Source organism: Macaca nemestrina, chromosome 15, assembly GCF_043159975.1.
Source record: "Macaca nemestrina isolate mMacNem1 chromosome 15, mMacNem.hap1, whole genome shotgun sequence".
Classification (NCBI taxonomy): domain Eukaryota; kingdom Metazoa; phylum Chordata; class Mammalia; order Primates; family Cercopithecidae; genus Macaca; species Macaca nemestrina.
The window spans coordinates 51,604,838-51,891,402 of NC_092139.1; the positions used below are offsets into that span (position 1 = coordinate 51,604,838).

At 44.5% G+C, this 286,565-nt stretch overlaps 5 protein-coding genes, 2 long non-coding RNA genes, 2 other non-coding genes and 3 pseudogenes across 21 annotated transcripts; 6 read left to right on the forward strand and 6 right to left on the reverse strand.

Annotated features, from left to right (window-relative positions):
* Nucleotides 1-25,286: 25,286 nt before the first annotated feature.
* Nucleotides 25,287-52,342, reverse strand: LOC105486848 (sorting nexin 5). 5 transcript variants are annotated; one of them, XM_024794433.2, is made up of 14 exons: nt 52,212-52,342; nt 51,906-51,988; nt 40,567-40,671; nt 38,971-39,081; nt 37,598-37,719; nt 35,941-36,064; nt 35,155-35,250; nt 33,923-34,028; nt 33,760-33,835; nt 32,694-32,733; nt 32,522-32,608; nt 31,139-31,298; nt 26,788-26,873; nt 25,287-26,092 (listed from the first exon to the last, which is right to left on the reverse strand). In XM_024794433.2, exons 2-14 carry the CDS (start codon nt 51,954-51,956, stop codon nt 26,042-26,044), a joined length of 1,215 nt encoding a protein of 404 aa, XP_024650201.1. In that variant the 5' UTR covers nt 51,957-51,988; nt 52,212-52,342; the 3' UTR covers nt 25,287-26,041. The 5 variants fall into 5 exon arrangements, with proteins under 5 accessions (XP_024650201.1, XP_011748228.1, XP_011748225.1 ...); XM_011749926.2 differs by lacking the exon at nt 51,906-51,988 and having other exon boundaries at nt 52,212-52,307; XM_011749923.3 differs by lacking the exon at nt 52,212-52,342 and having other exon boundaries at nt 51,906-52,050.
* On the reverse strand, nt 46,195-46,431 carry LOC112427578 (small nucleolar RNA SNORD17). The gene has a single exon (XR_003019226.2). It is a non-coding gene; the product is annotated as a small nucleolar RNA SNORD17 (small nucleolar RNA).
* Nucleotides 52,343-52,489: 147 nt separating the features above from the next.
* On the forward strand, nt 52,490-74,361 carry LOC105486849 (mitochondrial genome maintenance exonuclease 1). Of its 4 annotated transcripts, none has more exons than XM_011749929.3 (6): nt 52,490-52,658; nt 53,319-53,896; nt 56,566-56,610; nt 59,544-59,763; nt 71,424-71,556; nt 73,189-74,361. In XM_011749929.3, the coding sequence occupies exons 2-6, from the start codon at nt 53,383-53,385 to the stop codon at nt 73,348-73,350; spliced, it is 1,074 nt and encodes a 357-aa protein (XP_011748231.2). In that variant the 5' UTR covers nt 52,490-52,658; nt 53,319-53,382; the 3' UTR covers nt 73,351-74,361. The 4 variants fall into 4 exon arrangements, with proteins under 4 accessions (XP_011748231.2, XP_011748232.2, XP_070935815.1 ...); XM_071079713.1 differs by lacking the exon at nt 52,490-52,658 and adding an exon at nt 52,669-53,148; XM_011749930.3 differs by lacking the exon at nt 56,566-56,610.
* Nucleotides 74,362-92,955: 18,594 nt separating this feature from the next.
* LOC112427560 (prothymosin alpha-like) lies at nt 92,956-94,544 on the forward strand (annotated as a pseudogene).
* Nucleotides 94,545-99,348: 4,804 nt separating this feature from the next.
* On the reverse strand, nt 99,349-142,751 carry LOC105486845 (ovo like zinc finger 2). 2 transcript variants are annotated; one of them, XM_011749917.2, is made up of 5 exons: nt 141,954-142,271; nt 140,794-141,603; nt 139,916-140,136; nt 124,166-124,355; nt 99,349-106,824 (listed from the first exon to the last, which is right to left on the reverse strand). In XM_011749917.2, the coding sequence occupies exons 2-5, from the start codon at nt 140,891-140,893 to the stop codon at nt 106,508-106,510; spliced, it is 828 nt and encodes a 275-aa protein (XP_011748219.2). In that variant the 5' UTR covers nt 140,894-141,603; nt 141,954-142,271; the 3' UTR covers nt 99,349-106,507. The 2 variants fall into 2 exon arrangements, with proteins under 2 accessions (XP_011748219.2, XP_011748223.1); XM_011749921.3 differs by lacking the exons at nt 139,916-140,136; nt 140,794-141,603 and adding an exon at nt 142,331-142,751 and having other exon boundaries at nt 141,954-142,069.
* Nucleotides 142,752-150,454: 7,703 nt separating this feature from the next.
* LOC105486844 (thioredoxin-like protein 1 pseudogene) lies at nt 150,455-151,841 on the forward strand (annotated as a pseudogene).
* Nucleotides 151,842-176,219: 24,378 nt separating this feature from the next.
* Nucleotides 176,220-178,276, reverse strand: LOC105486886 (large ribosomal subunit protein eL15-like; annotated as a pseudogene).
* Nucleotides 178,277-178,864: 588 nt separating this feature from the next.
* On the forward strand, nt 178,865-190,882 carry LOC139358515 (uncharacterized). Of its 2 annotated transcripts, XR_011613559.1 has the most exons (5): nt 178,865-179,079; nt 179,733-179,914; nt 182,285-182,426; nt 184,742-184,849; nt 189,513-190,882. It is a non-coding gene; the product is annotated as an uncharacterized lncRNA (long non-coding RNA). The 2 variants fall into 2 exon arrangements; XR_011613560.1 differs by lacking the exons at nt 182,285-182,426; nt 184,742-184,849 and having other exon boundaries at nt 178,896-179,079; nt 189,549-190,876.
* On the reverse strand, nt 182,286-182,346 carry LOC112427576 (U7 small nuclear RNA). Its single transcript, XR_003019224.2, has one exon. It is a non-coding gene; the product is annotated as a U7 small nuclear RNA (small nuclear RNA).
* Nucleotides 190,883-234,002: 43,120 nt separating the features above from the next.
* On the forward strand, nt 234,003-239,270 carry LOC105486842 (PET117 cytochrome c oxidase chaperone). The gene is made up of 2 exons (XM_011749912.2): nt 234,003-234,192; nt 238,308-239,270. The coding sequence occupies exons 1-2, from the start codon at nt 234,097-234,099 to the stop codon at nt 238,455-238,457; spliced, it is 246 nt and encodes an 81-aa protein (XP_011748214.1). The 5' UTR covers nt 234,003-234,096; the 3' UTR covers nt 238,458-239,270.
* On the forward strand, nt 238,761-284,750 carry LOC105486843 (lysine acetyltransferase 14). Of its 3 annotated transcripts, none has more exons than XM_011749914.2 (10): nt 238,761-239,019; nt 241,300-241,418; nt 247,322-247,443; nt 256,755-256,936; nt 259,479-259,898; nt 260,036-260,604; nt 278,415-278,551; nt 279,822-279,997; nt 281,313-281,503; nt 283,996-284,750. In XM_011749914.2, the coding sequence occupies exons 1-10, from the start codon at nt 238,761-238,763 to the stop codon at nt 284,167-284,169; spliced, it is 2,349 nt and encodes a 782-aa protein (XP_011748216.1). In that variant the 3' UTR covers nt 284,170-284,750. The 3 variants fall into 3 exon arrangements, with proteins under 3 accessions (XP_011748216.1, XP_070935816.1, XP_070935817.1); XM_071079715.1 differs by having other exon boundaries at nt 259,482-259,898; XM_071079716.1 differs by lacking the exon at nt 283,996-284,750 and adding an exon at nt 280,234-280,280 and having other exon boundaries at nt 281,313-281,434.
* LOC139358516 (uncharacterized) lies at nt 244,080-263,417 on the reverse strand. Of its 2 annotated transcripts, none has more exons than XR_011613564.1 (3): nt 263,254-263,417; nt 244,361-244,443; nt 244,080-244,187 (listed from the first exon to the last, which is right to left on the reverse strand). It is a non-coding gene; the product is annotated as an uncharacterized lncRNA (long non-coding RNA). The 2 variants fall into 2 exon arrangements; XR_011613562.1 differs by lacking the exon at nt 263,254-263,417 and adding an exon at nt 253,319-253,393.
* Nucleotides 284,751-286,565: the final 1,815 nt, after the last annotated feature.

A 286,565-nucleotide genomic window follows, 5' to 3' on the forward strand; every position in this document is an offset into this window, starting at 1 on the left:
TCATTGTGCCAGCAGATAACCAATACAGGAACCAAAACTTTAAAAACAGGAAAAGCAACTTCCTTCCAGTTTTTAGTCTGACATATGAGGAACTTGGAAGTCATGACTCCATCCTAATAAGTTAAAAAAAACTGAACAAACTAAAAATCAACAACTCTTGGCCGGTTGCAGTGGTTCATGCCTGTAATTCCAGCACTTTGGGAGGCTGAGGTGGGAAGATTGCTTGAGCCCAGGAGTTCGAGACCAGCCTGGGAAACATAGGGAGACTCCGTCTCTACAAAAATAAAAAACAAAAATAAGCTGGATGTTGTGACATGTGCCTGTAGTCCCAGCTACTCAGGAGGCTGAAGTGGGAAGATTGTTTGATTCGGAGGGGGTCAAAGCTGCAATAAGCCGAGACTGAGCCACTGCACTCTAGCCTGGGTGACAGAGTGAGACTATCTCAAAAAAAAAAAAAAAAAAAAAACTTCTTAGATCTGTCACAGAATTGAGGTCACAGGGCAAACCACTGCCTCCGAAACTGGAGAGACAGACAGATCATACAGAGAATCACAACTTATCACTGCAGAGTCACAGGTGCAGAGACCTCCCCAGGAACAAGTACAGGGACAGGAAAACCTGAACTGCAATTTACAAATTGCTGGAGGCTCAGTGTGGATAAGTTCAAGAGTTTAAAACTCCAGGGATGGAGCCAGTCTTGAAGGGCATGCCCACACTTTTGGTTTTTTGTTCGTTTTTTTGTTTGTTTTGAGACAGGGTCTGCCCTTGTTACCCAGGCTGGAGTACAGTGGCACAATCTCGGCTCACTGCAACCTCCACCTCCTGGGTTCAAATGATCCTCTCACCTCAACCTCCTTAGTAGCAGGGATAACAGGCGTGTGCCACCGTGCTCAGCCAATTTTTGTATTTTTAGTAGAGATGGGGTTTCACCACGTTGATCAGGCTGGTTTCAAACTCCTGACCTCAAGTGATCCACCCACCTCGGCCTCCCAAAGTAGCGTGATTACAGGCAGGAGCCACCGCTCCCAGCCACATGCCATACTTTTGTGAGTTTTACCTTCAGGAGTTCTACTGGTTTCTTACAGTAAAGACTGGAGAACAACCCCCTCATGCGGTTTCTTACAAAGCTAACCATTCTCCTACCATACCATTTTCATCAATCATACTCCTTAGTATTTACCCAAAGGAGTTGAAAATCTGTCCGTGCAAATACCTGCATATTGACGTTTATAGCAGCTTTATTTGTAATTGGCAAAAGTTGGAAGCAACCAAGATATTCTTCAGTAGGTGAATGGGTAAATAAACTGGGACATCCAGAGAATGGAATATTATTCAAGACTAAAAAGGAATGTCCTCTCAAGCTATGAAAATATACAGGGGAATCTTCAATGCTTATTACTTAGTGAAATAAGCCAACCCAAAAAGGCCACATGCTATATGATTCTAACTACATGGCATTCAGGAAAAGGCCAAACTATGGAGACACTAGAAAGTTCAATGGTCTCCAGGGTGTGGAAAGGGTAGGGAGGGGTAAACAGGCAGAGGATAGAGGATTTTTAGGGCAGTGAAGCTATTCTGTGTGATACTATAATGATGAATGCATGTCATTATACATTTGTCAAAGCCCAAAGAATGTATAATACCAATAGTGAGCCCTAATGTAAACCTGGACTTTGGGTGATAATGATATGTCAGTGTAGGTTCAACAGTTATCACCATCTACCACCCTGGTGCGGGGTATTGCTGACGCAGGAGACTGTGTGTTGCGGAAGTCTCACACAGACTCCACACACACACCTTTCTCCTCGGAGGAAGGAGGTATATGGTAGCTGTACTTTCCCTTCAATTTTGTTTAAACTGTTCTGAAAAAAAGCGTTCTTAAAAAAAGATCAGGCCGGGTGCGGTGGCTCATGCCTGTAATCCCAGCACTTTGGGAGGACGAGGCAGGCGGATCACAAGATCAGGAGATCGAGACCGTCCTGGCTAACACAGTGAAACCCTGTCTCTACTAAAAATACAAAAAATTAGCCAGGCGAGGTGGCGGGCCCCTGTAGTCCCAGCTACTCAGGAGGCTGAGGCAGGAGAATGGCGTGAACCCAGGAGGCGGAGTTTGCAGTGAGCCGAGATGGTGCCACTGCACTCCAGCCTGGGCGACAGAGTGAGACTCCATCTCAAAAAAAAAAAAAGATCAAAAGTCTCAAAGGAACAATGTAAGCTCCCACCCCAAGAACTTAAAAAAAGAAGAGCAAAATAAACCCAAAGCCAATAAAAGAAAATAATAAAAGCAGAACTCAATGGAAACAAAAACAAAAAAATAATAAAGCCAATAAAACAAGGAGCTGATTCTTGGAGAAAATCAACAAAATTCTCAAAACTTTACCAAGACTGAGAGAGAAAAAAGGAAAACACAAACTACCAATATCAGGAATAAAACAGAGGCTATCCGTAGACATTGCAGACATCGAAAGAATAACAAGAAAATATTACAAACAGGCCCGGCGCGATGGCTCAAGCCTGTAATCCCAGCACTTTGGGAGGCCGAGACGGGCGGATCACCACATCAGGAGATCGAGACCATCCTGGCTAACACGGTGAAACCCCGTCTCTACAAAAAATACAAAAAATTAGCCGGGCAAGGTGGCGGGCGCCTGTAGTCCCAGCTACTCGGGAGGCTGAGGCAGGAGAATGGCGTAAACCCGGGAGGTGGAGCTTGCAGTGAGCTGAGATCCGGCCACTGCACTCCAGCCTGGGTGACAGAGCGAGACTCCATCTCCAAAAAAAAAAAAAAGAAAGAAAGAAAATATTACAAACAGCTTTACGCATGTAAATTTGACAACACAGATTGCACAAAAAGAAAGTAAAATACTCAGAGGTACATCCATCAAAACTTTCTGGCTGGCACGGTGGCTCCGTGAGCTGTGTTCACGCCACTGCACTCCGGCCTAGACAACAGAGTAAGACCCTGTCTCAAAAGTAGAAATTTTTTTAAAAAAACTTGCACAGGATCTGTATGCTGAAACTACAAAATGCCAGCGAAAGAAATCAGAGATCTAAATAAATGGAGAGTCATCACATGTTCATGAATTGGAAGACTCATCACAGAAAAGATGTCAATTCTCCATAAAAATTGCATAGGTTTAAAGAAATACCCATCAAAATCCCAGCAGATCTTTTTTGTAGATATAGACAACATTATTTTAAAATGTATCCAGAAAGGCGAAAGAACTAGAATAGCTAATACAATTTTGAGAAAGAGAAATGAAATGGGAGTAATCAGCCTACGCAATTTCAAGACTTACAGTGCAGCTACAGTAATCAAGACTATGTTGTGCTGGTGGAGGAAGAGACACATAGATCAATGGAACAGAGTAGAGAATCCAGAATTAGATGCACAAAAATATGCGCAACTGATTTTTGACAAAGGCACAAAAACAATTACATGAAGAAAAATTGGCCTTTTCAACAAGTGATACTGGGACAACTGGATAGCCAGAGGCAAAAAATGACCCACCTAAACCCCACACCTTCTACAAAAATTAACTCAAAATGGATTGCAGACTTAAATGAAAAATGTAAAACTATAATACTTTTAGAAATAAAGAACAACTCTAGAGTTTAGGGCTTACACTTGATAGCAAAAGCACTATCTGTAAAAGGAAAAAAACTGTATATTGAACTTTATCAAAATTAAAACTTTTTGCTCTGGGCTAGGTGCAGTGGCTTATACCTGTATCCTGGCACTTTGGGAGGCCAAAGCAGGAGGATCGCTTGAGGCTAGGAGTTCAAGACCAGCCTGGGCAACATGGCGAAATCCCATCTCTACAAAAAATTTTAAAATTAGCCAGGCATGCTGGCATGTGCCTGTAGTCCCAACTACATGGAAAGCTGAGGTGGGTGAATCGCTTGAGCCCAGGAGTCTGAGGCTGCAGTGAGCTGTGATCACACCACTGCACTCCAGCCTAGGTGGTAGAGTGAGACCCTGTCTCAGAAAACTATTGTTACTATTATTATTATTTTGCTCTGTGAAAGACACTGTTGAGAGGGTGAAAGGCCAAGCGGTAAACTAGGAGATAATATTTGTGAATTACTTATTCAACAAAGGACAAGTATTTAGAAAACATAAGGAATCCCTAAAACTCAACGGTATGAAAATAAGCAATCCAGTTAGAATAAAATGGACAAAAAATATGAAGAGATATTTCTCTGAAGAGGATGAACAGATAACAAATCTATGAAAAGAAGCTCAACACTGCCAGCCATCAGGGAGATGCAAATTGAAACCACTATGTGATATTATACACATCTATCAGAATGGCTAAAATACAAAATAGAATAGGGACAACATGAAATGCTGGTGAGGATGTGGAAAAAACAAATGCCTCATACATTGCAGGTGGGAATGTAAAATGAAATAGTCACCCTGGAAAACAGTTTGACAGTTAAAAAAAAAAAAAAAAATCTAAACATGCAACTCCCGTATGACCCAACAATTTCACTCTTGGGTGATTATCCCAGAGAATAAAAACTTAAGTTCAGATATGAACTTATACATGAATGATTATAACAGCCTTATTCTCAACAGCCCAAACTAGAAAGAAACCTAATTTCTTTAATGGGAAAATGGTTCTAAAAAAGATAGTACTTCTATATCATGAACTACTACTCAGCACTAAAAAGGAATAAACTGGCCAGGCACAGTGGTTCACACCTGTAATCCCAGCACTTTGGGAGCCTGAAGCAGAAGGATCACTGAACCCAGGGGTTCGAGACCAGCCTGGGCAACATAGTGAGACCCTGTCTCTATTGAAAAAAACAAAAAATTAGCTGGGCATGGTAGTACAGCCTACAGTTCCAGCTACCCCAGAGGCTGAGGCGGGAGGGTCGCTTGAGCCTGGGAGGTTGAGGCTGCAGTGAGGCTGCGTGATCGCACCACTGCGCTCCAGCCTGGGTGACAGAGTGAGACACTGTCTCAAAAATAAATAAATAAATAAATAAATAAAGGAATAAACTATTGATACAAATAATAACCTGGTAGGATTGGCAGAAAATTATGCTAAGTGAAAGAAAGCCAATTACAAAAGGTTATATATTCTATGATTCCATTCTTGAAATGGGACAGTTAGAGAAACGGGTTAAGGAGGGAGTGGCTGCAGGAGGCAAGTGGGTGTGGCTATAAGAGAGCAACATGAAAGATCCTGGTGGGGACAGAGTGTGTGTATCTGATGTGTTATGTCAATGTCCACATCCTGGTTGTAATATTGTACTATAGCTTTGCAAGATGTTACCATAGCAGCCAAGGATACACAGGACCTCTGGATTATTTTGTAAGTTACACGTGAATCTAGTATATTTATCTCAAAATAGAAAGTTTAATTGAAAACAATCAAACAGATGCATTAAAAGATAGAGTCAGTGACATTTTCCAAAAGTAGAACAGCAATAAAAGAATGATAAGATGGAAAGTAGGAAATAAACCACAAGGAAGAGATGGCATTCATTCAGGTGGTCTGAAATTGTGAAAGCTAATTTTATGTCAGCTTGACTGGGCAGAGGGATGCCCATGGTTAAACATTCCTGGGCGTGTCTGTGAGGCTGTTTCCAGAGGAGATCCACACTGGAATTGGTGAAGTGAGTAAAGCAAATGACTTCCCTCGTGACCGTCCTCCAATTCACTGAGAACCTGAATAAAACAAAACAGCAAAAAAGAACAAATTTGCTCTGTTTGAGCTGAAACATCCATCTTCTCCCGCTCTTGGACATCGGCGCCCCTGGTTCTCACGCTTTTGTACTTAAGCTAGGACACCGCCAGCCTCCTGATTCTCAGGCCTTCTGACTTCCACTGATCTCCACCACCAGCTTTCCTGGATCTCAGCTTGCAGATGGCAGATCACGAGATTCCTCAGCCTCCATAACCACACAAGTGAATTCCATAAGAAATCTCAGCCGGGCACGCTGGCTCACGCCTGTAATCTCAGCACTTTGGGAGGCTGAGGTGGGTGGATTACCTGAGGTCAGGAGTTCAAGATCAGCCTGGCCAACATTGCAAAACCCCGTCTCTACTAAAAATACAATAATTAGCCGGGTGTGGTGGCACATGCCTATAATCCCAGCTACTTGGGAGGCTGAGGCAGGAGAATTGCTTGAACCTGGGAGGCAGAGGTTGCAGTGAGCCGAGATCATGCCACTGTGCTCCAGCCCTGGCAACAGGGCAAGACTCCGTCTTGAAAAAACAACAACAACAACAAAAAAGAAATCTCAATCTCTCTCTCTGAGAGAGCAAGACAGCATGAATGTCATGTTGGTTCTTTTTCTCTGGAGAACCCTGACTAATACAATACAGACATCCAACTAAGAAGAGTTCCAAGAAAGAACAGAGAAAACAGTGGGGAAGGAGATTATCAAGGAACTAATACAAAAAACCACCAGAATGAAAGGAAATTATTTCCCACAATGCAAGATCCATATAAAGATAAATCATCACAAAATGTCAGAAATATAGGGTCAAACAACACAGAGAGGAAAAAGGAAGAGGGTCTTCTGGGGGTTCTGCGGCATAAGCCATATCACTTTTCACTCCCCCGCCGGCCCCCACCCCCGCCCCCCACCGCTGACTGAGGATGCAGTAGTCTCTCGTCTGCGAAGTCAATGACCACTCCTCCATCTGCCTCCCAGCTCCATTCTCTATCTTTGTGGGAGCTTGCCTCATCTTACTGTCAGTTTAGCCAAGATTCTGGAGAGAGCTGAGCCTAATACCTGGGCTCAGTCTACCCTCCCAGCTCAGAAGGCGGGCGCTAGAATGTTACCCTATGTTAGATTCTGAAATCCAAATTTTTGCTTCTGCCTCTGGCCACCTCACGAGAGATTCAGATGCAACCAAGCATCAGCGATGCTTCCCCTGCCTCTCAGGCCTGGCCAGGGCGGCTCTTTTCACGTGACTTTGCCCTTGATACGTGTTGTTCATCTAAGTCCATATGTCACCTGTTTAGCAAGCGGGTGGTGGTGTCCCTCTGTTAAGAGGTAGATGAATGCTGAGAAAATTGGTTCCTAGTGCAACTCAAGGGGTGGGGAGAGGCTTTTGCCTGCCTTAGATCAATCTTGCTAAGATGTTATTTTTTTTAATTACACAAATAATATTTGAATAATATCACAAAAATTAAGCCATTACAAAAGATTCCCCCTTTACTTGCCATTTCCAATACCAGAGGCATAAATTTCCAGTCCTTGTTGTATACATTTTCCTAGATGTTTATGTGTTCACAAGAAATATATTGTGCTGGTTTAGTGTGGATTATTTTTTTCCTTTAACACATGAGAAAACTGTATGTCATATTGCGGTTTGCTTTTTTTTCTTTTTCACTCAATAATGTATGTCAGCCACCTTCCCATGTCAGGACTTACAAATCTCCCATCTTTATATTTTACTATTACGTGGAGTTTATGGTAAGGATGGCACATTTTATAGCCATTCTGCGTGTGATAGATGTTTCCGTTTTTCCAGGATTTTTGCAGGTGATGGGGCTATACAGCGCTACTCAGTCTGTGGTCCGAAGCCCCGTGCTGGCCCACAGGTGCAGTTTATTAGCCGTCTACCATAAGATAAGAGCAGAAATTTGGGATAGGTATTGAGAAACATTTATAGCAATTTGGCAGGGTAATGTTATATTAACTCTCCCAATAAAAATTGGAGGCTTATATTTTCTAAGTCTTTGTTTTTTAAATTTTCACTTCTCTAGTAATTCATTTTTACTACAAAAATAAAAATGTACGTGTTTATGACAGATCAGAAATAAAAACTAGACCACAGGCCAAGCACAGTGGCTCATGCCTATAATCCCAGCACTTTGGGAGGCCGAGGCAGGTGATCACTTGAGGTTAGGAGTTCAAGACCAGCATGGCCAACATGGTGAAACCCCGTCTCTACAAAAAATACAAAAATTAGCCAGGCATGGTGGCATATACCTGTAGTTCCAGCTACTTGGGAGGCTGAGGCACGAGAATCACTTGAACCCAGAGGCAGAGGTCGCAGTGAGCCGAGGCCTCGCCACTGCACTCTAGCCTCGGTGACAGAGTGAGACTCCATCTCAAGAAAAACATAACAAACCAAACCAAAACAAAACAATAGACCTTGCCCCCAGATTCCCAGATTATTGAGAAGAGCTGCTTTTGTGGACAGCTTAATGCATGCCTACCTTCTAATTCTCATGTCAGCATCTCTCTGCCATAAATCTAAAGAAGTGATTCTTTGGGGCACAGGATTTAGACGTCATTTATTGTAATCGAGAGCAGCAACTTGCCCCCCAAAAGGCTAGATCCCCACCACCATTGGTATCTTGTTGTAACTCACATGTTCCTGAATACCAGCGAGACGGAGCTTCTTTTTATATGTGTATTATCCATATATATGTCTTTTGAAGCCAGCCTCAAGTCCAGGAAGTCAGCCAAGCCCTGGGTTGTGATAATCCTCCTGCAGCCTCATCTGGTTTGAACTTCCCAGAAGTCCTAGGAGGTGGACCAGGCAGGGATAATTTCCTCTTTAAACATTCCAGTTCCTCCTGTGGGACATTGAGGCTGAGGCTGCACCCAGGCCACATGCATATGTATTTATTGGCAGGGCTGGACCTGCGACTAGGTCTCCTAGCCTAGAATTCCCTCCAAAGATTCATGAGAGTCCAAAGACAAACACCCATGGCCCAGGTCCAAAAGTTCACTAGGAGGACAGGCTGAGGCTACATGATGGGGGAAGGGGATGAGTCAGAATTAGGGCCAAGAACTAGATCTGGGAGGTCAGGGAGGGAAAGGAGAAACAGTGAGAAACTGGGACACAGCACAGCATATATCTCAGTGCTGGGAATGTCTATCTTCTGGTGCTGTCGGAGGAGATAAGTAGATTATCTGTCAGCCCAACAGTCTAAGCAAAGAAGAAGCCAGGAGTTCCTTCCGTCAATTCACTTAATCTTTTAACACTGCTTATTGGTGGGGTGGATATAACTCAAACCTCCTAAAACAACACAGGGCTTATCCTGTCCAACTCAAGCGATGAACTTGCAACTACCAAGACATCAGGCCAAACCATCACTCATTTTGCTCAGGCGTGCCTTTGTGCAAATACTCACCCTGCCAAGTCTGGGAGGCCATTTCCAGAAACCACGGGTGGCGGGTTGTAATGGCCGATCTGCCTCGTGGCAAGCAAGCAGGTAGCAGAGAAGGAACATGCCATGAGAAGTGGGTGCAAACAGAGAAGGTTTCAGAGTTGGGTGGAGACTTAGACCCATCTAACCCAATCCTTACCCACATTCATAGGTTCAAGTACCAGGTCTCTGCCCCGTTTCTAGACATTACTTAGCTTCCCTGAACCTCAGCTTATTCATCTGCAAAATGGGGCTCTGCCTGCAGGGGGTGCTGTTGGGGCTGCACCTTTATCCCGCAGGCCCTGGTCATCCCTGTGTACAACTTCCCCTGTGTGCTTAGAAGTGTTAGAGAATTCACACTCCCACGAGCAACCCCCCAAAACGGTCTAACACCTCAATTCTTGAGGGGCAGGATCATTCTTAGGTATGAGTTCTACACTGTCTCCCAGAGATCCCCCATGAGATTGAGCTCCAGCTACCCATAGCAATGAGATGCTTGACAATACACCCCAAATCAGTCACCTTCCTCTCCCTCTTTCACTTCCCTACACCCCCTTGGGATCACTGTCCATAAAAAATACTTGCACAAGAATCCATGCAACAGAGTCAGCTTCTGGGGGAACCCAAATTAAGAAACTTTCTAACTTTCTCACAGTGTTGTTGGTAAGATCAGGTGCAGCTTTCGGACATATGTCAAGGTTATCAGCGTGAAACTGTGGCACTATTCTGTGTGCCGGGCAAAGGGAGCCATGAGTTAGTCTGAGTTGGGTATTCTGGGGCTTTTGAACTCTAGGTGATCACATGGAAACTTTAAGGTAGAACGAACACAAGCCGTAAAAGACAGCAGAGTTGGAGCCTACTGGGCTCTGCCTGGTTTTAACTTCTCCCAACACAACAATCACAACTGCCAATCTCCAAGTTCCAAAGAACTGGCTCTGCCAACGACTCAGAAATATGTTTTGAGCATAATCTGGCCCGTAGTTGATATCAAGCAGAAGATGTGATCTGTGGTTCTCATAGCTCACAATCCACGCAGAACCCCAAGAGAATATGTAACAATTAAATGAGCAAAACCAGCATCAAATCCTGGAACATCGTGCGGAACTAGAAGAAGATGGTGGTTTGCTGAAAGAACACAGGAGCCCTGAAGGAGCTCCAAATGGTCAAGGTTGGAACAATTTAAACAATAAGAAAAATAATGATAGTTTAGGACAAAAACCCATAGAGTTAAATAAATGTCCACGAGTCCACACTGATATAAATATTTGCTTAAATAAATCAATAGAGAAGTGACAGCTCTTCCTTGCAATGAAAATCCGGTCAATCCATGTGGAAGGAAGGAGCAAAGGAGAAACCAGCATTAGCCTAACACCACAGTGGCGATTGTTGCAGACAAGAGCTGCTAGTAGATAATAGAATAGGTGGACGGTTTGAGGAAAAAAGGGATTTGCAAAGCCTTAAGGTATCTCTTCCAGGAGGTTTGTTGACAAGGGTGGGGTTTGGGGACGGAAAAACATTACCGAAGAAAAGCCCATGAGAGACCACTTGACCAGGTGATCAGGGCCATCATCACAGACATAAGCCGTCAATGCCATGCCCCCGTGACACGTGCACTGAGCAGGATGCAGCCCTGGGCCTCTGGCACCCTTGCGTGGGATGCACGACCTGAGCCCAAGTTCAGACAGGCCTGAACCAAGAGACTTCTGCAAAGTAACTGATCAATACTCTTCAAGAGTATGTAGGTCTTGAAAGACAAGGAATGACCAAGGAACTGTTGTAGATTCCAGAGCACTAGAGAGAAAAAAACAACTATGATTAAGGCTGCTGTACTGAGGTTAATCTCTTGGTTCTGATTACTGTCCTACGGCTTTGCAAATTGTGCTATGGTTTTGCAAGATTGGGGTAAACTGCTGGAGGGATATAGAGAAGTTCCCTCTACCAGGCTTGCAAATTTTCTACTACTTTTACTACTAGTTTTCTAAAAGTAGCTCAAAATATAAAGGTTTTTTTTTTTTAAGCATCAAATGTCCAGTTTTTCAGCAGTATCTTTATTAGGAAATGAACAGTCCCCACATCGTGTTGATGTGAGCAGTACTCAAAACTGAGGCAACAGATCTAAAAATATTTTGACATGTGGGAGTGGGGAGGTAAGGGCTGAAGCCTCCTCTGTCCAAAGCATGCCCCCGAGGCTGGGAGGAGGCAAAAATGACAAATCACATCTGAATCTGTTTGGCAAAAAAAATGTCCAGTGACCTGTCCGAGGGCCAGTCACACATTTATCAGGAGTATTAGCAGCTCCGTATTCCCAGTGCAGGTCTCCCAGGCCCACGCCCTAGCCTCAGTCCAGGATAGGATCTGATTTCTCAGAAAATGATGTGCACATCTGTTTCAAACCACATGACCGTTGGCCACAACCTCTTTGTGGCTTGTTCTATTGGATCAGAAGCCAGGAGTATTTTTGCAACATTGCTAATGATCTGAGCATCTCAGTTCTAGGCCTGCAGGCCACATATGATGTACGTTGGGCCAGAGGCCCAGGTCAAGGTGTCTTGAGGGAAATTGGAGTCAATGGTGAAGTAAGAAAGCTCTTGTGAGGCCTTGGGCCCCAGTGGCAGGCCAGGGACAGAGGTGGGCCTGCCTGGTGAGCCCAACTGCAGGGAAGAGGCAGCCCTGGGGAGGTGTCAGGAAGCAGAGAGCAAGGCAAGGAGGCAAGAACAGCCACGTCTGCTCCTGCCCTTTAAACAAATACCAGGCTGTTCGAGGCCAGAGAAGAAATAAATATTGACAAAGGTGCAGAGTGGCAGGAAGGCCAGGTGGCTGAGGCAGAGAGGGAGCATGGCCTAGATAGGGTCTCCTGGGATGACTGTGAAGAAGCCTCAGCCCCGAGCCCCGCCCCCCAGGGGCCCTTGGCGAGACTGCCTCTACAGAGGTCCTTACCACATCTCAGCAGACGCTGCAGCACCTTGAGGGCTTGGACTCAGGCTGTCAGGATGAGGAGCCAAGCCACGGGCTCAGTTGCTTGTGTTTGCCAAAGGTGTGTCCCAGTGAGGCCACCCGTAGCCTCTTGACGATGCCACAGCTGGAAGGCCCTGGCCAAACACCTGTCGCACTTCAACAGCGCGCTCGGTGGATCCCCCAGTCCAAAGGGCCTGCTGGCATTCTTCAGTGAGCTTCTCAAAGTGTGGGTGTGGGGCTCTCAGCAGAGGCCCCTGGGTGCTGGGTAAGAGGCACGTTCCTGAGCCCACACCTACCCCTCCAGACACTGCAGGTTGAAGCTCAGAAATGTGCATTTTCACCACCTTCCCTAGTGATTTTAGGCAGAGGGCTCATTAGAGCCACTTAACAGAAGAGGAAGTGAAGTCTCGGAGAGGGCACAGCACTCTTTGGCAGCACAGGGAGTGAGGGGCAGCAAGGGAGAGGGTCCAGGGCAGAGTGAAGCAGCCACAGCTGCTCTGTCCCTTGGCTGGAAAAGGCCTCTCTAATTGTCCAGACGACCCCCTGGGCCATGGGAGCTCAAATCACTTCCCGCCAGAAGGCTTCTCTGACCCCTCGCCTCCAGCCCAGGGAGGTGCCCCTGCCTGTCTCCTGGGCTCCGCAGCCCCTGGGCTTCCTGCTCCCCTGGCACTGGGCACACTGGAATGCAAATGACTGCTGACACTTGAATGCCCCCACCAGCGTGGTGCCTGGTGTATAGTGGATGCGGCTGGGACACAGGTGCTTGAGTCATGCCATCAGGAATCCCTCCCATCATCTCAGTCCTGCCTTCCCTTCTGTGGCCCTCTGCAGTCCCCACTAACCCCAGCTCGCCCTGCAGCTCCAACAGAATGGGAGTACATCCCCAAACTACCAGCCCAGGCACAGTCCCGGGGCTCCCTGTCTTTGGCCTGCCAGGGGTCGGGTGCCAGTGTGTTAGCCAGTCTCTGTGGCTGGAGGGGGAGGGAGATGAGGCTCCCCGAGGCTAGACCTCAGTGCTTTGGCCACAGCGGGGCGGGGGCAGCCCACCAGAAAGGGCAAGACTGGGAAGTGGGGAGGCACCCCACAGGAAAACCGAGGCTCTACCAAGGGCAGGAAGCTGGGCAGGCGGAAACCAGCACCATCCACTCCAGCCCACCTGCCTTTCTGACCTCCCACAACGGCTGCTCTGATGACCAGAAGATTCTTCAGAAGCCAGTTAAATCTGTTTCTCCTACCCCACACAGAGGCTCTGCCTCTTCCTTTCCTCCCTTGGTGACCCTGAAAGGCTGGCTGGCTGCTCTCACGTTCCCCACCAACCACCCCAAACCCCACTCCCCTGCCCTCGGGATATCCCTGGTGCCCCCTCACCTCCTCATCTGCCCAGTCTTCATGTCGTGGATTCCAGAACCCGGCCCTGCCGGCTGCCTGCCCAGCCAGGAATACCCGCCGCGGACACCTCCCCACTCCTGGGCCACCCCCGCCCAATCCTCATCACCCGCCACCCAGCCAGGAACACCCGCCGCGGACACCTCCCCACTCCTGGGCCACCCCCGCCCAATCCTCATCACCCGCCACCCAGCCGGGAACACCCGCCGCGGACACCTCCCGACGCCTGGGCCACCCCCGCCCGACCCTCATCACCCGCCACCCAGCCGGGAACACCCGCCGCGGACACCTCCCCACGCCTGGGCCACCCCCGCCCGATCCTCATCACCCGCCATCCAAAAAGTCACCTGGTGTTAAAGACTCATCTAAACCTGGACCCCACAATGCTGCTGGCTTTTAGTCACTATTCCACAAGCCTGTTCTGATTATTTGTTATTTTATTTTATTTGAGGCGGGTCTTGCTCTGTCACCCAGGCGGGAATGCAATGGTGCAATCACAGCTCACTGCAGCCTTGATCTCCTGGGCTCACATGATCCTCCCACCTCAGCCTCCCAAGTAGCTGGGACCACAGGCACACATGCCCAGCTAATTTTTAAATTTTTTTGTAGAGACAGGATCTCCCTATATTGCCCAGGCTGCGTGATTTTAAAAACGTAAATATCTCCAAATTCTCTGACCCTCCTAGAGATGAAATCTCCCTGTGGCCGCCGTTTTTTTTTTTTTTTTTTTTTGAGACGGAGTCTCACGCTGTTGCCCAGGCTGGAGTGCAGTGGCGCGATCTCGGCTCACTGCAAGCTCCGCCTCCCGGGTTCCCGCCATTCTCCTGCCTCAGCCTCCTGAGTAGCTGGGACTACAGGCGCCCGCCACCGCGCCCGGCTAATTTTTTGTATTTTTAGTAGAGACGGGGTTTCACTGTGGTCTCGATCTCCTGACCTTGTGATCCGCCCGCCTCGGCCTCCCAAAGTGCTGGGATTACAGGCTTGAGCCACCGCGCCCGGCCCCGTTTTTTTGTTTTTGTTTTTGTTTCTCAGATGGAGTCTATCCATGCTGCCTGGGCTAAGCTTGAACTCCTGGCCTCAAACTATCCTCCTGCCTCAGCCTCCCAAAGTGCTGTGACTACAGGTGTGAGACATGGTGCCAAGCTGTGGCCACTCTTTGTTTTTTTTTTTTTTTTTTTTTTTTTTTTTGAGACGGAGTCTCGCTCTGTCACCCAGGCTGGAGTGCAGTGGCCGGATCTCAGCTCACTGCAAGCTCCGCCTCCCGGGTTCACGCCATTCTCCTGCCTCAGCCTCCCGAGTAGCTGGGACTACAGGCGCCCGCCACCTCGCCCGGCTAGTTTTTTGTATTTTTTAGTAGAGACGGGGTTTCACCGTGTTAACCAGGATGGTCTCGATCTCCTGACCTCGTGATCCGCCCGTCTCGGCCTCCCAAAGTGCTGGGATTACAGGCTTGAGCCACCGCGCCCAGCCCACTCTTTGTTTTCTCATGAGATAAAGACACCACCTGAGAAAGTATTTGAGAGTGTGTGTGTGTGTGTGTGTGTGTGTGTGTGTGCGTGTAGCTGAGGTATGGAGTCACATGCGTGTGTGGGAAACAAGCCTGGAAGGTTGCTTTGGCACATCACCTCTGGGTCTTGCCATTGCAGTGACTTTATTTGCTTTTCTGTATTTTCTACCTTAACATGTAATTTTTGGGAAATTAAAAAATCAACTTAAGAAACTTAATGGATAAACAAAAGACAGTCGATTCTGGAAAAGGCACAAATCACAAATCATGAAGGTAAACCCATAGGTATGGATTTGAATCTCAGCAGTGTGTGGTCTTGGGCAAGTGGCTTGTGCCTTTGCCTCTCTCAGCCCTGGTTTCTCATCCCCCAAAATGGGGGATTATAGTAAATGGCAAAAGTGGCTGTAATCTTTGCAACTCCTCCCATCAAAAGATAGAGTTTGTTTTCCCTTCCCCTGACTCTAGGCTGCCCTTGTAAGTTGTTTTGGTTAGTGAAATGCAGGAGAAGGGATGGTACGCTTGTTCCAAGCTGACCTCAAGGGCCTTGCAGCTTCTACTCACTCTCTTGGAACCCCACCCAGGGGCCATGAGAACAGCCTGGGCTAGCTCACTGGAGGATGAGAACCCACACAGAACTGAGACAAGCTATCTCAGTTGACCCCATTCTGAGCCAGCCAGCTGGCCCCAGCAGACCTGGAAGTGACCTCTGACAACTGAGTGAGCCCAGCTACCAGAAGAACTGCCCAGCTAAGCACAGCCATTAAAAATAAACAGTTTGGGGGTAGTTTGTTATGTAGCAAACAACAGTTAACTGACAAGCACTCTGAACATGCCCCTCACTTATGACCTTTGCCCTTGCTCTTTCCTCTGCCCGAAACCCCTCTCCCTGCAAATTCCATGGGCCTTTTCTCTCTCACTGCCTTCAGGTCTCTGCTCAGTGAGGTCTCCCCTGGGCAGTTCATATAAAGTAACAGCCTCTCTCCCATCACTCTCCCTCGTATATATCTTGCCATAGCACTTACCACCTCGCTTCTTTATGTATTTACTTGTTTATTTGTTTATTTTCTCTCTTCTCCCAACACACACACCATGGAATATGAGTGCCATGGGGGCAAGGATATTCTCTATTTTGTCTACCGCTATTAGTACCTAGCACCTGGTAGGCATTCAGATATTTGTGGAATAAACAAGTTCATCTTTTGCCCTAGGGGCTTCCATCCAGCTGGCCATGGCACTCCCACTAAGAAGATGTATTCTGGGCACCTCCTAGCTCTGGGCACTGCCTGGCTCTGGGCCCTCAATTCCTGAATGACAGTGGTCACTGCACTTGAATAACCCTCTAGAGTGTAAAGGGACTTCCACCCTTACCTACTTGGTCCTTCTTTCCTGCAACCCACCAGTGGGGTCTACAGACCCCACTCTGCAGCCCTATTTCGAGGCGGAGAGATTAGTGCAGGTGTAGGGACACAGGTATCTTGTGGCACATCTTGCCTGGTGCTCCCTCAGGTCACTGGACAGAGGCACCTCCTCCCACCACCAAGAGCTGGGCCAGGCATCAGGGACCCCTGGTCTGAGCCTTTTCTTCTCCTAACTTGCATTGAGACCTGAACGGCCCATAACAGTGAGACAAAAAGCCTTCTCCACAGTGAGAAGCCTCTGACAATCCCAGCCCCTCATTAAATAGACTTTCATCATTTCATGTAAAGCTACCAAAGGAAAGAAAACATCAGGGGTTGTTAGACCTTGGCCAGGGGTCCCCTCAACTCTCAGAGTGTCGGGAAGGCTGAGGAAGAGGAGTGAGGGGGAGGGTCCCCCGAAGCCTCTGGCTGGCCTCACCCAGCTGTCTCCCACGGCACCTCCTGCCCTGGTCAGAAGCCCTCCCGTCCTCCTGGGCACTCAGGGGAAATCCTCTCCAACTTGGGATGAAAACCACAGAGCGAGAGTCTCTGGAATTCACGTGTGACTGTTTGGTAATGTTGCCTTAGACCAGCTTCCCCCAAGAGCTGACCCAAAAGGAAGATTCAAGCAGAAGCATTTTGTGGGAAGGTGGCCCCAGGAAGCTCCAGTAGGAGCGTGTGCTAACTCTGGGCATTCCCAGCTTGGTGGAGTGTGCCCCTATCATGAGGGGTGCCCTTGAGCAGAGAGGCAGGCAGGTCCTGAGGTAGGACGCCACTGGGTGTGCAGGAAAGAACTGCAGGTGACTTTGGGGGTCCAGGGCCCTGGGGAAAACTGCGAACAGCATTGCTCATCCCAGGGAAGGGGATGGAGAGCTAAGGATGACTCTAGAGAGGCATTTCAGCAGAGGAGACCAATGAGAAGGGGAGGATCCTCCATCTTCAGGCTGGGTATTGAATTTTCCAAGCCCACCTGGCTAAGAGCTTTGCCCCCAGAGGCACTTGAGCAAAGGGCCAGTCCCAGCCACAGCCAGGAGAGCAGGCTCTGCACTGCCGCAGGAGAGCTGCTAAACCAGCCTGGCTACACCATGGAAGCCCTAAGACACGAGCTCTTTTACAGAAATGAAACCCCTAGAATTAGTCTCCAGACCAATGTCTCTGCATTCAATGGCACAGACAGCATAGACTGAAAGCCTACTGTGTGCATAGCTGCAGGCCAGGAGATGGGCAGAGAACACCAAGGTCATGTTCATTAAGCACTGACCGAGGCTGTGCATGGCCTCCCTCAGCGCTCACAGCCCCTCCTCCTAGTGGCAACTAGGGCCCTCCTCTGAGATAGGACCGGTATTCCAAACACCTCTCAGGGCCGGCAGGGGTGGCAGCCCCTTCACTAACTGGACTCTCCTTTTGTGCTCAGAGTAACCCCCCTCCCATTTTACAAATGTGGAAAGGGATGGGCTTCAGGAGCTAGGCCATGGTCACTGGTGCCAGGGAGTGAGACAGAGGCGGAACCCTGGGAGGCCTGGGTGATTCAAATACATCACAGAGTCCTTAGCCTAAAGGAGCCGCAATCCGGCTGGGGAAATAAGACCCTGAGGAAAATGAGCAAGAGAAGTTAAACCGCAACACAAGGCAATAATACAAGGAGGCTACCACCCAGAGCCGGACATTCCACACCCAGCAGTCGGCCTCACCACCTCCCGCCGGCTCCTTCTCGTAAGGGCCTTTCTCAAGAAGTGGCGAAAAGGGGACTGAGGATGGCACTTGGTGGACAAAAGGGGTTGTTGGCCCCTGCTCTTAAAACATTTGCCAACACATCTTCCCATCCCCCAGGGCTTTGTGAATGACCCCCACCCTTAGCCAGTCAGTGGCCACAAAGCAGCCCCTTTCATTAAGCCGGAGGGGAGGGGGGCTCCCAGTGGAAACGGAGCCCCTGATCCTTGGGAAACTGCTGAGGAGGCAATAGAATTAGAGAGAAGGACGAGCAAATTACAGAGAGGGAGTGGGCGGGCAGCAGACCCTTTCATCAGCCTGATTAGCTAAGGAAAGAGGCCCAGCCATGGGGGAGGAAGGCCGGAGGAGGTCGCCGGCTACCTCCTGGGGGATTGAGGGCCCCTCCAAAGTTCAGGGGCCTTAGCCCAGGCTTCCACTTTCAGGTCAAACCTGTCCTTGCACAGTAGGGGGAGGACCCAACATTTTCCTGGGATGCACCGTTTCTCACCCTTTGGCTCTGGGGCCTGGCTGAGTCTCCTGGAGTCCCCTTCTCCTCATCTGTAAAACAGCCCCAGCTCACAGGATGCAGCTGTGACTGGGCTAAACAAGTGGTTCTCAACCCCAGCTGTACATCAGGACCACCAGGTAAAGACGTTAAACCTCCAATATTTGGGCTGTACTCTGTACTACTGACATCAGAATCTTTGGTGGGGCGGGGAGGGTTGAGTGGGAACATCCTAAGCACAGGGATAATTGGAACAGAGGGCCTGTGCAGGAGAGCCTGCGGTGTCCTGGAACAGGTGTGGCAGGACGGGGATGAAGGAGAGGGATGGCACAGGAGGGAAGTTCACAGAGGTTAGGGGAGCTCAGCTACACTTGCAGATCACAAACCACCCCACACTGAATGCAGGAAACCACCACAATAAAACCACCACCATTTGATCGTGCTTGAGCTTCTAGGGGCTAGAGTCTGGACACGCCTTAGAGGGAATGACTTGTCTCTGTTACACGACATCTGGGGCTTCAGCTGGGAAGACGTGAATGTCTTGCAGGGACGACTTCTAATACAGTAGCCCCTAGGCTCACGTGACTATTTAAACAGAAACTAATTAAATTTAAGCAAAATAAAAACCTTCCTTCCTCAATTGCACCAGCCACATTCCAGGTGCTTAATAGAGAAGTGCCAGACTTGGTTGGGTGCAGTGGCTCATGCCTGCAATCCCAGCACTTTGGGAGGCTGAGGTGAGAGGATCCCTTGAGCTCAAGAGTTCGAGACCAGCCTGGGCAACACAGGTAGACCCCATCTCTGTAAAAAAACTCAAAAATTAAAATAATTTTTAAAAAAGAGAGAATTGCCATACTTGGCAGATAAAAATACAGGACACTCAGTGAAATCTGAGTTTTAAATAATCAAGAAATAACTTTTTTAGAATAACTATGTACCAAATATTGCATAGTATATATTACGCTATATTGTTTGCTCTCTGGAATTCAAATTTGGCAGTGTGCCACGTTTTATCTAAATCTCAGCTAACATGTGGCTCACGACCACTAGGCTGGACAGCACAGATACCGAACATTCCCATCACACAGGAAGTCCTTATGGACACTGCTGCTCTGGAGAGGTCTTCACCCATCGGTCTGCTTCCTGGGCTGGGAGGACATGAAGATGGGGCTTCACTGGGACGTGGGACCTCTGTATCTGGCATGGGTCCTCACCAATGGCAACCACGTTCCAAGAGAGTGGCCCAAGAGCAAGGCTTCCTCTGCTCTGTACCTGGAGGTTACCCGCCAGCGTCACTTCTGTCCCATTCTGTGGGTTACACACGTGCCATTCCAGCCAACCCAGGTTCAAGAGGAGGAGGATTCGATTCCTTCTGCTGGGAAAGCTGCAAGATCACATTACAGAAGAGTATACGGGATTGGAAATACTGTTGGAAAATACAATGTTGGAGTTGCGGACATCAAATCATGTAGGGCTTTGTAGTTGTTGGAAGGACTGGGGCTTTGAGTCAAACGGAGTCATGAAGGGTATTTGCAGAGCAGGGTCACAATCTGACTCATGTGCTAAGAAGATCCCTTTGGCTGCTGCAAGTGAATAAAATATAGCGGGTGAAGGCAGAGTCTGGGAGTTTCCTTAGGTTGTACCTAGCCCTAAAGTAAACTGAAATCAGACTCCAGCCCAGTACTTGGTGGTGGAGTTGGCATGACAGTCCCAGCTTCCGGACCCCACTTCCCTCTTCCCTGCAACAAGGACCCTTGCAAGTAGCCCCTCCCCTCACACCAGCCTCACCTCTGGCCCCCAATTCTGAGGCGGGTCACATCTGGTCAGTTTCACTCCCCGGCCCCCTCCTATGACGACAAGTGCTTTAACAGACAGTGCAAAAGGGGTCAAAAGCACTGCAGACACGAACCAGACTTTAGAAAAACACATAGTGCGAGCCCTGTTGGGATTCGCAGCAGGCGTTTCCAATGTTTTTCTCGAGGCTGCAGGCTCAGGATTTCCTGTCTTCTCAGGCATTCGCTGAGCAGGCCAAGATCAGCTTCACAGGAAGGCAGGAATGGGGCTTCCTACATTGCTGTCTGCAGGCTTCCTCTGGCTCCTTTCCTCTCCTCCCCTTAGGGTCTTTTTTGTGTATTCTTTCTCCTACTCCTGACACTTTTTCTGCCCCCAGATAAATGTCCGGCCACCTGCCTCCCCACAGGACTGAATCATGAGATCATGATACAATCAACAAATCCAAGGAGCTGAGACCCTGGGAGCTGCAGCTGGATCCAGCTGGAATCTTGAAGGCTGGCTCTAGCTACAGGTTTCCACCCTCAAGCGAAGTGCGCAACTGCTTCGCAGAAACCTCCTAACTTCAGCAGGGCAGAGCAATGGGAAGCTATGTCAAGAATTGCTATAGGTATCCAGCCTGATTTAGGGGTAACTGATACACAGCCTAACACCCGCACAGCACCGTTCTTATTAACTGTTCCTTGACTTTGCCCTGTCTTAGGTTGACCCTCCAGAGCATGGGTCATCCCCTCCCTGTCTTTTTGCAATGTAGAGAGGATGGGGTAAACAACAAACACATGACCTCCACTCCCTCTCCAAACCCCACCAGAACGACCGGAAAGGATCTGCAATGTAACAGTTAAAAAGTAAGGCCGGTCATAAACAGTTCCTGAAACCTAAGCAGCTGGCCAGTCTCCTGCTACATTATCCTTGCAGCAAGTTTCAGTGGAAACTATACCCCAAACCCCCAAATCCTTACCCTTTGCTAAAAATCCCCCCAAATAGGCCTTTGTTCCTTTAGCTGAGGGCACACCAAATGAATTAATGAATGTGGATAAGAGCTGGAAGGCAACTACCAGAAGTGGCTGTGGACTAGGATTACAGGCTCTTATTTTCCTGACCTCAATATTACAGGTCCAACAACTTAAGAAGCTTTAAGGAGTTTTGTAAAGCATGTATTAAAAAATAAGGCAGGCCCAGTTGGGCAGTGGCTCATGCCTGTAATCCCATTGTGGGAGGACTGTTTGAGGCCAGGAGTTCAAGACCAGCCAGGGCAATATAACAAGACCCATCTCTACAAAGATTTTTTAAAAAAAATTACTCAGGCATGGTAGCGTATGCCTGTAATCCCAGCTACTTGGGAGGCTGAGGTGGGAGGACAGCTTCAGCCCAGGAGCTGGAGGCTGTCATGAGCCATGATCGCACCACTGCACTCCAGCCTGGTCAACAGTGAGACCCTGTCTCAGAAACCAACCAACCAACCAAAAAAAAGAAGAGCTCAATTAAAAATTAAAATCCTCCGAAACAGCTACCTAAACCATTCATGCCTTCTAGCTAATGAAGACTTTGGTTGGGTAGGGTGGTTGCTGAAGGGAGGGAAGAGACTGGGAGGGTCAGGGCCTCCATGCTTGTCTGCAGGGGGCCCTCAACTCTTCCTCCTGGGAAGCAAGCAGTGGAAGGACAAAGATGCAAAGGAGCTATTTGGGGGCCTCAGGAAAACGCCTCCATAGATCTCCATGGAGACTACTCCAAGGAGAAAGAGAACCAACGGCAGAAAACCTCCAGAATCCAATCCCAATGCTGGCATCCTGAATAGATTTTTGTAAACAATTCCTATATGGACAGGAAAAAAAATCTATAAACATATTTAATAACTTATTTATGAGATGTGGTATTTTACTGTTATTTAAGTTTTATAAGATGTGGGGACTTCATTAATTCCCTACATGTATTAAAGTTAGAAATAAAGATTAAAACCAAAAAATATCAATGGTTTTGAATGGTGACAAACCAAACCTCCAATAAGAAATCACTGAGCAGCTCACCCAGGCAAGGGGCACCTTGTGTATGTGCAAGGAGTGGATGGGGAAGGGGGTCCCCTGGACCTTGCAGACCCAGCTGTGTCTAAAGGTCACTGCCCAAATGTTGTCCACCACCCCCCAACAACTTCCTCCAGGCACAACACATGGCCCGGCTGTGAACCCCCATCAACCTCACAACTGTTTTGACACCAGGCTCAGATGGGGAGTTCCTGAAACAGAATGGCCTCAGCAATGGAGGTTGTCTTGGGTAACCAGAAACCTGAAGCCCGCAGGAATCCTGGAGGGGACTGCTGGTCTGGGAAGATGCCATCCAGATCTACGTAACTCTCAGGTAGCCTGACATTTCTCTTCCTGCTACCTTAGCTGTAAGCTGATAATCTGAGCAGCTCTACAGGGACACCAGGCTCCTGCTCAGCTGTGGGTGGGCAGGTGGCTGTGCTGGGTCGCCCCTGCCGCCTACAGGCAGAAAGCGGACAGTGCAAGGTTTCCTTCCAAATGGAAATCGCCCTTCACAGAGCCGAGCCTGGGAATTACCAAGAAACCTCACAGCAGTAAAAGGTGCAAAAGGCAATGTTCAGAAAAACAGACCCTAAAACCCTGAGATGGCACAAGTGGATGTGTTGGGCGGCAAACTGGCCAAATGCTTGTGCTCTGTCACCACAAACGACCCCAGTGGTCTGACATGACCTCAACCTTAACGGCTTCACAGACCAGGGAGGGGTGTGCTTCCCTTCCTGGTGACAATCTCCTAGTTTTGTTTTTCAGAGTGGGGGAGGGCGGGGAGGGGGGAAGTGCTGTCTGGTCTGGAGTACAGTGGTGCTATCATAACTTACTACAGCCTTGACCTCCTGGGCACAAGCAGTCCTCCTCCCACCTTAACCCTCCAGGTGTATGCCACCACTCTAGGTTAACATTTTTTGTAGACAGGGTTGCGATGTTTCTCAGGCTGGATCCTAGCTTTTAATGAAATCATGACATGTGAACTGTGCAGTTTTGCGTGTGCCACAAGGCAACTTTCTCACTTGTGACTTGGGCAAGTCACAGCGTTTCTGGCCTGGATGTCCTAAGGCAGCCCATCTGAAACCACTTCCCATTCCCATCATTTCTAGAAACCCTCAAGGGTTCCATAAGAATTGTGCACCCACATGGGTTTTCCTGGAGGATCACTAGTTCCCAAAACCAACCATACAAGCACACAGCAAAAGCCTCTCCACACATCACCCTCAAGTGACCCAAATTCCCATTTCTCAATGTGGGACCTATGCTCCCCTGCGCTCCAGCAAGATTGTGGATTCCCATCTGATGCTGTTCCTCCTGCTGACAAGTGCCTGCCTGCCTTTCCAGGTCTCAGTACCAGCCTTCCCTTTGACCCACCATGGTGGGCTCTGCAGACCATAGGTTGCGGTCAACATCTAAACCCATCCCCCCACCCCAGACCACTATGCATGCACCCTCACATACGTGTAAAGGTAGCAACTCACCAGGTGACTGACAGAAGGGTAAAGGTGACTACATCCCTGACCCAGAGTGCCTCAAATTTCCTAAGTGACTGTCAGATGCAATTTAATTAAAAGCTTTGAAACAAATACAGCAGGTAAAAACATCTATAATCATGCCATCGATTAAGGCTGTATTAGAGACTGCTGGCATAAAACTAATTCGAGGGGCCACTTAAGTGCTGACTCCAACTCAGATTACTCGAGAGGCAGATCACTTGGTGAGCCACAGACCCAGGACTCAGACTCATGTCTCAGCTGTCCATTTTACAAGGTTTAGTCTCAAGAATATGTACCAAGGCCCCAAGGCCCACAGCCAGAGCTCCTCCAACCAGGGCTGATCACACTGGTGCTCAAGCACTGCCACCCAGGAACCTGACAGCAGGAGTGCTAGCTCTACACTGACAGGATGCTAGGTGTGTGGGGGTGGCTGCTGTGGACATTATGGGGCAGATGGGTAGGAAGGACAGACGTGGTTAGGAGCCCAGACTGAAGTTACATTAGAACTGCCAAGTTTAAATTCACTCATTTTGTGCACCGTTTCCTAAGTATGTACTGTGAAGGTAGAAGGCACTGTGGCCACCTGTAAATAATTGGGGAGGCAAGACATGAAGACCAGTTAAATGTTAAGAAACATGCTCCCTGTATGTACTGAAATCAGTTCTTCAACCCTTATATCAGTTGGTTGTAACAGATGCTAAAAGTGGTGGGTAAAATGTTTTTAGTCTCAAATAATCTTTCCATGAATTACTTTAGAGAAGTAGAGCAGATTACCACCCTAAGTGCTCAGTCATCAACGAAAGAATAGACACACACCTCCTAAAGACATGGCATTGGCACCAGGGATTTGTTTCGTGGAAGACAATTTTTCCATGGACAAGGTGGGGTATGGAAAAAAGGGATGGCTTCCAGATGAAACCATTCCACATCAGATCAGGCATTTGATTCTCCTAATGAGCGTATAACCTAGATCTGTTGCATGCCCAGTTCACAATACTGGTTCGCACTCCTATGAGAATCTAATGCTGCTGCTAATCTGACAGGAGGCGAAGCTCAGGCAGCAATGCTAGCTCACCTCTTCCTAACAAGCCATGGACCTGAGGCTGGGGACGACTGCCCTATGGTAAAGCCCCTGGTCAAAATGCAAACCTCCATCAGGTCAGGAGCAGACAGACAAACCCAGATTTAGAGACCATCTAAAAAAGGCCTGGAGTATTTAAAAATGTTAAGACTAGGACAAATTTCCCCTGACACCACCCCACCCCCCTGCCCCGACCCCAGGACTCTGGGCAGACCCTGAAACCCTTGTAACCACCGCCAAAGCCTAGCACCACCTGCATTCCCGGGATACACCCTGGCTTTGGTTTCCACAAAAACAGGCTGTATGTTAGTAGCACGATTATTTTATTATATGCTTTATAAAAAAACAAATGCCCAAAGACATACACCATACCCCCCTCACCCCCCAATGGCCACTAGGGAGGGAGCTCATACTCTTCCTAATGTAGATCTGGCCATCTTACAAAGTAGACCACATTATGTTTCCATATATACCCATAGATATTTCTCTCCCCTCAAATATTTGTATCTCAACTAAAAAAAGGAGGTGCAAAGAGTATATAAAGATAAATGAGATTTTCTTGCTGTTATGTTTCTTGCTGTAGTCAATACCAGATGACTACCAGTGGAGTGACGGGCAAAACAAAAACACAAACCCCACCTTCAGCGAGGAATGGAAGGTCTGTTACCTGCCTCGAGCAGCTGAACCACCTGCTGCAACTGGCACCTCCCTGACAATCATGGGTTTGTAGGGACATAGGCCCGGCGATTGCTTCTACTTGTTTCCAGAAGGCAAATGTCTCCTACACCCTTTCTCAGTAACTAAAGACGAACTACAGGAGAACCCAGTATTTAGATTCTGCCCAGAGGTATTAAATGCACAAGGAAAAATTAGTTTGTCCAAGTAGCAAGCAATAATGTTTTTAAACCAACATGGTTAAATGTTAAGATTTGTAGAAATCAAAATATTTATTCACATAATTTTAAACTTGAAGCTAATAAATTTTCCGTGGTAATGATTTAAGTGCAAGTGATGCTTGGCTTTCTTTCACATTCATTTCTTTTCTTCTGAGTGAAGGCATATCAGTTATTCTTGAACAAGTCAATACAGCTCTGCAAAAGGGAGACATTGTTCTGTGGGGAAAAAAGTCAAGGCAGACCAATGAATTATTAAAACTTGCCATATGCCTGTAATGACTCAAGTCCACCAACATAGCTTTTCACAGGAGATTTAAAGTCAGCCAGAGCAAGCTGGCCCTTCTCTTCATGAAATCCCAGGTGAACTGCAACGTACTACTCATCCCAATTTCATGTAGGAGAGCTCCTCTCCCTCAGTGGGTAAGGCTACCAGCGAAAGAGCTGATGTTCGCCCAGCACCTCTGCCCTCACCTGCTTGCTCCTAAATGTGATCCTATTTACTATAACTTTTAGACACTATCAGTGCGTTGTTCTATGAAGGTGAGGGCCTTGGAAAGATGGAGTAAGTTGTGCTAGAAATTAGGGCTGGTAGCCGTAGCTCACACCAGTAATCCCAGCACTTTGGGAGGCCAAGGCAGGTGGATCGCCTGAGGTCAGAAGTCCAGCCTGGCCAAAATGGTGAAATGCCATCTCTATTAATAGAAAAAAAAAAAGTTGCTAAAAATTAGTCATGGGTGACATTATAAACAAGACTACAAATAAACAATGAGTGGCTCCCATCAACTAAGTACTACAGAGGATTAATACCACAAGGCCACCCCAATTGCCTGATGACAATGGGTTAGTAAACTGGGAAATAACTTGGGAAAACACCATAAAAGATGTTGGCTTCATTTGTAGAAAACACTTACCCTGGCATGTTTTATTTCCAGTTCAGACATTTCAATTAGATTCTTTCTAAATGCTGCCACTCTCTTCCGTTTGAAATTTATCAGTTCTACAGGAAGAAAAAATGCTTATGAAACCCAACAAAAACTAAACAATTTTCATGTTCACTTTAACTACCAAATGGCATTCTTACAAATGGTCTCCAAAGCTTTCATGCACCAGCATTATTTTCTCACATTTGTATTGTCTCTGTGACCAGGACACACTAGACATCTATTAACGGTGGTGATACAGGTATCACTGTCTTTAAGTGGAAAACATCACCGCATCACCAAGCATGGTGAGTTGGAGGGCAGCAGCTGGCAACCTGGAGAACATGTGATGAGCAGCCTCACTCTCACCCTCTAGGTACCAGTGACTGGGAACAGGGCTGGAGTATGGGTGCTGGTGAGCCACATACTTCACCAATGGCTTGTGAAAACCTTCTCAAAAGACACACCAGGTTTGTGCAAACAATGTTCAGCATCACTAACCATTAGGGAAATGCAAATTAAAACCACAATGAGATTACCTCACACCTGCTAGAATGGATTTTCTCAAATAGATGAAAGATCAGTGTTGGCAACAATGCAGAGAAAGGGGAACTCTTCTACACTGTTGCTGGGGATGTAAATTAGTACAGCTACCATGGAAAATGGTGTAGAGGTTCCTCAAAAAACTAAAAATAGAATTACCATATGATCCAGCAAACCCATTTCTGGGAATGTAACAAAAGGAATTGAAATAAGTATCTTAATGGGGTATCTGTACTTCCATGTTCACTGCAGCATTATTTACAATAGCCAAAATACAAAATCAATTGAGAGTGTCCATCAGCAGATGAAAACAATGTAGTAGAGACACATAATACTATTCGGCCTTTAAAAAGAACAAAATTCTGTCATATGGGACAACATGGATGGATCTTAGAGGACATTATGCCAAATACAATAAGCCAGGCACAGAAAGACAAACACATTACATGATCTCACTTATCGGTAAAATCTTAAGTTGAACCCCCTAGAAGTAGAGAATAGAATGAGGGTTATCAGAGGATGAGGGTGGGGTTCTGGGAAAGGTGGGAGCAAGAGAATGGGTAGAAGGCTGCAGCTAATAAACTCAAGGAATAAATTTTGAGATATATTGCACAAAAGGGTGACTAGAGTCAATAATGTATATTGAAACAGTAAATTTCAAATGTATTGCCACTGAAAAAATGAGATGTCAATTAGCTTGATCTAACAATTTCACACTATATACCTGTATCAAAGGATCACAATGTATTCCATAAATGCAATACGATGACTTGTCGATTAAAAATAAAACTTAAAACATTTTAAAATCCGAAACAGTAAAAACTGCTACTCGTATTCAAGACAGGTTTACTTGATGATCTTTAGGGCATGCTTCCTTTTCATTTACTCCTATTGCCATCAGAATTCAGCATTAATGACCTATTGGAAATTGGAACAAAGAATATGCGTGTCTCGCCCTACTACCTTCATTAAATTTTGACATTAAGTTCTGTCTTGCAGTTTTGCTTGAGTAAAACTTTGACCATCACTCAACCTTCTGCTGGTGCTCAAGTGTTCAGAGCAGACTCACCCTCCTCCTGCCTCTAGTGTTGTGCGAAAGAACTACAATATAGGCAGCCACATCCGAGTTAAAAAGTCACAAATTTCATAGTGATATGTTAAGTCTATAGTGCTTGCACTACAAGGTGATGTTTATCAGTCCCTTGGATATCCTGGGTGAAAATAAGCTCCCTGCCGTCCTCTGGACCTACACATAGTACCAGGGCTCCATACGCTAACTACTCACCTGCTGTGAAACCAGCCCTTACCCACTGACTCAACTCTAGTCAGCTCAGCTACAAGTCTCAGAAAGCACTTGTACCGGCCGGGCGCGGTGGCTCAAGCCTGTAATCCCAGCACTTTGGGAGGCCGAGACGGGCGGATCATGAGGTCAGGAGTTCGAGACCATCCTGGCTAACACGGTGAAACCCCGTCTCTACTAAAAAATACAAAAAACTAGCCGGGCGAGGTGGCGGGCGCCTGTAGTCCCGGCTACTCAGGAGGCTGAGGCAGGAGAATGGCGTAAAAACCCGGGAGGCAGAGCTTGCAGTGAGCTGAGATCCGGCCACTGCACTCCAGCCTGGGCGACACAGTGAGACTCCAAAAAAAAAAAAAAAAAAAAAAAAAGAAAGCACTTGTACCAGAGGCAAATACAGGTTAAGACCCACCAATCTCAGCATTCTATGTACCTATTTTGCATTTTGAATATAGGATATAATCAATGTGGGCGAAAACTTTAGGCAGTAAAGGTAGACCTGAATTGGCATCATTTTTTAAAGTTTTGTGTTTTTTCTTTAGTATCCTCTAAAATTGCCAGAGCCATGGAACTTGCCTATAAGATTTTAACTCAGTAGTTCTGAAGTGTGTATGTTTCCTTGAAAATTTTAGTTTAAAAAAAAAAAAAAAAAAAAAAAAGCTGTAATTGTTTCAGGAAAAGGGTAGCACGAAGGTTACTTTGGAAGAAACCAGGACAGCCTCAGAGCCTATCTACGTGACATTTGCCAGGAAGCTCTGTGGCTTACAGTTAAGGTATTATATTATAACCCTGAATAGACAAAAAGACAAATGATTAGAACTCTATCAAGTTTAGGTTTCCCCCAGGTAGCTTTAGGCATGTTGATGAACAGATCATTTCCCTACGTCTAGATTACCCAACCACTGGGAAACCAAGTTAGGAGAAAGCTAAGTTAAGATACGAATTTTTCATGGAAACATGAGTTCAGGGGGTGGGGGCTGAGTCCAATAGTGCCCGACTACAACTACTCACATTCTGGGTAATCCATTCCAACATGTGCTCTGGCATGTTCCATGGCTCCTGAGAACCCAGAGAAGATCCACTAAATCCTCTTAGGCAAGGCAAGGACTACATATTACACTCATGTTCAGTGGAAATGGTAAAAGTCCTCTGCTGAGGACTGAAATGGGTAAGGCAAGAAAGAACCCAGTGGACGTGGACATGGACATGGACCGGACTTGTGATCCCTGCAACCTGCATGTGTGTGCAACAGCATGCATGTGTGCACACACATACATTTCCTAGCTCAGTCCACTGAAGGGCACAGAAGCAGAGATACCCCAAAACAATGAGCATACTCAGATGCTGGTAACTGTTCTCAAAGAAAAAGAACCCTGGCTCCCTGAAGAAATGGCCAGTTTCAAGGCTGGAGTAGAGAGTAAGATTAGCATAGCCTATTGCTCTAAAAGAGGGGTTAGGGTGTTACAACCACATGCCAGCTTAAAGGTGATCCTATTGGAAAAGTCTGGACAAGCATCAAAAATAACTTGGTAATAATGAATCCCAAACCATTTTAAAAACTGGGAATTCATGACTCTAATAAAGAAGATAAAGGAAATCTGAGAAAAGGGAAGGCTTTTTGTAGGAGAATGACAAGTGCCAACTTGGGTAGGAAAGTTAGAGCTGGAGATGAGGGAAATCGTCTTTCTCCAACCATCAGAGTAACAGCTGCTTTAGGTAAGAATCATTAATACATGCTAAATCTAGGGAGGAAGTTTGATGAAGACCAAGATATTTGCGTGGTCTTAAACTGCCTCACCACAGACTGATGGGGGTTAAAACAGTAACTACACAGTGGAGAAACTGGATTTGGATACTATCTAACTGAGTAATCAAAATTACCACCACAAATGAAGGAGAAACACAATGTTCAATCAGAAGTGACACCCCAAGAAGGGCATATTACTTCTATTCTGCCAGGAACCCATAACCAGATCTAAAACATGAGGACACCAACCAAAAGTCAGAAATACAGGAATTGTAAAGAGATTCTCTAAAAAGACTGATATCATTAAAAACTAAGAACTATTCCAGAGTAAAGGAGACTAATAGCTAAGATAACCAGATGCAATCCTAGACTGGATCTTGTAGAGGACATCAAGACAAACATGAATAGACAGCAGATTGTAGTACCAAAGTTAAATTTATCACAGCAAATAACTGTACTGTAACCATACAAGAGAATGTCTTCAGTCTTAGGACATAAACAACAATGTTTTTAGGGCTAAAAGGAGCATGATATATGCAACTTAATCTCCATTGGTACAGAAAAATCAGGTGTGTAACGTTTGTAAGTACACAAAGCCATGAGGGTGACTGTGCATGTGCAAGTGATAAGGCAGATGGGGTGAAGTGCTGACACTGGGTGAAGGATAGATAGGTGTTTTTTGCACTATTTGTGCAACTTTTCCAAGTTTGAAATTATTTTCAAACTAGAGTACAGAAAGAAGAATGTCCCTGCTCAACCTTCTTTTGCAGATTCGGAAAGTTGTTCAAATTTCTGGCAGCACTCCTGCTGGTGTGCCTCAGCCAACTTGACGTCTTTGCTCTTTAACCGGGCTTTATCCAGAGCTTTGTTTGAGTTTTCATAGTCAATGAGGGCTTTGGTGCGTCTGTATAAGAGATCCTGGGAAAAAAATTAACAGGTATACATACTAAATATCTAAACCAGTCTAAAAAATAGCCCAAGTGCCAATGTACCACCTGAGATGTTAAGTGGCAATAATCTACCTCTACACCTTCCCTCTCCCAGAGTATTTTTAAATCTCCAGCTTCGGCAGCGATAAGCAACGCTGATAGCTTTGTTGAGAGCTTTTTTTAAGAATCCCTTATATGAATCAAGTGATTACTCAAGAGTGAAAACAGAAGAACTATTTTTTTTCAGTTAATTCAGTAAACAAAGTTAACTTCAAAAATTAAATCTTGTGCATCAGAACACATATACAGTCACTGCTGGGTAAGTGAAGTTGAGAGCTGCTAAAATAAAACTGGGCAATTAAGTTAACCCTGCCCTGCAAATCCTGCTTCTGGTAATCTACCTTGGAGATCCACTTAGTCAGACATAAAGGTTCTTTGCAATCTTACAACAAAGTAGAAATTACTTCAGTATCTGAAATCTGCAATTATGATGTATAGATTATACATTTAAAACTAGGTGAAATAACTGATGGGTGAAACTACTAGGCCAATTTTTGTATATACTCAAATAATCTTAAGTGAGATCAAATTCCATGAAAGAAGAAAATAAGCTACTAAAAAAGTATGTTTTTAAAAACTCCAAGATTCAGAAAACATGCCAAAGGGCAAATTAACTAAAATAAAACTACATGATGGGGGAAAAATAAATTTTTACTCTTACTTTCTGATGACATTTCAGCCTCAGAGGGCATAGAATCCTATCTAATTTTATTTTGCCTGATTTAATACATTTCACATAAAATTAAAACATATTTGTTCAGGGCAATGCAGACAATGCATGTTTCATTCCCAAAGGTTATTCTGCTTACCAATTTGCCCATATATGTATATAAAGCCTTATGGCTCAAAGGCTGCAGGGATACTTGCAATTCAATAAAAACTCCCAAATCTTCTCTGCCCCAGCAACAGCCCTTTCTGCACGTTGTGTCCCATATCAATGACCTATCATCCCCCAAACTATTACCTGTCTACTGCACACAACCCCCACAGTGCTGTCAGATACACAAGCTTTATGGATACAAGGCCAGAGAGGCATGTCATTCATAAAAACAAGTCTGATAAACTCTCATTCTGCCCCTTTGTGTAAAGAAACTTTTTAAACAGACTTCTGGTCCTGCATTGCTCCGAGAAGCTGAGCAACTCTCTTCCTACCTTAGCAGCTTCGATGTTGAGCATGTAGTATCGGAGGAGCTCTGTTAGCTTCAAATCTTCATCTGATGACACTCGACCCTCTACTTTCTATATAGAAAAGGAAAGGTCACCATCAAGGCAGAAAGCTACAGATTATAAAATATGTTATGAAGACCAACACAAAAATCCTTACCCTAAGTTTTTCAAATAGCTCAGCAACCTTCAACAGGTACCTGAAAATGTACATGTAATTTTGGTGTAAGGTCTTAAATCATCTATAAACATGATCTTACCAGCATGCAAGACAGGAATGAGTCAACTCAGCAGTCCGAGCCTGTGGCGCTTTAGCGTTAATTTGAAAGTGCTCTCACTTCAACTGACCCCAAATAGTAGAGAAGATGGTCACAAAACTACACACATGTACAACACCACACTCAGCCTCTTGGTGACCCTTTGGTCATCCTGCCATGTGCCCAAATATTCTTATTAAATGCCAATGCTGTGTTAACCAAGGTCAGGTTCTAATGAGCTCTGCTATGGGCATCGCAAAGCAGTAAATATGCTATTTAATTTATCATGGTTCTGCCATTAGCCTTTCAATTTCAAGTCAGAAGTAATATCACCTGTTTTGCCAAGCCTGGATGTTAAGTAAAATATTGTCTTACACCAGAAACACTCAGGATGCAGAAACTGAAACACATATGTAAGTGCAGAGTGAAAATGGAAGGGTTTTTAATTCAATGAATGAAGATAATTTCAGAAAACTGTACATCAAAACAGCTGTGTGTCAGACTGGGGTCATTAAATTATTCTCATGACCACCATAACCAAATCTCTTCAAAGTCCAGGGCAGAGGCACATGTTCTCCGGATCTCCTGGGGCTGCATCACAGGCCAAAAAAAAAAGGTGGTCTAGGGCATTACCAGGCAAAATGGCAAGCACCAATTGCCAGGGGAAGATTCAAGATAAACTCTCACAAACGCCAAAACTAAAGAAAACAGGCTTTTTAAGTGTGACAGAAACTATTGCTTTGACAACATTTACTGTATTTGTTCACATATAGAAGAGCCCAAGTGCCTACAATTGTCTTGTAAGTGTCTTATGTCCAGAGAACATGTAAGATGAGTGCTGGACACTTGTCTTACTGAGCTTTTAACTCCACAGCAGGACCATATAGTCATTACTCATTTATGCTTTTAATTTTACCACTCAGCACTTGTCAATTGGGTTTGGGGAAATGCTTTTCCAAAAAAACTTACTTTTTGATGACTGTGGGCTCTTCTAAAGCCAGGCTATGTAAGCAGGCTGCAGTGTGGATATAGTCATCGGCAACATCTGCAAAAACAAGGACAAGTCTTTTTATCCAAACACAGCCAGGCTCATCAGCAAAGCTGTACGTGACTAGTGGTAAATGATATTTACTTTTATGAGATCTGGTCATTTTGTCAGCTTTCACACAAGAATCTTTGATCCTATTGTAATAGTTAATAAGGAAGTTCTTCTCTTGCTCAAAGAAGTCATCTACCTCCTAGAAGGAAGAAAAAAAGAACCAGACATTTTATGAATGTGAAAATATACTATCCCTGTAGCCTTTTATATTTATCAATATAAAAATATATTGCTTAGAACATGGCAAATAAACACGAGTAAAGTTTAACCTCTACAGATCAGGGAATTACAAATTTACGATACTATTTCTTAACCAAGGCTGGCAAAAACCAAGGGCTGGCAGAAAATGTCTACAGAAGAATCACTTAACAATCCCCAGTAAAACTGGCATCCTAAGACCCAGCTATTTTACACTAGTACAATGGTTCTACCAGGTGGAACATGGCCACTTAGCCTTGCATACCTATCTGTGTGTGAATGAGGGTTTTTTTTCTCGATTAGTTTCAGACTGGGAGGAAATCCAGGTATCTGGCAGGCACTGGCCAAGGATGCCAATGCCAAATATCCCATAATGCATGGATACAGGACTGTCCCATACACCTTAAACTGGACTAAGTCCGAGTTTCCTAATTTCTGATGATGCCCTCTCTACTGAGCACCTGTATTCTGGGCTCCCTGGAATGGCAGAGGCAGATACCAGATAGTAACTATAAGGGTTACTCAGTTACAAAGGAATGAGAAGGCCGAGAAGAAAGTAAATCATACCTATAAGGGTAATGGAAATGTTTGGAAATTTTTGTATTCTTATCTTTGTGCTAACGCCTTGAAATACAATATGTAAATAAAATCTAAAGTTTGGTTCCTTAGTTGTGCTAGCTAGGTTACATGTCAAGTGCTTCTCCATCACCTGTAGTTGGTGACCAAACTGGACAGTGTAGTTCCGAGAATGGGATAAAATACTGATCTTGTATAAAATACTGATCTTGTATATTATTTTAGAAATTAACTGAGTAATCTCTCTCCTTACAGAAAAGGAGAAAATGAAGCCAAGTGTGGAAAGGTTCAAGTTGCTTCTTGGAGAGAACAAGGTGCTTTGGGAAATAAGTGAAAATTGAATAAGTAGATGAAAATTACCAAAATCTGAAGAAAACTTACATTTCTTAAAAGTTAACCATCTGCTTCACAAGCATCTCTTTCAAAGAAATAAAAGGTCATCTACTCCCAAAGAAGTCAAAAATTTTCTCCAACAGCCAAAGGTCACTAACCTTAACTCCTGTAAAAAGGACTTCATCAGCACTTTTCACCACACTTTTGAAGAAGCCACCAAACATCTCTTTAGTATTTTTCCGCCTCACACTTAGCTAAAGGAAGAAAATTCCAAAGAACAGTTTATATGGTATGTATTTTTCTAGGTTCTCTTAAAGAAGTTCTGAATAACATTTTAAGTAATCCTCTTTATTACTACAGGCAAATGCACAAAGTATCTTTAATTCTGCCTTAACCTCCAAGCTTTAAAAACAACTAATGGCTAAACCTAAACATAGGTAGGTCATCTCATTCTAAAAGGCTTAAGAGATTTTGAAAGACTGATAGAAGCCAAGTCTTACTGGCTATGAAATCCTTGGGAAAATTACTGTTCTCTTCTATACATATTAAGTAGCAAAAACCAAAACATGTTAAAAAGAAAAATAGCATAAAAGTCATAATTCAATAACAAGGGTAGCTGGGAAGAAAATAAATTACACAAATTTTAATTCCCTTAAAATGAACGTAGTTAACTCGGGATTGTTAAGAAATTAAGGGATGTTTGGGACTGTTAATTTCTTAAAAAGAAATCTAGGTTTTGGAAGGGGAAAGAAGTCAAAATTTTCTTTAAGCAGAGTTTTACAAAAAATGACCTACACAATGAAGGAAAAGCAGCATCTAAAAAGGTTTCCATTGTGTAAGAAATTCAAAACTCTAAAGCAGTCAATTTTTTAGAAACTATCAAGAACATTTTGAAAGTATAAACATTTGAAGTGGATTATCAAAACGGAATAAAAATGTCTTACATCCTGATCATATTCCAGGAAAACATGAAAGTTGCGATCTTTACTAAGAATAGCGTGAGAAGAAAGCCGCTGAAGAAAGACTTCATGGGAGGAGACAGTCTTCTTAAAAACAGCGAGATATTCACTGAAAAGAGATGCGCACACAGCATTCAGTTGACACAGCTCAACTACCTGACCAATACCACTCCTGGTTAATTCTATGGCTCTGCTCATGCCACCACATAAAACACTGCAACTGGACCAAACAGTGTTTCAGTATAACCTGGTGTCTAGTTAGATAAGGCAATTGCCATTTTTGAATCTGTGGAATAAACCTATGGAGGAAAGCAATGTTGTCATTGGATTTGATGGTTCAAGTCCATGAGCTCCCAAATCTACATGCAATTACTGTTAGCTAGCAGCCACAGAACATTTGTTTCTTTAAAGCAATGAAAACCCTATAACTCTGCAGCCTGAGTACACGGCAAGAGTCTCATGAAGCTAAAAGTTAACAAAAATTACAAAGCAGCTTTATCTCAACCTAGACATTAAGGGTCACCTTAAAATTCCTAATGGTAGAAACTTGGGTCTGTTGTGTTCAGTGCCTCATTCCCCAGAGCTGGTCCCAAAGCCACTCAAGTGTCTGCTAAATGCTTTCAGTGCCTGGAGGTTTGAGTGCTGCCCTAGATGACACAGGGGCTTGGGGGACTCGGAGCTGATGGTGGAAGAGCGGAGGAATGAGTACTTTTCAGCTAAGATGAGGAAGTCAAGGACGGATTCACAAGAAACTTTCCGAAAATCTATTTTTGTTTGAAAAAAATAAATGACAACCAGATTAAAATATACTTGCTGCCTATAGACCTGGACTTCCTCTTTCAAATCAATGTGATGGTTACTGAGAATGCTGCTCTGTAAACAGCACTCATTATTTGGTCTGGCCCCGGGACAGCTCACTATAATCTCAGCACTATGCGAGGCAAAGGCGAGCCAATCACTTGAGGCAAAGGCGAGCCGATCACTTGAGCTCAGGAGTTTGAGACCAGCCTGGGCAACATGACGAAACCCCATCTCTAAAAAAATTTTAAAAGTTAGCTGAGTGTGGTGGCATGTGCCAGTAGTCCCAGTAACCATGGTCCCAGTTACTCAGGGGACTGATGTGGGAGGATCACTGAAGCCTGTGAGGTGGAGGTTGCAGTGAGATAGCACCATTGCACTCCAGCCTGGGCAAGAGAGCAAGAACCCATCGCAAAAAAAAAAAAAAAAATTTTTTTTTTTTTCATGTAACAGCATTCATTACAATCTAGTTTCTTCTAAACGTCTAGTAATCAACCTTCTGAAAGAAAAGTTTTGTACATTATGAGCAATTTATAAAGGCACAAAAGTTTATTTCCTCACTGTGCCAGACTAGCATCCCTAATAAGTATGCTCTACATATGGGAAAAAACAACTAGTCTATCAGGTATTAGTGTCAACGGCCTCCAATGAATCAATGTGTGAAGTACAAAGACCATGCCCCACACTATGCAAGATGTATTACTAGTTTTAGAAAATGACGCTAGTGACGTAATTAACAGCTGCACTTAAAACAAAATTAAGTCAGGTTCTTCTACTTATTTTTGTATACAGCACCACTTTTCTACTTCTCAAAAGACAGAGCCCACCAGGAAAATCCACTTACGCTTCCAGTTCTTGTTTCATCTTGGCAAATTCCTCTTTGGTCATAGACCCTTCACCTTCTCCCAGTTTCTGCATCTTCTCTCGAGGACCATCAAAGTCGGGCTTCGTAGGAGCAGGTGGAATCTGCAGCAGAGGCAGGAACTCATGAGCCTCTTGTCCCAGCAGCGATGTTTTCTAGTTGGTGCCTCATTCTACTGTTGCTGGTCCACAGGAGACAACCACTCCACTCCTGTGGGGCTATTTAAAAGTCAACTCCTGTTTTTTCTTAACCTTCCTTATTTTTTCTGGCCACTTAAAATGAGATGTCTTCCTGAGAGTTGCATATTCACTTTGATGGCAATCATGTGTTCAGTTTATCCATTACAGACAATTGTTCAGAGCACAACAGTGTCTATACTGCTTCAATGTTGGCCTAAAACTAGTACAACGAATGCCAAACACCAACGATTAGCCATCAAGATTATACAGTCTCCAGTATTCCAAAAGAATTTTTTTCCTAATCCCAAAGGATAATCAAGGACTCTAATTTTGAATGAACAGAACATACCTAAATATAAGCTTCGGTACTAATTTTGTTTATTAAGAAATCATCATTTGGACAGATTCTTCAGTCTGCCTGGCAGGACAAAATGCATGGAAATCTCCTTTAAAATCAGTTTAAGTCTGTTCCTGCAGCCAAGAATTAACAATCAAGGGCTGAAAACTGCCTCTTTGAGCACTTTTTTTGTTTCTGGGAGACAAGAGTCTCGCTCTGTCACACAGGCTGGAGTGACGTGGCATGGCCTCGGCTCACTGCAACCTCTGCCTCCCAAGTTCAAGCGATTCTCATGCCTCAGTCTCTCCAGTAGCTGGGACAACAAGTATGTGCCACCACACACAGCAAATTTTTTGTACTTTTAGTAGAGACAGAGTCTCATTATGTTGCCCAGGCACGTCTTAAAATCCTGAGCTCAGGTGACCCACCCACCTCAGCCTCCCAAAGTGCTAGGATTACAGGTATGGCCTCCTTCAGCAACTTTTGAGAAATTTTATCACAAACTAGTACCAATACTAATGTTTCCTAGAAATCAATTCTACTGACCCTGGAAAAAAACATACCAGAGAAAAACCAAACCTAAAGGTAGGTAAGACTGAAGTCATTACACTGTTCACACCCCTTTACAATGTAAATAATGTAAGCCTGGATGCACCACCTCAAAGCTCTAATACTATTTCCTTCACATATTTTCCACTTGACAGTTAGCAAATACTCCCACAGGTAGATGAAATCTAACTTTTCACAATCCATTACAAAAAGTGGATATAAGTCTCTTTTACACTAAATGCATAGCAAGGCAGAAAGAACTAGCTTATTTGATTTTCTAAAAGACTCACAATAAGCCCAGCATAGTCTGTTGTTTCAATAAGAGTGTCATGTAGCCACACAAAGTCTTCATGTTGCCTTGTGACAGAAAACTCTGGGCTCTGAAACGTGGGCAATGTGGTCTGTAAAGAAAGAAAGAAATTAACTGGTAACCACGACTTTTAGATAAGTGATTTGGGTTTCCTGGGCTACATGGCAGAAAATTCTGCATAATACATCATAGTATGATCCAGTAAAGAACCAAGCAGTAACACATGATCTCCGATCATGAAAGTCCCAGCTAAGCTTCAACCTGAACTCTAAGGATTTCTCCCCAGACTCCACCTTTCTGAAGCTTGTAATGAATATCCAATCAGATAATCTACTGGTAGAAGTTCAGTTCCAAGAAGTAAGCCACAACCCTAATTCTATTTTTTTGTTTCTGTGTACTTTTTTTTTTGTATATATACATTTTTGGAACAGGGTCTGGCTGTCACCCAGGCTGGAGTGCAGTGGAATGATCTTGGCTTCTTGGCTCACTGCAACCTCTGCCTTCCAGGCTTTCAAGCCATCCTCCCAACACCTCAGCCTCCTGAGTAGCTGGAACTACAGGTGTGCGCTACCACATCCAGCTAATTTTTATAGTTTTGGAAGAAAGAGGTTTTTGCCATGTTGCCCAGGCTCAATAGATCTGCCTGTCTTGGCCTCCCGAAGTGCTAGGATTACAGGTGTGAGCCACCCAACCCAGCCCCAAATTCTACTTTTGTAAGTCTGAATTTACCCCCCACCCCCAACTTATAACAAAAAAGAAAAATAAATTTTAAAAAAACCTCTTAGCTGTTACTTACTATGGTTCTAAAAATTGTCCCTGGCTTCCTTCCTTTTCACTCCAGTGAATGCTGATTTTACCTCCTTTGATCTGGTAAGCTCAGGCAGAGAATTATGTCACCAGTCTTTTTACACTGCCTCTGGAATAACTGAAGTGTGCTATTCAAGCTGCCCAAGCGTTAAGAAAAAACCACATGGGAAAGGTCCTTCCCAATTTAGTAAATGCTGAAAAAACAGCAAGCTACAGAGAGAAACTTCCCTTGGATGCAAATTAAAAACGAAGGTGGGGCCCCGGGGTGTGGTGGCTCTGGCTCAAGCCTTCAATCCCAGCACTTTGGGAAGCTGAGGCACATCATTACCTGAGGTCAGGAGTTTGAGACCAGCTTGGCTGACACAGTGAAACTCCATCTCTACTAAAAATATAAAAATTAGCTGGGCGTGGTGGCTCAGGCCTGTAATCCCAGCTACTCTGGTGGCTGAGACACGAGAATTGCTTGAACCCGGGAGTTGGGGATTACAGTAGCCAAGATGGCGCCACTTCATTCTAGCCTGGGCAACACAGTGAGACTGTCAAAAAAAAAAAAAAAAAGAACCCACAGCCCAGGGCTCTGCCAGAGCAGAATGCTGCTGCCAAAATGGCACTCACCTGATGCTTACTGTGAGATTAGGGAAGTTCTCACTTAATAGTGCTACCCTATGAATAGCAACTGTTTCAAGCTCAGGGAATCTCTTCTCACATCCACTGTGAATAACAAGGCTGCAACCTAGCACTGTATGTATTACCACTGTTTGTTACTTACCTTTGTGTGCACTGTAAATTTGACTTTATCTCTCTCACTGAGTGCATCAGGTATGTCAATCTGAAGCGAGGGATCAACATTCAGGTCCACAGATACAGATCTCAGCTGAAATACATTTTTTGCATATTAGTTTCAAACCCATTTGGCCCTAAAAAATTACTCCAAAAATGAGGAGTTACTAAAAAGCAGTTTATACATAGATCATTTAGAAATGTCAATTGAGACATTTCTAAGTTTATTCGAAACTGAGGGGAAGCCCCTTCTTCAAATGCATTGGTATATCCAAAGTATTCCTGTAATGTAAACAAAACAACTGCTACAATAATGTCATGTACATTACATATTTTTATGCCTACATGAGAAATACATTTGGCCAAATACCTGACTGTACACTAAGGCCTGTACAGTACTAAAACAGAACAAAATCTTGAATTCTTACATAAATGCCAAAGTACAATGAACATTCAAGAGGCATTAACCAGGCCACACAAACATCTGACAGGAAAACCTAGGGAGATGGCACAGAGAACAGCCATGAGGAATAGGATCCTGGGTGGAGAGTTCAGAGTAAACCTGGGACTGTTTCAAATAGCCAAGGAATCTAGACAGGAGGGGTGAATTAGAAAAACCAACCAAGGCCTTACTTAATTAGTACAATCCCACTGTGGTTACACATGAGCAACAAGTGTGAGCGCCGCTCTGAATACTCAACTAATTTTGTGAGCTGGAAATTCAGAGGAAAAAACTACGTAACTCCATTTCTGCCAGTCAAAGAGAGAGAGAGAGAGAGAGAGAACAGTGGCAGCACTGATAGGAACTGGGCTATTAGGGAAAAGTAACTTAAATAAAGGTAAATTAAAGCAGACAAGGTGGTGGCCAATCTGAAAGCCTGATACACAAGGCACGAGGAACTCACAGAGTAAGCCTCTCATTGCCCCATTCCTTTTACTGTAAAAAGTGCTAAAGTTGTCATAACACTGGATTACCCAAAGCAGGGAATGCCAACTGAAGATTAGAATTAAGAAGATGAGGTATTTCACTCCAAATTTCCCTTTGGGTCCCTTTCTTGAAACTAAAAAGTTCAAGACTAAAACTATGTACTTAACCTCTAAAACTTGAAAATCTAGTCAATCAGCTACAAAAAGACTAAATACATTCACTAAAAGCACATGGATTACTTAAAAGTTTCAAGTACTTCCCTTTTCCTTAAGCACTGTATATTTCTAATTCTGAAAGCCAGAGGGAGATATCACAATGGCTTTCCTCCCAGAAATTAAGCTCAAGTAGTCACCAGAAGTTGATTTTTAACAGCAACTATTAGTAACATCAAAACAGATACTTTTGAGTCCTCACATCTCAACCTAAGTACTTTTTCTTCCAAATGAATTATCGATAATTCCTATGAAACCTGCTTGTCTGGCTTAATTTTCACATGTCCATTTGTGAGATCTCTGCAAACAAAGATAAAGCTTCAAGGTCAGAGACTTCATTTGATCGTAACTGTGACTCCAGCTCTGGCATATTTTCTGATAAGAGTTTCCTCCCTTCTGCTGAGTTAACACTGGGCAAATACAGCCTTTAAAAACAATACCTCAAACCATTAACTGAGATGTGCAGAGGAATACCAACGACTCTACTGATCTTAGGCTTATCTGTCAAGGTCAGGCAGGCCCAAGAACAGGAATTCACAGAGCCAGGCATAAGAAGTAGCCATGGTCTCTGGAGGAGACATAGGGCATCTCACAGGACAGGTCTAAGGTGCGTTTCCCAGAGCTCTAAAACTGCCACATTTCCTAAGATTCCATTTCCTAAAGAAGTTACAAACCCTGACTTCTAGCACCGCTCAAATGAATATGCTGACAGTTCCATTTTTGCTCACAAGCCCAGCAAACTCACTGAGCCTGTGAACCCCATATGGGATACCCTTGGAACTCAAATAGGAGGACCCAAGGGGGATGTAATCAAGTAAATGCAGCTCATTCAAGCACCACAGTTAAAGCTATAATGGATGCTACCAGCTGCTTTAGCTGCTTTTCATTCCTCTGAATAATTATCTTCTGTTTTCGTTCCTTTTCCCATGTAGAGGTAATACCCCCGACTATACCTGTCTTCCTTCCTGGTTAGTATAGAAACATTTTTTGTTTCAGAATGTGATGAGGACAAAAAGAAGAAAACTACTAGGTATGAGTGACTGCAACCACAGCATATCAAACATCCGAGCTTCACTAGCAGCCATTTTTCGCCCAGACATTTCACTCTAGGAAGGGATTCAAGGTAAAATCCAATCACTTGACATGATAGTCCTAACCACCAAATAAGCGCAAATACTGCAATTCTGTATTTGGACCTAAAAGAACTGTCTAAAAGAGAATACTGGCAAAATCCCTCAGCATCCAGGCCATCACCAACTCAATGTCCCTCAGGCACAAGTTAAACAAACTTTCTCATACTACAGCATATAACCCTCCAGATGAGACAAACATGGGTAGAAAGTAATGAAATGACTAGAGCTTCTAAGTCAGCATTTGTACCCTCACTCAGGAAGCATCAAAAGTGTAACTAAAAGTTCAGCATTCCTTCTTCTGCTTAGTCAACAAACCCACTCCACAGTGCTACAGAACTTGCTAAATAATGACCAGGCTCCACTCTTCCCCTCTCACTTGCCTCTGCCTCCATCTCCCTTAGCTTGAAGGGCTCAGAGTATTCCTTAGCCCTGCTAGCCAACACTGAGTCTCTGCCTTAGGCCACAGATGTTAAAATGTTTACAGTGGCAGTTTACAACAGCTGACAAAGCAGGCTTCAGAACCAAGTCCCGCCTTGGGCATGCCAGACCTTTACCATGCAAAGTTTTACCTCTTTTCCAGATTCCTTAGGTCACTTGTAAGAATCAAACTGAAAATATACCTACTCTCAAATAATTTAAGTTTTAAAACTGACTTCTGGCTGGGTGTGGTGGCTCACGCCTATAATCCCAGCACTTTGGGAGGCCAAGGTAGGCAGATCACCTGAGGTCAGGACATCGAGACCAGCCTGACCAACATGGTGAAACCCCGTCTCTACTAAAAACACAAAAATTGGCCAGGCACGGTGGCTCACGCCTGTAATCCCAGCACTTTGGGAGATAGAGGCAGGTGGATCACAAGGTTAGAAGATCGAGAACATATTGGCCAACATGGTGAAACTCCGTCTCTACCAAAAATACAACAATTAGCTGGGCGTGATGGCGCACACCTGCAATCCCAGCTACTCAGGTGTGGCCTAAGACAGAGACTCAGTGTTGGCCAACAGGGCCAACTTTGCATGGCAAAGGTTTGGCATGCCCAAGGCGGGACTTGGTTCTGAAGCCTGCTTTGTCAACTGTTGTAAACTGCCACTGTAAGCATTGTAACATCTGAGGTAGGAGAATCGCTTGAACCCAGGAGGCAGAGGTTGCAGTGAGCCGAGATCACGCCACTGCACTCCAGCCTGGGCGATGAAAGTGAAACTCCGTCTTAAAAAAAAAAAATTAGTCTGGCATGGTAGCACGTGCCTGTAATTCCAGCTACTCAGGAGGCTGAGGCAGGAGAACTGCTTGAACCCGGGAGGCGGAGGTTGCAGTGAGCTGAGATCGCACCACTGCACTTCAGCCTGGCAACAGAGCGAGTCTCCAAAACAAAACAAAACAAAACAAAAAACAAAAATCTCAACAACCCAGCCTGAGCAATATATTGAGACTTCATCTCTATTTCAGAACTTTTTAAAAATTTTAAAAAGCCTGATTTTTGTAGATTTCTCTTGAAACTACTGGTTCATGTATTCAAAGTTTTAGGTAAAGTTTCAGTTCATGATGTACTTCCCCCTACCAGGTCAATCCTTACAATACAGATTATAATCAGCCTTCATGGTAAACAAGAGGTAAACAAGCACAGCTTCATTTGGAAAGCACATTTTCAACTGTTTTAAGAAATCGCGATGCTTTTGGTAAGAGAGCCAAAGCACTTCTCTAAAAGGAGAAAAGCAGTTACGGAATCCCTGTGCATTTCCTCACCTATTCATCAGCTTCCCAGCTGGGGCACATCAGACACGGGCTACAGGACAACCCTGCAGATCTTGAGCTCCTGTCCACCAATCTTCATAAACTCACTTTTGGCCCAAATTTCACTTACGACTCACTGTGGCACAAGACAATGATCCCAGCAAAGCTGCCTCTTCAAAAGGTTTAATGGCTCACAGAGGGCAAAGGGCACCTGGATGACTGAACACCACAAAAGGGAAGATTCAAAAACTCAGAACACACGAGGAGAACAGAAAAAAATACAGATTTTTCTAAGTGGTTATGGTGACTGCAGACACAGCGCCAAAATGAAAAAGACACAGTCCAAAGAAGTTAAACTCCACAATCTCTGATCTGTTAAGATTGGAGCTAGCTGAACCGTCATTTAAATCTAATTAGTCATCTAAATCTAATAGTCATTTGCATACAATGTAAGACATGTATACAATATGCAGTGCTAGCCCGTATTTTCCTATTTGAATATCCCACATTAATTACTGCAGATAGGATAAAAAACAGAGGTATCTATTTAAATAACTTCCTAGTTTCCATTCCAAAAGCAGGAGATATGTACTTAAGCAGCACATGCTACAGTGTCTTCTTTCAAACTGTTCCTAGCCTCCAGGGATTTTGTTTTGTTATGCCTCATTCCACTGCCTAAGAAAACTAAGATTTTGCCAGAAAGAGGGCCAATATGACAAATCACCCACGATTCTTAGCATGGAGCCAAGAAGTCTGCCTCCTTGATCAGATTTTCAGCTGGAAAGGTATCCACACCTTGCCTAGTCCAATATTCATAAGTAAGGACATAAAATTCTAAGATGTTCTGTCACACTCTAGGTTTGTATTACTGTCCACAAACGTTAAAGATTCACATGATACATATTTAGGAAACATATGTTACTTTGTTACTGTTTGAACTCTCAGGAAACAATGTTCCCATTGGTGCTCTGAATTGTTACTGTTCTCTTCCATCCTGAACATAACTAATACCTACTTAACTGTGTTCAATCTCAGCTGCAGATTATGGCACTGGTGTGTGAAAAACAACTGGTTCAACTAACTATAAGCAATACATCAACTCTGCCTTTTTTTTTTTTTTTTTTTTTTGAGACGGAGCCTCACTGTCGCCCAGGCTGGAGGGCAGTGGCACAAGCTCAGCTCACCGCAACCTCCGCCTCCCGGGTTCAATTATCCTAGATACTCCTGCTTCAGCCTCCTGTGTAGCTGGGATTATAGGTGCACGCCACCACACCCGGCTAATTTTTGTATTTTTAGTAGAGAAGGGGTTCCACCATGTTGGTCAGGCTAATCTCTAACTCCTGACCTCATGATCTGCCCGCCTCAGCCTCCCAAAGTGCTGGGATCACAGGCATGAGCCACCGCACCTGGCCCAAATCTGCTTTTACAGGTATTGGCTCTCATTCCCTAGCCATTAGTTCTCACCTTCCTGTAATTCACGCCTGCAATTTCTTAGTCCCCAAGGAAAACAGAACTAAGGACTTCTAACAGAAGATCTCAGTCTACTAACATAGCTAATAGCTATTAAAGCTACTCAGGCATCAGCTTAATAAAAAACTGAAAGGCTGCAGCAAGTGATCAGATTTTCACCACTCATCTTTGTGAGATGGGTCCCAGAGAGCCCCATCCCTGCTGACACCAATCATTCTTACCGGTAGCCTGCCAACACACAAGCAGTTCACAGTAGAACACTGCAGACTGCAGGGCATTTGCAGGCTACATAGCCTCAAGTTCCTAGAACAGGAACTGAGGCTTGGAAGGAGGTCAGTGCAGCGCACTCAGCGAATGGATAAACTGAATCATCATTTCACAAGGCTGCAAGCCCATGCACTAATGGAATCAACGTGGAACCAGAGTTAAATTACTGCCTTAAATATCTAATGCATGTCAAGAAATCCATTAATTATTATGTACCGAAATTATAATACTTTCAAATGAATTCACAAAGCAAAAGGGTTGAACTACATGATCTGTAAGGATCTCCTGGCAGAGAAATCCTAGTGGGAATCAATACACCACTGCTACCAAGAAAGCAGGTCCAACAAATGAATAACAGAAACCCAGCCAGGCAGAGAGGTTCTTGTCTGCAATCCCAGCACTTTGGGAGGCTGAGGCAGGAGGATCGCCTGCGGCCAGGAGTTTCAGACAAGGCCTTAAAAAAAAAAAAAAAAAAAAATCAGCTAGGCTCGGTGGCCTACGCCTGTACTCCCAACACTCTGGGAGGCTGAGGTGGGAAGATCACTCGAGCTCAGGATTTTGAGTCTGCAGTGAACTATGATCAGACCACTGAACTCCAGCCTGGGAGCAGGCTGAGATCCTGAGACCCTGTCTCAAAAAGTAAAAAACAGAAATGCCAATTTCCTTTATTCAGAGCTAAAGGCCTTCCCTACTACAGAATCCCATCAAGGCTCCCTCCCAAAAGTTCACTGGCATATCAAGTCAGCAAGCCCCCTTTTTTTTGTAACAGGCTCTCACTCTGTCGCCAAGGCTGGAACAAGCCCTCTTCGACAAAGGTTAAGATGGTCCGTATTACTCATGTGGATGAGGGTGTTGAAGGACGTTCACTGCCTTCCATGGGTCTCACTTCATGATCAAACCAAGATGAATAGGAAATAGGTTTCAGAATTTACCTTTACCAAGAAAGATGTTTCAGCAACAGTGGTAGAGCTGCTAGTTTGAACTTAAACTTGGTCATCTCAGTTTGAGACATAAATGGCAGCATGGAGAGCAGGCTGCCTGCTTTTTGGTTGGACATTTCTTTCACTCTGAGTTTGAGGTACAGCAAATTTCCCAAAGCATTCAGATGTAAATATTCCAATACTCAAGCCAGGGGCCCATTCAGGAGACTGAGTGCGGGAGGCTGGCCTGAGCCCAGGAGTTGGAGACCAGCTTGGACAACACGGCAAGACTGTCTTGAAAAAAAGAATTCTAAACAAAATAAAAACAAGAATTCAAAATAAAATTCATGAAAGCTATAGGAAGGCTGGGGGAAGAAGTCCAACATTGTATCACCCGCCAGCTACCAAGTATCTAACAGCACAATGTCCTGGCTTTGCGGTGCTCTTGAAAGAAAAAGTGAAAACCCTGTGAGGGGAGCCATCTGGATTTGTATTCCTCACCATTTACCATGACTAGAATGCTGAGGAGTGTGCCCTTCAGAAACTGAGCTTTTCAGGCAGAAAATTATACTTTTCTCTCCAGACCATATAGGAGTTCCTAAAAAAGTTATGCCAAAATGTAAAAAGGGGAAGAGTCAAGCCAAGGACCTCCATTTCTAAACTGAAGTCTTGGCTGCCCCTCAAACTGCAATTTACACAACTCCTCCTTAGGGACTATGGTTTGCCTTTAGGCAGCATGCGAAGGTGTGAATCTCTTTTAGACCTTGTCAGAGTACCTCAATGGCCAATCAGAAAATAGGTATTAAGGGTGAAGAAGCCACTTTTTGGAAAGTTAGATCATGCAGAGAAACTTAATTTATACTTTAAAAAATCAAATTTACCACATTCATGTGAGATGAGAGCTATCCTATGGCCATCTTCCTTTACAATTTCAGTAAGACAAGACAGAACTTACAAAGCTCTGAAATAGTTTTCTCACTGTTGGGTCATTAAAATTAGTCTGTTTCTTTAAATACTATTTAACTTCACTACACACTTGTTTGACCACAGGCTGTTTGAGACATTCAGGGTACTAACCTATAGAACCGTTCTCACCTAATTTGCTCAAGCAACAAGACCCTGATAATAAAGACAGCAAAATGTTGAAAACAGCAGGATTTTAAACCAAGTTCCCCTCTGTAGCACAAGAAACTCAGGTAGGTTTCCAGTGTCCAAAGCTGGCACTCACAAACATGAAGCCCTCCCTTTGTAACCCTCAAGTACCCAGAACCTGCTGAAGAAAACCATCTTTCACCACCTTTTGATATGGTTCCTCAATACTAGTGGAAAAGCTTAATTCTCACAAAGATATTCAACAATGCTAATTTTTACATGGCATGTTACTTCCTTAGGCAAGATTAATAGAAAACCTGAAAAATTCGCAACAAGCACACAAAGACCAACTTCTGTAACACAACCTGACCCCACTCATATCACATCATTTTAGAAGGAAGTCCGTTTAAACCAGTGATTCTCAAGCAGGCAATTTTGACTTCTTACTATCACCATGGGAGGGGAGGAGTCCTAGCAGTGGCCAAGAACGTTGCTTAACATCCTACAACAGAGGGCACTCCTCAACAAAAGTGATCAGGCCAAAATGTCAACACTGCTCCCCAGCCTGAGAAACTGAATTTTAAACTAAACCTCTAGTTTAGATGATCACTAGGTCTCAACGATTGCGAGTTTACAGCTCAGAAACAATTCTACAAACTTAAAGCCTTGGCCAGGCACAATGGCTCATGCCTGTAATCCCAGCATGTTGAACTGGATGGTGAAACCCCGTCTCTAGCAAAAAACAAAAAAAAACAAAACCTAGGCAGGCATGGTGGTGCATGCCTGTACCCCAACTACTCAGGAGGCTGAGGTGGGGGCGATCACCTGAGCTCCCCAGGTCGAGGCTGCAGGGAGCTATGATCGTGCCACTGCACTCCCGCCTGGGTGACAGCCAGACCCTGTCTCGAAAAAAGCCTTTTGGCCATTTCTACCTATGGCCGAAATAATGTGAGAAGATAACGACCTTTTAGAGTATTCACAAATGGGGATCTTAAGACACCGAGTACAAGTTACTGAACTAGAACTAAGGCGTGGGCAGCTTGATATGTCATACTTCCTCAACTTAGAAAATAGTTGCAAGGGTAGCATAAAGCTTCAGTCCACAAAATTTGGTAAGTTTGGACTTGCTATGGTATTGTTCAAAGTTCAGGATTGTTCCTATACTAACGAATTGCACTCCATCCTAGCTAATGGAGAACAAAAATACCCCTAGAGCAGTTTCCATACCAGTTAAACATGAAACCAGAGCAGCAGTACTTAGTCTACAAACACTCTTGACTAGCTAAGAGGACAGATATTCACCAAAGTCCCTGTAACAAAGCAGTAAGTAAGTTAAGGCCAAGTTGTTACTGTCAAGGAAGGAGAACCCCCTAGTCAAATATAGCACTAGGCTGGGAAGGTTGAGTTCAAATACCAGCCTGGTCAACACGGTGAAACCCGGTCTCCACAAAAATACAAAAATTAGCCAGGCATGGTGGTGCGCGGACTGTAATCCCAGCTACTTGAGAGGCTGAGGCAGGAGAATCGCTTGAACCCAGAAGACAGAGGTTGCAGTGAGCTGAGATCGCGCCACTGCGCCTGAGGGAGACTCCGTCTCAAAAGGGGGAAAAAAAAAAATCAAAAAACAATCTTTGTCATTAGTAGAGGTCCAGTTAGGAACCAAATCAACCATGCATCTCTTCCCCTGAACTATTTCTGAGGAAGGCAAACCAAACACCCTCAGCTAAAGAATGTAACAAAATGCCAGTGTCTGGCTACCAGACGCGACTTGACACAATATTCCCTTTCAGTTTTGCTGAATTAGTCAAAATGGGTATTGGGCTAGAATTCAAAATCCTGAAGAATCAAGTATGTCCCCCTACCTTAGTTGGTCTTAACTCCATCCTCAGGGGAATTCCAAACCAAATTATCAGGGGGGCATTTTTAAACATTTTAAGTAACACACAAAACATTTCAGTTGACTACTGAAATTGTATTATGGCAAAAAGTTGCCCAGGACTTGGTTTCCCATTATTTCATACTTGCCCCAAACTCCCTTTCAGTTAATGATAACACCGTAATACCATCTAGGCCAGACCACTGCAGGGTATCAGCATCAGCAGAGATCAGAAAACAAAAATAAAGCCACGCGTCAGGGTAATTATTTAGTTTTATTGTCTCTTTATTCCTGTAATGTAAAAAGGAAAATAATGCCATATAACCCTCTTCACTACAGATACCAACAGTTTCTGGAGCCTCTAAAACAGGTAGGAAATGGACTTCATAACTATTCTCCAATTTTGATGGAGGATCAGGGTGATGGAAAAGTCATTTAAAAAACCAGGCGCAATATACTGTACTATCAGACTGGGGTGAAGCAATTGAGTCCTTTTACCTAGCTGACTCTGAATCAAGACAGCTAAAATAATGTATCAGAAAGAAAGAAAAAAAACAAAATGCTACCAAAACCCCCATCCAGTATCTACCCTTTATGGAGAAAAGTACCTTTATAATGTTTTACAAAGAATCGTGGTCTCAAGTTTCTACCTTGTTTTAGTAAAAAAGAACTTTCAAAGAAAACACTCTTAAACAACCTCCTGTATACAAAGCTCTATTTCAATAATTAACTCAACAATGATACCCTTCTTGGAACAATCCAGCCGCTTTGAAACTACGGTATCTACTTACTAGATGAACACGTTTCTCTATGGAGGTGCCTTTAATTTCTCAAGAGATGTGTAAGTTAAGACGGCTCCAAGTTACACTTTAGAGAGCCTTGTATTTTTAGAGGTTATTTTTCATCGGTCAGAAAAACTTATGTCGACGATACTGCACGAAAGGTTGCTCACAAACCATGCATCGCAAAGCTAACGAGGCAAATTTAAAGAACCAATGAAACAGTGGAGGCTCATCTCTGAATCTTTAATTGGCTATTGCAATCTCAATTTATTGCATTAATAATCTTTTAGACCTCAAGATACACGTGACCTAGGGGCAGTTTACATTAATGGACAAGACTTAAAAATAGACACCAAGTTCAGCAAGTATTTGAGCACCTACTAAAAATTACACAACTCCCCACAACAACGCATTTTGCGTTTCTGAAGTTGTAGGAAGCATGTTCGGACACCTGATGGAATTTCCCAAGATGTTTGGGCTCCCCCCACCAAAAAAAAAGGCGGGGGGAGAAAAGGGGGGAGCATTTTGGGGGCAACAAACCAAACTGGTCTGTCTCATGTTAAGTCAATTCCACGTTCACCTACAGGTCACCACGAAGCCGAGGGAAGTTTTAAAATGAACATTCCGGGGTCTCCAGAGATCCTCTCTCCAAGTCCACTCGGCACGGGCGCCTGAGCCGGGGCTAAAGTCCCGCGTCTCCGGTTCTATCCTGAGAGAATCCGGGGGACCCACAGGGATTCCCCAGGGCAGCCTTCAGAGAAGACGAGGAACAGGGGCTGCCCGGGCCTCACGGGTGCTTCCCGCGCTAGGGATGGCCACGAGCAGCCAGGGCCTACGGACGCGCAAGGCAAAGAATATAGCCACCCAGGAGCTCGCAGGGCCACCCGCCCAGGAGCCTGAGGTGGGGAGGACCTCACCTTGCTGCGGTCCTCCTCCTGCTGCTGCAGCAACTCGGGAACCGCGGCCATGGCGACGCGGGACTCGAGCAAGGGCCGCCTGACTGTGCGAGGAAAGAAGAGGCTGGGCCGCCGCCGCCTGGGCGCCTCTCGGGGGCGGCCACGGCCCCGCCTCCGCCAGCCTCCCTGCCCGACGGCAGCAGGAGGCCTCCGGACTCCGCCACCATCCCAGCTGCCCCGGGAGCAGGCGAGCAGGGCGCCACGTGCTCCCCCAGTCCCCGCTGCCGTCCATCTTGGAGCCGGGCAAAGACGCCACGCGGAGCCTACCCTTGCTACGCTCCACGAGGAGGCCGCCGACCGCAGGGCCGCGACGCGGACGCAAAGCCACGGACACTCTCCCAGGAAGATGGGTCTAGAGAAAGACTGTGTTTCGGTGCCGGGGGAATTTATTCCTCAGCCCGAGTCCAACATGGCGGCGAGCGCTGACGTCACCAGATCTCGTGAGAGCAGAAGGGCGCGATTTAGAGGCTCCCGCGCTTCGGAGACGCCGGCCCTTCAGCTGGGAGGAAGTACTCCCTGCCTCTAGCTGGTGGCGCGTCGGCGGAGGCCGAAGAGAGCCGCGGGAGGGGCGTGAGCGCCGCGAGGCATTCTGGACCTACTTTGCCTTAGGCTGTGCCTACCTAATTCGAAACCAAAGCGCGGGACGGATGAAAGTACGGGTCGCGAGAGGTTGTTCGCGCCTTCAGAGCTAAGCGAAGTGTGGTGGCTCCCAAGGTACCGACACTGGCCGTAGGCTGGGCTTCTATTTAAGTCCTCTTTTCTCTAATCCAGACTCCTGCCCCAAGGGCCACCGCCGTCCTGGCCCTGCCAGGGGTCCGTGCCCACGACGGAGAGGGAGGCGCCTTTTTGCGGTCACAATAATGGGACCTCAGCGCCGCCACCAGCTCTGACCGGCGAGCGACTGGACCCTCTAACCCGATTTCTACGTCTGTGCAACGGGTTCATTCTAGACCCACGGTAGAGGGTGTGAGGACCAAATGAGAAGTATCCATACAGAATACTTAGAGAGCCTGGTGTCTAGGAATCAGTAATTGTCTGTCACCTAGGACTGTGTGGCCGCCATGGGACGGGCTCCATCTTTGTGATTTTCCGTGTCTCGCACACGCCTCCCTGCCTGGGCGTCCCATTCCTGCATATTAGAGACGGGGGACGTCTTGCCCCAAGCTGTCTGCTAATTCGCATTTAATATGTGCCAGTCCTTCGGGTATTGAGAGTCTTAATTTATTTATAAATTTTTTTTTGGAGGCAGGGTCTCGCTCTGTCGACTTTCTTAAGAAAGAGCTCTGTCCAATCATGTCGAAAAAGTTCACAATTTTGATGTGCAATGTTATTCTGATGCAGCTTTCGCTTTGATGGTTGTGTTCTCTCTAATAGGAATACAAACATAAAGGGCCTCGACCGTTGCAAATAGACTAGAGAAAAGTGAAAACAAATCTGAATGAAGATGAAGTTATTTCAGACCATTTGCAGGCAGCTCAGGAGTTCAAAGGGATTTTCTGTGGAATCAGCTGCCCTTGTGGCTTTCTCTACTTCCTCTTACTCTTGTGGCCGGAAGAAAAAAGTGAACCCATATGAAGAAGTGGACCAAGAAAAATACTCTAATTTAGTTCAGTCTGTCTTGTCATCCAGAGGCGTCGCCCACACCCCAGGATCGGTGGAGGAAGATGCTTTACTCTGTGGACCTGTGAGCAAGCATAAGCCGCCAAAGCAAGGTGAGGACCGACGAGTGCCACAAAACTGGTTTCCTATCTTCAATCCAGAGAGAAGTGATAAACCAAATGCAAGTGATCCTTCAGTTCCTTTGAAAATCCCCTTGCAAAGGAATGTGATACCAAGTGTGACCCGAGTGCTTCAGCAGACCATGACAAAACAACAGGTTTTCTGGTTGGAGAGGTGGAAACAGCGGATGATTCTGGAACTGGGAGAAGATGGCTTTAAAGAATATAATTCAAGTAATTATCTCAATTCTGGTTCTGTATGTTTGCTATGTTTTCTAGACTAGAGAGCAACGGTGTCAAAAGAATGAGGTTTTGTTTTGTTTTTTTGACTTAATAGCAAGGAACTCCCTTCAGATAGTAATTAACATTAAATAGCACTTTATGTGTATTAACTCACTTGATCCTCATGATAGTCCTGTGAAGTATAGATACTGTTACCTACATTTTACAGATGAAACTAAAATAGATCAAATAATTTGACTAAATAATACATAAAATTCACTTGTTTTATGAGCTACCAACAATATTAGAATTGCTTGTTTTCCTTGATTATGGAAAAAAGTCACCTGGTAACAGAATTCTAGTTGTTTGCTAGATATGCTGTTTAGAATCTAGTAAATACCCATTGCCCTACTTATTAGCGTCAACTGACTCGTAAATTTAAAGACCCTGGAGCAGACCAGAACACATGACCTATATTTAGACCTTGGTAAACTGAGATAATCAGAGGTTCTTCATAAGGATCTGAGAATAAATACACTTTAAACTTCAACTTCTAATTTACTAACTTGGACAAGTGAGGAGAATAGGTTCCTTAAACTTAATATTCCATTCAAAAACACCATTGGCATCGGTGAATTAGCTGGTCCCGTAAATTATATAGGGGTCTTTTGTTAAAGGAAAGTTTTACATCAATCATTCCTTTACCCAAGCTTCCCAAAGTGCAGTACATGTACTCTTAGTGGTACACAGACTCTTTTATTTTTATTTTAAGAATAGTGTACTGACCTTTGGCTTAATAGAAGCCTGGGCTTCTATTTAAGTCGTCTTTTCCCTAATCCAGACTCTTAAAACTGTGTAACACATTAAACATGTCACACGTTCTAAAAAAAAATACTAAGTATATACAAGTGGTACTGGATATAGCAGAAATGGTCAAGGCCTTAGCTCCTTATAACATTCCTCAGCTGTGTGGGGCAAGGATTATATATGCAAGAGCTAACTGCCTTCCTAAGATAGTTAATTAGTAGCAACCACCAAACTATTGTCTGCTTTCCAAGCAAGCAACATAAAAATCTTTTAATGGCATCCTATAGTTTTGTATTTGTACCACTAAAATTTAGAATTGATAGTTTCCTCATGAGAAGTTATTTTCCTTAAACCAGGAATGTCACAGCTGAAATTACTGATAAGAAATGTATTATTAAAAGGCAGAAGAAACCTGCTGGAACACGTGGGACCCTAGGGCCTGTAGCTCTTGGCACGAAGTAAGGAAGTGCACCAGAGAGGAATTTCTGTTTGGAATGTGAATAAGCCCCAATAGCCCAGGCAGAGAGAAGACTGGTTGTATTTTTTCATAGAGTCAGCTTTGTTGATCTAGATTAGCACTCAGCTGTGTTTCTCAGTTAACTCAGTAGCAACCTTAAGAAATGAGCAGAATCCGGGCGGGCGGGCGAGGTGGCCGGGCGAGGTGGCTCAAGCCTGTAATCCCAGCACTTTGGGAGGCCGAGACGGGCGGATCACGAGGTCAGGAGATCGAGACCATCCTGGCTAACACGGTGAAACCCCGTCTCTACTAAAAAATACAAAAAACTAGCCGGGCGAGGTGGCGGGCGCCTGTAGTCCCAGCTACTCGGGAGGCTGAGGCAAGAGAATGGCATAAACCCGGGAGGCGGAGCTTGCAGTGAGCTGAGATCTGGCCACTGCACTCCAGCCTGGGCAACAGAGCGAGACTCCGTCTCAAAAAAAAAAAAAAAATGAGCGGAATCGCTTCCCCCCACTGACCCGGCCTGGACTTGACCTACCGGACCCAAGTGATTCTCCCATCTCAGCCTGCTGAGTGCACAGGCGTGCACCACCATGCCTGGCTAATTTTTTTATTTTTTGTAGAGACTAGGGTCTCCCTATGTTGCCCAGGCTGGTCTCCAACTCCTGTCTTCAAACGGTGCTCCCACCTTGGCCTCCCAAAGTATTGGGATTACAGGTGTGACCCACTGCGCCCAGGCGGAATCACTCTTTTTAAGAAAATAAGTATTAGTAAGCAACGGGTTCTGAAATAAATAAGGGGACAATTAGTGTCATGGTAAATAAAAGAAAAAGGGCTCACTAAGTTGATTAGTGGGTCTGGAGGATATTGGATCCCAAACCCAAGAAGGTGGCACCCAAGAAGAATTACATTTTAAAAATTATAAAGATTTTTTTAATGAAAAATATTGGATCAATAAATTAATTTCTACCCAGTCTTCTGAAAGGTGAGAGCATAGAAATATGTGTCTGGCATTCTTCCAAATACTTGAGCAGTTTCCCAAGCGTCAGTTCACCTTTTGAAGACTGGCAGGGATGAGAAAGTCTGACTTACTCTGTTTTGTATTTTGTGTATAAATACACACAAAGAGCTGGGGTTTAGATTTTAATTCTTTTTTTTTTTTTTTTGGCTGTGCTGATTTAATCCTGAAGTATTAGCCATCCTGCCAGTTCCATCATGAGAATACTGGAGATGCATGGAGGTTTTTTTAGTGCACTTCATATATGAGGACTTGAAAGCATTTCACTTTTACTACTTTGAGTGAATAAGCCGACTTGATGCTACATGCAGTAAATATTCTTGAATCATTTTTTATTTTTATAAATTGAATCATGTTGAATGTTCTGAGCCTTAGTGTCTGAAGGATCCTGTGATCTAGGTTTTCATGTTTGTGATCATGTGTATGTGAAGAACCTAGCCAGGGGTAAGTTTGCAGCGAGAAATGTACGGTCTATTGGCATGGCATTTGCTAAGTTTTGTCCTTCCTGTTTTTAACATGTTTGTCTCCTGCTTCATTAACCTAGTGTGTAGATGAATGCTCCACTTCTTTTTCCTAGGCGTTAATTCCATCAGTCATAAATTTCTTGTAGGTCTTTCACATGTTAATAATTCCAACTGAGCCAAGTAAATTTGGAGTAGAATAACTTAATTCCTAAGTTGAATTTCATTTAACTCCCCAAATAATTTTTCAGAAGGGATTCCATTTTTTGCTAATGATAGAATTGACATTTCCAGCCGGGCGTGGTGGCTCACGCCTGTAATCCTAACACTTTGGGAGGCTCAGGTGGGCAGATCACTTGAGGTCAGGAGTTTGAAACCAGCCTGGTCAACATGGCAAAACCCCATCTCTACTAAAACTACAAAAAAAGTAGCCGGGCGCAGTGGCGATCACTTGTAATCCCAGGTACTTGGGAGGCTGAGGCAGGAGAATCGCTTGAACCTGGGAGGTGGAGATTGCAGTGAGCGGAGATCATACCACTGCACTCCAGCCTGGAAAAAAAAAAAAAAAAAGAATTGACTTTTCCATCTTTGTAAAAAATAGTTGAAGGCCGAGTGCGGTGGCTCATGCCTGTAATCCCAGCACTTTGGGAGACCAAGGTGGGAGGATTGTTTGAGGCCAGGTGTTCCAGACCAGACTAGGCAACAGAGAGAGATTGCTTCTCTACAAAAGAAATTTTTTTTTAATTAGCCAGGCGTGGTGGCACGTGCCTGTGCCAGGAGAATTGCTTAAGGCCAGGTGTTCGAGGTTACAGTGAGCTATGATGGAGTCAGTACACTCCAGCCTGGGTGACAAGTGAGACCGTCTCAAAAAAAAAAAAAGGAACTTAACAAAATATAAAGTTGTTTTCCTCCTTTTCTGTGGGTCTGTCTGCAAGCATGTTCCAAGCACGTGTATTTCCTGCTCTGTTTCTCTGTGTATCTAATTGGTGATTTCCAAGATTGCCCTCTTTGCTGTACTGTGTGGTAGATTGGAAAGAACACAGATTCTGGTGCCAGGCTGCCTGTCCAGCTTTTTGCTTTGGGACAAATTAACAGCACTGCCTAGTGGGACAGGGCCTCATTCATTAAAAAGCGGGTAACTTACAATTCTTATTTTGCTGGGTTGTTGGGTTTGAAAATTAAATAATGTTTTGAAAGCTCCAAGGCCATTGCTTAGCATAACAGTCCCCCCTCTTTATTTCTCTCCTCTTACTAAGAAACAAGTAAATATATAATATTTCTTGCATTTGTTGAATCTCTTTTGTGTTCCTTTTTTTTTTTTTTTTTTTTTTTTGAGATAGGGTCTTGCTCTGTCACCCAGTCTGGAGTGCAGTGGCGCGATCTTGGCTCACTGCAGCCTCCGCCACCTGGGTTCAAGCAATTCTGCTGCCTCAGCCTCCAGAGTAGCTGGGATTACAGGCATGTGCCACCACACCTGGCTAATTTTTGTATTTTGAGTAGAGTCTGGGTTTTACCATGTTGGCCAGGCTGGTCTTGAACTCCCGACCTCAGGTAATCCGCCTGCCTCGGCCGCCCAAAGTGCTGGGATTATAGGCGTGAACCACCATGCCCGGCCATGTTCCCTTTTTAAAAATGTGTGTAAGGAAGGGGCTTACTATGCAAGCACTTGGAGGCCAAGGAACACTGAAAATGAGGAGAGAGTTCAAAAATCAAGTTAGATCCTGGGATACGCCAACAAATCCGGACACTATAGTTCTTTTAGAGAAACCTGGGGACGAAAAGTAAGGCTTTTGACCTCAGAAAATGAACATACGGGAAAAATAATGTGTCCTAATGAAATTTCTCTAGTATTCACATGTTATAAAATGTTAGGAAGAGGGAAAATGTATCCTCCTACAAGCCATAAATCAGAATTCTAATAATCTAAAGCTAATTAGAAAAATATTACATGTTAAATATTAAATATTAGAAAAAATATATGAGGGGAAAAAAATTCAGGACACAGCTGAATTGTTCAGGCTGTTCCAGCACTAAAAAATACAGGAGAAGAATGTCACATATTTTCCTCTTCGTCCCCCTCCAGATTCCATAATATCGAATTCATTACTTTTCATTTGTGCATGCCTTATTTTCCATTCCTTATTTGTCACTAATCCTGTTAGTAAAAGGATTCCCCCACCTATGTTCATAATTAAGTTTTGTTCTAAAAAGAACTATAAACAGAAGCACCGTTCCTAGATTTCTAATTTTTTTTAATTTTGTCACAGCCAGTTATTATTAAATTGGATACTTAAACACATAGTACCATAAACTGGGTGTGGTCCTGTAGCCTCCAGATCTTCAGTTTTGACTTTGGCCCAATTCTCCTAGAAGAACTTAATTTTAATTTGTTTTATTGCCTAACAATCCTATTAATAATCCCGTTGGTTTCAAAGTGTATTCTTAGGTTTCACAAGAGGCTGAAATTTGGTCTTAGGGGTTGTCAGTTAAAAATAACTAATGTAATTTTTGGCCGGGTGCAGTGGCTCATGCCTGTAATCCCAGCACTTTGGGAGGCCAGGGCGAGCGGATCATGAGGTCAGGAGGTCGAGACCAGCCTCACCAACATAATGAAACTCTGTCTCTACTAAAAATACAAAAATTAGCCAGGCATGGTGGTGGGTGCCTATAATCCCAGTTACTCAGGAGGCTGAGGCAAGAGAATCCCTTGACCCCGGGAGGTGGAGGTTGCAGTGAGCCAACATCATTCCACTGCACTCCAGCCTGGGTGACAGAGGGAGACTCCATCTAAAAAAATACAAAAAGAAAAAAATGTAATTTTTAATTTTATGTTTCAGAGCCTTTTAGAGTACTAGTTTTTTAGTGTTAGCTTTGTTTGTGTTTTCTCCCTTCCCTTTCCCCTGATTTTCTTTTCAGACATCTTTTTACAAGGGAAACGGTTCCATGAAGCCTTGGAAAGCATACTTTCACCCCAGGAAACCTTAAAAGAGAGAGATGAAAATCTCCTCAAGTCTGGTTACATCGAAAGTGTCCAGCATATTCTGAAAGATGTCAGTGGAGTGCGAGCTCTTGAAAGTGCTGTTCAACATGAAACCTTAAACTATACAGGTCTGCTGGACTGTGTGGCTGAGTATCAGTAAGTATGAGATTGTTTCAATACAGCGTGGAGGTGAATTAATACAGGGTAGGGCAGATGGTGCCTGTCAAAATGTGTGCCTGTAGGTACTGTAGCCTCTGTCTGTTCAATGTCCAAACCTTTGTGCTAGGTAAAAGAATTGGGTGGGGCAGGTTTGAGAACAGGTACAAGGAGAAGAGCCATGTAACCTTTGTCATCCAGTACTCCAAAATCAAATTATTTGTTGGAGAAAGGTATACTCTTTGTTTGTTTTGTTTGAGATGGAGTGTCACTCTGTCACCCAGGCTGGAGTGCAGTGGCGCAATCTCGGCTCACTGCAACCTCTGCCTCCCAGGTTCAAGCAGTTCTCCTGCCTCAGCCTCCTGAGTAGCTGGGACTACAGGCATGCACCACTACACCTGGCTGATTTTTGTATTTTTAGTAGAGATGAGGTTTCACCGTGTTAGCCAGGCTGGTCTCGAACTCCCAACCTCAAGTGATCCACCCACCTTGGTTTTCCAAAGTGCTGGGATTACAGGAGTGAGCCACTGTGCCCGGCCAAGATTTTTCAATATCCCTAACATGACCTATTTGCCAGCCTGTCCTTCCCCTCCCCCAAACCAAGGTACCTGCCATAAGATGCGATTTCATTCCTGCATTTTCTTTCCTGTTTTCCTAAAGATCGCACCATGATCTGTTGGTTCTGAAAATCAACTCTCTTCCTGGCTTCCAGGCAGTGCTTGACATGGATCAGAGCTCTGAACTTACTAAATCTTCTTGTAGTTTTGTTGTTTTTGTTTGTTTGTTTTGAGACGGAGTTTTGCTCTTGTTGCCCAGGCTGGAGTGCAATGGTGTGATCTTAGCTCACTGCAATCTCCGCCTCCTGGGTTCAAGCTCTTATCTTGCCTCAGCCTCCCAAGTAGCTGGGATTACAGGCATGTGCCACCACACATGGCTAATTTTGTATTTTTAGTAGAGATGGGGTTTCTCCATGTTGGGCAGGTTGGTCTGGAACTCCTGACCTCAGGTGATCCGCCTGCCTCGGCCTCCCAAAGTGCTAGGATTACAGGCATGAGCCACCATGCCCGGTCCCCGTGGTTTTTATATCGTAGCTGTCTTAGCTGTCTTACTGTTTTACTTAGGTTCTTCAGAGTCCAAGTGTTAAAGGAAAGGGGTCCTGATCCAGAGCCCGATAGGGTTCTTAGATCTTGGGCAAGAAAGAATTTAGGGTGAGGCCAGGCATAGTGGCTCATGCCTGTAATCCCAGCACTTTGGGAGGCCGAGGCAGGCGGATCACCTGAGGTCAGGAGTTCCAGACCAACCTGCCCAACATGGAGAAACCCCATCTCTACTAAAAATACAAAATTTAGCCAGGCGCAGTGGTGTGCGCCTATAGTCCCAGCTACTCGGGAGGCTGAGGTAGGAGAATCACTTTAACCTGGGAGGCAGAGGTTGCAGTGAACCAAGATGGCACCACTGCACTCCGGCCTGGGCAACAGGCAAGACTCTGTCTCAAAAAAAAAAAAAAAAAAGAAGAAGAAGTAAAAGGATTCAGGATGAGTCTGCAGTGCAAAGTAAAAGCAGGTTATTAATAAAGTAAAATAGTGAAAGTATAACTACTCCATAGACAGAGCAGGGCATTCCTGAAAGTAAGAGGAGGAACACTTCCACCCTAAGTACAATGCTCATACATATAAGATAAAAAAAGATCTTGGGGAGATGTGCTCTACTGCAAGGGTTTATGATAAAGGATTAATTTTCTTAATTACTATATTTTGCAAGAATCAATATTATCTTTAAAGCAAAATTAGGAATGCCTTTGTTCTCCAGATACCAGGGTATCTGGATACTCCCAAGCCTGGGTCTGTTTAGTAAACATTATTAATTTGTTCCCTTAATCTTAAGCATCTAGAGGCTAGGAATGCCTGACTTTCTGGGAATGCAGCCCAGCAAGTCCCAGCCTCATTTTCCTAGCCCTCACTCAAGATGGAGGTACTCTAGTTCGAACACCTCTGACACCAAGGTGGCTACAACCTGCAGGTACCCCTACTCCAAATAAGGCAAGGGAGCAGTAAGAACAAGATAGAAAAATCTGTTCATGTAAACCTTGAAGCTCTAATTAAAATTTAAGTTTAAAAACTTGTCCAATCCACAGCCCAACACAAATTCGTAAACTTTCTTAAAACATTATGAGATTTTTTTTTTTTTGGTTATTTATTTACAGTTCATCAGCTATTGTATGGCCCAAGGCAATTCTTCCAATGTGGGCCGGGAAGCCAAAAGAGTGGACACCCTTGATAGTCTGAAAACTGTTTAGACCACCTAATGTTTTTATTTTTTATTTATTTATTTATTTTTGAGACAGAGTTTCACTCTTGTTGCCCAGGCTGGAGTGCAATGGCACCATCTCGGCTCACTGCAACCTCCGCCTCCTGGGTTCAAGCGATTTTCCTACCTCAGCCTCCTGAGTAGCTGGGATTACAGGTGCACGCCACCACACCTGGCTAATTTTTGTGTTATTAGTAGAGATGGGGTTTCATCATGTTGGCCAGGCTGGTCTTGAACTCTTGACCTCAGATGATCCACCCACCTCAGCCTCCCAAAGTGCTGGGATTATAGGCGTGAGCCACTGCGCCTGGCCTAGACCACCTATAGCACAACTGCGTCATATCTGAGAAGAGCCCTGTGTACCAAGAGATTTAATTGACTATTTTTGGCTGCCCTTTAGATAAACTAAGGAAGCCATACAGTCACCTCCACCCAAGGCCTACAAGAAGTTCCTGACACCCAATGCTTATCATAGAGATGATAAAATATGTCCATAGCACTGTTTGTTTTTTGCTTTTTAAGTCAGCTTCAATATTGGTAATATGAACATATTTGAAACTTAAGGTTTTTTGTTATTGTTTTTTGTTTTGTTTTGTTTTTGAGACAAGAGTCTTGCTCTGTCACCCAGGCTGGAGTGTAGTGGTGCAATCTCAGTTCACTGCAACCTCCGCCTCCTGGGTTCAAGCAGTTCCCCTGTGTCAGCCTCCCCAGGTGGCTGGGACTACAAGCACCCACCACCACGCCTGGCTAATTTTTTGTGTTTTTAGTAGAGATGGGGTTTCGACATGTTGGCCAGGCTGGTCTCGAACTCCGGGCCTTGAGTGATCCACCCGCCTCCGCCTCCCAAAGTGCTGGGATTACAAGTTTGAGCCACTTCACCTGGCCTAGAATTTTTTTTTTTTTTTTTAAAGACAGGATTTTGCTCAGCTGTCCAGGCCGGAGTGCAGTGGTGTGATCTCGGCTCACTGCAACATCCATCTGCCAGGCCCAAGCAATCCTCCCACCTTAGCCTCCTGAGTAGTTGGGACCACAGGTGTGAACAACCACGCCCAGCTAATTTTTTTGTATGTTTTGTAGAGATGGGGTTTTGCCGTGTTGCTCAGGCTGGTCTAGAATTCCTGAACTCAAGCAAGCCGCCTGTCTCCGTCTTCCAAAGTGCTGGGATTTACAGGTGTGATTCACCGCGCCCAGCTAAGAATTTTTTATTTTATTTTATTTTATTTTTTTGAGACAGGGTCTCACTCTGTCACCCGTGCTGGAGTGCAGTGATGCATTCAGGGCTCACTGCAGCCTCTAACTCCCCAGGCTGAGGCTGTCCTTCCACCTCAGCTTCCCAAGTAGCTGGGACTACAGGGATGCACCCCCACACCGAGCTACTTTTTCTATTTTTTGTAGATGTGGGGTCTCACCATTTTGCTCAGGCTGGTCTTGAACTCCTGGGCTCAACTGATCTGCCGCCTCAGCCTCTCAAAGTGTTGGAATTACAAACGTGAGCCACCACGCCTGCCCGGTTTTGTTTGTTTTTGAGAAGGAGTTTTGCTGTTGTCGCCCACGCTGGAGTACAGTGGCGAGATCTTGGCTCACTACAACCTCTGCTTCCTGGGTTCAAGTGATTCTCCTGCCTCAGCCTCCCTAGTAGATGGGATTATAGGCGCCTGCTATCATACCCAGCTCTTTTTTGTGTTTTTCATAGAGATGGGGTTTTACCATGTTGACCAGGCTGGAGCTCCTGACCTCAGGTGATCTGCCTGCCTCGGCCTCCCAAAGTGCTGGGATTATAGGTGTGAGCCACTGTACCCAGCCCTGCTGAATTTTTAATGAGTAATATGCTATCAAGAGTAACTCCCTACACCCACTCTGTATTAAACCTCTGTTTAAAAAGTTCCTGTGTTCCTGAGATATTTTATAATCATATGTACAATCATTTGTCTCCACACTCATTTTTTAACACAACATGCTATACCCTGCTTTTTCCACTTAAAAAATTATTTTTTAAAAATCTTAGAGATCTTTTCTTATAGATCTGTAACATTCTTTTCTCATATAATAATTTTCCACCACCCACAATTAACAGTTAACACTGTTGCATTTGCTTACAACTTTTTTTTTTCCTATCCCTGGGAGATCTTTTTTTTAAAGAAATGTAGCATTACAGATTAACCCCAAATTCTGTTGAACCACCCATGGCCAAAGGTGATTGCCATTTTAAATTTGGCACTATCTTCTTCTGGTTTACCTCCTACGCTCTTTTTTGTTTTTTTTCTTTTTTTAATGACCAATGATCCGTGACATAGCATCAGGAGAACCTAAGAATATGTGCTTTCTACACTCTTAGCACACAATGCTATGTATAATACCCATGCATAGGCAGCCCTTATGTATGATTTCTTGCAGAACTGTGAGAGTCACAATATACAGACATCTCTAGATACACAGTATCACAAAGCTAGTAAGATATTGGGCTCAGGAGCCAGCTGCTTGAGTTTGGATTCTGGCTTGGCTTTTCATCTCAACCTTAGATTGGTTACTTAGTCGCTCTCTGTATGAATTTTTTCATCTTTAAGATAAGACAAATGGTAGTACCTACACCTCATAGGGTTGTTATAAAGATAAAATGAGATATTCCCTGAACAGTGCTTAATGCATACTATATATTCAGTAGATGTTGGCATTATTATTTTGATCTACTTCTTTTTTCTTTTTTTAATTTTTTATGGAAATAAGTCTTGCTGAGTTGCCCAGACTAATCTAGAACTGGGAAGGAAGTGTGATCCTCCCACCTCAGCCTCCCAAAGTGCTGGGATTACAGGCGTGAACCACCTTGCCCAATCTACTACTGTGTGTGTGTGTGTGTGTGTGTGTGTGTGTGTGTGTGTGTGTGTGTGTGTCAGAGTCTTGCTTGCCCAGGCTGGAGTGCAGTGGCACAATCTGGACTCACTATAACCTCTGCTTCCTGGGTTCCAGCAGTTCTCCTGCCTCGGCCTCCTGAGTAGCTGGGATTACAGGTGCCCGGCTAATTTTTTTTGCCTTTTTAATAGAGGTGGGGTTTTGCCATGTTGGCCAGGCTGGTTTTGAACTCCTGACCTCAGGTGATTCACCCATCTCAGCCTCCCAAAGGGCTGGGATTACAGACTTGAGCCACCACACCTGGCCCTACTTCTCTCTTAACTCGTGTTTTATATACTTTTGTATGAATGAGCCTTATCCATTTCCCTATTGGGAGCATTCCGGTTATTTCAAGTCTTCCATAATTACAAACAGTGCTGCAGCGAATGTGCCTCTCTGTATATTACAGAACTGTTCTAGGCAGATGCACAGATTCATTTGTTTGTTTTGTTTGTTTTTTTTCTTGAGATGGAGTTTCGCCCTTGTTGCCCATGCTGGAGTGTAATGGTGCGGGCCACTGCAACTTTCACCTCCTGGGTTCAAGCGATCCTCCTGCCTTGTACTCCTAAGTAGCTGGGATTACAGGCATGCGCCACCATGCCCAGCTAATTTTTTATTTTTAGTGGAGACAGGGTTTCACCACGTTGGCCAGACTGGTCTCGAACTCCTGACCTCAGGTGATCCACCCACCTCAGCCTCCCAAAGTGCTGGGATTACAGGTGTGAGCCCCCACACCTGGCCTGTTTGTTTTAGACGTGTGATACATGCAGTTACAATACATTTAGTTGGTCTGAAGTAGACCTGGACATGACTACTTCTTAAATCTCCCAGGCACTTGTCACTTCACTTGTACCCAGGATATCAAGCCATTGCTATCCTATACTTTCTTTAGGAAAGTTGCTGGGTCAAGGGTATGCATTTTAAATTACCAAGAATGTGAGTGAATACATTTAACAATACAGTGTTAGTAATTTTGATAACATTGTGTTTTTAATTTGCATTTTACATAATTGAGACTGAGCATCTTTTCATTTAAGAGCTATTTGTGAACTGTTAACTGCGCTTTTAATTTGGGTTTATGCTATGATGTTAAAAAATGTTTTTGACAATTAATAATTGTATATATTTGTGGGCTACAATATATTTTGATATATGTATACCTAATGGAAAGATTAAATAAGCTAATTATATCCATCACTTCACCTGTTTATCATTTTGTGGTGGTGAGAACCTTTAAAATCTACTCTTTTAGCAACTTTTAAATATACAATATGTTATTAACTGTGGTCACCATGCTGTGCAACAGATCACTAAAATTTATTCTTCTAACCTAACTGAAACCTCATACCCGTGGATCAGCATCTTCCCTTTCCCCTTCCCCACTCCTCATCCCTATCCTGTTTTAATCACCATTCTACTCTCTCTATTTCCGAGTTCGACTTTTTTAGATTTCACATATAAATGAAATCATGCCGTATTTGTTTTTTTGTGCCTGGCTTATTTCACTCAGCAAAATGTTCACCATGTTCACCCATGTCACAAATGACAGAATTTCCTTCTTTTTAAAGGCTGTGTAGTATTCTAGTGCGTGTGTGTGTAAAGAAAATGTGGAGAGAGATACATATATTTGAATGTGTGTGTATATATATATGCACATCTCCACATTTTCTTGATCCATTTATCCATAGATGGACACTTAGGTTGTTTCCACATCTTGGTGGTTGTGAATAATGCTGCAGTGAAACTGGGATTGCAGGTGTCTCTTCAACATACTGATTTTAATTCCTTTGACTACATACCCAAAAGTAGGATTCCTGGATCATATAGTCATTCTGGTTTTAGTTTTTAGATGTTTTAGTTTTCTGAGGAACCTCCATGATGTTTTCTCAAATGGCTATACTAATTTACATGCCCACCAACGGTTTACCAGGGTTCTCTTTTCTGCAGTCCTCACCAGCACTTCCCTTTTGTCTTTTTGATAATAGCCATTCTAACAGGCATGAGATAATAATAGCTCAGTGTAATTTTGATTTACCTTTCACTAATGATTAGAGAGTTTGAGCTTTTTTTCATGTATCTGTTGGCCATTCATGTCTTCTTTTAAGAAATACTCATTGAGCTCCTTTGCCCATTTTTTAATCAAGTTACTTGTTTTGTTAGTGTTTAGTTGAGTTCCTTATGTATTTTGGATGTTATCCCCTTATGAGATATGTGGTTTGCAAATATTTTCTCCCATCCCAGTGAGTTGTATCTTCACTCTGTTAATTGTTTCCTTTGTTATGCAGAAGTTTTTTAATTGGATGCATTTGTCTGGTTTTGCTTTTGTTACCTGTGCTTTTGGGCTTCTGTCCGAGAAATCATGGCTCAGATCAGTGTCGGGGAGCTTTTCTCCTGTTTTTTCCTAGCAGTTTTACAGTTTCAGGTCTTAAATTTTAAGTTGATTTTTGTATGTGGTATGAGATAGGGTACAATTTCATTCTTATGCAAGTCGATACCCAGTTTTCCTAACACAATTGGCAAGACATTTCCCATCGTTTGTTCTTGGTACCTTTATTGAAAATCGATTGACTGTAAGTTCATGGTTTTATTTCTGGGCTATCTGTCCTGTTCCATTGGTTTAAGGTGTCTGTTTTTATGCCATTATCATGCTGTTGTTTGATTACAACAGCTTTACCTTATACAGCCATGTTCCATATAACAATATCTCAGTCAACAACAGACTGCATGTAAACAGTGGTCCCATAAGATTATAATGGAGCTGAAAAACTCCTATCATCTACTGATGTTATGTTCTAGTGCAGCATACTACTCGTGTTCATGGTTATGCTGGTGTAAACAAACCGACTATTCAGTCATATCAAAACAGCACATACCATTATGTACACTACAGTATATATTTGATAATGGTAATAAACAACTATTACTGGCTTATGTGTTTACTATGATTCTGACCCTGTATAGGCCTAGGCTAACGTGTATGTTTGTGTCTTAGTTTTTAACAAAGGTTTAAAAAGTAAAAAATAATTTTAATAATAGAAAAAGCATGTAGAATAAAGATATAAAGAAAGAGGCTGGGGCATGGTGGCTCTCACCTGTAATCCCAGCACTTTGGGAAACCAAGACAGGTGGACCACTTGAGGTCAGGAGTTTGAGAACAGCTGAGGCAACATGGTGAAACTCCGTCTTTGCTAAAAATGCAAAAAATTACCCAGGCATGGTGGCACATGCCTGTAATCCCAGCTAGTCAGGAGGCTGAGGTAGGAAGATTGCTTGAACCCAAGAAGTGGGGGTTGCAGTGAGCCAAGGTTGCGCCCCTGCACTCTAGCCTGGGTGACAGAGCAAGACTTTGTCTCAAAAAAAAAGAAAAGGAAAATATTTCTGTATAGTTGTACGATGTGTTTGTTTTAAGATAAGTATTATTACAAGCATCAATAAATTAAATAAGTGACCGGGCGTGGTGGCTCATGCCTGTAATCCCAGCACTTTGGGAGGCCGAGGTGGGTGGATCACCTGAGGTCAGGGGTTTGAAACCAGCCTGGCCAACATGGCGAAACCCCATCTCTGCTAAAAATACAAAATTAGCCAGGCGTGGTGGTGCATGCCTGTAATCCCAGCTGTTTGGGAAGCTGAGGCAGGAGAATCGCTTAAACCTGGGAGGCGGAGGTTGCAGTGAGCCAAAATCACACCGTCGCACTCCAGCCTGGGCAACAAGAGCAAAACGCCATTTCAAAAAATTAATTAAAGAAGTTTATACAGTAAAAAAGTTACAGTAAGCTAAAGTTAATTTATTATTGAAGAAAAATGTTTTTTATAAATTTAGTGTAGTGTAAGTGTACAGTGTTTATAAAAGTCTACGGTAGTATACAGTAATGTCCCACCTAGGCCCTCACATGCAGTCACCACTCACTCACGCACTCACTCAATCACCCAGAGCAACTTCTAGTCCTACAGGCTGCATTCATGGTAGGTGCCCTATACAAGTGTACCATTTTTTATCTTTTATACCATATTTTTGCTGTACCTTTTCTATGTTTAGATGTGTTTAGATGCACTAATGCTTACCATTGTGTTACATTTGCCAGCAGTATTCAGTATGGTAACATGCTGTACAGGTTTGTAGCCGAGGAGCAAAGGTCTGGGTGTGTAGTAGGCAATCCTCCGTAGGTTTGTGTAACATACTGTGTTTGCACAATGACAAAATCGCCTAACCACGCATTTCTCAGGACATATCCCCGTCATTAAGCTACATGTGACTGTACTTTGAAATCAGGGAATGTGATGCCTGTGACTTTGTTCTTTTTACTCAAGATTGCTTTGGCTCTTCGGAGTCTTCTGTGGTTCCATGTGAATTTTAGGATTTTTTTTTTTCTATTTCTGTGAAAAATGATGTTGGAATTTTTTTTTTTTTTCTTCTTTTTGAGATGGAGTTTCACCCTTGTCGCCCAGGCTGCAGTGCAATGGTGCAGTCTCAGCTCACTGCAACCTCCACCTCCCAGGTTCAAGCAGTTCTCCTGCCTCAGCCTCCCGAATAGCTGGGATTACAGGTGTACACCACCACGCCTGGCTAATTTTTGTATTTTTAGTAGAGACGGGGTTTCACCATGTTGGCCAGACTGGTCTAGAACTCCTGACCTCGGGTGATCTGCCCACCTTGGCCTCCCAAAGTGCTGGAATTACAGGTGTAAACCACCATGCTTGGCAGAATTTATTTATTTATTTGTTTGTTTATTTTTATTTTATTTTATTTTTTGAGACAGGGTCTGGCTTTGTTACCCAGGCTGTTGTACAGTGGTGCAATCTCGGCTCACTGCAAACTCCATCTCACAGGCTCAGCCTCCTGAGTAGCCAGGACAGCAGGCTCCAGCCACAACACCTGGCTGATTTTTTGGTATTTTTCGTAGAGACAGGGTTTCACTATGTTGCCCACGCTGGTCTCGGGCTCCTGAGCTCAAGCAATCCGCCTGCTTCGGCCGCCCAAAGTGTTGGGGATTACAGGTGTGAGCTACCACACCTGGCCTGCCATTGCAGTTTTGATAAAGATTGCATTGAACCTATAGATTGCTTTGGATAGTATGGACATTTTAACAATATTAATTCTTCCAGTCCAAAAACAGAGGATATCTTACCATTTATTTGTATCATTTTCAGTTTCTTTGATCAATATTTTATAGTTTTCAGAATGCTATTAGGGTGTTTTGTTTTGTTTTTTCATTTATTAAGTTCTACAATTACAGTACATTGCTACAAACAGTGGTCTGTGCAGAAATATAGCATGGTGGCTCACACCTGTAATCCCAGCAGTTTGGGAGGCCAAGGTGGGTGGATCACTTGAGGTCAGGAGTTGAAACCAGCCCGGACAACATGACGAAACCCCATCTCTACTAAAAATACAAAAATTAGCTGGGCGAGGTGGCACACACATGTAATGCCAGCTACTCAGAAGGCTGAGGCAGAAGAATCGCTTGAACCCAGGAAGCAGAGGTTGCAGTAAGCCGAGATTATGCCACTGCACTCCAGCCTGGGCGACAGAGTGAGACTCCATCTAAAAAAAAAAAAAAAAAGAACCAGGAATGTCAGCCTTCTAGAATTACTGGGGCCCTTTCCTCAATTACATAGATTGTCAAACTTGGCAATATTACAAAACCATTATAAAGACAATAAAATTATCTGTAAGCCTGCACTGTCCAGTAGAGTAGCCACTAACCCTATAGCTATTGAGCATTTGAATGTGGTCAGGCCAAACTAAGGTGTGCTGTGACAGTATACAAACTAGATTTCAATGACTCTGTACACAAAAGAATGTAAAATATCCCATTAGTCATTTGTTGATTACATGTTGAAATGATATTTTGGATATGTTGGGTAAGTAAAATATTAAAATTTCAGCTGCATATTTTTTTTTTCCGACGTGGCTACTAGAAAGTTTAAAATGACACACGACTCACATTTTATTTATTTTAGCCAGTGCTGCTCTAGACTGAGTTTGCATGAGGTGTAACTCTGTCTAGAGCTATAGTGACATGTAAGTAATGTATATGCTTTGTACAAAATCTCCCTATAAACTGCTCATTTTGAAATTGAAGTCATGAAAGACAGATTGAACCGATAGAGTCCTTTGAGAGTCACCAGTTATTGGCAAGTATAAACCCCACCAGGATAGGGGATGGAGGGAGGAATCCACTGGTTATCTGATGCAAAAAAAAAGGAAAAAAAAGAAAAAGTGGTGGGGTGCGCTTATAGTCCCAGCTACTTGGGAGGCTGAGGTGGGAGGATCACTTGAGCCCAGGAGTATGAGTCTAGCCTGGCAACATATGAAACCCCATCTCTTTTTTAAAAAAGGAAAAAAATGGTGAATAGGAGCCATGGTCATTGGGTGACAACAAACTATACGTAAGAGGAGGGTTAACCTAGTAGAGATTTTCAGTGTGATCTATTACTTACAAAGTCTTCCTGTGGTTTCTCTTTAGGGGCAAGCTGTGTGTGATTGATTGGAAGACATCAGAGAAACCAAAGCCTTTTATTCAAAGTACATTTGACAACCCACTGCAAGTTGTGGCATACATGGGTGCCATGAACCACGACACCAATTACAGTTTTCAGGTCAGGACACCGAGCCTCTACTTAAAGCTTTGCTCAGTGCTTACTTAAAACTGTAACTCCAGGCCGGGCACGGTGGCTCTGTAATCCCAGCAGTTTGGGAGGCTAAGGCAGGTGGATCACTTGAGGTCAGGAGTTCGAGACCAGCCTGGCCAATATGGTGAAACCCCCGTCTCTACCAAAAATACAAAAACTAGCTGGGCATGGTGGCTCATGCCTGTAATCCCAGCTACTCTGGTAGCTGAGGCAGGAGAATTGCTTGAACCCGGGAGGTGAGGTTGCAGTGAGCCAAGATTGCACCACTGCACTCCAGCCTTAGCAAGAGAATGAGACTCTATCTCAAATCCGTCTCAAAAAAAAAAAACTTCTTGGTCAGAGGGGTAGGAGGAGAAAAACTGTTTTAAAAAAAAAAAAAAAGTTAAAAAATAGAACTCCTTGAGGTTTTCACTCTTTTTTTTTTTAATCTCTTTTTATCCCACCACTTAATCTCTTCCTTGTTCCTCTCCCACTTAAAAAAGCACTTTTTGGCTGGGCACAGTGGCTCACACACTTTGGGAGGCCGAGGCAGGCAGATTGCTTGAGCTCAGGAGTTCAAGTCCAGCCTGGGCAACATAGTGAAACCCCATATCTACAAAAGAATACAAAAATTAGCTGGACGTGGTGGCGCGCACCTATGGTGCCAGCTACTTGGGAGGCTGAGGTGGGAGGATTGCTTGAGCCCAGGAAGTAGAGGTTCCAGTGAACTGAGATCATACCACTGCACTCCAGCCTGGCCAACAGAGTAAAACCCTGTCTCAAAAATAAATAAATAGGCCGGGTGTGGTGGCTCAAGCCTATAATCCCAGCACTTTGGGAGGCCGAGGTGGGCAGATCACCTGAGGTCAGGAGTTCAACACCAGCCTGGCTGACATGGCGACACCCTATCTCTACTAAAAATACAAAAATTAGCTGGGCGTTTTGGTGTGTGTCTCTAGTCCCAGCTACTTGGGAGGCTGAGGCAGGAGAATTGCTTGAACCCAGGAGGTGGAGGTTGCGGTGAGCCAAGGTTGTGCCACTGCACTCTAGCCTGGGCAACAGAGCAAGACTGTCTCTAAATAAATAAACAGCACTTTTTGGCTGGGTGTGGTGACTCATGCCTGTAATCACAGCACTTTGAAGGAGGCCGAGGTGGGCAGATTGCTTGAGCCCAGGAGTTCAAGACCAGCCTGGGCAACGTGACAAAACCCCATCACTACTAAAAACAAGAAAAATCAGCCTTAAATGATGCCTGCCTCAGCTCTGAGAGTGCGGTGAGCCAAGATTGTGCCACTGAACTCCACCCTGGATGATGGGAGTGGGATCTTGTCTCAAAGAAAGAAAAAAACAGCACTTTTCCACCCTCTTGGGCCTTTTTTTTTTTTTTTTTTTTTTTTTTTTAGTGGCTCTGTAATGATCACAGTCCAGTCTTTAATGTTTTATCTGTCATCTTTTTGTTCTTGTGTCCTGGTGCAGCCTTTGATCAACCCACTTTAGAAACTGAGTTAGGAGATATCCTGTAGATTGTTTTATACTGAGTTTGCCCTGGAGTAAGAAGGAAATGAACCTAAACTCTGGACTACTGTAGTGAAACCAGAATTGCCCTGTGTTTCTTCCTAGGTTCAGTGTGGCTTAATTGTGGTGGCCTACAAAGACGGATCACCTGCCCACCCACATTTCATGGATGCAGAGCTCTGTTCCCAGTACTGGGCCAAGTGGCTTCTTCGACTAGGAGAATATACGGAAAAGAAAAAGAACCAGAATATTCAGAAACCAGAATAGGGAACAGGACGCTATTTGGGAACATTCAGCACCTTCTCACAGTTTGGGAACATATATTGCTGTTTATTCCAGTGTAAAAATGAGGTGCCACTGGATCTGAGTGCTACATGAACACAAGTAGAAGTATTAATGTGTTGAAATGTGTTGTTACCAGAAAGACTGAAAAGCCCCAAAGTCTAGATGTAGAGAGCTAGGCTTCGGCATGCGAAATCCCAGCTCTGCTACCTCTTATTTACCTGAAAGCAGGACACGCAGGATGGGCAGTCACGCTGGTGACTCTTGGACTCCCTTGAGGGACCTTTTTTTGGGGGGGAATCCCAGGCAGGATGCCCAGTCTTTGAGCTGAGATTGGAAGGCAGTGAGGCTCAGGGTGCCAAGATTTCCCCAGGGTTCACCCAGAGGGGAAGGGGCTACACACCCCCAGCTGTGTGCAGGGAGGACACATCAGCCCACTACCACTGCCAACACCAATGCCTAAAACTTGTTTCATACATTGGGGTTTTCTATATATTTCAGTTGGGAAAAGCTTACATTTAACCTTTTAAAAAAATAAATACGTGATTAGCCTCAACTAAACATTGCCAACTATAAAGACAGAGTATATTCACTATGTCGCTGGCAATATGCTGTTGCATAACACCAAATAACCCCCAGAAGTAGCCAGAGGTCAGTTTGAACATCACAATTGTAAGTGTTTTAGTAGCTATTTCTGGCGTGAGTCAAGGGATCATGTAGATAGAGTCAATTATTGTTTGTGGAGTTTTTCAGCTATAGGGGAGGGGAACTATTAAAATCCATTTGTTTCTATTCAATAGGTAATAAAAATTATTAGTTGTCACTGGGTTTGGGAAACTTAAATGCCCATTACAGCCCTGGGGAAGGGTTTTCTGTCTTATGGAGTGAGTCTTAGCATTTAAGTTATAGTTGCTGCCTTAAAATAGTAGCCTGCTACAATGACTTCTTTGGGTAGCCATTTTCGTAAGAAATAAAATACAAGATATGAGTAATGAAGCTTTGGTTTTGTTTACTTTGTGTGTTTATAGGATAATTTTATAAACCTGGAAATCGTTTGCACTCTGTTTATAATTCAGAGGTTTACCACCAGCCCAATAACTTGGTGAGAGTTCTATGTAAATGCATAAAAGAAAGCGTCCTCACTAAGCCCTCAGCCATGGTCACCTGGCAAGGAAAGCAAGATTCGGGTAGGAGACAGGAGGATCAAGGGGGACCGGGGACCTTTGTATTATCTCTATACACTTCTGCATTCATGTGGGTTTTTCTCAAGCTGCAGATACATATTTCTGTAGCCTGTAATTTCCAGTCAAAAATGAAGTGAGGTAATTAAAAGTTGTACTAGCAGAGTTTGCCACTCTGCTCTAATAAGCCTCAACCTAGAATTTAGGAGGCTAGACCTAGCAAAATTTCTTTTTCTTTTCTTTTCATTTCTTTTTTTTTTTTTTTTTTTTTTTTTTGAGACAGTCTGGCTCTGTCAGCCAGGCTGGAGTGCAGTGGGCTCACTGCAGCCTCCACCTCCCAGGCTCAATCAATTCTCCTGCCTCAGCTTCCCAAGTAGCTGGGATTACAGGTGTGCACCACCATGCCCTCCTAATTTTTGTATTTTTAGTAAAGACGGTTTTGTCATGTTGACCAGGCTAGTCTCGAACTCCTGACCCAGGTGATCCGCCTGCCTCGGCCTCCCAAAGTGCTGGGATTACAGGCGCGAGTCACTGACCAGCTGCAAAATTTCATTTTAATACAGGTGTTGTGTTGTGTAAATAGAAATTTGCCTCAGACCTGTCACTTTGTACCACGAGTCTCCCAAGATAATGGTGGCCTGAAAAGTTCTATGAGGGAGCCCCTCAGAAGAGTGACCAGGAGGATGTGCTTGGTATACGAACAGAGAAGATAAATCCCTGGGCAGGTTTTCTTGAGCTCAAGGCCTCCCCAGTTTCTCCTGACAATTGTGATACTCCTCGGGGGTCACATCTCCTGAGATGCTAACGTCAATGGAAAAAAATTATTACTACGAAAGCATAGGATGAGAAAGTCAAATTTGAGTTTCTAAATGAGTCGTGGTTTTTCAAGAATTAACATGTATGAGGCCAGGCGCCGTGGCTTATGCCTGTAATCTCAGCACTTTGGGAGGCCGAGGCGGGTGAATCACTTGAGGTCAGGAGTGCAAGACCAGCCTGGCCAACATGGTAAAACCCTGCTTCTCTACTAAAAAAACATTAGCTGGGCCTGCTGGTGCACACCTATAGTCCCGTCTACCTGGGGAACTAAGACGGGAGAATCGTTTGAATCCGAGAGGTAGAGGTTGCAGTGAGCTAAGGCCACACCACTGCACTCCAGCCTGGGCAGCAGAGCGAGACTCCGTCTCAAAAAAAAAAAAAAAAAAAAATTAACACGTGTGTTACGAATTGTTGGTTGCGATCTCTTTTGCCTAAGTGATATACTGCATATGAAACTCCAGTGAAATGAAACTGAGCATTCAAAGTAAGGAGAGATAATTTAAATTTTTTTAAAGGAGGTGTGTGTATATTGCTTTTCTGAGGAGGCTTTCTCAGAAGTACAAAACGTTGCCTTCCAGTGTTTCGTTTTGAGAAAAACTGTTGGCTTCAAAGCTAACTGCATTTCCTTTTCCTCCAGAGTTCTAGCCATTCTTACCAATGCAGTCAGCAACTGATGGAAGTTCCATGCTGACACAAAAGCCAATTTTGTTTTTTCAAAAAAAAATATATATATATATATGTATGTATGTGTATATATATATACACACACACACATATATGGCCTTTTTCCCCCTTACACCTGGCTTCTTCCTCGGAGCCTGATAATCTGAGAACATTAGCCTCTGTAAACCTATCATAATTCTAGGAAACCTACGGTTTCACATGTGTTGACCTTGGTAAATATAGGAAGGGGGTTAATCGTAAGTCAGTGTGTTTCTAGGTAACCAATTTGCCTACTGGCTTTAAAAGGAATTGGAGAAGGGTAATTTGTTTTAATCACTGAGGCTTTCCACCTGAGCAATTAAATATTTGATTATAACCTGCGCTGTGTTCCTGCCCATCCCTCAACAAAAAAGTGAAGGAAGGGAATCACTGGAGAAAAAAACGTTTGAGAAACAAAATAGAGAATAGTTGAAAGTTCCATGTTTAAAGAAACAATAAGTTGTTTGGAGCTATGTGTTAAATCACTCAATGCTAAGTAAAAGGTAGAACTGACTTTTCCTTCCTTCCTGCCTCCCTCCCTTGCAGCAGCAGAGGCCTAAAATTTCAGTAGATATGTGCTTCTGCTGGAAGTCTAACCTACTGATCCACTTCAGTTATTTATACTATTGAAGGGAACTAGAGAGAATCTCTGGGGAGAGACCCCTGAATGAGCAAAAGGCTTGTACGTTGCCTTGACAATAACAATTGTCAGGTTGAGTAATGCATTTGTGAAGATCCAATCATAAAAAGATGGCCAGGCACAGTGGCTCATGACTAATCCCAGCACTTTGGGAGGCTGAGGCAGGTGGATCATTTGAGCTCAGGAGTTTGAGATCAGCCTGGGCAACATGGCAAAACCCCGTCTCTACCAAAAATACAAAAACTTAGCCAGGTTTGGTGGCATGCACCTGTGGTCCCAGCTACTTGGGAGGCTGAGGCAGGATCGCTTGAGCCTGGGAGGCAAAGGTTGTAGTGAGCCACGATTGCACCACTGCACTCCAGCCTCAGCAACAGAATGAGACCCTGTCTCAAATAAATAAATAAATAATATTTTGGGTTCAGATTTGAGGGTTTTTTTCCATTTTACTTAAGAAATAGATATAAAATAAGTAGATTGTTACAGGCCAGGCACAGTGGTTCACACCTTGAACCCAATGCTTTGGGAGGCCAAGGCTAGAGGATCGCTTGAGGCCAGGAGCTGGAGACCAGCTTGGGCAACATAGACTCCCATCTCTAAAAATTAAAAAGTAGTGTAATCCCAGCACTTAGGGAAGCCGAGGCAGGCAGATGACGAGGTCAGGAGATCAAGACCGTCCTGGCTAACACGGTGAAACTCCGTCTCTACTAAAAATACAAAAAATTAGCCGGGCATGGTGGTGGGCGCCTGTAGTCCCAGCTACTCTGGAGGCTGAGGCAGAAGAATGGCGTAAACCCGGGAGGCTGAGCTTGCAGTGAGTCGAGATCACTCCACTGCACTCCAGCCTGGGCGACAGAGCGAGACTCCGTCTTGGGGGGAAAAAAAAAAAAGTCGTCGGGCATGGGGGTGCATGCTGATAGTCCTAGCTACTTGGGAGCCTGAGACAAGAGGATCACTTGAGCCCCGGTGTCCAAGGCTGCAGAGAGCTTTGATCACACCATTGCACTCCATTCTGGGTGAAACCTTGTCTCTAAAACAAACAACCAACCAACAACAACAAAATAGACCAGGCCGGCACGGTGTCTCATGTCTGTAATCCCAGCACTTTGGGGAGCTGAGGCAGGTGGATCTCCTGAGGTCAGGAGTTCGAGACCAGCCTGGCCAAGATGGTGAAATCCCATCTCTACTAAAAATATAAAAATTAGCCGGGCATGGTGGCGGGCACCTGTAATTCCAGCCATTCAGGAGGCTGAGGCACGAGAATCGCTTGAACCCGGGAGGCAGAGGTTGCAGTGAGCCAAGACTGTGCCACTCCACTCCAGCCTGGGCGACAGAGCAAGACTCAGTTTCCAAAAAAAAAAAAAAAAAGCATTACAGATAAAAGCTGTTGCCTTATTTTCTTAATCCCATTTCCCTCTCCCCTGAGATAAATGCTGTCATAAATTTGATGTGGGGTTTTTTTTTGTAGTTTTACTGTGTGTACTGGTTTCCATGTATAATATAGTTTTGCTTTCTGTGTTTTTAGATTTACTTGCTTTGTCTCAGCTTTGTTTTTGAGATCTCTCCAGGTTCACCAATTCTAGATCTTCCATAACTACTTTTAACTGTTCTGCACTTCTCCCTCCTGTTTTATTGTCATGCTAATGAACTGTTCGGTTAACAGTGTTTTGCTACTCCAGACGATGCAGCAGTGAACACCTTTGCATGCGTTTTCTGGTACACACAAGACACATGCAATATAGTAGAAAGTGCAGTGTGGATTGTGACTCTGCCACTCACTAGCTCTGTGACCATGGACTAGTTACTTGACTTTTTTTTTTTTTTTTTTTTTTGAGCTCGGCCTCCAGGGTTCACGCCATTCTCGTGCCTCAGCCTCCTGAGTAGCTGGGACTACAGGCATCTGCCACCACGCCCGGCTAAATTTTTTTTGTATTTTTAGTAGAGACGGGGTTTCACCGTGTTAGCCGGGATGGTCTCGATCTCCTGACATCGTGATCCACCCGCCTCTGCCTCCCAAAGTGCCGGGATTACAGGCTTGAGCCAACGCACCCGGCCTGTGACTTGACCTTTTTGTGCTTGATTTCCTCATCTGTAATTTGGGGGAAAATAATAGTACCTGCTTCTTGAAATTGCGAGGATTCAGTGAGATAAGCACTCAGAAAAGTGCCTGACATATGTTGGGAACAAAATGTTAACCATTCTGCTATCAAATGATCAGACCTGGACGTGTCTCTGCTGGGTCAAAGTTTGAACATTACCACCAAACTCCTCTCCAAAACAGTGACATCGACTTACAGTCCCACCAGTGGTGTCTGAAATTTCCTGATTTCTCGCGTATTCACTAACACAAGAGTTGTCAGCCCCCGATCTGATGGGATGAAAACCTTTTTTTTTTTTTTTTTTTTTTTTTTGGAACCGCATTAATGCGTGAATAAAATCTGCTTTAAGATGCGACTGCCATCTAGCGGTGAGAGGAGTACACTGCAATTATGGGGCAGAAGCCAAAAATGGGCGGACCTACATCTATCTCAGGGTAATTTGGGCATTTTAGTCACCAGCACAGGTCTGTTTTGAATAAAATCAACTACATGAGCGTTCTTCCATTATATCTCTATTTTCAGGCAGCTTGTACCTCTCACTTTTTCTACTACAATAATACGGAAGCCTGGCTACGCAGCCCAGCGAGGCCCCTTGCTACCAAATGCATCTGGGTCACTGGTTCAGAAAAGTGGAGTGAGATAAATTAGAAATGAGGCTATTTACCAAACTGGCAGGAAACTGCAGCTCCAACCAGGGCGGGCTTCCCACAGGCAGCACTGACTCTCCAGCAGGAGAGATGGCAATGCCCACGTTGGTGCAGGTCACACAGGTGCTGCAGGGAACTCTGTTCAGTGAACTCACCAGAGCCTCACTTAACGCGTCCCAATCAGCCTCAGCCATTCTGCTGTGAGGACTTCTAAAAGGATTGAAAAGTGTAGGAAAATGTTAGATATTAATCATCAGAGACATAGATATGGTTTTAAAGATCTGTTAGATAACAGATGTTATCTAACAGGTTAGGTAACATGTTACAATTTTGTAATGAACAAAAATGTCCATTAAAGGTAACAGTGTAAAAAAGCGATGTTGCTGAAATGTAACCTAATGTGTCTTTAAGTAATAGTGTCACTAAATTAATGGTATATTAAAAGTTGAAAAAAAGAAGTCATGTGCGGTGGCTTGTGCCTGTAATCCCAACATTTTGGGAGGCTGAGGCCGGCAGATTGCTTGAGCCCAGGAGTTCAAGACCAGCCTGGGCAACATGGCAAAATCCTGTCTCTACAAAAAATACAAAAATTAGCCAGGAATGGTGGTGCACATCTGTAGTCAGGCCCAGCTACTCAGGAGACTGAGGTGGGAGGATCACTTGTGCCCGGGAGGTGGAAGCTACAGTGAGCGAAGATCACACCACTTCACTCCAGCCTGGAGGACAGAGTGAGAACCTGTCTCAAAAAAAGAAAAAAAAAAAAAAGTTAAGAAAAGAAAACAAATCCTAAACAATAGCAAGCTAAGGTCAACTGTGATTAGAAGCATTCATTCAGGCAAGTCTAGACTGTCCCACAGCACCAGTCTCACCCATTACTAAGCTGTTGTTTGTGCTGATACCTCTGCATAAAATTACTTCCCTTCCTCCCTTTGTTCAGCCATATCTTGCCTAAGAGCTTGGACCTGAACCGCAATCCCACTGATGATCTGCTCAAGTCTTACCTGCGCCACAGGAAACAAAATGGTATAGGACAGGAAGCAGGAGCCTCAGAATTGGGCAGGTGTGGGTTCAAATCCTGCTGTGCAATGCTAACAGTCACTTCAGCCCTCCATGCCTTTTTCCTCACTAGTAATTTGGGGAAGAGTACTAACCTCACTGTTGCTGGAAAGATTAACATAGGAAATGTGTGACAAATGCTGAACGTGGAATAGGCACTGGGCAAAGATCAGCTCCTTCCTCCTTGGAACCGACTCTACCCTTCACTGAACTCTTGGGACGCCTTTGTTTTTACCACCCACTTTGATTCTTGTTCATATTCTACCTTTTTCTGTTACTTCACCATTTCCAATGTGTATGTAACAAACATGGTGAAACCCCATCTCTACTAAAAATACAAAAAACTAGCCAGGAGTGGTGGCACACACCTGTAGTCGCAGCTACTCGGAAGGCTGAGGCAGGAGAATCACTGGAACCCGGGAGGCGGAGGTTGCAGGGGGCGGAGGTTGCAGGGAGCAGATTGCGCCACTGCACTCCAGCCTGGATGGCAGAGCCAGAGTCCATCTTAAAAAAAAAAAAAAAAAAAAAAAAAAAAAAAAAACACTACTTATTTTGTATCTATTTCTTAAGTAAAATGAAAAACAAAACCTCTCAAATCTGAACCCAAAACATCTTTTTTATTTATTTATTTATTTTGAGACAGAGTCTCATTCTGTCGCTGAGGCTGGAGTGCAGTGGCACAATCTTGGCTCACTACAACCCCTGCTTCCTGGGTTCAAGCAATTCTCTTGCCTCAGCCTCCCAAGTAGCCGGTATTACAGGCCATCACCACTGCACCCAGCTAATTTTTTGTATTTTTAGTAGAGACAGGGTTTCATCATGTTGGCTGGCTGGTCTCGAACTCCTGACCTCAGGTGATCCATCCACCTCGGCCTCCCAAAGTGCTGGGATTACAGGCATCAGCCACCATGCCTGGCCCGTAATAGTGTTTTAAGAGATGAGTAAAGAGACAAACAACAGAGGAAACTGCCATTTCCTAGAGCAGCAGAAAAAGCTGGGTATCAGAATGGCTCACCAGAGAAATGTGGTTAGCGCTGGTCACCCCTTTGATAAGAGGCTATGGGTTCACTTGTGAGCTCGGTGATTTGAAAGTTTTGAGTGTATAAAGGAAAAAAAAAAAAAGAAATGAAAGCTTTGTTTAGAACTAGCGGAGTCATGTAGTGAAACAAGACTTGCAAAATAAGATTAATGAGGCAGTACAGATAAGGATGTGATGCTGAAGAAAGTCATGGGATTGTAGTTAGATGGTGCATACGTCAGAGAGCCAAAACCAACAGGGCTTGTAGCTATAGGTATGGACAGGGGATTTATTAGGGAAATGGGCTCCCACAATTATGGAGGCTGAGAAGTCCTACGGTCTGCTGTCTGCAGGCTGGAGAACCAGGGAAGCTGGTAGCATGGCTCAGTCCAAGTTCAAAAGCCTCAGAACCAGAGAAACTGATAGCACTCAGTCTCGGGCTGAAAGCCTGAGAATCCAGGAGGCCACTGGTGTCCCAGAGTCCAAAGGCTGGAGAAGCTGGAGTTCTGATGTCCAAGGGCAGCAGAAGAAGGTTGTTCCAGCTCCAGAAAACAGAGCAAATCCTCCTTTCCTCCGCCTTTTTGTTATCCTGGCCCTCAGCCGATGAATGGTGCCCCCTGACATTGAGTGAGGGTGGATCTTCCTTACTCAGTCCACTGATTCAAATGCCAGTTTCTTCCTTAAACACCTCACAGACACCTCAAAATAATGCTTCACCAGCTTTCTGGGTATCATTAATCCAGTTACACTGACACGTAAGATTGACCATTATAGGTGGTAATTCATTCCTTTACCCGACAAATGTCTATTATTGAATATTCATGTCTGTCTTGTGCTAGTCTTTTGCAAAACACATAGAGTTGACAGTCTAGAGAAGGGGCAAACAATAAGTGAGAAAGTCAGTATGAAAATTACAGATTGACAGGTGCCATGAAGAAACAGAGGATCGCTGAGCCAGGAGGGGAATTGCAACTTTGGATTGTGTGGTCAGACAGGGCTCTTCTGAGGGACGACACATAACATGATATTTGAAGGAGGAAAGGAAACGTGGCCAGCACTGCAGAGAGCCACAGGAAGAATATTCCAGCAGAAGGATCAGCATGTTCGAAGTCCCCAAGGTAGGAAAGAACAGCATGTTACAGGAGCTATAAGAACGCAGGGGTGGCCAGAAGGCAGTGGGGGAAAGGAAAGGAATTGCAGGCTGCAGAAGTGGGCGGAGGAGCCAGGTGATGTCAAACTCAATATGCCACGGTAAGGAGTTTAGCTTTTACCCTAAGATGGAAAGGCAGGGATAAGCAGGGGAATAAAGCCATTCCATTGCCTTTCAAGAAGATCAGGGCTGAGTGCAGTGGCTCTCACCGGTAATCCCAGCACTTTGGGAGGCCAAGGCAGGCGATCACTTGAGCCCAGGAGTTTGAGGCCAGCCTGGGCAACATAGTGAGACCTCCACCTCTATTTTTATTTTATTTTATCTTATCTATTTCATTTTATTTATTTTGAGATGGAGTTTTGCTCTTGTCTCCCAGGCTGGAATCCAATGGCGCCACCTCGGCTCACTGCAACATCTGCCTCCCAGATTCAAGTGATTCTCCTGCCTCAGCCTCCCGAGTAGCTGGGATTACAGGTGCACGCCAACGCCACCATGCCTGGCTAATTTTTGTATTTTTAGTAGAGATGGGGTTTTACCAGGCTGGTCTTGAATTCCTAACCTCAGATGATCCACCTGCCTCGGCCTCTCAAAGTGCTGGGATTACAGGCAGGAGCCACTGTACCTGGCCTAATTTAATTAAAATTATTAGAAAGAAGGAAGAAGGAGGAGGAGGAGGAAGAAGAGGAGGAGGAGAAGTTTAAGGAGAAGGAGAAGGAGATCAGCATTGTTTGGAGAGCAGAATGCAGGAGGCAAGCGCTGAAGCAGAGCCTGGCTGGACTATTATAGACAGAGCTATTATAATAGGAGTCAGCACACTGGCTCATCCACCAAATCCGGCCTGCTGCTTGATACAGTCTTTATACAGTCTGTTAGCAAAGAGTTGTTTTTACATTTTTAAATGGTTGAAAAAAATTAAGAGTAGAATCTTTTATGGCATATATAGTTTTTATAAAATTATAAAGATTCGAATTCCAGTGTCTGGAAGTCAAGGTTTCCTGGAACACAGCATCACCCATTTGCTTTTGTCTCTGGCTGCTTTCCTTCTGTAGCGGCAGGGTTAAGTAGGTAACAGAAGCTGTATGGCCTTCAAAGCCTCAAGTATTTACCATCTGCACTTCTATAGAGTAAGTCTGCTGACTCTCAGTCTAGATGAGAGAAGAGGTAGGCTGGCCTAGAGAAATGGCAGAGGAGGTGCTCGGAAGGAAGATTCGAGATGTATTTTGGGAGCCTTGCCTGAGGGTTTGGATGAGAAGAGTGAGGAAGACGTATAAATGGAAGGTAAGTTGTAGATTGGGGCATGCATGTTATTTGCTGACATGGGAAAGGCTGGAGGGAGAACAATCCAGATCCAACCCCAGCTCTTCTCCTCACTAACACTGTCAGCTAGCTTTGCTGTGCAATAAATCACCCAGCCTGGGCAACATGGCGAGACTCGCTTCTAGAAAAAACAGAAAAAAACAAAACAAAACAAACTAGCTGGGTGTGGTGGCACATGCCTGTGGTCCCAGCTACTTGGGAGGCTGAGGTGGGAGGATCGCTTGAGCCTGGGAGATGGAGGTTGCAGTGAGTCATGTTTGTGCCACCGCATTCCAGTCTGGGTGACAGAGTGAGACCTTGTCTCAAAAACAAGTAAATAAAAATCACCCCTAAATTCAGTGGTTTACAACTTATTTCTCACAATTCTGAGGTCAAGCTGGGCATTTCTGGTCTGTGTGGGCGCAGCTGGGGCTAGATGATTTAGGATGTCATCACTTAGATGTCTGAGGGTTGGCCTGGTGTCAGCTGGGGCCATGGAGATGCCTGGGCCTGGTGACTCTCATCCTCCAGAGGGCTAACCTGGGCTCGCGTCCACACAGCAGTAGCAGAAGGGTTCCGGACAGCAGCAGAACAAGCCCCAGCGCACAGCGCTTCACAAGCCTCAGCTTGGGCCATGCTTACTAATGTCTCCTTTGCCAAAGCAAGTCACATGGCCAAGGCAAGAGTCAAAGGATGGAGAAATAAATTCCACCTCTTGCAGAAAGGAGCCAAAAACTCACATGGCAAAGGGCTGTGGAACAGGAAAGGGAACAATGGGACCATTTTTACAACACACCATGCTAACGGCATGAGCCAGGCAAGTTACCTAAAGCTTTCGAGCCTCAGTGTCCTCATCTGTAAATGGGTGAAATAGTAACTACTTCATAGGGTTTTCGTAAGGACTAGAAGTAGCTGGCACATAACATAGTAGTAGCTGTTTTATTGTTATCATCATAATGAAAAAGTTCAGTCCCTATTGGGCAAACTCTCATTTCCTAAACTCCAGTCACTGCTGTGCCACAAAAAAAAACTTTGCTTTTTCCATATCTGAGGATCACTTAAGACTATTAAACAGGTTCACTTTTTTTTTTTTTTTTTTTGAAACGGGGTCTCGCTCTGTTGCCAGGCTGGAGTACAGTGGCACGATCTCGCCTCACTGCAACCTCCACCTCCCAGTTTCAAGCAACTCTCCTGCCTCTGCCTTCTGAGTAGCTGGGACTACAGGTGCCCACCACCAAGCCCTGCTAATTTTTTTGTATTTCTAATAGAGACGGGATTTCACCATGTTAGCCAGAATGATCTCGATCTCCTGACCTCATGATCCACCTGCCTCGGCCTCCCAAAGTGCTGGGATTACAGGCGTGAGCCACTGTGCCCAGCCCCACTCTTTTTATTTAAATAAATTAATTTCAGGCTGGGCGCGGTGGCTCACACCTGTAATCCCAGCACTTTGGGAGGCTGAGGCGGGCAGATCACCTGAGGTCGGGAGCTTGAGACCAGCCTGACCAACGTGGAGAAAGCTTGTCTCTACTAAAAATACAAAATTAGCCGGGAGTGGTGGCACATACCTGTAATCTCAGCTACTCAGGAGGCTGAGGCAGGAGAATTGCTTGAACCCGGGAGGTGGAGGTTGCAATGGGCTGAGATAGCACCATTGCACTCCAGCCTGGGTAACAAAAGTGAAACTTTGTCTCAAAAAAAAAAAAAAAAAAAAAAAAGAAATTAATTTCAAAAGGAAGCATGTTAACTACTACAATGGGAAGTGACTATCACCTGCCCTACATAGAAGGCAATAAATACATTTATTTATTGTAAAATAAATACAATAAACACTAAACACAAAGCAGTGGCCAAGCATGATGGCTCACACTTGTAATCCCAGCACTTTGGAAGGCTGAGGCAGGTGGATCACCTGAGGTGAAGATTTCGAGACCAGCCTGGCCAACATGGTGAAACCCTGTCTCTACTAGAAATACAAAAATCAGCCAGGTGTGGTGGCACACGCCTGTAATCCCAGCTACTCTGGAGGCTGAGGCAGGAGAATCATTTGAATCCAGGAGGTGGAGGTTGCAGTGAGCCGAGATCACGCCACCACACTCCACCTTGGGCAATGGAGCAAGACTCCTTCTCAAAAACAAACAAACAAAGCTAGGTGCAGTGGCTCAACTGTAATCCCAGCAATTTGGGAGGCTGAGGTGGGTGGATCACTTGACGTCAGGAGTTTGAGACCAGCCTGGCCAACATGGTCTCCACTAAAACTACAAAACTTAGTTGGACATGGTGGCACATGCCTGTAATCCCAGCTACTTGGGAGGCTGAGGCACAAGAATTGCTTGAACCCAGGAGGTGGAGGCTGCAGTGAGCCAAGATCGCGCCACTGCATTCCAGCCTGGGCAACAGAGCGAGACTCTGTTTCAAAAACAACAACAAACCGGGGCTGTTAATTCTAACTCACTTCTACTTTCCAAAAGCAGAATCTGAGGGCTGCTCTCTCTTTTATAAAAAGAAGATACCCAAGCAAAAAGCCGGTGGCAAAAGCTGTATGATCTACAGAGATTTTCTTCCAACTATAATCAGAAATATGGAAAACGGGTAAACTTTTTACGGTGTACGCTGGTGTTATTTAGAGCAGCACAGCGCAGTACATAAAATGTTCTCAAGTCATTTAGGAAACACTGAGGCTAGACCAGAAACAAGAGGGAGAAAATTGCCTGTTTAACAACTTTCCCCTTCATGAAGCTCGAGACACGTATAGGACATGGGACAAAGACCTGGTGTGGCTCAGGGACTTTCCACCTCCTAGCTGTGTAACCGTGAACTCACCTGTTGACATTTGGAGGCCTGGGGATTCTCAAGAAAAATGAAGTTAATGACCGCTTGCCTGCCTCACAGGGTCCCTGTAAGAACCAATTGTGAGCCACATGTCATAAGGCCTTATAGTCTGTAAAACGCTGAATAAATAGAGCAGGTCGTAAGGCTATTCCGAGGCTAGGCACGAAGAGGTGAGCTGTGAGGAAAATCAAGGAGCCAGCCAAGAGATGAGAGGACCGGTGGCCTCTCCAACTGCCTTCCAGCTCCAGGACCTCCAGCTTGTCACCAGGATAACCAGGCAGGCCTCACTCCCTGCATGGCAGCTCAGGTGTCACCCCAGGACATGGAATTGATGGAGAGGCCTCTGCCCCTTCCTTTGGTAGGTTCCTTTGCTGAATGCTCAAGAAACAGCTCCCTGGTTAGGAATTCCAAGAACTTCTAACTGACAAGGAGTCCCAGCTGTCCCATCATGGAAGGCAGCCACCATATGTGTGGAGAGACTGTGAACTGTGAACCGTACTTACGTAACCCTGAACTCAAGTCTGGCTCGCAAGACCCAGCTCATGTTCCCTGCGCTGCAAAGCTTCCCAGGAATGCTCCGTGGTGGTTCTGCCACCTGTTGCATTTGACACGGGCCTCTGCCAAGGTATTCACCATATCTGCTTTCATATCCATCTCCCTACTAGACAATGGGCAAGCCTCCAACGTTTTTATTATAATTATAATTATTATTATTATTATTTTTTGAGACAGAGTCTCGCTCTGTCCCCCAGGCTGGAGTGCAGTGGCTGGATCTCAGCTCACTGCAAGCTCCGCCTCCCGGGTTTACGCCATTCTCCTGCCTCAGCCTGCCGAGTAGCTGGGATTACAGGCGCCTGCCACCTCGCCCAGCTAGTTTTTTGTACTTTTTTAGTAGAGACGGGGTTTCACCATGTTCGCCAGGATGGTCTCGATCTCCTGACCTCGTGATCCGCCTGTCTAGGCCTCCCAAAGTGCTGGGATTACAGGCTTGAGCCACCGCGCCCGGCAATCATTATTATTATTATTTTATTTTTTTGAGATAGTGTCTTGCTCTGTTGCCCAGGCTGGAGTGCAATGGCGACAACATGGCTCACTGCAGCCTCGAACTCCTGGATGCTAGTGATCCTCCCACCTCAGCCTCCCATGTAGCTGGGACTGTAGGCATGTGCTACTATGCCTGGCTGATTTTAACATTTTTTGTAGAGACAGGGGTCTTGCAATATTGCCCAGGCTGGTCTCGAACTTTTGACCTCAAATGATCCACTCAACTCAGCCTTCCAAAGTGTTGGGATTACATGCATGAGCCATGGTGCCCGGCCTAAACCTCCCATTTTATGTTTCCTCTGCCGCTGGTCTAACTCAGTGCCTGGTATGTGGCAGACGCACAGGTCAGTGTTACAAATGACCATACCTTCAGCACTTGCTATTCCAGATGATGGCTTCTTACTAAGAACCTGAGAATTTCTGCCTGCGGGTTTTGTCTGGGTGCAGGTCAGGCCAAAGTTCCATGGAGTTAACACCCTGGGGCAACACTTAAGCAGTTAGTGGATGACTAGCCCAGCACGGGACAACCCTGGGGCAGTTTCTGCACAGTCACCTGGCCAGACCCAGCAGCACTGAGCCCTGGCTGTCCACAGCAGTGACTGCTCATAACCACTCCTCCTTCTCTTCCAGTCTTACTTCCCCTCTACCGTCTCACGCTTCCTGGGTCAAAGAAACTACTATCTTGGGGTCTACTTCTGGTGGAGCTCAAACCGAGACAACTGGCAAGTTGGCTGATTGGCTGTGTGGATGGGCATGATTAGCAGCAAAGAAATGGGAGCCCGCGCGCTGGCTGGGCCCTGGCACACGCGCTGCCCCCACAGTGTGTCTAGACTACGTCGGGGCACGTGCACAGCCAACAGATCCGACACAGGAAAAAGCACTTCTCAGCTGTCCCCACCATCCTGCTATTTGTCATTCCATCCATCTGCTGTCCCCACGAAACGCTCACCCACGTCAGCTAAAATGGTACACTGGGCTTGGAATCGGCTGGGGAAATGTCAGGCTGACAGAACAAGGGAGAGAACCAAAATAGCAACTGTGTGGACGGTGGTGGCGACACAAATCTGCCCCTTTGCGTAGAAGGCCGGACTCCCAGAGCTCAGGAGGCCTCTCGAGGGGGAATTGGTAGGTGTTAAAGGCTGCAGGGAGGGGGCCCTGGGACTCGGGGGCAGCTGGAGCAGGGCCCTCCACCCTGGGCGCTCTTCACCCCTTCCTCCCAGAACAGAGGGGATTGTCCAAACATAGAACTCAGTTTGTTTAAAGACGTTTATTTTTAAATGTTCATCAGTTCGTTTTCCAATCAATCTTCCATGGTACAGTTCAAGAAAAATGTGTGGATTTTCATGCCTGAGGCCAGTTGCAGGATGTATCTCGCAGAACAGCGTGTGCCCTTATGAGCTGGTGATTGGGTGTTTTGTTCTGTTTTGCTTTCTCAGAGAAAAGGGGTCATTCTAAAAGCAGGACTGTTTGGATCTTAGAAGACTGGATATTTATTTATTATTTAAATTTTTTTTCTCTTTTTTGAGATGAAGTCTCGCTCTGTCACCCAGGCTGGAGTGCAATGGGTTGATTTCAGCTCACTGCAACCTCTGCCTCCCCAGTTCAAGCGATTCTCCTGTCTCAGCCTCCCCAAACCAGCTGGGATTACAGGCGTGTGCCACCATGCCCAGCTAATCTTTTGTATTTTTAGTAGAGATGGGGTTTCACTTTGTTGGCCAGGGTGGTCTAGAATTTTTTTTTTTTTTTTTGATATGGAGTCTCGCTCTGTTGCCCAGGCTGGAAGGCTGGAGTGCAGTGGTGCGATCTCGGCTCACTGCAAGCTCTGCCTCCCGGGTTCACACCATTCTCCTGCCTCAGCCTCCCAAGTAGTTGGGACTACAGGTGCCAGCCCCTACGCCCGGCTAATTTTTTTGTATTTTTAGTAGAGACGGGGTTTCACCATGTTAGGCAAGATGGTCTCGAACTCCTGACCTTGTGATCTGCCCGCCTCTGTCTCCCAAAGTGCTGGGATTACAGGCGTGAGCCACCATGCCTGGCCTATTTTTTTTTTTTTTTTTAATTTTAGAGAGAAGGTCTCCCTATGTTGCCCAGGCTGTTCTCATACTCCTGGGCTCAAATGATCCACCCGCTTTGGCCTCCAAAAGTGCTGAGATTATAGGTGTGAGCCACCACGCCTGCCATGGATACTTATACATTCATTCTACAAATATATATTGAGTGCCTGTGTTGATCTAGGCACTGTCTTAAGCTCCAGGAAGAAAGCAGTGAGCAAATTCAACAAAATTCCCCACCTCAACGAGATTACAGACCAGTGGGAGGACTGGACAGTAAACAAATACATGTACAAATGTCAGGAGATTTTAAGTGTGAAGAAAAGCACAGGGGCCAGATGTGGTGCTCACACCTGTAATCCTAGCAATTTGGGAGGCCAAGGCAGGTGGATCACCTGAGGTCAGGAGTTTGAGACCAGCCTGGCCAACACAGCAAAACCCTGTCTCTACTAAAACTATAAAAATTAGCCGGGTGTGGTGGTGGACGCCTGTAGTCCCAACTATCTGGGAGAGTAAGGCAGGAGAACGGTTTGAACCTAGGAGGTGGAGGTTGCAGTGAGCCAATATTGTACCATTGCACTCCAGCCTAGGCAACAGAGCCAGATCCTGTCTCACAAAAAAAGAAGAGGAAGAAGGAGGAGGAGAAAAGCAGAGGAAGAAGAAGAAGAAAAGCAGAGGAAAGAAAATGCAATTTGAGTTTGGGTGGCCAGGGAAGGTGTTCCGGTCATCTCTTGCTGCACGCTAAGCCACCTCAAGACTAAGTGATTCAAAACGACAATCATCTGCTTATCTCTCATGATTCTGTGGACTAACTGGGCTCAGCTTGGGGATTCTTTTATTCTATGCAGATTTTCTCTGCAGCAACAGTCCACTGGTGCTTGGCCAGGCTGGAACGGCCCGGATGGCTCACTCACATGTTTGGTGTCCTGGCAGGGATGGCTGGGGTGTTGGGCTCAGTGGGAGTGTTTGGTCAACTGGGCTCCCTCTCCAGGTGGTCTCAACACCTTTCTCTCTCCATGAGGCCTATGTGGCCTCTCACATGGTCTCTCCATGTGACCTTTCCAGCAAGGCAGCCAGACTTCTTTACATGACAGCTCAGGGCTCCTGAAATTCAGAAGCAGAAGCTGCCAGGCTGTGTCAAGGCTTAGGCCTGGAATTGTCAGGGCATCACGCCTGCCACATCCTGTTAGTTGAAGCAAGTACCGGCTGAGATCCCGTGTGGGAGGAGGCTACACAAGGGAGGGGTGCTGGGAGGCCTGGCCATGTACCGGCTGAGCAGAGACCAGGACAGAGGAAAGAGTGGGCCCTGCAGCGCTAAGGGGACATGCAAAGGCCCCTGAGTCAGGGCTGTGCTGTGGGAGCAGCGGGGAAAGAAACAGGCCACTGTGGCGGGAGCTGAACAGCAGAGAGGAGAGATAAGCGACGAGGCCAGGGGGTAGCCAGGGGCCAGACTGTCCCGGCCGCAGGCCACGGAGAGGGATTCAGGAGTTATTTCTAGTGGGATGAGAAGCACTGGACCTGCCTTGATTCACAACTGGTGGGTTCTGAAGCTGGGGACAGATCCCTGCCCCGTGCCCACCGCCAGGTTTATATGCTGCCCAGAACGGCCCTGTTTCAACTGCAGCACCCTCCAGCTGCCTCTCTGCCTAATGGTCTCTCTGTGGCACTCAGCGCCACTGCATGCCTGGTATTTTGCTGATGTCCCTATTGTCTTGTTTACCCTCTCACTCTAGAATGTAAACTTGAAACAGACAGGGAGTCTGTCTGTTTCATCCATAGACTCACAACCATTAAATAGTATTTGTTGTACCAATGAACTAACCAGCCCATCTCTGTAACCCCAGCTGGTGCTAACACTATATGGGGCCTCTAGCAAAAACTGCATGACTGAATTAATGCAACAACAAAATAATTTTTTTATATATATATATTTTAAGAGACAGAGTCTCGCTCTGTCATCCAGGCTGGAGTGCAGTGGCGTGATCTCGGCTCACTGCAAGCTCCGCCTGCTGGATTCACGCCATTCTCCTGCCTCAGCCTCCCGAGTAGCTGGGACTACAGGAGCCTGCTACCATGCCCGGCTAATTTTTGTATTTTTAGTAGGGACAGGGTTTCACCGTGTTAGCCAGGATGGTCTCGATCTCCTGACCTCGTGATCCGCCTGCCTCGGCCTCCCAAAGTGCTGAGATTACAGGCGTGAGCCACTGTGCCTGGCCAACAAAATAATTTTTATAGTTCCACTCAACTTATCTAAAAGTTGCTTTCAAGCAAGCAATTATCCAGGGAAAATGAAGAAGAAGAAAAAAGCCTTCAAAGTAGCCCACGCCATGACTGACAGTCACAGGACAGACCCTCATTCACCTATGATCCTGGTATACTCGATAAGTCAGTTATCAAGCAGTCATAGCCTGGTGAGCCCTGGATTAAAGGAGGAGAGGCCTGGGACAAGAAGGCAAATGCCAGCTGTCAGTGAGGGGAGGACAGAAAACTCAAAATGCAAATGTGGCCTACCACATTTGGGGCGATGTTTCCAAGCAGAGCCATCTAGGGCTGCACGGCAGGGACAAGCCAGCCCGTGGGCCTCAGCAGCTTTCAAGCTGTGCCAGCAAACCACCTGGCAACAGGCGATATTTGTAACGATGCTTACAACACTTTTATTTCTTTTATTTATTTTTTTTTCCAGGAGACAGGGTCTCATATGTTGCCCAGGCTAGACTCAAACTCCAGGGCTCAAGCGATCCTACAGCCTCAGCCTCCCAAGTAGCTGGGACTACAGGTTGGTGCCAGGTGCCTGGCTAATTTTAAAACTATTTTGTAGAGATGGGGTCTTGCTATATTGCCCAGGCTGGTCTCAAATTCCTGGCCTCCAGTAATCCTCCTGCCTTGGCCTCCCAAAGTGCTGGGATTCCTGGTGTGAGCCACCATGCGGGTCTGGAGTCATTCTTGGCTCCTCTCTTTTTCTCAGTACTAGAGTGACTGTATAATTCATTATATAAACCTGAACTTCCCCAGACAAATAAGATGTATGGTCTATCCATTAACCCACACCCAATCCATGAGCAAATCCAGTTAGCTCTATTTTAACAGACACATCCAGCATCCGGTCATTTCTCACCTCCTCCACTATCATCCTCGTCCAAGCATTCATCGTGTTCTGCCTTTATCTTTGCAATGGACTCCTAGTTGATCCCCCACTTCTAGACTTGCCTCTTACCCCCAAATCTGTTTTCACAGCAGCCAGAGTAAGCCCGTTAAAAATAAGTGAGATCGTGTTACTCCTCTGCTGAAAATACTCGACCGTTCAGAGGAAAAGCTGAAGTCTTCAAAATGGCCTACAGCAGCAATCTGTTCCCTGCAACAGCTCTGATCTCATCCACACATTCCCCGTCTCTTCCCACTCCACGTAAGCTACACCAGTCCTCACGCTCTCCAGGTAAGTCAAGCACACTCCCACTTCTGCCTGGCCTTTGACTTTGCTCTTCCCTCTGTCTGGAATGCTTCCCACATAACGACAGGGCTTCCTCTTTCACTCCTTTCTGGTCACATGTCCCTGACTCCCGTATAAAAAAAATGACGTCACCCACTGGCTGCTCTGAAAAGCCATCTTTACATTGTTCCTTGTCTGGCTCCTTGCTCGCCGCAGCCACCTTTGCCGCCGCGGACTCCGGCCACTTTATCGCCAGAGTCCCTGAACTCTCACTTTCTTTTTAATCCCCCGCATCGGATCACCGGGGTGCCCCACCATGTCAGACACAGCCGTAGACACCAGCTCCGAAATCACCACCAAGAACTTAAAGGAGAAGAAGGAAGTTGGGGAAGAGGAGGAAAATGGAACAGACGCCCCTGCTAATGGGAATGCTAATGAGGAAAATGGGGAGCTGGAGGCTGACAATGAAGTAGAAGAGGAAGAGAAAGAAGGTGGGGAGGAAAAGGAGGAGGAAGAAGAAATTGATGGTGAGGAAGGGGATGGAGATGAAGACGAGGAAGCTGAGTCTGCTAGGGCAAGTGGGCAGCTGAAGATGATGAGGATGACGATGCCGATACCAAAAAGCAGCAGACCGACGAGGATGACTAGACAGCAAGAAAGGAAACGTTAGGAGGGTAAGCTATTCACCCTCCACTTCCCGTCTCAGAATCTACATATGGTCACCTTTGTGTATTGAGGCCCGTCCACCCGCCCACTGTGGGCAGTGCCACCCGCAGATGACATGTGCTCTCCACCACCCAACCCAAACCATGAGAATTTGCAACAGGGGAGGAAAAAAGAACCAAAACTTCCCAAGACTCTGCTTTTTTCCTTAAAAATACTTTAAAAAGGAAATTTGTCTGTATTTTTTAATTTACATTTTATATTTTTGTACATATTGTTAGGGTCAACCACTTTCAGTGATCTCAGATGACCAAACCAGCCTTCAGAGCATTCTCTGTCCTGCTTCTAACTTCACTTGTGGTGTGACCATGTTTGTTATAATCTCAAAGGACAAAAACAAAACCTTGTAAGAAAAGCAAAAACGACAACAGAAAAACAGTCTTATTCCGAGCATTCCAGTAACGTTTTTGTGTATGTACTTAGCTGTACTAATAAGTAGTTGGTTTGTATGAGATAGTTAAGAGGGCCAAAGATAAAAGATTTCTTTGTTTTCCTTTTTCGTCTATGGAGTTGCTGTTTGTTTGTTTGTTTATTTATTTATTTATTGCCTATTTGAGGTATGTGTGAAACAATGTTGTCCAACAATATACAGGAATTTTTATTTTCCCGAGTTGTTCTAACAACAACAAAAGTGACATCAGCCGGGCGCGGCAGCCCACGACTGTAATCACAGCACTTTGTGAGGCTGTGGCAAGAGGATTGCCTGAGGCCAAGAATTCAAGACCAGTCTGGGCAATATATCAAGACCCCATCTCTCCAAAAATACATACAAATTAACTGGGCAATGTGGTGCATAGCTGTAGTTCTAGCCACTCGGGAGGCTGAGGCAGGAGGATCCTCTGAGCCCAGAAGTTCAAAGCTACAGTGAGCCATGTTTGCACCACTGCACTCCAGCCTGGGCAACAGACCAAGACCTGTATCAAAAAAATTGAAACAAAATGACACCAATCTCTATCAACATCACCTCCACCTCATCCCAGCTCTCCTTCTCTTACGTGGTAAATTAAATTTTCTAACAATGGCTACAGTTACCTATGTTCTCACAAGCTCTTCTAGAACCACTCCTCCCATCAAGAGAGTTTTCTTTTTTTCTTCTTTTCTTGAGACAGGGTCTCGCTCTGTTGCCCAGGCTGGAGTGCAGTGGTGCAATCTCAGCTCACTGCAACCTCCACCTGCTGGTTCAAGCAATTCTCATGCCTCAGCCTTCTGAGTAGCTGGGATTACAGGCACATGCCACCACACCCAGCTAAGTTTTGTATTTTTAGTAGAGATGGGGTTTCACCATGTTGGCCAGGCTGGTCTCGAATCCTGGCCTCAAGCCATCCACCTGCCTCGGCCTCCCAAAGTGCTGGGATTGCAGGCGTGAGCCACCACACCTGGCCAGGAGAGTTTTCTTTCTCTCCCCATGAATATGGACCAGCCTTTCGTAACTGGCTTCTAATAAGCAGACTGTGACAGAAGCAATGCTGCCGGACTTTTGAGGCCAGCTCTTGATCTGTGACACAGCCTCCACCTGACTCTTCCTCTTAGAACCTTCTCCTTTGGAACCTACTATGTCCTTGGAGCCCAAACCAGCCCACACAGAGAGAAACCATAAGGAGAGGTCCGTGGGGAGAGGAATCGAGGCCTCCAGCCAATCACCAGCATGAACTACCAGGTGCACGAGAGAACGGGCCTTCAGATGAAGCCCAGGACCCAGCCTTTGAGTCTTTCAGCTGAGGTCCCAGCCATGGTGGGGCAGGGAAAGCTGCTCCTGTGCCCCTATGCCAGGCCCTGTCCAAATCTTTGACCCACAGAATCCATAAGTTTGGGCCCATTTAGTTGCACAGCCCTAGTACCCAGAACACCTCATTTAATTTTTCTCTATAGTGTCTAACATAATGTGTATTTACTTGCTTCTCTATTGTCTACCCACACCCCCCACCAAGAGAACGTGAGTTCCTTGAAGGCAGAAACTTTTGTCTATTTTTTCTAGCCTCAGTATCTAGAAAAGTACCTAGCACACAGTGGGCACTTGAAAAATATTTGTTGAACAAATGAATTAAAGCAAACTGCTAATTAAAGAAAACTGCTCCTTACTATAATTCGCAACACCTTCTGCTGAGGCATGTGACCTTTTCCTGAAGAAAGTGTTCTCTGGTGTGTTTTGGACCAGCTCCCTGCTAAAAAATATCTCTTGTCAGCCATCTGGAAAATGATAAAGTTGGATCCATACCTCCCACTATATACCAGGAAATAGTCCAAGCGGATCAAAGATTTATACATGGTAAAATGAAGCCATTCAAGTCCTAGAAAAAAGCCCCGTAGCATTCTGATGTCGCCTTGGAGTAGGAAAGCCTTTCTAGCTACGACTCAGTCTCCAGCAGCCATTAAAGAAAAAGATGGGCCGGGTGCGGTGGCTCACACCTGTCACCCCAGCACTTTGGGAGGCCGAGGCAGAGCGACTGCTTCAGCTCAGGAGTTCGAGACCAACCTGGGCAACATAGCAAGACCTCATCTCTACTGGAAAAAAAAAAGAAAAGAAAAGAAAAGAAAGGAAGGAAGGAAGAAAGAAAAAATGGATCAACTCAAAGTACATAAAAATCAAAAACTTCTGCTTGGTCACGAAAACAACAACAACAACAAAACAGAATGAGCAAAATCAGGCCAGGCGCGGTGGCTCACGCCTGTAATCCCAGTACTTTGGGGGGCCGAGGCGGGCAGATCATGAGGTCAGGAGTTTGAGACCAGCCTGGCTAACAGGGTGAAACTCCGTCTCTACTAAAAATACAAAAATTGGCCAGGTGTGCTGGTGAGTGCCTATAATCCCAGCTACTTGGGAGGCTGAGGCAGGAGAAGTGCTTGAACCTGGGAGGCGGAGGTTGCAGTGAGCCAAGACCACGCCATTGCACTCCAACCTGGGTGACAGAGTGAGACTCCGTCTCAAAACAAAAACAAAAAAACCAAAGAAACAAAAAACTTCTGGATATTAGGCAGGAAAAAAAAGATCAAGCTAGGCAGAAACCCAGTGGGAAAATGGGCATTCAGGCAGGCAGTTCACAGAAAACGGGACTATAAAGTCAGCCCTGTGTATCCAAGAGTTCTACATTGTGGATTCAACCAACCACAGGTTGAAAATATTTGGGGCCAGGAGCAGTGGCTCATGCCTGTAACCCTAGCACTTTGGGAAGCCGAGGTCAGAGGACTGCTTGAGACCAGCCTGGGAAACATAGTGAGACCCTGTCTATACAAAATATTAACAGGGCGTAATGGCACATGCCTGTAGTCCCAACTTCTCAGGAGGCTGGGGTAGGAAGATCACCTGAGCCTGGGAGGTCAAGGCGGCAGTGAGCCGAGATTGTGGCACTATGCTCCAGCCTGGACAACAGAACGAGACCATGTCTCAAAAAATAAAAAAAAAAAAGAAGGAAAAAAAACCTAATAAAAATAATATAAATAAAAAACAATAAAGCATAACTACTATTTATATAGCATTTACATAGTATTAGGTATTATAAGTAATCTAGAGATGATTTAAAGTACATGGAAGGGCTGGGTGTAGTGGCTTATGCCTGTAATCCTAGCACTTTGGGAGGATGGAGTGAGAGGATCACTTGAGTTCAGGAGTTTGAGACAAGCCTGGGCCACATAGTGAGACCTCATCTTTAAAAACACACACATATATGTGTGTATGTGTGTGTGTATATATGTGTATGTGTATATATGTGTATGTGTGTGTATATATATGTGTGTGTGTATATATATATAATTGGGTCACATCTATCAACATTATAAAAACCAGCAACTTACATCATAATGGGCCAAACTTCCTGATATATTTTGAAAAGATCCCCCAAACTCCTAGAAGTTATATATCCATATATATATATGGATACACACACACATACACACACATATATAAAGGATGTGTGTAGGTTATATGCGAATACTACACCTTTTTTTTTTTTTTTTTTTGAGATGGGGTCTTACTCTGTCACCCAGGCTGGAGTATAGTGGAGCGATCTCGGCTCACTGCATCCTCTGTCTCCCAGGCTCAAGTGATCCTCCCACCTCAGCCTCCTGAGTAGCTGGGACTACAGGCCTGTGCCACCAGCCTGGAAAATTTTTTGTCGTTTTGGTAGAGGTAGGGTTTTCCCACGTTGCCCAGGCTGGTCTTGAACTCCTGAGCTCAAGTGATCTGCCCGCCTTGGCCTCCCAAAGGGCTGGAATTACAGGTATGAGCCATAGTAACCAGCCAATACTACACCATTTTATATCAGGGACTTGAGCATCTGTGGATTTTGGTATCTGTAGGGGTCCTGGAACCAGTCCCACACACGTAGACTGTACAAATGACCGTTAATCATATGAAAAAACATTCACTCTCTCTCAAATATAACAAAAATATAAAATAAAACTACACCGAAAAACTATTTCTTCCATATCAGATTGGCAAACATCCCAAACCATGGCAAGACAGCACTGGCAGGGTGGTGAGGTCACGGGTACTCTCACACATCACAAACAGTACAACCTCCGGGTAGGGTAAATTGGGCCATATCCATCAACATTATAAAAACCAGCAGCTTACATCATAATAGGCCAAACTTCCTGATATGTTTTGAAAAAACTCCTAGAAGTTAGGCAGAGAAAAACACCAACACCCCAGTGGAAAAAGGGGCATTAAGGCAGTTCACAGAAGAAGGAACTACAAATGACCCTTAATTGTATGAAATTGTTAGCTCTAACCATTGCATTTCTGGGAATTTATCCCACAGATATATTTGCTCCTATATGAAATGACATATATATAAAGTTACTCATTATAGCCTTCTCCATAGTAGCAAAACATTGGAAATAATGTTACTGCCTATCAATAGAAGACTGATAGCCTAAATTATGGCACATCCGTATAATACAATACCAGATAGCTGTAAAGAAGAATAGGAACACTTTTTTTTTTTGAGATGGAGTCCCACTCTGTCACCCAGGCTGGAGTGCAGTGACACAATTTTGGCTCACTGCAACCTCTGCCTCCCAGGTTCAAGCAATTCTCTTGCCTCAACCTCCCGAGTAGCTGGGAGTAGAGGTACACACCACCATGCCTGGCTAATTTTTTTGTATGAGAACACTTTTTTGTACTATTTTGGAAAGAACTACTAGATGTACTATTAAAAGAAAAATGTATACATACCTACTACGTACCCACAACAATTAAAATTTAAAATTTAAAAAAAAGAAAAAAGAAAAATGTAAGGTGCCAAACAGTATGTATAGTATGCTATCTGCTAATTAAAATGCTAAAAGAAGAAGAAACAGTGGACAGCAAGAATACACACATTCATGTTTGCTTATATATGGTTAAAGAAACAGGAAAGTTACAAGAGGAGCTAATAACAGTGGTTAATTACAAAGGTAGAGGCTTGGCAGATAAGGGACTCATTTGCAGATACGACTTTCCTTTGTGTACATTTTTATATATTATTGTATTTCTTCTGAAAATGCCACATAATTTGCAATAAGTGATTCACTCCTTAGCTCCAAAAGCAAGTCCTTTATCAAAATGCAAATGTTCCAGAGGGATGTAGCCAGATTCTGTGGACCTCAGTCTTTTTCACCCCTAAGAATCTGTCCCTGTGATTTCTCTCTTCCCCTGCTTGGAGACCTTTAGAGAGCCAGCATGCAGCTGCTCAGAGCACTGACTACTAAACAGCCCACAATTGCTATTGCTGGAAATGCCCAGTGGTTATGCCTTCCCTGACCAGGGATAGCCCATAGCTGATGACGGGCCCCCTTGCCTCAAGGTGGGACAACTTCAGTCGTGCCATTCATACTCCAGAGGTGCCGGGAATCAGGCCGAGGCTGGACGTCAGCCGACCCTGTATCTTTGCTGAGTTCCTTCCTCTGCTGTACCTCACTTCCCTCACCTCCTTCTTGATTTCTCCTGAGAGCCTCCCTCAATAAATCACTTACCCCAGAATCCTCGTCTCAGACTCCGCTTCTAGGACCCAACTTAAGACATTCACAAAATAAATCACATTGATTGAAAACAGATCCCTTTCTCTAAAATGAAAGACCAGTAGGCACTTCTGACTAGCCCAAGCGTCAGCATATCCGCACGGTGCTGAACTAACACCAACCTAAAGCAGATAGTGCTGGGTGGACTCGGTACAAGTTATAGCCCATGGGTCTCCATCCCCAGCACCTTCAGACCCAAGGCTCCAGGGCTGCCAGCCTGAGAACCCTAGGTCATGATTTTGGGCACTTTGGCTGGATTTCCAAGCAACTGGCTGAGAGAAGGACAGGTAAATAGAGTTGGGAGGAGGAGGGAGCAAAAAAGGCTAGAGTGGATGTCAGTTGGCTTTGACTGCCAATATCCAGTCGCCCACCATAATCCATCCCCATTCTGCTGCACAGAAGTGTTGTGGCTGAGATGCCTGCTTTTCTCCACCTCTCTAGTTAATGTGACTAAATTCTCCCTATGGAATGGGAATGGAAGGGCCATACCCAGGCCAGTGTCTTCAGGTAGGGGCTGTGACCCTTCCACACCTGTACCAGACACAATCATCATCTCATCGCTGGGTTTTGCCAGCTTTTAGGTCTATGTGCTGAAAGTTGCTTACAGCTAACCTCCGGAGATTTTCCTGGCACAGGAAGCATGCTTGGCCAGTGCACAGGGCAAGTTGGAAGGGCCCTAATGTCAGCAGCCTTCAACCAATGATGGATGGAAAGTTGCGGACAGTGTCCTACGCATCTGCAGTGGGATAACTCGGAGACGTGTGCTGTACTGCCTCCCAGAGGGCCCAGGGCGATTAAGCACAGTTACCCACAGCAGTAACTTCCTTGATTCTGTTCCCCACATGGGCACTTTTCTTCCTGTCACACCTCCCCAATCCCCTGCAGATACTTTCTGGGATTGCTTCCTAAACAATCCACTTGAACTTTAATCCTTGCCTCAGCATTGACTTCTGGGTGAACTAAAAATACATTTAAAAAAGGAGAGACCAGCGCCTTAAGAAGAGCCCAAATTGTTGAGCTCCCTGCCAAGTCACCCCCAGGTGTCTCTGCCCACCAGCCTGTGTGAGACCCTCAGTGCAGGTTTTCCCAATCCGTTGTTTGTTCTTCCACCCAACACTCAAGATTTGCTTCTTCAAGACAACTCTCCTATCAGCTGAGACCCACAGAAACCCAGCTTCTACCACACATATGATGGCATTATCTTAGGGCATGGCAGATAATCACAAGGAAAAACTCTGGGCCCTCAAATGATGGCATGGAGACCTCCCAACCCAGAACAACTACGTGAGAAACAACACTCTCTCTTCTTTAAGCCGTAGGTGTGTTGGGAATCTTTGTTACAGCAGCCATGCCTGATCTGGTTTTTTGTTTTGTTTTGTTTTAGAGATAGAGTCTTGCTCTGTCGCCAGGCTGGAGTGCAGTGGCACCATCTCAGCTCACTGCAACCTCTGCCTCCCGGGTTCAAGCGATTCTCGTGCCTCAGCCTCCTGAGTAGCTGGGACTACAGGCACATGCCACCACCACGCCCAGCCGATTTTTGTAGTTTTAGTAGAGACGGGGTTTCACCATGTTGGTCAGCCTGGTTTCAAACTCCTGACCTCAACTGATCCTCCCGCCTTGGCCTCCCAAAGTGCTGGGATTACAGGTGTGAGCCACTGCACCCAGCCCAGCCATGCCTTATCTTTTTTTTTTTTTTTCTTTTTTTGAGACGGAGTCTCGCTTTGTTGCCCAGACTGGAGTGCAGTGGCGCAATCTCGGCTCACTGCAAGCTCCACCTCCCGGGTTCACGCCATTCTCCTGCCTCAGCCTCCGAGTAGCTGGGACTACAGGCGCCCGCCACCTCGCCCGGCTAATTTTTTGTATTTTTAGTAGAGACGGGGTTTCACCGTGTTAGCCAGGACGGTCTCGATCTCCCGACCTCGTGATCTGCCCGCCTCGGCCTCCCAAAGTGCTGGGATTACAGGCGTGAGCCACCGCGCCCGGCCTAGCCATGCCTTATCTTAACTAGCATAGCCACCCAACATCCACTTCCTCTTCTGGCCATGGCGTCCTGATTTTCTGCTGGAGAATCCCTTTCCCACTGATCCCAGACCAGGGGTGTAGCTGACCTGGGCTCTCTCCACTCAGTTCAGGGGAGGGAGGGGCTTGGGCCTAGGATAAGAGAGCCGCACATTTCCCAGGGCACAGTAATTAGTTGAGGGTGGGTCCCAGAGCCAAATCTGCCCAAGATCTTAGCCTGAAAGAGAAACCCTCCTACTGAGTGACTGCACTGTGAGGCAGAAGTCCAGAGCTGTGGGTGGCCATCCAGCCTCCATTTGCGCCTGCCTGAGAAAGAAGTCACTATGGGGGAAATTGAGCTAAAAGATGGAGAGGGAGGTAGGAGAAGATGACATCACATAAGCACCAGATCTGGCCACCCCTGAAACTGGAACAACCCTAGGCTTTTCAGCTACTACATTCCCTTTTCTGCTAAATTTGTTTTACACTGGATTTCTGTCCCTTGCAACCAAGAGCTCTGTTTAATAAAAACCTGACCCTAAAGAGAATGTTAGCTGGTTCACAATTCCCTGTGCAAAACAGGCACAGGCCAGCTGCCCCAGCCTGTCATTTGGATATTCCCTTCTAAGAATGCTCACTTTGGTGTCTACATGACCCAGATAACCAAGGAGAAAGCAAATCAACCGCCTTCCAGCGGTGCCTTCCTAGGCAGCAGGTACTAAGAGAGAACACAATGTTAGTACTCTGCCCTCTGGAGTCAGGGTTGAGCCTCAGCGCTGGCTGTCCTGGGAGGCTGCACCTGTGACACTTGAGTGCCAGCTTCAACCCTTGCTGCTGCTGCTGATGCCTGAATGGGGCCATTTAGACTGTTTTGTGCCACAGCCTCAGCCCAGAAACCCGGAACGTCAGATGAGGCAGGGCAGGGCCCCATGGTCCCTGAAACTTGCCAGTTCAAACACTGGAGGGGTGAGGACCCCCTAGTCAGCCCTGGTCTCATACCTGCCTCTGCATGGTCCCAGTCCAGCCTGAGGCCTTTGCTTTCTTTTTTGAAGGGAGGGTGAGGAGAGAGGGGGAAAACAGAGGTGTTCTGACTAGACTTAGGATTCCTGGCCTCTGCCTCTGACCGCCAGAGGACAGCCTCTGCAGTTGCCTCATCTACTCATGGAAACAGGGATGTGACCCCAGGGGCGCTCTGAGGATTCTTCCAGAAAACATCTGCCCAGTGAGGGCTACCTAGCTCACTGCCCAAAAAGCGTTTGTTTCCTTTCCTTCTGGAACAAAAGCACTGAATTGAAAGAGAAATGTTGACTCAAGCTATAGGATATGTCACTTAAAATGTCCAGATCTTGGCATAACGCCTGGCGCACAGTGTGGGAGAGGAGAGAAGGTGGAAGGAAAGGAGGGAGGGGAAAGGGAAGAGAGGAGGAAGCGGGGAGAGAGAAAATAAGACAAGGGCCTCCTCATCTGGGTGTTTCCCTAGACCAAGAAGTGGCCCAGGTGGTGCCCAGGGGACAGGGAGTGGGCAAAAAAAGACAATGGGGTGTAGGTGATCGGGGTATAGGTGATCAGGATGTAGGTGATGGGGTGTAGAAGACTGGGGTATAGGTAATGGGGTATAGATGATCAAGGAGTAGGTGATGCGGTGTAGGTGATGGGGTCAAGGTGATCAAGGTGTAGGTGATGGGGTGTTGGTGATTGGGGTGTAGGTGATCAGGGTGTAAGTGATGGGGTATAGGTGGTGGGGTGTAGGTGACCGGGGTGTAGATGATCAGGGTGTAGATGATGGGGTGTAGGTGATGGGGTGTAGGTGATGCGGGTATAGGTGATGGGGTATAGGTGATGGGGGTCAAGGTGATCGAGGTGTAGCTGATGGGTTGTTGGTGATCAGGGTGTAGGTGATCAGGGTGTGATGGGGTATAGGTGATGGGGTGTAGGTGATGGGTTGTGGGTTATGAGGTGTAGGTGATGGGGTGTAGGTGATCAGGGTGTAGGTGATGGGGTGTAGGTGATTTGGGTGTAGGTGATTTGGGTGTAGGTGATCAGGGTATAGGTGATGGGATGTAGGTGATTGGGGTCAAGGTGATAGAGGTGTAGGTGATGGGGTGTTGGTGATCAGGGTGTAGGTGATGGGGTATAAGTGATTGGGGTATAGGTCATCAGAGTGTAGGTGACCAGGGTATAGGTGATTGGGGTGTAGGTGATGGAGTGTAGATGATCGAGGTGTAGGTGATGGGATATAGGTGATCAGGGTGTAGGTGATCAGGATGTAGGTGATGGGGTGTTGGTGACTGGGGTGTAGGTGATTGGGGTGTAGGTGATGGGATGTAGGTGATGAGGGTATAGGTGATGGGTATAGATGATTGAGGTGTAGGTGATGGGGTATAGGTGATGGGGGTCAAGGGGGTCAAGGTGATCAAGGTGTAGGTGATGGGGTATTGGTGATCAGGGTGTAGGTGATCAGGGTGTAGGTGATCAGGGTGTGATGGGGTATAGGTGATGGGGTGTAAGTGATGGGGTGTAGGTGATGAGGTGTAGGTGATGGGGTATAGGTGATCAGAGTGTAGGTGATGGGATGTAGGTGATTGGGGTCAAGGTGATAGAGGTGTAGGTGATGGGGTATAGGTGATCAGGGTGTGATAGGGTATAGGTGATGGGGTGTAGGTCATCGGGGTGTAGGTGACTAGGGTATAAGTGATTGGGGTATAGGTGATCAGGGTGTAGGTGATGGAGTGTAGATGATCGTGGTGTAGGTGATGGGTTATAGGTGATCGGGGTGTAGGTGATGGGATGTAGGTGATTGGGGTCAAGGTGATAGAGGTGTAGGTGATGGGGTGTTGGTGATCAGGGTGTAGGTGATGTGGTGTAAGTGATTGGGGTGTAGGTCATCAGGGTGTAGGTGACCAGGGTATAGGTGATGGGGTGTAGGTGATCGGGGTCAAGGTGATTGAGGTGTACGTGATGGGATGTTGGTGACCAGGGTGTAGGTGATCAGGATGTAGGTGATGGGGTGTTGGTGACCATGGTGTAGGTGATCAGGGTGTAGGTGATGGGGTGTAGGTGATTGGAGTATCTGTGATAGGGATGTAGATGATCAGGGTGTTGGTGACTGGGGCGTAGGTGATTGGGGTATAGGTGATCTGAACTTCCTACTCAATTCAGGCAGCAGCTCCCAGCCTGAGGCAAATACCCCCCAGGCAGACAGGATGAGGAAACCTCCTCCCCCGCCCCGCATGGCCAGCTGCGCACATTTTACCCTATCAGGGTCTTGCCTCCCATGGCTCTGACGCAGGCCTTCAAGGTGAGGAGATGGAGGTAGCAGAGGTCACTGCACTCGGCTGTCACGCACCCTGAGGGAACTCCTGGCATTGTTATCCCGCCTGTAAGTGAGGAGCCAGCATTCCTCATTCTCCAGGGTTGGCCCCAAAGCCCATTCAAGGGAGGGAGAAGAGCCTTCAGCCAGCGCATCCTAACCGCAGAAAGTCAAGACCTCTGCAGAAAAAGAGACCAGGCCCATAAAAAGAGACCCAAGAGTTGAGTTCCCTGCCATGCCACCCCCAGGCATCTCTGCCCACCAGCCTGCGTGAGCCAGCCCCTCAGTGCACGTTTTTCCAATTGGCCATTTGTTCTTCCACCCAACACTCAAGTTTGCTTCTCAGCCTGGACTACATAGCAAAACTCCATCTCTAAAAAATACAAAAATTAGCTGGGCATAGTGGCATGCACCTGTAGTCCCAGCTACTTGGGAGGCTGAAGTGGGAGGATTACCTGAGCCTGGGAGGTCAAGGCTGCAGTGAGCCATGATCGTTCCACTGCACTCCAGCCTGGGCAACAGAGTGAGAACTTGTCTCAAGAACAAAAAAAAAAAAAGAGAGGAAGTTCTGCTTCTTCAAACCCACACAACTAATACAAAGTAATCAACCTCCCCACCTCAATAACCTGAAATTAAACATCACACAATAAGCCCTGAACAAAGAGCTGTAGGTCAATGTTCCATTTTGCTTTTAAAAGCTTCACAAGAACATTTCATTTATTAAAATAGTTTCTGTAAACTCTTTCAGAATAACAAAATTCATTTTCCTTGCTTAAACAGCATTTCAAGTAGAAGTATTTTTATTTCAAGGCACCATAAAATGATGATCTCTCTAAGAAATACCTCTCCTTCCATGTGTGAAAATCCTTGGGGGGAAAAAAAAAATCCCACACGGTGTTCTTGGCCATCAGGATCATTGAAAACAAACTTTGGTGAATGCGAGCAACTGCGCCAGACAGGACACAGGTTACAGGGCCTGATGTCACTACGGTAACTGATAACCTTGGAACGGACCCTACTGCTGATGTTTCAAAAGGACACAGAGGTGAACTGGTCACTTCTAATTAAGAAGAGCCAGCGGGGTGGGGGACGCTGAAAACCAAAAATCCACGTAGACATACGTGGCAGTGTGAACGTCTGTCCTCCCCTTCCTTCTCCTCACTTCCTCTCCTCCTCCTCACTCAGGCTGGTATTCTCCTGGTGTGCGGACGTCAGCTTGCCCTGCAAAAGGGCTGCCAGTTTTTTCGATGTCTTTTTGAGAAACGAGCTGCCCGGGTGAGCACTGTTCACGTGAAGGTACAGGTCCTCCTGGGTGGGGCCCGTGTAGCCGCAATCCTCGCAGACGTAGAGCTTGTCCCGCCGCTGCTTATAGGCGTACTGCTGCTGCACCCCGTGGATCTTCTTCAGGTGGGACTCCAGAGAGCAGCGCTGGGTGAAGGCTTTATTGCAGACGTTGCATTTGTAGGGACGAATACCTGCAAGGACAAGAGACAGAAACAGCATCGATTGGTCATGGCCAAGCCAGAACCACCCAACTATGAAGCCAGTAAAAGTCATCCTGACCAAGGATTCATGGCAGCATGAGGACAATGGTTACAGCAGGAGACAAAACTGTCTACAAAAAATCATAGCATCCACCTGAGCAAACCTAACACAAACAGATGCCAACATAGGGAAAAAAGCCAAAAACAAACAAACAAACAAACAAAAACCACCGGCTTATGGGAGGAAGATTTTTATTCTTCCAACTCGCATACCTTAACGTTTTCATATTATTGTGAGCAAAGTAAACTTTTAAAAAAAAAAATTACTTCAGGTCAGGTGCAGTGGCTTACGCCTGTAATCCTAGCACTTTGGGAGGCCAAGGCGGGCAGTCACTTGAGGCTAGGAGTTCGAGACCAGCCTGGCCAACATAGTGAAACCCCATCTCTACTGAAAACACAAAAAACTAGCCAGGAATGGTGGTGAGCACCTGTAGTCCCAGCAGCTCGGGAGGCTGAGGCAGGAGAATCACTGGAACCCGGGAGGCAGAGGTTGCAGTGAGCCAAGATCGAGCCACTGCACTCCAGCCTGGGCAACAGTGAGACTCCATTAAAAAAAAAAAAATTAATTTGGGTTTTCCCAGAAACAGAGCCTGGGACAAAGATTCTAGTACCAGTAGTTTATTTGAGAGGTGATCCTGGGAATAACCTATAGGGCAACAAAGATGTGAGGCAGGGAGGGGTAGGATCCAGTACAGGGGGAGCTACCCAGCCAGTTACCAGGGTCCAGTCCTGTTGTGCAATGCAGGGAGACAGTGTGGCACACACCTTGGCGTCATCTTGCCCCTCCAGGAGCTGAGGTCAGTCACTGGCTGCCGGCTGCTCCTGGGTGGCTTTGATTCTCCATCCCCAGCACTTCTGCCTGCCTTGTGCAGACACACTGGGCTCCAGCAGGAAACCTCTCCAGCAGAGGTGCAAGCGTGGGCAGTTGCCACTTGGACTGGTGTGCCCAGAAATGGCAGATGCCCAGGCCATTGGCAGGATACTGAGGCATTTGTTGCAGTTATGAAAATCATTTCCAAACAAGATATGCTGGCGTTAGAACTGGGCTAACATTAGACCTGCCTTCTAGCTGAGATTTCACAGGTACAATATAGAGCAGGGAGTTCTGCCTCATCAAAGCACTGCCGCTCCTACCTCCATGACTGGTACTCACCCTGATGTGTGTGTGGCAGAATGTCAGATAAAGAATATAAACATGGACTCTGCGTGTATGCAACAGACTATTTGGATGAGCTTGGACAGTGCAGTATTTTACATACTTGCCAGAGCCTCAGAATCACCTGGAGAGCTTTTGAAAATCTTAACTCACTTCTCCTAAGACCAACTCAGTGGGTCTGGGGTAGGAATCAGGAATCTATTTATTTATTTATTTATTTATTTATTTATTTATTTATTTATTTATTTGAGACAGAGTCTGGCTCTGTTGCCCAGGCTGGAGTGCAGTGGCGAGATCTCGGCTCACTGCAAGCTCTGCCTCCGGGGTTCACACCATTCTCCTGCCTCAGCCTCCCGAGTAGCTGGGACTACAGGAGCCTGCTACCATGCCCAGCTAATTTTTGTATTTTTAGTAGGGACTGGGTTTCACCGTGTTAGCCAGGATGGTCTCGATCTCCTGACCTCATGATCCGCCCGCCTCGGCCTCCCAGAGTGCTGGGATTATAGGCGTGAGCCAACGTGCCAGGCCCAGCAATCTATTTTTAACAAACGTCACTGGATATTCCAGTGTTTAACTTGGCTTTCAAGAGCTACCTATTGGCCGGGCGCGGTGGCTCAAGCCTGTAATCCCAGCACTTTGGGAGGCCGAGACGGGCGGATCACGAGGTCAGGAGATCGAGACCATCCTGGCTAACACGGTGAAACCCCGTCTCTACTAAAAAATACAAAAAACTAGCCGGGCGAGGTGGTGGGCGCCTGTAGTCCCAGCTACTCGGGAGGCTGAGGCAGGAGAATGGCGTGAACCCGGGAGACGGAGCTTGCAGTGAGCCGAGATCCGGCCACTGCACTCCAGCCTGGGCGACAGAGCGAGACTCCGTCTCCAGAAAAAAAAAAAAAAAAAAAAAAGAGCTACCGATTATGGTCTTTAAGATTCTGGTTGTGGTCTTGCCTGAGGTCACGTAAGGTAGTGGCAGGGCGGAGACCTCAGAGCACACCCAGCTCAGTACCCTCCACCAGCAAAGGTCACCCCTCGAGCCAGTGGCTGAACAGGAGGCTCACACTCAAAAAGAAGGTTGGGATTTAAAGATGGAACAATAGACACTAGGGACTACCAGAGGGAGGGGCCGAGGGCTGAGAGACTCCCCATTGGGTATTATGTGCACTACCTTGGTGACGGGATCATCTGGACCTCAAATCTTAGCGTCATGCAATGTACCCATATAAACAGACCTGCACATGTACCCCCTGAATCTAAAATCAAAGTTGAATTTTTTTTTTTTTAAAAGGTTGAGGCCGGGCGCGGTGGCTCAAGCCTGTAATCCCAGCACTTTGGGAGGCCGAGACGGGTGGATCACGAGGTCAGGAGATCGAGACCATCCTGGCTAACATGGTGAAACCCCGTCTCTACTAAAAAAAAAAAAAAAAAAAAAAATACAAAAAAACTAGCCGGGCGATGTGGCGGACGCCTGTAGTCCCAGCTACTCGGGAGGCTGAGGCAGGAGAATGGCGTGAACCCGGGAGGCGAAGCTTGCAGTGAGCTGAGATCCGGCCACTGCACTCCAGCCTGGGCGACAGAGTGAGACTCCGTCTCAAAAAAAATAAATAAATAAAATAAAATAAATAAAAAATAAAAGGTTGAGACTGGTATGTGAGAGAAGCAAGCACACTAAGCCGAAATCTCACATGACAGATTCTAGGAAATTCCTGTAGGTCATATCAACAAGTTTTATTGGGCTTTAAGAAACGAATTGTCTGGGTGCTGCACAGTGACTCATATCTGTGATCCTAGCACTTTGGGAGGCTGAGGTGGGTGGATCACCTGAGGTCAGGAGTTTGAGACCAGCCTGGAAATACCCCGTCTCTACTAAAGATACAGAAATTAGATAGGCAGGGCGGCACATGCCTATAATCCCAGTTACTGGGGAGGCTGAGGCAGAAGAATTGCTTGGACCCAGGAGGCAGAGGTTGCAGTCATTCGAGATTGTGCCACTGCACTCCAGCCTGGGCGACAGAGCGAGACTCCGTCTCCAAAAAAAATAAATAAGTAAGTAAGTAAGTAAATAAATAAATAAATAAAATTAAGAAATCACCATAGTAAGGTCTAACTTAGGCTCTCAAAGAGAGGCTATGGCTGTGAAGGAGACACAGTCACAAAAGCATGGAAGCTGAGAGAGGGTGAATATGGTACTGGGGGTGCATGGAGCACAAAGGGGCCACTGCCACAGCTATGAGACCATCTTAGAGCCTAGAGACAGGAGGGATGCCACCTGGAGGAACCTGCAGATCCTGTACAGATTCCTGGACCTGCCTGAGGGACCCCAGGCACTAGGTCAGGGGCTGGGACTAGGAAGCTGCAGTTTCATTTTTAATATTTTATTTTATTTTATTTTATTGAGACTGAGTCTTGCTCTGTCACTCAGGCTGAAATGCAGTGGCACAATCTCGGCTCACCGCAACCTCTGCTTCCTGAGTTCAAGCAATTCTCCTGCCTCAGCCTCCCGAGTAGCTGGGACTACAGGTGCCCACCACCACAGCCAGCTAATTTTTTTTTTTTTTTTTGAGACAGAGTCTCTGTGTTGCCCCGGCTGGAGTGCAGTGGCACGATCTCGGCTCACTGCAAGCTCTGCCTCCCGGGTTCATGCCATTCTCCTGCCTCAGCCTCCTGAGTAGCTGGGACTACAGGCACCCACCACCACGCCCGGCTAATGTTTTGTATTTTTAGTAGAGACGGGGTTTCACCATGTTAGCCAGGATGGTTTCGATCTCCTGACCTGGTGATCCGCCAGCCTCTGCCTCCCAAAGTGCTGGGATTACAGGTGTGAGCCACCGTGCCAGGCACAGCCAGCTAATTTTTGCATTTTTAGTACAGACAGGGTTTCACAGTGTTGGCCAGGCTGGTGTCAAACTCCTGACCTCAGGTGATTCACCTGCCTTGGCCTCCCGAAGTGCTGAGATTACAGGCATGAACCACTGTGCCTGGCCCTAATATTTACCTTCTATTAAAATATAAAAAATAGGCTGGGTGCAGTGGCTCAGGCCTGTAATCCCAGCACTTTGGGAGGCCAAGCTGGGTGGATTGTGAGGTCGGGAGTTCGAGACTTGCCTGGCCAACACAGTGAAACTCCGTCTCTACTAAAAATACAAAAATCAGCCTGGTGTGGTGGCCCACATCTGTAATCTCAGCTACCTGGGAGAATGAGGCATGAAAATTGCTTGAACCCAGCACACAGAGATTGCAGTGAGCTGAGATAGTGCCACTGCACTCCAGCCTGGGCAATAGAGCGAGACCCTGTCTCAAAATAAATAAATAAATAAATAAATAAACAAAATAAATAATAAAAGGTTACTATTAATAGTTGTTTAAATTTATTTATTTATTTATTTATTTATTTATTTATTTTTATTTTTATTTTTATTTTTTTTTTGAGACGGAGTCTCGCTCTGTCACCCAGGCTGGAGTGCAGTGGCCGGATCTCAGCTCGCTGCAAGCTCCGCCTCCCGGGTTCACGCCATTCTCCGGCCTCAGCCTCCCGAGTAGCTGGGACTACAGGCGCCCGCCACCTCGCCCGGCTAATTTTTTGTATTTCTTAATAGAGACGGGGTTTCACCGTGTTAGCCAGGATGGTTTCGATCTCCTGACCTCGTGATCCGCCCGTCTCGGCCTCCCAAAGTGCTGGGATTACAGGCTTGAGCCACCGCGCCCGGCCTAGTTGTTTAAATTTAAAAGTAATATACCCCCAGTTTTATGGTGAAAAACAGCAGTAAATTAAAAAAAAAAAAAACAGAAAAGATCCCTTTGTCACCCATGTACCTCTCCTTCCCTAGTCCTGACTCTCAAGTTTCTTGTGATGCTTCATGTTTTCTACAAATTATATATACATACATTTTATTTTATTTTATTTTTTAAGAAGGAGGCTCGCTCTGTCTCCCAGGCTGCAGTGCAGTGGCACGATCTTGGCTCACTGCAACCTCCGCCTCCTGGGTTCAAGCGATTCTCCTGCCTCAGCCTCCCAAATAGCTGAGACCACAGGTGCCTGCCACAATGTCCAGCTAACTTTTGTAATTTTTTAGTAGAGACCGGGTTTCACCATATTGGCCAGGCTGATTTTGAACTCCTGATCTCAGGAGATCCGCCTGCCTCGGCCTCCCAAAGTGCTGGGATGACCGGCGTGAGCCACCACACCCGGCCTACATATATATTTTAAGATTAATAAATATATGTCATCTCTGGGTGTTGCCTGAGCAGGAGAATTTTTTAAAGCTTCCCCAGGAAGCTCTAGTGTGCAGCCAAGTATGAAAACGAGCGTTCTAAATAAATGCACATTCACACTGGCATATGCACGTATGTATATTTTTCTGAAACATAAACCTGGGGTTCTGGAGAGAAAGTCTGGAGGGTGGTGAAAGCTTACACTTGTCATTGCGTCCCTGTCTGTACTACTTCCCACCTCCAACCACCTGCCAGTATTAATGATAATAATTTTCATATTAACTGTGGTTCCTCCTGGGCAGTGGAATGACAATGAATCTCCCACCTTTTCTCTTAAAACTATTCTAGGATAGGTGCATGGCTCACGCCTGTAATCCCAGCACTTCGGCAGGCCAAGGCAGGAGGAGCTCTTGAGTCCAGGAGTTCGAGACCAGCGTGGCGAACATGGGGAGATCCCCATCTCTACAAAAAACTAAAAAATTAGCTTGGTATGGTGGCATGCCCCTGTGGTCCCAGCTACTCAGTAGGCTAAGGTGGGAGAAATGTCTTGAACCTAGGAGTTCAAGGTTACAGTGAGCCATGATTGCACCACTGCACTCCAGCCTGGGTGACAGAGTCAGATCCTATCTCAAAAAAACAAAAAACAAACAAACCAAAAAACCCTCACCAATCAAGGTTAAGAAAGTTTTAAGGCAATATTTAAAAAATCAAAATATTGAATGTATGAATGAACTCTATTGGTACCAGGAAAGAAAGGTCACATCTTTGGGACTAGTTTTCCACATAGGCAAGGGCTACAGACTTCCCTCCTAAGGAATGCACCCGCTCTAGCTTTCATGTTTCCACTGTAACGCAGACTCGGTGTTTTCCTGGCCTTCTAGGCCCACGCAGCAGTGAGCAGCTGGCTCCCACTATTCAACAGATCAAGCAGCAAACCTGACTTCAAACCTTCAGCTCCTCAGCAGAAATATTAGTTGCTCCTTTCACTAGTTAGTAGAAATAACCCGCTGCTGTTTCAAAACATCCAAACTAAAAATATGGGGAAGCTGGCACACTTACATCAGGGTTTAACCTGGATACAACCAACTCCTGGAGGTTACCATCCTCCAAGGTGATCTGCCCCCTAGGAGAGGCCAGCCAGGCCACCACTCAGCCCCGTGTGCACAGGGCCACATCTCCTTCCTCTCTTCAGTCAACACATCCTTTTAGCATCTTCTATGAGCAGAGTACCCAGCAAGGCCTGGATAGCAAAGTCTAGAAGATTCCAAAGCCCTCCATCATGCCAACAACAGAGATGATGGCAGTGGGGGATTTTTCTCCAGGGAAGGGGTGGAATTAGAGCCTGGTTTGGAAGATGAGTGACTTGCAGGCAGAGATGGAAAGGAGACGTAGGCCCAAAAAGCTCTAGTTATGGCACTTCTGACTTTTGCCAAATGCACTGCTCTGGGCCCCAGCATTTCTGCTTCCCAATTTTCTAGTGTAAACGCCACCATTCACCCCTCATTCATTGGTGCGGGCACTGCCATGCGGCAGCCCCTTGGTGACCCTTTCTAGGTTTGGGAACAAGCACCTCCCTCCCAGAGCACCCCCATCACCCACACACTCAGGGGAACAAAGGTGGCCAGAGAGGAGTCCTGGGCAAGAGGGACTGATGCCAAGGCCCCTCCCACCACTGAGGCTCACCCATCTTGGTGCCCTCACGCAAAGGCCAATCGTGCCTGTGTCTAAAGCAGGACTTGGGAACTGAAGAACACCACCCATGCACTAGACATCATTAACCTACTGACACCCACACGACTGTGAGTCCAAGGCCACTGAAAAGCCAGGCTGCAGATCTGCTGCTCATTAACTGAAACAGGGGCAGGCTGCTCCAGTCCAAAAGGCCGTTTCCTCACCTGTCACAGGGGTATCATAGCTCTTGCATGGCTGCTGTGAGGATTAGCTGAGATACACTAAGTTCTCAATTGGATACAGCTCAACGTAGCAGATAAGCCTCATTCATAAGCTGGCTGCTCACCAGCCTGGCCAATATGGTGAAACCCTGCCTCTACTAAAAAATACAAAAAAAAATTTAGCCGGGCCTGCTGGCGGGTGCCTGTAATCCCAGCTACTTGGGAGGCCAAGGCAGGAGAATCACTGGAATCCGGGAGGCGAAGGTTACAGTGAGCTGAGATGGCGCCACTGCACTCCAACCTGGGTAACAGAGCAACACTCTATCTCAGAAACAAAACAAAACAAAACAAAACCCAAAAAACATAAGCTGGCTGCTGGGCACATGAGTATTTTGCAGATTTGTCTTTAAACTGTACCTGTATGTATACTTTTGTATGTGTTACTTATTTCACAACAAAAGAAAAGGATAATTTTTTCAAATGGGGTTGGCGGAGGAGCGGGGGGACTGCTTTCGCCATCTGCCCTTTTGAATTTTGTACCATCAGCCCGTCCTACCTAGTCCAAAAAATGTTGTTTATTGAGTTATCAAAAAGGTTTGTTGTTTTCAAATTTTTTACCTTAATAGCAAATCAAGCTTCATGCCATACATCCCCAAGGAAAATTCTTCCCTTTGGAACTTTCTAGTTGCTTTCCTTGCTATAGGTCAACTGCTCCTTTACTGAACTTTATCCGAAGGTGAACTTCAGCAAGAAGATTTTTACAGGCATGCTTGTGGGAGTGGACATTTACGGCAGCCTCCTCGGAGGGCAATTTGGCAATGTCCATAAAAAAAAAAAAATCATAGTGTATCTACCCTTTGGCCCAGCAATTCCACATCAGGGAAATTATCCTACAGGAAGACTCACACAGGGAGGCGAAGGATATACAAGATATACTCATGGTAGGATTGCCTGAAATGAAAGAAAGGAAAGAAGAAAGAAAGGAAGGGAGGAAGGAGGGAAGGGAGAGAGAGAGAGAGAGAGAGAGAAAGGAAAGGAAGGGAAGGGAAGGGAAGGGAAGGGAAGGGAAGGGAAGCAAAGGGAAGGGAAGCGAAGGGAAGGGAAAGGAAAGGGAGAGAGAGAGAAAGAAAGAAAAGAAAAGAAAAAAAAAAGGAAGGGAGGGAGGATGGAAGGGAGGAAGGAAGGAAATATGCAAATGGAAGCAAATGTCATCAATTGGGGAATAGAAAAGCACAGTCCCTCAATATTGGAAATTTTGTCATGATTTCTTTTATTATTATTATTATTATTTTGAGATGGAGTCTCATTCTGTTGCCCAGGCTGGAGTGCAGTGGCGCCATCTCAGGTCACTGTAGCCTCTGCCTCCCGAGTTCAAGCGATTCTCCTGCCTCAGCCTCCTGAGTAGCTGGGATTACAGGCGCCCACCACCACGTCCAGCTAATTTTTGTGTTTTTAGTGGAGACAGGGTTTCACCATGCTGGCCAGGCCGGTCTCAAACTCCTGACCTCAAGTGATCAGCCCGCCTTGGCCTCCCAAAGTGCTGGGATTACAGGGGTGAGCCACCGCGCCCAGCTCCAAGATACATATTATATGAAAAAAGCAATAAGCATTAAAAGGTTTTGGGAAAAAAATTAAATCGTAGAACTGGGGCTTGGCATGTGAAGGAAGTTTACATTTTTTTCTTTCCTTTTATCTCCTAATGAACATATTACCTTCTTAGCTAAAAAATAAATTAAGATAAAATACAAATTAAGAATAAAACAATGAGGCGAGGGTTTGTTAACTGGACCAGGCAATTCCGCATGACAGCATTCAGGCTACTAGGGGTGGAGGTGACTTGATTCTTTCTTCTCCATCTGCCCCACTCCAAACGTCTCCCAATCTGCATTTTTCCCAATCTACTCAATTCTTCCCTTTGGGCTCCAAACAAAGACACCATTGTTTTCTCTTCTTTAATCAAGATGGGATTTGTGTGCCTTCTCCTCCCTCTGAATGTAGCCCCCGATGGAAGATAAGGACAGAAGGCGCCCTAGAGGGTGGGGCCAGTGCCGCCTCCCCACCTCCCTGACCTCAGAATTGGAATTCCTCGCTTCACTCTGTGGAACTCAGCAGCTTCCCCAGGAATGGCACGAGCCCTGAACTGCCTCCTTTATTCCAGCCAGTGTTGTTAAGTTATAACCAGCGTGGGTTTATGACCTCCCTGGGCCACATGGCTCCCTGCAAAGCCGTAGCCGGGAGCCCCACGGATGCGTGTGCCCTTCTCACCTGTTTATGGCCCTTTACATGGTCTTCTCTGCAGTTTTTTATATTGTCTGAAATCTTTTACAGAATATGTAGTCATTTTACAAATGAGCAAAATAAAACACTTTCCATAAATGCTGGACTTGAATGATGGGCTTGGCACATCGGGCACTTCCAAAGCAATAGTCTGCATTTCCCGCATGTTCGCTCCTGAGGACTCTGGCACTGCTGGTCCGCGGACCACCCTTTGAGTAGGGAGGGTGTGGACACTCAGTGCAGAGTCTCGTGCTTGCAAGGGCTGGTTATTATTTTTTTCCTCTAAAATACAGATCGCCTCCCTCTCCTCCCAAAGCAAATAATTGACTTCAACAGAGAGCCGTTCTTCGGAAGCATCCTAGCCTGTTCAACCTAAAACACTGAAATAAACCCAAAAGAATATCCTATAAATACTATATATATCCTAGAAACATAAAGGCCCATGATGTTTTTCACAGGCTATGAACTGAATACACATTCATTTCCTGGAAGTTCATGTCCCCTCTCTCTATTTTGAGCTGGTTAGCAGGCAAAATTTCCGATGTTGGCCTCAGTGATCCTGTCAACTTCACTAAAGTACACCAATTCCCTCAATTATATAGTGGCTGCACTGCTGGCTTCCCATCCAGACCGCTTTTCTGGGTCAGTGCCTGTCCCCAGCTGTTGTGAGGTTTCTGGCTGTCCCCCTCTTTAAGGAATCAGCACTGGGCAAGTGACGTTCCAGATGCTCAGGAGTGTCTGCCTGACCTCACCCAGGGCAGACACAGCCCTCAGCCAACGTCAGACTGAAATGGGGGTAAAAAAAGTCCCTGCCTCCACCTTGCTTGTAGCAAGGTCCACCCTGGAGTCCATTCACACTCCAGATCCCCCCAGGGATGAGGTCAAGGCTGCACTCCAGCTAACAGCAAAACCCATGCTCATCCTCTGCCCTCACAGGCCCCTGTTGACAGCCCTCCCTCAATAAACCATTTGATGGGAAGCTGCTTCCAAACCCCACCTAAAACAATTTGGATTGAAAATAGCCACTTGTTTGCTGATAACATTTTCACAAAATATTACAGAGATTTTCTGCACAGGTCAGTTTCTCTCTTCCAGTCTTCAATAAGACACCATTTAACTAACACTCCCTTCTCCTCTTTCTCTCTCTCTCTCTCTCTCTCTCTCACACACATACACACACACACACACACACACACACACACTCCTCCAATTTACCTTTCTTGGGTGAACTCACAGGCAAAAAAGAAGTCCTAATCTTTTCTTTTATCTACTTGGATATTAATGTAAGACATTGTCAGGTTCTAGTTTCCCTGGATCTTTTTCAAGATGTTTCTTTGTGTTTTGAGTCTTTCCTTAGATATCCTGTTTGCTCAGTAGTTGCAGGGGATAGGAAGAGATGGGGGAGAAGGGGGTGGTGCATATTAACCCTGATTCTCTATCTCACTGTCTTTGCCCACCTCATCAATATGATAGCTACAATTCTCCAACAAAGGGTCCTGGGGTCCCAGATAAGTCTTTAAATTGGCCATGGCCTGGTCTAATTGGACTGCAAACACACACACCCCTCATTTAACTATCTGTCGTATTTATGTTAAGTGTCTATATCTTTGTTTCTGGCCTAAATATAACATTTACTTATGAAGAACCAACAGCAAAAATACAACACTCACAGCTCAGTCAAAGGCAAGACCAGGGCGCAGTGGCTCATGCCTGTAATTCCAGCACTTTGGGAGGGCGAGGCAGGCCGATCATCTGAGGTCAGGAAGTCGAGACCAGCCTGGCCAACATAGTGAAACCCCATCTCTACTGGAAATACAAAAATTAGCCAGGTGTAGTGGCATGTACCTATTATCTCAGCTACAGCTACCCGGGAGGCTGAGGCAGGAGAATCGCTGGAACCCAGGAGGCAGAGGCTGGAGTGAGCCTAGATGGGAGCCATTGTACTCCCGCCTGGGCAACAGAGCAAGACTCTGTCTAAAAAAAACAAAACAAAACAAAGCAAACAAACAAAAAACAAAGGTAAGACCAAATCCCCACTGAATTCCAGTAAGGTCTTTTGGAGCTGGTGAAGTTTGTTCACATGAACTAAAACATCATCTGAGAAACCCACATTTTTGCACTTTGTACCACTGTCTCTTTTGGACAGAGCTGAAGAGATGGCGGGGCAAGCCTGTTCCTCTGAGCTTGCCACCCGCTGATGTGTCAGGAAGCCCCGACTGCTGTTTCTGGTCTTTTATTACATGGAGACACATCTTCATCAGACAATAGGTCAGGATGGGGCAAATAGGTCTAAAACATTTCCATAGTTCCATTTGTTCATCACTTGAAGTGTCAAAATTATGACTAAAATTTTAAAATGTTATCTGTAGGTTATCTTAGTGCCATCCAATAGAAATTAAAATGCAAGCTGCTTTATAAGTTAACATTTTGTAGAAGCTGCAAACAAATAGGAAGAAATGGGTGAAATGAATTTTAATGCTATATTTTGTTTAACTCATTATGCCCAAAACACTACCATTTCAACGTAAAATCCACATTAAAAACTGAGATTTTTGGCCGAGCGTGGTGCCTCACGCCTGTAATCCCAGCACTTTGGGAGGCCGAGGCGGGCAGATCACCTGAGGTCAGGAGTTCGAAACCAGCCTGACCAACATGGAGAAACTCCATCTCTACTAAGAATACAAAATTAGTTAGGCATGGTGGCACATCCCTGTAATCCCAGCTACTCAGGAGGCTGAGGCAGGAGAATCACTTGAACCCAGGAGGCAGAGGTTGCAGTGAGCCGAGATCAAGCCATTGCACTCCAGCCTTGGCGACAAGAGCAAAACTCCTTCTCAAAAAAGAAAAAAAACAAAAAAATTGAGATTTTTACACCTTCTTTTTTTTGCATTACAACTTGAAACTTAGTGTCTCTTTTGCGCATACAACACATCTCAATCTGGACCAGCCACTCGTCTGAGACTCAGGAGCCACCCATCATCAGTGGCCATCAGACCAGCCAGCGCACCTCTAGGTTTTTCACTCCTAGCTGCCTCCTAAGCCCTAGCCTTTCCCCTAAAGCGATAATTGTGAAGCCCTTTGGGAAAGCGTCAGGTGGAAAGCGTCATTCACTAACTTAAATGATTTTCAGCACCCTCACAGGAGTCACTAGAAGAGTAGGAGATGGAGAAAATCTGAGAACCTCAGGTTGGGAGTCCGAGCGGGTACAGGCACCCTCTTTCTTGCTTCCTCTGTGGGCAGAGGACATCTTGGCACCACTGAACTCACACGCTCACAGGCTCCTCTACAACCTACTAAACCCCAAGCCAAGGTGTGCAGTTTGTACTACTAATAGGTCTGCATTTCCCTTTATCTCACCTTCCTCTAGAAGCAAGCAGGCTTCTAGAAACTGCAACAGGGCAGGCTGGTGAGGCCCCTGCCTCAGGGAGAAGGCTGAGGAAGGCACTGGGAGGCAAAGAGGGCAGAGAAGGAGACCCTACGGAGGAGAAAAGACCATGAACTTCAGGTCAGCCGGTTCTGGTTCTCAGCTCCACCACTGAGGGGTTGTGTGAGCTCCCTGAGCCTCGTTTCCTCATCTGCAAAAGGTGGGGAACAGCAGCACTGACCGCTTGGGGTAGTTTGAGATGAGAGGATAAAGGCTGGGGGCCTGGCATGAAGGACAGTGACCACGTGTGGCTTGCTTCTGTCTGCAGGAGCCATGGTACTCTCTGAAGGGTCTCCCAGTCTCTGCCGAGCCACCCTCCTCACTTGTTAAATCTTCTGCCTCCCAGGGTGGATGCCCCGTTCATATCGCCTTAGCAGACTGCCAGGCATCTCAGATGGTTCCTGCATCTCTCTGCCTAAGGATGCTCTCCAGGCCTGCAAAGGGCTGGGGTGGGCAGTGGGTGGGGAGAACTGCCTACGAGTCAGGAGGTCCAGGATGGACACCCAAGCAGGAGGGATGGGGGTTGATCGAGCAACCTGGAGTGCATTCTGTAGGATCTCCAGCGGGATGGAGCCCCCATTGCCCATAGTGATAACCCACTCATTATTATTGAGCTCTAATTGGCTGTCTTCCCTCCCGACCTCCCCTCCCTCCTCTACTGTGTTTCCTGGGATCACCTCCCAAATACACTGCTCACATTCAAATCCTTGTGTCAGTATCTGCTTCTTGGGCAACCCAAACTAAGACACTCCTCATCAGCCACGCCCTTCCTCCTTCCGTCCTGCTGTAGAAAGCTTGCTCATCCTTCAAGGCCCAGCTGAAAGACCACCTTTTCTAAGAAGCCTCCCTGACATGCAGTTAGAAACACGGCACCTCCCAGGACTTCCCTTTGGCATGAGCCACTTTTTCTTCTGTCTGGCATATCTGCTGTTTCCCTTGTCTCACAGTCAGATGTCTGAGTTATTCCTCCCTGTGTTGGCTGAGAGCTCCATGAGCACGAGGTGAATCCTAGGGCCTGTTACACATCAGGTCCTCAGGAAGCCTCTGCCAACTGTTGCAATTTTACTACTAGCAATAGCCAATGTTTACTAAGCACTTACAATGTAAGAAGCACGTTTATGTAATTCTGGCCCTAAAACCTCACAACCACCACTTTAAGTGGCAAGTATTAAAATTATCACACCCATTCTAGAGATGGAAAAACTAAGGTGAAAGATGAATAATTTAGACCAAGTCTCACAGTCAGTTAACTCAGATCAGGAGTTCTTAACTACTATGTGATCGCCTCAACTTGTAAACTCTTCTCTGAGAAGCTGCCAGTCCCTAATATTTCCCTTAGTCTCCAGCAATGGAGGATTAACTCAATCACAGGGGAGGCAACGCCATCAGCTCAGTGTTTATTCCAGTTGATGGTACCAACAGCCAGCCATGCTCCCTGGGCCCCTTGCACTGTGTCCTAGAAGCCAGGGTTGGGGGATTGACCACAGAGTCCACCCAGGCAGGGAATGCCCTAAGGACATCCTCAGAGATGATGTCCTTGAGACACCCTCAAGGAGGGGCTGAGACACCCTCCAGGGCCGCCAATGGCCAGCGACTTCAGGAGTGGCCCCGATTTCCTGCCTCTGGGTCAGGAGGAAAGCCCAGCTTTGCTTCTGCTGGATGGGTCCCTTGACAGCCTCAAGACCTTCCCCTAGGCCTCTTATAAGACCCCCCACTGCCCTATGGATCCTCCACCACTCCCTAAGCATTCTCCTCACCCCCACCCGATGGCCAGCTTAGCCTCACAGAGGTCACACTTTTACTGATTCACTGGTGCTAGGAAAAGAAGCCATATAACCAGACCCAAAGAGCACACTGTGGGATTCCATTTACATCAAGCTCAAAAACAGGCAACAGTAACTTAAGCTGTTAGAATTTGCAACAGTGGTTTTCCTTGGAGAGAAAGAGGTGGACTGGGAGGGGTAGTGACTTCTAGTGGCTGGAAATATTCTGTTTCTTGGTCTGACTGCTAGTTGCACGAGTGTGTTCACTTTGTAAAACTTCCTAAATTCACTGAGGTCGACACTTAGGATCTGTGCACTTTTCTGGAGGTATATTAAACTGAAATGAAAAGTTCTCTTTAGAAAAAGTTTTTGGCTGGGTGTGGTGGCTCATGCCTCTAATTCCAGCATTTTGGGAGGCCAAGGCAGGTGGATTGCTTGAGCCCAGGAGTTTGAGACCAGCCTGGGCAACATGACGAAATCTCATCTCTACAAAAAGTACAAAATTAAAAAAAAAATTAGCTGGGAGTGGTGGCACACACCTATAGTCCCAGCTACTAGGGGGGCTGAGGTGGGAGGATCAGTTGATCCCAGGAGTTGGTGGCTGCACTCCAGCCTGGGTGAGAGAGAAAGATGTTGTCTCAAAAAAAAAAAAAAAAAAAAAAAGAAAGGAAAAGAAAAGAAAAAGTTTTAAAAAAGGAAAACAGAAAAGAAATATGTTAGGATTCCAGCCACTCTCTAAGGTGGCAGAAACTCTTTCCAGACCAGGGAGGCAGCTCACGACCAATCCTCTAAGAGCAATCACGCATGATATGAACTAGAAAATAGGATGCGGAGGCCTAAGAAGGAACCTGTATGAGGGCTGAGTAGCTGGGAGCCCCATCTGGAAGGAGGAAAGTGTCTTCCCATCCCTACCAAAATACCAAGGACTGAAATAGTAAACCCTTTTTTTTTTTTTTCCTTGAAACCAGGTCTTGCTCTCTTGTCCAGGCTGGAGTGCAGTGGCACAATTATAGCTCACTGCAGCCTCAAACTCCTACGTTCAAGCGATCCTCCAGCCTCAGTCTTCCAAGTAGCTAGGACTATAGGCATGCACCACCATGTTTGGCTAATTTTAAAATTTTCTTGGGCAGACAGAGTCTTTCGATGTTGCCCAGGCTGGTCTCCAACTCCTGGCCTCAAGCAATCCTCCCACCTTGGCCTCCCTAAGTGCAAGGATTATGAGAATGAGCCACTGCACCCAGCCTGCAGGTAGCAAATTCTATAAGTCTGTTGGGAGGGTGGGTGGTAGCCTGGATAGGGTTGAATGGGTTAAGATGGGATGGGATAGGATGAGCTGAAATGGATTGGAGTGAGATGGGCTGGTCTGAGGTGGGCTGTGATAGGACGAGATGGGATAGGACGCGATGGGCTAGGATGGGCTGAGATAGGATGGGGATTTGAAGATAGGACCCACATTGTAAAGGCCTTTACACGAAGCCCAGCAAGATGAGAGATGAGGAGTCTGGATTTCGTTCTGTTCAGAGTTGGAGATTTCTTGGGGAAGTCGAGTCCTTAGAATTCTCCTGGAGGGATCACTCTGGCAGAGGTGTGGACAATGGAGCTCAGGTGGGAAAGCATGGAGGCCAGGTGTTTCTAAGATAGAAGCAGTGAGGCCGAGACCAGAGGCCAAGGGCACCCCCAGCACTCTGTGAAGAACTGGAACTGGGGAGAACCTGGATTCCCACTTCCTAAGTCAGGAAACTGAGGCAGGTCCAAGGACAGGAAGGCGATTGCCTGCCAGGCTCCAGCAGAAGGCTCGGCGCTCCTAAAGGCAATGAGCTCCTTTTTGTCTCCCAGGAGGAACACGATGCTATCCAGAGACAGGCTTATGTCCCAAGAGAGAAGCATAAAATACTCATTGTGGGGCCACAAGACCCACATTCCAGCAGCCAGGACCAAAGGGCTGAGCTATGGCAGGCCCCGTGTGTGCCATGCATCATGATTCTCAGAATACTTCCAGCCAGGGATCCGTTTTGAGCCTCACTAGAACTCACATCAGTATCTCCATTTTGCAGCGGTGAAAGGCAGGCTACCACAGGTGGCTCACCTGGCCCAAGGTGACACAGTTGGCAGGTGGCAGAGTCAGGAGGTGAACCCAGAAGGATTGGCCCTAATGCCCCCATCATCTTGTGATCTTTCTTTTTTTTTTTCTTTTTTTGAGACAGAGTCTTGCAACGTCACCCAGGCTGGAGTGCAGTGGCATGATCTTGGCTCACTGCAACCTCCGCCTCCCAGGTTCAAGCAATTCTCCTGCCTCAGCCTCCCAAGCAGCTGGGATTACAGGTGCCCACCACCACGCCCAGCTAATTTTTTTTGGATTTTTAGTAGAGACAGGGTTTCACTATGTTGGTCAGGCTGGTCTCGAACTCCTAACCTCGTGATCCCCATCTTGTGATCTTTCGAGAAACACAACATTGTTCCATGGTCTCGACCTGCTTCTTTGGTGGGGAAGAAACAGGAGCTCTTGGCCAGAATAACAAAACAGAGAAGAAAGCCCGTGCTCCCCACTCACCTGTGTGGGTGCGGACGTGCCTCTTCAGGTCGAAGGTGTCATTGAAGCCTTTGCCGCAGAAGGTGCACAGGTGTCTTTTCACCTGATTGTGGCACTTGAGGTGACGGTTCAGCATGCGCTGCAGACGGAAGCCCTTGCCACACAGGTCGCAGCTGTGAACCACCGAGTCGCTGCACGTGCCTGTGGTGAACTGGGGGCAGAGAGAGGCTGTGAGGGTCCCCGAGCAAGCAGGCACATCCAGTAGGTTCACTCCAGAGACCCACCTCCTGTGTCTTGAGCCTTGCCCCGTCTGCAGCTTCTGCCCCTAAAATTTTCAAGCAGGTTTTTGCTTTGGGAAAGGTGAAATAACAACTGGCGGTTCCTCCCACTTTTTTTCTCTTTTTTTTTTTGAGATGGAGTCTCACTTCGTTGCCCAGGCTGGAGTACAGTGGCTCGATCTCAGCTCACTGTAACATCTACCTCTCGGATTCAAGCAATTCTCTTGCCTCAACTCTCCAAGTAGTTGGGACTACAGGGGCACATACCACCATGCCTGGCTAATTTTTGTATTTTTAGTAGAGACGGGGTTTCACCATGTTGGCCAGGCTGGTCTCAAACTCCTGACCTCAGGTGATCCATCTGCCTCAGCATCCCGAAGTGCTGGGATTACAGGCATGAGTCACAGTGCCCCGGCCAGTTCCTCCCACTTTTAATTCTCCCCTTCTTCCTTAGAACAAACCTCTGACTTCTAGCTGGGCATACTGTCTTACAGCATCCTATAGGCATATGATGGGGTATGGATGTTAGGCCCCTCCAAATGTCGTGTTGAAATGTGATCCCCAGTGTTGGAAGTGGGGCCTGGTGGGCGGTTACAGGGGCAGATCCCTTATGAATGACCTGGTGCCGCCCCGGTAGTAAAGAGTGAGCTCTTATTCTCATCAGTTCATGGGAGAGCTGGCTGTTTAAAAAAGCCTGGCGGCCAGGCGTGGTGTCTCCTGCCTGTAATCCCAGCACTTTGGGAGGCTGATGTGGGTAGATCACCTGAGGTTGGGAATTTGAGATCAGCCTGACCAACATGGAGAAACCCCGTCCCTACTAAAAATACAAAATTAGCCGGGCGTGGTGGCGCATGCCTGTAATTCCAGCTACTCGGGAAGCTGAGGCAGGAGAATCACTTGAACCTAGGAGGCAGAGGTTGCAGTGAGCCAAGATTGCGCCATTGCACTCCAGTCTGGGCAGCAAGAGCGAAACTCCATCTCAAAAAAAAGAAAAGAGCCTGGCACTTCCTCCCCTCTCTCTTGCTTCCTCCACCATGTGACACACCTATTCCCCTTCTGCCTTCTATGAGTGGAAGCTTCCTGAGGGCCTCACCAGAAGAAGACACCAGCACTATGCTTCTTGTACAGCCTGCAGAACCATGAGCCATAAACCTCTTCTCTATAAATTAGCCAGTCCCAGGTATTCTTTATGGCAACGCAAAATGGACTAAGACAGCATGGCCATGGACTACCTGGCCAATGAAATAGAAATCTCCTTGAAGGGGAACAAATGGTGCCCTCTTCCTCCTTCGCTCCTTCCTGCTGACTACAGCGCCAATAGCCACCTTGGCCCATGAGGTGGAAGTGCGTGCTGAGGATGGAGGAGAAGAAAGGAGTCTGGGTCCTGACGACGTCATGGAGCCTGGTATGTTATATTACAGACAGTACCCAAAGAGAGCCACACTCAATTCTGTCCTCCTTGTGCCTGCATCCTGCTCCATTTACCAAGAGATGGAGACTGTTTTCCCTCTCCTTGAATCTGGGTAGGGCTTATGACCAGTTGGATCAATAGAATGCAATGAAGATGTGTCCGTTCCAGGTTTTAAGAGACCCTGCAGCTTCCACTTCTTCCCTCTTGTAAGCCAGCTGCCACATAAGAAGTCTGAGGCTACCATGCTGTGAGGACGCCCATGCTAGCCATGTGGACAGCCAAAGGCCACATGGGGGAGCACGGAGCAGCCAGATATGAATAAAGCCTCACTGGACTCTCCAGCCCAACTCAGGGCTGCCACCAGCTGAATGAGTGGCCTCCGCTAATGCTACTCAGAGTAGAACTGCCTAGCAGAGCCATGCCTATAGCTTTTGTCTTGACCCACAAAATCATAAACGCATAAAATTATCAGTTTGTAAAGTGACTTGGTCAGGACTCCACAACTTTGTTACACAAAGCAAACACAGCCAGACCTGGGTCTGGGCTCCCTGCTGAGTGCTTTCCACCACCTTTGCTACTGCTGAGGAAGAACATAGAATCTACATCTGTGTGATAAAAATGATGTGTTCAATTTTAGTATCTGATTTGGTAACTTTTGAACATGTGACGTGAATGTTACCAAATCAGACCCTTTAGAAGATGGATCCCATTGCTCTGCCAAAATTCATCACTAGCAAGAAGACTGGTTCTTTCCTGGCTCCATGCTCTCCCAGCTTCAAATACTCTCCTCTTTCATCCACCCTGGGTATTGCCCTCCCAAGACTCAAGGGAGCTCAGTTGCTCCCTTGCCAACGCAGCCTTCTCCAAATACTGCAGCCCATGACTAAACTGCTCACTGTCCCACGTAAACCAGTGCCTCTCAGACTCCAGCATACCTATGCCTCCCCTGGGGTCTTGTTAAAATGCAAGTTCTGATTCAGGAGGTCTGGTAGGGTCTGATGTGCTGCATTTCTAACCAGAGCCCAGGAGATGCCACTGCAGCTGGCGCACATGCCACACTAGCCCTGAGAAGTCATGCTATATTCCATCTCATTCCCAAGATTCACTATGCACACAGTTCATCTGGTTTTCTCAACTCAACACCTTGAGGATGGTCGGCAAGCATTCAGTCCCATTCCTGCCTCCCTACCCCCTGCTCCAAGCCTAGTCTAGGGCCAGTGCACAATCAGTATGTGCTGACCGGCAGCTGGGAGCAGGTGGCAGGATGCAGAGTCTCAAGGGAGGCACAAGACCCCAGAACAGGGTATTCCAGTCAGCCTTTTCCACCAGTTCATTTTCCTTTGCTTGGAGCTTAATTTGCCCCAGCTAACACTGAGAAGTCCCTGATCCGTGACAAGCCCTGTGCTTACAGCTGGAGGCAATACAGTTAGAGATGGTTTAATCCCCAGTCCCTAGGAAGCTGCCGAGTCTAGTGCGGGTGCAGGCAAGTCAACAGCCATTGACATCTGAGAGGCCCAGGGGTCCAAGGGGGCACCTACTCTGGACCTGCAGCACCAGGGAAGATGTTTCCAGAGGAAGTGAGCTCCTTAGCCAGGCAAACATGAGGAGGAAAAGGGGCGCACAGCAAAGAACATTCCAGAAGAGGATGGTGGGAAAGAGGGAACTGTGTGTGGTTCAGCATGGCTAGCCTGAGCCTGGGAGAGCAGTTAATGAAGAAAGCAGTGGTAGCTGAGAAGAGCAAGATCCCCTTAGGAGTCCACCTTGAGGGCCCTACTGGAGCTGGAATGTAGTCAAAGGGCAAGAGGGAGCCATTGGAAGACAAAGGGGACCATCACAGCGGCTGAGTTCAATGACCCAGTTGAGTCCTGGATCCTCATCAACTGCCTCACTCCCCAGAACTGCAGCTGCCCACCTCTGCCCAAGGCTTTCCTATCACCCAGGCAGATCACGTTCTCCTCCTTGTCCGACAGACCTCATCCTGCTCACAGCCACCCTTGGAGGGATTTGAAAAGACTAAATATGCTCCACTAAGTACTTTGAACTTCTAAAGACCAAGTGCGCACAAGGACATGTGAGTGGTAGTGAGGGGCTAATGAAATAGAACAAAAACAATTACCCTGGTAATTCCAATTAAAATTAGTAAAAACCTGCAACTGTCTTTTGAAAGTCTTGTAGAATGTCCCTAAGGACTCACCAACCACAATTCAAACATGAACTCTTGTTTAATCTTTTTGATAAATTTCTATTTTTAAAATGCTCTGAATGCCATACAGATGTCTTCTATTGCAGTCTAGAGTGAAAATCTCAAATCACAGGCATTATTTTGTTTGAAAAGAATAAGATCTTAAAGGGCACAGGATAGGGAGATCAGTGACAGTTTAAGGGAGTAGGGGGCCAGTAGATCATCTGACCAAGACATAGAAAGCACTTTATTTAGTTTTGTTTGTTTTTAACCTTTTTTAGAGATGAAATCTCACTATGTTTCCCAGGCTGGTCTTCAACTCCTATCCTCAAGGGATCCTCCTGCCTCAGCCTTCCAAAGTGCTGGGATTACAGGCATGAGCCACCGTGACTCTCCAGGAAGCTTTATAAAACAGGGGAGAAAATGGGAATGGAGAGAAGGGGTTGGAGACTCAGGGCACACCTAATTCTCAAGGGGACCTTTCCTCTGGTTTTCTTGGAGCAAAAATGAAAATTCTCCACATACCCCTCAGCAAAGGCAATTTTTTCATTTCTCCCCATTTCACAGCATGGAAAACTGAATCACCAAGAAGTGGCTCATGTAGGGAATTCACCCTGTGGCACACCCTCCAATCCATTAAGTGCTGCTTACCACCCTTATGACCAATCCAGACATCAGATATTAACAAATTACACTCAAAAGTCTTCAGGAGCCTTGTTGAAAAAGATGTAATGTTACTTAATGGCAAAAAATCATGGCTGACAAAGCCAGCTTCTGCCAGACTATTTCACTTCTCAGAAAGGAAGGGATCTTTGTAAATTCCTAAACATGAAATTTATCCCCAAAAGTATATTAAATGTGGCTTGTGCCTTGAAATTTGGTTTGTAATAGCAAAGGACTGGAAACCAAATATATGTCTATCAACAGGAACTTGTTAAAAAATGATGGCAGAGGGCCGGGCACAGTGGCTCAAGCTTGTAATCCCAGCACTTTGGGAGGCTGAGGCAGGTGGATCACCTGAGGTCAGAAGTTTGAGACCAGCCTGGCCAACATGGAGAAATCCCATCTCTACTAAAAGTACAAAATTAGCCAGGCACAGTAGTGCATGCCTGTAATCCCAGCTATTCAGGAGTCTGAGGCAGGAGAATCGCTTGAACTTGGGAGGCAGAGGTTGCAGTGAGCCGAGATTGTGCCATTGCACTCCAGCCTGGGCAATAAGAGCAAAACTCCACCTCAAAAGAAAAAAAAAGGCCGGGCGCGGTGGCTCAAGCCTGTAATCCCAGCACTTTGGGAGGCCGAGTCGGGCAGATCACGAGGTCAGGAGATCGAGAACATCCTGGCTAACACGGTGAAACCCCGTCTCTATTAAGAAATACAAAAAACTAGCCGGGCGAGGTGGCGGGCGCCTGTAGTCCCAGCTACTCGGGAGGCTGAGGCAGGAGAATGGCGTAAACCCGGGAGGCGGAGCTTGCAGTGAGCTGAGATCCGGCCACTGCACTCCAGCCTGGGCGACAGAGCGAGACTCCGTCTCAAAAAAAAAAAAAAAAAAAAAAAATGATGGCAGAACCTTACAATTAATGCACTGGACAAAGGTAAGAGGCTAGAAGCAGTTCAAGTGTCACCTGCCAGCCATGTGAGTGAGCCCCTGTGGATGTCCATCCCAGTCAAACCCTCAGAAGACTCCAGTTTCAGCCGCCATCTGACTGCAGCCACAAGGCAAGGACCGCCCTGCTGAGCCCAGTTATCCCACAGAGATGGATAATACAATATTACATTATTTCAGCTATTAAATTTGGAGTCACTTGTGGAGCAGAAATAGGTTAACTGGAACAGTAATAAACGTATCATTCTCTCCAGATGCCAGACCTGCCACATTTCTAAGTGTCTCTCCCAGGACTGCATGGTACAGAAGACATATCTGACTCCTGGACTGATGTCTCATGGGCCAGAGGACCAGTTGACCCTGCCTGGATCAGGATCACGGCTCTGCTCACTGGAGCACCTTTATTATGTTTACATAGGTTTACACCTAACACTACCTCCTAAAAGTTAAAAAAGAGTTAATCAGTCTTACTTTGTTCCTCTACAAGTAGTAAACTAAACTTAATTACATCTTAGTCATGTTAGTTACAAAACAATAGTGGAACAGAGAGACAATAAATCTGAAGGATTGAAAAAAACCCTAGATCTGGCTAGGGGTGTGATATGGAATGTCATTTAACATTACTATGTCACAATTTCCCCACATGTAAAACAATAAAATTATATTAGATGATCTCTTCAGCAGTATAAGAAGATAAGAGCAGGGTCTGTTTTCCAGTTTCCTAAATTCCTTCAATTCCTGCCCCACCACTTAGTTTGTGGCAAGTTACCTAACTTAGTTGTAGGCAAGTTACCTAACTTCTCTAAGCCTTAATTTCATCACCTGTAAAATGTGAATAATAATATTTCTGTGGCTGGGTGAGGTGGTTTATGCCTGTAACCCCAGCACTTTGGGAGGCCGAGGTGGGTGGATCACCTGAGGTCAGGAGTTCAAGACCAGTCTGACCAATATGATGAAACCCCGTCTCTACCAAAAATACAAAAATTAGCCGGGCGTGGTGGCATGCGCCTGTAATCCCAGCTACTCGGGAGGCTGAGACAAGAGAATCATTTGAACCCGGGAGGTGGAGGTTGCAGTGAGCTGAGACCATGTCGTTGCACTCCAGCCTGGGCAACAAGACCAAAACTCTGTCTCAAAATAAATAAATATAACAATAATAATAATAATAATTACCTCGTAGAAATAAATGAAGAAATTGGCAGAGCACAGTGGCTCATGCCTATAATCCCAGTACTTTGGGAGGCCAAGTCGGGTGGATCATCTGAGGTCAGGAGTTCAAGACCAGCCTGACCAACATGGCAAAACCCATCTCTACTAAAAATACAAAAATTAGCCAGGCATGGTGGTAGGCACCTGTAATCCCAACTACTCGGGAGGCTGAGACAGGAGAATCGCTTGAACCCGGGAGGTGCAGGTTGCAGTGAGCAGAGGCTGTGCCATTTTACTCCAGCCCCGGTGACAGAGTGAGACTCCATCTCAAAAAAAAAAAAAAAAAAAAGAAAAAGAAATGAAGAAATTAAATTTTAAAAGCTACTTAAAAAGGACCTGGTACGTTGTAAGTCCCATTATAGTTAGACCAACTCCAAAATCCTGTGGTCCTAAACAAAAGGTAATTGGTCAAAATTTCTTGTTTCTCGGCCAGGCATGGTGGCTCATGCCTGTAATCCCAGCACTTTGGGAGGCTGAGGCAGGTGGATCACTTAAGTTCAGGAGTTCGAGACCAGCCTGGCCAACATGGTGAAACTCTGTCTCTATTAAAAATACAAAAATTAGCTGGGTGTGGTGGTGCATGCCTATAGTCCCAACTACTCAGGAGGTTGAGGCATGAGAATCACTTGAACCCAGGAGGCAGAGGTTGCAGTGAGCCGAGATCATGCCACTGCATTCCAGCCTCAGCCATAGAGCAAGACTCTGTCTCAAAAAAACAAAACAAAAAAATATGTTTCTCAATTTGCTTTTGAATTTTTCTCTCTTTGATGGAAGAAAAGGGGAACTAAAAAAAAAAAAAAAACCTAAACTAAAAAGGGAGCCACTAGCCCCCAGTCCTTCATCTGCAACTCTGTAATTCAAAAAGCTCTGAAAAACAGCTGGGTGTAGTGGCTCATGCCTGTAAACCCAGCACTTTGAGAAAAGCTCTGAAAAACAGCTGGGTATAGTGGCTCATGCCTGTAAACCCAGCACTTTGAGAGGTGGAGGCAGGAGGATCACTTGAGGTCAGGAGTTCAAGATCAGCCTGGCCAACATGGTGAAACCCGGACTCTACCAAAATACGAAAATTAGCTGGGCGTGGTGGCGCACACCTGTAATCCCAGCTACTCAGGAGGCTGAGGTGGGAAGGTTGCTTGAGCCGAGAGAGCACCACTGCACTCCAGCCCGAGTGACAGAGAGAGACCCTGTCTCAAAAAATAAAATAAAATAAAATAAAATAAATAAAATAAAATGTATGACAAAAAGCTCTGACAACCAACATTCTCTCCTATCTCCAGTGACAGTGAAATCTGACCTGAGCTGATGTAAAAATATTTGCAGACTTTATCCCATTTAATGTCAATATTCATATGTTTTAATACAGAAATTATTAATATATTTAATTATAGGGTACTGCTCCCGGCCTGCCAGGGGTGGTTTTTACACCATGCTACCTTCTGGCAAAGCTTAATTGTCTCACCCTTAATCCAAAATTAACACTTTGTAAAAGGCTTATTAATGAGGTAGGGAAACTACCATAGAGGGAGGAAAATGACATAGGTCTTGAAATTAATTCAGGTCACGAAGATGAAGAGAGAATGAACAGCTCTCCAACCCCATGGCCTGGCGCTTTTCTGAGCACTGTCCTGTTTTCTGCAGGATCTCAGCTTTCATTTCAAAAAAATGTGTAAAATTCTCCTCAAGTTCTTCTAGAAAACAGGACTCGGCGGCAAAACAAACCAATCATTGTCTCTGCACTGCTGAAAACTGCAGGAGCATCCAGGGAGTCAGGGCCTTCAGCTGGCCCTCTGACCAACTTCAAAGCTGGCTCAGATCATTCACCTGTCAAACTTCGAAAGGTGAAAACAACGACAAAAAAAAGAACAACCTTCATTTTCTGTTGATGTTTCTAGCAGACAAGTTCATTTAGTTAATGGTCCTGTTTCCTGTAGGAGGACATTCTGAGTCCAAGGCTACCTTCTGGTGGCCATTTGGACAAGATTTCCACCGACACGTGGCGATGCTTGAATGCTAAAAGCGTGCTAAGCATATTTCCCCAATTCGTTTGGCATTCAGATTCCCCTCCTGGTCCTATGTACCGTTTCCTTAGACTTCACAACTCCCCTACATGGTAGAATGGAGAGCCTTCTCAAATGCAGAGAAGATGAAGGGAATATATATCTTTATAAACCCAAAGAAGAAACTGAGGCCCAAAGAGAAATGACTTGTCCACGGCCACATGACTTGTAGTGGCCCACCCTGAGAATTTTGAATGTGGTTGTCATCTGCAAAACTTGTGCCTACAGTTCCCTCAGGACAGGCCCACAGGTCTGTGGGGCAGGAGGAGGGGGCATGAACCCCATTGTTTGTCTCATGTCATCATGAGTCCTTAATGTCAGACTATCAACACTAAGGGCTAAAGCATCAAAGCCACATGTTGACTACGGCTGACATACTGGACAGTGCGGTTGTCCCATAATGCAATGGAACAATGCTGAAAAGTTAAAGATCCTTGGGTTGAGTTTTGCCACTAACAACTTTGAGGAACTCAACAAAAACTTGCTGGACTTAATTTTTCTCACCCTGAAAGTAAGGAGATTTGGGGCCATACATGCTTTAAAGGTTCCTGTAGTCGATCCTGTGGAAGGACTCAGTATCTATCCCAACTCCTTTTGGTGGGCCTTCCTGTACTGCAGAAGCTAGAGAAGTGAAAACGACACTTCCCTGACTCCTTTGCCATGAGGATTTGGGAAGTAACTTGGGTTCTACCAATTACATGCACTACCAGGAGATCTGAATTCAGCCCCGAGTTAACTGGGCAGAGACAGGCAAGAGGCAAGTGTTTTACACTCTGCAATGGCAGCCGTCGAGGTGGCAGCTTCCTGATTGGGCAGCAGCCGCAGCTCCTAGGTGGCCCCAGTTCTGCTCTGTGGCTCTGAGTCATTCGTAAGAGCTCAGCTTGCTCTTTCTTTAGTCCATTTAATACCTTTCTCTGCTTAAACTAGCTATAGTGGATTCTGATGTTCATAACTAAGCCTATGTAGTCCTTTCCAACAATAAAAACCTACTTCATCTATATTCAAGTTTAAAACCAGGTAATTAATACACATTGCTCTCATATTCCTCCTTTTCCCCCTTTTAATTAATTTAACCTTCATCAAAAATCCATTCCAAGCATTTTTCCAGTATCCCTTTTCTTCCTGCTTTCTATGTTTTCCTTCAAATGCTATCACTCATGTCTAGGGACTGTTGACTTCTTCCCCCGCCTATATTCTTGTTCTATGTTGACTTATGTCCTTCTGTGACCCAGGCACTACTGCACTGGTTGCTGGGGAGTGCGAGCCCAGTAGGAAGTGTTCCCTGGCTCCAATGGGTCTGGAGTGGAAAAGAGAAGTCCGTTGGCCAAATGTGCAGCCAAGAAAATGGGCAGCAGGTTACAATGGGGACAGCAGGAGGAGTATTCAAGGCTGTCTTGGGAGACAAAAAATAGGAGGAAAGGAGTCAGAGATGGCGCTTATATTCCCTTCCAAATATCAAATGAATTGGTTTTTAAAAATGGCTTAAATCCATAATTCACAACAAAATGAATGAAATAACAGATTGAGAGCCAGGCTCAGTGGCGTGTGCCTACAGTCCTAGCACTTTGGGAGGCTGAGACAGGAGGATCGCTTCTGCCCAGGAGTTTGAGACCAGCCTAGACAACATAGTAAGGCCCTGTCTCAGAAGGAAAAATAAAGAAAGAGAAAGAAAAGAAAGAACTAATTAGCCATCAATGGAGAATTCTGGTTAACGACTGATTATCTTCATTTATAAAGGTAAATAAAGTGAATCCAGCATTATTCTGCCTTTCATAAATGAACTGTGCCACTGGGAAACCAAGCAGTAGATGAGGCAAAGTGTGTCTCTATAGAAATACATCAGTTAATAAACAGAGGACAGAATTAGATTACTGCTGTTTTAGAACACCTAATAAGCCAAAATATTTAGGTCCTGAGCATCAACTGCTAACATCAGAAAAAGAGAGATAACCAAATATTCAGCGCCTCTGATGAAGACAGATGCCTCCCACTGTGACATATTCTAGCTGAAATAGAATAGAGCTGACCAAGTGGGGAGAGTTGCATTGTCCAATAGAACTTTCTGTGGTGACAGAAAAATTATATTCTCTACTGTCCAGTACATTGGCCACTAGTCACACGTGGCTACTGAGCACTTAAAATGTCACTCGTGGAAATGAGGAACTTAATTGTTATTTTGAGATGGGGTCTGGCTCTGTTGTCCAGGCTGGAGTGCAGTGGTGCAATCTTGGCTCACTGCAACCTCTGCCTTCCGGGTTCAAGCAATTCTCCTGCCTCAGCATCCCGAGTAGCTGGAATTACAGGGACAAGCCCCATTAATTTTTTTTTGTATTTATTTAATAGAGTCAGGGTTTCACCATGTTGGCCAGGCTGGTCTCGAACTCCTGACCTCAGGTGATCCACCTGCCTCGGCCTCCCAAAGTGCTGGGATTACAGGCATGAACCACGGCACCTGGTCTAATTGTTCATTCTTAATTGACTACGGCTGTGATAGTCACATGTGATACTGGATGCTGCAGCTGCAGATCCAACTACTCGTTTAGAGAAAACCTAGGGGACTGAGGAATGTTAGGCACATGGTGATGTGCTCAGCAAAATCCAGACTGTTGGGAACTCTACAAAACAAATCACCCATTTCTTCAACAATTAACTTGATGGAGGGAAAATGTATGAAATTAAAAGAGGCTCAAAAGACATGCCAATCAATTACAACGTGTAGACATTATGTGGACCTGATTAAGCAAACTAGAGGGGAAAAGTAAGAATTTATGAGACAATTAGTAACGTGAACACAATTGGTAATGTGGGTGTGATCATGAATTTTGGTTTTTATCCACTAAACGCACATTCTGAATGATTTGCAGTTGAAATGGTATGATGTCCTAGATTTGCTTCAAAATCATGTGTGGGGCAAGGGATGGGGGTGTGCCTGGGCAGGAATGGCCATGGGGCTGTTGGGGCTGGGTGGCAGATACGCACCGCTGCGCCTTTGAGATTCTAAATAATACAAAGTGATGGGGGTATGGGGACTACTCCATAAACACATCTGCACCACTACAAGACTCGTTAGAGAGCTGAGTAAAAGGCCAAGAATACTTTTGAAAGAATCTAAACTTACTTTATTTTGAAGAACCCATGGAAGAAGGCAAAAAGAAAGAACAGAATAGGACAGGGTGAGAGGACAAATTCCCTTGGTACTCCATACTGGGACCTGGGTCCTACCAGCCAGAGAATCACGAATGAATACTATCAGTCAACTGGGTTAACTTCAGAGTTACTTCGTTTCTAATAAGCCTCCACAAGACAACGGTGATTAGTATTTCCTGGGTTTCTCCACCCTGCAGCTGGAGACCGGCAGATGGATCCAGCACAAAAGGGACCTGCCGTGCACACTCTGTGGAATGTAAGTCATCTTCTCACCCCTATTTGTTTGGCAAATTACAGAATTCTCAGTAGTAAAGAGACAATTTCACAATCTGCCCTGAGGCACACCGTCAAAAGGCAGATGGGCTGGGAAAGGCCAGCCACATTTCTTAACCTGCGCCTCGGACTCCTTTTCCAGATCCACCCATCAACACGATCCGTGTCCTTACTGCAGCCAACAAAATGTTGGGCATTAAAACTTGCTGTATGTCACTGTCAGCTAACTTCCTCTTGGGCAGTTTACACATACGCAGAAAGCTAAACACTTTACACTCACTATCTCATTAATCTATGCAACTCTTGTAGGAGGCTGATTGTTTGAGTCCTCCACTTTACAGATCAAGGAACTCAGGCCCAGAGGAGATAATGTATCCATGACCACAGCCTTTAAGAGGGGCCCGACTGGCCGGCCGGGTGTGATGGTTCACACCTGTAATTCCAGCACTTTGGGAGGCCGAGGTGGGCGGATCACCTGAGGTCAGGAGTTCAAGACCAGCCCGGAAAACATGGCAAAACTCCGTCTCTATTAAAAATACAAAAATTAGCCAGGCTTTGGGGTAGGTGCCTGTAATCCCAGCTAATCGGGAGGCTGAGGCAGGAGAATTGCTTGAACCCAGGAGGCGGAGTTTGCAGTGAGCTGAGATTGTGCCACTGTGCTCCAGCTCTGGGCGACAGAGCGAGACTCTCTCTCAAAAAAAAAAAAAAAGAGGAACACGATTGGGATTTTCCTTCTGACATCATCCAGAGCTTCTCCTCTGCCCAGCAGGAGCACCCACACTTCTTGGCTTGGCCCCTTCACCATCTCACCCTGTCCTGGTTACATTTCTAGCTCTTTACCGCCAACTCTCTCCCGGACCCCAGCAAGCCCTGTTTCCTATCTTCAGCCACCACAGCTTCATCCTTTCTATGCTCCAGCTGCGGGACTCAGCCCACACTGCCCTCAGGCCCACCCCCTCCCTTCTCCCCGGCTTTCAAATCCACATCAGGACACCTTCCCCACTCAAACTGGTCACATCTTTGCTTGGAATTCTGGTTTCACGTTCACGGTCCTGCAGCAGAGTTAATAATGTTTGTGTCTCCCTATTAACCCAAATACTATCTATGGTTATTGGACACAAACCATGTTCTACCCTCCACTCATTTATCCTCACAATGCTATCAAGTAGGTATCATTATTATCATCTTACAGATAAGGAAACTGAGGCCCAGAGGGTGAGCCACTTGCTCAAGGTCACACAGCTAAGAAGTGACAAAGCCAGCGCTTACATGCTTAATAACAGCTACTACCAGATGATTCTGGAAGGAACACCAGGTTGGGAGCATTTTTACCTCCCGCTGCCTTGCACACCCCAGGTGTTAGATGGGCAGAGTGTTGCCTCTCTGTGCCAGGCAATGGCTCAAACCTGCCTTTCTTGTGGTCCCGGGAGCCCACTGCCTAAGAAACAAATTCTTGGCTGGACACGGTAGCTCACGCCTGTAATCCCAGCACTTTGGGAGGCCGAGGTGGGTGGATCACATGAGGTCGGGAGTTCAAGACCAGCCTGACCAACACGGAGAAACCCCATCTCTACTAAAATTACAAAATTAGCAGGCGGTGGTGGCACATGCCTGTAATCCCAGCTACTTGGAAGGCTAAGGCAGGAGAATCACTCGAACCCAGGAGGCAGAGGTTGCAGTGTGCTGAGATCGAGCCATTGCATTCCAGCCTGGACAACAAGAGCGAAACTCTGTCTCAAAAAAAAAAGAAAAAGAAAAGAAAAGAAAGAAAAGAAACTAATTCTTATAGAAACTCTGTGAGTTCAGCATGCCTTGGAAAGAACTTTATAATTATACAGGCAATTCGTTCAGTCATTTGAAAACTGCCAATGCCACGGCTGATGATAATTCTGGAGGCTTGGCGCATATTAACACCAAAATGTCTCCTTTTTGAGGGTAGAGGCAGAAAGAAGGAAGCTAAACATCCCCAGTAAATAAAAACTCCCCTGGAAACTATGGAAAGAAGACTTTTAACGGTTCAGGAGTGAATTGTGCCTCTCTGCCCCACTTCCCCCAGAGAACAGGCAACTAATCTAGGAAATCAGATTGGTTTACGTCTTCCTTTAATCCAGGATTCCAACGGCCCTGTGTGCCTGAGGCAGAAAAGATTGCCTAAAATGTTGGTTAAGAGACTGGATGAGAATCTGTCACTTTCTCTCCAGGGGAATTTGGGCAATTGGGGGACAGAGGGGCAAACTAGCTGCAGAGGCTCCCAAAACAACGTTGCAATTGTCCTTTCAGCCTGGTGATAAATATGCAAGTGGGACACTTTGTAGAATTTCCCGAAGGGCAGAGCTACCAGCCTCAGGCAAATTGTTCCCTCCCATTTAACCCCACCTGGCCCAGAAGAGCCTCAGGCCAGTTGACTTTGAACGTCACCCTCACACTTACCGCTAGGCTACCGGACCGCACAGTATCGGCACTTCTTTTTTAAAGAGGTCTTTCCTTTGGATCCCAGCTGAAGCCTCAAACCTCAATTCATAACCAAATGCGCTTCAGCCCACCCCGGAGTCAAACCCTGGGAATATGCAATGTGCATAGGGGAGGGGTGGCCTCTCCCAGGAAAAAGAGGATTGCTTTCTCAATCCACAGCAAAGCCCAGGCTCTCCCTCCCCACCCTCTACTCCCGGTCTGGGTGGCAGGAGGGCACCGGAGAACCCTGGAATTACCACCTATACCGGGGATCTGGGGGTGCACAGCGTCGCACTGCGGCTCACCAGGCTAGAAAGTGGGGTCAAGTGATCATAAACCGCCACCCACTAGCTCCAGCTGGCTGAGTCAGTGGAATGGGATTCCTAAATCTTGGTGGGTAGCTGATACCTTTGAGCAGACCATCATGGAAGTTCTGCCCGAAAGCGCAGGTGGGCGTCCACAATGTTCGAGGGGGCCCTGAAAAGCGACCATAGATGGGAGCAAACACTCCAATCCACTGGGGTAAGGGGGCTCGAGAAATCGGTAGTTGAACCCTTTTACCCATCAACTTAATTCAAGATTGGAAAGATGACAGATCTAAAGTGCCGTACACAAGTCTCCTGTCTAACAGACACTGGGAACCGCTCGTGTTGGGAGAGGCCCACTATATGTCAAGCTGCCGCCCATATCCAGGACATAAGCATGGGGGGTGAACTCTCAGAACCGCGGCGCCAGGAACTGCGTTTCAGAGGGTGAAATTTCTGAGAGCGCGGGGGCTTCCTTTCCGACCTCGGGAACTCCGACGGCCTTCGTTATTCTACAGGCCTGGCGCACAGAATGGGCTGCTGGCGGAAGGCAGCGATGCCAGTGCCTTTTCCGCAGTTCCAGAGGCAGCACTCGGCATCAGGCGGGGCCACCGGGTGGACAGAGCCCACTCTGGGAACCCGCCGCCCCTGCGCAGCAGCTACCCTGCAGGCAGGAGTACGCGCTGAGGCGCCCTGGCCGCCGCCCAGGGGCAGGTGCAGGAGCTGCGCGGCGGGCGCGCTCGGGGCGCGGGTGCCTGGTTGCGCGGGCGGGCGCGGCAGGGAGGGGCGCCGGCCCCGGGAGCCCGACGCCAGGGCGTGGTGCAGGTGGCGGCGGGGGCAGAGTCGACACAGTACCTTGATTTTCGATCTGGCGACCGGGCGCGGCTTGGCCTCCAGGTGTCCATCGGGGCCCTCGGCATCGCCGGGCTCGGGGGTTTCGCGCTCGGGGGCGTGCGGGGACGAGCTGCTCTCGGCTCCTGCAGGCTCCCCCGCGCTGCTGCTGCCGCTGCCGCTGCTGCTGCCGCCGTCGCTGCGGCAGTCCTCGGGAGGGTCGTGGAGCAGGCGGCCCAGGCCCACTGCGGAGGGAGGGGCCGCGCCCCGACATACACACTCGGCGTCAGCCCGTCCGCCCGCGGCAGTTTGACCTGCGGGCGGTGCTGCCGCCGCCCCGCCCCGGACCTGGGCACCTCGCCAAGTGGGCAACGTCGCGGGGGTGGGCGAGTAAGCCCCGGATCGACCCCTACGGCTAGCTTGGAGTGCTGGGGGCCTCTTCCCGGTCCCAGCCCTGGCGCCCACGAGGAACCAGGTGGCCACGCGCGGCGGAGGACCCTGCGCGCCAAGTTTCCTCTCTGGGCGGGGGAGGCGGGTCTGACCTCTCCCCAGCTAGCCCCAGAAGGGTTGGCGGGCCTTTGTGCACCCCCATGAGGACGTGAGATTGGGGGTAGCCCCTGCTGGCTTTCAATCCCTTTCCTGGGCCACCTCGGCCCGCGCTGCAGCCAACGGTCCTGCCGCCGGGCAATTAGAGGCTCCCACTAGGGGGAAGGGGGCGCCCAGAGTCCCGGGCATCCCAGTCCCTCATTGCCCGCCCTCCCTCGCCTAGAAGACCCCCGCGTGCCCCCCGGAAGAGGGGATGAAGTGGGGAGCCCGCCCCTGCCGATGAGCGGGGAAGACCCGCCACCCCTTCCCCCACCCCGGGAGCCCAGCGCCCAGGCCCGGCCCCCCCGCGCGCTCACCTGGGATGTAGGTGTCTGCCCTTTTCTCATCCGGGAGTTCATCCCAGCTGCGTACCGAGACCCCCAGGCTCCTCCTCTTCACCAGGAAGACTTTGGGCATGGTGGGGTCCCCTCTCCCGACCGCGGCCCCCTCCTCCCGGCTGCTCCCCGCTAGGGGCGACGGCGGCGGCTCCGTCCCCGGCTCCCGGCGGCCAGAGCCCACCTTCCCGCCTCGCCTGCCCTCTTCCTCCACCCCCCGCCGCGGCGCGGCCCAGGCCTCTCCCCCGCACGCCTGGCGACTCCCAGCCTCCCGGCTGGGCGACACCTATGCCTTAAATCGCGAGTGAGACCACGCCGGGGAAAAAGTTTCATAAGGTGGAATAGAAAAGGCACCAGGAAACTTGGGAGTGAGCATGCGCCCTGCAACATAACGGTGTCAACAAGCTCGCTACCTGTCCGACCGGTTCCGGCGGCCGGGGCTGCCTGTTCCAGCCCTTCCTTAGGCATGAATGTTTGCAAAAGAATTTAAAGTCTGCTCTTCCCCCTCCTCTTTTTAAGAAAGGAAGAACATTTTTTAATCAACCCCCGCCCCATTCTCCCATCACCTGCACCTCGAGGCGAGCTCTTCGAAGTAAACCCCAGGTTCGCCTCCCAGGGCACCCTTCCGGTGAGTTGGGGCCTCCCGCGAGTTGCCCCCCTCCCCCGCCGGGTGGATTTGTCTTCGACGAGCCAGAAAATGGCTCAGTTCCTCTGGACCTTGTGGAGCCTTCCCGGAGCTTGATGAAATCTGGGCGGTCAGAAGGGCGAGGCGGCGGGAGACTTCCAAGGATTCTGATTATTAATAATGGGGGGTGGGGGCTTAGGAGCTTAAGCTATCCATCAACTACAACTCCCCCCCCAAAAGCAGTAAAAATAAATTTAAAAATTCGGCATCTTTAGAACACGTTAATTTTCTGACTAGTATACAATTTAAGAAAAACAGGGCTTGCCCCGCCAAAGCAGCTTCTCCCCACAAGATGTTGCACCCCGAGGCCCCCTCACCCCAAGTAAACACACAATAGAAACAAAAGCCAGGAGCATATTAAGCAAATGCAGCCTCAAAACAAGCCCCCAATCTTCGTCCACTCCCACCATTGCCTCCCCTAACCACCCGATCCCCAAATTCTGAGACTGGGAAATACCTTTCCAGGAAGCCAGCATAGTGAACATTGGCTACATCTTCTCGCCGCCCCTACCGGGGAGGTAGGAAAGCTTTGCATTTATTATTATATCTGTTTGTTCCTATCAACCTTTATGCCTGGAGGAGAGAGGGAGAGAAGGAGGGGGAGTTGGTAAAATATGCCAAGTTTCTAAAGCAGTTGTGCTCACGTTGGGGGGCGCGCTGCCCTTCCCAAGGCCTTGTTCGGGTGCGCCCAGGACAACGGGCACAGCCTCGTGTATCGCTGCGGTCGCCCTCCTCCAGGAGGTCGTCAGACGTGTGCCAGCTGCCGAGTGCTGCGGGGGCGCGTCTGACCCGGGATGCCCTGGAGCCCACGGCTCACCCAACAGCCAGCCTCACCTGCCTGTAACCTGACCCTCTGCGCTCGCAGCCTACAGCGCCCGGGAATCAACACAGCGGTTTTCCCTGCTCCCTTCCGCCCTGAATGGCCCTTGGGGACACAGCCGCCTGGTAACGGATTTCTCGGCGCTATTGGCGGACTCGCGCGGCGCAGGCAGCCGGGGCGCAGCTCTGCCGGGGCTGCAGGCGGAACCGGTGCGCGGCGCCTCTAGGTCTGCCCTCAAGGAGTCACCCTCTCTGAACTGAACCCTGAACTCCAGCTTTTCTCTAAGGAAAACCAGCTAAGAACGAAAAAGACTTTGATCCCAGTGAGCCGGAGAAGGAGGAGGAGGAAGACATTTCTGTGGCGGTGCAGGAAAACAAGGCTTCTTGTCTACGAGGCTGATGGGGCAGCTTCCGGGAGACTCTGCAGATGTATTTTTATCCGCCAACAAACGGGATTTGCTAGAAAGAAGGAGCTTGGGTGAATGGAAGAGTAAAAATAAAGTACAACTATGAAGCTACAGAATTATTCCCAGTCTTTAAAAACCTTCAAAACTTCACTTGGTTCAGAAGTCCCAATTATACGGAAGAGGCTGTCAACTCCATTTATAAAGCTTTTTTTTCTTTCACAGGTTTTCAAACCAGTGAGTGCCTTGACTACTTTACCTACTTGTATTATTTAAAAAGATTATAGGACGATGAGGTATAAGGCTAGAAACCTCCAAGGGAATGCAGCCTTTAGAGGTTTGGGGATGAAGACTTAACAGGATAACAACACTTTTATTCTATGATCACTGGATGCACACCTACTATATTTGCTGGGTGCTTCTTGAGGAGAAAGGAATTTTAATGTGTTTTATTTCTCTTTTTTTTTTCTTGATCAGACGTGATGGGGTCTATCAAAATTATTAACATATACAAAGAACCAGCTTTCATCTTGGTTGACTTGCCTCCATTGTAAGGTCGGTTTTCTAAGTATTATGAGAGGCGTTGATGAAGTATCCCAGGAAGTAGGATAAGAAATGAACCCAATTCTTATTTTCTTGCACTGCTATTATATGCTTATACACTATTGGTGAGAATGCAAATTAATTCAGTCCCTGTGGAAAGCAGTTTGGAGATTTCTTAAAGAACTAAGAATAGAATTACCATTGGACCCACCAATCCAATTACTGGGTATACAACCAAAGGAAAATAAATCGCTTTACCAATAAACACTCGTGTGTTTATTGCAGCACTATTCACAATAGGACAGACATAGTATCAACCCAGTTGCCCATCAGTGGTGGACTGAATAAAGGAAATATGGTATATATACACCCTGGAATACTATGCTGCCACAAAAAAAGAATGAAATCACATCTTTGCAGAAACATGGATGCAGCTGGAGGCCATTATCCAGTGCAAATTAACTCAGAAACAGAAAATCTAATACTGCAGGTTCTCAATTAGAAGTGGGAGCTAAGGCCGGGCGCGGTGGCTCACGCCTGTAATCCCAGCACTTTGGGAGGCCGAGGCGGGCGGATCACAAGGTCAGGAGATCGAGACCACGGTGAAACCCCGTCTCTACTAAAAATACAAAAAATTAGCCGGGCGCGGTGGCAGGCGCCTGTAGTCCCAGCTACTCAGGAGGCTGAGGCAGGAGAATGGCGTAAACCCAGGAGGCGGAGCTTGCAGTGAGCCGAGATCGCGCCACTGCACTCCAGCCTGGGCGACAGAGCGAGACTCCGTCTCAAAAAAACAAAAAACAAAAACAAAAAAAAAAAAGAAGTGGGAGCTGAACATTGGGTACACACAGATACAAAGATGGGAACAATTAACAAGGGGGATTCCAAAAGTGGGGAGGGAGAGAGGGGGGAAAGTTTGAGAAACTACCTATCAGGTACTATGTTCACTATTTGTTGTTATTTTCATTTTATTTTTGAGACGTAGTTTCCCTCTGTTCCCAGGCTGGAGTGCAATGGTGAGAGCTCAGTTCGTTGCAACCTCCACCTCCTGAGCTCAAGCAATTCTCGTGCCTTAGCCTCCCAAGTAGCCAGGACTACGGGTATGCGCCACCACACTAGGCTACTTTTTGTATTTTTAGTAGAGACGAGGTTTTGCCACGTTGGCCAGGCTGGCCTCGAGCTCCTGAGCTCAAGTGATCTGCCTGCCTCGCCCTCCCAAAGTGCTGGGATTATAGACATGAGCCACCACGACCGGCCTGTGTTCACAATTTGGGAGATAGGATCATTAGAAGCCCACATTTTAGCATCATGCAATTTAGCCACGTAACAAACCTGCACATGTACCCCCAAATCTAAAATTAAAAAAGAAAAGAAAAAGTAAATAACACTTTAAAACTTTTTCACATTATTTCCTAAATGCCTTTATTTACATTCATTTGGTAATATTATTTGTCCCATTTTTTAAGAAGGAGGGAAAATGGGCTATGAGAAACCAAGTAGCATTCAAGTTCCACCGGGCGCTGTGGCTCACATCTGTAATTCCTGCACTTTGGGAGGCCGAGGCAGGTGGATCACTTGAGGTCAGGAGTTCGAGACCAGCCTGGCCAACATGGTGAAACCCCATCTCTACTAAAAATACAAAAATTTGCCAGATGTGGTGGTGCACGCCTGTAATCCCAGCTACTCGGGAGGCTGAGGCAGAAGAATCACTTGTACCTAGGAAGCAGAGGTTGCAGTGAGCCAAGACTGCCCCACTACACCCCAGCCTGGGTGACAGCAAGACTCTGTCTAAAAAAACTCTAACTGTGTCGCCCAGGCTGGAGTGCAATGGCACGATCTCAGGTCACTGCAACCTCTGCCTCCTGGACTCAAGCCATTCTCCTGCCTTAGCCTCCCGTGTAGATGGGATTACAGGCGCCTGCCACCACGCCTGGCTAATTTTTGTATTTTTTGTAGAGACGGGGTTTCACCACCTTGGCTAGGCTGGTCTCGAACTCCTGACCTCATGACCCACCTGCCTCAGCCTCCCGAAGTGCTGGGATTACAGGTGTGAGCCACTGCTCCCAGCCCAATTATTCTTCATATGCACATCCTCATATCTCATTTGCAACAAAGTCAGTTTAACCTATTTGTTAAATAACAAATTATCTGCATAAGTTAAAAATATATAAAAGTAGACATTTATATCTGAGCCTCTTATTACATTAAGCACAAAATGTACTTTTGATTGTCTTGTCAAATTGTAGAGATGAGTTGCTGAGGCAGTGCAGGTACGTTTGGTAGAGTTGAGTGAATTTGGGCTGTAGCTATTGGCCTTGAAATAGATTCATTTCCATTCCTTCCACCTGGGATCGTGGCCTCTGCCTTATTTGGACGGAGCCCTCATTATGAAAGCAATTTATCTGGCTCATATTACACAATGTGTTAAATACCTTGTTACCTCTTTAAATGTAGACATTTTGGTCATAGTCAAAGTTGAATACTCAGAACTTAAAAACACCCACAAGATGTTAATAAAACCAAGTTCAATTTTAAAAAAAGAAGAAATGAATCCAATTCTTTACAAATCTCAAGACTGAAGTTGGAAGAGACAGGAGACATAATGTGGTCCATACCCCACCCAATATTGGGGGTGAGGGGTCTGTACAACATCCTTGGTAGGTGTGTATCTAGCCCTGCTTGAGTACTTCCAGAGCTGGGAAGCTCACTGTCTCAAAAAGCAACCTATTCTCTGGTTAGACAACAATGATGCTAAAAAGCTTCTCTTTCTGCTTGTGGAAATCCGCTTTCCTGCCCTTCCATCTCCCCTTTTATTCTGTCACCCAGGGCTGCTGAGACTCCCTCTGCACTTCCTCCTGCTGCACTCCCTCCCCTTGGTAGTTCTTCAAATTCTTGAAAGCCGCCATCTGCACCCTCACGTAAGACTTCTTTTCTCCAGTAATATATAGTCAGGTTGAAAGGAGGCAGGTACAAACCTGCTCAATGGCATCCCTGGAGCACAGAGCAATAAGGAGAGGGTAAGATGTTGAGAAAATATTCCTAAGGAAACTTTATTTAAACTTTCTTTTTTTTTAGGCAGAGTTTCGCTCTTGTCCCCCAGGCTGGAGTGCAATAGCAGGATCTTGGCTCACTGCAACCTCCATCTCCCAAGTTCAAGCGATTCTCCTGCCTCAGCCTCCCGAGTAGCTGGAATTACAGGCATGCACCACCATGCTCGGCTAATTTTTTGTATTTTTAGTAGAGATGGGGTTTCTCCATGATGGTCAGGCTGATCTCGAACTCCCGACCTCAGGTGATCCGCAAAAAAGAAGAAAGAAGAATATAAGGATTATAAGGGAAAACAGCAAAACTACTATTGTTTGTAGTCACTATCATTGTCTATAGAAAACCCAAAAGTATCTGTAGACAAGTTATTAGAATTAATAAGAGAGTTTAGCAAGGTCACAGTGTAGAAAATCTGAATGTGGGCTGGGCACAGTGGCTTATGCCTGTAATTCCAGCACTTTGGGAGGCCAAGGTGGGTGGATCACGAGGTCAAGAGATCGAGACCATCCTGGCCAACATAGTGAAACCCCGTCTCTACTAAAAATACAAAAATTAGCTGGGCGTGGTGGCACGTGCCTTAGTCCCAGGTACTCGGGAGGCTGAGGCAGGAGAATCACTTGAACCCAGGAGGTGGAGGTTGCAGTGAGCCGAGATCGCACCACTGCACTGCAGCCTGGCAACAGAGCAAGACTCGGTCTCAAAAGATAGAAACAAAGAAAGAAAATCTAAGTGTGTAAGGTTTGAGTGTCAATTAAATTTCTACATGCCTGCAACAGTCAGAAAAATAAAAAGACTAATCAAAAAATGATTTAAAACACAACAAAAATACAAAGCCCCTTAGAATTGATTTTTTAAAAGTATTGTGCAAGCTCTTTGTGTATGAAATTAGAAAACTTTATTGGTAGCTGGGCGTGGTGGTGTGCACCTGTAGTCCCAGAGAGTCGGGGGAGGCTGAGGTGGGAGGATCACCTGAGTCTGGGATGTGGAGGTTGCAGTGAGCCTATATGGTACCACTGCACTCCAGCCTGGGCCACAGAAAAACAAGACCCTGTCTAAAAGACAATCAAACAACAACAACAACAAAAATCTTTATTGGAAGACATTAAAGAAGACACTAATCAATAGAAAGTTTTACCATATTAATGGATTGAAAGATTCAGAATCAAAGAGGCCAAAAATCTCCAAATTCATCTGTCGCTGTAATACAATTTTTAAAAATACTTGACAGTCTTTTTGTGGGACATGATAAATTTCTTTCAAAGTTTATGTGAAAGAAGAGTCGAAACACTCCTGAAGGACAAGGTGTGTAGACTTGATCGATCAGATACCAATAGTAATTAAAATGATGTGGCATTCACTCACAGAGGGACAAGTGGTACCTGAGAGAGAGCCTGGAAACAGCCCCACACATATGTGTGCATTGATTTATGAGAGAGGGTATGCAGTGCAGCAGGGAAAGATGTCATATTCAATAAATGGAATTGGAACAAGTGGTTATCCATTCGGGAAAAATAAAAGAAAAACAAAGGAAACTGAATAACACACATATTAGTTTCTGGTGGATTAAACATTTAGATGTGTGTGAATACATATACACGTATATGCACATAGACAATGTAGAAGAATATGTTTATGACCACAGGATAAGAAAGAATTTCTTAAATAAGACCCAAAAAATAAACCACAAAAGAAAAATGGTTTCCACCTTGAAGAACTGTGAACTTAAAAAAGAAAAGAAAAAGGTTGGGGCCCGGCACGGTGGCTCACGCCTGTAATCCCAGCACTTTGGGAGGCCAAGGCGGGCAGATAATGAGGTCAGGAGATTGAGACCATCCTGGCCAACATGGTGAAACCCCGCCTGTACTAAAACTACAAAAAATTAGCCAGGAGTGGTGACGTGCACCAGTAGTCCCAGCTATTCAGGAGGCTGAGGCAGGAGAATTGCTTGAACCTGGGAGGCAGAGGCTGCAGTGAGCCGAGATAATGTCACTGCACCCCAGCCTAGGCAACAGAGCCACACTCTGTCTCAAAAAAGAAAAGAAAAGAAAAGAAAAGGTTGATAAATTTAATTGTAGACAAATTAAGAATGTCTTTATCAAAACACACAATAAGGAGAATGATACGCTAAACAATAAACTGAGTAAACTTTTTGAACACATTTCTCTTACAAATGATGAGAATCCAGAATATATAAAGAACTCTTATGAATCAATTAAAAAAAAAGACAAACTCAATAGAAAAATGGCAAAAGACATGAACGGGCATCTCCAGGAAAACATTAATATATAAACATACATATAAAAGATGCTCAATCTCATTCATAAACAAGAAAATGCAAATTAAAATGACAATGAAATACTGTTTTATATCAGACTGACAAAATCGAGGAGTCTGAAAATACCAAGTATTGGTGAGGGCACCAAGCAATAGGTTTGACTTTATTTAGTAAAATTGAGCCAGATATTCCAACCCACATTTTTAATCTAGAAAAACTCATACATTAGTGAACCAAGAGTCACAGGCAAGAATATTCATAGTATCATCATTCATAATATTCCAAAAAATAAAAACTCAACCTAAAAATAAAAGACACAACCCAATTATCTGTCAATAACTAATTGGATGAATAAATTGTGATAAATTTATGCAATAAAAATAAATGACCCCACAGCCACACACATCAATAAAGCCACACAATCAAAAATATAGTTGAATGAAAAAAGTGAATTACAAAAAAAACTTATAATATTCAAATTATTTTTAAAAACACATAAAAGTGAATAGGCTATTCAGGAACGCAAATATATGTGTTAAAACCATTACACAACAGGCCAAGTTTGGTGACTGAGGCCTCTAATCCCACCACTTTGGGAGGCCGAGGTGGGCAGATCCCCTGAGGGATCCTGAGGTCAGGAGTTCAAGACCAGCCTGGCCAACATAATGAAACCCTGTTTCTACAAAAATACAAAAATTAGCTGGGCATGGTGGTACACACCTGTAATCCCAGTTACTCGGGAGGCTCAGGCAAGAGAATTGCTTGGACCCAGGAGGCGTAGGTTGCAGTGAGCCAAGATCCCAACACCGTACTCCAGCCTGTGCAACAGAGCAAGACTCTGTCTCAAAAAAAAAAAAAAAAAGCAAAAGCAAAAACAACAACAACAACAAAAAGAAAACTATTAGGCAACAATGGACAATTATGGAAGAATATCAAAAGAATTATGATGAAGAAAAAAGTCAATCTCAAAGTTTACATATTTTATGATTCCATTTATATAACATTCTTGAAATGACAAAATTACAAAAATGGAGAAAAGATTAGTGGTTGCTAGGAGTTAAGGATTTGTAAAAGGAAGACAAAATATTCTTGTGGCATTGGAACTGTGCAGTATCTTGACTGTGGTGGTTGATATACAAGCCTACATTGCGTGGTGAAATTGTATAGAACTAAGTATACACACACACACACACACACAAATGAGTACAGGTAAAATGGGGTAAATCTGAATAAAAGCTGTGGATTGTTTCAATGTCAATATCCTGCTTGTGATATCATACTCTAATTCTGTAAGATTTACGGCAGGAGAAGACAGGAAAAGGGCACACAACTGCCTATGAATTTGTATTAACTCAAAATTAATAATTTAAATAATCATTAGTTACAGTAAGAAAATGACTAATAACAAAAGTCAGGATAGTAGTGACTACCATGGGGAGAGGAAAGGTATACACAAGGAGTGTCCCAACACAAAGAAAAGATAAATGTTTGAGGTTATGAATTTCCTAATTACCCTGATTTGATCATCACACATTGTATACATCTATCAAAATATCACAGGTACCCCCAAAATATATACAACTATCATATGTCAATAAAAAAATTCAACCAAATGGCCAGACGCGGTGACTCACGCATGTAATCCCAGCACTTTGGGACGTAAAGGTGGGCGGATTACTTGAGGCCAAGAGTTCACCAGCATGGCAAAACCCTGTCTCTACTAAAAAAAAAAAATTAAAAATAAATTCAACGATCCCTCCCCGCCCCCTGGGCCGCTCCGCCCCCTGGCATGACTCGGCACTGAGAGTCCCGGGAGAAGACGGGGCGGTCGCCACCTCTTCTGTCCAGGCCTCGGCCTTCCTGAGCGTCTCTGCTTCCTCTCCCAGATCGTCTTCTCCTTCAGTTTGGAAGCCAGTGGCGTTGCGGCCACCCTGCCGGGCTCTCTGTGAGGATGGTGGGGGTGAAGCCCGTCGGGAGCGACCCGGATTTCCAGCCAGAGCTGAGCGGCGCGGGCTCCAGACTCGCCGTGGTCAGGTTCACCATGAGAGGGTGCGGGCCATGTTTGAGGATTGCCCCAGCATTCAGTTTTTTGAGTAATAAATATCCACAGGCTGTTTTCTTGGAAGTCAACGTACCTCAATGTCAGGGAACAGCTGCAACAATATATCAGTAACACCTACATTTTTGTTTTTTCGAAACAAAGTGAGAATTGATCAATATCAAGGAGCAGATGCTGTGGGATTGGAAGAAAAAATCAAGCAGCACTTAGAAAATGACCCTGGAAGCAATGAAGACACAGATATTCCAAAAGGCTATATGGATTTCATGCCTTTTATTAACAAAGCTGGTTGTGAATGTCTTAATGAAAGTGATGAGCATGGATTTGACAACGGTTTACGAAGACACGACCTTCTTGGAATCTGACTGTGATGAACAGCTACTTATTACTGTGGCATTCAATCAACCTGTTAAGCTTTATTCCATGAAATTTCAAGGACCAGATAATGGTCAGGGCCCTAAATATGTAAAAATTTTTATCAACCTACCCTGATCTATGGATTTTGAAGAGGCAGAAAGAAGTGAACCAACTCAAGCTCTGGAACTGACAGAGGATGATATTAAAGAAGATGGCATTGTTCCACTTCCTTATGTTAAGTTTCAGAATGCTAACAGTGTAACTATATTTGTTCAGTCGAATCAAGGTGAAGAGGAAACAACAAGAATTTCATATTTCACTTTTATTGGTACTCCAGTCCAGACAACAAATATGAATGACTTCAAACGAGTAGTTGGCAAAAAGGAGAAAGCCACTAACGTGCAAAAGACACTGGACAACCATATTGCAATCAGATCTACAGCTCCTGGATAATTGCTTGATTCTCGCCGGAGACTGTCAATGTTTCATTCATTGCCATGACCAATAAATCATTGCTTTTGTTCAGATGGTATCACTAGTGTTTCCATTGTAATCTTGACACATGCAATTGTAAATTAAAGTCACTACTTTTGCCAAGATTAAAAAATAAATAAATAAATAAATAAATTCAACAAAGCTCACTGACTCGTTGAAATGACTCTGGCCCTGTTGACTGCTGATGCTGTGCTCCAGCCTTCTCAGTTAGATCTGTTTGGGACCTGGGTTGTCTGGTAAGAGTCAGACTTGACAGCAACCCCTCTTTCTAGGTTGAACCTTATGTCCCGTTCCTTTTGGTAGATCTAATGGATTACTGTTCTGCAGCCAGTTCTTCATGTGGTACCTGTTAGGCCAGTCCTGGGGGAGGCACAGAACAAACACTAGTCAGTCTTGCAAAGCCTTTCTTTCACTTTAAAGTGAGAATAAGTTAATTCCAATTTGGTTAAAAACTTCCTAAAAAGAGAAAATTTAGTCTACTGATTTGGAATAGGTAAATGGACTTTAAACTTTCTTTAAAGTTGGTAGGTACTGTTAGATTATAGTCTTGAGGTTCATGTGAAACCAGTGTTACCTTATTTTGATTTCCTTGATCAGTTCAGGGCCTGAAACGTCTGCAATGGGGGAGGCAAAAGAATTCAAAATTTTCTGTATGAAAGCATTTTTCACCAAAATGAGCCTCATCCCTTTATGCAAAACACACACACTAAAGGAAATAGGGAAACAGCCTTTTTATTTTATTTATTTATTTATTTTTGAGATGGAGTCTCATTCTGTTGCCCAGGCTGGAGTGCAGTGGTGCCATCTTGGCTCACTGCAACCTCCGTCTCCTGGGTTCAAGCGTTTCTCCTGCTTCAGCCTCCCAAATAGCTGGGACTATAGGTACACGCCACCACACCCAGCTAATTTTTGTATTTTTGGTAGAGATGGAGTTTCACCATATTGGCCAGGCTAGTCTCAAACTCCTGAGCTCAAGTGATCTGCCCGCCTCAGTCTCCCAAAGTGCTGGAATTACAGGCGTGAGTCACCATGCCCAGCTGAAACTGCCTTTTTATTTCTCCTTACCATGTATAAGTTCAGTCATTGTCTTCAACACTGTCTCAAATACCTGTTTTTTGTTTTGGATAGTATCTTCTCTGAATAAGAAGCTGAACTTTCTGTAGAGAGGCCCTGGAGTCTAAAATTATCAGAAAATTAATTTAATTGTGTCTTCTACTATGATCTCTTGTTCTGACAATAAGAATCCTTATTACTGTCTCAAAAAAAAAAAAAAAAAAAATCAACCAAAATCCCAAGGAAAGACAAAGAGAGGCTGTGGTTTCAGGCTGGTAATGTTGGATTTCTAAACCAGGAAAGTAAGAAAAAGTATTATTATTATTATTATTTTGAGATGGAGTTTTGCTCTTGTTGCCCAGGCTGGAATGCAATGGCATGATCTCAGCTCACTTCAACCTCTGCCTCCCATGTTCAAGCGATTCTCCTGCCTCAGCTTCCCAAGTAGCTGGGATTACAGGCTAATTTTTTCTATTTTTGTTAGAGACGGGTTTCATCAGGTTGGTCAGGCTGGTCTCAAACTCCTGACCTCAAGTGATCCACCCACCTTGGCCTCCCAAAGTGCTGGGATTATAAGCATGAGCCACCGTGCCCAGCCAGAATAATTATTATTGTTTCACTGTGTATATATACATAATACACACTCTTGTCTGTAAAATATATTTTACGACAATTTTTTTTGAGGTATAATTGACAAGAATTGTATACATTCAAGGTATAGGTGATCGTTTGCTATACATATACACTGTGAAATGATCACTTTAGTCAAGCTAATTAACATATTCATCACCTCACAGAGATACATGTGTATGTGTGTGGTGAGAATACTTAAGATCTCCTCCACTAGCAAATTTCAAGTATACAATACAGTATTATTTACTATAGTCACTATCCTGTACATTAGATCTCTAGAGCTTATTCATCTAATTACAGAACCTTTGGTTAACATCATCCCTTTTCCCCCACCCCATCCCCCTGGTAACTGCCCTTCTACTTTCTGCTTCTATGAATTCGACTTTTTAAGATTCCACATGTAAGCGAGATCATGCAATATGTGTACTTCTCATCCTCCAGGTTCATCCATGTTGTAGAAAACGGCAGAATTTCCTTCTTTTTTAAGGCTGAATAACATCCCATTATATGTGTATATTATATATATATTTTACGTTTATATATTATATATTAACAAGCCACGAAAGAAAGGCATATATCCAAAGGAAATATATATTATATATAATAAATAAAATATAGCCAGGCGTGGTGGCTCATGCCTGTAATCCCAGCTACTCAGGAGGCTGAGGTAGGAGAATGACTTGAACCCGGGAGGCAGAGGTTGCAGTGAGTGGAGATCACGCCATTGCACTCCAGGCTGGGAGATAGAGTGAGACTCCATCTCAAAAACAATTAATTAAAAAATATATATATACACACTATGTAATATATACACATGTTCTTTATCCATTCATCTGTGGATGAACACTTCAGTTGTTTCTGTATCTTGGCTACTGTGAATAATGTTGCAGTGAACACGGGATAGCTCTTTGAGATACTGATTTTATTTCCTTTGGATATATACCCAGAAGTAGGACTGCTGGATCTTATGGTAGTTCTATTTTTATTTTTTTTGAGATACCTCCCTACTGTTTTCCACAATAGCTGTACCAATTTACATTCCCACCAATAATTTCTGAGGGTTTCCTCTTCTCCACATCCTTGCCAACACTTATTATTTGCTGCCTTTTTGGTAATAGTCACCCTAACCGTTGTGAAGTGATATCTCATGGTGGTCGTGATTTGCATTTCCCTGATGATTAGTGATGTTGACTACATCACTGTTAGTCATTTCACGTACCTGTCAAGCCAGTTTGTATGTCTTCTTTGGAAAAATGTCTATTCATGTCCTTCGCCCATTTTTTAATTGGGTTATTCGGGGTTTTTTTGTTATTGAGTTGCATGACTTCCTTATTTATTTTGGATACACTCTTATTGAATATATGATTTGCAAACATTTTCTCCTATTCCATGGGTTGCTTTCTCCTTTTGTTGACTGTCACAATAATTTGATTTTTTTTTTTTTTTTTTTGAGACAAGGTCTCACTCTGTTGCCCAGGCTGGAGTGCAATGGCATGATCTTGGCTCACTGCAACCTCCACCTCCCGGGTTCAAGAGATTCTCCTGCCTCAGTCTCCTGAGTAGCTGGGATTACAGGCACCTACCACCACACCGGGTTAATTTTTGTATTTTTAGTGAAGACAAGGTTTTACTATGTTGGCCAGGCTGGTCTCGAACTCCTAACCTCAGGTGATCCACCTGGCTCGACCTTCCAAAGTGCTGGGATTACAGGTGTGAGCCACTGCACCTGGCTGTCACAGTAATTTTTAAAAGAGAAAACCCAATCAGCATAGTGGGCATGCGTCATGCTTTTAGGAACCTGCTGCACACCTTTATGCTTGGGCAATTTTACACTTAGGAGTTCACTTTCTCACAACAGAGTCTGCAAATTACTTTCCCAGACTCCATGCTACTGAATGCAAGCGTGTGACCCAGGTTCTATGACAAGGATTTTCCCCTAGACTCCAGTTAAAAACAAACAACATAAACAACGTGAACCAAGAGGAGCTGCCAGTGTCTGCTGGGGCAAGGGTGATGGAGAGAGACGTCCGCAGCTGGGAGGGTGCTGTGGCCAGGTTCCTGGTGGTCGAACCCTGTGCTCAACAAGAATGGTAGTTAGTTACTCAGGCATCCTGGCCAGAGATGGCAGAGAAAGACGCCCTCACAGGAGTGGCCTGCACTTTAATTTGAGCATCGATTCAGAACGCTCCCTTCCAAGATGGAGTCTCCATCTCCCGAGATTCCATGAACTACCTAGCAGTGTTTAACACATTCCTTTTCTGATTCAACTGGCTGCAGTGGGTTCTGCTGCCACATCTTGGGTCATCAATTCTGCCATTGGTGTCCTAGGACAGCATTAAGACCTTCAGCTGGCCGGGCGCGGTGGCTCAAGCCTGTAATCCCAGCACTTTGGGAGGCCGAGACGGGCGGATCACGAGGTCAGGAGATCGAGACCATCCTGGCTAACACGGTGAAACCCCGTCTCTACTAAAAAATACAAAAAACTAGCCGGGCGCGGTGGCGGGCGCCTGTAGTCCCAACTACTCGGGAGGCTGAGGCAGGAGAATGGCGTGAACCCGGGAGGCGGAGCTTGCAGTGAGCTGAGATCCGGCCACTGCACTCCAGCCTGGGCGGCAGAGCGAGACTCCGTCTCAAAAAAAAAAAAAAAAAAAAAAAAAAAGACCTTCAGCTGTCTTCTGATCGAGGACAAGATCATGGTGTCTCATCGTCCCCACCCCATCGTAATTCAAAATAAAAGCAATGCTAAACCACAAAATATGTACTTGTCTTCTTTTTTTTTTTTTAGATAGAGTCTCACTCTTGTCACCCAGCCTGGAGTGCAATGGTGCGATCTCAGCTTACTGCAACCTCCACCTCCTGGGTTCAAACAATTCTCCTGCCTCAGTCTCCCCAATTACAGGCATATGTCACCATGCTACCTAATTTTTGTATTTTTAGTAGAGATAGGGTTTCACCATGCTGGCCAGGCTGGTCTTGAACTCCTGACCTTAGGTGGTCTGCCCACCTCAGCCTCCCAAAGTGCTGGGATTACAGATGTTAGCCACGGTGCCTGGCCTATGCTTATCTTAAATCTCCACTTTCTAGGCTATTTTGCAAGGTTCTGGTTAAGCTCATCAAAGCAGAATCTCTCTCTCTCTTTGTCTCTCTTTTTCAGCCCCTCTGCTTTGTCCTCCTGCTTTTTTGGTGTCCTAAATTTATGCCTAATCTGCCTCTAGTCCTGCACTGTCCAAATGGGAACTGCAGTTGGTTGCATGTGGCTGCTGGCTATTAAGCCAACTCGACAGGTGGGTAGTCTGAAACGAGATGTGCTATAAGGGTAAAATACACACCAGATTCCAAATATTTAACATGCAAAAAATAATGTAAAACATTAACCCTTTGTATATTCATTTACATGTTGAAATGATAGTGTTTTGGATACATCAGGGTAAATAAAACATATTACTAAAATCAATTTTTTAAACTTTTATTTATTTTGAATTTTTTTGAGAGATGGGAATCTCACTATGTTGCCCAGGTTGGAGTCCAGTGGCTATTCACGGGCACAATCACAGCTAACTGCAACCTCGAGTTCCTAGGCTCAAGGGATTCTCTTGTTTCAGCCTCTCTAGTAGCTGGGATTACAGGGCCGTGCCACCATATGTGGCTCTTTAAAAAACTCTTTGTGTGGATGCTAGGAAATTTAATAATACACCCATGGTTCACATAGTCTGTCCTTCCTTCCTTCCTTCCTTCCTTCCTTCCTTCCTTCCTTCCTTTTCTCTTTCTTTTCTTTTATCCTTCCTTCCTTCTTCCCTTCCTTCCTTTCTTTCTTTCCCTTCCTTCCTTCCTTCCTTCTTTTCTTTCTTTTCTTTCCTTCTCTCTCTCTTTCTTTCTCTCTCTCTCTTTCTTTCTTTTTTTTTTTTTTTTTTTTGAGACGGAGTCTTGCTCTGTCCCCCAGGCTGGAGCGCAGTGGCCGGATCTCAGCTCACTGCAAGCTCCGCCTCCCGGGTTCAGGCCATTCTCCTGCCTCAGCCTCCCGAGTAGCTGGGACTACAGGCGCCCGCCGCCTCACCCGGCTGGTTTTTTGTATTTTTTAGTAGAGACGGGGTTTCACCGTTTTAGCCAGGATGGTCTCGATCTCCTGACCTCGTGATCCGCCCATCTCGGCCTCCCAAAGTGCTAGGATTACAGGCTTGAGCCACCACGCCCGGCCTCTCTCTCTCTCTTTCTTCCCTCCCTTCCCTCCCTCCCTCCCTCCCTCCCTCCCTCCCTCCCTCCCTCCCTCCCTCCCTCCCTTCCTTCCTTCCTTCCTTCCTTCCTTCCTTCCTTCCTTCCTTCCTTCTTCGTTTCTTTCAAGATGGAGTCTCATGCTGTCACCCAGGCTAGAGTGCAGTGGTGCAATCTCAGCTCTGCAACCTCTGCTTCCTGGGTTCCAATGATTCTCCTGCCTCAGCCTCCCAATTAGCTGGGATAACAGGCGCCCTCCACCAAGGCTAAGTTTTTGTATTTTCAGTAGAGACAGAGTTTCACCATGTTGGCCAGGCTGCTCTCGAACTCCTAACCTCATCATCCGCCTGCCTTGGTCTCCGGAAGTGCTGGGATTACAGGTGTGAGCCACAGCACCTGGCTGTTCACATTGTATTTCTACTGGACAGTGGTTCTAGACTATTTTGACTGGCATGAAGAGCCTGTATTGTTCTGGAAGGCTCACTTCAGGTAGTCCTCAAATGTTCCTGATTAGCATTTGATTGAGTGGAGGATGAGAAGGAGATTGCATTGAAAGGCCAGTGACTTGGCTTTGAAACCTGGCTCGGCTACTGACAAGCTCTAGGGATGTAGTGGCTCAGTCCAGTCTGAAAGCCTCAAAAGCAGGGAAGCTAACAGTGCAGCCTTCAGTCCGTGGCCAAAGGCCCTAGAGCCCCTGGCAAACCACTGGTGCACGTCCAAGAGTTCAAAGGCCAAGGAACATGGAGTCTGATGTCCAAGGGCAGAAGGAGTGGAAGGGAGGATCCAGCATGGGAGGAAGATGAAAGCCAGAAGGCTCAGCAAGCCAGCTCATCCCACCTTCCTCCACCTGCTTTGTTCTAGCCCTGCTGGCAGCTCATAGATGGTGCCCACCCATGCTGAGGGTGGGTCTTCCTCTCCCAGTCAACCGACTCAATGTCAGTCTCCTCTGGCAACACCCTCACAGACACACCAGAAACAGTACTTTACCAGCCATCTAGGCATCCTTCAATCCAGTTAAACCAACACCTGATATTAGCCATCACACTAGGAAAATAAAATGGGATGATATTTGTGTATGTGCTTGTATGAAGAATTATGCTACTGTTCAAATAACAAGGCTGGGCACAGTGGCTCACACCTGTAATCCCAGCACTTTGAGAGACCAAGGCAGTTGGATCATTTGAGGTCAGGAGATCGAGATCAGCTTGGCCAACATGGTGAGACCCAGTCTCTACTAAAAATACAAAAATTAGCCAAGTGTGGTGGCGTGGTGGCACACGCCTGTAATCCCATCTACTCAGGGGGCTGAGGTAGGAGAATCACTTGAACCCAGGAGGTGAAGGTTGCAGTGAGCTGAGATTGTACCATTGCATTCCAGCCTGGGCGGCAGAACAAGCCTCCATCTCAAAAAAAAAAAAAAAAAAAAAAAAAGACAATGACCAATATTAATCAAGTGCTCTCTGTGACCTAGCTACTGGGTAATATGCTCTGGGATATTGTTCCCTAAACAACCCTTGTGGGAGAGAAATACTCTTTTCATACCCATTTCTCAAGTGAGAAAACAAAGGATTAGAAAGGTCAAAAGTACCTGCTTTTAAGCTCTTCATTAGAGATACACAAATTTTATTTATTTGTTTGTTTGTGTGTTTATTTTGAGACAGAGTCTCGCTCTGCCACCCAGACTGTAGTGCAGTGGCATGATCTCGGCTCACTGCAACCTCTGCCTCCCGGGTTCAAGTGATTCTCCCTCCTCAGCCTCCCCAGTAGCTGGGATTGGGATTACAGGTGCGGGACACTATGCCTGGCTAATTTTTGTATTTTTAGTAGAGATGGGGTTTCACTGTGTTGGCCAGGCTGGTCTCGAACTCCTGAGCTCAAGTGATCCTCCCCCCTCACCTTCCCAAAGTGCTGGGATCACACACATGAGCCACTACGCCCAGCCAATACACAGGATTCTAAGAATGTGCATTCTGAGTTTAGCAGGAATGGGCAGTGTGTTCATCAGGCCCCCCAGTCGTGCCAGTTGGGGGACCCCCTTGTCTGAGGCTCCTCAGTCTGTAAACACACTCAGAATTTTCCAAGAACAAGATATCAGTGTCTTCTCTATGCTAACAAGCTCTGCATGTTCTGGGCACAATTGTGTCTGGGGAAGCGTTGGAAAGGAAGGGTCTACCAGCTTGAAATTTACCTGAGGAAGACATCTGGCGTTTTCCCATCCCTCTGGCATTCATCCCTCATCTTCCGGTAACTGAACTCTCATTTTCTTGGGAAATTGCTTCTTTCCTACTCTCATGATGTTCTAGACAGGCCAGTTCCACCCCTCCTAGCAGAGGTGGGAATTTTACCCAGCTCATTAGAACCCTCCACTATCTTGGCCATGGCGATTGTTTCAAGGACAGATGTGACATCCAAACAGAGCCAACTCTGTAGGTGAGCTGCTGTGGAGACTCCCATCCCTCCGAGGTTGAAGAGAGGACATGATACAAGCTTAGGGTTGGCAGCTACCTCTGCCACCAGCAGCTGCCTGCAGACGACGCCAACAGAGGAAAGTGGAGAGTGCAAGGGTGGGCCCCCAAAACTCTGCTGGATCCAGCCCTATCTGAAGCAAATTTATCCTGGAGTGCTCAAATAGATTCTCCTCTCTGTTTTCTCTCTCTCTCTCTCTCTCTCTCTCTCTCTCTCTCAGTCCAGTTGAAGTTGTGCTTTCTCACTTGCTACTAAGAATTTCCACTAAATACCTATTAAGATGATACCTGTTATTTCTCTGCTCTCCTAGCGACTCATGGAAAACATAGTGTGTCCTTTCCCAACAAACCACAAGTTGGTTCTCCAAAGGCCACCAGGCCACAATAACGTTTTAGCTCACCCTCATGAGACAGAGGGTATGCTTCTGTAGATTGAAGATACACATGTGAAACAACAGATTGCCATCATTTGGGGCACCATAAAAATATAAATGTAAATAGATGGCTTGGGAATGAGTTGATCATCATTACAAGAATTATTGGCCAGGCGCGGTGGCTCAGGCCTGTAATCCCAGCACTTTGGGAGGCTGAGGCGGGTGGATCACCTGAGGTCAGGAGTTCAAGACCAGCCAGGCCAACATGGTGAAACCCCCATCTCAACTAAAAATACAAAAATTAGCTGGGCATGGTGGCACATGCCTGTAATCCTAGCTACTCGGGGGGCTGAGGTGGGAGAATCGCTTGAACCTGGGAGGTGGAGGTGGCAGTGAGCTAAGATAGCACCATTATACCCCAGCCTGGGCAACAGAGCAAGACTCCATCTCAAACAAAGAAAAACAAAAAAAAAGAATTATTGGCCAGATGCGGTGGCTCACGCCTGTAATTCTAGCACTTTGGGAGACCGAGACAGGTGGATCATGAGGTCAGGAGTTCAAGATCATCCTGGCCAACATGGTGAAACCCCGTCTCTACTAAAAATACAAAAATTAGCTGGACATCATGGCATATACCTCTAATCTCAGCTACTCGGGAGGCCGAGGCAGGAGAATCACTTGAACCCGGGAAGCAGAGGTTGTGGTGAGTCGAGACTGCACCACTGCACTCTAGGCTGGGAGACACAGGGAGATTTCGTCTCAAAAAAAAAAAAAAATTTGTTTAAGATGCTTATAGGTGTGTAGGGCTCCAGATGCACAAACTCAAGTGTGTGGATAATGTCATGTGATTTTATTTTCTTCAATTTGACTCCAAGGATCCATCCCGATGTGGTGGGTTTGCCATGCAGCTATCTTCTTCCCTCTCCACTTTGGACTCTGTCCCCAAGGAGGGGAATGGGGGTCCTCACTGCTCTCTGGATCCCAAGCCTCTGTCCTCCTCCCTAGCTTGAGCAACCTCCTTCTATCCTTCCATGGTCCTGTGTCCACACACCTCTCTTCCCCACTCATGAATTTAGCTTGTTTTGAAGACTACAAGAGAAGCACCTTCAAAAGACTCTGCTCTCTCCACACAGACCTCCCAAAGACAAGAAAGCATGAAGAACAGCTAACTGATTGGTACTGATGGAGGAAAACTTACTACTAGAACAAAACACAAATTAATATTTCAGTAGTTTTCCTGCCACAAGGTTTCCTCAACGATTAACTTATCATTACTGCCTTTCAACCATGTGTGTGGCTATGTGTCCGTTTGAGGAGTATTTACTGGTCTATGGTAAATGTTAACATGGAACCCCAAAATGAGAAAGTTATTCTTTCTTTAATTCTCTTTTGGTATTTCTGATTAGATTCAGGGGAAAGTCTTAGTTTGATGTGAATAGGGTTGTTTTGTGTGGTTTATTTATTTATTTATTTATTTATTTATTTATTTATTTATCTATCGAGACAGGGTCTTGCTCTGTCACCCAGGCTGGAAGGCAGTGGCATGAGCACCGCTCACTACAGTCTCAACCATCTGGGCTCAAGTGACACTCCTGCCTCAGCCTCCCAAGTAGCTGGGACCACAGGTGCATGCTACCACACCTGGCTAATTTTTGTATTTTTAGTAGAGACGGGGTTTCACCATGTTGCCCAGAGTTCATGGTCTTGAACTCTTGAGCTCAAGTAATCCATCCACCTCTACCTCCTGAAATGTTGGGATCACAGGCATGAGTCACTGCACCCAGCTGTGAATAAGTCTTTAACACCTTCCTAACACTAGCTAAACTCCCTTTAAAGAGCAATCCAATCTCGGACTTTGATCCTCTGGCAAGTAAGCAATGAGTAACTGGCTAAAATTTAATAACATTATTTTGTCGGTGTATACCTGTACATTTTCAGCTTTCCCTCTATTTATGGCAAGTGATTTTGGCTTCCTATCTCCAGTAGCGATGTAAAATTCCTTCTTAAATACATTGATTTAATGAAAAGTTGAGTTAAGGGTAAGTAGATTGTCTAAGAAGCAGATGCCAAGAAGGGATTAGACGTGCAAGAAATGTACCAGGGGGAATGTCTGTGAGAGAAATGAGGAGGGAGCCAGAAGAAGGTTTTGTGAGGCGTCAGACTGGGGTGCAGGGCTGACCCCAGGGAGCAGCGAAGAGCAGGAAGGAAGGAAAGGAATCTGACTGGCAACATCTTAGTCTGCAGGGCAGTTCTAAGACAGGTTCAGCAAGGCCTTTGAGGAGTCCTCAGCTGGTCTTCCGTCAGAGGATCCCATAACGAGCCTACCTTACTACCCTACTGTGCTCAGGCATTCTCACGGCCACCATGTGATGGAATGGGAGTTATATCCATGGAGCTAAAATCTTACAGGTGGTGTCAGAAAAAGGATTTGGGGGCAACACTCTTGTAAAGGAAGATGGCTTTTTCCGTGAGAGAGGCTGATCCTCTTCCGCCTTGCTCACTCCCACTGTGGTAGGCTGAAAAATGCATTCCCTCCCCACAAAAGATATCCATTCACTGATTCCTGGAAACTGTCAATATTACCTTATTTGGAACAAGGGTCTTTGCAGATGTCACTGGATTAAGGATTTTGAGATGAGGAGAGTATCCTGGATCATCTGGGAGGGAATGCCCTAAATGCCAATATAAATGTCCTTATAAGAGAGAGACCGGGCCGGGCGCGGTGGCTCAAGCCTGTAATCCCAGCACTTTGGGAGGCCGAGACGGGCGGATCACGAGGTCAGGAGATCGAGACCATCCTGGCTAAAACGGTGAAACCCCGTCTCTACTAAAAAATACAAAAAACTAGCCGGGCGCGGTGGCGGGCGCCTGTAGTCCCAACTACTCGGGAGGCTGAGGCAGGAGAATGGCGTGAACCCGGGAGGCGGAGCTTGCAGTGAGCTGAGATCCGGCCACTGCACTCCAGCCGGGGCGGCAGAGCGAGACTCCGACTCAAAAAAAAAAAAGAGAGAGAGACCAGTATACACAATGCAATACTATCTAGCAATTAAAAAGAACAAAATTCTGTCATTTGTGGCCACATGGTAAGCTTGGAGGACATTATGTTTAGTGAAATAAGCCAGGCTGGGCGTGGTGGCTCACACCTGTAATCCCAGCCCTTTTAGAGGCTGAGGGGGGCAGATCACCTGAGGGCAGGAGTTTGAGACCAGCCTGGCTAACGTGGTGAAACCCCATCTCTACTAAAAACACAAAAACTAGCTGGGCTTGGTGGCGGGTGCCTGTAATCCCAGCTACTCGGGAGGCTGAGGCAGGAGAATCGCTCGAACCCGGGAGGCCGAGGTTGCAGTGAGCCGAGACTGTGCCATCACACTCCAGCCTGGGCAACACGAACAAAACTGTCTCAAAAAAAAAAAAAAAAAAAAAAGTGAAATAAGCCAGGCACAGAAAAATAAATACTGCATGTTCTCACTCACGTGTGGAGGCTTAAAAAGTTGATCTCATAGAAGTAGAGAGCAGAGCAATGGCTACTAGATGCTGGGAAGCAGAGGAGGGGGGCGATGACTAGAGGCTGGTTGCTGAATACAAAACTACAGCTAGATAAGAGGAATAAGTTCCAATGTTATTTTTTTTTTTTTTCGCTCTGCCGCCCAGGCTGGAGTGCAGTGGCTTGATCTCTGCTCACTGCAAGCTCTGCTTCCCGGGTTCACGCCATTCTCCTGCCTCGGCCTCCGGAGTAGCTGGGACTACAGGCGCCCGCCACCACGCCCGGATAATTTTTTGTATTTTTAGTAGAGACGGGGTTTCACCGTGTTAGCCAGGATGGTCTCGATCTCCTGACTTTGTGATCCGCCCGTCTCTGGCTCCCAAAGTGCTGGGATTACAGGCATGAGCCACTGCACCCGGCCAGTTCCAACGTTCTGCAGCACTATAGAGCGGCTATAATAAACAATCATTTATCGTATATTTTCATATAGCTAGAAAAGTGGATTTTAAATGTTCCCAACATAAAGACATGATAAATGAGATGACGAACATGCCAATTACCTGATGTGAGCATTACACATTATATACTGTATTGAAACATCACATTAGGTGGGTGCAGTGGCTCATGCCTATAATCACATTTTAGGAGGCCAAGGCAGGAGGATTGGTTGAGTCCAGGAGTTTGAGACCAGCCTGGGCAAGAAACCCTGTTTCTACCAAAAATACAAAATTATCAGGGCGTGGTGGTGTGCACCTGTAGTCCTAACTACTTGGGAGGCTGAGGTGTGATAATGAGAGGCTTATAATGAGGGGAAAAATACTTCTATTGTTTAAGCCAGTGCTGTTTCTTGCAGCCAAATAAGTAACACATTCATATTTTGATAAACCCTGATCTAAAGGATGTTGGCAGAGAGAGAGAGAGCGTGAAAGAGAAGAGAGAGAGCTTTTTACAATAGAAGGTGGGGTTTATTTCAGGGCTGAATGACTTTGAGACTTTTTCCTGGTACTTCACTGTCCCCTCCTTTTGAACTTTAGCAGTTTTGAATGTAGTAAAAGGGATGCCGTGCCACGCTGTGGGCTATAAAAAATCAGATGTTTCTGCCTCGTGTCTCCGCGAGTGCTCACTCTGGGGGAAGCCAGTTGTCATATAAGAGGTCCAAGCATCCTGAAAGGAAGCACAAACCAGCTGCCCGGAGAGGTCTCATGGAGAGAGTGACGCCTGACCAGCTCTAGCTGCTCCAGCTGCCCTAGTCTAGGGCCAGGGATGTAAATGAAGATGACACAAGCCTCTGGCACCATCTGCCTGTAACTGCATGAGGCAAGTGACAGCTGCCCAGCTGAGACCATTCACCCCTAGAACCATAAAAGATCATCACAAATAGTGTTTTAGGCCTGTAAGTTTTGGGGTAGATTGTTACATAGGAATCGATACTCAGGACAGGGAAACACTGTTATTATCATCACTTTAGAAATGGGGAGATGGAGACTTAGAGAGGCTCTCCAATGAGAACAACAAGCCAGAGTGTGGCCAGCTGACATGTGAGTCCTCGCTGTCCGATTCTAGCTGTCCTGGTTTGGAGAGCGTTTGGAAAGGAAGGTGTGGTGAGGGAGTTGGGCCAGGTGCAGTGGTTCATGCCTGTAATCCCAGTACTTAGGGAGGCCAAGGCGGGTGGACCACCTGAGGTCAGGAGTTCAAGACCAGCCTGACTAAAATGGTGAAACCCTGTCTCTACAAAAATACAAAAATTAGCCAGGCATGATGGTGGGTGCCTATAATCCCAGCTACTCTGGAGGCTGAGGCACAAAAATCGTTTGAACCTGGGAGTCGAAAGTTGCAGTGAGCTGAGATTGCGCCATTGCATTCCAGCCTAGGCGACAGAGTGAGACTCCGTCTCAAAAAAAAAAAAAAAAAAAAGGAAAAAAAAAGAAAAGTGTCCCATGGCTTAGAGGTTCTGGGGGCCTTAGTTCTGGTAGAGGAACTCAAGACTGCTGGGTCTAAAGACACAAATGGAAGGCAAGGACGTGAAGAAGTGGCAGAGATCATTTTTTCAGGAAGATTGGTTGTGAAAAGAAGGAGCGAGGCAGGCTCCCATCTGGATACAGTATCTAGTGTAGGAAGTGTTACTTCTATTTAACCTTTCTATTATGAAAAATTTCAAATATACATAAAGTAGAATAGTATGATGAAGCCCCAGGTGCCCATCCACCAGCTATGATAATCAGCAAATGACTCCATCCATTGGGATTATCCTGAAATATACCCAGGGGCATAATTTTGTCTGTTACTATTTCAGTTTGTATTACAAAAATATATAGCCACAATCTGATTATTGTTGATGTGTGTCATGAATCTCTTTTAGGTTCCCCCTCCATCTCTATTTTTCCCTTGTAACTTATTCTTGAAGAAAGCAGATTGTTCAAGACCAGCCTGGCCAACATGGTGAAACCCTATCTCTACTAAAAATACAAAAAAAAATTAGCTGGGCATGGTGGTGTGCACCTGTAAACCCAGCTACTCAGGAGGCTGAGGCAGGAGAATCCCTTGAACCTGGGAGGTGAAGGTTGCAGTGGGCCGAAGTCGTACTACTGCATTCCAGCCTGGGCAACAGAGTGAGACTCCATCCAAAAAAGAAAGAAAGGAAAGGGAAGAGGAGGGGAGGGAAGGAGAGGGGAGGGCAGGGAAGGGAAGGAAGGAGGAAAGAAAGCAAGCAGGTTGTTTATTCAGAAGAATTTTCCACAGTCTGGATTTTACGATTCTATACCTCTGATGCTAACATGTTCCTTAGTCCCTTGTGTTTTCCAAAATTGATTTTTTTTTTTTTTTTGAGATGGAGTCTCGCTCTTGTTGCCCAGGCTGGAGTGCAATGGCTCAATCTCGGCTCACCGCAACCTCCACCTCCCAGGTTCAAGTGATTCTCCTGCCTCAGCTTACACAGTAGCTGGGATTACAGGCATGCACCAACATGCCCGGCTAATTTTTGTATTTTTACTGGAGACAGGGTTTCTCTGTGTTGATCAGGCTGCTCTCAAACTCGCAACCTCAGGTGATCCACTCGCCTTGGCCTCCCAAAGTGCTGGGATTACAGGTGTGAGCCACCACACCCAGACCAAAATTGATTGCTAGATCTAGAAACTTGATTAGAGTCAGAGTTGATTTTTTTTTTTTTTTTTTTTTTGGCAAGGGTGCATTAAGTGGTGTTGAGTACTTCTATCAGAAGGCTCAAAATGCCTTGTCTTTCTTTTTTGTGATTCTAGCAAGCACTAATGATCACTGCCTATACCCATTATTTCAGTAGAACTTATAGTTGTTTTTTGTTTGTTTGTTTTTGAGACTCTGTTGCCAAAGTTGGAGTGTAATGGTGTGATCTTGGCTCATGCAGCCTCCACCTCCTGGGCTCAACCAATCCTCCTCCCTCAGCCTCCCTAGTAGCTAGAACTACAGGCACATGCCACCACGTCCAGACAATGTTTTGTTTTATTTCATTTGTAGAAATGAGGTTTCACCATGTTGCTCAGGCTGGTCGCAAACTCTTGAGCTCAAGTGATCAGCCCACCTTGGCCTCCCAAAGTGCTGGGATTATAGGCCACCACACCTGGCCAGAATTTATAGATTGTTGATCCTCTAATTCTATCATTCCTTCTTCACTAGCTGGAATACTTGCATAAAAAGAAATGTCCCCTTATCAACAATTTAATCGCTGAGATAGAGTTATAGAAAAAGGGAAGATAAAAGTAAGATAATCTTACATGAGATAGACCTCTTGCAACTTCACTGTTCTTTCCTAGTGTAGGTTTTCCAGCCCAGCATTAAAATCTCTCCTTCCCCAATACCATTGGTGCTCTGGGCCTCTCTCCTTTTGTCCTGCTTGGCTGGAAAAACCTGACCCTGAGAGGCCTGTATCTCTCACCTTCCCTGGGCCTGCTGCTGAGCTGGTGAGCATTGCTAGAAGAAAATTGCAAAGCATGGCTGGCTGGTTTCATGGGCCTCCAGCACGCACCCAACACAGCTCCTGGGCCAACTGTGTGCTCTGTGAGACCATCGCTACTTGAGATGCAACTAGTGAGACCAAGCAACTACATTTCTATTCTTATTTAATTTTAATTAACTTAAATATAAGCAGCCCCATGTGACTAATGCAGGTTATGGAACATTTCCATGATTCCAGAAAGTCCTGTTACACTAGGTTAGGAAACTTGACTTCCCACTGCCCCAGACAACCAGTTCATAGCCTTTCCCCCTTGCCTTAAATCTCCCCAACCATTTTCTCCACTCTCCCTTCATTCTTCCTTAAGAATAAAGAATATAAAAGCTTCCAGGTGAGCTCTCCATTCTTTACCGAGAATATAAAAGCTCCTAATGGAAGCTGGCCCAGTCTCCAACCTCAACTCCTCTAAACCTATGCACACTTGCCACTGTGGAGGAATGTCCATCTTCCTATGGAAGCCAAAGCCTTTATGATGATGCAAGCCCAGGTCCCTTTTGAATTATCAAGGACTCTGTCCCTTCACTTATCCCCTTCTCTTCTGCATCATTCATCTCCCCCACTCTACTGGAACACTTCCATCAGCAAGCAGATGTTCTGTCTTTCATCTTAAAAAATCCTCCTCTATCCCCACTTCTTCTAGCTCTCTGGTCCCCATTCATAAATAAACATGTTGAAAGTGTCACTGTATCAGTGGTTCTCAATGTGTGGTTCTCAAGCTCTCAGCATCAGCATCACTTGGGAATTAGTTAGAAACTCAAATTCCTAGGTACCACCCCAGACTCACTGAGTCAGAAACTCTGGACCCAGAAATCTGGGCTTTACAAGCTCAACAGGTGATTCTGATAATTGTTTGAGAACCTCAATATATTCTACAATATGTGCCACACTTGTCACTTTTTCCTTTACTCTTCCTTCCATGGAACTCCTTCCCCCTTTGGTTTTCATCCTCAACTCTTCCTCAGAACTTGGCCCTGGCCCTTTCATCTTCTCTACCTTTATTCTGTCCCAAGGAGCTCTTACCCATTTCTTAGTGTTAAATCCCATGAATTCAAAGTCATAAATGCAACCCACAATTTTCTTAGAGTTCCAGATTCTTATGGATCCAGTTGTTGGTATCTTCATCTGAATGTCTTACAAGTATCCCAGTAAGTCTGAAAAGGCTTGGATGTTTCCCCTCAATCTCTCCTTCCGCATGCCCCAGGCTTCCCCATTTCAATAAATGGCGTTCATTCAGCAGCCACAGCAAGAAACTTCCAAGTCATGCTTGATCCTTCCTTTCTCTCACCACCCGTCCACACGCTGTCAACTCTAACCACGCCAGCCCACCCTGTCTTCACTCGGATGCCACCATCCTAGTCCCCACCCTGCAGCATTGCTTGTCTCCCAGCTGGTCTCCTAACTCCTGCCTTGTGCCTTCCAATCCATTCTCTCCATAGTAAGAAAGGGGAATTTCTGGAAAGCTAGAATAAATCATGCTATGTAAAAATTCTTCAACAACTTTCCACCATGAGTAGAAAAGAATCCAAACTCCTGCCCCAGCCCACAAGGTCCTGCTGATCAGGCCTCTGCCTCCCTCTCTGAGCCTGTCTCCTTCTGACCTCTCCCTGGCCTCCCTCGATCCATCCACACCGACCTCCTTCCCTTCCTCCAACAACCCGTGTTCCTTCTCACCTCGGCGCCTTGGTTATCCATGGTGTCCCCACTGCTCCTTTGTCATCCTTCAGGTATTAGTTCAAATGTCACGTACAGAGTTCTTTCCACCCTCTTGAAGAATGTCAGGTCTCAGCCTGTTGTGGAAGAAAATGAAGGTGGAAGAAGCAGCAACTCTGGCCACCTGTCTCTGACATCACTGATCTCCATAGAAGGGCACGAGGAAAGATGAAGAGTATGTGGTTAGGAGATGGAGTCTCTCCCTGTCTCTCAGAGAAGAAAAGAGCCACAGTCTTTTGCTGGAGAAGTCGTGTGGGGATTTAGCCCCTGTGCATGGAAGAAGGCCTGAGACAGCCTTAGGACGATACTTTCCCTTTAAGTCCTGAGCCCACTGAATGGGTGTGTTTCTTTTTGCATACTCAATAGCTATTGCGGGGAACACGTCTCCTTCAAGCCCAGGCTATGTGTTTTCCAACCTTCAATTGCAGAAGTGGATCAGTGACCTAGGCCAGGCCAAAACATCTCAAATATGAGAATGGCTCAGGGATTCACATGTGACCTGAAGTAGCCACATGAGAATCAAGCCTATGACTTTCACATTCACAATAAACATGAGTTCTCTTTTTTTCCTTTTCTTTTTCTTTTCTTTCTTTCTTTTTCTTTTTTTTTTTTTTTTGAGATGGCGTGTCACTCTGTGTTGCCCAGGCTGGAGTGCAGTGGCGTGATCTTGGCTCACTGCAACCTCCATCTCCTGGGTTCAAGTGATTTTCCTGCCTCAGCCTCCTGAGTAGTTGGGATTACAGGTGTGTCCTACCATGCCCTGGCTATTTTTTTGTATTTTTAGTAGAGATAGGGTTTCATCATGTTGGTCAGGCTCGTCTTGAACTCCTAGCCTCAAGTGATCTGCCCACCTTGGCCTCCCAAAGTGCTGAAATTACAGGCATGAGCCACGGCGCCTGGCCTGAGTTCTCTTTGAGCTGCAGTTAATAAACTGGCAGAATGTGAGCTAGAATCTGCAGCAGATTATTTTTGTCTCTGCATGGAAAAAAAAAAAACAGTAAAAATGAAGCCAACTCAGAGGCGAGCAAGGCAGCTTTTCTTTACGGAATGACTTGGAGACCCAGACTGCTTCCCTTGTGTGACTCTGCCATCTTTAGGACCTCGGTTCTCCTTGGCTCTAGCAAGCAGAAGAAGAACAAAAATGGGGATTCTCCATCCACTTTAAAAAGATCCAGCCTAGAAGTGATACATGTCACTTCTATTCTCATTCTATTGCAAAGCATTAGCCATCTGGCCACACATAGATACAAGGAGGGTGGGAAATGGAGTCCCTGCATGGGAATCCATCTTTAAGAGACAGCTCCATGCTATGGAATGAGCAGCACAAATTTTTGGAGGAGCACCAGTCATCTCTGACACCCACAGGGATAATAAAGGGACAGGAAATATGGCTGGGAAGATAGGGTAGGCAAGGTTTTGAAGGTTCTGAAACATGCAAAATTATTCGGACTTCATTCTATGGGCAAAAAAAAGCCATGAAAAGCTTTGAGCAGGAGGGTAGATGGTCACGTCTACAATAGAAAGATAATTCTGAAACAGGGTAAAAGATGAAACAAGGGCTGCATGCAGTGGCTCACGCTTGTAATCCCAGCATTTTTGGAGGCTGACGCAGGCGGATCATCTGAAGTCAGGAGTTCAAGCCCAGCCTGGTCAACATGGTAAAACACCGTCTCTGCTAAAAATACAAAAATTAGCTGGGCATGATGGCGCATGCCTGTAGTCCCAACTACTGAGGAGGCTGAGGCAGGAGAATTGCTCGATCCTGGGAGGTGGAGGTTGTAGTGAGCTGAGATCACGCCACTTCACTCCAGCCTGGGTAACACAGTGATACTCTGTCTCAAAAAATAAAAAATAAAAATAAAAAAGAAAAGAAACAAGGTTGCTATGGTTTAAATATGGTGTCCTGGTGTCCCCTCCAAATTTCATGTTGATACATAATGCCCACTGTGGTGGGATTAAGAGGTGCACATTTTGGGAAGTGATTAAGTCATTAAGTCATGAGAGCTCCACTGTTGTGAATGGATTAATCCCTTTATAAACAAGGGTTCGGAGAGAGTTTACCCCTCTAGTCCGCCCTCCTTCCAGCAGGTGAGGATGCAGCAACAAGGCACCATCCTGGAAGCAAAGAGCAGCCCCCACTGGACACCAGTGCTGACTGAGACCTTGGACTCCCAAGCCTCCAGAACCAAACGAAATAAATTTCTGTTCTTTTAAAATCACCTAGTCTGTGGCATTTTGTTACAGCAGCAGGAATGACAAAGAAAAGGTGTATTGGCTATATCTAATAGAGCCTCTTCTATATGTGGACCCCAAGCTGCTGATTTCAACCCAGCAGCTGCCATGCCTCTTGTCTACATTACGTCCTTTCTTCAAATTTCTTTAGGTTTTATCTGGTATTCTTCTTACAGTTCCCTCCCTCCCTCCCTTCCTCCCTCCCTCCCTCTCTCTCCCTCTCTCTCTCTCTCTCTCCTTCCTTCCTTCCTTCCTTCCTTCCTTCCTTCCTTCCTTCCTTCCTTCCTTCCTTCCTTCCTTCCTTTCTTTTCTTTCTTTCTTTCTTTCTTTCTTTCTTTCTTTCTTTCTTTCTTTCTTTCTTTCTTTCTTTCTTTCTTTCTTTCTTTCTTTCTTTCCTTTTTAGAGGCAGGGTCTTCCTCTGTTGCTCAGGCTAGAGTGCAGTGACTCTATCATAGGTCACTGTAGCCTCTAACTCCTGGGCTCAAGCACCTCAGCCTCCTGAAAAGCTAGGACTATAGGCATGCATCACTTTGCCTGGGTTTTTTTTTTTTTTTTTTTAAACAGTTCTGTCACCCAGGCTGGAGTGCAGTGATGCAATCTCAGCTCGCTGTAACCTCCACCTCCTGGGTTCAAGAGACTCTCTTGCCTTAGCCTCCCAAGTAGCTGGGATTACAGGTGCCCACTGCCACACCCAGCTAATTTTTGTGTTCTTAGTAGAGATGAGGTTTCACCATGTTGGCTAGGCGTGTCTCAAACTCCTGACCTCAGGTGATCTGCCAGCCTCAGCCTTCCAAAGTGCTGGGATTACAAGTGTGAGCCACCATGCTCAGCCTGCCTGGTTAATGTTTTTGAAAAAAATTTTGTAGTGATGGGGTCTCACTACGTTGCCAAGGCTGGTCTCAAATTCTTGTCCTCAACTGATCCTCCTGCCTCAGCCTCCTCAAATGCTGGGATTACAGGCATGAGCTACCGTGCCTAGCCTACAGGTTCTTGAGATAGAAGCATTTCTTCTTTTCTAATATATTTATTAAGCTATAAATTTCCCTGTAAGCACTGCGTTAGGTATATTCCACACATTATGCTATGTCACATCTTCATTGTCATTCAGTTTTCATTTCTGTTGTGAATCTTTCCTTGGCTCATGAGTTATTTAGGTCTGTTTTCCTATTTTTGTATTCTGTCTCTATCAACAAACAAATAAAACAAAGGAAAATAAAACCCTTAGGAAAAAATCTATTGAGTGATTTCCAACAACATATGAAAGGATTTAGGGATATAGCAATTTCTATTATTGCCCATGAGAGCTAACTAAAAGGCGCTAATTACATAGTGGAGACAACTTCAAAGAACCAAAACTGTCCAGCTATAATTGAGTATCTTTCCCACTAGCCCATAACTGTGAACCGTGATAGCTCAATCTCATCTCATACTTACCTCTGGTCTAATAACACACCTCTTTGCTCACACTAATTTTCTTTCTCAATGTAGAGAAATCATTTGGGAGTACATGGACAGTTTTGACTCTGGAGTTTCATGACTTCAAGGCACCTTATTATCAGAAGCCCTTGCAAGGAACTTGTAGTAAACTTTTGTTGTGTTAACTGCACTCTGTGGTTCCCCCAGTATCTTCTGGAGAAGTCAGAGCCCTGCAAGGCTGCACTTTACCTGAGCCCATTAACAATGGGAGGAGGCCAAAGAAGTAGGGCTTCCTCAATCTGGATGGAAAACTAGGCTGATGGTGAAGGAGGGGGATCACAATTGACCCAGTTTCTAGGAGGCAGCTGCGGACCCAGCGGTCCATTACATGGTGGAAGCCCAGGGAAGGCCAGAATACTTCTAAAATCACTGACTGTGGCTCGGAGGGGACCTGGGAATACATAGCTGAGTCAAGTTGGGAAGGCATGTGAATTGAACGCAATACAGCATATTTTATAGCATACAATTAAAATTTGCAAAGATAATTTTATTGCTAGCATTAGATGATAGAGGAAAGGAAAGGAAGAAAAGCATAATAGTTTTACCATTGTTCATAGCAGGAGGTGAACATCTCACCTAATGTCTAAAGGAATAGAGAACTGAGTCTAAGTATATTGCATACATTTACATATATTCACCAGAATAAAAATACAACTTTCCTAAAGATTAGATGACACGGGTGAGAAAAGACAACTAACTTTCCTATGCAGAAGAAATCCAAAATATTATGTAGGTACTCTGCTTCTATTAGATTTGTATTTTTGCTGTAACAAGTTACCACAAATGTCATGGCTGAACACAATACAAACTTCTTATCTTACAGTTCTGAAGGTCAGAGGTCTGACACGCCCCTCACTGGGATAAAAGCAAAGGGTCGGCAGGCTGTATGCCTCTCTGCAGGCCCTAAGGGAGGATCCATACCCTTCTCTTTTCCAGATTTTAGAGGCTGCCCATTTTCCTCAGCCCACAGTCCCTTTCATCTTCGAAGCCGGCAATGGCAAGTTGAATTCCCATGTCCATCACTCCAACCTCCTTTTCTGCCTCCCTCTCCCAATTTTTTTCCCTTTTTCTTTCTTTTTTTTTTTTTTTTTTGAGATGGAATCTCGCTCTGTCACCCAGGTTGGAGTGCAGTGGCACAATCTTGGTTCACTGCAACCTCTGCTTCCCAGGTTCAAGCAATTCTTCCTGCCTCAACCTCCCAAGTAGCTGGGATTACAGGTGCCCACCACACCTGGCTAATTTTTGTGTTTTTAGTAGAGAGCAGGTTTCACCATGTTGTCCAGGCTGGTCTTGAACTCCTGACCTCAGATGATCTGCCTGCCTAGGTCTCTGAAAGTCCTGGGATTACAGGCGTGAGCCACTGTGCCCTGCCTTATTTTTCTTCCTCTTTCTTTTTTTTTTTTTTTTTTTTTTTTTTTGAGACGGAGTCTCACGCTATTGCCCAGGCTGTCCTCTTTCTTTCTTTCTTTCTCTTTCTTTCTTTTCTTTCTTTCTTTCTTTCTTTCTTTCTTTTCTTTCTTTCTTTCTTTCTCTCTTTTTCTTTCTTTCTTTCTTTCTTTTTCTTTCTTTCTTTCCCTCCCTCCCTCCCTCTCTCCTTCCCTTCCTTCCTTCCTTCCTTTCTTCCTTCCTTCCTTCCTTTCTCTCTCTCTCTCTCTTTCTTTCTTTTTTCCTTCTTTTCTTTTTTCTTTTTTTTGGATAGTGTCTTGCTCTATTGCCCAGGAGTTCAGTGGTGCAATCTTGGCTCACTGCAACCTCTGTCTCCTGGTTCAGGTGATTCTCCTGCCCCAGTCATCCAAGTAGCTGGGACTATGGATGGGTTGCCACCACAACTGGCTATTGTTTTGTAGAGACAGGGTCTCGCCATGTTGCCCAGGCTGTCTTCCTCTTTTAAGGATCCTTGTGAAAACTTTCGGTCTGCCTGCATATTCCAGTACAATCCCCCTATTTTAAAAATCAGTTGATTAGTTGGGTGATGTGGCTCACACCTGTAATCTCAGCACTTTGGGAGGCTGAGGTGGGCGGATCACTTGAGGACAGGAGTTTGAGACCAGCCTGGCCAATATGGTGAAACCCTGTCTCTACTAAAAATGCAAAAATTAGCCGGGCATGGTGGCACATGCTTGTCATCCCAGCTACTTGGGAGGTTGAGGCAGGAGAATTGATTGAATGGGAGGTGGAGGTTGCAGTGAGCTGAGATCACGCCATTGCACTACAGCCTGGGCAACAAGAGCAAAACTTCATCTAAAAACAAACGGGCCAGGTGTGGTGGCTCACACCTGTAATCCCAGCACTTTGGGAGGACAAGATGGGCAGATCATCTGAGGTCAGAAGTTTGAGACTAGCCTGGCCAACACGGTAAAACCCCATTTCTACTAAAAATACAAAAATTGGCCAGGCGTGGTAGCTTACACCTGTAGTGCTAGCTACTCTGGAGGCTGAGGCCTGAGAATTGCTCAAACCCGGGAGGTGGAGGTTACAGTGAGTTGAGATCACACCACTGCACTCCAGCCTGGGCAACAGAGTGAGACTCGGTCTCAAACAAACAAAAAACTCAGTGATAAACTCCTTACACAAAGACACATCTAAAATAAAGTGAAAACAAAGTTTGAAAAATTACCTTTTAAGAATGACTTAGTAGAGGGAAGTAGAGATGAAGAGAAGTTGGATAATACGCACAAAAATACAATATGATAGAAGGAATAAGTTCTAGTCCAATAGTACAGTAGGGAAATCATAGTTAACAATAATTTAGCGTGTATTTCAAAATAGCTAGAGGAGAATTGTAACATTCCCAACACAAAGAAAAGATAAATGTTTCAGGTAATAGATAGCCTCATTACCCTAACTTAATCATTACACATTGCACACATGTATCAAAATATCACACGTACTCTCAAAATATGTGTAACTATAATATATCAATTTTAAAAAGACAGAAGAACAAGATTTAGGCCCAGTTTACCAGTGAAATCCTTCAAGGGTCTCAGTTATTAAGGATCAGCTAATTATTATGTAGTGTATGTCTCTACTGTATAAAATAAGAATAAAAAACTTTTCAAAACATTTTGTGTTTTGTTTGAGACAGGGTCTCATTATTTTTTATTTTTATTTTTTGACTGTCCTAAATTGTTTATTAGGTATGAATTTTACAAACTTTACTTGTATCAGTGGCAACGGTGGAGCTGAGAGTATCAAGTTTTCTCCAAGCTGCACAACGAGACCCACCAATAGTGTGGTGGAACTTAAGGCCCTTTCCAAGGCCATGGCTCTTGCGGCCTGCAGATGTCAGCCCACGTGTCTCCCTGGGCTTGTAGACTGGTTGGTGATCCACTGGGTGTCAGGATTTCCTCTGATAGCTTTATGCAATGCATCAATGAGGATAACCTCAAAAAATTTGTATGTGGAATCTTCAACCCAGTAAGAATTCAGGACTCTTAGAGCCCCACAGTGGTGTCCAGCTTGCTCCTCTGCAATGGACTGAGGGTTCAGGCAAAGTTTAGCTGGTTAACACCATGATGTGCAGGCTTGCTGTAAGTTGCACCCTTAGGAACTGGGTGTTTTTGGCCACCACTGCACACACAAATCCTATATATAATGTAACCTAGCTTGGCCCTGTAGTTCAGTCGGTGCACTTTATGGGGCCGGGTGGACTGGGGAGCCCTGCAGAGAGCAGATCGCTGGCAGTACTGCCATCAGCGGACCCTCAGAAGAAAGCGCATGAGATCAGACTGCTTCTCCCTCCTGGATGTACTTGTATGCACTCACTGTGGCTTACCTGATGGCTGCTGCCAGACAGAAAGGCGGGGTCTCACTCTTTTGCCCAAGCTGGAGTGCAGAGGTGCGATCATGGCTCACTGTAGCCTCGACCTCCTGGGCTCCAGCCTAAGTCTCCCAAGTAGCTGGGACTACAGGCATGCACTGCCATGCCTGGCTAATTTTTGTATTTTTTGTAGAAACAGGATCTCACTATGTTGTACAGGCTGGTCTCAAACTACTGGGCTCAAGCAGTCTTCTCTCCTTAGCCTCCCCAAAGTGCTGGTATTACAGGCGTGAGCCACCACACCCAGTCAAAATATTTTCTGAAAGAAAACAAAATCAGAGGCCAGGCACAGTGGCTCACACCTGTAATCCCAGCACTTTGGTAGGCCAAGGCGGGCAGATCACTTGAGGTCAGGAGTTCCAGACCAGGCTGACGAACATGGCGAAACCTTGTCGCTACTAAAAATATAAAAATTAGCTGGGTGTGGTGGCATGCACCTGTGGTTGCAGCTACTCAGGAGGCTGAGGCAAGAGAATCACTTGAACCTGGGGGGCAGAGGTTGCAGTGAGCCAAAATTGCAGCACTGCACTCCAGTCTAGGTAACAGAGTGAGATTCTGTCCAAAAGAAAGAAAGCAAGCAAGAAAGCAAGCGAGCAAGCAAGCAAGCAAGAAAGCAAGAAAGAAAGAAAGAGAAAGAAAGAGAGAAAGAGAGAGAAGGAAGGGAAGGGAAGGGAAGGGAAGGGAAAGGAAGGAAGGAAGGAAAGGAAGGGAAGAAAGGGAGGGAAGGAAGGGAAGGAAGGAAGGGAAGGAAGGAGAGAAGGAAAGAAAGAGAAAAAGAAAACAAAATCAGAAGAGCCAGACACCAAGAACCAAGCAAATAGCCCATAAAATACTTTTTAAAATAAAATATATTTTTAAAAATTTGGTTAATGAATCAAGAAAAAGAAATAAAGGTCTTCTTTTTAAAGTTACAAAGGTGCCGGGCGCGGTGGCTCAAGCCTGTAATCCCAGCACTTTGGGAGGCCGAGACGGGCGGATCACGAGGTCAGGAGATCGAGACCATCCTGGCTAACACGGTGAAACCCCGTCTCTAATAAAAAATACAAAAAAACTAGCCGGGCGAGGTGGCGGGTGTCTGTAGTCCCAGCTACTCGGGAGGCTGAGGCAGGAGAATGGCGTGAACCCGGGAGGCGGAGCTTGCAGTGAGCCGAGATCTGGCCATTGCACTCCAGCCTGGGTGACACAGCAAGACTCCGTCTCAAAAAATAAAATAAAATAAAATAAAGTTACAAAGGTAACTAATAGAATTTAATAATTAAATAATGGGAGAAAGAGAGCGGAGAAGTAGGGAATGTAAAGAGGTTAAATTGTCATACTCGTGTTGGGGAACTCACGGATGTTGCATATTTGTACATCAACAAATAAAAGAGTTGCCATTGCAGCCAACATCTGTGGGGAATTTTGGTGCAGCGTCCAGCCACTCCACTCCCAGTGACAGCTCCGAGTTCTGTTTGAATACCTACCCTTTCCCAACCCTGTTCCACACGGTCCGGGTGGAGTTGTCTCAAATTCAGCTTATCTGTTCCTGCCCAATGAGTCAACCACGCGGTTTAGAGAGCTTTAGCCTCTGGCCCAGGACTCTGTTTTTTTCCTTTTGCAGGAGACGTCCCTGTGAAATAGGGTATGTTTAATACTAAGGGAAACTCTGGGTACTGTTTTATTTCTGTGTTTATGGGTTTGATATTCTTCATTTATCAGAAGAAGGAATGGCGTCTTGCCTAGATGGGCCAGAGAAGGCCCTAGTCCTTACTATGGGAAAAGACTCCTGGTGGATGGGATGCGGGAAAGGAACAGGACGTTTGTTGTCAGCACCCTGTGGCAGACACTGCCCATATGCCATGCACAACCCCTTGGCATGCACCCCTACACACTGAGCGCTGGCTACTGCAAACACCTCTAAGTCCTCCTCTGCCGGAAGGTTCTCTTTCTCTCTCTCTCTCCCACTTCCTCCTCCCCGCCCCCGCCCCTTCCTGAAGAGCAAGCTAGGCTGGCAAATAGGGCAAGCTGAAAGTTCTCTGTCAAAGATAGATGAGGAGCTGTCGGGTTCACACTGCAGCTTTCTCGCCGCTCTGTTGGGAGAACTCTGAAGCATCTTCTACACCGTCTCCCAAGCTCTCCAGGAGGAGCGGGCTCCAGGTGCCCGCAGAGGTAACTTGCTGATAACGCAGCTTTCTTTTTGCTTTTCTTTTCTTTTTTCTTTTTCTTTTTCTTCTTCTTCTTTTTTTTTTTTTTTTTTTTTTTTGAGACGATGTCTCGCTCTGTCGCCCAGGCTGGAGTGCCGTGGCGCGATCTCGGCTCACTGCAAGCTCCGCCTCCCGGGTTCACGCCATTCTCCTGACTCAGCCTCCCGAGTAGCTGGGACTACAGGCGCCGCCACCACGCCCGGCTAATGTTTTGTATTTTTAGTAGAGACGGGGTGTCACCGTGTTAGCCAGGATGGTCTCGATCTCCTGACCTGGTGATCCGCCCTCCTCGGCCTCCCAAAGTGCTGGGATTACAGGCGTGAGCCACCGCACCCGGCCGATAAAGCAGCTTTCTTTATTGGCTCTCTTCCTTTTCTTATCTTGCTTCCCTACTCCCTGAAATCATCTCTCAAACTACTTGCAATTGAATACTAGAGTCTGGGCGACCTCACATTAAGATTCATCCAGTCGCACTCTCTCAGTAAGGGCAGCTGGGTTCTGATTTCCTTGACACACCCCTCCTTCACTTTCCCTCTGTGCGCTTCCAGTGGCTCCATCCCAGCCCCAGGGCAGGGCACACGGATCACAACTAGCCAATCAGCATTGATCTTTTACCAGCCACAGGAAACGGCTCAGGGGCAGTTTGTGACCGGTTTGGAGCCAATGAGGTGTGAGGAGGCTTTGCGGGTAGAGAGGCCCGCCCTGCTGCTTGTGCACCCGGGAGAAAGAAGCCTGGATCCGCCGCCATCACCTGCCAGCCTGTCTGAAAATGGAGCCAACAAGGAGGGCTGCTGGACGGAGTGAGAAACCAGGCCCTGTGGTAGTGTTTGAGCCCCTGAATCAAGCTGTGCTTCAAGCCAGAATTATCCCTAGAGTTTTCAGTGAAACGAGTCGGGAAATTCCCTATTAAACCCATTTTGAGTTGTGACTAAGATACCTAATGGATACGAGACAGAGAAAGGGCCTTCCCCTGGGTCTCACTTATGAGAAACAGAGAGAGAGGTGGTTGCTGCCTTGGCTCTGTGACCGAGCAGGTGCAGTTCAGACAGACGTGGCGGGAAGTGATCTCTGCTTGGTAGAAGGGGAAACCCACCTGGGCTGCTCCCTTCCCTGGAGGGTGCCAGGCACTCCCAGCCCAGGGGGTCAGGCCCAGCGGAAGGAGGGACTGACGGTATGTTCAGCTGGGGCTCCCTGTAGGAAAGCTGAAGCCAGAACGGAACAAAACTGCAAACAGCGCCATAGGAACCCTGCACTCACTCTACACCCAGGTGGGATTAAAAATCGGCAGATCTGGCCGGGCGCAAGTGGCTCAGGCCTGTAATCCCTTTTGGGAAGCCTAGGCGGGCGGATCACATGAGGTGAGGAGTTTGAGACTAGTCTGGCCAACACGGTGAAACCATGTCTTTACTAAAAAATACAAGCACATGCCTGTAATTCCAGCTACTTGAGAGGCTGAGGTACGAGAATCGCTTTAGCCCGATAGGCGGAGGTTGCAGTGAGCCGAGATCGCACCACTGCACTCCAGCCTGGGCAGTAGAGCGAGACTCAGTCTAAAAAATAATAATAATAATAAAAATAAAGTCGGCAGGTCTTTGCTTTTCTTCTGGGAAAATCTGAACTCGAAAAAGACAAATCAGAAATTACGCGAAAGCAGTCTTTCTCCCGAAAGCGATTTTGGGGAAACTGGAAGCGCTTCCTACTCCACAGACCCACCAGTTGGCCCAAGACAGTATTGGGACACAATCTTCCCCCTGCCCAGCGAGCATTGCCCCAAATTAAAATGCCAGTGCCTCCACCCCAAGTGGCATTATTGGCTGTTAGTAGACTTTAATACTTACACAAGGGTTATTATAGAATTTCACAGAGCAGATTTTGCAGGGTGCAAGAAGTAAGGAACCTGGAAGGGAGGGCTCAGCCACAGAGGATAAAGGATTCAGCACTGGTCACTCCGGTATGCTCAGAGTAGAGGTTAAGACTGATAAGAGGCATGAGGGAGACTCAGAGGACATTCTTCTGCTCAAAGATAAGAAAACTATTTTGCCTGGCGGTTACTTGTACTCTAAGCATATACCTAATTCTCTGAGTCCCACCTTAGGCCAAATCCCGCTAACCCATTCATTTACAGATTGTCTTCCGGCTACTTTGCACTACAATGGCAGAGCTAAGTAGTTGCCTCAGAGACTGTATGGCCTGGGATCTCTAAAATATTTGCTGTCTGTCCCATTACAGAAAAGGTTTGTTGACTCCTGTAAATCAGTGGTCCTCAAACTTGAGTGTGTTAGATTTCCCCAAGGGCTTGTTTACACACAAATTGCTGAGCCCAGTCACAGGGTCTCTGATTCATTAGGTCTCAGGTGGGAACCAAGAACAGTTGACCCTTGAACAACACGGGTTTGATCTGTGCAGATCCACATATACATAGATTTCCACATATACACAGATTTCTTTGCCTCTATCACCCTTTATACAGCAAGACCAACCCCTTCTCTTCCTCCTCCTCAGCCTACTCAGTGTGAACATGGTGAGGATGAAGACCTTTGTGGTGATGCATTTCCACTTAATGAATAGTAGATGTAATTTTCTCTTCCTTATGATTTTCTTAATAACATTTTGTTTTCTCTAGCTAACTTTGTTGTAAGAATATAGTAATAATTTATATAACATACAAAATATGTGTTAATCAACTGGGTTATCTGTAAGGCTTGCAGTCAACAGTAGGGTATTAGTAGTTAAGTGTTTGGGGAATCAAAAGTTAATGCAGGCCCGGCACGGTGGCTCACGCCTGTAATTTCAGCACTTTGAGAGGCCAAGGCAGGTGTATCTCTTGAGGTCAGGAGTTCGAGACCAGCCTGGCCAACATGGTGAAACCCTGTCTGTACTAAAAATACAAGGATTAGCCAGGTGTGGTGGTGCACACTTGTAATCCTAGCTACTTGGGAGGCTGAGATGGGCGGATCACTTGAACCCAGGAAGTGGAGGTTGCAGTGAGCCGAGATAACACCACTGCACTTCAGCCTGGGCAACAGAGCAAGTCTCCCTGTCTTAAAAAAAAAAAAAAGAAAAAAAAGTTAATTCAGATTTTGGACTGTGCAGGTGGTGGCACCCCAGCCCCTCCCTCCCTCGTTGTTCAAAGGTCAACTGAATATGTCCATTTCTTTTTTTGTTGGGAGTTGTGGAGTTCCAGTGAAGACAGGAAAACCTGATAGACAAATTCTACAAGAGCTGTAACCTGAATTTCCCTTTCTGACAAGCTCCCAAGTGCTGTTGCTGCTGCTGTCCTTGCCATCTCCACATTGAGGCACCTGAGAAAGGGTAAATGCAAAATAGCAAGAAGTGGCTCAGATCATTCACTCCTGCCTCCTCATTAGCCCAATATTAGAGGCTGGGAAATGTAGCCTCTGGTTAGGCAGCCATGTATCCAGGAAGATGGAAAATAGATTTAGGAGGACAACTAGAAGGCCTAGAGTGCTGCATTATTTTCTAAGGACTTCAAAAAACAAACAAAAAAAACCACACAGGCCGGGCGCGGTGGCTCAAGCCTGTAATCCCAGCACTTTGGGAGGCCGAGACGGGTGGATCACGAGGTCAGGAGATCGAGACCATCCTGGTGAACATGGTGAAACCCCGTCTCTACTAAAAAATACAAAAAACTAGCCGGGCGAGGTGGCGGCACCTGTAGTCCCAGCTACTCGGGAGGCTGAGGCAGGAGAATGGGGTAAACCCGGGAGGCGGAGCTTGCAGTGAGCTGAGATCCCGCCACTGCACTCCAGCCTGGGCGACAGAGCCAGACTCAGTCTCAAAAAAAAAAAAAAACGAAAAAACAAACAAACAAACAAAAAGAAACCACACACACAAAGCCTTAGTTCTCTCTCCTGCTACATGTTCAGCTCAGGTAAGCTAGAGGCTAGAGGCTTGTTCCAGGTTGCTGTTGTCCTCACTTTACAACCCAGGTTGAAGGAGCAAGTGCTACAGTTTTCAAATGTTGCTTTTAAAAATTTTGTATTGGCCAGGCTGGGTGGCTCACACCTGTTATCCCAGCACTTTGGGAGGCCAAGGCAGGCAGATCACATGAGGTCAGGAGTTCGAGACCAGCCTGGCCAACATGATAAAACCCTGTCTCTACTAAAAGTACAAAAATTAGCTGGATGTGGTGGTGCACGCCTGTAATCTCAGCTACTTGGGAAGCTGAGGCAGGAGGGTCACTTGAACCCAGGAGGCGGAGGTTGCAGTAAGCCGAGATCGCACCACTACACTACATGCCACTGCACTACAGCCTTGGCAACAGAGTAAGAGTCCGTCTAAAGAAAAAAAACAAAAAACAAGAACAAAAAAAACATTTGTATTGAAATACAACATGTATACAGAAAAGTGCAGAAATCAAAAGTGTATAGCTCCGTGGCTTTCACAAAGTGAACACACCCATGTACCCATGTAACCAATGCACAGACAAGAAACAGAATGTGACCACTGCACCAGAAGTCCCCTCACTCCCATCTAGTCACCGTCTCACTTTCAAGGGTTGCTACTGTCAGAGGTGTGTAAACCAGAAAACTCCATCTTAAATAGAAGCTGGGCAAAACGAGGCTGAAACCTACTGGGCTGCATCCCCAGACGCTTAAGGCATCCTAAGTCACAGGATGAGACAGGAGGCCAGCACAAAATACAGGTCATAAAGACCTTGCTGATAAAAGATTGCAGTAAAGAAGGCAGCCATAACCCACCAAAACCAAAATGGCGACACAAGTGACCTCTGATTGTCCTCACTAGTACACTCCCACAAGCACCATGACAGTTTACAAATGCCGTGGCAATGTCAGGAAGTTACCCTATATGGTCTAAAAAGGGGAGGCATGTCTAATCCACCTCTTGTTTAGCATATCATCAAGAAATAACCATGCAAATGGGCAACCAGCAGCCCTCGGGGCTGCCCTGTCTATGGAATAGCCATTCTTTTATTCCTTTACTTTCTTAATAAACTTGCTTTCACATTGCATTGTGGACTCTCCCTGAATTTTTTCTTGCACGAGATCTGAGAACCTTCTCCTGGGTCTGGGCTATGACCTCTTTGCTGTAATACTACTATTGGCCAGGTGCAGTGGCTCACACCTGTAATCTCAGCACTTTGGGAGACCAAGGCAGGAGGATCACTTGAGGCCAGGGGTTTGAGTTTACAGAGCTATGCTCTTGCCACTGCACTCCAGTCTGAGTGACACAGTGAGACCCTGTCTCAAAAGATTAAAAAATAATTTAAAACTTTTAAAAAAGGGTAACAACCATCATGCCACACATGAGTTTTGCCTCTGTTTTGAACTTCATATACTAAGTGTCGGTATACAAAGATGTGATGCAGCCAGAATTTTCACCCACCATATATCGTCCTGTATGGACTGTCCTGTAACTGATTCTTTCACTCAACAGTTTGTGAGTTTTATCTGTGTTGTTGCATGCAGCAAATATGCAACAAATTTCTCTTGTGTTTTTTTTTTTTTTTGCATTGTTGTGTAATATTCTGTAAATGGATGCTTTGTTTATCCATTCTACAGATGATGGACAGTATTTATTTCTAGTATTTGACTAGTACTGATAGTGTTTCTATGAACCTTCTAATAGATGTCTTTTGGTTGTAGCAGGACAAGCCGCAGACAAAACTCCTCAGACACTGAATTAAAGAAGGAAAGGGTTTATTCGGCTGGGAGCATTAGCAAGACTCCTGTCTCAAGAGCTGAGCTCTCTGAGTGAGCAATTCCTGTCCTTCTTAAGGGCTCACAACTCTAAGGGGGTGCACATGAGAGGGTCATGATCGATTGAGCAAGCAGGGGGTACGTGACTGGGGGCTGTATGCACCAGTAATTAGATCAGAACAAAACGGGATAGGGATTTTCACAGTGCTTTTCTATACAATGTCTGTAATCTATAGATAACATAACCAATTAAGTCGGGGTCGATCTTTAACTACCAGGCCCAGGGTGTGGCGCTGGGCTGTCTGCTAGTGGATTTCATTTCTGCCTTTTAGTTTTTACTTTTTCTTTCTCTGGAGGCAGAAATTGGGCATAAGACAATATGAGGGGTGGTCTCCTCCCTTCTTCCCCCGCTTTGAGACTCTCACTCAATAGTGAGAGTTCTCACTTTCATTTTTACTACCTATGTCTTCTTGCAAGACAGACTGATAGTAATTCATGTAATACACTTGTGCTTAAGCATTTTGGTGAACTAAGATAGCGATGGAGCTTTTTATCATTTGAAGAAGTACAGGTAGCAAACAAAGGAGCAGTAAGCATGTCCTATTACTATTATAACTCTTTTTTTTTTTTTTTTTTCGAGACGGAGTCTTACTTTGTTGCCCAGGCTGGAGTGCAGTGGCCGGATCTCAGCTCACTGCAAGCTCCGCCTCCCAGGTTTATGCCATTCTCCTGCCTCAGCCTCCCGAGTAGCTGGGACTACAGGCGCCCACCACCTTGCCTGGCTAGTTTTTTGTATTTTTTAGTAGAGACGGGGTTTCACTGTGTTAGCCAGGATGGTCTCGATCTCCTGACCTCGTGATCCGCCTGTCTCGGCCTCCCTAAGTGCTGGGATTACAGGCTTGAGCCACTGCACCCGGCCTATTATAACTCTTATTATAAGAGTTTTCAATCCTCCTAGCACTGGGAACCATTTTCTAAACATGGCCCCAGGATCAAATCCATGCCACATGTGCATGGGGACATGTGCCAGTTTTGTCATATCTCTAACTATGTCTTCAACGACTTGCCCTTGATTATCTATGTGTAGGCAGCAATTAGTAAGGTTAACTTTCCCACAGACTCCTCCTTCAGCTGCTAGCAAGTAGTCGAGAGCTAATCTATTTTGATAGATAGCATTTCTCATCTGAGTTTCTTGCCGGGCCAGAATAGTCAAGGCTCTGCGGTTTTATTAGTGATTATTTCTAAGACAGCTTGTAACTGTATGATACGCTTAATCATGTAAATTGGGGTCCTGTATCCCCACGAGCCATCTTGTGCCTAAGTAGCAGGCTCATAATATTGTTATGATTCTCTCAGGGGGCCATTTATCATTTTTTCAATTTCCTATAGCTATGCTTCTGTTTTCCTGGGAAACATAGACAAGGAAGCCTAGGAGTTCACTTGTTTTTATGGGCAGTAGGAAGAAAAATGGTTTAATAGTGCCAATAACACAACTACCTGCCTACTGGTCAGGTAATTTGGTGTGAGCTCTATGTCCACATATCCAGTATAATCCAGTGGGGGCTGTCCAGTCCCAGTGGGACTCCGGGTGGATCTACACAGTTTGCAACTTTGGGAATTTACTAAATGGATTTCTCTCTGTGTGATTTGAACTCCACCAAGTGACTGTTTTTATGGTACCATTATACAGTTTCTGTCTCAGACAACTAAGTCATCCTACGGGGTGAGTGAATTCTTTTCCTTCTCTAGTTATGCAATATTGTCCAATAATTGAGACTCTTAGGACTTAGAAATTATCAGGGTGATTTTTTTTGAGCTGGGAATTCATCGGGAACTGGGTCTGTAGGTAATAATTCTCGGGCTTCCTATGGCCATTGATCTCCTATTACATCCTCCACATACATAACATGAAGTGACACTGAGAGACTGGGCTACATGCTTGGCTGATAGCAAAAACAAATGTCTTGTTTTTCCTGGAATTTCTGGTACTGGCACATTTAGTTCATCATAGAAAGTTTGAAACACTGGCTCATGAGCGCGTTTGTAAACTCCTCGAACCAAGATATTTACTCGAGGATCCAGTCCAGCCCCGTCAATTCCTAAGGTCACACGCTCCTCTTTTTTCCAGCGAGGATCAAGGGGATTGGTTATTTCTAGCTCTAAGGGGTTACATTGTTGCTTAGTACAGGAAGGGCCTTTTTGCCTTTCTGAGGGTGGACTGGATCTTTTTTTTTTTCAATCCAAGTGGCCTAAATGACACAAGACCAGTATTTACATTTATTTCTACACAGTACTAATTTATGACAAATATACTTATTTTCTGCCATATAGCCTCTTTTCTAATTAAGAGAACCACACCTTATTCCTAACTTATTACTATTAATGATGGCACAGGCATCAAATTTTAAGGTGACTTGTTTGGGCACCCCTTTTTCTTCTGTTTTGTCTAACACTTTACTCATATCATTTATGAGCCCCCACCAGTCCTCAGTCCTTAATCTTATTTTAAAAACTGTGGTCATGGGAGGCTCAGATGGGTCATAACACACCTCAGGTTGGTCATTTCCTGGGCTACATACCTTGTATAGAATAACATTATACAAACAAGTTCTTTTTAGAGTTCCAGCACACTTATAATAACTATAAAATAATAGGACTGTAGCAACCTTTTGTCCTACCTGAGTGACTTGGTGTATACACTGGGAACAGTCCTCAGTCTGAGGAAGGTCAGTTGAAGTCCTTACTGTACAAGTCCAAATTTTAAGGAAAATTAGTCCCGCGATGAGTTTCCTCATGCTTCAGCCGTGTGTGGACCAGTCAGCTTCCGGGTGTGACTGGAGCAGGGCTTGTCGTCTTCTTCAGAGTCACTTTGCAGGGTTTGGTGAAGCTGCTCCCGTCCACGTACCGCTCACAGTCTACTGATGCTTGAGGATGGTCTTGGAGGTTGGGCCTGCTAGAATAAACTGAGTCCAACACCTCTATGCAGTTGTGTTCAGCTGGGCTCTCTGATACCAGGAGCAAGGTGGTGGGGTTTAGGGTGTTGCAAACTTCAATGGTTATGTGGGGATTTTCACATAGCAAGCTTTGGTACTTGGTTAATCTAACATTTGTTAACCAATGATGCCCTTTGGTATTTATTAAAGTTACTACGGCATGGGGGGCCTTTATATTCAGGTTTTGCCTAAGGGTTAGTTTATCTGCTTCTTGTGCTAACAGGCCATTGCTGCTAGGGCCCTTGGACTTAGAAGCCAGCCTTTGGAAATCCTGTCTAGTTGTTTTGAGAGATAGGCCACTGGCCTTGGCCAGGGCCCTACAGTCTGGGTTGAAACTTCAACTGCCATTTTTTCTCTTTCTGACACATAGAGTGGAAGGAGTTTTGTCAGGTCAGGCCGCCCCAGGGCTGGGGCCGACATGAGTTTTTCTTTTAACTCATGAAAAGCTCATTGCTGTTGGTTGTAATAGATGTAGTTTATCTAATCTACATTTTTATTAACTGTCACCTACCAAAATACTGACTCAAATCCTGCAGCTATTTGATTTCAAGCTTTAAATTGATCTGGTATTCCTCGTGGGACTCCAGTTGTGTCTAAATAGACATGAGAGTGGAAAGACCCATAAGGGGCTTCTCTCATTTTACAATGTCTTATTTTTTTTCTTTTTCTTTTTTTTTTTTTTTTTTTTGAGACGGAGTCTTGCTCTGCCACCCAGGCTGGAGTGCGGTGGCCGGATCTCCGCTCACTGCAAGCTCCGCCTCCCGGGTTCACGCCATTCTCCTGCCTCAGCCTCCCGAGTAGCTGGGACTACAGGCGCCGCCACCACGCCCGGCTAGTTTTTTGTATTTTTTAGTAGAGACGGGGTTTCACCGTGTTCTCCAGGATGGTCTCGATCTCCTGATCTCGTGATCCGCCCGTCTCGGCCTCCCAAAGTGCTGGGATTACAGGCTTGAGACACCGCGCCTGGCCTTATTTTTTTTCTTATGGTTGATGAAATGCCAGGGTGAAAGGGATAGCCAGATGGACTAAAGCACAAGTGCCACTCCAGTTATTCGGCAGAGTGCCCAGTAAAGGTCTACCACAATACCACCACACATCTGCTTGGGGATGAACAAGGGCTGACTGATAAGCTCTTGAAAATTCTTTTTTTTTTTGCAGCAAAATATTTAGTAGATAAGTAAATTCCAAGCAAATGTATTAAAATTGTAAATGACCAATTTACATTGATTAAAGTATAATACAATAATGATGACTTTACAGTAATGATAAGATTATGTGTTCAATATTACAGCTTAGAACTATATAAAGTAAAAAAATTAAAACTCAAAGAAAAATGTACACAATTGTATGGGCGACACAAAGCATTAGCGGTTTATGACTAATCAGGTGGTCAAAAACAAAGACAATTTTAAAACCAGTAATAAATGTAAATTTTCTCTGTCTCTCTCTCAATCTCTCTCTCTCTCTCTCTCTCTCTCCGCCTCCCTTTTTCAGCTTCACAGGATTATAAGAAAAGCTCATACAGTAGCAAGAAAAGCACATACCAGTATCTGAAATTGCATTATATACTTATTGTTACTATATATTTCCATTCACATACACGCAATTAAACTCAGTGATGTTGAGGTTTTGCCTACACTGTTCATGGCTATATTCTAAAACCTACTACTCATAATACTTAGACCAATCTGAAATAGGTATAACGTTTTTCTGTTTTTTTTTAGCTCTTGAAAATTCTTAAGCTCACTGCATCCTTTCAGGTCTCCAAGGAATGCTGTTTCCTCCCCGTTGTGAGAGACATGAAGTGGACTCAGTGTTGGGAGACGGAGGCTGGATGGCCCTCAGGGGCTGACCTGCAGGGTGCTGGACTTCGGGATATAGCAGAGAGAGCTTGGCATGACTTGTTACTCTAGGCTGTAGAATCCTGGAAAAGAGCTACTATGCAGCCCACACCTGGTCGACTGGAGGACCATCTTAGTGGAAAGGGGACAATCTGGGCCTCTGGCCTGCCATGCGCACAAGCATAACAATTGCTTTTGTTTAACATGCAGATAGAATATTTGATCCATTTTAACAAGGCATTTGCATCTTGGTATCCTGTCTTAATTGCTAAAGTTTGTTTTAAGTCTTTAACTTCTATGATCCTCTAGTAAAATGAATGTATGGTTTTAGGAAATTACAAAAACCAGTTGGGGCAGTCCATCCTTGCTCTTTAGTGGTCCACAGAACTTTGGACCAACTATGGCATGTAAGCTCTACATCGGGGGGCAAGACTCCTGGTTGGCCCTGGGATCTTTATCGAAATCTCCCTAGATTAAATGGTCCTAGTTTACTAATGCCCAGTCTAAGGAGAGTCAAGAGGGACAGAAGTACTTTTCTGAAGTAGACAGCTATCTTTGACTTGGCAAGTCCTCACAGGGTATAACAAGGCAAGCATTAAATGCAATAGTTTGAGGTGAAATTGACTTGGTTATGTTAATAACTAGATGGTCAGCAATAGAACGAGGAAAGAAGAAAGAGCAACAGAATAGATGAAAAGAGTTAAATTTTTCTTAGCTTTAGTTTGGTAGGGTTTTCCCCTGGGACTATGGCCCACAGCTCTGGAGGGGGTGGTGCTTTCTTGACTCGGGGTGTGACGAGTCCATCCTTTTTTTTTTTTTTGCTGTACGAACAGCAGTCTTGGTGGTTAGCAGCACAAGGTAGGGTCCTTCCCAGGATGGCTCGAGTTTTTCTTCTTTCCACCCTTTGATGAGAATGTGATCTTCAGGCTGGTGCTGGTTTACTGGAAATTCTAGGGATGGTACATGTGCTAAAAGACTTTTAGTTTTTTGGTTTTTTTTTTGCAAGAAAGGAAAGTGGAAGATAAACCAAGTATGTAATTTTTAGGAAACTGACCTTTTGTTTTATATGTGGGGACCTTGGCAGTGGACTTTATAGTCCTTAGTGCCTTTTTACTGAGAAATGTCCTTTAGCACCTATTTTTATTAGTTTTTAAACCAAGGAAAGCCAAATACCATTTTACATTTATCAGTGCTTCTTGTATGATTTTTATACAGGATAAGCTAAATTTTATCTTTATATTAGTGTGTTATTAATGTTAAACCCAATTTTAATAAAACCTTGTAGATATATTTATTTAATTTTAAATGTTTGACCGTAAGGTAAGATTTTATAGACTCTTTTTAACCTTCTATAATTTTTGCTAAAGAGCAGGTTGGTGCTTTAAGAGAAACCTGTTATGCTTTTACTTTAATGTCCAGTTCACAGAAGAACTGGATGTTACGTCTGTAACTTTAGCTAATAAGTTTACACACAGAATTTTCTTTACAATTAGCATTTTAAAACTTGCTTAAACCTTCAAAACAATACTTTTTAAAAAACTTTTTAATGTAAGTAAAAATGTACCTTCTTATGCCTCCTTATAATCCTTTTACCAAAGGTGTATTTTACTTTTCTTATACACCTTGCATATAAATTTTTTTTTTCCAGTAGTTTTACATTCAGGAGGCCTAGTTACTTTTAAATTACACAACATTTTTTGCATAAATTCTTTTTTTATAACATATTTCTTTTTCATGTCTTTCGCAGACAATTCTTTGACATGCCTCAACTTACTGACTTATTACAAATATTTCTTTCTTTAAACAACCAGTTAATTTTATTTCAGGACAAGAATTTACCATATAATACTCTTTTTATATAAATTCCGCCCCCCCTTTTTTTTCCTTAGGATACTTCTGCACTGGTGAGGTGTGCTCACAACGAGGTTTCCTTTAAAAGTTAATTTTTTTTCCCTTTTTTTTGGTTAGCAAAGCAGTTGCCGCTACAGACTGAATGAACTTGGGCCATCCACAGGTTACTGGGTTAAGGATTTTTGATAGGAAGGCCTCAGTGCTTTTGGGATACGCCCTTGTTTACACTGACAACAAAGTGGTATTGGAGTGTTATAGGGTTATGGAGAATACCTTCAATTATCAATTATAGGTTTTAAATTTACCTTAGCTTTTAAAAGAATAGGGTACACATTTTTTTTCTTAACTACTTGTATATCTCTCTCTTTGACTTTCCTTTTGCCTCTCTTCTTCTCTCTCTCTGCCTCTCTCTTTCTCTCTCTCTCTCTCTCCTTGACTCCCTCTTTGTCTGTCTCTTCCTCTCTGTCTCTTCCTCTCTCTCCTTGCCTCTTTCCTCTCTGTCTTTCCTTTCTCTCTCTCTGCTGGTCTTTCCCTGCCTCTGCCAACCGCTTATGTTGCTGTTCTCTCAACCACTGTGTGTTGGGGGCAGGAGGTCTAAAACCAGCTGTAACCACGTGTCTATGTACAGGAACTGTTCTGGGTTCCCTGGCTTACAGGTTATCTTGTGCTATACCTTTGAAACAAGGGACCTGTCCAGGCTTCCTTCTAATGGCCAACCTACCTCTAATGCTGACCAGTCTATCTTATAGAAAGTTTTAAGTTTTCCTAGTGTCATAGTACTCCATAGTCTCCTTTAAATTTTTTTTGAAATTTTTCAACATAGTTCCTAATAGGGTGGGCTTATTTGTGCCTGACCTATGCTTCTTCGAGACAAAACACCATGCTCACACCACACACACACCACAAAACAAAGAATGGGTAAAAAGGGCATACATGCACTTTTGCAGTTGGCACCAACCCAAAATCAAAACCAAAATCAGAGTATGCAGAAATCCAAGCCAGGTCAAAACCAAAACCAAAGTATCAAGCAATCCAAGTCAAGTCAAAAACAAAAACCAAAGTGCCAGTACAGGCACACCATGGGTGATCAGGCCGTACTTCCATGCAAATGGAGTAGGCAAGTTCCCAAGACCAGTCCTGTCAAGCAATTCAAATCAAGTCAAAACCAAAACCAAAGTGCCGATAAAGGCACGCCGTGGGTGATCAGGCCACACTTCCACTCAAATGGAGTGGGCAAGTTTAAAGACTAGTCTTACCAAGTTTTAGATGTCGAGATCCAAGTGCCCATTCCTTCCCGGTGTTCAGCCACTGCGTTGATCCTCCACGGGGGCCTGCCACACACTGCTCTGATGAGGCGTCCCACCAGTGTAAATGCATACCCAGGAGCTCTCAGGATCCGCATCGCTTGGGCTGGTCGGAGTCCCCCACAGAGATGTTCCACAGGGCAGGCTTAAACTGCCTAAGGAGCTGCCTTGACCATCTGCCAATCACCTTGCTTCCCAGTCAGGGAACCAAGAAATGTAGCAGGAGGAGCCACAGACAAAACTCCTCAGACACCGAATTAAAGAAGGAAGGGGTTTATTTGGCCAGGGCATCAGCAAGACTCCTGTCTCAAGAGCTGAGCTCCCTAAGTGACCAATTCCTGTCCCTTTTAAGGGCTCACAACTCTAAGGGGGTGCGTGTGAGAGGGTTGTGATCGACTGAGCAAGTAGGGGGTATGTGACTGGGGGCTGCATGCACCAGTAATTAGATTGGAACAAAACGGGATACGGATTTTCACAGTGCTTTTCTATACAATATCTGTAATCTATAGATAACAGCCAATCAGGTCAGGGGTTGATCTTTAACTACCAGGCCGAGGGTGTGGCGCCGGGCTGTCTGCTTGTGGATTTCATTCTGCCTTTTAGTTTTTACTTTTTCTTTGGAGGCAGAAATTGGGCATAAGACAATATGAGGGGTGGTCTCCTCCCTTATGGTGAACATGTATTTGCATTTCTCTTGCAGATACGTGTTCACCAAGCCTTGCGGTGGCACTACTGGGTCATAGTGCTAGGGGAGGTATATGTTCAGCCTTAGTAGTTATTGCCAAACTGTTTTCTAAAATGACTGTACCAATTCACAGGCTCATTAGCAGTGTGTGAGAGTTCCAGTTGCTGCACGTCCCTACCAGCCCTTAGAACTTCACACAGTGAGTTTGATCCAGTTGGACTCTGCCGGAAAGCACATAGACAACTTTCATTTCGCAAAGCCACAAGCTGCCTGGAGAGACACACATGCAAAGTGATGAGTATGACACCTCACCTGGTGCTCTCAGTCATTGGACCAGGGAGCTCAAACGAGCAACCCAACAGTCCAAATATACAATTTGGAGATTTCATATAAAAATCTGGCTATTTTGCTTCTGAAAAAAAAAAAAAAAAATGAAGGATCCAGTAATAGAGGGCCCAAGTTCCCTCATGACCATAAATGGCCAGAGTTGAGTGTTGGTGTCTGCCAGTCCATCCACTGTCACCATTTCCTGATCCAGTTCACTCATTAACCTTCGCTCCCAGACCACAGGAGATAATTGTGTTTCCTGTGGTGGACCCCAGCCTTCCTTCACCCCAGATCAAGATGCCCAACATAACCAAGCAAATATTTCCAACACATTTCTCATATCCTACCAAGGGTTGGTAGTGGAGATATTTTCATATCCAACCCCTGGTAGGATATGAGAAATGTGTTGGAAATACTTTCTCTGCCCCCAAATATATCTACTTGTACAACCTTTTCTTTGTATTAATAATTGCTCTTGGCCGGGCGCAGTAGCTCACACCTGTAATCCCAGCACTTTGGGAGGCCGAGGCGGTTAGATCATGAGGTCAGGAGATTGAGAACATCCTGACCAACATGGTGAAACCCCATCTCTACTAAAAATACAAAAATTAGCCGGGCGTGGTGGCGCATGCCTGTAGTCCCAGTTACTCTGAAGGCTGAGGCAGGAGAATCGCTTGAACCTGGGAGGGGGAGGTTGCAGTGAGCTGAGATCACGTCACTGCACTCCAGTCTGGGCGACAAAAGCAAAACTCTGTCTCAAAAAAAAAAAAAGAAAGAAAGAAAGAAAAGAATTGCTGTCTTCCTGCAGGCATATCTCAGGTAGAATAAAGACTACTGGAAACGATGAAACAGTACATTGTTCTTTTGATGGTGAATATCTCCAATTTCAGATTTTCTTTTTTTCCTGTGTAACACACCATCCCAAAACTTAGTGACTTAAAACAACATTTTATTGGAACATGATTTTGTGGGTCAGTAACTTGACCAGAGCATAGTGGGAATAGCTCATCTCTGCTCCATGATGTCCGGGGTCTCAGCTAGAATGGCTCAGATAGCCGAGGTCTGGCTGGAACAATCCAACTAGGGTATGTCTAGGCCTCACCCTTGCTGTTGTCTGGGTTCCTCAGTTATCTCCATGTGGCCTCTCCACGAGATTATTATCTGAGGCTTCCTCACAGCATGGTAGTCTCAGGGTAGTTCCCTGAGGGTGCCAGACCTTTTTCAGGCATAGGTCTGGAGCTGGCACTTCATCATGTACACCGTATTTCATTATGGAAGCAAGTCACAAGGTAAGCCCAGATTCAAGGTGAGCAAAAATAGCTTCCACTTCCACTTCTCAATGGAGAAAACTACAAGGAATTGGTGGCCTTTTTTTTTTTTTTTTTTTTTGATTCAGAGTTTCACTCCTGTTTTCCAGGCTGGAGTGCAATGGCGCGATCTCGGCTCACTGCAACCTCCGCCTCCTGGGTTCAAGTGATTCTCCTGCCTCAGCCTCCTGAGTAGCTGGGATTACGGGCATGCGCCACCATGTGCAGCTAATTTTGTATTTTTAGTAGTGACGGGGTTTCCCCAGGTTGGCCAGGCTGGTCTCGAACTCTGGACCTCAGGTAATCTCCCTGCCTCAGCCTCCCAAAGTGCTGGGATTACAGGCATGAGCCAGCATGCCCAGCCTTGGTGGTTAATCTAGTGCCACTCCTCCGCCTCCTGCCTCTCTTTCCTTTCTATCCTACCTGCCTTGCTGGTGGGTTTTTGTTTTTGTTTTTTTTTTTTTTTTTGACATAGTTTCACTCTTGTTGCCCAGGCTGGAGCACAATGGCCTCATCCCTGCTGACTGCAACCTCCGCCCACTCTGGGATCAAACGATTCTCCTGCCTCAGCCTCCCAAGTAGCTGGGATTACAGGCATGTGCTACCACGTCCGGCTAATTTTGTATTTTTAGTAGAGATGGAGTTTCACCATGTTGGTCAGCCTGGTCTTGAATTCCTGACCTCAGGCGATCCATCCACCTTGGCCTCCCAAAGTGCTGGGATTACAGGCATGAACCACCTCCCTTGGCTATGCCGTGTTCCAGAAACATGTATGGTGTATTCCAAGTACTATGCTAGTTAGTAGCACAGAGATAAAACATCATTCTTGACCTCAAGGAGCTTACAATCTACTGGACAAAATAAAATAACAGCTACAATAAAGAGTGGAAAATGCATGTATACCTGTGCACACAGGGCCTTTTAAAAGAGGCCAATATATTATCCATATTTATAAACCCCACACCTGATTCAGATACTAGGTCCTGCCCTCTATAAACACAAATTGAACCAAAGAATTAGTAAATGTACCGGGCGCGGTGGCTCACGCCTGTAATCCCAGCACTTTGGGAGGCTGAGGCGGGTGGATCATGAGATCAGGAGATCAAGATCATCATGGCTAACACGGTGAAACCCCGTCTCTACTAAAAATATGAAAAAATTAGCCGGGTGCGGTGGCGGGCGCCTGTAGTCCCAGCTACTCGGGAGGCTGAGGCAGGAGAATGGCGTGAACCCGGGAGGCGGAGCTTGCAGTGAGCGGAGATCATGCCACTGCACTCCAGCCTGGGCGACAGAGCGAGACCCCGTCTCAAACAAAACAAAACAAAACACAACAACAAAAAAGAATTAGTAAATGTCATTAATACCTGAGAATGAATGAGTTTATCTAGCATTTCTTTTCTTTTTCTTTTCCTTCTTTCTTTTTCTTTTCCTTCTTTCTTTCTTTTTCTTTTCTTTTCTTTTCTTTTTTTTTTTTTTACTGGGAGCCTCAGTCTGTTGCTCGGGCTGGAGTGCAATGGCTCGATCTTGGCTCACTGCAACCTCTGCCTCGCAGGGTTCAAGTGATTCTGCTGCCTCAGCCTCCTCAGTAGCTGGGATTACAGGTGTACACCACCACGCCCAGCTAATTTTTGTATTTTTGGTAGAGACAGAGTTTCACCATGTTGGCCAGGCTGGTCTCAAACTCCTGATCTCAGGTGATCCGCCCACCTCAGCATCCCAAAGTGCTGGGATTAGATATGAGCCATTGCGCTGGCCTGAGCGTTTCTGATGAGGAGACAAAACTAGAAAGATGTCTTGAAAAATTTAATGAAAATAGGCCAGGCGCTGTGGCTCACACCTGTAATCCCAGCACTTTGGGAGGCCGGGGCAGGCCATCACCTGAGGTTGGGAGTGTGAGACCAGTCTGACCAACATGGAGAAACCTCGTCTCTACTAAAAATACAAAATTAGCTGGGCGTGGTGGTACCCAGTGTTGTGAGGGTGCCCAGTGTTGTAAGTAAGTGTTGTAAGGGAGTGATCGAAGCAGGCTGGGCCCAGAGGAAAAGCCAGACAGGCATGTGGTTTCAGGTGAAGTCCTGTCTCAGCCTGATCCTGATTCAGGAGCTCTGAAGTATAAGTTGCAACATTGTGAATCTGTCTGCCGTGTGTGTGTGTGTGTGTGTGTGTGTGTGTGTGTGTGTATGTGTGTGTGTGTGTGTGTTTGGGAGATGGTGGGGATGAAAATTGTGTGGCAGCCCCAACTGCCTAGCAGCACTGGATAAAGCCGAAGGTGTGAGCCTTAGCATCTGCAGCAGCTGGGGGAAGTAAAAGGGATCCCAGGGGGTCCGCGCAAGGCACCAACAGCATCTGCTGCAGAGGATGGCTAATTCTTTGTATGATTTATGGCAAATATTAAAAGGTAATTTATACGCACACACACACAAAAATAGCTAAAATGTTACCTACACACTGACCAGAATGCTTCCCAAATGGCGAAGAAGGCAGAAAGCAATGGGAACTCCTTTACATTGCAGGCTCAACCACTTTGGAAGACGATTTGGCTGTACCTGCTAAAGTGAAACATATGAAGACCCTATGATCAAGCAATTCCACTCCCTTGACTATACCAGTAGAAGTCTGTCCATCAAAGACTTGTAGTAATGTCAGCAATAAAAAGGAATGTACAGCCATGCACTGTGTAGTGACAGGGATAGGTTCTGATAAATAAGTATTTGTGTATGTCTAAACATACCTAAACCAGAAGGTACAGGAAAAATAAGGTTTTATAATTTTATGGGACCACTGTCATATATGTGATCTGTTGTTGACAGAGACGACCTTGTGGTGGCGCATGCCTGTTGTGTTGGTGAATACCACAGGAATTATCTTGGTGAAGGAATCCGGTCTCCAACGGTTACATGCTATATGATTCCATCTATATGACATTCTCAAGAAGCCAAAAGCCATAGTAATGGAAGACAGATCAGTAGCTGTAAGGGACTGGGAAAAGAAGTGGGACTTGTGATTCTAAGGGAATAGCAGGAGAGAGTTTTTGGGGTGACAGAACCAACTTTTTCTTGATATTGTGGTAGTTATATACATCTATACACATGTTGAAATCCATAGAATTGCACACCAAAAAGTCAATCAAATGAACAAAAATAATTTTTTTTTTTTTTTTTTTGAGACGGAGTCTCGCTGTGTCGCCCAGGCTGGAGTGCAGTGGCCGGATCTCAGCTCACTGCAAGCTCTGCCTCCCAGGTTTTTACGCCATTCTCCTGCCTCAGCCTCCTGAGTAGCCGGGACTACAGGCGCCCGCCACCTCGCCCGGCTAGTTTTTTGTATTTTTTAGTAGAGACGGGGTTTCACCGTGTTAGCCAGGATGGTCTCGATCTCCTGACCTCGTGATCCGCCCGTCTCGGCCTCCCAAAGTGCTGGGATTACAGGCTTGAGCCACCGCGCCCGGCCGAACAAAAATAATTTTAAAAATATAGGTATAAGAATGTTCATAGAGGGTGCATTTATAACAGCCTAAACAGGTAGCCTCCCAAAAGTCCATTATGTGCAGAGCAAACATGCAAATTGTGGTATGTTGGTTCACACTGGGAAACACTACCCAGCACTGGAAAAGAATAAACTACTGGAACATGCAATAGCACGGATGAGTCCCAGATGTAATAGTAAGTGAAAGAGGATAGACACAAAAGAGAGCACACTGTATGATTCCATCTGCATAATGTTCAAAATGGGCCAGATTGAGATGATACAGTCAGGACAGGACTGGAAGGGGACATAAAGGAGCCTTCTGGGGGTACTAGAAATATATTGCGACCTGCATGGCAGCTTCACAAAAAGATTCATTTGTTAAAGTTCATCATGCTCTACACTTATTTTATTATTATTATTATTATTATTAATTATTTGAGACAGAGTCTCATTCTGTCACCCAGGTTGGAGTGCAGCGGTGAGATCTTGGCTCACTGCAACCTCCACCTCTTGGGCGCAAGCCATTCTCATGCTTCAGCCTCCCGAGTAGCTGGGATTACAGGCGTGCACCACCATGCTCAGCTAATTTTTGAATTTTCAGTAGAGATAGGGTTTTGCCTGTTGGCCAGGCTGGTCTTGAACTCCTGGCCTCAAGTGATCCACTTGTCTCGGCTTCCCGAAGTGCTGGGATTACAGGCATGAGCCATTGCATGTGGCCATATACACTTAAGATTTGTACTTTAAAAAAAAAAAAAAAAAGATTTGTACTTTTGCTTTTAAAAATAATACCCCAGTGTTTTAAAATGTAAATTATTTTCAACTGATTTATGCCTGTCTAGGTGTTATGCAAGGGGCTAAAATTTATTGTTGATTGTTAGTTCTTTGACAGCTGACTCCTTATCTCAACTCAGCAAACACAGGGCACTGTGCTGGCTCCAGGGTCACAGGAGAACAAAGAAGCAGTCCCTACCCTTGATAAATGTTTGCTTTCCATAACAAAGGGGATGATGATATTTGGAATCCAAGAAATTCAGGATTATGTTGCCTTCTGCTGGGTGAAAATGAAGCCCTATGAGGACAAACAACCATTTTTCTCAAAAGGAGAACACTTTTTAAAAGTGTCTAAACTAGGCTGGGCGCTGTGGCTCATGCCTGTAATCCCAGCACTTTTGGGAGGCCGAGGAGGGTGGATCACGTGAGGTCAGGAGTTCAAGACCAGCCTGGCCAATGTGGTGTACCCTGCCTCTACTAAAGATACAAAAATTAGCCAGGCATGGTGGTGGGCACCTGTAATACCAGTTACTTGGGAGGCTGAGGTAGGAGAATCATTTGAACCTTGGAGGTGGAGGTTGCAGTGAGCCGAGATCATGCTATTGCACTCCAGCCTGGGTGACAGAGAGTCTCCATCTCAAAAAAAAAAAAAAAAAAAAGGTGCCTAAACTAGGCTGGATGCAGTGGCTCATGCCTGTAATTCCAGCACTTTGGGAGGCTGAGGCAGGAGGATTGCTTGAGCCTAGAAATTTTTATTTTTATTTTTATTTTTTTTGAGACGGAGTCTCGCTCTGTTCTCCAGGCTGGAGTGCAGTGGCGCGATCTCGGTTCACTGCAAGCTCCGCCTCCCGGGATCATGCCATTCTCCTGCCTCAGCCTCCTGAGTAGCTGGGACTACAGGCGCCCGCCACCACACCCGGCTAATTTTTTTTGTATTTTTAGTAGAGACGGGGTTTCACCGTGGTCTCGATCTCCTGACCTTGTGATCTGCCCGCCTCAGCCTCCCAAAGTGCTGGGATTACAGGCGTGAGCCACCGCACCCGGCCTGAGCCTAGAAATTTGAAACTAGCCTGGGTAACATAGCAAAGCCCTGTCTCTACCAAAACTATGAAAATTAGCCAGGAGTGGTGCTATGCACCTGTGGTCCCAGCTACTCGGGAGGCTGAGGTAGGAGGATAGATTGAGCCTGGGAGGCAGAGGTTGCAGGGAGCTGAGATGGCGCCACTGCACTCCATCCTGGGTGACGGAATCAGACCCTGTCTCGAAAAAAATAAGTAAATAAGTGCCTAAACTACCACTTTGGGATTGGAAGAGGATTTAGATTTTACTACAGGCCCTTTGTAAAGGAAATACTTGCTTTTGAACTGTAAGAAAGCATGAATCAGAATCCATACCAGAATGATCCGAGGAGCAGGGATTTTTCTATGTGCCATTTAACTTCTAATAGAGTTTTCTGGGAACATACTGTACTTCTTTTGTCTCCATTTTCGTCTGATTTATGCGTCTTTTGTCCTATGCTGAACTCATAACAGAGTTTCCAAGTTAAAAATATAAGTCTATTCCTTGTAAGACAAATACTGAACCTTGACTCGTTTATTTGAGGAGGTTATTTACCTATGTTAGGTTTGAATAAAGTTCTATATGATTTTTACACTTACCTTTTTCCAAGCGTCCTAGATACTATCTGCTTTCCCTTAAAATGCACAACAAATTCCAAACATAAACCGAGACAGCTATACTTTAAAAAAATATTATTTTAGAAGCACAGTAGTTATAAAATCAATTACTGTTGAAAAAGAATGGGTGCTGCATATACTTTCCCAATATTCACTCATTTATTCCACAAAGATCTGCTCACTATCTTTTACAATTTAGCTCACTTTTACTGACAATGTGGGAAGCACTGTAATAGATGAAGCTCTGTAAAAGATAAGACACAGCTTTTGTCAAATAACAATACAAGAATATATAAACCACATATGACCGTATAAGAATTTGTAAAAATGGTCAGGCAGGGTGGCTCACGTCTGTAATCCCAGCACTTTGGGAGGCTGAGGCAGGTGGATCACCTGAGGTCAGGAGTTCCAGACCAGACTGGTCAACATGGTGAAACCCCATGTCTACTGAAAATACAAAAATTAGCTGAGCATGGTGGCGGGCATCTGTAATCCCAGCTACTTGGCAGGCTGAGGCAGGAGAATGGCTTGAACCCGGGAGGCAGAGGTTGCAGTAAGCTGAGATGATGCCATTGCACTCCAGCGTGGGCAACAAGAGCGAGACTCCGTCTCCAAACAAAAACAGAAACAAAACAAAACAAAAAAGAATTAAAAAAAATTACTACAAGGACACCAAGAATAAGAGAAGTGATACTGGTGGCCGTGAGATGATTAAAAGCTTTTGCAGTGGGTATATTATACTGCCTTTTTGGTAAAAAGGTTTGTATTTGCCTGAATACACTTAAAGAAACTCTGGAAAGATCCAGGAAAAACCAAGACAGAGGGTATCCAGGGGGCATGGAAGAAGAACTGTGCACATGGACAGGAGAGTTTTTGCTAAGTTCCATTGGGTCCTTGGAAACCCTGTGAAATGTCTAATATCTGTCTTAAACTATACCCAGCATTTGTTGTATTCAGGTATGGGAAGACCTGCAGACATGGAAATGACTATCATGAAGGAAGAAGTTTGTTATGTTCACAGATACCAGAAACTGGAGGCAGAGCACGCCATGCAGGGCCACGCAGGGAAGCACCAGAGTTGGTCAGGAGGCAGAGGGAGTGAGTGTGGGCAAACGTCTTTATTGTGGATTCCATGGGAGGGAATGGGTGAGGCAGGGTAAGCGGGCTTGGGTTTGGCTACTTTGAGTAATTTCAGTCGGCTCTAGTGTAAAGGAGCTGTCCCTGCTTTCCTGGTACCTGTCCTTGGAGTGAATAGGGCAGGGGAATATGAGAGTCTGGGCCAGGTATGAGAGTCTGATAAAGGAGGTGGTTGGGGTATGGGCTTCAGATCGGTTGGTTTGTATTGGAAAGGTGCACTCGCAGATGAGTCCTTTGCTACCTTTAGGAACTGGCTAGCTCTAGGAGGGGCAGTATCTCCAAGTCAGCAAGGCCCTCAGGATGTTAAAGCATCAAGAAATACAGAAAAAAATAACCACGATTGATATAATATTGCATGTGAAATGACTAAATAATGACAGGAGCGTTTATGTGCTCCTTCATGGGATGGGTGCCTGATTTACAGCTCCAGCTTCTCAGACACCCAACACGTCTCCCTTCAATATGATATGATGGCTTCTGGCCTTGGTCCAGGACAGGCTCAAGACAAAACTGGGCCTACCCAATGAAATGCTCCCTCCTAAAAATCTGATACTTGGAACAGAAGACACACAGGCAAAAAATTTCTGGAGCTTAGTTCCTTCAAGGGCAATAATGATTATTTTCCCTCTCTGAATGTCCAATATGGCAGCCATTAACCACATGTGGCTACTGAGCACTTGAATTGTGGCTAGTCTAAATTGAAATGTGCTGTAAGTGTAAATTACACACCAGATTCTAAAGACAGTACACAAAAGTTGTAAAATATCTCATTAATACATTTTTATATTGATTACATGTTGAAAGGATAATGTTTTGGATATATTGGGTCACATAAATAGATGGAAATTAATTTCACTTTTTTAAATTTTAATTTTAATTTTTTTTTATTTTGAGATGGAGTCTCCCTCTGTTGTTCAGGCTGGAGTGCAGTGGTGTGATCTCATCTCACTGCAACCTCCGCCTCCTGGGTTCAAGCAATTCTCCTGCCTTAGCCTCCCGAGTAGCTGGGACTACAAGTGTGTGCCACACACTTGGCTAATTTTCGTATTTTTAGTAGAGGCAGGGTTTTACCATGTTGGCCAGGCTGTTCTCAAACTCCTGACTTCGACCTCCCAGAGTGCTGGGATTACAGGTGTGAGCTACTACGCTCAGACTGTTTATCTCTTTCTTAATGCGGCTTCTAGAAAATGTAAAAAGAAAAAAAAGAAAAGAAAAGAAAAGAAAAGAAAAGACTTTCACATATAAACATGCAGGGTTCCCCAAAGAAACAGTCAATCCTTGCCCAATCCACTAAAGGGAATACCAGTCAGCTACCACCACACACGAAACAGCACACACACAGCTCCAACACCAGTTTTTGTTTGTTTGTTACTTAAAAAAAAAAAGAAAAAAGTCTCTGTTTTTCTTTAGAGCAGTGTTAGGTTCACAGCAAAAGTTGAGAGGAAGATACAGAGTTATCCTATATACCTCCTGTCCATATACACACAGAGCCTTCCCCTTTACCAGCAGCTCCTACCAAAGTGGTACATTTGTTGCAGTTGATGGATCTACACTGACACCTCATCATCACCCAAAGTCCATAGTTTATTCGCTCTTTTTTTGTTTTGTTTTGTTTTGTTTGAGACGAAGCCTCACTCTGTTGCCCAGGCTGGAGTACAGTGGCGCGATCTCGGCTCACTGCAACCTCCGCTTCCTGGGTTCAAGCAATTCTCCTGCCTTCAGCCTCCCAAGTATCTGGGATTACAGATACATGCCATCAAGCCCAGCTGATTTTTGTACTTTTAGTAGAGATGGGGTTTCGCCATACTAGTCAGGCTGGTCTCGAACTCCTGACCTCAGGTGATCCACCCTCCTTGGCCTCAGAAAGTACTGGGATTACAGGTGTGAGCCACTGCACCCAGCCTCTATTCACTGTTGGTGTTGAACATTCTGTGGATGTGGACAAATGCACAATGACATATATCCTCCGCTGTAGAATTATGCAGAGTATTTTCACAGCCCTAAAAATCCTCTATGCTCTGCATATGTATACTTCCCTCCCCTTAAGCCCAGGCAACTTTATGGTCGCCGTAGTTTTGCCATTTCCAGAATGTCATATAGTTGGAATCACACAGTAAGCAGCCTTTTCTGATTGCCGTATTACTTAGCAATATGCATTTATGTTTCCTTCATATCTTTTATGGCTTGATAGTTCATTTCTTTTTAGCTCACAGTTTATTCATCCGTTCACCTGCTGAAGGATGTCTTGGTTGCTCCCAAGTTTTGACAATTATGAATAAACATGCTAAACAGATTTTTGTATGGATGTAAATATTCAACTCTTTTGGGTAAATACCAAGGAATATGATTGCTGTATTGAATGGTAAGAGTATATTTAGCTGTGTAAGAAACTGTAAAACTGTCGTCCAAAGTTGCTGTACCATTTTGTATTCTCACTAGCAATGAATGAGAGTTCCTGTTTCTCCACATCCTTGTTAGCATTTGGTGTTGTCAGTGTTCTGGATTTTGGCCATTCTAATATATGTGTAGTGGTAAATTGTTTCAATTTGCATTTCCCTTATGACATATGTGGAACATCTTTTCATATGCTTATTTGCCATCTGTATATCTTCTTTGCTGAGGTGTCTGTTAAGGTCTTTTGCTCATTTTTAAATTGGATTGTTTGTTTTCTTACTGCTGAGTTTTAAGAGTTCTTTATCTATTTTGGATACCAGTCTTCTACCAGGCATGTTCTCGCACATATTTTCTCCCAGTCTGTGATTTGGCTTTTCATTCTCTTGTAGTGTCTTTTGCAGAGCAGAAGCTTTTAATTTTAACGAACTCCAGCTTATCAATTCTTTTTTTATGGATTGTACCTTCGGTGTTGTATCTAAAAAGTCATTGCCAAACCCAAGGTCATCTAGATTTTTTTGTATATTATTGTCTAGCAATTTTATAGTTTTGCATTTTACATTTAGGTCTGTGATTTTTCTTTTCTTAAGAGATAGGGGCCGGGCGCGGTGGCTCAAGCCTGTAATCCCAGCACTTTGGGAGGCCGAGACGGGCGGATCACGAGGTCAGGAGATCGAGACCATCCTGGCTAACACAGTGAAACCCCGTCTCTACTAAAAATACAAAAACTTAGCCGGGCGAGGTGGCAGGCGCCTGTAGTCCCAGCTACTCGGGAGGCTGAGGCAGGAGAATGGCGTGAACCCGGGAGGCGGAGCTTGCAGTGAGCTGAGATCCGGCCACTGCACTCCAGCCTGGATGACAGAGCGAGACTCCGTCTCAAAAAAAAAAAAAAAAAAAAAAGAGATAGGGTCTTGCTATGTTATCCAGGTTGACCTTGCACTCCTGGGTTCCAGGGATCCTCCCACTTCAGCCTCCTGAGCAGCTGGGACAACAGGTGGGTGCCACTCTACCTGGCAGGTCTGTGATGCATTTTGAGTTAGTTTTTATAAAGGGAGTAATGTCTGTCCAGATTCTTCTTTTTGTTTTTCATGTGGATGTCCAATTGTTCCAGCACGATTTGCTGTAGAGACTATTTTTGCTCCTTTGTCAAAGCTCAGTTGACTGTGTTTATGTGGGTCTATTTCTGGGCTTACTATTCTGTCCCATTGATCTATTTGTTTATTCTTTCACCAATATCACACTGTCTTGATTACTATATAGCCTTTTAGTAAGTATTGAAGTCAGACATGTCAGTCTTCCAACTTTGTTTTCTCCTTCAATATTAAGCTGGCTATCCTGGGTCTTTTGCCTCTCCGTGTAAACTTTAGAATCAGTTTGTCAATATCTTTTTTTAAAAAAAATTTTTTTTGAGACAGGGTCTTGCTCTGTTTCCCAGGCTGGAGTGCAGTGGTGCGATCTTGGCTTACTGCAGCCTTGACTTCCCAAGCTCAAGTGAGCCTCCCACTTCAGTCTCTCAAGTAGCTGGGACTACAGGTGCATGCCACCATACCCAGTTAATTTTTTTTTCTGAGACAGGGTCTGGCTGTGTTGCTTAGGCTGGAGTGCAATAGCACAATCTTGGATCACTGCAATCTCTGCCTCTGGGGCCGAAACCATTGTCTCACCTCAGCCTCCTGAGTAGCTGGGACTACAGGTGCATGCCACTATGCCTGGCCAATTTTTGTATTTTTTTGTAGAGATGGAGTTTTGCCATGTTTCCCAGGTTGGTCTCAAACTTCTGACCTCAAGCAATCCCCCCCTCTTGGCCTCCCAAAGTGCTAGGATTACAGGTGTGAGCCACCACTGTGCCCAGTCATCAATATCTATAAAATAGAACTTGCTGGGAGTTTGACTGGGATTGCATGGAATCTATAGTCCAAACAGGGAAGAAGTGGCATCCTGGTGATATTGAGTCTTTCTAGTTATGAACATGGAATTTCTCCTTATTTATTTAGCTCTTTGATTTCTTTCATTAGAGTTATGTCACATTCCTTATATAGATCTTATACATAATTTGTTAGATTTGTACCTAATTCATTTTGGGGGCCGCTAATATAAAGGGTATTGAGTTTTTCATTTCAAATTTCACTTATTCATTGCTGGTATACAGGAATGACATTGACTTTTGTATATTAACCGTATATCCTGCAACCTTGTTAAAATTGCTTCTTAGTTCCAGGAGGGTGGTTTTTTTTTTTTTTTTTTTTTTTTTTTTTGTCTATTCTTTCGGATTTTCTGTATAAACAATCATGCCATCTGTGAACAAAGACAGATTTATTTTTTCCTCCACAATCTGTATACTTTTTATTTTCTTCTCTTGCTTTGTAGTGTTATCTAGGACTTTCAGTATAATGTTGAAAAGGAGTGGTAAAATGGGCCACCTTTGCCTTGTTCCTGCTCCTAATGAGAAAGCTTCTAGTTTCCCACCATTAAGTATAATATTAGCTTGATATTCTTTATCAAGTTGAAGAAATTCTCTCTATTCTTAGTTTACTGAGAGTATTTATTATGAATAGATATATTGAATTTTGTCAAATGCTTTTTCTGCATCTATTGATATGTGATTTTTCTTCCTTAGCTTGTTGATGTAGTTGATTACGTGAACTGGTTTTCAAATGTTGGACTAGCTTGGAATGCCTAGAATAAAACCCACTTGATTGTGATGTATAATTTTTTTATACATTATTGAATTTGATTGATTTGTTAATATTTCGTTGAGTATTTTGTGTCGACAATCATAATAGATATTGGCCTATAATTTCCTTTCCTATTTTTTTTGTTGTTGTTTGTTTTTTTGAGACAGAGTCTCGTTCTGTCACCCAGGCTCGAATGTAGTGGCGCAATCTTGGCTCCTTGCAACCTCCTCCTCCTGGGTTCAAGTGATTCTCATGCCTCGGCCTCCTAAGTAGCTGGGATCACAAGCGTATGTCACCACACTCAGCTAATTTTTATATTTTTGTATTTTATATTTTATATTTATTTTGGTAGAGATGGGGTTTCCCCATGTTGGCCAGGCTGATCTCGAACTCCTCACCTCAAGTGATCTACCCACCTCGGCCTCCCAAAGTGCTAGGATTACAGGTGTGATCCTCTGCACCCGACCGTTTTCTTTTCCTTATAATGTCTTTGTCTGGTTTTGTTATTACAGTAATGTTGCCTTATAGGGTGAATTAGAACGTATTCCCTCAGTTTTTAGCTTCTAGAAAGAGATTATAAAGAATTGATATAGGCCGGGCGCGGTGGCTCAAGCCTGTAATCCCAGCACTTTGGGAGGCCGAGATGGGCGGATCACGAGGTCAGGAGATCGGGACCATCCTGGCTAACACAATGAAACCCCGTCTCCACTAAAAATACAAAAAAAATTAGCCGGGCGTGGTGGCGGCGCCTGTAGTCCCAGCTACTCGGGAGGCTGAGGCAGGAGAATGGCGGGAACCCGGGAGGCGGAGCTTGCAGTGAGCCGAGATCGCGCCACTGCACTCCAGCCTGGGCGACAGAGCGAGACTCCGCCTCAAAAAAAAAAAAAAAAAAAAAAGAATTGATATAATTTCTTCCTTAAGGGTGCACAGCGGCTCACGCCTGTAATCCCAGGACTTTGGGAAGCCAAGGTGGGCAGATCACCTGAGGTCAGGAGTTCAAGACCAGACTGGCCAACATGGTGAAACCCCATCTCTACTAAAAATACAAAAATTAGCCAGATATGGTGGCACATGCCTGTAATCCCCACTACTCAGGAGGCTGAGACAGGAGAATCAGTTGAACTCAGGAGGTGGAGGTTGCAGTGAGCTGAGATTGAGCCACTGCACTCCAGCCTGGGCAACAGAGTGAGATTCCGTCTCAAAAAATAAAAATTTATTCCTTAAATGTTTGGTAGAGCCCATCAATGAACTCATCTGGGTCTGGTGTTTTCGATTTTGGATAGTTGTTTATTACTGCTCCAGTTTATTATATTTATGAATATATATATGAATGTATATATTTACATATATGAATATATATGAATGAATATACAATCTGAATATATATATATTCAGATTGCCTATTTCTTTTTGTGGGAGTTTTGGCAGAAGTATTTTATTCAATTGGTCCATTTCATCTAGTTATCAAATTTGTGGGCATAGAGTTTTTCATAATATTCCTTTATTATCCTTTTGCTATCTATGGGATCTGTAGTGATGATCCTTTTCTCATTATATTAGTAATTTGTATCCTCTTTCTCTTTTTTTTCCCTGTGGTCAGCCTGATTAGACTATTATCCATTTTGTTTATCTTTTCAAAAACCAGTTTTTGGTTTCATTGATTTTTTTTCTATTGACTTCTTATTTTCTTATTTTTTTTTTTATTTTTTGAAATGGAGTCTCACTCTGTTGCCTAGGTTGGAGTGCAGTGACACAATCTTGGCTGACTGTGGCCTCCCCTTCCTGGGTTCAAGCGATTCTCCTGCCTCAGCGTCCCGAGTAGCTTAAGGGATTACAGGCACCCACCACCATACCTGGCTAATTTTTGTATTTTTTTAGTAGATGCAGGATTTCACCATGTTGGCCAGGCTGGTCTTGAACTCCTGATCTAAGGTGATACACTTGCCTTGGCCTCCCAAAGTGTTGGGATTACAGGCGTGAGCCACTGCACCTGGCTGACTTCCTATTTTCAATTTCTTTGACTTTGGCTGTAATTTTTTTTCTTTTTGAGATGGAGTTTTGCTCTTGTTGCCCAGGCTAGAGTGCAATGTCACAGTCTCAGCTCACTGCAACCTTTACCTCCCAGGTTCAAGCAATTCTCCTGCCTCAGCCTCCCAAGTAGCTGAGATGACAGGCATGCATCACCACAGCTGGCTAATTTTGTATTTTTTGTAGAGATGGGGTTTCACTGCATTGGTCAGGCTGGTCTCAAACTCCTGACCTCAGGTGATCTACCCACCTCGGCCTCTCAAAGTGGTGAGATTACAGGCATGAGCTGCCGTGCCTAGCCTCAGCTATAATTTTTATTGTTTATTTCAGTTTACTTTGATTTAATTTGCTCTTCTTTTTCTAATTTCCTAAGGTGGAAGCTTAGATGATTGATTTTTCTATTCTTTTTTCTTTTTTTTCTTTAAGACTAGTCAAGTGCAGTGGTGAGAAGGGGAGAAAGAGTAGAACAAGGAGTTTGATCTGTAACTGACCGTGAACCATCAATTGAGATAACTCACTACCTTCAGACCAGCCTAGACGATTGATTTTTTTATCTTTCTTCTTTTCAAATATATGCATTCAATGCTATAAATTTTCTTGTAAGTACTACTTTCACCGCATCTCATAAATATTAGTGCTGTGTTTTCATTTTTGTTTAGTTTAAAATATTTTAAAATTTCTTTTGAGATTTCTTCTTTGAGTCATGTGTTGTGCAGAAGCAGTTAATCTCCACATATTTGAAGACTTTCTTGTTATCTTTTTGTTATTGATTTCTAGTTACATTCCATTGTGGTCTGAGAACAGACATTGTATAATTTCTACTTGTGTTAATTTGTTTTTTTTTAATTTTTAATTTTTGTAAGTATATGGCAGGTGTATATATTTATGCGGTAATGAGACGTTTTGATACAGGGATGTGATGCGTAATAGTCACATCATGGAAGATGGAGTATCCATCCCCTCAAGCATTTATCCTTTGTGTTACAATCCAATTATACTTCTTTAGTTATCTTTAAAAGTACAGTTAAATTATCATTGACTATAGTCATCCGTTGTGCTACCAAATACGAGCCCCTAGTCATTCGTTCTTTTTTTGCGTGCCCATCAATCATCTCTACCTTCCCCTCACACCCCCCACTACCCTTCCATCCTTCTACGGTCTACCTCCATGGGTTCAATTGTTTTGATTTTTAGACCCCACAAGTAAGTGAGAACATGCAATGTTTATCTTTCTGTGCCCAGCTTAATTCATTTAACATAATGACCTCCAGTTTCATCCATGTTGTTATAAATGACTGAATCTTGTTCTTTTTTACAGGTGAATAGTGCTCCATTGGGTATAAGTCACACATTTTCTTTATCCAGTCATCTGTTTTTGGACACTTAGGTTGCTTCCAAATCTTGGCTGTTGTGAACAGAACTGCAACAAACATGGGAGTGCAGATATCTTTTCAATATATTGATTTTCTTTCTATTGGAAATCCCAGTAGTAGGATTGCTGGATCATATGGTAGCTCCATTTTTTGTTTGTTAAGGAACCTCCAAACTCTTCTCCATAATGGTTGTACTAATTTACACTCCCACCAACAGTGTACAAGGGCTCCCTTTTCTCCACATCCTTGCCAACATTTGTTATTGTCTGTCTTTTGAATAAAAGCCACTTCAACTGGGGTGAGATGATACCTCATTGTAGTTTTAATTTGCATTTCTCTGATAATCAATGATGTAGAGCACCTTTTCATACACCTGTTTGCCACTTGTATGTCTTCTTTTGAGAAATGTCTATTCAAATATTTTGGCCATTTTTTGATGAGATTATTAGACTTTTTTTCCCTATGGAGTTGTTCGAGCTCCTTACATATTCTCATTGATCCCTTGTCAGATGGATAGTTTGCAAATATTTTCTCCCATTCTCTGGGTTGTCTCTCCATTTTGTTGATTGTTTCCTTTGCTGTGCAGCAGCTTTTAACTTGATATGATCCAATTTGTCCATTTTTCCTTTGGTTGCCTGTGTTCATGGGGCATTACTCCAGAAATCTTTGCCCAGATTGATGTCCTGGAGAGTTTCCTCAATGTTTTCTTATAGTTCATAGTTTATTCTTTTAAATTTGTTAAAGTGCTTTTTACGGCCCCAAATGTGGTCCCTATCTTAGCGAATTTCTATGTGGTTGACAGAATGTGTATTCTGCTGTCATTAGATGAAGTAGTTCTATAGATGTCAATTATGTCCAATTGATTGATGGTGTTGTGTATCACCAACTATGTCTTTACTGACTTTCTGCCTGCTAGGTCTGTCCATTTCTGATAGAGGGGTGTTGAAGTCTCCAACTATAATAGAGGATTTATCTATTTCTTCTTGCAGTTCTATCTGATTTTGCCTCATGTAGTTTGATGCTCTGTTGTTACGTGTATACACATTAAGGATTGTTATATCTTCTTGGATAATTGATCCTTTTATCATTATATAATGCCCTTCTTTATTCTTAATAACTTTCCTTACTTTGAAGTCTTCTCTGTCTGATATTAACATAGCTACTCCTCCTTTATTTTGATTCATGTAAACATGGTATGTCTTTCTCCATTTATTTACTTTTTAATTGGTATGTGTCTTTATATTTGAAGTGGGTTTCTTGTAGACAACATGTAGTTGGGTCCTGTTTTTTGATCCACATGATCATTTCTATTTTTTTTTTTTTTTGAGATGGGGTTTCACTGTCGTTGCCCAGGCTAGAGTGCAGTGGCGCAATCTCAGCTCACTGCAAACTCCACCTCCTGGGTTCAAGTGATTTTCCTGTCTCAGCCTCCCAAGTAGCTGGAATTAAAGGCGCCCACCACCACACTAATTTTTGTATTTATAGTAGAGACGAGGTTTCATCATATTGGCCAGGCTGGTCTCGAACTCCTGACCTCAGATAATCTGCCCACCTCAGCCTCCCAAAGTGCTGGGATTAAAGGTGTGAGCCACCGAGCCCAGCCAACATCCACGGCTCTATCTTTTAATTCCTGTATTTGAACCATTGACATTCAATGTAATTATTGATATAATTGGATTACTGTCTGCAACATTTGCTTCTGCTTTCTATATGTTGCCCTTGTTCTTTTTCCCTATTTTTGTCTTCCACTCTTTTTTTTTTTCTTTTTCTTTCCCCTTTTCTGGTCTTAATTGAGCATTTATATGATTTCATTTTTTTCTCCTTTCTTAGCATATTAGTTGTACTTCTTTTTTCACTTTTTTTAGTGGTTGCCTTAGAGTTTGCAACATACATTTACAGCTAATTAAAACCTACTTTAAAATAATACTATACCACTTCACCAGTGGTGTGAGTACCTTGTAATAAAATAATCCTAATTCTGGCTCATGCTTGTAATCCTAGCACTTTGAGAGGCTGAGGCGGGTGGATCACCTGAGGTCAGGACAAGCCTGGCCAACATGGCGAAACCCCATCTCTATTAAAAATACAAAAATTAGCCAGGTGTGGTGGCATGCACCTGTCATTCCAGCTACTGGGGTGGCTGAGGGAAGAGAATCACTTGAACCTGAGAGGCGGAAGTTGCAGTGAGCCGAGCCACGCCACAGCACTCCAGCCTGGGTGGCAAAGTGAGACTCCATTTCAAAAAAGAAAAAAAGTATCCTAATTCTTCCTTCCTGTCCCTTATATCATTGCTGTCATTCATTATGCTTCTATATAAATACATATAAACATACACACACACGAGGCATACACAGAAATCTGCATGATCAAATACAATTGTTGCTATTATTTTGAATGAACTGTTATCTGATAGAACAATCAAGAATAAGAAAAATAGAAGTTTTCGGCCAGGTGCAGTGGCTCATGCCTGTAGTCCCAGCACTTTGGGAAGCCGAGGCAGGCAGATCACCTGAGGTCAGGAGTTAGAGACCAACCTGGCCAACATGGTGAAACCTCGTCTCTGCTAAATATACAAAAAAAATTAGCTAGGCATGGTGGCGGTTGCCTATAGTCCCAGCTATTTAGGAGGCTGAGGCAGGCGAATTCCTTGAACCCGGGAGGCGGAGGTTGCAGTGAGCCGAGATCGCACCACTGCAGTCCAGCCTGGGCAACAGAGCAAGACTCCATCTCAAAAAAAAAGGAAAAATAGAAGTTTTCATTTTACTTTTATTTATTCCTTGTTCAGTGTACTTCCTTTCTTTATGTAGAGCGGATTTTCTGACCTATATTTTTTTCTTTGTCTCTAAAGACCTTTTTTAGTATGGTGACTAACACCTGTAATCCCAGTACTTTAGGAGGCTGAAGCAGGCCAGATTTCTTGAGGCCAGGAGTTCAAGACCAGCCTGGCCAACATGGTGAAACCCCTTCTGTAATAAAAATACAAAAATTAGCCAAGTGTGGTGGTGCACACCTGTAATCCCAGATACTTGGTAGGCGGAGACACAAGAATCAGTTGCAACCAGGAAGCAGAAGTTGCAGTGAGCTGAGATCATAGCAGTGCACTGCAGCCTGGGTGGCAGAGAGAGAGACTCTGTCTCAAAAGAAAGAAAGAAAGAAGGAGAGAAAGAGAGACAGACAGAGAGAGAGAGAGAGAGAGACAAAGATGGAGGGAGGGAGGGAGGGAGGGAAAAACTATTTCTTGTAAGGCAGACCTACTGACAACAAATTACCCCAATTTTTCTGTCTGAGAAAGTCTTTTTCCTTCACGTTTAAAGGACAATTTTGCAGAATTCTAGGTGTTGGTATTTTCCTCTCAGCATTTTAAATATTTCACTCTACTTTCTTCCTGCTTATGTGGTTTCAGAGGAAAAGTTGGATGTAATTCTTACCTTTGATCCCGTATAGATTGTTGTTTTTTCCCTGTGGCTTCTTTCAGAATTTTTTCGTCATCTTTTATTTTTTGTAGTTTGAAAAATGATATGCCTCGTATAGGTTTTTCATGGGTTTTTTTTTTTTTTTTTTTTTTTTGTCTTTTTGTTTTTTGTTTGGGATTTATCCTGTTTGGTGTTCTCTAAGTTTCCTAGATCTGTGATTTAGTGTCTGACATTGATTTGGGGAAATTCTCAGTCATTATTGTTTCAAATATTTCTTCTGTTTCTTTTTTCCTTCTAGTGGTCGCAGTATGCATATGTGATATCTTTTATAATTGTTCCACAGTTCTTGTATATGCTGTTCTGCTTTTTTCCAGTCTTTGTTCTGGTTAACTAGCTTCTCCTGAGAGCAAATCTTGTTAAGAAGAGCAGAATCCTCTGAGGAATTTCAAAATTGTTCCTTCTCCCCACCCCTGCAGGAAGCATGAGGTGGTTTTCTTTACTAATATTCTCTGATATATATTTACTGTGAGAACTGGTTCTGCTCCTAGAGGTAACACTCACAAAAGTGTGGGGATCCCCCTCCCCTCCCCATGACTCTGGAGTTTTTAACTCTCAGACTTTTCCACAATCAGCCTCTGGCAAATAATCAATTACAGTTCAGGATTTCCTTCCCCTGGCACTGGTTCCAGTGCAAGTTTTTGCCCCAGTATATTGTGATTCTCTGTAGTCACCTACCTATTTGTCTCTCCAGTTGTGGGGGGCAACATTTTACCTTCCTTGTGAGCTCCATTTTTTTTTATTTTTATTTTTATTTTTTACAAATCTAGGAAGAGTTGTTGATGTTTCAGTTTGCTCAACTTTTACCTACCCTCAGATATTTAAAAGAACATTCCCAATCTACAAAATGAGTAAATCTAACTTCTTATAATAAAATAATCAGGCTGGGTGTGGTGGTTCACGTCTGTAATCCCAGCACTTTGGGAGGCTGCGGCAGGCAAATCACTTGAGGTCAGGAGTTTGAGACCATCCTGACCAACATGGTGAAACCTCGTCTCTACTAAAAATACAAAAATTAGTTGAGCATGGGGGCACACACCTGCAATCCTAGCTACTTAGGAGGCTGAGGCAGGAGGATTGCTTGAACCCAGGAGGCGAAGGTTGCAGTGAGCCGAGATTGCACAACAGCACTCCAGCCTGGGCAACAGAGCGAGACTCCATCTCAAAAAAAAAAAAAAGGAAAAAAATAATTGATATAGCAAACTTCACTATTGTTTTATTCAAGAAATTGCCACAGCCACTCTAACATTCAGAACTACCACCCTAATCAGTAAGCAGCCATCAACATTTTGGCAGGACTCTCCACCGGCAAAAAATTACAACTTGCTGAAGGCTCAGATAATCATTAGCATTTTTTAGCAATAACATATTTTAAATTAAGATATGTACATTTTTAAAGACATATGCTTTTGTACACTTAAAAGACTACAGTATAGTATAAGCATAACTTTTTTTTTTTTTTTTTTGAGGTGGAGTTTCGCTCTTGTTGCCCAGGCTAGAGTACAATGGTGTGATCTTGGCTCACTGTAACCTCCGCCTCCCGGGTTCAAGTGATTCTCCTGTCTCAGCCTTCCGAGTAGCTGGGATTACAAGTGCCTGCTACCACACCTGGCTAATTTTTGTATTTTTAGTGGGGCCAGGGTTTTGCCATGTTGGCCAGGCTGGTTTTGACCTACTGACCTCAGGTGATCCACCCGCCTCGGCTTCCCAAAGTGCTGGGATTATAGACGTGAGCCACTGTGCCCAGCCCAAAGCATAATTTATATATGCACTGGGAAACTAAAAAAAAATGTGACTTTTAAAATTGCGATATTCATTTTATTGCAGTGGTCTGGAACCATATCCACAATATCTCTGTGGTATGCCTGCAATGGAACAAGATACTCCATGCAAATGTAACCAAAAGAGAGATGAGATGGCTATACTAATATCAAACCAAATAGAATTAAGTAAAAGACTGCTACAGGAGATCAAAGAAGACATTATATAAAGATATAGGGTGAATTCACCAAGGCATAAAACAATGATAAATATGTGCACCAAATATTAGAGCTGCAAAATATTTGAAGGAAACATTGATAGAAATGAAGGGAGAAATAGTTCTAAAACAATACTTGGAGGTTTCAACACCACTTTCAATAATGGATAGAACAACCAGAGAGAATATTAATAAGAAAATAGAGGACTTGAACAAAGTAATAAACCAAATAGAACAAATAGTCATATTCAAAACACTCCACCCAACAACAGCAGAATACAATTTTTTGTCAAGTGTACATGGAACTTTCTCCAGGATACACAATGTGTAGACCACCAAGCAATTCTTTTTTTTTGAGACGGAGTCTTGCTCTATCACCCAGGCTGGAGTGCAGTGGCCGGATCTCAGCTCACTGCAAGCTCCGCCTCCCGGGTTCACGCCATTCTCCTGCCTCAGCCTCCCGAGTAGCTGGGACTACAGGCGCCCGCCACCTCGCCCGGCTAGTTTTTTGTATTTTTTAGTAGAGACGGGGTTTCACCGTGTTAGCCAGGATGGTCTCGATCTTCTGACCTCGTGATCCGCCCGTCTCGGCCTCCCAAAGTGCTGGGATTACAGGCTTGAGCCACCGCGCCCGGCCAAGCAATTCTTAATGAATTTTAAAAGATTGAAGTTGTACAAAATGTATTTTCAGATCATAATAGAATAAAGCTAGAAATCAGTAACAGAAGGAAAGCTGGAAATATAGAAATATATGAAAATTAAACAATACAAGTTTAAACAACCAGTAGGTCAAGGAAGAAATCACAAGGGAAATTATAAAAAACCAAGAAGCAAATGAAAATAAAAGTACAGCATACCAAAACTTATGGAATGCAGTGAAAGCAGTGCTAAGAGAGAAATTTATAGTTAAAACCTACATACATTGAAAATGAAGAAAGACCTCAAATCGACAACTTAACTTTACACTTTAAGGAAAAGCAAATAAAACACAAATCCAGCAGAAGAAAGGAAATAATAAAGACCAGAATAAAGAAAAATAAAATCAAAACTAGAAAAATAAGAGAGAAAATTAGCAAAACTGAAAGTTAGCCCTTCAAAAAGATCAACATAATTGACAAATGATTAACTAAACTGATGAGGTAAAAAAAGAGAGAAGACTAAATTACTAAAATCAGAAATAAATGTATATATATATTACTACCAATTTAAAGAAATAAAAGAGAATACTATGAACATTTGTAAGTCAATAAATTAAATAGCTAGACAAAATTCTCACATTTCTGGAAACACATAACCCACAAAAACTGAATCATGAAGAAATAGAAAATCTGAGTAAACCTGTAGCTAATAAGGAGATTGATTTAGTAATCCAAAATCTCCCAAAAAAGAAATGCCTGAACCACATTTCTTTACTGACTGATTCTACCAAATATTTTAAAGAGAATTAACACCGATCTTTCTCAAACAGTTATAAAAATTTGAAGAGAATGGAATACTGCCTGACTTACTCTATGAGGCCAGCATCAACCTAATACCAAAACCAGAAAACACACTACAAAAAAAGAACAGACACATATTCTTTATGAATATTGATGTTAAATCCTCAATAAAATAATAGCAAACTGGAATCAGTGGCATTTTAAAAAAGATTATATACCTTTAACAAGTAAAATGTATTCCTAAAATACAAGAATGATTCAATATATGAAGATGAAAAGAATACACATTAATGGACAAAGAAAAAAAAACATGGTCATCATCTCAGTTGATGCAGAAAAAGCATTTGGCAAAATCCAATCCTCTTTCGTGATAAAAACATTTAACAAAGTAAGAATAGAAGGAAACTACCTCATCATGATAAAAACCGTTGCTATGATTTTAATGATGATTCCCTTCCAAAATTCATGTTGAAATTTAATCCCCAGTGCAATTATAAGACTGGTAGCTTTTTGAAGGTGACTAAATCACTAGGGCTCTGTCCACATAAATAAGATTGGCTTCCTTATAAAAGGGCTGAAATATGAAGGGAGCACTCTCTTGCCTTTCCACCTTCTAGGATGTGAGGATACAGCAACAGGATGCTATCTTGGAAAGACAGCAGCTCTCACCAGACACCAGTGGTGGTGCCCTGATCTTGGACTTCCTAGCTCCAGAACTGTAAAAAATAAATTTCTATTCTTTATAAAGTACCCAGTCTAAGGTATTTTGTTATAGCAGCACAAATGGACTAAGACAGCTATATATGAAAAATCTACAACTAATATTGGAGAATGATTGAAAATTTTCCCCCTAAGATAAGCAATAAAACAAGGATACCCACTTTGGGCACTGCTTTTTTTTTCTTTTTTCTTTCTTTCCTTCTTTCTTTCTTTCTTTTTTTTTTTTTTTTTTTTTTTTTTTGACTTAAAAGAGTCAAACTCTGCTGTTGCCCAGGCTGGAGTGTAGTGGTGCAATCTTGGAACTGCAACCTCCGCCTCCTGTGTTCAAGTGATTCTCCCGACTCAGCCTCCTCAGTAACCAGGATCATAGGCTGCATCGCCACACCCAGCTAATTTTTGTATTTTCAGTAGAGATGGGGTTTCACCCTGTTGGCCAGGCTGATCTCGAACTCCTGACCTCAAATGATCTACCTGCCTTGGACTCCCAAAGTGCTGGGATTAGAGGGCGTAAGCCACTGTCCCCAGCCACACTTTTGTTACTTCTATTTAACACAGTATTGGAAGTTCTAGCCAGAGCAATTAGGCAAGGAAAATAAATGAGGCGTCCGGCAGGGCTTGGTGGCTCACACCTGTTATCCCAGCACTTGGGGAGGCTGAGGCGGGTGGATCACGAGGTCAGGAGTTGAGACCAGCCTGGCCAATGTGGTGAAACCCCGTCTCTACTAAAAATACAAAAATTAGCTGGGCATGGTGATGGTCACCTGTAATCCTAGCTACTCTGGAAGCTGAGGCAGGAGAATCATTTGAACTTGGGAGGTGGAGGTTGCAGTGAGCCGAGATCATGCTATTGCACTCCAGCCTGGGCGACAGGGCAAAACTCCACCTCAAAAAAAAAAAAAAAAAAAAAAAAAAGAGGCCTCCAATTGGAAAGGAAGAAATGAAATCATTTCTGTTTGCAGATTGCTTGATCTTCTATGTAGAAAACCCTAAAGGTTGGTTTCATTAAAAGAAACTTTTAGAGCTAAACAACTCATTTGGGGCCAGCCACGATGGCTCACGCCTGTAATCCCAACACTCTGGGAGGCCGAGGCGGGAGAATCACTTGAGGTCAGGAGTTGGAGACCAGCCTGGGCAACATGGTGAAACCCTGTCTCTACTAAAAATACAAAAATTAGCCAGACATGGTGGCGCACACCTGTAATCCCAGCTACTCGGAATGCTGAGGCAGGAGAATCCCTTGAACCCAAGAGGCAGAGATTTCAGTGAGCCGAGATCACGCCACTGCAGTCCAGCCTGGGTGACAGAGCGATACGCCATCTCAAAAAAAAAAAATTCTACTTACGACAGCATCAAAAATAATAGAATATTTACAAAGTAACACAAGAAACAAAATACTTTACATAGAAAACTATACAACGTTTCTGAAAGAAATTTAAAAAGACATTATTAAATGCAAAGTCACCTCTAATTCATAGAATGAAAGACTTAATATTGACAACATGACAATATCACCCAAAGCTATCTACATTCTGCATAATCGCCATCAAAATCCAACATGATTTTTTTCATAAAAATAAAACCCATTATAAAATTCATAGGGAATATCTAGTGACCCTTAATTGCCAAAACAATCTTTTTTTATTTTTATTATTTATTATTATTTTTTGAGATGGAGTCTCTTTCTGTTGCCTAAGCTGGAGTACAATGGCCTGATCTTGGCTTACTACAACCTCTGCGTCCTGGTTTCAAGCGATTCTCATGCCTCAGCCCCCTGGGTAGCTGGGACTACAGGCAAGCACCACCATGCCTGGCTAATTTTTGTAGTTTTGTAGAGACAGACCATGTTGGTCAGGCTGGTCTCAAATTCCTGACCTCAAGTGGTCCATCCACCTCAGCCTCCCAAAGTGCTGAGATTACAGGAGTCAGCCATCATGCCCAGCTTACAAAACAATCTTAAAAAGAACAAAGTTGGAGGACTCATGCTTTTTTGTTGCAAAACTTACTACAAAGCTGTAGTAATCAAAACAGTGTGGTTCTGACTGGCATAAGGACAGACATATAGGCCACTACAGAACAATAAAGTGTAGAAATAAACCTATATATTGATTTTCAACAACGGTGCTAAGATCATTCAATTGGGAAAGGACAGTCTTTTCAAATTTTGGGGGGGAAAACTGTATATCTAAATGCAAAAGATTGAAGTTGGTCCTTACCTTATACAATATACACAAACTAACTCAAAGTGGATCAAAGACCTAAACAAAGAGTTAAAGTTATAAAACTGTTAGAAGAAAACTGTTAGAAGAAAAAGCCTCATGACATTCAATTTGACAATAATTTCTTCAGTATGACACCAAAAGCACAGGCAATAAACAGAAAAAACAAATAAATTGGACTTTATCAAAATTAAAACCTTTTGTATACATAAGGACTTTATCAGGAGAGTGAAAATGCAACCTACATGATGGGAAAAAATATTTGCAAGTCATATATCTGATGAGATTAATATCCAGAATATATAAAGAATGCCTACAACTCAACAACAAAAAATCAAACAATTCAATTAAAAAAGCAAAAGGCCTTGTGCAGTGGCTGACACCTGTAATCCCAGGAATTTGGGAGGCCAAGGTGGGCAGATCACCTGAGGTCGGGAGTTTGAGACCAGCCTGACCAACATGGAGAAACCCTGTCTCTACTAAAAATACAAAATTAGCCAGGTGTGGTGGTGCATGCCTATAATCCAAGCTACTCGGGAGACTGAGGCAGGAGAATCGTTTGAACCTGGGAGGCGTGGGTTGCAGTGAGCCAAGATCATGCCATTGCACTCCAGCCTGGGCAACAAGACAAAACTCTGCCTCAAAAAAAAAAAAGAGTGAAAGACTCAAACATTCTCTAAATAAGATATATGAATGGCCAATAAGCACATGAAAAGATGTTCAACATCCACTAATCATTAGGGAAATGCAAATAAAAACCTCAATGTGATACCATTTCACACTTGTTGGCATGACTACTATTATACAAAAAGGAAGATGAAAGAAAAAGAAAATAGTGTTGGCAAGTGTATTAGTCCGTTCTTGCACTGCTATAAATAAATACCTGAGACTGGGTAATTTATGAAGAAAAGAGGTTTAATTGGCTCATGGTTCTGCAGGCTGTACAGGAAGCACAGCAGCATCTGCTTCTGGGGAGGCCTCAGGAAACTCACAATCATGACAGAAGGTGAAGGGGAAGCAAGCAAGTCTTTCATGGCTGGAGCAGGAGGAAGAGAGGAAGTGAGGTGGCGCTACACACTTTTTTTTTTTTTTTTGGAGACGGAGTCTCGCTCTGTTGCCCAGGCTGGAGTGCAGTGGCGGGATCTCAGCTCACTGCAAGCTCCGCCTCCCGGGTTTACGCCATTCTCCTGCCTCAGCCTCCCAAGTAGCTGGGACTACAGGCTCCCGCCACTTCGCCTGGCTAGTTTTTTGTATTTTTTAGTAGAGACGGGGTTTCACCGTGTTAGCCAGGATGGTCTCGATCTCCTGACTTCGTGATCCGCCCGTCTCGGCCTCCCAAAGTGCTGGGATTACAGGCGCTACACACTTTTAGACAACCAGATTTCATGAGAACTTACTCACTATACAGTACCAAGTGGGGATGGTGCTAAGCCATTCATGAGAACTCCACCCCAGTAATCCAATGACCTCCCACCAAGCCCCACCTCCAACACTGGGGATTACAATTAGACATGAGATTTGGGCAGAGACACAGACCCAAACCATGTCAGCAAGGATGTCTAGAAATTAGAACCCTTGTGCCTTGCCGGTGGGAATGTAAAATGATACACCCTCTGTGGAAAACAGGATGGCAGTTCCTTAAAAAGTTAGATGTGGAATTTCCCTATGATCTAGCAATTCCACTCCCGGGTTTACATCCCAGTGAACCCATAGAGGAAAAAAAGTTGACAATATCATAAATTGAAAATGAGTTTTTGGTTCACTCTGTCACCCAGGCTGGAGTGCAGTGGTGTGATCTCGGCTCACTGCAACTTCCACCTCCCGGGTTCAAGTGATTCTCCTGCCTCAGGTTCCTACACAGCTGGAATTACAAGTGTGTGCCACCATGACCGGCTAATTTTTGTATTTTTACCAGAGACGGGGTTTCACCATGTTGACCAGGCTGGTCTCAAACCCCTGATCTCAAGTGATCTGCCCGCCTATGGCACCCAAAGTGTTGGGATTACAGGCGTGAGCCACTGCACCTGGACTTTGTTTTGTTTTCCTGAGACAGTCTCGCTCTGTCACCCAGGATGGAGTGCAGTGGCGCAATCTCGGCTCACTGCAACCTCCATCTCCCAGGTTCCAGAGATTCTCCTGCCTCAGCTTCCTGGGTAGCTGGGATTATAGGCATATTCCACCATGCCTGGCTAATTTTTGTATTTTTAATGGAGACGGGGTTTCACCATGTTGGCGGGGCTGGTCTCGAACTCCTGACCTCAGGTGATTTGCCTGCCTCCGCCTCCAAAGTGTTAGGATTACAGGCATGAGCCACCGTGCCCGGCCAGAGTTTTTGACTTTTGATATTTTCAACTTATGATGGATTTATCTGGACACAACCCCATCATAAGTTGAGAAGCATACTGAGTGTCTATCACTTCCACACCACTGTAAACTGGAAAAATCATAAGTCGAGCCATCATAACTGGAACTGTCTGTATATCTGAAAAAATTGAAAGCAGGGATCAGAATCTGGCACACTAACATTCACAGCAGCATTATTCACAATTGCCAAAAGGTATAAACATCTCAAATATCCATCAGCAGATGAATGGATGAACAAAATGTCGTATATACATACAATGGAATATTAGTAAGCCTTAGAGAGGAAGGAAGTTCTGACATGTGCTACAACATGAATGAACCTTAAAGGTGTTATTGCTAAGTGAAATAAGTCACACAAGAAAAGGACAAATATTGCATAATTCCACTTACATGAGGCACCTAACATAGGGAAATTCGTATAGGCAGAAAGTAGAATAGCGCTTACCAGGGAGCTAGAGGGAGGGAGAATAGGGAATTACGTTTTAATGGACACAGTTTCTGTTTGGATAGATGAAAAAGTTATGGAGATGAATAGTGGTGCTGGTTGCACAACAGTGTGAGTGTACTTAATGCCCCTGAATTGTACACTTAAACATGGTTAACATAGTAAATTTTATGCTATGTGTATTTTACACAATTTTAAAAAGATGAACTATGAGTTAAAAGCATTGGGTAAATAAGTAGAATTTCAAAAAAGCATTTAAAAAATTATTTCCAAGTGTACTTTTCCAGGGTAGAATAGACACCATTGAAGTAAGATAGACCTATCGATTAGAATAGAGAAAGGAAGGCAAATGAAATGGAAATGACCAAAGTTTAAAAAGGATTAGACAGAAAGTGATAAACGTGACAGGCAGGCACGGGAGATCCAATATGCACATAAGTCATGTTCCTGAAGGAGAAATTTGAATAGAACAGAAAATGTATTTACAGATGTAATTTTAAAAATTTTCCAGAGTTAAAAGTATGAGTCTAAAAATTGAATGGGTACCTCATGTCCAAGGAAAATTGACTCAAAAATATATTCTTGTAATGTTATTGGACTTCAAAGATAAAGAAAGTATGCTTTAAGCGACTATGCAAAGTAATTAACTAAAAGGAGAAAATTAGACTGGCCTCCAAGTTGCCACAGCTATATTTGATATTTGAGGACAGATGGGAAAAGTCTATATAGTCTTCATGCAAAGAAACTGTGACCCAGGAAATTTTTACTCAGCTGAACTGTACTTCAGAGACAAGGCAACACAAACATGTTTTTTAATGTGCAAGAATTCAGGAAATATAGTTTCTACAACACTTTTTAAAAGATTCTAATAGAGGGTAAATGGAGAAAAGACACAAAGGGACTGGCGATGACCATCAAATCCATTTAAAGATGCAACTAAGATGAAAACAAACATGGCAATTATGGTTAAAGAACAAAATGTAGGCCAGGCGTGGTGGCTCACGCCTGTAATCCCAGCACTTTGGGAGGCTGAGGCGGGTAGATCACATGAGGTCAGGAGTTCGAGACCAGCCTGGCCAACGTGGAGAAAGCCCACCTCTACTAAAAATACAAAAATTAGTTGGGCATGGTGGTGCACCTGTAATCTCAGCTACTTGGGAGACTGAGGCAGGAGAATCACTTGAACCTGGGAGATGGAGGTTGCAGTAAGTCGAGATTGAGCCACTGCACTCCAGCCTGGGTGACATAGCAAGACTGTGTCTCAAAAAAAAAAAAAAAAAGAGCAAAATGTGTATGTTATAAACTCTGACAGTGAAGGAGTGATATAACCAACAAAAGCTGAATGAGAAAAAGCAGAAGATAGGAGATAGGTCAAGTATGCTGGTGATATAGTTTGGCTCTGTGTCCCTACCCAAATATCATGTTGAATTGTAGTCCCCAGTGTTGGAGGTGGAGCCTCGTGAGAGGTAATTTGATCACGGGGGTGGTTTCTAATGGTTTAGCACCACCCCCCAAGTGCTGCTTCATAGTAGAGTTCTCACAAAATCTGGTTGTTTGAAAGTGTGTAACACTTCCCCTTTCTCTCTCTCTCTCTCTGCTGCCAGCCATGTGAAGATGTACTTGCTTCTCCTTCACCTTCTGCCATGATTGTAAGTTTCCTGAAGCCTCCCCAATCATGCTTCCTGTACAGCCTGTGGAACTGTAAGTCAATTAAACCTCTTTTCTTTATAAACTACCCAGGCTCAGTTAGTTCTTTACAGCAACGTCGGAACAAACTAATACAGCTGGTTTCCTGAATGTTTAGAGCTGGTGGCCAGACTATATTATTTAAAGCTGGTAAATCAAGCATAGAGGTCTAAATATATTTAAAGGCATAAAAGTAAAGCTTAAAAACAATATAATCCCTAAATTGAGTGGTATGAAGAGAGAATATATGCTGATTCCATCACGTTTATAGAAAGGAGTGAAAAAGGCTGGGCACGGTGGTTCGCACCTGTAATCCATGCACTTTGGGAGGCTGAGGCAGGTGGATCTCTTGAGGTAGTAGTTCAAGACCAGCTGGGACAACATAGTGAAACCCTGTGTCTGCTAAAAATACAAAAATTAGCCAGGCGTGGTGGCATGCACCTACACTCCCAGTAACTCAGGAGGTTGAGGTGGGAGAATCACTTGAACCCAGGAGGCAGAAGTTGCAGTGAGCCGAGATCGTGCCACTGCACTCCAGCCTGGATGAGAGTGAGATCCTGTCGAAAGGAAGAAAGGAAGGAAGGAAGGAAGGAAGGAAGGAAGGAAGGAAGGAAGGAAGGAAGGAAGGAAGGGAAAGAAAGAAAGAGAGAGAAAGAGAAAGAGAGAGAGAAAGAGAGAAAGGAAGGAAGGAAGGAAGGAAGGAAAGAAGAAAGAAAAAAAGAAAGAAAGGAGTTAAAAAATACTCTCAGGAAGATCCTAGGAAAAAGTGCAAACTATGATAAGAGCATCTAACTGTATTGCAAACATATGAAATGATATCACCGAAGGGGTGGAAGGCAAAGGTGCTGATTTGGTAACTTTGGAATAAATGAGGTCTATAAAGCCAAAAGCAATAGGAACTGCAAAAATCATGGTACTCTAGTAGGTAAAGTTGTTTCCCACAGGCTATAGGTAAACAATCCTGAGACTGCTATACATGTATACTGGAATCAAACAATTGCACAAGTGGATGGTGGAAGATGGAGCCTGATTCCTCACTGATGGAGTAGGAATTTACCAATAAACAAAGGAAGTTAGAATAATCCATGTGGTAATGGACTAGAGTTGGAGACATCAGCAATGTCTCACATTTTAGTCAATATAGATTCAGGTAATTACATACAGAAATATTTGTAGATATGTAACATGCACAGATAAGTATACACGCATATATTTCTGTGCTTTGTCAGCTGAGAGGGCCCAAAAGAAACAAAGTCCCAGTAGCAGCAAGCATGCCAGGACCTACATCTTGGATTCCAATATATTCTACAATAAAAAGAACCTTGGATTCTTGGAGAAATGGCAGATTCTGAGACTTGGGCAGGAAATATACAAGATTAACCCAGAATATTGTGCAGTGCCAGAAAATAGACAAGTGTTAAACAAGGAAAATTCACATTGATGAGGGTCTGTCAGAGAAGCAGAGGAGCTGAAAGATCTCCCAATGGCCAAAGCTGGAGACATCTGAGCAACAAAATAAAGTAATATTGGATTATAACCCAAAGTACAAAATAAATACCCACCAGTCCACACTGATCTAAACGAATGATTGAATCAGTTACTGAATGGGAGAGAAGAGACAAACCTGTGCAGAATTTCAGATTAGTTAGATAGATACTGCATTGAATTCATGGTGATTAATCCCAGTGCTGGAAGAAAAACTGGCTCTTTTGGAGTTCCTGAGAAAATATCTATTTTCTTCAACATGTCACCTTCCCAAGACGTTTTCAAGGGTGGTTTTAACTGTTTCTGATTTTTCGTTATATGCTGACTTCAGAGCCTCAGCCTGAAGAAGGTGGGATGTCATTGCCTTGTCTGCCTATACAGCCCACTACAGGGCCATACACAAGGCAAGCCTTCTTGCTGGCATTTAAAATAGTCATAATGGTGCTTTATGGGGCGCCCTGTGGTGTGATGTTTCTGTAATCATTTAGTGCTGAGACTGATAAATTTATCAGTCACTGGTGCCAGTTCAGCTGACACCCTCCACCTTCTTCCCAAACAAACCTCCTTCTCCCTGCCTCCTCCTTCTCTCTCAGCTCCAATGATTACGAGCTTCTGATCATTGCCTGATGCCTCTGCCTTGACCTATTACATTCATGCCCACCATCAAGTCCAGTTTAAACCTGTGCCTTCTACTGATACCTCCTGCGAGGGTACTAGTGATTTACTATTCTTTAAGACAGAAGTGACTCGAAACCCAGCTCTTCCATGAGAGCTGCCAAATAACATAAGCCCAAATAACATAAGCCAAATTACACACTCAGTAGGGAAGGCATTTTTTTCAAGTCCCCACCCTTATGTGAGTGAAGGTGGAACAAAGATTATGTGACCACGTTGTTCAAACACAGGGAGATGACTGCATTCCCTCCCCTTAGTTTTCATTTGTTGATTCTTCTCCAAGCCCTGACTTCCAACTGTACTTCTTTTTTGATGTTGTCTCTTGCTTAGAGGATTCTGAAGGGAAGGACAGGGTGGTATGCTGTCCTAAAGAGTATGGGACTTTATCCCGTAGGCATGGGGAGCCACTGAGAGGTTTTTAAGGTGGTCAACTTCATATTTTTGTCTTTGGAGGTAAGTTCACTCTGAAGGCAGGCCAATGGCAGGGCAAGGCACCCACTGTCCTCTCCAGGAAAGCAGTGGCCATTCTGGGCGCATCTAAGTCAATCCAAAGCTGAGAGGGGCAGGAACTGATGTGATCTTAGGATACCAAGACACTAGAATATAGCGATACACAAAGTTCCCTGTTCCGACCTTACAAGCAAATTGTGTTAAATCAGCCATGCTTCCTAAGCTTCGTCCCACCTTGGTAAACATAAAAATAAGGATATTTGTATAACTCACTGGGATCAACTTGAGCGAGCTTGGATAATCCTAAAAGGAGCTTCATGGATAATAATTATTTACATTTCCTTTACATGGCATTCTTATAAAAAAGAAAAATAAAAACCAAAAAAATGACATATAATTATGAGAAGAAAAAAGCAAATCTTGGGGGTAGATTTAAATGTCAACTTTGGATAAAATTTCCTGATAACATTCTTCTTGGAGTCTAACTCTTTTAAATAACAGGTTTTATGTTAAAAATAGTTCCTGATCATTGTTCCTGCACATAGTTCCTGATCAATATTTTTTTTTTTTTTTTTGAGATGGAGTCTCACTCTGTTGCCCAAGCTAGAGTGCAGTGCCATGATGTTGGCTCACTGCAACCTCCAACTCTCGGGTTCAAGCGGTTTTCCTGCCTCAGCCTCCCGTAGCTGGGATTACAGGCACGCGTTGCCACATCTGGCGAATTTTTGTATTTTCAATAGAGATGGGGTTTCGCCGCATTGGCCAGGCTGGTCTTGAACTCCTGACCTCAAGTGATCTGCCTGCCTTGGCCTCCCAAAGTGCCTAGATTACAGGCATGAACCACAGTTCCCAGCAAAAAAGCTATTTGATACAAGGAATGATGATAAAATGTAAAGCTATCGGCTATGAACCAATGGAAAGAAAAAGAAAAAACGCACAATACAAAATCAAAAGGAAATAAAGACAATAAAAGAAACAAAAAAAGTCTTTTTTTTCTGTTCATATAGTTATGTAAGATTTTGTATAGAAGTGTATCATGCATGTATGTGTAACCACACAGCCTTGGTGTGCCACTGAACCAATTTTCACAAACACCCAGTACTAGCACCCAGATCAAGAAACAGAATGGTACCAGCATCCCAGAAACCCCATTCATGCCTCTCCCAGCAAATACTCCTTCTCTTCCAATAAGGTAACCACCACGCTGACTTCTGTAAGTGGAATTTATATGAATAATACTCTTTCGTGCCTGGCTTCTTTCTTTCAATGTTATGTTTGCAATACAGTTAGATGCTCTTATCATAGTTTGCACTTTTTCCTAGGATCTTCCTGAGAGTATTTTTTAACTCCTTTCTTTCTTTTTTTCTTTCTTCTTTCCTTCTTTCCTTCCTTCCTTCCTTTCTCTCTTTCTCTCTCTCTTTCTTTCTCTTTTTCTTTCTTTCCCTCCCTCCCTCCCTCCCTCCCTCCCTCCCTCCCTCCCTCCCTCCCTTCCTTCCTTCCTTCCTTCCTTCCTTCCTTCCTTCCTTCCTTCCTTCCTTCCTTTCTTCCTTTCGACAGGATCTCACTCTCATCCAGGCTGGAGTGCAGTGGCACGATCTCGGCTCACTGCAACTTCTGCCTCCTGGGTTCAAGTGATTCTCCCACCTCAACCTCCTGAGTTACTGGGAGTGTAGGTGTATGCCACCACGCCTGGCTAATTTTTGTATTTTTAGCAGACACAGGGTTTCACTATGTTGTCCCAGCTGGTCTTGAACTACTACCTCAAGAGATCCACCTGCCTCAGCCTCCCAAAGTGCATGGATTACAGGTGCGAACCACCGTGCCCAGCCTTTTTCACTCCTTTCCATAAACGTGATGGAATCAGCGTATATTCTCTCTTCATACCACTCAACTTAGGGATTATATTGTTTTTAAGCTTTACTTTTATGCCTTTAAATATATTTAGACCTCTATGCTTGATTTACCAGCTTTAAATAATATAGTCTGGCCACCAGCTCTAAACATCACTTAGTGTGGCAACAGTTCGTTCATTCTCAAGCCTGTATAGGATTTTATTGTATGAAAATATCAGAATTTGCCATCCATGCTCCTGCTGATGGACATTTGGGTAGTTTCCAGTTTTTCCTGTTGTGGTTGCGTGGCTGTGAACACTCTTCTGCATGTTTCTTTGTGCACATATGCATACGGTTCTGCTGGATATACATATGGGGGTGAAGTTGCTAGATCATGGGGTATAGATGACTCCAGCTGACACTCCTACCAGGAGTGCAGAGTTGTTCCACATCTTTGTCAACACATACTATTGTCAGTTAAAGCCATTAAAAAAACCAAAAAAACAGCGATTCATACATTTGTAGCAGCTAAAATAGTATTTGAAAGATCTGACGGCTCTTTTCTTCTATTTGTAATGGCAATAGAATATTGACATTTTTTCCTCCTGATAATATAAGTAAATTCTGAATCTAAAAGAACTTAGTCACACCAAGTATTGAGAAACAATGAAGCTCTAATTCACAGCTTGGGCAAGAACTGTTAGAAGTGCTGCTGTCAGCTGGGACGTCACCAGAAGGCCCACTCAGCTGCAAACAGACATTTTGCAAATATTTAAAGACAAAGATTCTGCGCCTCCCCCTGTCTTCTTCCCTCCCCACCCCTCAGGGTCACTGAGAGTGTCCAGGTCTTAGGACTCACAGGGGACCACTGGAGGTCACTGGCTGGAATGCTCCAGCAGGCATGATCGCCACACAGCTGACTTTGGCAAAGCCATACTATTAACTAATCCTCTCACCACCAATGAGGTAGAAGACATGTTATTATCTCAATAGTACAGAGGAGGAAACTGAGGCCCAGTAAAGTAAGAGACGGTCCCCAAGTCAAGCAGCAAATGAGCTGCTGCATGAAGGCAGCGCCTTACTTCCCACCACTTTGAACTGCAGAACTTTGCTCACAGAGGCCCGCTTCCAATAACATCTTGCTGGAGGGTGACAGCGGCTCCTCAGCTCAGAGTGAGGAATGGAAGACTTGAAAAAGGATTTCAGAGAGACAAACTCTTTGAAATTCTGTTTTCAAGTTCACGTGTTCACAAGGGTGAACACGACTACCTCATAACGCACCTGGCAGCTGCCTCTGTGGGTTTCGGTTTTATTTATCCCTCTACCCTCTCTGTGTGTCTAGTCACGTCTCTCCCTTCTTGCCCTATCTCCTCCCATTTTTCTAAGTAGCTAAAATATGGAATTGGAACATTCTAGATATATACACATTCCCCTTGTATTTGTTAACTAAAGACATGTTATGTGTCTTAAACTTTTATTAAACCAAGCGAATTTAATCTTTTGAAAACAAAACCAAAAGCCAGTTAGGTTGCCTAGCTCTGTAACTTTCTAGCTGTGGACACATTACAAAATGTGCTTCCATTTCCACACCCACCTGTAAAATGGAGACAATAACAGCATCTGCGTCATAGGGTTATCTCAAAGATGAAATAATTTGATATAATAAACAGCTTTAAAATGTGCCCTGCGCCTCAGTGTGCTGTTTGCTAACATGAAGTGATGCTTTTACTCTCGCTGTGTGGGAGAGGGCCTCAATTTTGTCTTCTACCTTGGACTAGAAGTCCTACCTGTACTTACATCTGGGATTTTTTCAGGTGTCCCTGTCACCAGGAGTCATCAATGGCAAAGCAAGGCTTTTTCATTTACTGGGCATTAGTGATGATTCAGCAAAGAGAGGAAGTGAGAGAGGAGTTCAAGACAACCAGGACTCAGTTTCTGAAGGAGAGTTGCTGGAAGTTTCTGACAGAGAACTGAGTCTGGAATCTTCTCCTCAGCTGGGGTAGGCCCACACCCACACTTAACTTTGGGAAACAGTTAACTGCTGTTTTAGTCAGTTTGGGCTGCTGTAACAAAAATACCATAGAGTACATGGTTTAAACAACAATTTATTTCTCACAGTTTTGGAGGCTGGAAAGTTCAAGATCATGGTACTGGCATGATTGAGTTCTGGTAAGGGCCCTCTTCCTGGTTTGCAGACAACAGTCTTCCAACTGTGTCCTCACAAGGTGCAGAGTGAGCACTAGTTTCTTTCTCTTCTTATAAGGGCACTAATCCCATCATGGGGCCTCCACTTTCATCATCTCATCTAACCCTAATTACTTCCCAAACACTCCACCTCCAAATAGATTCCCTTGGGGATTAGGGTTTCAACATAGGAATTTGGGGGGACACAAATGTAACATTTACTTCTTGTCAACTATCTCCCCTTTTTTGCTATGATAATTTTGTATACCAGTCTCTTTTCCTTCCGGGCACTGACATGCTTGAGGAATGCAGGGAGGGGTACCTTGAATACATTGTTCTGACACATTCAAGATTTGTTGAAAGAATGAATGTAATCAACACCAGAAAAGAGGTGATCAGCAAGTCTGAACTTTTCTTTTTGAAAATGTATTCATGGCCAGCAAGGTGGCTCACACCTGTAATGCCAGCTCTTTGGGAGGCTGAGGCAGGTGGATCATTGAGGCCAGGAGTTCTAGATCAGCCTGACCAACACGGTGAAACCCCATCTCTACTAAAGATACAAAAATTAGCTGGGCGTGGTGGCTCAGGCCTGTAATCCCAACTATTCCAGAGGCTGAGACACAATAATCACTCGAATCTGGGAGGCAAAGGTTGCAGCGAGATCACGCCACAACACTCCAGCCTGGAAGACAGAGCGATGCCCTGTCTCAATTAAAAAGAAAAAAAGTAAAGAAAAGAAAAAGAAAAAAAATTGCTTCCCAGTTTGATGATATGCAGTCACTCTTACAAATCAGTAGTTTATGCGACAATAATCACAGAAAACATACTGCTTAGGTTTATAAATATTTAAACAGATAAACCTCCTTTTTTTTTTTTTTTTGCAAGACCCTCCTTAAGTCCCCCAACCCACTTTTTTATTTGACACAGTTAATAATGATTTCTTAAAAGTAGAATACTTTTTTTTTTTTTGCTTCTGGTATCCTGAAAACAAAGAAAAAAAAAAGAGTACATTTCAAGAAAACGAGTTGAAAAATTAGTCACAACAAAACGAAAGGTGATTGATCTAATTCCCTGATGGACATTCTAAGGACATACAGCTCTGTTGAAGGCTCACTGATTTACAGGGAAAAATATCTAGGATATACCACGAATAAAAAGAAGTCTAATATAATTTTTTAAGAGAAATATGCAAATACACCCTGAAGTGAATTTCTTCTCACTCCAAAGTTCATTACAGCAAGAACTCCATTTTCCATTTCAGTGGTACATACTCTCTAGGCTGCAAAAAATGCAGAGGACAAAATGACATTTGAAAAAGGTGTCTTTAAAGATACCTTTAAGAGCAATAGTCCCCTTATGCCATTTACGCTCACATAAGAGACTGGAATAGTAAAGCACTATGAACAGTGATGAATGTTGTAAAAGTCCCTGGTGAGGCTTAATCAATACTGTCTATAGCCGTGTCCACCGGAGGAAGCTAGTTCTCTGTGAATTCTAGTGGGAAAGAATTATTGAATGATAAACACGTCTTCATTGACTGCTCTATCAGATACTTAAAGTTTCTGGGAGGCCTTGCCTTTTCTACCCAAGGAAGAAGTGAAAATGCGTCTTGCACAATTGCTTAACTATTCCCAACGCAAGCCTTCATTCTATCATTTATTGCCCTAGTAATGTGGGCATAAGGAATCCTGTACTACTGGTGCGGAAACTTGGGTGTAAAAGTGATCACAAAGCTTACATGGGGCCAGGCGCGGTGGGTCACGCCTATAATCCCCTCGGGAGGCTGAGGCAGGAGAATCGCTTGAATCCTGTAAGGTTGCAGTGAGCCGAGATCGCGCCACTGCACTCCAGCCTGGACGATACAGAGAGGCTCTGTATCAAAATAATAATAATAATAATCCAAGCCTGACCAGTCGCCCCACAGCGTCAAGGTGAAACCAGGTGACCGCGACTACAGCGTTTAATAATGGGTCCTCAGGCAAAAACTCCATGGATGGGAATCCCGCGCCTCTGAAGCTGCCCAACGAGGCGGTCTCCTGGTGGCACCTGCCCCGCCAAAGGAGCAATGAGGGGCTGCATTTAGGTGAAGCCGGTATTGAGCAAAGCTTCTGGATCAGTCAGGCGGCTCAGAAGGGACGTCTGTGGGAGAGGGGTCAGCACGGTACCCAGACCCCGCCCGGGGTGAGGTTGGTACTGAACTGGCTGAGGCGTGGAACCCCTACCCTCCACCCTCGTAAGGTGCCGGGGCCAGTTAGGGCCGGGACTCCTAGAATTTGAATTGGGGGTGGTCTAACGCTGTCGCCTGCGGGGTGTGCAGGAGGCCCCTAGTGAAGCCAAGTGTCCGCAGAGTTGGGGCGCCGCTCTATGCTCGGCTCTCGATTGCTCGCGCCTGGCAGCGGCGGGCGGCACGCGACGGCTGGGGCTCTGCGCTCGAGGGGTCGAGCCTGGGCCGAACGGGCGGCGGCGCGCACTCTGCGTAGGCCTCTGCGCCTCGGGCGAGCGGGTGAGAGAGGCCGCGGCGGCTAGCGCGGGGATGTCGAGGAGCTCGAAGGTGGTGTTGGGCCTCTCGGTGCTGCTGACGGCGGCCACAGTGGCCGGCGTACATGTGAAGCAGCAGTGGGACCGGCAGGTCGGTGTCACGTGACCGTCTCTTCCGGGCCCGCGCGCGGCGGCGGCCTGGGGCCTCTCGTGGTCTCTGCCGGTTCGGTTCCTCAGTTCGTCCTCGTGTCTTTTCCCCGCAGTGGCGCGTCCCTGCACCCCACGCGTTTGTGGCTGCAGCCGGCGGCCGCCCTGCTGGGCTCCGGGCGCTGCAGCTTCCGGCGGGCGTGTGCAGCCTGGAGGTTCAGGAAGACCCGGCCGCCGGGCTTAGTGCCTTGGGAGCTCCGCGCTGAAGTGGCCTTGCTCCGCACTTGCACTGCACGCACGCTTTTGGGGTGCCCAGAGGCTCTGTTTTCAAGTCACAGTTGGCCCGCAGGGTGCGGACCTTTCCACATGTCACTTGGGCCGCTAGAAAATAGAAGGCGGGGAAGGAGTTTCTTGGGGTGCATTCTGCAAGTTACCAGCCTCTCTCCTGGCCCAAGGTTGCGGCTGAAGCCTAATGTGTTTTAAGTGCTTTTGATTTTATCCTATGGTAAGGGAGCCCCCCTCCCCATACTCGTTCTCCATGCCTTTGACCAAGATAATTTGGTGAGATATTTGAACTTCTCTTTTAAATGAACAGTTTGCTGTGGAAACTGGAATCTGGGAACGACAGAGATAACAGCCTCCAGATTTTCTTTTTGGTACTTTTATTTCAGGGAATATCCGTGACCTACTGATCAGCAGTGACTGACCATCTATTCTTTCCTCTCAGTTCATATTTTCTTTCTTATTCAAGTTGGCAGACCTTTAATGGCTGATTGCTGTGTGGAAGCTACCTCACTAAGCACCTTGGGAATACGAAGATGAGGAAACTCCACTCTTCCAGAGCCTATCAGTGATTCACAACCGTGCTGAGAACGGGGAATTGGGTCGTTGGTGAATTTTCAGAGAACAACTTGGCAGTGATTGGGGTTGAACCTAGTTCACCAAGGGTGAAAATAATGGACAGGATGAATCAAGAGTAAACAGTCTTTTCTTGATTTGCCTACCCAGAGCTTCGGACTGTGCTGTGTGCTTGATATATAGAGATGAAGCGGATGAGGTCTTTGTTCCTGGTGTTCACAGACTGTGGAAATTAGAAGAGAGGAAGCATGTGATGATACAAGAATTTTGGCGAGGGGGGTGGGGATGAGATGACTTAATGAAAGGGCACAGGAGAGATCAGAGATTTGGGATTAAAATGTGCTCCTAAGGGGCTAGCTTTTGGAATAGAGGCAGAAGACTTCCGCCTCTTAGAAGGAAAACGAAAAGATGTTGATCCTGGGAAAACTTGAGATGCAGTAAAATTTAGTATGACAGATGTTGTTCTAACGTCAGTGAAGTGATTTTTGAAGGGTTTGGGTAGGGATGGATTAGAGCTTGGCTTTGGACCCTAGCTAAACATCAGACGTTCCCGGAAGGTTTTTACAGTGTGACTGAGGCTTGGTCCCCACCCCAGACCGTTTAAACCAGAATCTCTTGGGGATGGGCAGCTGGTTCAGCAATGTTTTAAAAGCAACCCAGAGAATTTTAACACAGGGCTACGAACCGTTGTGTTACAGAGTGGAAAAGTGTTTATTTGGAAGTTAGAGATGAAGAAAATGTTGACCAGGTTGAAAAGGCTGACCAGAATAACGTGTGTGTGTGTGTGTGTGTGTGTTTCTTTTTTTTCCTTTTATGTCTGATTCTTCATTAGGGGCTTACATTGTATTAATAGCAGTGGGAAAGAGTAGGACAAATGATTTCGCACATTGGATGTGTCAGAAGATTCAAGGAAGCAAGAAATTAAATAACGAATATTGTTTCCTGACCGTCTACCACATACCAGGCAGTGTATTAAGCACTTTACGTATATCATCTTTAATCCTCACAGGAACCTAGCAAAAATTAAGCAGTGCTACATGAGGAGCCAGAGTTCTAGGTGTTAGGGTTGGAAGAAGAAAGAGGTCTTTAGTGGTTAGAAAGGTAGTTCAGTGAGGGTCACCGGAAGGATGTGTGAGGCAATCAGCATAGACCTTGAAGCCTAGAAGATAGCAAATGATGGGATGGAGAGCCAGATCATAAGCACACATGACACTTCTGAGAAGGAAGGGTAGGATGGGAGGCAGGTGTGGAAGGAATGATTCTGGTAAATGGTGTGGGCTTGGGAGGGTGGGTATCGGTGTGTCATGGTGTAAGTAGCATAGGACAGGAAGACCTGTGGTCCGGGGAGTGGAATAAGCACCTCCGTTTTTGTCTCAGTGGGGATCTTGCCCAGGGTGCATGGTTCAAGACAGTTGGGTTTCAGTTGAGTTATATCAATCCTGGGACTCCTTCAAATCCCTCATAATGAAGCTGTAGACCTGGAGGAGGTCCAGCAAGTAGGTTTTATATTAGGTGAGTTTTAAAACTAGGTAAAATAATTTGGAAAAAACCCTACAAACATACGCAGGCCCTGGGCCCCACTCCCATTAATTCTACTCTATACAGCCACTATTAAAAACTATTTATTGGCCAGGCACGGTAGCAGCACTTTGGGAGGCTGAGGCAGGCAGATCATTTGAGGTCAGGAGTTCGAGACCAGCCTGGCCAACGTGGTGAAACCCCGTCTCTACTAAAAATACAAAAAAGTTAGCCAGGCCTGGTGGCGCACGCCTGTAATCTCAGCTACTGGGGAGGCTGAGGCACAAGAATCACTTGAACTCAGAAGGTGGAGATTACAGTGAGCCGAGATCGTGCCATTGTACTCCAGCCTGGGCGACAGAGCAAGACTCCTCAAAAAACAAACAAACAAACAAAAAACCTATTTATTTATTTATTTGTTTAGAAAAGGGGGCTTGTTCTATCACCCAGGTGGGAGTGGAGTGGTGCAATCTCAGCTCTGCAGTCTGTGCCTCCAAGCTCAGGTGGTCCTATCACATCAGCCTCAGGAGTAGCTGGGACCACAGGCACTCCCTGCAATTTTTTTTTTGTTGTTGTATTTTTGCTAGAGACGGAATTTTGCCATGTTGCCCAGGATGGTCTAGAATTTCTGAGCTCAAGCAGTCTGCCTGCCTTGGCCTAATATTACAGGAGTGCTGGAATTACAGGAGTGAGCCACCACGCCTGGCCTAAAACCTGTAGAGTATTTTGTGAGCAATAAACTATAAAATGTTAGTTATTAGTAATGACTAAATTGATGTTTTTAAAAGTCTCATCTTGGGTGCCAGGTCCATGTTCTGAAATGCTGTGGTTTTTTAGTGCTTACTAAGGTAACTACAATTGATGAGCATTTATTTTTTCCTCTGGTAGTAGCATTCTTCTTTTTCTTCTTTTTATGTTATATAATTAATTAATAATTCTGCATGATTTTTACATTTTTAACTTTACATGCTAGAAGCCAAGTTCAGATTTTAGTAATCTGCATTTTTTTCTCTTGATGTTTGTTGTTCAGCTAGGATAATTGCTAACTGAAGAGTAGTTTAGAGTGTTACTATAGTAACTCGCCAAGTTTTTAAAGCATTACATATCAATTAAAGTTTAAAAATTTAACATTGGCCGGGCGCGGTGGCTCACGCCTGTAATCTAGCACTTTGGGAGGCTGAGGCAGGTGGATTACTTGAGATCAGGAATGCGAGACTAGCTTGGCTGACGTGGCGAAACCCTGTCTCTACTAAAAATGCAAAAATTAGCTGGGCATGGTGGTGCGCGCCTGTAGTCTCAGCTACTTGGTAGGCTGAGGCCAGAGAATCACTTGAACCTAGGAGGCGGACGTTGCAGTGAGCTGAGTTCACACCGCTGCACTCCAGCCTGGTTGACAGAGCGAGACTCTTGTCTCAAAAAATAAATTAAAAAAAAAATTTAACATGGTGCCAGGTTTTTTTTTTTTCTTCTGTTATTTCCCATTACATTTTCTGTACTAAATGCTCAGGAATTTCTAAAAGTATGATAAGAAATCATTTCAGTAATAACATTTAGCACACTACCAAATTTATTTGATCGTTTATTACATTTTACATTTGTACAGAAAATTAAAATAGTAACTGGGTATTTGGAATCTGAAAGTTTTAAGTGTATTTTGGTAACACTGTTATTTGGATTTGAATGGCACAAGGATGGGGACCACCTGTTCGGGATGTTACTGAAATCTGTTTCTTACGTTTTTAGAGGCTTCGTGACGGAGTTATCAGAGACATTGAGAGGCAAATTCGGAAAAAAGAAAACATTCGTCTTTTGGGAGAACAGATTATTTTGACTGAGCAACTTGAAGCAGAAAGAGAGAAGACGTTATTGGCAAAAGGATCTCAAAAATCATGACTTGAATGTGAAGTATCTATTGGACAGACAACACGAGTTTGTATGTGTGTTGATGGAGAGTAGCTTAGTAGTATCTTCATATTTTTTCTGGTCACTGTCCTTTTACACTTAATCAAATAAAGGACAGTGGATCATCTGTTGTAAATTACTGCTTTCAGGGTCCCTTATATCTGAATGAAGGAGTGTGGGCAGACACTCTTTGGAAGAGTCTCTGTGTGATCCTGGTAGAAGCCCTGTTAAAGTCACTGTCCAGAGCTTAGGGTTGTTACTGTGAACCACTGCTGAGCTTGTGAGAAGGAAGGGATGGATAGTAGCATCCACCTGAGTAGTCTGATCAGTCGGCATGATGACGAAGCCACGAGAACATCGACCTCAGAAGGACTGGAGGAAGGTGAAGTGGAGGGAGAGACGCTCCTGATTGTCGAATCCGAGGACCAGGCATCCGTGGACTTATCGCATGACCAGAGTGGGGATTCCCTCAACAGCGATGAAGGAGACGTGTCGTGGATGGAGGAGCAGCTGTCCTACTTCTGTGACAAGTGCCAAAAATGGATACCAGCCAGTAAGGAGCTTCTCACTCCCTTTGATTTGTCAATTCCTGTGTGAAGGTTTGTTTTTCCAACCTGTGAAAGAAGCGTGAATGTGTAAAAGAGACCTAAATAAAAAGATAATTATATTTATTCCTAGTCGATCAGGTATAAATTTATATAAAACATAGGCACGTTTGTACTAATGAAACTTACTGTCAACCTCTATCACATTGTTAAATTAACACTTTTGATGGTAACTCAATAAAATTGAGAAAATTGGAAATCCTGTGTTACTTAAAGAATTAGCCATGTTTTTCTAACAAGATCATAGAGATTTAGGGCCAATTCCAGTCCCAGTGTTGAATTCATGTTCAAGTTTATAAAAATTATTTTGTTAATGGTTAACTTATATAGAGAACTCTTATTGTATACCGAAAAGAGGTTAGAATTAGCAGATTGAAGGGGTTTTTTGCCCTTTTTCTAGGACCAGTCTTTTTTCCCATTTTCCTTTTTTTCTGCTGGCAAGAGATACATCATACACACTCCCTGATTGCTGCAATCTTGAGGTTTTTTTTTCTTTTTTCTTTTTTGAGGTGGAGTTTTGCTTTTGTTGCCCAGGATGGAGTGCAATGGAGCGATCTCAGCTCCTGGGTTCAAGTGATTCTCCTGCCTCAGCCTCTCAAGTAGCTGGGATTATAGGCATTTGCCAGCACACCTGGCAAATTTTTTTTTTTTTTTGAGACGGAGTTTCGCTCTTGTCGCCCACACCGGAGTGCAATGGTGTGATCTTGGCTCACTGCAACCTCCGCCTGCTAGGTTCAAGTAATTCTTCTGCCTCAGCCTCCCCAGTAGCTGGGATTACAGGCATGCACCACCACGCCTGGCTAATTTTGTATTTTTAGTAGAGAGAGGGTTTCTCCAGGTTGAGGTTGGTCTTGAACTCCTGACCTCAGGTGATCCACCTCGGCCTCCCAAAATTCTGGGATTATAGACATGAGCCACTGTGCTCGGCCCTAATCTTGAGATTTTCAATGGCCAGCTTCCTGGCACTTGAGGAGCGTGGCTTGCCAGCCATCACATGGTTCATACCGAAACAGGATTTTCCCGTTAGGCAAGAGCCTAGTAAAGATATACTACTTGAGGAATGCCTTTGTGTAATATAATTTGTAACCAAGTCAGAGAAATATAATTGCGAAGAGGGTCATTTTCTGGCATGCGGAAATGTTTTTCTTAAAATGGGTTCAACTTCAAATTTAGTCACTGTTAACAAATTAATAGTAACATTTTCATGGGAAACGTAGAATTTACTAGTTAGACGGTTTTTGCTTCTGAGCGGTCTCTGCTTATTAATTTCAGGTTCTGCCTGAATTCTCAGTGGCTTTCCCTTTATCCTGTGAGGACAAATTTTAAACTGCCCTTTGTGGTCAGGACCCTGCTAACTGTAGCTGCTTTGATGGCCACACAACTTTGCAGTGAGGGTGAACTTCTCATTCTTCACAAACAATTCTTATCCTTAGGGCTTTGCACAGTTTTTTTCCTCTGGAATATGCATCTCCACAGCCTCCATTCTCCCTACACACAAAGACACCCCTTTTCACCTGGCCAATTTCTAATCCTAAGCCTCCCACTAATATAGGTTGGGCCCCCCTTTTATTTACCCTCACACTGCCCTGTGGTACACATCACATTCCACTCCTTTGGTTTTCATGTGTCACAGAGCATCAGCATCACCTGAGGGACTTTAAGAAATGTAACTCCTAGGCTCTGCTTTAGAAATTGATTAATTTTATCTGGGCTAGAACCAAGCATATTTAGAAAACCAAGAACAACTTGGGTGATTCCAATGCACTGTGAGCATGGAGAACCACTGTGCTGTTGTGATCACCTATTTTCTATGCAACCCTCAGGGAAGTGCAAACTGTGAGAGCAGGCACCATTTTCTGTCTTGGACTTTGTATTCCCAGTTCCTAGCCCAGTGCCTGGTATGCGGAGGGAGCTCACATTTTTTGAAAGAATGTGTGAAGAGACCTGCCTTTGGGAGTCAGGAATGTGACAGTTGGGAAATCCAGCAATAATACCTGCTTTTCCAGTACCTTTCTCCTAAAAGTTACTGGATCCTACAGATCTTAGTGGGCGTATACTTGGTATTAGAAATCTTTCTTACTCCCTTTTCCCCATCTTGCAATTGTGGGTTGTCTGAAGAAAATACGACTCAACATAGGAAAGGAAAATCTGGGTGATAAATGGATTAAACCTTTGGGTTACCGCTGCTCTAGATAAACCCGTGATGTGACTTTTTGTTTTTCTCCTAGGTCAGCTGAGGGAACAGCTCAGTTACCTTAAGGGTGATAATTTTTTTAGGTTTACTTGTTCGGATTGCTCAGCAGATGGCAAGGAGCAGTATGAAAGGCTGAAGCTGACATGGCAGCAAGTGAGTAAAAAGCCCTTCCCCGAGTCCATGAGGGTGGTTCCCCCAGGAGTTTGTTGGAATGAATATCTAGAAACTTAGGGATGAGCTTTTGAATTGTTCGGAGGGGCACTTTTTATTTCGCAATGAAATTAGATACCGAATATATGGAGAAGGGAGTGAAAAATACTCGCTGTAATCCCAGCACTTTGGGAGACCGAGACGGGCAGATCACCTGAGGTCAGGACTTCAAGATCAGCCTGGTCAACATGGTGAAACCCCATCTTTATTGAAAATACAAAAATTAACTGGCTAGTGGTGGGCCCCTGTAATCCCAGCTACCTGGGAGGCTGAGGCAGGAGAATCGCTTGAACCTGGGAGGCGGAGGCTGCAGTGAGCCCAGACCGCGCCACTGTACTCCAGCTTGGGCGACAAAGTGTGACTGCTTTTCAAAAAAAAAAAAAAAAGAGCAAAATATTCACTGCTGACTTGGCGAATTAGGCTTGAGAGGCTTGAGAATCTCATGATTTCATTTATATGTGATACCAAGCTCAGATTATAATTGAAAATGAAATTCTTATTTTCCTGGCAGCCATTTTAAGAACAATAAAACTTTTTTTAAAGTGGAAAGATGGCTATGTTGAAAACAAATTTGGAAGAAGGAAGGTGACTGATTGCAAAAACCAACATAACCCAGCTTTTCTGCATTTGAACTCGGAGATGTTTGAATTTTTGTTTGCTGAAATACTTGTTCATTTTTAACCGTCTCTAATACCAACATGCTAATCTAAGCCAGCTGTATCCTAAACAATAGCTTTTTACTGATCTCCAGGTTGTATTAAATTGTTTTGGTTTTGTTTCTATATCAATAGGTGAATATATAATATGAATAATAATAAGGTATCAATGTATACTTTTTAGTTCAACAACCAAATGAAGCCAGACATGGTGGCTCACATCTGTAATCCCAGCACTTTGGGAGGCGGAGGCGGCCAGATTATCTGAGCTCAGGAGACAAGCCTGGGTAACGTGGTAAAACCCCGTCTCTATAAAAAACAGGCCAGGCGAGGTGGCTCATGCCTGTAATCCCAGCACTTTGGGAGGCCGGGTGGGGCAGATCACCTGAGTTCGGGAGTTCAAGACCAGCCTGACCAACATGGAAAAACCCCGTCTCTACTAAAAATACAAAATTAGCTGGGTGTGGTGGTGCATGCCTGTAATCCCAGCTACTTGGGAAGCTGAGGCAGGAGAATCGCTTGAACCCGGGAGGCTGAGGTTGCCATGAGCCGAGATTGCACCACTGCACTCCAGCCTGGGCAACAAGAGTGAAAGTCCGTTTCAAAAAAAAAACCAAAAAAAACAAAACAAAACAATACAAAAATTAGCTGAGTGTGGTGGTGGTGCACGCCTGTGGTCCCAGCTTCTCAGGAGACTGAGGTGGGAGGGTTGCTTGAGCCTGAGAGGTTGAGGCTGCAATGAGCTGTGATCGAGCCACTGCACTCCAGCCTAGGTGGTGACAGAGTGAGATCCTGTCTCAAAAAAAAAAAAAAAGAATTACATGTTACTTAGTTTTTATGTTCATTCATTCATTCAGCAAATCTATTTATGTGTTTATCTATTTATTCAGCAAATTTATTATGAACCAGGTACTGTTCTAGGCCTGAGACTACTGTGGTGAACAAGACAGCTAAGGCCTCTGCCCCAAGACAGCTGACATTCTATACTTAATTTTGATAATAAACAGGTCAACAAGATAATTACCCACAGCACTTTTTACTTTGAAGGAAATAAATAGATTGATGAGAAAGATTTTAAATTACACCATTTTAGCCATTTATGGTGTTCCTTGTAAATTGTAGTTACCTTAGCAACTTTAGTCTATTATCTTAATTATCAGTGCTTTATTAGGACATCTGATGAAATCTGTCAGTGTTGAATTAGGAAGCCTTTTCTTTGACTTGCCTGAAAAAAATGTAAGTAGAAAATGAAGAGAAGTTTGTATTGAGGATAGAGCCTTATGAATATTATAACTGGGACATTTTTCTCAAGTGTACATGGGATACTGTGTGTAGGCAAGATCTTATTAATAGATTATTGTGATACGTGCACGCAGGTAGATTTGTATTGTCCTGCAAGTGGTTTCTCATAAAAGCTATATAATGGAAGAAGAGCAAATATATGTAATTTGTTATTTTCAAAAATGTGAGTTTTCTGTAGTGGGTCTTTTTAAAAGAAAAGCTGGCTTTTGCTTATTTTGCTCAGACTATGTAATATTGGCTCACTTTGCATATTTATTTACTTTTTTTAAATTTTTAAATCTTTTTGAGACACGGTCTTGCTCTGTTGCTCAGGCTGGAGTGTAGTGGCACGATCTCAGCTCACTACAACCTCCGCCTCCCAGGTTCAAGCAGTCCTCCTGCCTCAGCCTGTCTAGTAGCTGGGATTACAGGCACGCGCCACTATGCCTGGCTAATTTTTTGTATTTTTAGTAGAGACAGGGTTTTGCCATGTTAGCCAGGCTGGTCTCGAACTCCTGACCTCGGGTGATCCACCCACCTCGGCCTCCCAAAGTGCTGGGATTACAGGTGTGAGCCACCGTGCCCGGCCACTTTGCATATTTAATTAGACTAACATAACTTGCAAATTATTTTTTCACTTCCAAAAGACATATGGATGGTGGATACTAACCTGGTAGGGTGAAGTGATAACTTAGGTTGCATATATCTGATTCTTAGCAAACAACTGACCAGTATTTCTAGTTGCATCTGAAAAAGCCCATCTCTTGTTGAAGACCTGAAAGAGAATCAGTTGGTCTTGAATAGACTCCATTGATGTAGCCACATTCTTAGTATATTGAAATGTGGGTTTTCTGTCTTTAAATCTTAAACTTTGAAAGATTTACCAAAGAAATATATAGAAATGCGTGTAACACAAACAGCATTTTGTTTGTATTATAAAATACTTACAGTAAAGAGGTCTGATCTCCTGATTAAAAGGCCCCTTCCTGCCACGCTCCCTTTCTGTGTCCTTTCCTCCTCCTTGGTGACTCCTGTGAATAGCAGTTCCATACAGAGGAGAAACTTTATCAGACATTTGGGAAGAATAGGGAAGGTTTTACATTCTTTTCCTGGAGACTCATTCTTACGGCACAAGTAAGGATACCATGATCGATCTTTGCCCGTTATTTTTCTACTGTTCTTCAGCATATACTGAGTACCTGCCAGCTCTGAGCTAGGCCCTGTGGATACATTGGTCCACAAGATCAGCTTCATTACTGATGAGCTTGATCTGGTAGCATGAGAACGGAAAACTAAACTAGTTTTCCTTTTTTTTTTTTTTTTTTTTGAGATGAAGTTTCACTCTTGTTGGCCAGGCTGGAGTGTAATGGCTCACTGCAACCTCTGCCTCCTGCATTCAAACGATTCTCCTGCCTCAGCCTCACGAGTAGCTGAAACTACAGGCATGCTCCACCATGCCCAGCTAATTTTTGTATTTTTAGTACAGACAGGGTTTCACCATGTTGGCCAGGCTGGTCTTGAACTCCTGACCTCAGGTGATTCACCCACCTCAGCCTCCCAAAGTGCTGGGATTACAGGTGTGAGCCACCATGCCTGGCCTGGGATTCATTCTTTTAGATCATAAATTCCAGGAGACGAGGAAAACAGGTCCTTTATATATTAGTTTATAGTTTTCCCAGTAAAGATTAAGTGATAATAGAAAAAGTTATTTTCAAGTAAATATGCAAACTTTAACTTTTTAAAGTCATAAAATGTCTCAATTATACAGAAAAGTCATAGAAATAAAATAACAGATACTTTATCACTGAGATTATCAGCAAATACATGTTTCTGAGATACTCTTCTGAGAGTGGGCAAAGCTTGTTCTATGATTTTCTTAAATTATTTATTGAGCAATAATTATTTTTTAAACTTGTGGTGAAATATGCATAACATATAGTTTACCATTTTTTAATGTACAGTTCAGTGGAATTAAGTACATTCACATTGCTGTGTAATCACCACCACCATCCACCTCCAGAATTTTTTTATCTTTACAAAATGAAAGTCCATGCCCATTAAACACTAACTTCTCATGAATATTGATTGCTTAAAGGAAGATGTTTGTTGGCTGGTGTAGACCAGATGCAGGTATAACTGGAAGACATTTTAAAAAATCTGTTCATGGGGTTAATTGTTTTTAGACTGTCTGCAAGTATTGCCAGTTTAAGAATGGGAGAATTTGAAACTTGGTTAGTGAAGAGTCAGAATTACTGGGCCCCTTTGAGTGGTGTAGATACAGGTCTTTCCGTAAGACTGTTGGGGATTTAATGCTGTGAATACAGATGTTGGGGGCGTTAACTGCAATTTACTACACTCCTTACAGATACAGGATGCTCTTTATAGAAATAAGGATTAGGCTGGATGCAGTGGCTCGCATCTGTAATTCCAGCACTTTAAGAGACTGAGGCGGGCGGATCACTTGAGGTCAGGAGTTCAAAACCCTGTCTCTACTGAAAATACAAAAATTAGCCAGGAATGGTGGTGCAAATCTGAGATTCCAGTGCTCGGGAGGCTGAGGCAGGAAAATTGCTTGAACCCAGGAATCGGAGGTTGCAGTGAGCCGAGATCACACCATCACATTCCAGCCTAGGCATCACAGTGGGACTCCGTCTCAAAAAGACCAAACAAACAAACAGAAAAAAAATCTATATGAGTATATGAGTATAGATTCAAAGAAAAATGTCTGAAAGGATGGGATTATTTCTTGATGGTGGATTTCAAGTGATTTTTACTTCCTCCTTTGTTTGCTCTTTTCTATATTACTGAAGTATTTTACAATGAGCATATGTTATTTATATTTCTGGAAAATACTTCCCCATTTGGGGCCATGAATTCCTCATCTGTAAAATAAGAGTAGAGTAAATTAGATTAAGAGTTTACATCCTGGGCCGGGCGCGGTGGCTCACGCCTGTAATCCCAGCACTTTGGGAGGCCGAGGCGGGCGGATCACAAGGTCAGGAGATCGAGACCACGGTGAAACCCCGTCTCTACTAAAAATACAGAAAATTAGCCGGGCGCGGTTGTGGGCGCCTGTAGTCCCAGCTACTCGGGAGGCTGAGGCAGGAGAATGGCGTGAACCCGGGAGGTGGAGCTTGCAGTGAGCCGAGATCGCGCCACTGCACTCCAGCCTGGGCGACAGAGCGAGACTCCGTCTCAAAAAAAAAAAAAAAAAAAAAAAAAAAAAGAGTTTACATCCTGAGCTGTGGGGGTGTCTTGGAGCCCTTCGAGAATGGGCTGAGTGGCTGGGCCTTTCAGTTGTCTGTTTCTCCTCTAATGCTGATTTCATTTGAAGGAGGGGTTTGACAGGTAAAAATGGCTGAGTCACCGAGTAGATGGCATGTAGCATTATTTTTAGTTCTGAGATTCTGAGAATCTTGTTTTTGCCCACTAAGAGCTTAGAAAAGTGTATACAAGGGTGATTTTCAAGATAGTTGATAAAGGGTAGTGCCATTGGTCAGAAAATGCTGGCTGGAGTAGGCACCTGAAGGCCTCCTGCTGTCAGAAGATAGCCTTTGATTTAGGACTGCACTGTGTAGGGTGCAGATCCTTGGGACAATGCCTGTTTATCAGCTGATTCAGGGGCAGCTCTGTTGTAGCCATCAGTTCAGCCACACAGCCCTGCATGTGTGGCACCTAAGGATTAGATGCTTAGTTCTGCACATAATTAAGTGGATTAGTGATATCTAACGAAAGTGAAAAAGGAAGTAAATTCTACCCTGGGAATATTCTAAGATACTGTCCTTCCTTTGTTCCCTTTGTTCCCCGCCATTCCTACTCAGAATATAAAACAGAAGAAACTTTTCCCTCCTCAAGATTAACGTTCCTAACCGTGCTGTTCTCCCACCTCTTGTTTCAATTGTGTTTCAGGTCGTCATGTTGGCAATGTACAACTTGTCTCTAGAAGGAAGTGGACGTCAAGGTTATTTCAGGTGGAAAGAAGATATCTGTGCTTTTATTGAGAAACATTGGACTTTTTTACTAGGGAACAGGTAATGTGTTTTTAAAAAATCTTATACTTGAAGGAATATGTAAAGAATGAAGTATACAAGATTTGAGACTGCCTAACATAGCCTTGTTAGAGATTTATTTTAATTTTTTTGAGACAGAGTCTCCCTCTGTCACCCAGGCTGGAGTACAGTGGCGCGATGATAGCTCACTGCATCCTCAACCTCCTGGGCTCAAGTAATCCTCCTGCGTCAGCCTCCTGAGAAGCTGGGATTACAGGTGTGCACCAACATGCCTGACTTGCTTATTTATTTATTTATTTATTTATTTTTTGAGGAGCGTCTTGCTCTACCCCCCAGGCTGGAGTGCAGTGGCGTGATCTTGGCTCCCTGCAACCTCCACCTCCCGGGTTCAAGCGATTCTTCTGCCTTAGCCTCCTGAGTAGCTGGGATTACAGACACCTGCCACCATGCCTGGCTAATTTTTGTATTTTTAGTAGAGACGGGGTTTCACCATGTTGGCCAGGCTGTTCTTGAACTCCTGACTACAGGTGATCCGTCTGCCTCGGCCTCCCAAAGTGCTGGGATTACAGGCATGAGCCACTGCTCCCGGCCTTATTTTTTAATTTTTTTGTAGAGACAGGGGTCTCATGTTGTCTCAGGCTGGTCTCGAACTCCTGGGCTCAAACAGCTTTCCTGCCTCAGCCTTCCAGAGTGCTAGGATTATGGGATGAGCCACTGTTCCTGACCTTGTTAGGTGTTTACTTGTGGCAATTACAAAGAATTTTTGAATTCCAAAGAATGTTTTTACTTTTTTAAGATTGAAAAAACAAAAAAGAAAACTTGGCCAGGCATGGTGGCTCACGCCTGTAATCCCAGCACTATGGGAGGCCGAGGCAGGTGGATCACCTCTAGTCAGGAGTTCAAGACCAGCCTGGCCAACATGGTGAAACCCCATCTCTACTAAAATACAAAAATTAGCTGGGCGTGGTGGCAGGCAACTATAATCCCAGCTACTCAGGAGGCTGAGGCAGGAGAATCGCTTGAACCCAGGAGGTGGAGGTTGCAGTGAGCCAAGATCGTTCCATTGCACTCCAGCCTGGGCAACAGAGTGAGACTCCATCTAAAAAAAAAAAAAGAAAAAAAAAAGAAAGTGTTTATTTCAACTGAACATGACATTTTTTGAAGAAATTCTTAGAATGTTAGAAAATAAGAATTGTATTACATGAGACTCAAGAGTTGGATAAGTCAATATTTCACTTGAGGAGATAGGGTTATTACATTCTTTTAAGCTATGTGTGGTGGGGCATGCCTGTTGTCCCAGCTACTCAGGAGACCAAGGTTGGAGGATCACTTGAGCCCAGGAGTTTGAGGCCAGCCTGGACAGTATAGTGAGACTCCCATCTCTTAAAAAGCACCAACCAGGCCAGGCCCGGTAGTTCATGCCTGTAATCCCAGCATTTTGGGAGGCTGAGGTGGGCGGATCACCTGAGGTCAGGAGTTTGAGACCAGCCTGGCCAACATGGTGAAACCCCATCTCTACTAAAAATACAAAAATTAGCTGGGCATGCTGGCAGGCCCGTAATCCCAGCTACTCGGGAGGCTGAGGCAAGAGAATCGCTTGAACCTGGGAGGCGGAGGTTGCAGTGAGCTGAGATGGTGCCACTTTACTCCAGCCTAGGTGACTGCGCGAGACTCCGTCTCAAACAAACAAGCAAATAAAAAAACCCAAAACACAGCAGTGCCTTCTAGGAAGACAAGAGAGGAAAAATAAGGCAATTACTGACTGTATGTATTTAGGTTGCCCTTAGTTAATTTTTTTTTTTTTTTTTTTTTTTTTTTTTTTGAGATGGAATCTCCCTCTGTCGCCCTGGCTGGAGTGCAGTGGCGCAATCTTGGCTCACTGCAATCTCTGCCTCCCGGGTTCATGCCATTCTGCTGCCTCAGCCTCCCGAGTAGCTGGGACTACAGGCGCCCAACACTATGCCCGGCTAATTTTTTGTATTTTTTGTAGAGACAGGATTTCACCATGTTAGCCAGGATGCTCTCGATCTCCTGACCTCGTGATCCGCCGCCTCAGCCTCCTAAAGTGTTGGGACTACAGGCGTGAGCCATCACGCCTGGTCGTTAATAGAGTTTTGTGTTACTAATATTTGTTTTGTTAACTCAGTAGACACTTTTTTATATGTTTGACTATTTTTCATAGTGCTTAGCAAAGTCTGGGCACATCTGTATATGGCTTGTTCATTAGTCACTGTGTTTACCATTGCACTTTGAGTTTGCTGCTGTGTGCTCACCTCAGTGGCTGCTTTGGTTCATTAGACTCGGGGATGCTGATGCACAGACCTTGCGACCATGTATTTTCACTAAAGGTCCACGTGGACCTGACAAGACTTTTATTGCTCTTGGGTACTTGTGAGTTTGCTACCACATTGGTGAATTTTTGTTTGAGATTCTGATTGTTAGTTGTTGTCTGAAGTCCTGTGTGAGATTCATGAATCTTACATAATGAGATTAGTTTAGACATGACAAAGTCTCTGACCGCTTCAGGTCAGGGCAGGGAGTTCATGCTTTTCCTCACTTGGGGCTCACTGCAGCCTCTGTTTCTTCCAACGCTGAGGAATCACAGCTTTGCTTGTGTTACTGAGATGCGGGAGGGCGGTCAGAAGGAGGGCGACCTTCTGCAGGCTGCTGTGAGAAAATGGAATAGACTCCCTACATTTTTACAAAAGGGGTTATTTTGGTTCTTGAGCTATTTAGTGGTGCTAAGAAAAGAATCGACACTATAACTGGTTCTTTCTCATAAGGAAAGGAAATCTGTTGTTTTAGTTTAATGATATAGCACTATTTATGGAACTTAATGCACCCCATTTATAAGGGATAAGAAAGGGAAAAAACTGATAAAATTGGATCTTGGAATGTTTTCATGATCTTCGAGTGCTGTTCTATTTAGTGGGTTATCTCCTGGAAGAAATTGGATTTAGATTGCCTGTTTTTAAGGATATTGCTGGAGTTTAACAGAAGTTGTTTAGTTGCTTCATTTGTTCATTTCTAGAGCATGTTTTGAGAGGAATCAGCTGAGCCTTATTTCTTTTTAACATGCCAATGAAAGGCATTAATTACTCTCCAATTTCTGTGTAGTGTAACTGTTATCTAGTGTGTTGGCCATATTGGTATATCACCGGATTTATTAATTTGATCTTCCTATTTAAATCAAGTCACTTAAAAAATACATTAATTTTAAAAGAAACTTATCATCATGGTAAGTGGGAAACCTATATAAATTGTCATAAATAGAATGTAACAATAAAAAATAAAACTGCTGTTAAATTGTAGCTGGATCCCATGACGCATAATGGCAAGCCATGGCTTTCTTTTCCAGTCAAAAAGGGAGGCTACAAGTGTTAATGAGAATTTAAAGCAGTAAACGTCTCTTGATCTAACCAGAAGAAGCAAAAGAGAATTAGAAACCACTCTATGATTCTTGCCACCCGGTTTCATGCTACAGTGCTGCTCTTCACTTTGGGAACTCCACTTGAAACATCAGTGATTGGAAAATCCCCTGAAGCCACTACCCCTGGGTAGTTACCACTTGCTCAGATATCTCTGTGTATGTTAACAAGGTTACCACACCCCAGAGAAGCTGTTTATAAAGAGCATTTATGTTTAAGGTACACTTTTTTTCATAGCTACTAAAGATTTTCATTCTGCTATCCATAGGACATATTTTATTTATTTGTGTATTTACTTACTTATTTTTTTGAGACGGAGTCCTGCTCTGTCATCCAGGCTGGAGTGCAGTGGCGCGATCTCAGCTCACTGCAGCCTCCACCTCCCAGGTTCAAGCAATTCTCCCATCTCAGCCTGCGGAGACGGTACTATGGGCACACCCGACCATGCCCAACTAATTTTTGTATTTTTAATAGGGACAGGGTTTCACCATATTGGTCAGGCTGGTCTTGAACTCCTCACTTTAGGTGATCCACCCGCCTGCCACCCAAAGTGCTGAGATTACAGGCATGAACCACTGTACCTGGCCAGGACATACTTTAAATTCTTAAAAATTGTAACCATTTCTTATTTGTCACAAGATCTAGGAGAATAGTATTCAGTGTAATGAAGTTCTAAATTTTCTTTCAGATGTTTACAGGTTTTTCTTTTTATGTCTTTAATATGTTATTAACGTTTAAATGTAGAAAGGTGTTTTTTTTTTAGTGCTAACCTAAATAATTTTCTGTACCATTGTAGAAACAAGTTAGAAAGTATATGAAAACTTAATTATTACTAAATAATTGCCTAATATTTGTTCATTTAATCTGCTTTTAGTCCTAGCCTTGAATTCTTCGAGAAGGTATAGTTTTGATTAGTGAAGAATAGCTTGAATATTTTCTTCTAGTACCATATTTTACTGATTTTAAGATACATAATTTTGCCACGCGCGGTGGCTCAAGCCTGTAATCCCAGCACTTTGGGAGGCCGAGACGGGCGGATCACAAGGTCAGGAGATCGAGACCATCCTGGCGAACACGGTGAAACCCCGTCTCTACTAAAAAATACAAAAAACTAGCCGGGCGAGGTGGCGGGCGCCTGTAGTCCCAGCTACTCGGGAGACTGAGGCAGGAGAATGGCGTGAACCCGGGAGGCGGAGCTTGCAGTGAGCTGAGATCCGGCTACTGCACTCCAGCCTGGGCGACAGAGCGAGACTCCGTCTCAAAAAAAAAAAAAAAAAAAAGATACATAATTTTGCAAATTTTGACATCTCTGACAGCTAGATACATCTTAAGGTTACTGATATGTCATAATTTAATTGGTAGTTAGCTCTTATTTGTACATAAAATGGTGTATCTTAAAGTTAATGGATCTTAGAATTGATGAAATATGATAGTACGCATTTGTAGTATCTATTCTTCAATCAACTTTATGAGGAGGATTCTGGGAAGGTGGCAGATATGAAGCATCCGCCGTCCTGCCTAGACAGCAGTTGCACTGGCAGTCAGACCGATGGAACTATTTTGGAACTCTAGAGTCTAATAAAGGCTTGCAGTTTCCAAGGGAAGGCATAGACAGTAGATTGTGGTTAATACCGGTCAATTTTAGTTCTTAATGCAGTAGCAGCTACCCATCCGCCTTCTCTAGCCACTAGGGAGAAAACTGTGTGTGTGTTCCTATAATGGCTTACACACAGCTTGTAGCATCCAGGGTGGGCAAAAATAAGCCTGTTTTCCAAATATTGGGTATTTGTGCTCTGATCACTGATTGCTGCTTCTAATCATAGAGGGGCAAAGAGATGGCAGCCATTGTTTTAGCTCCCCCCATTGCAAAAATGGGTAAAGGAATTTAATAGACTTTCCTTCAAAGATATAAAAATGGCCAATGAACACATCAAAAGCTGCTCAACATCATTAATCATTAGGGAAACACAAATCAAATCTATTAACACGATACCACCTCACGCCTCTTAGGATGACAATTATCAAAAAAAAAAACAAAAAAAAAAACCCAGAAAATAACAACTGTGGGCGAGAATGTGGAGAAATGGGAACTCTTTTGCAGTGTTAGTGGGAATATAAAATTGTACAATCATTGTGGAAAACGGTGTGGTATTTCCTCAAATAGTTAAAAATATAATGATCATATGATCTGGCAATTTCACTTCTGGGTATATACTCAAAAGGATTGAAAGCAAGGTCTCAGAGATACTTATATCTCCATGTTTTTAGCAGCATTATTCACAATAACTGAGATGTGGAACCAACCCAAGTGTCCATCAGTAGATGAATGGATAAGTAAAATGTGGCATATAGACACAGTAGATATCATTCAGTCTTAAAAAGGAAGGACATTCTGGCACATGCTGCAATGTAGATGAACCCTGAGGACATTATGCTGTGTGAAACAAACCAATCACAAGAAAACATACTGTGTGATTCCACTTATCTGAGATACTTAGGGTAGTGAAAATCTCAGATACAGAAAGTAGAACGGTGGTTGTCAGCACTGGGTGGGGAGGGTGGAATTGGGAGTTGTTTAACGGTTGTAGAGTTTCAGTTTTGCCCTTTGAAAAGCGTTCTGAAGGTGGATGGTGGTGGTGATTGTGCCATATAAATGTACTTAATACCACTGAACTCTACTCTTAAAAATTAAGATAGTAAATGTTATGTATATTTTACCACAATAATAATTTTGGGGGAAAACTATTTTTTTTTTTTTTTTTTTTTTAAGACAAAGTCTTATCCTCGTTGCCCTGACTGGAGTGCAGTGGCGCAATCTCGGCTCACTGCAACTTCCGCCTCCCAGGTTTAAGCGAATCTCTTGCCTCAGCCTCCTGAGTAGCTGGGATTACAGGTACACACCACCACGCCCGGCTAATTTTTGTATTTTTGGTAGAGATGGGGTTTCGCCATGTTGGCCAGGCTGGTCTTTTTTTTTTTTTTTTTTTTTTGTTGAGACAGAGTCTCGCTTTGTCGCCCAGGCTGGGGTGCGGTGGCCAGATCTCAGCTCACTGCAAGCTCCGCCTCCCGGGTTTACGCCATTCTCCTGCCTCAGCCTCCCGAGTAGCTGGGACTACAGGCGCCCGCCACCTCGCCCGGCTAGTTTTTTGTATTTTTTAGTAGAGACGGGGTTTCACCGTGTTCGCCAGGATGGTCTGGATCTCCTGACCTCGTGATCCGCCCGTCTCGGCCTCCCAAAGTGCTGGGATTACAGGCTTGAGCCACCGCGCCCGGCCATTGGGGGAAAACTATTTAGGCCATTCATAAATACTGTGTTTATATATGTCCTGGCAATAAATTTATTCCATTTTATACAAATATTTTGTTATGTGTCTGTGCTGTGATTTAGCTGGCTCTATTAGTTTGCTAATGATGCTGTAACACAAACTGGATGGCTTAAACAACAGAAATGTATTCCAGTTCTAGAGGCTGGAAATCTGAAATCCAGGTGTTGATAGGGTTGGTTCCTTTTGAAGGCTGTGAGGGAGAGAATGTTCTATGCCTCTCCCTAGCTTCTGTGCCACAGGCCTTCCTTGGCTTGTAGATGACATTCTCCCTGTGTCTTCATGCATCTTCCCTCTCTACACATCTGTCTCTCTGTCCAAGTTTCCCCTTTGTATAAGGTCACCAGTCATATTGGATTAGTGTTCAACTTCATGACCTCCTGATCACTGTTTGCACATAAGGTCACATTCACAAGTACTGGGACTTCAACATCTTTTGGGAGAACACAATTAAATCTGTAACACTGGACAATAACTTTATAAAGATTTATATTGTTTCCAGTTTTTGTGTGTTTAAGTTAGCCTTGTGGGGAATATTCTTGTATATATATCCTTTGTGTTTTTATAATTAGAAGTAGATTTGTGAGGTCAGAGGATACACACAATTTTGCTGTACATTATGAAAGTAACCTCCAGAAAGTATATGCCTGTTTATAGTCCCACTGTCAATGTACAAGTACGCACCCATTTTCCACACACTAAATAACACATTGGTTTTTAAAATCTTTTGAGTCTGTCAATCTTTTTATTGTTTTTGTTTGAGATAGGATTTCATCCTGTCACCCAGGCTGGAGTGCTGTGGCACAGTCATGGCTCACTGCAGCCTTGACCCCCCAGGCACAAGTGATCCTCCCACCTCAGCCTCCCAAGTAGCTGGGACCACAGGCAAGTGCCATCACACCCAGCTAATTTTTGATTTTTTTTTGTAGAAATGAGGTCTGTTTGCCAAACTTTTGTTTATTTATTGCAGTGAAAACAGTGAAAATTTACCATCTTAACCAGTTCTAAGTGTACAGTTCAGTAGTGTTAAGTATATTCACATATTTGAATATAGATTCACAGATGGCCAGAACTCTTCTCAGCTTGCAGATCTGAAACTCTATCCCTATTAAATAACTCTCCATTCTCCCCTCCCTACAGCTCTAGGTAGTCACCTTTCTACTTTCTGTTTCTATGAATTTGACTACTCTAAATACTTCATATATGCAGAACCATACAGTATTTGTCTTTTTGGGACTGGCTTATTTCACTTAGCATAACGTCCTCAAGGGTTATCCACATTGCAGCATATGACAGGATTTCCTTTATTTTTAAGACTGAATAATATTCTATTGTATGTGTTTATGTTACATTTTGTATTAGGGTTTGGAAAGATTAGAAAAAGAGAAGAATGTAGGATAGGTACTTTGGGACCAAAAGGTTGGGGGTTTCATTCTCTCCATCTCAGACAGTGCTTTTTTTGAGACCAAGTTTTGTTCTTGTTGCCCAGGCTGGAGTGCAGTGGCACAGTCTTGGCTCACTGCAACCTCCGCCTCTCAGGTTCAAAGATTCTCCTGCCTCACCCTCCCAAGTAGCTGGAATTACAGGCGTGTGCCATAACACCTGGCTAATTTTGTATTTTTACTAGAGACGGGGTTTCACCACGGCAGCCAAGCTGGTCTCGAACTCCTGACCTCAGGTGATCCACCCGCCTTGGCCTCCCAAAGTGCTGGGATTACAGGCGTGAGCTACCATGCCCGGCCTCAGATAGTGCTTATGCCTACTGTATCTTAGCTTATTTATTTTCTGTGTTTTCTATTAATAATACATCGCTGTTCCTCAGAATGCTTTTCCTTTGCCTTCCCAGCATTATCTTCAAACTGTTAGACTAGTCTTCTTGTGAAAGACTGTCTTTGAGGATTTTTGGCATTCGATTTATGTTTTCAAGGTGGAAATAGAACAGTTGCCTTAAAAGAATTTTCAACAGGGAACCCCGAATAGTTGACATTTTGTACATTTTGGTTATTTTGTCGTGCAGTAGGTGCTTGTGGAACATGCCACATAGTTTTGTTACCACTCTAGTGCTTCGAGGCAGATAGGATCAGATTGAGAAATGTGTGCGACTTCTCGGGTAAAATCAGCTGTTCACTGGAGCCAGTGATTAACTTCTATCACAAAATGCCCAGGCTTGGAGTTACACTTTTTGTATGGTTTATTCTTGGGAGCTGTGCTTAATTCACATAAAAAAGCAACTTAATTAGAATTAGCCTGTAGAATTCCATAATCGTGATGATTGTGATGAGAAGTATTTTACATGCTTTGTTTGAATTATTTCGTTTAATCCTCCTAGCAACCCTGTGAGGTAAGTTCTATTATCCTGGTTTTACAGATGAACAAACCGAGGGTGCTAGAAGTTGGTAGTGCCAGGGTTTGAAGCAGGTGGACCCCAGAGCCTCTCTCCTGCCTCTTGTGCTCTGCTCCTTCAGTAGCTGGAGGTGCCATTGCATGTTGCAGGCCGGGAGTCACAGTATACACAGACTGTCTTTTCTGTATAATGAGCAAATTGAAGTGCCAATCATTTTCAAATTCTTGGACTCTTTAGGAAAAAGACGTCCACCTGGTGGAGCACCGTGGCAGGTTGCCTCAGCGTGGGAAGTCCCATGTACTTCCGTTCAGGTGCTCAGGAATTTGGAGAGCCGGGATGGTGGAAACTTGTTCATAACAAGCCCCCAACGATGAAACCTGAAGGAGAGAAGTTGTCTGCCTCTACTTTGAAAATAAAAGGTACTGTTGTGAGAACAGTACAAAAGATGCTAGTCAGACCAGAGCCAAGCGGGTGTGAGTCCAGGAGACACTCCTGCTTCCACTGGGCATGGCTTGCAGGCCTCTCTGGAACTACTCTGCTTAATACTTCTGTGATGATACTTGTGTGTGTGCTAGAAATAAATGCCACATAAAAACATTTTATCACTTCCTAATCAAGCTGTCATTTCTATAAATTTCCCAGGGTATCTGAAAGGTTCAATGTTTTCCATCTGGTTTCTGTTTTTAAACTTCTCACAAAGGTGAAAAGATGTTTTAAAATTCCCTTAATAAATAACATGATGAATTCCCATGTACCTTCCACCTCACTTTGACATTAACTCCTGACAGTCTCATTTTATCTAAATCCTCAATACTTTCCCCCAACCTTCCCCATTCTTACTATTGGATTATATAGAAACAAATCCCAGGAATCAACATTTCATTTCTAAATATCTTAGACTATCTCTAAGAGATCAGGATTCTTTCCTTTTTGCAGCCTGACCATAATGCCATTTTCATATTTAAAAAGATGTTAAGAGTAACTTCTTACTATCACATATTGATCTGGTTTTATGATCTAAAAAGTTTTTAATGAGCTTTTAAATTTTTATATTTATTTGTTTGCTTGTTTGTTTATTTATTTATTTGAGATAGAGTCTCACTCTGTCACCCAGGCTGGAGTGCAGTGGTGCAATCTTGGCGCACTGTAACCTCTCCCTCTTAGGTTCAAATGATTTTCGTGCCTTAGCTTCCCAAATAACATGCCACCATGCCCAGCTAGTTTTTTTAAAATTTTTATTAGAGACTTCTTTTGCCATGTTGGCCAGGTTGGTCTCGAACTCCTGACCTCAGGCTATCCACCTGCCTTGACCTCACAAAGTGCTGGGATTACAGGGTGAGCCACCGGACCAGACTGATGAGCTTTAATATAATTGGGAAGAAAATCAAATAGTACTTAAGGGTGTAAAGTATGAAAGTTCCCCCTCCTGCCTATTGCCTGCAATTTCATTTCCCAGAGTAACCACTGTTGTCTTTTGTGAATACTTTCAGAAATGATCTCTGCAGATTTAAGCATTTTCTTACTTTTTAAAAAAAGTAAAATGGACTCATACTATATGAGTTTTCCATTTTTGCCACACTTACCAGTATGTCTTGGACATCTTTCCATGACAGTACATGTAGATTTACCCTATTTTATTTCATTACATCCATTATATAATTATGTGATAATTTGTTAAACCATTCTCCTGTTGATGGACATCTTGGTTGTTTCTACCTTTTTGTTGTTTTATTTATTTATTTTTTAATTAAAACATTTAAAAAAAATAATAGAGATAGGGTCTCACTATGTTTCCTGGGCTGGTCTTGAACTGTCGGGCTCAAGTGATCCTCTGGCCTCTGCCTCCAAAAATGTTGGGATTACAGGCGTGAGCCATCACGCCTGACCTTTTGTTACTTTAAACAGTGCTACAATTCTACAAATTTGTGTACATGTGAAAATGTGATAAATTCCTGGAAACAGAGTTCCTACATCAAAGGGCATATTCATTCAAAATTTTAATCAGGATTGCCAAATTATCCTCCAAGAAACTGTAATAAGGCCGGGCGTGGTGGCTCATGCCTGTAATCCCAGTACTTTGGGAGGCCGAGGTGGGTGGATCATCTGAGGTCAGGAGTTCAAGACCAGCCTGGCCAACATGATGAAAGCCCATCTGTACAGAAATACAAAAATGAGCCGGGTGTGGTGGTGCATGCCTGTAATCCCAGCTTCTCAGGAGGCTGAGGCAGGAGAATTGCTTGAACCCGGGAGGCAGAGGTTGCAGTGAGCCGAGATCACACCACTACATTCCAGCCTGGGCAACAGAGCAAGACCCTGTCCCTCCCAAAAAAAGTGCCCATTGAAATGCCCATAAAAATGCCCATTTCCCCATACATTTACTGAGCTTTATCAAACTTTTTTTTTGGCTCACTGCAGCCACCACCTCCTGGGCTCAAGATCTGTCCACCTCAGCCTCCCAAAGTGCTGGGATTAAGAGGCGTGCACCACCACGCCTGGCTAAACTTTTAATGTTTACCAGTTCCAGTAGGTGAAAGACAGTATTTATTTGTTTAAATTTGCAGTATAACTTCTTTTTTCTCAAGAGATATCTAAGTCTTTTTTAGTTAGGGCATTCATTGAACATTTCTCTTTCTTGAACATGATACTATGCATAATGATAAATTAGCAAAGGAAACTAAAGTTGAGTAGTTATTTTAAAATTTAGATATGGGTTGAGCAATCCAAATCTGAAAATCCAAAATCAAAAACACTCCAAAATCTGAAACTTTTTGAGCACCGACATAATGTTAAAAGGAAATGCTCATTTGGAGCATTTCAGATTTTGGATTTCTGGGTTTGGGATACTCAGGCCGTAAGTATAATGCAAATATTCAAAAATCTGAAAACATCTGAAATCCAAAACATGCTTGTGCCCAAGCATTTCAGATGAGGGATACTCAGCCTGTATTTATTCTTTCCTAGCAGCCTCAAAACCAACTTTAGATCCCATCATTACTGTTGAGGGACTTAGAAAACGAGCAAGTCGGAATCCTGTGGAATCTGCCATGGAATTAAAAGAGAAAAGGTCTCGAACTCAGGAAGCAAAAGACATTAGAAGAGCCCAGAAGGAGGCCGCTGGCTTTCTTGACAGGAGCACGTCTTCTACCCCTGTAAAATTCATAAGCCGAGGCCGCAGGCCAGATGTGATTCTGGAAAAAGGCGAAGTGATTGACTTTTCCTCCTTGAGCTCCTCTGACCGTACCCCACTGACAAGCCCATCTCCTTCTCCTTCTCTGGATTTCTCTGCTCCCGGGACACCTGCCTCTCATTCTGCCACGCCTAGCTTGCTTTCAGAAGCAGATCTGATTCCAGATGTGATGCCCCCACAAGCCTTGTTTCATGGTAAGACTTTGGTTGCTTTGGTCTTTTATTTTGGGTATGGGCCGTGGTATAAATATACAAGTTTTCACCCTGTGGGCTGTGTGCTCTGCATTTCTTCCTTCCCGTGCCTTGATGACACTGTTTTGTACTCTGCACAGATGATGATGAGATGGAAGGCGATGGAGTCATAGACCCAGGGATGGAGTATGTCCCACCCCCTGCTGGGTCAGTAGCTTCTGGGCCAGTGGTTGGGGGCAGAAAGAAGGTCAGAGGCCCTGAACAGATAAAGCAGGAGGTAGAGAGTGAGGAGGAAAAACCTGACAGGATGGATATTGACAGTGAAGACACAGATTCAAACATGTCTTTGCAAACAAGGGCTAGAGAAAAGAGGAAGCCTCAGCTGGAGAAGGACACAAAGCCGAAAGAGCCCAAGTATACTCCCGTGAGCATCTACGAGGAAAAGCTCCTGCTCAAGAGGCTGGAAGCTTGTCCCGGTGCTGTTGCCATGACTCCGGAAGCTCGGAGACTGAAGCGCAAACTGATTGTCAGACAAGCAAAAAGAGATAGGGGATTACCACTTTTTGACTTGGATCAAGTTGTTAATGCTGCTCTTCTGTTGGTTGATGGGATTTATGGAGCCAAAGAAGGAGGAGTTTCCAGACTTCCAGCTGGACAAGCCACGTACAGAACTACCTGTCAGGACTTCAGAATCCTTGACCGATACCAGGTGAATGCAAGCACTTGCTGTAAAGCTGGTGGGGGCAGGAGTGGAGGTGGGTCAGGGATCACCAGGCATTGGACACGGTTATGCTGTGACCTTTTAAATCCTGAGTAATTTGGGAAGAGAAAAGTAAAGTGCGAGGGAAAAAAATACAAAAGTCGCTGGGCTTTATATTTCAGAATTGTTCATTATAAGTACACTTGAATACATTTGAGTTTTTCTTTTCCTTTGGGCATTCAAACATAACCTATAAGTTTGGTTCATCTGTCTGTCTCTCTCTCTGAGGATAGCTATACATGACTTGTGTCATAGCTTTGACAAATTTGTTGAGACCGTGACGGTGTCTCAGACGCTGTGCTGCACAGGATCTGAAGGTGTGTAGACATCTGTGTAGGACAACATGAAGAAATAGCAGCTAAGGGATCAGTGTGGTAGCAGTGTTGCTCAAAGGATGGTCAGTGGAACCCAAGTTTTGTGGATGCTTCTGGGAACAATTAATTCCACTTAGAACTACCTGCATATACTCTCGCACTGGGAGGAACAAGAGGCCTTATTTCCCTATATCTTTGCTAGCACTCAACACCAACCAGCCTTTACGTTTTGCTAATTGGCTGGCTGTAAAGTGAAATCTTGTTTTTTATTTACATTTCTTTGGTTACAGGTGAGGCTAAATTTCCTGGTTGTTTCTTTGTCTGTGAATTGCCTGTTTGGAGTTTGCACGTTTTTCTCTCTTATTCTCTGGAAGCTAGTGGGATCTGCTCCTCATTGCTGGTGTTCTGGTATTATTCAGTGATGTGCCATATGTAGGGCTTATGTAGGGCTTATGCTGGACATGTGGTGTGTGGGCCCTTTCAATTTGAAACTTTCTTTCCTGAGTATGGAAAAGTCTTGATTTCCTATCTTCTATTTTTTCTGTTCTCTCATTTTAGAACTCCCCATTATTTGGATATTGGACCCTGTAGATAAAAAGTTGGCAAACTTTGTCTGTGAAGAAATAAGTATTTCTGCGAGATAGTAATTACTTTAGGCTTTGCCGGCCACAAAGTCTCATTTGCAACTCCTCAACTCTGCTGTTGTGATTGGAGAGCTATAGTGAATGACTGTGGCTGTGTTCCAGTAAAACTTTACTAAAATGGGCAGTGGGCTGGATTTAGCCTGTGGGCTGTAGTCTACCAAGATTCCTACTCCAGATAGATCCTCTCTTCTTTTTTCTCCTAATTCCCATCTTTCCTGGGAAGCACAGTATTAACTGGCCAAGTGGGGAGAGCCCAGGAGCCCATCAAACTGACTCTCCCTGTATTCGGTACAGTGCTCCCACCCTTGGCTTCCTGTGTCCAGGATCTCCCTCTTGAGCCTCTCCAGTCTTCTGCCTGTGGAGAGAAAGATCATTTCCTAGATGTGGGCAGTATAATTACTATAGGGGTATAATTGGAGGCTTTAACCTCCTAAAGAACCTCTTAATCATAGTCATACCCCCAGGCTCTAAGCCTGGTGCCTTGGATGACTGCACTTCCTTGAGGCTGTGTTTTGTAAATCACCCTGCTTAGCTTCACCACTGGCTTAGGCATTGACTTCCTTTGGTTGTTAAGTCATTTGCTGCTTGTTCATATGCTTTTGTTAGTCATCTATTCACTTGTTCTTTTTTTTTTTTTTTGAGACATGGTCTCCCTCTGTCACCCAGATTGTAGTGTAGCAGCACAACCACAGCTCATTGCAGCCCCGAACTCCAGGCTCAAGCAGTTCTTCCACCTCAGCTTCCCAAGTAGCTGGTATTATAGGCACACATTCCCACTCTCAGCTAATTTTATTTTTATTTTTATTTTTAGTAGAGACAGGGTCTTACCATCTTGCCCAGACTGGTCTCGAACTCCTGGGCTCAGGTGATCGCCTCAGCCTCCCAAAGTGCTGGGATTACAGGCATGAGCCACTGTGCCTGGCCAATATTCACCTGTTCTTTGTTCTTGTGGGCCTGTTTCGTGCCTATACTTAATTTTTTAAATTGTTTAAGATGTGTCATACAGATAGAAGGTGGCATAGAAATATGGGATAGTTTAGATATTAATAAAATAAATGCCCATGTATTCATCTTCTGGATAAAGAGTGTTGTAAACACCTTAGAAGTCTCCTGTGTACTTTCTCTTCCCCTGAGAGGAAGCCACGTTGACTTATAGTGTTAATTATTCATTTGCTTTTTAAATGTGTATGTCTCTAAAAGATATACTTTTAGTTTAAAAAAATACTGAGTAGCAAGCACAAATCTAGCTGTGTAAGGAAATTGCCACTATTCGATGAAGTTTCCTGGAGAAGATCAGCTAAATAGTCATTCTGGGTCATTGTTGTGGACTGAATTGTGTCTTCCTAAAGGATATGTTGAAGTCCCAACCCTGGGGTACCTATGAATGCAACCTTATCTGGAAATAGGCCCTTTGCAGATATAATTAGCCAAGACCACCAAGGATTGCTGGCAGCACCAGGAACTAAGAGAAAGGCACGGAACAAATTCTCCCCTAGTGCATAGCCAGGAGAGCATAGCCCTGCCCACACTGTGACTTCTGACATTTGGCCTCTGGAACTGTGAGACAATAAATTCCTGTTGTTTTAAGCCACCCAGTTTGTGGTGCTTTGTTCCTATAGCCCCAGGAAACTAATACTTACAGAGATGTTCTGGCTTCAGCTTCCATGAACGCCTTCTGGGGAAGTCACTGGCCAAGGTCACTAGGAAGTCCTGGGAAACATGATGCATAGTGTATGCACTTTGCTGTGATGTATACCAGAGATACGGCAGAAATCTGGGCAGAGGAAGTGGGATCCTGTGTATTTCCTGCCTGAGCTGACAGCTTTCTTCCAGCTTGCAGAAGGTCAAAGCAGTTATTTGTGGAGTGAGCGTCATCAGCTTGTCCTTGGAGTGGGCATGGTGGTGTACAGGAGGCTCACCCGTACGTGGTGAAGACAAGCTGAGCATAGATAAGATTTCTGGGCCACGATGCTGTAGGGTTAAAAGATGGTCAGTGGCAGCAAGGACTTAAGTATGATAGCCTCAGTATGTATTAGAAATACCAAAATTGTTAGAAATAGATAATCGGTGCTGCGAAGAAAAGTCAGCACAGAGACAAAAGATCTCTCAGCAAAGCCATCTTTACTTTCTGTAGAAAGGGTGCTCAATCGCAGATAGAACAAAAGCAAGAGCACACTTGAACAAAGGAAAAGCAGACATATTTATCCCTTAACGCATTTGGGTCGTCCTTACTGCTGTGTCCTGCATCCATTGGCTAGAGCGGGACCTCACAATCTTAAACTGATACCTGATTTGCTAATAGCCTAAAATTTTCCTAAATAGGTAAGTGCAGAGAAGAACAAAGAAGTTGCTTACAAAAGGTTTAAGGAAGCAATAACATTTCCAAATAAGGAAGGGACATGGACTGTGGAACGTGCTGGTGAGCATGTCCGGTGGTTAAATAGGATAGGTCTTAACAAAGAGTTATTAGCACAAGGCAAGGAGGCTTGAAGAAAGCTAGTCTTTAAAAGAAACTATTATTTCTAACACTTAGGGTTTATTCTTGAACAAGAAGGAAAACTTTGAAGAGGAAACTTTCTACATTCTACAGTATGTCTGCCCATGGGTCATACTTGTTCACCCTTTGTTGTGAAACTCAGCAGGGGTGCTGGAATTTCCCCTCACTAGAGATTCTTTTGCCATCCTCTGTATTTGATCTCCTGTTTCCTGTGGCCCATCTTTACCTTGTTATAGGTTTATTCCCTTGTTCTTAATGGCTTCCAGAGAAAAGCTGCATGGGAAGTAGAATTTGAGACCTACATACTGAAAAGACCCTGGCTAAATGAGGTTGAACCGGGAATTCCATACACAGCCACATTGTCTAGGTGAGACCTCTGTTGAGGACCACTGCACTTCCTTTAGGTCTTTCCTTTGAATCTAGTCAAAGTCCCAGGGAAGAATCATCTGGGCTCAGGATGCTGGTTGCCAAGTCGGGGAAGACGGACCTTAGCATTCAGCTTGTCAGGTACTCACACCTCCGCCCTCCATCTGGAGCCCCTGTTAGGCCTTCTCTAGAGATCAGACCTCCTGGCTTCTGGGGGAGGGCGGCCACCCGGCAAGAGGGAGTAGAGGGATCTGGGGATTATACTGCTTTCCACATGGCGTTTGCCTGCTCCTTATTTATTCTGTTGTCCCATTTGGTCCCACTTCCAGAGGAATCTGCTGCTGCCGCCTAGATTTTAGCAGGTTCTGCAGTATAGATTGGGTTAGTTCTCATTTAACTTACTCAAAGCCACTTCAGGATTTTGGTGTTAAATCAGTTACTATTTGTCCATCTGCTTACCAGTTACTGTTGTAATTAAGTCAGCTTCTGTAGTTTCAGTGGGATTTTGGGAAGTAGTAAAGCTTTATATGCTTGTGTTTTAAGCTGGTCTTAACTTGGAATTTTAGTATAAATTTTAATGTATTTACACAGGGGGTGGCTATAAATGCATTTATTCAATCTATACTCTTGTTTTATATTTATTCTTTGAATATATTCGTAGCTATGAATTTCTCAATAAGTGCTGCTTTAGCTGTGATTCTTGACTTTTGAAATAATGTTATTTTATTTCCAATCAGTACTTGGCATTTTGTAATTTTTCTCATTATTTCCTCTTTAACCCAAAGGTTATTTAGTTCTGTTTTTTAGTTTTCAGATACATGAGAATTTTAAGCTATGTTTTGGTAATTGATTTGATTTGTAATGTTGTATTATGATCAGAGAAAATAGTCTATGTGATGTTGATTCTGTACCATAAAGAAAGTTATACATTCTATTTTTATTCTTTTTACAGGTCCTAACTTAAGATACATTTATTTTTCCTTATTCTTTTTTTTAATATCATGTGGTTGTCCCCCTAAACAAAAAAGTACATTTTCATGCATTCATCTCTTTTTTCTTTTGTGTTGCTTACTTAAATGACATAAATCTTTACTAAATTATTCACTCATCCCATTGTTTCTTTCTAGATTAATTTCTTGCTGGACTGCTTTCTGTAACAGTTCTTTAAAAATATGGGCTTTTTGAGGTTAATTTTGAAAACTTACGTGACTAAGAATATCTTCATTTCACTTTTTAATTTAAATGATAGCAGTCATATAAAATTGTTACTTTGTTTTTTCCATTGATATTTTGAAATTATGACTTCATTATCATCTTACATACAGTGTCACTCCTAAGAACCCTGGTATTGATAAGAAATAGACATTTTTGACTGGGCGCAGTGGCTCATGCCTGTAATCCCAGCACTTTGGGAGGCCGAGGCAGGCAGATCACTTGAGGCCAGGAATTTGAAACCAGCCTGGACAACATGGTGAAACCCTGTCTCTACTAAAAATAAAAAAATTAGCCAGGCCTGGTGGTGCATGTGTATCATCGCAGCTGCTTGGGAGGCTGAGGCTTGAGAATCATTTGAACCAGGGAGGCAAAGGTTGCAGTGAGCCGAGATCATGCCACTGTACTCCAGCCTGGGTGATTGGGCGAGACTCTCTCTCAAAAAAAAATTTTTTTTTGTTTCTTATCAATTAAGTGGACTCCTTGTTTTATTCTCCCATCTCCTAAAACTTTAAAATTTTTCTCTTTGTTTTTGATCTTTAATTAGTGCATGTTAAGTGTCTTTTATTTTCTCTTTTTAAAGCTTTATACTCTTTTTTCTATTTTTTTTATTTTCCAGCACATCCAAAACACAGAAATTGTGTTTGTTCTCATTTGTCTTACTTGACAACTCTGTTTTTTTGGTCAGAGGTATTTTATATGCTTCTTGGCATTTATCCTGCTTGGTGTTTGCTGAGCTTCCTGAATGTGTGGTTTGGTGTCTGACATTAAATTGGGGATATTCTCAGTCATTATTGCTTCAAATATTTCTTCTATTCCTTCCTGTCTTCTAGTATTCCCATTGTGTGTTTATTACACCTTTCGTAATTTTCCACAGTTCTCGGATAGTCTGTTTTGTTCTTTTTTTTTTATCTTGTCTGTCTTTGCTTTTCAGTTTTGGAAGTTTTTACTGACAAATCCTCAAGTTCAGAGATTCTGTACTCACCTGTGTCAGTCTACAAATGAGCCCATCATCAAAGGCAACCTTCATTTTGGTTACAGTGTTTTTTATCTCTAGCATTTCTTTTTGATTCATTTTCAGAGTTTTCATCTCTTTGTTTTAATTGCCCATCTGTTCTTGCATGTTGTATACTTTGTCCATTAAGCCCTTAACATATTAAACATATTATAGGTATACCTTGTTTTATTCATATTGCTGTATTGTACTTCACAGATACTGCATTTTGTACAAATGGGAGGTTTGTGACAATCTTATGTCGAGCAAGTCTGTTGGCACCATTTTTCTAGTAGTGTGTGCTTACTTTGTGTCTCGGTGTCTCATGTTTTGGTAGTTTTTGCATTATTTCCAACTTTTTTCATTATTATTATATCTTTTATGGTGATCTGTGATCAGTGATCTTTGATGTTACTTATTGTAATTGTTTTGGAGCACCATGAACCACACCCATATGAGACAATGAACTTAATTGGTTAATGTGTGTTTTCTGACTGTTCCACTAACCAGCTGTTCCCCATGTTTCCCCCTCTCCTTGAGGCTCCCTATTCCCTGAGACAAAAATATTGGAATTAGGTCAGTTAACCCTACAATGGCCTCTAAGTGTTCAAGTAAAAGGAAGAGTTATACTTCTCTCACTTTAAATAAAAAACTAGAAATGATTAAGTTTAGTGAGGAAAGCATTTCAAAAGCAGAGATAGGCCGAAAACTAGGCCTCTTGTGCGAAACAATTAGCCAAGGTGTGAATGCAAAGGAAAAGTTCTTGAAGGTCCTTAAAGGTGCTACTCCAGTGAGTGCACGACTGATAAAAAATCAAAGTAGCCTTATTGCTGATATGGAGAGAGTTTGAGTGGTCTGGATAGAAGATCAAACCAGCCACAATATTCCCTTAAGCTAAAGCCTAATCCAGAGTAAGGTCTTAACTCTTTAATTCCGTAAAGGCTTAGAGAAGGGAGGAATCTACAGAAGAAAAGTTGGAAGCTAGCAGAGGTTGGTTCATGAGGTTTAGGAAAGAAGTTGACTCTAACACAAAAGAGCGTAAGATAAAACAGCAATTGCTAATGTAGAAGCAGCAACACGTTATCTAGAAGAGCTAGCTAAGATCATTGATGGAAGTGGCTGCACTAAGCAAGATATTCACTGTAGATGAAACAGCCTTCTATTTGAAGAAGATGCCATCTAGGACTTTCATAGTTAGAGAGAAGTCAGTGCCTAGCTTCAGAGCTTCAAAAGACAAGCCAACTGTCTTGTTAGGGGCTAATGCAACTGGTGACTTTCAGTTGGAGCCAATAATCATTTGCTCTTCCAAAAATCTTAGGGCCCTTATAAATTATCCTGAATCTACCCTGGCTGTGCTCTATAAATACAGCAACAAAGCTTGGATGACAGCGTATCTGTTTACAGCATGGTTTACTAAATATTCTAAGCCCGCTATTGAAAGCTACTACTCAGAGAAAAAGATTGTTTTCAAACAATTACTGCTCATTGTCAGTGTACCTGGTCACCCAAGAGTTCTGATGGAGAGGTTTAAGATTAGTATTATTTTTATGCTTGCTAAAACAACATCCATTCTGTAACCTGTAGATCAAGGAGTAATTTTGACTTTCAAGTCTTATCATTTAAGACTTTTTGTAAGGCTATAGCTATTGTAGATAGTGATTTCTCTGATGGATCTGGGCAAAGACACTGAAACCTTCTGGAAAGGATTCACCATTCTAGATGCCATTGAGAACATTTGTGATTCATGGGAGGAGTCAAAATTTCAGCATTCACAGGAGTTTGGAAGAAGTTGATTCCAAGCCTCATGGATGACTTTTGAGGGGTTCAAGACTTCAGTGGAAGAATTCACTGTGGATGTAGTGGAAAGAGCAAGAGAACTAGAATTAGAAGTAGAGCCTGAAGATGTGACCGATAAATGTCGTGATAAAACTTGAATGGATAAGGGTTGCTTCTTATGAATGAGCAAAGAAAGTGGTTTTTTGAGATGCTATCTACTCCTGGGAAAGATGCTATGAACATTGTTGAAATTTCACAACAAAAGATTTAGAATGTTGCATAAACTTAGTTGATAAGTTAGTGGCACAGTTTGACTCAAATTTTGAAAGAAGTTACGTTGTGGGTGAAATGCTATCAAGCAGCATCACATGGCCGGGTGCAGTGGCTCATGCCTGTAATCCCAGCACTTTGGGAGGCCAAGCCAGGCAGATCACCTGAGGTCAGGAGTTTGAGACCAGCCTGGCCAACATGGTGAAACCCTGTCTCTACTAAAAATGCAAAAATTAGCCAGGCGTGGTGGTATACACCTGTAGTCCCAGCTACTTGGGAGGCTGAGGCAGGAGAATTGCTGGAACCTGGGAGGTGGAGATTTCAGTAAGCTGAGACCACACCCCTGCACTCCAGCCTAGGCGACAGGGCAAGACTCTGTCTTAAAAAAAAAAAAAAAAAAAAAAAATATATATATATATATATACACGTGTGTGTGTGTATATATATATATTTTATGAAAGGAAGAGCAGGTTAATGTGGCATACTTCATTGTCTTATTTTAAGAAATTACCCCAGCCATCCCAACCTTCAGCAGCCACCACCACACTGATCAGTTGGCAACCATCAATATTGAGGCAAGAGCCTCTACCAGTAAAATGATGGACTCACTGAAGGCTCAGATGATCATTGGCATTTTTTAGCAATAAAATATTTAAAATTAAGTCATACTTTTTTTTTTAGACATAATGCTGTTGTTGCGCACAGCAATATAGTGTCAACTTTTTTTTTTTGTTTTGAGATAGAGTCTCACGCTGTCACCTAGGCTGGAGTGTAGTGGCACAATCATGGCTCACTGTAACTGTCAGTTGACTTCCTGGACTCATGCAGTCCTCCCACTTCAGCCTCCCAATGTGCTGGGATTACAGGCATGAGCCACCACACCTGGCCTTAAACATAATTTTTATATGCACTGGGACACCAAAAATTTGTGTAGCTTGCTTTATTATGACATTCACTTTATTGCAGTGATCTGGCATGGATCCTGCAATGTCTCTGAGGTATGCCTGTATTTTAAATTCCCAGTCCAGTAGTTGTAACGTCTTTGTCATATCTCAGTCTGGTTCTGATGTTTGTTCTGTTTCTTCAAGCTGTGTTTTTTTACCTGTAGTATACCTTGTAATTTTTTGTTGAAAGTGGAAGATGATGTTCTGGGTAAGAGGAGCTATGATAAGTAGGCCGTTGGAAATGTGGGAGGTGTGGGCAGGGAAAGCCCTCTATAGCTCTGTGAGTAGTTCTCAGTCTTTTTTGAGCCTGTGCTCTGGGCTGGGAACCAAAAGTGCTTCTCAGTTTCCTCCCCAGTCAGCTGGGACAGGATGGCTAGAGGGTATGAAGTAAGGTATTTCTCTTCCCCCGGGTGAGTTAGGCTCTGATTAAATCCCAATAGGTTAGGCTCTGATAAAAAATAACTTCTCCTGAGGGCAGGTGTTTACTAAGAACACAATGCTTGTTTTATTTTAAGATGGTTCCTTTTCCCCTCCTCCAGCTGGAATCAAGAGGGGAGTTTTCTTTGAAATTCACTATGAGAACCTGGTCCAACTTCTGGAGGTAAACCTTGTAGAGTGGAGTTTTTATCCATTTGTCCGCATTGAGCCTTCAGCAGTTCTTCAGTTCTTCAGGGCTTTTCCGCCTGATGCTGGTTCCTGCAGAGGCTCTGCTCCCGTGTGCTGTGATTCTCTTACTCTTCAAATTTGAGGGCAGTGGTTTGCCTTGTTATCTCATGTCTTTTACAGATCTACAAGAGTTCTTGATTTTTCAGTTTGTTCAATGGTTTACTTGTTAGACTGGAGGAATGACTTCTAAGCTTCTTACCTGCCAGACTGGAAACCAGAAGTCCTTGGATATGCTGCTGTGATCTAGGAAATTCCCCATTATTGCTTCTTTAAATATGTTCCTCCTTTATCTTTTCCTCTTCTGGACTCTGAGTATGGATGTTAACACCATTACTTCTTCTTTTTTTTTTTTTTTTCTTTTGCTTCTTTAATGAAATCCTTAACCAGTCCCTGACATCATTTGTTGAGTGCTTTATTTCAGTGATCATGTGTTTAATATCTGGTAATGAATAAGAGATGCTTCATAACTACTCATTCCAGCTTCCAGGCTCCTCCATTACCTTGGAGGCTATTTCTTATGCTTTTTCTTCTGTAACAGCTTTATTAAGATACAGTTCATATACCTTACAATTCACCTATTTAAAGTGTACAATTCACAGGTTCCTAATATATTCACAGAGTTGAGCCATAATCAATTTTAGAACATTTCGTTAACCCAGAAAGAAGCCCTGAACCCTTTAGCTGTTACTACCCAAAACTCCCTATTCCTACTGCCCATGAATTGACTTCTGCCTCTGTAGATTTACGTACTCTGGACATTTCACGTAAATGGAGTCATATAATATGTGGCCTTTGGTGAACACTTTCTTTCACTTAGCATAATGTTTTCAAGATTCATCCATATTGTAACATATATTAGTATTCCTAAATATGGCTTAATATTCCATTGTATGGATAGACATTTAGTTTATCCATTCATCAGTTGATGGACTTTTGGGTTGTTTCTACCTTTTGACTATGAACTTAAATACTGCTTTAAACATATGTATACAAGTTTTTGTGTGGACACACGTTTTTATTTCTCTGGGTGTAGATCTAGGAGTGGAATTGCTGGGTCAAATGTGACTCTATGTTTAACTTTTTGAAGAATTGCTAGACTGTCTTCCGAAGTGGCTGTGCCATTTTACATTCCCACCAAGCAGGGTATGAAGATTCTGATTTCGCCACACATCCTTGCCATGTTGTTGTTGTCTGTCTTTTTTATTGTAGCCATCCTAGTGAGTATGAAGTGTAGTATCTCATTACAGTTGTGATTTGCATTTCTTTGATGACTGTTATACTTTAAAATTCTTGTCTTTTTGGTAAATTAAGTGTGCCTTTTCCTGTAATAGCTTGTTTAGTTTGTTATCCTTTTGTTTTCTTGCACCTTTTTTTTTTTTTGAGGTGGATTTTCACTGTTGTTGCCCAGGCTGAAGTACAGTGATGTGGTCTCGGCTTACTGCAACCTCTGCCTCCTGGGTTCAAGCAGTTCTGCCTCAGCCACCCAAGTAGCTGGGATTACAGGCGCCCGCCACCACACCCAGCTAATTTTTGTATTTTTATTAGAGATGGGGTTTCATCATCTCGAACTCCTGACCTCAGGTGATCCACCCACCTCAGCCTCCCAGAGTGTTGGGATTATAGGCATGAGCCACCGCACCTGGCGATTTTCTTGCACTTTTTATTTACAAGTCTTGATTTTTTTTTCCTCTGTGACCTCATACCCCCTTAGTGTTTTCAGCACCTTCGCTGGCAGTTTACACCTGAGGGAGAGAGCAAAAGCCTGGTTCCTAGCTTTTGACCCTGTCGGCAAGTTTAGTAAAATGGGAGGTTCTGGGCAAAACCACTTCTCATCCTCTCTTTCTCCCACAATCAGCCACCGTCTTCTCTCAGGGAACCTCCCAAGACCTCTCGCCCAGGTGCTGCTTTTGATCTCCCCTTGGTGTTGCTTCCTAGGACTGTGGGATGCTCAGGGGCTGCCCAGAGTGGTGGCCACCCTCCACCCAGGAAGGCTCTAGTGCCGCTCTGGTGTTACCTTCCAGCCGATATGTGGCTGGCAAAGTTGATTGGCAGTGATCTACCTCTCTCAGAGAAGTGCTCGGGGGAGGACATGGCTTAACCAAGCAGCCCCTGACCCATCTGTGGGGCAGAGCCTTTTTCTGCCCTCTCTACTCTGCTGCCTCACTTGTACCCAGCCACCCGTCACCTCCCCTGGCTTTCTCCCAGCCTTGTGTTTTGCCTTCCCTCTCATGTCTGGAGCGTCTCTCAGATGGGCTTGGAAGGGGACCAAGCAGCCCACCTAGCTCTCCATTTTGTTGAGAACTAGAAGTTTAAAGAAACTCATTTAGCATTTTTTCACACTTACTTGACATTGGGATGCTTTCTTCCCCCCACACTTTGCCATTCAGCAAATGTAAGTCAAGTACATAACATACGCCAAGAGCCGTAACATGGGTCAAACCTGTAATCCCAGCACTTTGGGAGACCAAGGCAGGCAGATCACTTGAGCTCAGGAGTTTGAGACCAGCCTGGGCAACATGAGGAAACCTCGTCTCTACCAGAAAAACACAAAAATTAGCCAGGTGTGGTGACATGTGCTACTCAGGAGGCTGAGGTGGGAGGATTGCTTGAGCCTAGGAGGTCAAGGCTGTAGTGAGCCATGATCATGCCACTGCACTCCAGCCTGGGCAACTGAATGAGACTGTCTCAAAAAAAAAAAAAAAGAAAAAAAAAAAAAAAAAGCAGGGTGTGGTGGCTCACGCCTGTAATCCCCACACTTTGGGAGACTGAGGTGGGCAGATCATGATGTCAGGAGTTCAAGACCAGCCTGGCCAACATAATGAAACCCCGTCTCTACTAAAAATACAAAAATTAGCCAGGCTTAGTGGTATGTGCCTATAGTCCCAGCGGTTCAGGAGACTGAGGCAGGAGAATCGCTTGAATCCGGGAGGTGGAGGTTGCAGTGAGCGGAGATGATGCCACTGCATTCTAGCTTGGTCAACAGAGTGAGACTTCGTTTCAAAAAAAAAAAAAAAAACAAAAAAGTGCCAAGTGCTATTCTAGCAGGGGATCTGCTGTGAACTAAGACAGAGTAAGTCCCTGTCCTTAGGCAGGGGACATCCTTGAGCAGGGAGCTGACATTAACTAGCTCGCCAGGCAAATAAGATTATATCATGCAGAGTGAACGCAGGGCCAGTGGAGGAGTAGTGGGCAGGAGCACTGCTCTATGGGGGTTCAGGACAGCCTCTCTGAGGAGGCAGCACTTGAACTAAGTCCACAAGGAGGAGCCAGGGTGATGAAGGGTCAGGGTGGAAGGCCCAGGCACAGGCCCTGAAGCAGGAGTTGGGTTGGTGTATGTGGCTGGAACCTAGTGATGGCAGAGGGAACAGGCTGGTGGCTAATGAGGCCACTGGGGTGACAGGGGCCAGATCCTGCAGGATCCTGCATGTCATAAGTAAGGAGTTTGAACTGCATTCTGAACATGTGGTAGGAATCCATGTCGGAGTTTTGCTCAAGGGAAGTGAATTTGTGTTTTTAGAAGACTCTGGCCTCTGTGTCAAGAGTGGATAGTATGGGTGTAAGAGTGGGAGCAGAGAGACCAATGGGAGGCAGTGGATCCAGGCAGCTTTGGGAGTGGTTTACACTAGAGTGGGAAGAAGATAGGGGGCTGTATAACTTGGATGGAGCTCCCCAGAACTTACCTTGAGACATTAACCAGATAATGAGAGTATTCTGTGCAGTGCAGTAAGTAGTTCAGTGGCTGGTGTTTCAGTTATCTGTTGCTGCATTATAAACTGAAATTATAAAATTTCAGTTATCTGTTGCTGCATCCAAAACTTAGTGGCTTTTGATACCTGTGTCTTTTTTCTGATCCTGTGGATTGACTGGGTACTACTGGGTGGTTCTTTACTTAGTAGGCTGAAGGCTGGGGTCACTCGTGCTGCATTAACCTGGGAGCTAGTTTGGGATTGGAATGACCAGGAGAACCTCTCTTCCTCCAGAGTCCATCTCCCTGTGGCCTCTAGTCATTAACTGGTCTAGCTGACTCCAGGAGGAAGAAAGTGGAAGCAAGCCACCAGTTGTCTTAAGACCTAGACTCAAAAGTCCCAGAAAGTTATTTCTGCTACTTTCTGATTGGTTAGAGCCATTCACAAGGTCCACCCAGCTTCAGGGGGAGGGGAAATTTATCCTGCCTTTTGGTATGAGGAGCCACTTACACCTGTAGGGATGGAGGAATTGTTAGTGGCTGTATTTAGAAATTACATACCACACTTCTCAGTTTTACCTTGAAACTGACTTTAAGCCTTGGAAGAATTCAAAGTTGGCCTTTGAAAATTTTGGTGTCCAGTTTGGGAAGGTATGAAAGCAAATTATAATGGAAGGAATCTTGCTCTTTTCTTTTAACAAAGTTATTTTCTAGGTTAAGAGCAAACTGATTCTACAAAAACAGCTCAGGTTTTTAAACTTCATCCAACCCTTCGCAAACAACTTTATAAATGTGCCTTTTAATCTTCCATCTGATTTCTTTGCTATGAAGCCCTAATTGCACATGTTCTGTTAGTACATGACTGAGAGCCCTGGAGCGGCAGTCACTGAAGAACAACATATTTCCAGTCCAGCTCTTGGGGTTTGAAAGGAAATACATAAAATCCACCAAGTCTGTTAGAATACCTTCCTAGGGAATAGAGACCTCTTCCTCACTGAACCCCTGATAGGACCTCTGTGCTACTGAAATTTATTTTAGGGATGATATTCTACATCACTCCCATTTTTGTCGAATATATTCACTAGAAAAGAGATTATATTAGTCTATTTTCACACTGCTGATAAAGACATACCTGAGATTGGGAAGAAAAAGAAGTTTAATTGGACTTAGAGTCCCACCTGGCTAGGGAGGCCTCAGAATCATGGTGGGAGGCAAAAGGCACTTCTTACATCGTGGTGGCAAAAGAAAAATGAGAAAGATGCAAAAGCGGAAACCCCTGATAAAACCATCGGATCTCGTGAGACTTATTCACTACCATGAGAACAGTATGGTGGAAACTGCCCCCATGATTCAAATTATCTCCCACCGGGTCTTTCCCACACCATGTGGGAATTATGGGAATACAATTCAAGATGAGATTTGAGTGGAGACACAGAGCCAAACCATATCATTCCACCCCTGGCCTCTCCAAATCTCATGTCTTCACATTTCAAAACCAATCATGCCTTCCCAACAGTCCCCCAAAGTCTTAACTCATTTCAGTAGTAACCCAAATGTCCACAGTCCCAAGTCTTATCTGAGACAAGGCAAGTCCCTTCCGCCTATGAGCCTGTAAAATCAAAAGCAAGCTAGTTACTTCCTAGATACAATAGGGGTACAGGTATTGGGTAAATACAGCAGTTCTACATGGGAGGCCAAAACAAAGGGGTTACAGGGCCCATGCAAGCTTGAATTACAGCAGGGCAAATTCTAAATGATCTAAAATGATCTCCTTCAACTCCTTATCTTACATCCAGGTCACACTGATGCAAGAGGTAGGTTCCCAAAGTCTTAGGCAGCTCCACCCCTGTGGCTTTGCAGGGTATAGCCCTCCCCCTGGCTGCTTTCATGGGCTGGCATTGAGTGTCTGCAACTTTTCTAATTGCACAGTGCAAGCTGTCGGTGGATCTGCCATTCTTGGGTCTGGAGGACAGTGGCCCTCTTCTCATAGCTCCACTGGCAGTGCCCCAGTAGGGACTCTGTGGAGGGCTCTGCACTGCCCTAGCAGAGATTTTCTATAAGGACCCTGCCCCGGCAGCAAACTTTTGCCTGGGCATCCAGGTGTATCCATCCATCTTCTGAAATCTAGGTGGAGGTTCCCAAACCTCAATTCTTGACTTCTGTGCGCCCTCAGGCTCAACACGAAGTGGAAGCTGCCAAGGTTTGAGGCTTGCACCCTCTGAAACCATGGGCCGAGCTGTTTCTTGGCCCCTTTTAGCAATGACTGGAGCGGCTGGGGTGCAGGGCAGCAAGTCCCCAGGCTGCCTTCTAGGCTTCCAGGTCTATGATGGGAGGGGCTGCCATGAATACCTATGGCATGCCCTGGAGATTGTCTTGGGGATTAACATTGGGCTCCTTGTTACTTATGGAAATTTCTACAGCCAGCTTGAATTTCTCCTCAAAAAATGAGTTTTTCTTTTCTATTGCATTGTCAGGCTGCACATTTTCTGAACTTTCATGTCTTGTTTCCCTTTTAAAATGGATGCTTTTAACAGCACCCCAATCACTTTTTTTTTTTTTTTTGAGACAGAGTCTTGCTCTGTTGTCCAGGCTGGAGTACAGTGGTGCGATCTCGGCTCACTGCAACCTCTGCCTCCCAGGTTCAAGTGATTCTCCTGCCTCAGCCTCCCAAGTAGCTGGGATTACAGGTGTGTGCCACTATGCCCGGCTAATTTTTGTATTTTTAGTAGAGACAGGGTTTCACTATGTTGGCCAAGCTGGTCTTGAACTCCTGACCCCAGGTGATCCGCCCACCTCAGTCTCCCATAGTGCTAGGATTACAGGCATGAGCCACCATGCCTGTCCTTCAAGTCACCTCTTGAATGCTCTGCTGCTTAGAAATGTCTTCCACCAGATACCCTAAATCATCTCTCTCAAATTCAGAGTTCCACAGATCTCTAGGGCAGGGACAAAATGCCGCCAGTCTCTTTGCTAAAACATAATAAGAGTCACCTTTGCTCCAATTCCCAACAAGTTCCTTGTCTCTATCTGAGACCACCTCAGCCTGGACCTTATTGTTCATATCACTGTCAGCATTTTTGTCAAAGCCATTCAACAAATCTCTAGGAAGTTCCAAACTTTCCCACATTTTCCTGTCTTCTTATGAGCCCTCCAAACTGTTTCAGCCTCTGCCTTATACCCAGTTCCAAAGTCATTTCCACATTTTCAGATATTTTTTCGGCAACACCCCACTCCTGGTACCAATTTATTATATTAGTCCGTTTTCATGCTGCTGATAAAGACATACCCAAGACTGGAAAGAAAAAGAAGTTTAATTGGACTTACAGTTCCACATGGCTGGGTAGGCCTCAGCATCATGGCAGGAGGCAAAAGACACTTCTTAGAGTGCAGTGGCAAGAAACAAATGAGGAAGATGCAAAAGCAGAAACCCCTGATAAACCCTCAGATCTCGTGAGGCTTATTCACTACCACAAGAACAGTATGGTGGAAACTGCCCCCATGATTCAAATTATCTCCCACCAGGTCCCTCCCACAACACAAAGAAATTAAGGGAGTACAATTCAAGATGAGATTTGTCTGGGAACACAGAGCCAAACCATATCAGAAATGTATTTCAAAAATTCTATATACAGTAGTAGTTGGCCCCAGTGGCTCTTTGGATAACAGAGTGATCATATAATATGACCCGTGTGTGTTACCTACTTGATAGTAGTGCTGGTTAATATTTAGTGAATGGGTTGAAGGCATAATATAGACAAAGTGAAGCCTAGAGAAGCTGCAAATCCAGTGTTCAATCCTGTATCTCTCTCACTGTAATGAGTTAAAAATTTTTTTTAATGATTTCGTAATTTTAAAAGTACTATTTTGATTTTAAACAGCTGGGGTTAGTTTTTTATGTCTAGTTTTATGCAAAGGTGTCTACAAACTTTGTATTGAAGTTTGAGCTTTCCAAATAAGTAATACAAAAAGACCTACTTTTTGACACATAAAAATATGATACTAATTATATGGAAATTAACCAATCCTCAGAGTAATTTTGTTTCTTTTTTTTTTTTCTTTTTTTTTTGAGACGGAGTCTCTCTCTGTCGCCCATGCTGGAGTGCAGTGGCGAGATCTCGGCTCACTGCAAGCTCCACCTCCTGGGTTCATGCCATTCTCTTGCCTCAGCCTCCCAAGTAGCTGGGACTGCAGGCACACCTGCCACCACGGCCAGCTAATTTTTGTATTTTTAGTAGAGACGAGGTTTTACTGTGTTAGCCAGGATGGTCTCGATCTTCTGACCTTGTGATCTGCCCGCCTTGGCCTCCCAAAGTGCTGGGATTGCAGGCGTGAGCCACTACGCCCGGCCTGAGTAATTTTATTTCTGTATAACCAGTGTTTCTTTCTCATAGACTTCCTTGCCATCCAGGAAGGGATTTCGACACCAGACCACCAAGTTTTTGTATCGCTTGGTCGGATCAGAAGATATGGCTGTGGACCAGAGTATTGTCAGCCCTTATACCTCTCGGATCTTGAAACCTTATATCAGGTATATGGAGAACTAGAGATGTGATGTCAGGTGTGTCATAAGAGATAATGATTGTGGTTTCTGTGCCCTATTCTCCTGTTGGAGAGAATAAAGATCACAAACTGTGAGCAGCATTGGCAAGGACTGAGTTCTGTGCTTCACCTCCAGTTTTGTCCTTTGCTTGTTTCAACTCTACTTTTTTACAGAGAACATGGTCCTTTGAAAGAAACTTAAAAAGGAAGAATAAATTAACTGAAAGATTGCTTTGTGATTATCATAATCATTATTTTATTATTATTATTTTTTGAGACAGACTCTCGCCCTGTCATCCAGGCTGGGGTGCAGTGGTGCAATCTTGGCTCACTGTAACCTCCGCCTCCGGGGTTCAGGGAATTCTCTTGCCTCAGCCTTCTGAGTAGCTGGGATTATAGGCATGCACCACAAAGCCCAGGTAATTTTTGTATTTTTAGCAGAGACAGGGTTTCACCATGTTGGCCAAGCTGGTCTTGAACTCCTGACCTCAAGTGATCTGCCTGGCTTGGCCTCCCAAAGTGCTGGGATCACAGGCGTGAGCCACTGGGCCCAGCCCTCATTATGTTATCTTAAATACTAAAGTTGTATATTTTTAGTAGTCTGAAGTGAAAAAATGTGAAAGACGTCTCAGTTGAGCCTCCATCTAGACTGGATGTATATGAAACAATTTCCAATAATGAATCTCATTGTCCAGGCAATGAAATGGAAGCTGAGCTTGCTAGAGAGGTCCCAGCAGTGTCTGGCACTGTAAATGAGAGCACATTATTGCACTCATTGCACTCCAACTGCCCTGCAGCTCCATGATCACCCTCACCCTCCATGCCAGCACCACATTCCTGGGCAGGCGCAGTGAGAAGCTGTTTATGAGCCTGCTCCAAGCTCACTTTGTCTCTGGTGTTCCCCAAATGCCCCACAAAGTTGAATGTTCCCTCTTCTGGCCTCCAAGGCACTGGAGATGCATCCTCATGTCTGACTCCTCGGGGTGAATCTGATGCTGTTTCTGTTTCCTCACTTTGTTCATGAAGGCACCTGGCACAGTCCCTGGTGGGTACAGAGGGCTTTAGCCTGATGAATGTTCAGAGTGAATTTTAGGTTTCATACATAAAAGTATAGCTGTAATCAAGCCAGCTTCGTGTAAAACAGTGCAGGTTACTTTAAAGTTTCAAGCAGATCAAAGAGTTTACATGAGTCAAAAAGCTAGGAATAATACCAGGTATTTTTCTTGACTTGAATTTGTTTATCTTCTGTGGTACCGGAGGCGTGATTATGAAACAAAGCCACCCAAACTGCAGCTCCTGTCACAGATTCGTTCCCACCTGCACAGGAGCGACCCTCACTGGACGCCGGAGCCTGACGCGCCTCTCGATTACTGTTACGTGCGGCCAAATCACATCCCAACGATCAACTCCATGTGTCAGGAGTTTTTTTGGCCTGGTATGTTCCCCCTCCCAAACCAGGCGGGTCATTTTTCTGTACAGTCCATTCTAGCAATTTTTAAAATTAGTTTATGTGATAGCCTTAAGATTTTTATTTATGATTTCATTTAGTTTGTCTCTGCTAATATAGAAATACTAAAATACAAATACCTCTTATTTTCCTAAAATCTAGAAGAAGCCAGCAATAAACAGTGTTTTTGTTTGTTTTTCTTCCCTGTTTGTCTCTGCTTCCAGAGTAAAAGATTCATCCTGTTTTGCTTCTGCATATATTTAGATACCAGGTAATGTCTATCAAAGATACACAGACTGGTAGCTTGGGCGTGTTTGGACACTTTTGTTTTTGGCTTAATAATTCTTTATGTTTATTTAGCTGTTCCTTAGAGAGTGTTAGTACAGCCAGAAGGTGTTTTTTAAAAGCCAAATACCCTGATCACAGACTTTGAGAATAAGGGTAGGCCCAGTATAATTTGTCATTTTATCAGCCTTAACAAAATTGCCTCTGAAGACCAAAGTCATTAATTAAAGGAACACATTTTCATTGCTAAATATAAACTGTTCTTTGTGGATCTGCTTTCCCATGCTGCCTTGAAACCTAAAGGAAATAATACGTACCTTTCAGGTGTTAGATACGATTTCATCAAGATTAGAGCTGTGTCGTCTTTATTGTCACATAATCACATAACCGTGCATGTGGTGGCAGAGCTGCAGTCACTCTTTTGGGAGTCATATTGAGCCAAAAGTAACATTCTGGGATCATCTTCTGCTTCCTGCCCTTATGTTAGGTGCCTTCCATACATTATGCATAGAACCATATTTTACTTATTTTTTGTGAAAGGTATCGTTTGTACAAAAGAGCTTATAAATTATATATGTGTGGGGTAAAGGATGTGATAGAACATGCTCGGGGGGATCTTTATTCAACCCTGTCAGGTCTAGGTGTGCTCTTCATGTTACGCATTGCAGGAATGGAGTCTCTGAGACATTTTGAAATGTGCCAAGCCACACATGGTAGAGGAAGCTGAGTTCAAAGCCAGCTGTGTCCAATTCTGAACCTGTGCACTGCTACCTACCCTATTCTGCCACTCTTCTTTTAATATATGTACTTAGAAAATACTATGTTAATTTCAATGTTTTCTAAAATTCATTCTTATTTTTATGATCTGGACGTGTGGTATCTATGTTACCTCCAGTTTTGGTGTTTTTTTTTTTTTTTTTTAGCATGCAGGTGTAGCCATATGTACATGCTGAACAGCTTGGTGTTCCTTAATTCTCAAAGGCATGTGGTTTGAGTCTCTGATGGTTTCTTTTCTTAGGCATTGACCTGTCTGAGTGTCTGCAGTACCCAGACTTCAGTGTTGTTGTTCTTTATAAGAAAGTCATCATTGCCTTTGGCTTCATGGTTCCCGACGTGAAATACAATGAAGCTTACATTTCATTTCTCTTTGTCCACCCTGAATGGAGAAGAGCAGGAATTGCAACTTTCATGATCTATCATCTGATTCAGGTAAGTTGTCTATGTTTATGATTTATCACCTGTGTCTGGGCTCCCCTGAACAACCTGGAGGAGGAATGAAGCTAAGCTAGCCCTTCCCAGCATGGCCCAATGGAATGGTTTCCTTGGAAACCAAGTGAAGAAAGCCAGTCAACAGCATTCATGAGGTTGTCAAAGCACACAGACAAAAATCTCCGACCCTGTAAAATAAGATTATTATTTAGACCCAGCTTTCATAGAAACCAGTTTGTGAACATGTGTAGTAAATAAAATGAGAAAACACCAAAAGCAAGAGCTTTAGGGTAGACTATTCATATTAGTAATAGCTACTGCTCTTAGGATCATCACCTTCGCAACTCAGAGAAGTGAGGGTAGGACTATTATTTTTATTTTTTAAAATATTTGTAAACATTTTAGCACAACTGTATCAATAAGAATTTATATATATATTTTAGGACACGGTCTCATTCTGTCACCCAGGCTAGAGTGGCACAATCATAGCTCACTGCAGCCTCAACCTCCTGGGCTCAAGTGATTTTCCCGCCTCAGCCTTCTGGGTAGCCAGGACCACAGGCGCACACTACCATGCCTGGCTGAGTTTTTGTAGGGACAGGGTCTCACTGTGTTGCCTGGTCTGTACTTGAACTCCTGGGTTCAAGCAATCCTCCCACCTCAGCCTCCCAAGTGCTAGGATTATGGGCATGAGCCACCACGCCTAGCTACATATTTTATTGCTGATAGTTTTTAATTTTACTATCACTGTATAAGGCTGATATGAACCTTCTAAGATTTGATTCTAGTATTGAATTATAATTCATCCTTTGATATATTTGTATCACCTTTGAAGAAAACACACCATACACCAACATCAAAAAACATGCAAGGATTTTTTTCCCCTAGAGTTTTTTAAGTTAACTTTTACTTAGAAACCGTTTGGTATGGAGGATTATATGTTATGCAGGCAAGATTCCTTTTAAAGAGGAGATGAAGATGATAAAAGTTGTTTCTCCAATTTTTAATGAAACTTGCTTAATAATTCCCAAATGTTGGCAGGAACCTTGAGAACCATTTTCCTAGAAATTGCTTTCCTTCTCTCCTTAGGCGGTGACTGTGTAAATCACTCACTGAGTAATTAATACGTGCTACTTTGGGTGGTGGTTTTCTCTTGAGAGTTTCTCAGTTATTTCTACAGCACTCCCTTTCTCTGCCCCATCCCACCCAAGAGTTGAGATCTCTCAGTATGCGTCTTTTTAACCTAGGAGAGCACTTAGAGGATTTGCTGCCTTATCTGTCACTGGTAAGGGCCTGAAGACAGGGCAGCAGTAGTACTTTGTCCTTGTGTGTGTGTGTCCTTGGTGCCCAGCATGAGGGCTGTACAGAGTCAGTCCCTGCTGAGTGTTTGCGAGGCCAGTGGAGGAGTGGTTCATCTTTGCAGGTGGTCATCTTCCCCTCCAGCCAGACCATACACCTGAGGGCCCAAACATAGGTGGCGCACAGTCGCTGATACTCAATGATGGCCACGGTGAGATCACGTATATTTGCAATCTTGCAAACACTAACATGACCCCTCAAAATTTGCTTTAAAAATTTACAAGGTGCTCTTGTCCCTGGCATACTAGTAAGTGCTCTCTTGACCTAAAAATTCCTATGGATACACATGGAAGTTAAGCAGAGAAAGCAGGTAGCTATCAGATGACGGTCAACAGAGGAGTTCTTAGAGGCCTGAGAGAACCATGGGTTATAAATCTCAAGGACTCTATCAACTTCAGTATTTCAGTGCCTTCTTTATTAAAAAGTAAGTTCTTAAATGATATGACTTTTGGGACACCTTACTCTGTGTAGGTGATTAAATAATCTAAGGACTTGCCTTGTGTTGATAGAATGATTGTTACTCTTTTCCCCTAAGATTAGGTCAAAGCTGAATGTAGAAATCTCAGTTCTAAGAAGCTAATTCTGCCAGTTTTAGAGAGACAGAAGGTGGACTTTGGGATTCAGAAGGTCTATACAAGGGCCTCAGGTTTTTTATCATTACATTCTTAATATTTCATGTTTGTACACGTAATTTAGCAGGTTTAGTAAGGAATTTTTACAGGTTTTGGGGAGGTACAAGATAACATCTAGTTTTAAAAACAAAATTTATTTTGTTCTGTATTTATTCAAGGTTATCATAGTGTTGGGTATTGAAATGTTTGACATACTTAAAGGTAAGCGAGTTATAAATAATAAAGCTGACAATAGTAGTATCCCCATTGACCCTTTGCTTCAAAGAAAAATAAAAAACGCCCAAAATACTATCGATTTCCTTGGTCTTTGCTGGTCTTGTGATCAGCAGCAAAATGTCATTCTGTTTCCAGCTGTTGCTAGGTGTTGCAATGTCTCAGCCTCAGTCTCTGATTTCTCCAGTTTCCATAACTAACTGCCTACACTTAAAAGCGTTTCTTCACCTACTCATTTTCCCTCAGGCCTTTCCATTTTTATCTTGTATTTTTCCACTCTTTTGGCAGACCTGCATGGGCAAGGACGTAACCCTTCACGTCTCAGCAAGCAACCCTGCTATGCTACTGTACCAGAAGTTTGGATTCAAGACTGAAGAATATGTATTAGATTTCTATGATAAATATTACCCGTTGGAGAGTACAGAGTGTAAACACGCATTCTTTCTGAGGCTCCGGCGCTGATGTGAATACAGCTCAAAGAGAAATGCATGCACTATTGGAGAACAGATCGTGGAACAATCACTAAAGGCAGTGATTGATTTCACAGGGAGTCCTAATCTTCTCTGTGATTACATGGTCCTTCAAACTCCCAGCCGAAGTGAGAAAAGCAGCATGCAGTGAAATGAGCAGTGAGCAGCCTTTAGCAAAATCACCCTCCAGTCCTGCCTGGAGATGCCTTCATCCAGCATCCCAGACTCCACAGTTAAATGAACCATGTCATGGTCCTCTCTCCACCTGATGGTTGTAAGAGTGAAAGAGCATCTAACCTGATGCTCTTGGAGAGAGAGAACCTGTCTGTCGTAACTTAAAGGATGAGAAAATGTGGTGTAGCTATTAAAGATTCATGCAGTCCCAAGAGGCACTGTCCTGTCCTGGGATGATGAGAGATTATGAGATGATTTCATAAAAGGAATCCAACCCTGTGCCCAGCCATTGATGTGTTGTCATTGAATCCAGGAGGATTTCTAGGGCACTGAAGTTTCATTGTTTCTTTTGCTGACTTTGGTTACAGTCAGAAAAAATAAACTAGATGTTTGTGTCTACATGTTCTACCTGTTCTGCCTATTAGCATCTTCCTGCAGGGACTTGGACCCATGGCCTGGGAGGTTGGTTTGGGATTGGGGTTGTTGGGCAGCCTGCCATTCACCTGGCCTATCCTGGCACTTCTCATACCCAAGACAGTTGTTTCACAGGAGTGGAAGTGTGGGTGATGCAAGTAGAACCCTCTGTAGATGTACCCTGTATGGTCTGCAGGACTAGACTGTTTGCCTTGTTTGTGGCTGTTGGAGATAGACTGTCAATCAGGTTGTTTGTGATCCAAGAACATTTCCAAAAGTATCAGGTGTTCTCAAATAAAAAGCTTTCTTTGCACAGCCCATGGCCAGAGCTTCGATCTAGTCAGTTTGCTTTCAAACCCTCTTTAATTAAGATCGGTGGTTCTTAACTTTTTGGGACATGGATCACTTTGAGAATCCAAAGAAAGCTGAATACTCTCTAGAAAACTGTCATGCACATTTAAAATTTTGTATCAGGGATCTGTCGACCGCAAGTTAAGAACATCTGTTCTAGAAGCTGTACTTGCAGCCAGCTCGAATTCCTTTGTGTGAGAGAGAATGTGTTGAGCTCCCACATTAAGCCAATCTGGAAGCTGTTCAGTCATCTGGGGAAACAGTCGAGGCTCCATTTCATTTGTGAGAGGAACTGTAGCAGCACTGTCTTATCTATTTCTTTCCTTTTCTTTACCTCCCACCCTGCCTCCCAAGAGTTTTCTGCCTCTTTGAAAGGTTTTTGCTGACAGAATGGATTGTAACACCACGAAGTAAAATTGAGGAGACAACATTTCCCCATATGTAAACCAGCTTGTGATTGTTGTATGTGAATGTCAGGCATTTGTTGTTGCAAAGGGGGGCTCAAATAATTGTCTCTATAACTTCAAGGAGCTGAGGAAGGCTGTGATTGCTTTTACTGACTGTTTCACATTTTTTTTTTAATTTTGAGAAATTTTTAGAAACCCTTTTCATCTCTTTTTTCTTTTTTTAATTTTGAGAGGGTCTCACTTTGTCGCCCAGGCTGCAGTGAAGTGGCACTGGCGCGATCTTGGTTCACTGCAGCCTCCACCTCCCAGGTTCAAGCGATTCTTCTGCTTCAGCCTCTTGAATAGCTGGGACCACAGGAACACGCCACCACGCCTGGCTAATTTTTTGTGTTTTTGGTAGAGATGGGGTTTCACCATGTTTTCCAGACTGGTCTTGAACTCCTGAGCTCAAGTGATCTGCCCACCTTGGCCTCCCAAATTGCTGAGATTACAGGCATGAGCCACCACACCTGGCCTATGAGATATTTTAATCATACACAAAGAGAATGATGCCACAAACCCCATCACCCATATTCAATAATTGTTGAAATTCTGTCTCATTTGCTTCATTTATCCTTTTTTTTTTTTGCTAAAATATCTTAAGGTAAATTCTAGATATCATATAATTTTACCACTACTTACTCAGATAGGTATTTCTAAAAAATAAGGATATTTTCTTATATAATTTCATGTTCATTATCAGTCCTCTAATAAGATGAACACGTTTGGAATTATCTAGCAGTCAACCTGTAGTCACACCTTTCGAATTGTCTTAGAAATTCGTTTTACAGTTGGTTTGTTGGATCAGCGGCCAAGCAGGGTCCACATAAGTGACTTACTGTCCTGTCTCCACTGCCTGTTCATCTAGAGTGCCGCCGCCCTATGACTGCGCTGCCACCAACAACATCAGTTGTCCCGTGGTGTGTCCCACATAGGGGTTGTCTGTTGCATCCTTGTTGTGTCTTTCATGGGGCAGGACTGACTGGACAGTGAGGAGTGGACT

What these genes read in the sequence shown, in the direction of transcription:
- LOC105486848 (XM_024794433.2), bottom strand. Translation starts at nt 51,956, where the DNA reads ATGGCCGCGGTTCCCGAGTTGCTGCAGCAGCAGGAGGAGGACCGCAGC. An exon ending in AGGAGGAGGACCGCAGCAAG is followed by an intron (nt 40,672 to 51,905) that starts GTGAGGTCCTCC and finishes AATGTATTTCAG; the next exon opens with CTGAGATCTGTATCTGTGGA. An exon ending in AGCTATTTGAAAAACTTAGG is followed by an intron (nt 32,609 to 32,693) that starts GTAAGGATTTTT and finishes TTTTCTATATAG; the next exon opens with AAAGTAGAGGGTCGAGTGTC.
- LOC105486849 (XM_011749929.3), top strand. Translation starts at nt 53,383, where the DNA reads ATGAAGATGAAGTTATTTCAGACCATTTGCAGGCAGCTCAGGAGTTCA. An exon ending in CTTTAAAGAATATAATTCAA is followed by an intron (nt 53,897 to 56,565) that starts GTAATTATCTCA and finishes CCTGTGATCTAG; the next exon opens with GTTTTCATGTTTGTGATCAT. An exon ending in ACACCAATTACAGTTTTCAG is followed by an intron (nt 71,557 to 73,188) that starts GTCAGGACACCG and finishes GTTTCTTCCTAG; the next exon opens with GTTCAGTGTGGCTTAATTGT.
- LOC105486845 (XM_011749917.2), bottom strand. Translation starts at nt 140,893, where the DNA reads ATGCCCAAAGTCTTCCTGGTGAAGAGGAGGAGCCTGGGGGTCTCGGTA. An exon ending in TCGCCAGATCGAAAATCAAG is followed by an intron (nt 124,356 to 139,915) that starts GTACTGTGTCGA and finishes CTCTGCCCCCAG; the next exon opens with TTCACCACAGGCACGTGCAG. An exon ending in GCACGTCCGCACCCACACAG is followed by an intron (nt 106,825 to 124,165) that starts GTGAGTGGGGAG and finishes TTGTCCTTGCAG; the next exon opens with GTATTCGTCCCTACAAATGC.
- LOC105486842 (XM_011749912.2), top strand. Translation starts at nt 234,097, where the DNA reads ATGTCGAGGAGCTCGAAGGTGGTGTTGGGCCTCTCGGTGCTGCTGACG. An exon ending in AGCAGCAGTGGGACCGGCAG is followed by an intron (nt 234,193 to 238,307) that starts GTCGGTGTCACG and finishes TTACGTTTTTAG; the next exon opens with AGGCTTCGTGACGGAGTTAT.
- LOC105486843 (XM_011749914.2), top strand. Translation starts at nt 238,761, where the DNA reads ATGGATAGTAGCATCCACCTGAGTAGTCTGATCAGTCGGCATGATGAC. An exon ending in ACTTTTTTACTAGGGAACAG is followed by an intron (nt 247,444 to 256,754) that starts GTAATGTGTTTT and finishes TGGACTCTTTAG; the next exon opens with GAAAAAGACGTCCACCTGGT. An exon ending in GAATCCTTGACCGATACCAG is followed by an intron (nt 260,605 to 278,414) that starts GTGAATGCAAGC and finishes TCTTTCTCATAG; the next exon opens with ACTTCCTTGCCATCCAGGAA.